The sequence below is a fragment of the Carcharhinus amblyrhynchos genome, chromosome 6 (genome assembly GCF_965287045.1).
Source record: "Carcharhinus amblyrhynchos chromosome 6, sCarAmb.v2.hapA, whole genome shotgun sequence".
Taxonomy (NCBI): Eukaryota; Metazoa; Chordata; class Chondrichthyes; order Carcharhiniformes; family Carcharhinidae; genus Carcharhinus; species Carcharhinus amblyrhynchos.
Window position 1 is genome coordinate 93,050,648 of NC_137329.1, and position 243,793 is coordinate 93,294,440.

At 42.1% G+C, this 243,793-nt stretch overlaps 1 protein-coding gene across 4 annotated transcripts; it reads left to right on the forward strand.

The window, feature by feature from the left end:
- Positions 1–36,584: 36,584 nt before the first annotated feature.
- Positions 36,585–230,119, forward strand: b4galnt3b (beta-1,4-N-acetyl-galactosaminyl transferase 3b). Of its 4 annotated transcripts, none has more exons than XM_080190978.1 (20): positions 36,585–37,077; positions 100,062–100,168; positions 137,821–137,886; positions 153,203–153,298; positions 167,279–167,369; positions 173,704–173,804; positions 175,595–175,662; positions 184,405–184,483; positions 190,782–190,848; positions 191,367–191,510; positions 193,578–193,687; positions 202,654–202,754; positions 203,442–203,533; positions 208,542–209,967; positions 211,466–211,764; positions 212,928–213,081; positions 214,923–214,995; positions 222,043–222,196; positions 226,507–226,633; positions 228,137–230,119. In XM_080190978.1, exons 1-20 carry the CDS (start codon positions 36,930–36,932, stop codon positions 228,240–228,242), a joined length of 3,609 nt encoding a protein of 1,202 aa, XP_080047104.1. In that variant the 5' UTR covers positions 36,585–36,929; the 3' UTR covers positions 228,243–230,119. The 4 variants fall into 4 exon arrangements, with proteins under 4 accessions (XP_080047104.1, XP_080047105.1, XP_080047106.1 ...); XM_080190979.1 differs by having other exon boundaries at positions 203,442–203,527; XM_080190980.1 differs by lacking the exon at positions 137,821–137,886.
- The last annotated feature ends 13,674 nt before the right edge of the window (positions 230,120–243,793 follow it).

Sequence of the window (243,793 nt, forward strand, 5' to 3'; positions counted from 1 at the left end):
TAATTTTTGCATTTGGGGTAAACTTAGAGGGTTAGTTTATTCACACACACTCAAACATGTAGGAATCACAATATATAGCTTCCTTTTTGCATTCATACAGTTAAAAAAAGGGATTAAAAAAAGAAAGTTGTACAGGACTAAGATCATGATAGAAATATAATTTATTGTTTCACACAAGTCCAAAGTCTGGAATGAAAAGTCCAGTGGTGTGTTATTTCACAGAGGTCAGCAGCTTGAAGCTGATGCTGGATAATCCACTTTCCAGTCAAAATAACTTCCATGATAAAGTGAGCAGGGGTCAATTAGTTTTGTCAGGGATGGTACAGAAAATCCAATGGATGGGAGCAAACATTCAAATGTGGGCAGAGCCTTTATCCTCAGCTCCCGCTTGGTTGACAGAAAATGGCAGACTGAGCTTCGTAGCTCCACAGGACAACATTACAGGTTCTACCAGCTTCAAGGGGTTGGGTGGGGGTTGTGGTGGAGGGTTAGGTAACTCCGACTTCTCCACTTTGGTTATGACAAAGGATATATTTTCCTTAGGACGGAATTTTCCAGCCCCTCCCTCTGATAGGACGTTCTAGTCCCGCCAAAGCTGATCTGCACGGTGGGTGCGCTTGTGGCAGGGCCGGCGAGCCATGCAATAAGCCACAAATGTGGCAAGACCATCCTGCCGGTAGCCAATGGCTCACTGCATCTGCCACAAGAAACTTCACCGCAGGAGGACCTGAAAATCCCAGCCTTAGTCTGGATTCTTGAGTTGGTTAATGTTTCAACCATTAAGATTTCTAGAAGAAGGTGTCAAGGTCCTTTGTCTTAGCAGACAGACAATCTTAAGAAGTGTAAATGGCCTTTGAATAATTCCCTTGCAGATTGGTTTGCTGCAGCTCACTGGGCAGTTAGCATCACTGCAGAGATAATGAGGCATCAACTTGTCTGAATGCCTGTAAGTTCCTTTTGTTCGAGTCATAGCAACCATAGCTTCAGCCATTTTAAAATCTTTGTCCAGTTTTTAAAATCCTATAAATTAGACATGATGAAGTATATATATATATATAACAAAAATATAGACCAAGGTCTTTGAGCTCTAACATTAGAAAGGTTGAAATCACATGTTATTGTTATCTTTGCTTACAGTTTTATGTGAACAGTTCTCTAAAACCATCAGATCCCGAAAATGCAAGTAGAGAAAGAAAGCATGCATGTACAACCAAACTTTCAATGTGAAATGTGAATTTTACTTTGTTCCCTGGTTGGTCAGCAATCACACTTGTTCAGTTAAACACAGTATAGAAGTTACTGTCTGAGAGGTACAATGCCTCCAAAATCTGCACTATAAATGGTATCTCACTGACTTACTGTCCAAATATAATTTCTGTGCAGTTGCTCAGAAATAGGAAATAAACTTGTTAGTAAAAGTTAGGGTTTGTCCATGCTTATGTAAGTATCCATTTAGCTGCGTGTTAAATTTTAATTTCTGTCAAACAACCTCTCTGCAATTGAAAACAAACATTTACAAGGATGGAGTCTCATTCCTTCAGATTTTAATTATTGTTGAAGTTTTTAAAAATTTATAATAGAATCCTACAGTGCAGAAGGAGGACCATCAAGTCTGCACCAACCACAATCCCACCCAGGCCTTATTCCCATAACCTCATGCATTTATCCCAGCTAGTCCCCCTGACACTAAGGGGCAATGTAGCATGGCCAATCCACCTAACCCGCACATCTTTGGACTGTGGGGGGAAACTGGAACACCTGGAGGAAACCCACGCAGACATGGGAAGAATGTGCAAACTCCACGCAGACAGTGACCCAAGCCAGGAATCGAACCGGATCCATGGCACTGCGAGGCAACAGTGCTAACCACTGTGCCTCCTTGCTTCTCTTCTCCTGCTCGTAATCCAATCTTTATTTCACTATCTAGATCTGATTTGACATTGCATTTAATATTCTACTAGACATCTCCTGGTTCAGACTGTCCACTGCTCATTAATAATTCTTCAAACTGATTGGTTAAATCAATACACAATTGCTTGCCTTGTTCATACAGACTCCAGATGTTTGCCACCTACCATTCCCCATAGCCACTCAATTAGTACCACTCCAACTTGAACGTCACTTGCTTTTCAGCTTTCTAATCCATAGTACTCTCCATTGCAAACCTCAATAGAAAGCCTGTAGGTAAGTACAGGTGTAATAAACAGCTGGATCACTTATCACAGAAAAGTTGACTGCAATCCAATAATTCAGCTTTCTCTCCAATTTGCTGATTGATTTGAAGAGGCATGTGTTAAGGAATAAACTGAGACCCCATGGAAATTAGTTGAAATGTTGAAGGGGAAATATTTCTCCTTGTTTGTTACATTACAACAATAAAAACATTCCTGACGGGAATGTATAAATCAATTTGTTTAATCAGCGGATATTTCCTGGGGTAGAATTTTGCTGCTAATGATTTATGCAATTAATTGTATCCTAGCTGGAGGCTACTTATTGCAATCTGGCTACTGAAATCACAGCTGTGTGAAATTCACCTCCTCAAAGGCGAAAAAATGAACAAGTACTGACTAATTGGAATAATATAACAAGAATCAACAAATGTTAATGGAGTGAAGGCAAGCTAGAAATCTGGTAGAAGTGATCTCAGTACTTGATGTCCAACTCAGAGATATCTTTCCACAGATTCATAGAATCCTTACAGTGCAGAAGGAGGCCATTTGGCCCATTGAGTCTACACTGATCACAATCACATCGCTGCCCCATTCCCATAACCCCACATATTTACCCTGTTAATCCCCTGACACTAGGGTCTATTTAACATGGCCAATCAACTTACGGGGATAAGGTGCAACTTCCACACAGAGGAATTTCCAAGGCCACAATTGAATCGGGTCCCTGGCACTGTGAGGCAACAGTGCTAACCACTGTGCCAACGTGCTGCCCATAACTTTGATTAGAAAATCTATTTTTAAAAGGGAGGCACTTAAATTCAGTTGACAGCTGTATAATAATATAACTGGCTACCTGGAAACATATTACTGTGTAATATGATTTAGAATGTCATGGGACAAAAAGGAATAAACATATTCATGAAGTATTATTAGTGTTGGAGAGAATTTTGAACAACTGAACAGGTTAAGATTCCAGGTGCTGGAACAGAAGGATGGCACATTAACATATATCATTATATGTCATCACTATAACATATAGCTTTAACCAGACTTATGATTTTTGAAACAGAAGTAGAAAATGTTGGAAAATCTCAGCAGATCTGACTGCATCTGTGGAGAGAGAATAGAGCCATCATTTTGAGTTTGGATGACCCTTCAAAGAGTCATCCAGGCCTGCTGAGTTTTTCCAGCATTTTTTGTTTTTATTTCAGTTTCCAGCATCCGCAGTATTTGGCCTTTATCTTATGATTTTTGAATGTTACTGTGTGGCAATATAACTCCATATTTGTGACAGCGTTACAGATAATTCATTAAGTGTGAATTTATTTGAAATGTTTCTGATTGCTAGGATAAAGTTCTATATTAATGCAAATTCTGTTTCTTCATAAAATGAGCATTAATAATCAGGCTTTTTTTTTAAAAGCAACCTGAGCATGAACCAGATGTCAGCAGAACTTGATACCAAAGGAATGTCTGCTTTATCTGTCCCAGAGCTATCAAGAATTTCAGATAACAAAAGTGCTGAGGTCCCTTCTATTTACAGACATAGAGTCTACATTTCACTCCCAATAACTGACAACTGCACATCATGTCTGATTGAAGGAGTTGGAAACGCTGATAAGGTATTTTTGGAAAGGTGGATTAAATCCTCCTCTGCATTGTGTTTTCTGGAGAATAGAAAATGCTGACTGATGGAAGCTGGAATCGATCATAAAGCTAAGTTGAAACCAACGTTGCCAATCTATTAGAAAGCAAAAGATAAGGGTTCAAACCCATTCAACATATTTGTAAATGAACTTACAGACCCTTGGGTAATAGCTAAAATATTAAGGCATAGCCCCAAAAGAAAATATATACAGGATAGATTGAACAATAAAACATTAAATAGTAAAAGAATAATACTATCCAATACTACATGGGTGACATGGTAGCTCTGGGACAGATAAAGCAGAAAATTTGGCATGTCCATACAACTCACCAGCTTTTACAGATGCACAAGCTTGGTATGGCTCCTGCTCTGCCCAAGGTTTCAAGGAACTAAAAAAGGTCGTGAATGCAGCCCAATCCATCACGCAAACCCACTTCCCAGCCATTGACTCTGTCTACACCTCCTGCTGCCTTGGCAAAGCAGTCAGCATAATTAAGGACCTCACGCGTCTTGGACATTCCCTCTTCCACCTTCTCCTGTCGGGAAAAAGATACAAAAGTCTGAGATCACATATCAACCGACTCAAGAACAGCTTCTTCCCTGCTGCCATCAGACTTTTGAATGGACCTACCTCGCATTAAGTTGATCTTTCTCTGCAGCCTAGCTATGACTGTAACACTAAATTCTGCAGTCTCTCATTTCCTTCTGTATGAATGGTATGCTTTGTCTGTATAATTCACAAGAAACAGTACTTTTCACTGTGTACAATACATGTGACAATAATAAATCAAATCAAAAATCAAATCAGAACTTTAACACTGCTCTTAGAATCCTACATTGCGGAAGGAGGCCACACAGCCCATCGAAGCTGCACCAACCACAATCCCGCCCAGGCCCTATTCCCACAACCCCGTGCACCTACCCTCGCCAGCTTCTCCAACACTAAGGGACAATTTCCCATGGCCAATCCACCTAACCCGCACGTCTTTGGACTGTGGGAGGAAACCAGAGCACTCTGTGGAAACCCATGCAGACATGGGAAGAATGTGCAAATTCTACATGAACAGTGACCCGAGGCCAGGAATCGAACCCAGGTCCCTGACACTGTGAAGCAGCAGTGCTAACCACAGTGCCGCCATGCCGCTCTTTAATGAGACACTACTATTCAGATTGAAATTAATTTTTTTGCAATGTTATTCAACTCATTCTAAAAAATAATCTAAATTTTGAAGAAGATCATGACAACAGAAATTTTTGAAAATCTTTCACTTTGAGAAGTATACGAATGTAGAAAACCAGAAAAGACCTTACAGTCCATCAGGTTACATCCAAGTCTGGGAATTATACATTAATGTATTTTTCATACCACTTCTCTCATCAATTATTATGAATTTCCATCTGAACTTTGCAATATAATTTCAGATGGCGTAATGTTGTGGTACTAGACTAGAACTTTTCCAGAGCAGGTGAGTTCAATTTCTATCGAGACTAATTGTGAAACTGAATTGAGTACAGCCACTCTGGCTGATTCCAATGTGATTCCAATCCTACAAGATATCGTTGACTCACAATGCATCATTATGGTCTAAAGTGGTCTGGGAATGGATGAACACAGAATCAAAAAACAAGTATTGGATGGATCTCTTGGCAACAGCGCAAGCATCATATCAATACAATACTCAATTTGAGCTCAGTTGATCCTGCTCAAGAACTATCTTGTTGCTTGACAACAGTAAAGAAACAATGCAAATTGCCCCAAAACAGTCCCCTCAACTGATGAATGTGTCTGTCACTATGCTGAACATCATTCCACTTTTTCTTTATTCATTTGTGGGATATGGGCATCGCTGGCTGGCCAGCATTTATTGCCCATCCCTAGTTGCCCTTAGAGGGCAATTCAGAGTCAACCACTTTGCTGTGGTTCTGGAATCACATATAGGCCAGACCAGGTAAGGATGGCAGATTTCCTTTCTTAAGGGATATTAGTGAACCAGATGGGTTTTTCCGACAATTGATAATGGTTTCATGGCTTTCAATAGATTCTTAATTCCAGATTTTTTTATTCAATTCAAATTCCACCATCTGCCGTGGCATGATCTGAACCCAGGTCCCCAGAACATTAACCGAGTTTCTGGATTAATAGTCTAGCAATAATACCACTAGGCCATCGCCTTCCCCCAAAACATTGGAAGAAGCAGGGGCACAGAATGTAATCTGTCATGGCTCATCAACATGTCCATTGATGGGCTCGTGCCAAGAAGGAAGGGATCAATCTAGGCAGAAATCTACTTGATCCTTTCTTTACCAGTCTATCCTATCACTCACAGATACATAATAGAACCATAAGATAACCAAGTGAAGTTACAACACAGGCTTCCAGCTGGCTTAAAACAAGAGCAGCAGGGTATACGCAGGATACTGATGGCTAGTCGAGTTCAGCCTATGTATGGGATGAGTTTGGAATAGGTGGGGAGGAAGCATGTTTGTGGTGAAGATCAAAGGCAATATCTTCAGTCTTCCCAATGTTTACTTGGGTGATATTAAGGGTCACCATCACTGAATGTTAGAGAAGTTGGCTGACAACACAGAGGTAGGGGTTGTACTGACAGAGGTGGTCTGTTAGGTAGCACAGAGGCAGGGGGTGCTTGAGAGAGGTGGTCTGTTAGGTAACAGAGGAAGAGGTTGTGTTGAGGAGGTGGACTGTTAGGTAGCACAGAGGCAGGGGGTGTGTTGAACAAAGAACAAAGAACAAAAAAAAGCCTGGGAAACAGGCCCTTCGGCCCAACGAGTCAACGCCGCCAATTTAACATTACCAGTCCCCCCTCCACCCATGACCCTTACCTATGCTTATGGCATTCCACATTGAGGGAAAACTAATTTAGGGACAATTTATTACCTCCAATCGGCCTAATAGCACATCTTTGGGGTGTGGGAGGAAACCGGAGCATCCGGAAAAAACCCACACAAGCACGGGGAAAATGCGCAAACTCCCACAGACACTGGCCCAAATCCATGTGTCTGCACAGCAAACAGTGATAGTCACTGAGCTGTCGTGTTGCCCAGCATCTGGTCCAGTTTAAGCGTACACTAACGACGTGAAGCACTAGGCTATTCTCGAACATCCAAGAGCAGCCCCAATACGACCCATCGCATGTATGCCCCTCGTTGGACAACAAGGCGGACTGACTTAAAACCTGTGAATTAAAAGAGAAAAACATTAGTATCATTCCACATCCTTATACATTACCAGGGACATCCCAAGGCTACTGAACCTTATTTAAAACAATATCCTATATCCCTCCATCTCCAACCCACTCATGTGCCTGTCTAAGTAACTCTTAAACAACTCCAACGTACCTGCCTCCACCACCTTGCTTGGCAGAGCATTCCATACCCCCACTACCCTCTGTATGAAAAACCTCCCTCTAACATCCGTGTTATACCTCTCCCCCTTCACTCTAAGCCCATGGCCCATCGTACTGTGCGTTTCTAACATAGGAAAAAGCTTACCACTATTTACTCTATCTATACCCTTCATAATCTTATATACCTCTATTAGATCTCCCCTCAGTCGCCGTCTTTCAAGGGAAAACAGCCCCAATTTGCTCAATCTTTCCTCATAACCCAGTCCTTCCATACCAGGCAACATCCTGGTAAACCTCCTCTCCACTCTCTCCAGGGTCTCCACATGTTGAGAGAGGTGGTCTGTTAGGTAACGCAGAGGCAGGGGGTGTGTTGACAGGGGTGGTCTGTTAGATGACACAGAGGCAGGGGGAGCGTTGAGAGAGGTGGTCTGTAGGTAATACAGAGGCAGGGGGCTATGTTGAGAGAGGTGGTCTGTTAGATAACACAGAGGCAGAGGAGTGTTGAGGAGGTGGTCTGTTAGATAACACAGAGGCAAGAAGAGTGTTGAGAGAGGTGGTCTGTTCGGTAACACAGAGGCAAGAGGAGTGTTAAGAGAGGTGGTCTGTTAAGTAACTCAGAGCAGGGGGAGTGTTGAAAGAGGTGGTCTGTTAGGTAACACAGATGCAAGAGGAGTGTTAGGTAACTCAGTTAGGTAACTCAGAGGAAGGGGTTATGTTGAGGAGGTGGTCTGTTAAGTAACACAGAGGCAGGGGGAGCGTTGAGGGAGGAGTGTTAGGTCGAGCTGGGTGTTGTCAGTGTCCATGTGGAACCTCATGACATGTCTTCAGATAAATCTGATGAAGGTCAGCACACAGTTGAATAACAGAAATGGCCAGAGATAAGTTCTAAGGAACAGCAATGCAAACAGTGTGGGTGAGGTAAGAGAAAGTCTGACAACACCAGGTTTTAGTCCAACCTATTTATTTGATAATATACTCACAAGCTTTCGGGGTTAGCCCCTTCGTCAGGTGAATGGGGAGTTCTGGCCTCAGACAGAGCATATAAAGCACAGACAGTTTAGAGATTACTGATTAGAATGCGAATCCTTACACCTAACCTGCTGTTCAAGACCTGAAGTGGCTGACAATGTGAGTGGAAGGAGCACTGATCACAGTTTAAAGAGATGTGTATTGTCTCCAGACAGCACAGTAAGTGAGGTTTTGCAAACCCAGGCAAGTCACGGGGGTTACAGATAGTGCGACATGAACCCAAGATCCCTGTTGAGACCGTCCTCATGTGTGCGGAACTTGGCTATCAGTCTCTGCTCAGCGACTCTGCGCTGTCGTGTGTCGTGAAGGCTGCCTTGGAGAATGCTTACCCGAAGGTCAGAGGCTGAATGCCCGTGACCACTGAAATGTTCGCCAACAGGAAGGGAACAGTCTTGCCTGGTGACTGTCGAGCGATGTTCATTCATCCGTTGTCGTAGCGTCTGCATGGGCTCCCCAGTGTACCATGCTTCGGGACATCCTTTCTTGCAACGTATCAGGTAGACAATGTTGGCCGAGTTGCAAGAGTATTTACCATGTACCTGGTGGATGGTATTCTCACGTGTGATGATGGTATCCATGTCGATGATCCGGCATGTCTTGCAGAGGTTGCTGTGGCAGGGTTGTGTGGTATTGTGGTCACTGTTCTCCTGAAGGCTGGGTAGTTTGCTGCGAACAATGGTCTGTTTGAGGTTGTGTGGTTGTCTGAAAGCAAGAAGTGGGGGTGTGGGGATAGCCCTGGTGAGATGTTCGTCTTCATCAATGATATGTTGAAGACTCCGGAGAAGATGTCGTAGCTTCTCCGCTCCGGGGAAGTACTGGACGACGAAGGGTACTCTGTCCACTGTGTCCTGTGTTTGCCTTCTGAGGAGATCGGTGCGGTTTTTCGCTGTGGCGCATCGGAACTGCCGATCTATCAGTCGAGCACCATATCCTGTTCTTATGAGGGCATCTTTCAGGGTCTGGAGGTGTCTGTCATGATCCTCCTCATCTGAGCAAATCCTGTGTATACGGAGTTCCGCACACACGAGGACGGTCTCAACAGGGATCTTGGGTTCATGTCGCACTATCTGTAACCCCCGTGACTTGCCTGGGTTTGCAAAACCTCACTCACTGTACTGTCTGGAGACAATACACATCTCTTTAAACTGTGATCAGTGCTCCTTCCACTCACATTATCAGCCACTTCAGGTCTTGAACAGCAGGTTAGGTGTAAGGATTCGCATTCTAATCAGTAATCTCTAAACTGTCTGTGCTTTATATGCTCTGTCCGAGGCCAGAACTCTCCATTCACCTGACGAAGGGGCTAACCCCGAAAGCTTGTGAGTATATTATCAAATAAATAGGTTGGACTAAAACCTGGTGTTGTCAGACTTTTTACTGTGTTTATGCCAGTCCAACGCCGGCATACCCACATCATGAGGTAAGAGAAGCCATAGCTGGAGATGTCTGGCCACAATTGACTAGGTGAAAGTGTTACCAGAGGAACAGTGGAGGAGAGATGAACTGTGAACTGTGCCAAAGACTATAGAGAAGTTGGGAAGGATGAGGAGGGACAATGGATTTCTTTTGTGATTTTGAATTCAATGCTGTGGCCGGGGCATAAACCAGATTGGGAAGATTCCATCATGGAGTTCTCGAAAAGATTGGGAAGAAAACATGTAAAACTCCAAGAAGAGCAGGAAACCAAGACACAAATGTTTTGGATAATGTATTCAAAAACAAGTATAAGAAAAATCGTACTGAACCTGACATCCTTGCATGGTTTGGCTGCACCCTGTGTCAGTGGCAGTCCAGATAATGGCTTTGTAAGGACAGTTTCCCAGCTGCAAAATCCCATGTCAATCCATGACCACTTCAACACCCATTGTGAAGGGCATGGCAATGTAAATGGAATGATTTTTAAACCTTGGTTTTAAGGGCCAGAGAAGTGAGACACAATGGCTGGAGTTTTCTGAACTTGGTTCCTGTTGTAACAGCAGGATCATTAGAGGGTCAGGAAGCCTTTGACAGCTGGAGTGGGTTTTGCCAAGGGTACGTAACTGAGTCATGGCATTAGTGTCCTGCCTCTGGGTTCCCTGACTAATCAGAGAGGCTGTGTGGAATGGTACACTGAACAGAATTTTCCTATCCTGCTGATTCACAGTGCACAGGAGCAGAGAATCTAGCTGGAGGCAAAAAATCTGAATTCTGCAAGCATAAAAACTCCCATTGTGGGTGAATGGCAGGTTGGATATCCTGCTAACTAATGGCATCAATACCATTCGCATTCATTACCAATCCACAAAAGCTCATTAAACCTGATGCTTGCTTTCACAAGTAGGCTTACACTGCAATGAAGTTACAGTGAAAATCCCCTAGTCGTCACATTCTAAGCATCTGTTCAGGTACACTGAGGGAGAATTTAGCATGGCTAATGATCTAACCAGCATGTTCTTCAGACTGTGGGAGGAAACTGGAGCATCCAGAAGAAATCCATGCAGACACGGGAAGAATATGCAAACTCCACACAGACAGTGGCCCAAGCTGAGAATTGAACCTGGTTCCCTGGTGCTGTGAGGCAGCAGTGCTAACCACTATGCCATCGTATAAAGTAAAGCCTCATCAGTTGTTCTTATGCTATAGTGAAGGAAGTACAGCTGATGATGAGTAAAGTAGAAGCGACTTCCAAGAAGTTGGCAATCAGCTGAGATGCAGTGGAGAGCACTCCCTGAAAAGGAGCAGCTAACTCTCACCTGAACATGGCTGAAGCTCTTCAGTTTCAGCGATCAAAGCCTTCCCAGCCTGTCCATTTCACTAAAGTACTTTTCCCTGCTGTGCACAAACTTCAGCAAGCTGGTGAGTTTCACACCGCTCAGGAAATAGACCCACTGGCTGTAAAAGCCAGAATCCTTGGCTCAGACATAATTTAATGAACCATTTGAGTTTTTAATTACTTAACTCACCTTCAGTTCTACTCAGGTGAAACTCAAAATGTGGTGGGGGGGAATTTGAGCTCCTGATCCAATATTACATTTTGGGGATTTAACTTCCTATATACACATAAATCTACCTGGCCTTGCCTGGGAGAACTCACAACCACACCCATCCCCATTGTTGAACTCTCTGCTAATACCTGACATCTGGCCTCACATCTGAAGATGAATTGCCAGGAAGTTGGTGGAATTAGACTCAAACATTGCTGCAGCAAATGTGTGTGTGTGTGTGGGGGGCGGGGGGGTGCTTTTTTGTGGTAAATTACTGAGGTTAGTAATAAGGTAGCACTGAGGATTAAAATGCAATGTGAAAAATGAGTGTTGCCAATACCTTGGCTGGGGGAAAATATTATTAAATAGAAAGGCACGGTGGCACAGTAGTTAGCCTGGCACTGCCTCACAGTGCCAGGGACCCGGGTTTGATTCTGGCCTTGGATCACTGTCTCTGGAGTCTGCATGGGTTTCCCCCGTGTGCTCTGGTTTCCTTCCTTACTTTAGGTGGAAGGTTAGGTGGATTGGCCATGGTAAATTGTCCCTTTGTGTCCAAAGATGTATAAATTCAGGAGATTAGTTGGGTACATGTGTGTGGTTATGGGATAATGTCTTGGAAGGATACTGTTGGAGAGTCAGTGCAGACACGATGGGCTGAATGACCTCATTCTGCAGTGCAAGGTTTCTCGGTCATATTAAAATGCAACAGAGGAGCCACTGTCAATAGAGTTAAGTGCAACATGTTAAACTTCCAAAATGTACATTCCAGGAAAGAGTAAAAATGTCACAGGAGGAATTAATACCTAACTAGAGTAATATATTTGCATGCGTATGCTTGTCATTGAAGGCAGCTTACAGATCAAAAGATTTGGCCTGTCACTTCATCATTCAGATTGCCTGTCCTAACTCATTAACACAAATTATCATAATTCATCAATAGAAGGAATGCCATATTGACTTAATGACAATGCATGTTTATCTATAATTGGCTCAGGAAGCTATGAAAGACCTCTCTGTGCCTTTGGTGTGTATTTCAGTATGGAGGTAAGTTCCTTCCCTAAAGGCTTTTGTGAGGGGGAGAACCCGGAAACACAGGTTTTCCCCAAAGTCCAGCACAACTTAACTGTGGGGGTCACTTTGGAGTTTTTTTTTACCTTCAAAGCCCCTGCCTATAGGCAGCCTGATGGACTTTAGGTGGAAAGCCAGCTGCACGAGGCCAAAGCCTATGAGAGCAGGTTGGTGAAGCTAGTGGATTGAGGAATGCAAATGATCATTGAGGGGATGTGGTGGGGGGAGGTGACATGTCTGGATTGTGCAATGGTTGTGCAAGATGTCATTAATGGCTTGGGAGACCCTAAACATAACGGAGTGATGGGAAGGAACTGTGGTAGGGGAGTTGTGACAAGTTTGGATAGTGGTCTAAGGACTCCTGATACTGGGAGGCAAGTCCCATAGTGGTTCAGGGGATTGGGGTCCCAGTGGCGACCAGGAAGTGTTTGCAATTGTGAAGAAGTAAGCCAAGATGGCTCAAAATATCTTGACGCTGGGAGTTGATGTTCTGGTGTTATGGGGAAGCAGCCAAGTCAATGAGGCAGGGATTAGCCTACCCCTGCTTCTAATTTGTATGTTTGTATTTTCCTGGTGGGCTTGTTGGGTCTGGGAAAAACAGCCTTGTTCCTCCTGGCCCATAAGCATGGACTAAAAGTCTTTATTCCCTCATAGATTTAGCCTCTCTCACCTTTCTGAAGCTGCCAACTTTTCCAAGAAGCAGGAAACGCATCCACTTGTGATAAACACTAGAACGTTTATTAGAATGAAGGCATCATTATTATAATGTAACCTCATTTTAATCTTTAATTAAAATTGCATTTCCCATGAGCAGTTTTCTTGTCTCTCCTCCTTTAGAAAAGGACGTATGAGGTTTGGTTCCTGGCAATACGTTTTGCATTGCATTGTCACTCCTACTTTTGGCTGGAAAAGCAGGTGATGGCCTAGTGGTATTATCGTTGGACTATTAATCCAGAAACTCAGCTAATGGTCTAAGAACCTAGGATTGAATCCCACCCCAGCAAATGGTGGAATTTGAATTCAATAAAAAATATCTGGAATATCTGATGACTATGATACCATTGTCGATTGTTAGAAAAAACCCATCTGGTTCACTAATGCCCTTTAGGGAAGGAAATCTGCAGTCCTTATCTGGTCTGGCCTACATGTGATTCCAGAGCCATAACAATGTGGTTGACTCTCAACTGCCTCCAAGGGCAACTAGGGATGGGCAATAAATGCTGGCCAGCTAGTGATGCCCACGTCCCACAAATGAATTTTTAAGAAGTTGTTCATGCAACCCCAATCCACACTGTAAGCGACAGCACATCTTATCCTGACAGCTTTCCAGTCAGTGGCAGGGATAGGAGTGTTACACAAATTTCAATTCCTGCACAGCCCTGCTAACTTATTTGATAGGTAATGAAATTCTTAATGCCAGAGTCATTTTCTTACACTTCACATTGGACAATGATGTTTTAATTTATTATTAATTTATTTTAATGATTAATTCCAATCAGTTTATTTCCTAGAATTTAATTTAGGCTGTCTATCCAGTTGCAAACGATAAGACACCAGCTGCACTTAAAAACATCTTTTACTTTCTGTGAGTGACCCGGCATCTGTATAAGTGCAGTAAGAGCTTCCTCTATTGTTGCAGTACAAATAAACACAGCTTTTGCATTCTAACCTCTATCATGACCCTAACCCTAACTCCAACCTATCCATTTTTGGCAGTTAAGTTTCAGCCCTTTTGTGTTTAAATAAATATGTTTGCAAACATCTAGGCTTCAGAACCAAAATTTGGTTCTGTAGCACTATTCACACAGGCATTAGAATTATACAGTCATGCAATGCAGAAGAGGCCTTTCGTCCCATCAGGTCTGCACCAATACACAAGAAACACCTGACATCTCTGCTGAACGTGCGTTCAGCTGCATGAAGGACCGGTCAGCCAGTGGCGTTAGTTAAAGAGATCACCTGGCACTTTCAATGTGGTGCTTTTAACATTTAATTTGTTTATGCAGGGTAAAACAGCTGTGTTCAGTTTTGTTGGAGGAGGTTGAAAAGGTTGTGGGAGCCAGAAGGGAGTGGTATTGGATTTTGTCAGGGAGGCCAGAAGAGTTTGTCAGCAGAAAGCCTGCTTCACTAATGGGGTTATAGTTGCAGTTCGCCTTGGCTGACAGGGATATGGGCCACAGACAGCAGACAGGAGAGGCCATTTATAGAGGGAGAAGGAGAGATCTCAATAGGAGGTCCTACCCAACAAGGGCACTGAAGGAGCCCATCTCCTACCTGCAACCTTAGCCAGGAGCAGTGTCCAATGGAGTTAAAATTTCACCAAGGAAGTGGTTACTGAATTTCACCATTTCTTACTGACCTGCAGCCACAGAACAGGTTGTCTTTGATGACTCACTTGCTGATCTGGTCTCTACATTACCATCTAAAATATTAGCAATTGGGTTTGTGTGATGCAAGCATAGGAATGGCTGTGTTTCCTTGAGCTCTGGTGAACAAAGAACAAAGAATATCATAGCATAGAAACAGGCGTTTCGGCCCACCAAGTCTGTGCCAATAATAACGCCTCTCTAATCTAATATTTTCTTGCCTTTACACGTATATCACTCTTTTTCCTGCCTATTCATGTATGTATCCAGATGTCTCTTGAACTTTGTTATAGAACCTGCTTCCACCATCTCCTCTGGCAGCACATTCCAGGCATTTACCCCCCTCTGTGTGAAAAACTTACTCCTGATACCTCTTTTAAACTTTCCCCCTCTCACTTTTTATCTATGTCCCTGAGTAATTGACCCTTCGACTCTGGGAAAAAGACTTTAAGTATCCACTCTATCCAAGCCTGTCATAACCTTCATCATTTCCTCTCTCAGGTTCCCCCTCATCCTCCGATACTCCAATAAAAACAATCCAAATTCATTCAACCTTTCTTTGTAGTCCATATCCTCCAAACAAGGCAACATCATGTTAAATCTCATATGCACCCTTTCCAATGCATCAGCTTCCTCCCAGTAGTGTGCTACTCAGCCCATAATCCTTTCCTTTATCATACTTACGCAACTCATATTTACCTAGTCCAGGAATGCCCCTGGGAAATTTCTGGATAAACATTGGTGACAAAATGCTGAGAAATATTAAGAAAATCACTGACAGAAGGAGAGCAGTCAGATGAAACTGAGGTGGAGCCAACTCCTCATCATGGCAACTTAGTGAACAAACAGACTTTTGAAGGTATTACAACTAATGACTGCTAATATTATTAATCTAACTGATGAGAAACTTGGTTCATTTGCACAAAATATGAGTGTTTATAGAATCATAGGATGTAAAAGATAATGAAGGGGATGGATAGGGAGAGGTGGAGAGATCCTTCCCGCTTAGAAAGGATAGCAGGACTAGAGGACACCGCCTCAAGATAAGTGGGGGGCAGTTTAGATCAGAATTGAGGAGGAACTTCTTCACTCAAAGGGTGGTGAATCCCTGGAATTCTCTGCCCGTTGAAGTGGTGGAGGCTACCTCGCTAAATATATTTAAGACACGGGTAGATAGGTTTTTGATAGACAAGGGAATTAAGGGTTATGGGGAGAAAGCGGGAAAGTGGAACTGATCCACTTCAGATCAGCCATGATCTTATTGAATGGCAGGGCAAGCTCGAAGGGCTAGATGGCCTACTCCTGCTCCTATTTCTTATGTTCTTACAACGCAGAAGGAGGCTATCGGCCCATTAAATTTGCACTGACTCTCCTACTGAACATCTTACCTAGGACCAACCCCCTGCCCTATCCCTGTAACCTCATGCATTTACCCAGCTACTCATGCTAACCGACACATCTTGGGATACCAAGGGACAATTTACCATGGCCAATCCAACTAACCTGCATATCTTCGGACTAATATAAAATTGCAGAGTACGGACAAAATATTTGATGAAGTGGAGGAAAGAATTGTTCCTGTTGAAAATGAAACTTCCTCAGTTGAGACTCGCTTACGATCCTTGGAAAAGCAGCTGCTTCATATGTCAGAATTCCTTGATGATCTGGAGAACTGAGACTGGAGAAAAAAATGTCTGGATTGTTGGTTTGACTGAAGGAGCTGAGGGTAAGCTCCCAGTTAAATTATTTGACAGCTGGCTATTACATTTCTCGCGATCTCACTGGCACTGGATATCCAGCTCATTCAGCCTTGGGGACGGGGGCAATAGGTACATCTGGGGGTGAGGGTCGTGAATGGTCCTAGGTCTCCCTGGCAGCACATGGCCGGGTGCTGGGTTTAGGCCACGGAGGCCTGGCAGCTTTATCTAGAAGAGGCTGTGTGACAGATCTCAAGGGCAAACCTTGCACTTGTGCGACTGTGCCCTCTGCTGCTATCAGTCAGCTTTTTGGCGATTTAAATCCCGCCCACTCCTGAGAAATGGATTTCAGGACTTTTCCTGCACAGAATGTATAAGATTGGACATTTGGACTCACTGAATAAAGGGATCCGAAACTCTCCCATTTGCTTGTTCTGGACTTAGAATTTTTAACAAGATTACCCCTCCAAATCTTTACCTGTCCAATATGTCAGGCTGAATCAGATGTTCACAACCCAGATGTCCCAAACGACTCTGAGCTAGGTTCTAGACCCCTAACAGAGTTCCTTTCTCAACAGTAATTTCAGAAGCAAGCAAAATTGCTAGACAAACAATTCCCTTGCCCTTTGAGGCAGAGTGTTAATGTCTAGGCACTGTTATCTTCCTCCACACATTTCCCTCAATGCTTTAGCAGTAAGAGAAATTAAATTAGTCTTCCCTATTTGTACATGTAATCTGTCATGAATTGAGACCACTATCTGCTGATTAGCATGAACTGTGGTTAACATATAAAATACTTGCTGTCCTTTGAAAAGAATGATAAGCTTGGTTTGGAAGGCTGTTGAAATTGCTGTCCAGATATTTATGTGAGGTTCTCTGGGATTTTTTTCAAGAGAAATCATCTTGCAATTTAATTCTGGCAGTTTTGAAATGAATCATAAATTTCTCTCTCTGTCACAAGCTGAAAATTCTGCTTTTTTCCAGATGCTTTTCAAGCCGAGAATGAGCAGTTAATCAGTATAGCAATCCAAACGCCAAATATTTAACATTGAAGGAAGTGTCTTCAATCTATCGGAGAAATGATTACTTAATGCTAAGGCACTGCATGTGATGGTAAGCCCAGTTACGGAGCAATGGTGGGAGTAGCCAACGTTTAGGCATGCAAAGAAGGCCAGAACCACATGGTGGGCGATGCGGTAGCACTGCTGCCTCATTGTACCAGGGATCTGGATTCAATTCCGGTCTTGGGTGACTTGCTGTACAGAGTTTGCATGCTTTCCCCGTGTCTCTGGGTACTCCGGTTTCCTCCTGTAGTCCAAATATGTGCAGGTTAGGTGGATTAGCCACGCTCCTTAGTGCCCCAGGATGTGTGGAATAGGAGAACTTGCAGGAAATATGTGGACTTACGGTGTAGGCTGCTCAGTGAAGTCTCAATGGGCCTAATGGATTCCTTCTGCACTGTAAGGATTCTATGATAATCATATTTGAAAGGTGAGGATACTTCATTTTCCCAAACATGTTCAAAAGTAACCTATTCTTTGGAATGTTGAGGTACTACATAAATGCAATTTATTTTTCTCTGTGAAGAGATAGTGTGCAACATACGTAGGACCTTGTAATGAATGAGAGTAGCCCAATTGGAATTGGTGAGTACCTTCATTGATAATTGACAGGAATGACACAACTTTATCTGCTACACACATTTAGCCTTTGCAAACAATGACTGGCTAATTTGACATTATAGGTATAATTTTAAAGTTTTTGGTGAAATACTTATGTCCAAATTAGCGGAAGGAAGTTGATTATGACCATTGCACAGATTATAGGCTTTCCTGAAGGTTCATATTTTGTATTGGACTAATAATTGCATATCAGCACAGAGGGTTATGTCAGGTCTGGAGACAAAGATGAAGGGTGATCTGGCAGTAAACATCACCCTCTCCTAAATCTGTGATTGCTAGAAATGTTTATGCACCAATGCTTCAGCTCCTCCATGATCATCTTCAACACCGGTGCCCCACAAGGCTGTGTTCTCAGCCCTCCTACACGTATCCTGGACATTCTCTCTTCCATCTTCTATCATCAGGAAAAAGATACAAAAGTCTGAAGTCATGTACCAACCTTCTTCCCTGCTGCCTTCAGACTTTTGAATGGACCTACTTTGCATTAAGTTGATCTTTCTCTCCACCCTCGCTATGACAGTAATACTACATTCTGCATTCTCTCATTTCCTTCTCTATGACAGGTATGCTTTGTCTGTAAAGCATGTGAGAAACAATACCTTTTCACTGTATCCCAATACATGTGACAATAATAAATCAAATCAAATCAAATCAAATCAAATCAAACATTTGACCCAGCATTTCAATAATGAGTCCAGAAGAACATCCACAACCTGATTAGTAAACCCAAGTTCACAAACATTTTGACCAATCAGATTTTTACACAATTTCCACAGTTAAATGAACTATATTATCATTTGTATACCAGCTAAGCACCTTGTCAGCTGCGTGGATGATGTGAGACAATGCTCAGCAGTTTATAGCCATTTTCCCACCAGTAACTGTAAGTGATTTGGGTTGTGTGAAATGAACCAAGGTATAATTGGAAGCATTCACTACACGACCAGAAACAGTGAAATTGTTTCTTTAAGGGCAGCAAAAATCCCTACTTTTGATAAATGAAAGCAGTTTGCTTCAACAAAAAAGCAAGGAAACTAAAGTAGCAGAAAACAGAGGGATTCTGAGATTTCTACAGTAAATCAGTGTACTCCCTGCTCTCACTGACTGGAAAGCATTTCTCCCATCAGCCTCAATTTGCTGTATTGTTCATTAACATTTCCATAATCAATTCCATTAATATTACACTTCAATTCAAAATCTTTGCCAGAACCTCAAATTTCATGCTTCTATTAAATTACCTTTTCTAATGGTTTCTGATCCTGGCTGGAGAAAACTCATCCACAAACTGATAATTGCATGAAGCTACATCTCCCCAGGTCATATTCCTATTCCATTAGAAAGAGCGATTAGCCCTTTTTAGAAGCAATGTTGATCTTATATATTGTATTTATCTAATATGTACATTTGGCCATGTATAATTGTAAGTTAATCATGGAAATTCATTTATTGTACATTTCACAGTTGCAAAAGCTGTTTATTTACACTTTGGCTCAAATGCTCTCTGTAGAATATCTGGCTTTAACTGGAGCTACATTTTAGCTATATCGTAAGGGCGTTATGAAAATGGTTTGCATATTCTTAATGACTTTTGGCCAACAAGACACTTTGTCCATATGCATAATTTGTAACATTAAAATTAGCATAATTATGCTCAGGGCATTTAGAACTGAAAATTACAAAATGGTTTCATGAAGAGAAATTAACGTGCAAAGTATATTTTTCTAACCAATTATAATGAGAATAATGGATGACTTGGAGAGTAACCTTGTAAGCAATTGCTTGATATATGTTAAACTGTGGAAGTAAAATACAAGTCCCAGAAGATATGTGAGACTCCTGAGTGCACTCCTTTGTTCTCACATGTTTTATATAAATTAGAAAGATTTTCAATTCCACCGTAAGCAAATGCTAACTTTATATGCAAAATTTTGGCCTGGATAGCCTCAGGCATGTGCGACATGTGAACCTTTGCTATTAACAGTATGAAATAGAACAGAATATCAAGGTGCAAAACAGTGGCTTTTGCCTATCTCCAAGTGCAAATTACATTTCTAGTATTGCTATTATCCTATTTCAGAGAATTGCTGGCCTGCCCATGTTACTGACTGCTTTAGAGTGTAGAGAAAGATATGAAGGGGAATTCAGATCATTGCTGATTATTGTATCACCTTTTAAAGGGATTTCTAAAATTTCGGATGTCATCTTCAATACTTAAAAAATAAATAAATGTCCAACTCCAAAGAAGACGCATGGTTTGAAAGAGTCAACTTTTAGGTTTCTAAATGTGCTTTCCTCACATGTATGACATTATATAGCTGTCTTTATCTTAGAAACATAGAAACTAGAAGCAGAAGTAGGCCATTCAATCCTTCGATCCTGCTCTGCCATTCATTATAATTATGGCTGATCATCAAATTCAATATCCTGCTCCCTCTTCCCCCCATATCTCTTGATTCCTCTAGCCCCAGAGCTATATCTGATTTTATCTTGAAATCACACAATGTTTTGGCCTCAATTACTTTCTGTGTGGGTGAATTCCATGTATTCACCACCATCTGGATGAAGAAATCTAAAATTACTAATTTTCAGCGTTTTAGGGAATCACTGCATTTTATATCAACATCATTTTGTTATGTGATTGATCCAAGGTGGAATGATAATTCTTCACTGAAACTTGATACTTTGATAAATTATAAAGCAAGGAAAATAATACTGACAATGTACATCCTCAACTGATGCGGCGGCGCGGGCTCGTTGGGCCGAAGGGCCTGTTTCCCATGCTGGTTGTTCTTTGTTAACTCAATATCAAAAGCAAGTTTAAGAGGATTTGTTTATGAATTACGGAGTACAATTTATGAGTAGTAATCATACACTACACACAAAGATGGTGCTGGAATTACTTCATCTCAAACTATCCAAAATTTGAAAGAGAAAATGTGTAGATAATTTTGCGAGTATATCTGATCAAAGGTAAATTAGAAAGTTGTGGTTTGCTTGTGGACTTCAGCACATAAATTGGTATTCTAAAACCATACTGGCTGAGGTGCCATTGTTATAAGACCTATTAAAACCACTTACATTAATGTGCTGGGCCTCAATGGCACCAGGTGTGACCAGTAAATCAAACAGCTAACTTCAGGAAAACAATTTCCAGGTGGCTGATTTTACTACAGGTGATTTTGAGGCCAAGTATCCCAGCAGGGGTTGTGTTAACATTTCAGCCAAAGAGCAATCTAGAAGAGATGGAGTGGGGATTGAATCTTGTTCTTAGTGATTTAAACAAATGAAAGTTTAAAGACAGCAAATGCTGAAGTTTCCAGTTGTAACTCACAGCTTGACTGGTGACCCTTACCTATATAAGAAAACTGGTTGCTAGGATCTCACATAACCTGATGTCAGAATCTGTTCTCATTCACAGCATTTACCAGTCATAAATAACCAGGACTTTGATAACATAGTCTAATACATTCCTGAGAGGTACAGACTGTGTCTCCAACCAGTGTAATAGAATGAGGCCCATGTCAATCTATACCATCAGTAAAGCAGAGCTACAATGATGGAATAATTTATCATCAGGGTGTAAAAAAGAGTAAGTCTGTGCAACCTTGGGTAGCCAAATGGTAAAAAGATTGAGCATTTCTTCTCTGAAAACTAGAATTCTCAGGATGGTCAGAAGGCCAGGCAGGCAGCCTAAAGAACCAAACCTGGGAAACAGGGTATATTACTTTTTCTCATTTGCTTATCCTCCAGACCAACATGAAGAACCAACAACGACAGAACATCCTACTTCATCAGAATGGCAAATGAGATATGGAAGGGGGATAAGATCTCCAGACTGCCCGAACCTTTAAATTCAGGGACTACTTGAGACGGAGGGAGATGGGGTAATGATAATTTAGTCATTGTGATAATATAATGATAATGTTTAGGTAATAATGATAGTGTAGAAACAGCAATGTATAGGACTGATAGCAAAGTTAGACATGAAGTAATATAACTCCAAAGACATTGGATAAAGGTCTGGACAGAGGTGTAGTATAAGGGTCCAGCACAATAGGGCTAACATGGGACTGAGTACAGGGCTGCTCACATAATATGTAAGTAAGGGCATGACCTAAGGTCTGTATGGTGTTGAGCAGAGACATGTATTGACCCAAACATGGAGGTAGCTCCTATCCTGTCCCCTTTACTGTATACGTATACATTGTATTTTTAAAGGATAGGCTTACAGACCGCAAGATACAAACAAAAAAGAGCTTTATTAGAAATATGTACTGTACAGGCTGTTAGGATAGACAGCCTGTTTGCCTATGCAAACAGCTGATGATGCCATCAATATGTCACCTGATCGGACTCTTAAAGTGACCTTGTTTCAACAGAAACAAACATGAATACACATTACATTTCTACTTCTTTACCTCAGAGCTTCCTGCAGTGAAATACAAGATAATGTTAACAATCAAGATTTACAATGAATAACACAACAAGTGTTTATTAAGTTAGCTAGTTTATTAAGTCAATAAGTTAGACATTTCGGAGAATGTTGATTCCTGTGTGGTTGTCAGCAAACCTCAGGCATCTGCTTTTTTGTGCTGACTGCAACCTCTGGTGTTTCTGGTTGAGTTTGGACGTCGTCTGTGGTTGTCTCTTCCAGAATCGTCATAGGATTGGAGGTTTACTCACTGTTGAAGTGTCCTCAGCTGAGATACTGCCTTCCAGTTATTTCTGATGTTGTCACATTCTCAGCAATGTCTAGGTTTTCACTTGGCATAGTTTGTTGTGGATTCTTGGTTGACTCTGTCTTTGACAAACTAGTTCTAGTTGTTAAAAGTTTGTCTGCATGTCATCTCCATACTACATCATCCCAAGTTTGTACACTGTAGGAGACTGGTCCTGTCTGTGCTAATACAATACCAGGTATCCACTTCTCACTGCTGATATAGTTCCTTGACAATACTTCCTAATCTTTTTGAAAAACACAGTGTTTAGCCCTGTTCTCACATCACAAGACATGACTTTGATAGTTCCTCTCAACAATTTCTCTTGTCTTAGGTGGCTTCAGCAAATCAAATTGACATTTTATCATGAGTAATGCCTGAGATCTCTGTGTTATCGAATGTGTTATAGGTCATTCCTATAGGTCATCAGCAATTGGTTTAGTTGTTTAGACTAGTGTTTCTCAAGACTTTTTTCTCTAGGATTCACTTTTGCCGACTCATCGACCTTGGAGCTCCACATCATGTTTACCTACCTTTAATGTGACAGATAAGCTTGCTTGGTCCTTGTGATCTCACTCTAATCAGGTTAATAGGATGAGGGGGTAACAGGCCTATCAGGTGTAGAGTTCAGCTGGTTCCTTGTACAGCATTCACCTTTATGGGAAGGGAAAATCCAACCTCGAAGATGTAGGTCATCATGAAGAGCAATAGCAATAAGATGCCTGTTTTTCTCAGTGCTGGATACTTCTATGAGGTGCTAATCCAGAATGATGACAACCACGTGGACTTGTGGCATGTTTTTAACATGCTGTCATGGGTCATGTGCAACAGCCCATTCTCCTCATTTGGATTCAGCTGTAAGTTAATAACTGACTCTGGGGTTTCAAAGTCAAAGAGATTTTTCATCCATCTCTTCTCTCACAGAATCTGCAACTTTTCCTCTGGAACATAGGGAAAAAAGATGTTGATTAGCGTGCCAAGTGTGACTGAAGATAGTTTGTCAGTCTATTGACAGTTCTCTTACTAATGCTGTTTTCTTCAATGTGCCATAGCAATGTGGGGAACAAGTAGTAGTTTGGGCTTTTTACTTGCACTTGCCAAACTATCGATGACTTTTGGAAAGCATCTATTTGTTCTCAGTGCTAAAAACAATCATCTTGCTTTTCCTGCAAACTTGAGTTCAGTTTGTTCAGAATTGAAAAGATGTCTGCAAGATCAGGCTGATTTAGCATCCAACTTTCATTATCAAACAAATCAGCCAAAGGGACCAATTTCTCAAGGAGAAAAGTGGGGATTTCATACCTCAGTTTGTAAACTCTGCCAAGAAACCGACACCTGCCTTGACAGACAACGTACCTCTGCTGGGAATAATAAATGTCCGTGTTTGGTCCCACTTCAGAACACAGAGCCTCGGAAAGCCTGATGTTGAGTTTGCTGTGTTTAATTAAAATCACGACTTTCACAGTTCCTGTCAACACCGCTTCAAGATCAGATGGAATTCCTTTTGATGCCAATGCCTCGTGGTGAATGAAGCAATGATTCCAGAAAATGTCCTGACCAGCTGCTTCCTTAATCCTTATTATAACTCCGCTGTTTTTTCCCAGTCATGTTGGCTGCCCCATCACTTGTGATTCCTCTGCAATTAACCCAGTTGAGCACTTTCCAATCACATAGCTATTCAACACTTCAAAGATCTGTGCGCTAGTCATGTTGGTCGGTAATGTCAAACAACACATCATATTCTCAATAAATACATTGTGACAAATATATCTAATGTAAGCAAGCTTTCATCCAGCTGTATTGAGAACTCACGTGCTAACTTTAAATGAGAAATAAGCTGTACTTCTAAATTCTCAGCAATATCACTAATTCGGCAAACCACCCTGTTGTGAATAAGCGGGATGTATTTCACATTTTCAGCCGACCTCTCATCTAGGACCGTAGGCCATGTCTAATGACTGTTGCAGAGAAAATTAATCTCTCTGCAACAGTGTGGGGCATTTTCTCTTTAGCTACATGGTAAGCTACCATGTAAGAAGTGAATTGTGCTTTGTCATTCAATGTTAAATTTCTGCTAAGAACTTGAGCTGATGATTTCAGTTTTCCTTCATTCTTCCTACCCTGCAATGACCTTCATTCATGAAGTTGGGCTAGGATATGTTACCTCAACAATGGCGGAATGATGATCCTCATTCCCCAGAGGAGACAACTAACCTGTACAGATAGCTTAAGTCTTCGGGTAACATCTGGCTTCAACTCTGGGTTTACTTCCGTAGCCTTGCCACAAAGTACAATGACCATAACTTCTAAGAGTAATGGATAATTTCTAGTATACTTCTTAACTTATTCTTTGGTTACAGGATTGTTATCAACTTCTTTGAAATAGAAGATATTACCACTCAAATTATTCATTGGCGACTCATTAGATAAAGTTAATCAACGTTTCCTTAGAGATTTGATCGGTGATATTTTGTGTACGTATGTGCTGACAGCAGCAATGCCCATCTCCTGCATTAGCTGACTGCTAGAGATAGAACACAGGCTTGTAATGCGAGTATCATTGTCAGTGATTGATGATCCCTTAGTAAACTTCATTCCATATAGGTAATGACAAAAACCTTTGATCATGAAAATGATGCCAAGAGCATCCTTCTCTATCTGTGCATGGTTCACTTCTGCTTTGTTCAAGAACCTTGGTGCAAATATTACTGGCTTCTCCACACCATTGGGCTTTATATGAGAAACCACTGCTCCCAAGCTGATGTGTCACAAGCCAGTTGCAAAGGTAAATTTGGATCAAAGTGTGTCAGTACCTTTGACTTTAATAATGCCTCCTTAGCCTGTATGAAGACCTTCTCACACTAATCGCCCATTTCCTGTTTTGACACAATAAGATTATTTATTTATTATTGTCACAAATAGGCTTACATTAACATTGCAATGAAGTTACTGTGAAAATATCCTAGTTGCCACATTCTGGCACTCGTTCAGGTACACTGAGGGAGAATTTAGCAAGGCCAATGCGCCTAACCAGCACGTCTTTCAGACTGTGGGAGGAAACTGGACCACCCAAAGGAAACCCAAGCAGACACAGGGAGAACGTGCAAACTCTGCACATACAATTATCTAAGCCAGGAAGCGAACCCAGGTTCCCAGTGCTGTGAAGCAGCAGTGCCAACCACTGTACCACCGTGCCACCCAAAACATTTTGGAGAATATGGCATCAATCCTGCTACCTCTCGCATGCTAAGTGAGCGGTCTACCATTTAAGCTAATTCCCCTTGTGTAAGATGTGTAAAGTCTTGAGAATACTTGCCAGATTAGGGTCAAATCTTCCACAATAGTCTAATAAGCCCAAAAACAATCCAATTTGATTTACATTTTGAGGTGCAGGTGTCTTTTACTTTTGAAAATGATTTGTGCAATCCCTTTACATCAATGGTGTGCCCCAGGCATTCAATAGAAGATTTCACATTTATCTTTCTGTATTGGTAGTCTGTAATCTTCATCTCTGGAGTGTAGCATCTAAATTTTGAAGATGTTCTGCTTCATTATTTCCAGTAACCAAGATATTGTCTAAGTATCACTGGACTCCTTCTAGTCCACTTAGAATTTGATCCATGGCACATTGGAACAATGCATGTGCAGACATAATGCCAAGTGGAAGTCTTTTATATCTGATTAGCCCCTTATGTGTCACGATTGTCAAGTATTGTTGTGAATCTGGTTCCACATTTATCTGGAGATAGGCTTGAATAAGTCAACTTTACTGAAATGCTGGCCTCCAAAAAACCCAGCAAATAAATCTTCAATTAAAGGCACAAGGCACTGCTCAGCAGAGAGTACTGGATTGATAGTGACTTGAAAATTGCCACATATGTGTACTGATCTGTCTTTCTTCATCACAGGTACTATTGGCGTGGTCCAATCACTTATATTAGTGGGTTCGAGGATCCCGTCTAGACCAGCCTCTCTAATCCTGCCTTGACCTTAGGCCTGATGCTGTATGTCACTGGCCTAGCCACTAAGCATCTTGCTTGGCTTTTGTCCTTAATCTTTTGCTTGACTGAGCTCTCTTTCATTGTTCCCAGCTCTCCATTAAAGACAAAGGCATGTTTCTTTACAACATTCAGTTGACCTGCTTTGGGCTTCAACATGAGATTCACCTCAGCACAGTCTAGCTTGATTCTCTTCAGCAGGTTCCCCATTAGGGCTGGATAGGTATCTTTAACAATGTGCAAAGTCAAGTCTGTGGTCTGTCCGTTTCCCTGCACGTTTACATCGATACGAATCCTCAACGCAACTACTTTCCCAGTTTTTAGTATTATCTTTGAGGGTTTAAAGGAAATATGTCATAGTTTCTCTTAGTAAACAGTTTCTGGTACCAACTAAGCTGCTGCTCTGATGCCCCAACTGGTGTGATGACAATAATCTCTCCCTCAATGTCAACAAAATGAAGGAGATTGTCACTTCCCTTCAGGAAGTGTAGCAGAGAACATTCCCCTGTCTACATCAACAGGGACGAAGTAGAAATGGTAGAAAGCTTCCGGTTTTTAGATGTCCAGACCACCAAGAAAATGTCCTGGATCCCCCCCCCAGCTGACACTATAGTTAAGAAAGCCCACCAACATCTTTACTTTCTCAGAAGACTAAGGAAATTTGGCATGTCAGCTACGATTCTCACCAACTTTTATAGATGCACCACAGAAAGCATTCTTTTTGATTGTATCATAGCTTGGTACGGCTCCTGCTCTGCCCAAGACTACAATAAACTGCAAAAGGTCGTGAATGTAGCCCAATCCATCAAACCAGCCTCCCATCCATTGATTCTGTATACACTTCCCGCTGCCGTGGCAAAGCAGCCAGCATAATTAACAACCCAATGCACCCTGGACATTCCCTCTTCCACTTCTTCCATCAGGAAAAAGATACAAAAGTTTGAGGTCTCGTACCAACCGACTCAAGAACACCTTCTTCCCTGCTACAATCAGAATTTGAATGGACTTACCTTGCATTAAGTTGATCTTTCTCTCCACCCTAACTATGACTGAAACACTACATTCTGCACTCTCTCGTTTCCTTCTCTATGAATGGTATGCTTTGTCTGTATAGTGCGCAAGAAACAATACTTTTCACCGTATACTAATACATGTGATAAAAACAAATCAAATCAAAATCCATTTTCACTGGTTGTCCATCCAGTAAAGGAGTGACTCAGTAACAACTTGTTGCACCCGCAATGGCCAGTATGTTCGACAACAGTTTGTCCTCTGATTGAGACTCTGGTCCTTTTTTTTAATGCTCTTTTTGTATCCCGTGGATCCTTTTCCTTCTATGTGGTTTTCAATTTGATACACTTGCTTTTTGTTTTTTACAATTCTTGTCTGGAACTTGTTGTTTCTTTCTCCAATGCGCACGTTTGATCTGCCCCTTTTTACCGCAATTCCTGCATTTTGCATCTTTGCACCAGCAATCAGTTGCTGCGTGCCCAGATTTTGCACATTGATGGTAATTTCCAACCTATATCGTGATTCAGCTGACACCTTATGGATTTTAGCGCTAAGGTTAATTTTGGGCTTCTTTAGCTGCTGGTTCCACAGAAATTGTGACTTCTAAAGCACTCTTCAGATTTAAGTTGCTTTCTGCTAACTGCCTTTTCTGCATAGTTTTACTTCTTAACTCACATACTTGTGTGTTTCTAATGGTGTTGTTCATGACATCCCCAAATTCACAATATTGAGCTAATTTCTTTAAAGCAGTTATCACTGTGTAATTGTTTCACCTTCTTGTTGGTTATGTTTATGGAAACTGAATCTCTCAGCGATGACCAAAGGTTTAGGTGAGAAGTAGCCTTGCAATATCTCCACAATCTCATCACAGGTCTTCGGGCCTTGTTTTTCTGGCTGCATCAGGCTTCACAGGAGGCTAAATGTTACTCCCCTTGATGCTCAGGAAAATTGGAACTACTATGTCCGCTGCAATTTTGTTCACTTGGACAAAGTATTTGAACCTTCCAGTGTACAAACAAAAAGTGGAGCTTCTTCAAGGAACGTATACTACATGTCTTTGATAGATATGTCCCTGGCAGGCAGGGAGAAAATGGCCGAGTGAGGGAACCATGGTTCACAAAGGAGTTTGAATGTCTTGTTAAGAGAGAAAAGGAAGTGTATGTAAGGATGAAAAAATAAGGTTCAGTCGGGTCGCTTGAGGGTTACAAGGGTAGCTAAGAATGAGCTAAAGAAAGGGCTTAGAAGAGCTAGGAGGGGGTATGAGAAGTCCTTGGCGGATAAAGGAAAACCTGAAGGCTTTTTACTCTTATGTGAGAAATAAAAGAATGACCAAGGTAGGTTAGGGCTAGTCAAGGATAGTAGTGGGAACTTGTGCATGGAGTCAGAAGAGATAGGTGAGGCATTGAATGGATACTTTTCTTCAGTGTTCACTAAGGAGAGAGGCCATATTTTTGAGGATCAGTGCGTGATACAGGCTGATAGGATGGAGGCGGTAGATGTTCTGAGGGAAGATGTATTAGCAATTTTGAAAAACCTGAGGGTCGATAAGTCCCTGGGCTAGAAGGGATGAGATTGCGGAGTCTTTAGCTTTGAGCTTTGGGTCCTCACTGTCCAGAGGGATTGTGCTAGAGGACTGGAGAGAGGCGAATGTTGTTCCTCTCTTCAAGAAAGGAAATAGGAATGACCCTCGTAATTATAGGCCAGTTAGTCTTAATTTGGTGGTCGGTAAGTTAATGGAAAGAGTCGCAAGAGATAGGATTTATGACCATTTGGAAAGATGCATATTAATCCGGGATAGTCAGCACGGTTTTGTGAGGGGTAAGTCCTGCCTCACAAATTTGATTGAACTCTTTGAGGAGGTAACTGTGTAGATGACGGTAGAGCAGTTGATGTTGATGGATTTTAGTAAGGCGTTTGATAAGATTCCCCAAGGTAGGCTCACAAAGAAGATAAAGAGGTGTGGGATAGAAGGAAATTTGGCTGATTGGTTAAGTAACTGGCTGTCTCATAGAAGACAGAGGGTGGTGGTAGAGGGAAAATTTTCAGACTGGAGGCCTGTTACCAGCAGTGTACCACAGGGGTCAGTGCTGGGTCCTGTGCTATTTGTGATTTTTATCAATGACTTGGAAGAGGAGGCTGAAGGATGGGTTAGTAAATTTCCTGATGACACCAAGATTGGTGGCATAGTGGATGAGGTGGAGGGCTCTTGCAGGCTGCAAAGAGACATTGGTAGGATGCAGAGCTGGGCTGAAAAGTGGCAGATGGAGTTTAACCCTGATGAGTGTGAGGTGATTCATTTTGGTAGGACAAATTTGAATGCAGATTACAGGGTCAACGGCAGGGTTCTGAGGAATGTGGAGGAACAGAGAGATCTTGGGGTTCATACCCACAGATCTCTGAAGGTTACCACTCAAGTGGATAGAGCCGTGAAGAAGGCTTATAGTGTGTTAGCGTTTATTAACAGGGGGTTTGAGTTTAAGAGCCATGGGGTTATGCTGCAACGATATCGGACATTGGTGAGACCACATTTGGAATATTGTGTTCAATTCTGGTCACCTCGCTATAAGAAGGATATGGAAGCATTGGAGAGTGCAGAGGAGATTTACCAGGATGCTGTCTGGTTTGGAGGGTAGGTCTTATGAGGAAAAGTTGAGGGAGCTGGGGCTTTTCTCTTTAAAGCGGAGGAGGATGAGAGGCGACTTAATAGGGGTTTATAAGATGATGAGGGGGATAGATAGAGTGGATGTGCAGAGATTATTTCCTTGGGTGGATGTAGCTATTACTAGGAGGCATAACTATAAGGTTCATGGTGGGAGATATAGGAGGGATGTCCGAGGTAGATTCTTCACTCAGAGAGTGGTTGGGGTGTGGAATAGACGGCCTGCTGTGATAGTGGAGTTGGACACTTTAGGAACTTTCAAGCGGTTATTGGATAGGCACATGGAGCACACCAGAATTATAGGGAGTGGGATAGCTTGATCTTGGTTTTTAGACATAGCTCAGCACAACATTGAGGGCTGAAGGGCCTGTGCTGTGCTGTACTGTTCAATGTACAATCTCCACCGCTCCCATCATATGGTCCCATGGCACCAAAACCTCCCGCCATTTTTCTACGGAAAGAGCTTGTAGAAGCAGATGTGCCACAAAGCTTTTTGGACCACCTTGTTTCAAGCAGCATGGTGGCACAGTGGTTAGCACTGCTGTCTTAGAGCACCGGGTTCAATTCCGACTTTGTTCACTCTCTGTGTGGAGTTTGCATATTATCCTCATGTTTCTGTGGGTTTCCTCCCACAAACTTCAAAGATGTGCAGGTCAGATGGATTGTTCACACTAAATTGACCCTTGGTTTCAGGGAGGTTAGCAGAGGTAGGGTCTGGGTGGGATTGTTGTTGGTGTAGGCTCGATGGGCTGAATGGCCTCCTTCTGCAATGCAGGAATTCCATTCTATTCTTTTTCTTTCAAAGAAGGTAACCCTGAAATCAGCCTGTTTCCTCCCAAGTTTTGAAACATCCCCAGTTCTAAATTACTGTTGCAGGGTATTTGTTTTAGTCATAATGTGCCCTGTACTGTTCCAGATCTTTCCAGGCAAAGCATATGATGTGCTTCTTTTTGGCGTTATTTTTTCTGAAATCTTTGTTTAAATCGACGGCTGCTGCCGATATTTGGCGTTGTACCATCAATGTAGTGATGTTTTAATCTTCTCAATCCTACTGGATGGCTGAAGTACAGATTAATAACTTTCTATTTCTTTTAATCTCTCTGAGGAGTCTTCCAGCCTGGTTCCAACCGCCTCATCATCAGTTTCCTTTGTGGTATTTTTAAAGCATAGGCTTTATGGATAGACTATCTATTTGCCCATGCAAATAGCCAAGGATGTGGTCAATATGTCATGTGACCAGACTCATAAAGTGACCTTGTTCCAACTAGGAACAAACATGAATATACAACAGTGTAAATAATTCTAGTAGTAAATTAAGACTTACAGTTAACCTACAGAAGACTACATGGACTTCTTTAAGACACACTGTTCTGTAACCAAAACACTCCCAGTGGTTACTCTCTCTGGCTCATCTTTTCACTTGCTCTATGCTGTGAATGAGTAACTGTACCCAGGAGTAACTGCAGATCTGACTATGAACTTGATCAGCAGCTTCAGTTACATTGATAGATTGGAGAAGTTGGGATGGTCATCTCTCAGCCTTCTCTTCTTCTGGAAAGTCTGATAGAAGTATTCCAAATCATGAATCTGGACCCAATAGGCAGAGAAAAAATGTTCCCATCAGTGGAACAATTGAGAAGGCAGTGGCACAGATTTAAGATAATTGCCAAATGAAGCAATGGAGACATGAGGAGAAATGTTTTTAAGCAGAGTGGTTAGTATTTGGAATGCAAGCCTGAGAGTGTGGTGGAGGCAGATTCAACTGAAGCTTTTGTTACACAGTTTTAATTTAAATACCTTCCAAGCATTCCAGTTTAATGAGACAAACAAAGACAGTAATTCAATTATTTCTTTATTGAACAACTCTAGTATCAACTCAAACATAAACAGTTACAACTCATTAACTCTTTACTAAGGATCAACTTTCAACTGAACTTTATTAAACTGCACTTTAACTGAAAATCAATACTACTGAATTTAGGAAAACCTTGACCAAGAAATATCCTAGATATAGAATCTATCTTCTCCTCTCTGAAGCATCCTTCAGGGTACAAGCCTTTTGTAATGGTTGGTCTCTTCAAGTTATTGCTGTCAAACAAAAGGACCCACATGTCTTTTATCCACAATTCTCCACTTTTTCTGGAAGATTCTGTCATTCAGCCAATTGTGTACCTGGAAACCAAACACAGGGCTCGAACATCCAATGAAATTACTTTTGAAGGAATCCATTACACTTAGTTCATTTGACATGTCTCATACATAGCAGCCATAAAAATCAAAGCCACAATGTCTCAGTTAGTGACAACTTCCCTTATCTGGCCAATGTAGGAAGCTTTGGATCACAGCTCCCAGACGAGGGCTTCTTTATGACTTGCATCTGGTTTTAATCTATAAATTGACCAAAATTCCCAGCATGCTTAACTCTCAGCCAGAATTGCCATCTTAAAGCTACTTTGCTATTATTATTGTTAAATCATTGTTGTAGCTGTTTTTTCTCTGTTCACACTTTCAAGAGGGAATTGGATTATTTTATGAAAAAGAATCTGCAGGACTACAGGAAGAAGGCTGACGGGTGGCACCAGGCGAATTGCTCATATGAAGAGCTGGCACAGATATGATGGGCTGAATGGTTTCCTTTGGTGCTGTAACAAATATGAGAGTCTGTGATGTATATTTGATCAAGACCATGCAGATACATCAGCCTTATCAGCTGCACTTACAGATATGATAGAGAATAGTTGAGCTTTAAAACATTGTAAAATCCAACTGGAGATAATTTATCTACCCATCCTGTAAATAGTCAGTTCCAAGTTTCATTACAGCTTTGCTTCAAACTTGAGATTAAGTCAAGGGATGAGATGAAAGTGACTGTCCTTGATATCAAGGCACCATTTGGCCAAACGTGGCACTGAGGGCCAAAGCAAAACTGAATCAGTGCAAACTAAGCTGAAACTGTCCTCTGTTTGGTGTCATACTTAGCACAAAGACAAGTGGTTGTGATTGTTGGAAGTCAATCATCGCAGTCCCAGAACATCACTGCAGAAGTTTCTCAGGGAAGTGTTCTAACTGTCTTCAGCTGTTTTATCAATGACCTTCCCTCGATCATTCTACCATTTGTTCAGAAGCAGAGAAGGCTGATCATTGCACAGTGTTCAGTACCAATCGTGACTCCCCAGACACTGAAGCAATCCATGCCCACGTGAAGCAAGATCTGGACAACAACCAAAAGTGGATGAGTAGCAAATAACATTCATGCTACATAAGTGCCAGGCAAAGACTGTCTCCAACAAGAGAGAATTTAATAATTTTCCCTTGGTATTCAACCATATTACCATTACCTTCTCTGGGGATGAACAATTAGGGGGGCTCATGCCAGTGACTTTCACATCCCAAAAATGAATTTAAAAAACCAATGTATGACCTATTTACCAAATATAAATGTTGAGGAATGATATTATCAGTATTACCAGTTGTCTCATTGTTCCTGCTCTCCTGGATGAGGTTACATTACTCTTCTCCATAGCACAGGAATGATGAGATTAGACTAAGCATTCCCCCACTGCACTTGAGATGATTTAACACTATACAGACCCACAATTGAATAATGATCCTATTCTACATGACATAGTGCTATTTAGACATTGCAATCACCAGCACAGAAACCAAAGGTGTTTAGTAACTGAGTAAGCTTTATAACCTTCATACACATCATTTATTTCTGAAATTACAAGCCTGCAAAAAATTCAAAGTGGCAATTTGCAATCGACTAAATGAAAACTCAAATGAACAATGGACTGAATTTTATGTGCCCTGGGCAGGCATGTTCCACAGATGGAGCCATGTAAAATAGGCTGGGCATCCACGTTATGCTACATGCCTTCCCACCCATCAGCTGCTTCCCCCCCACCCCCTCTCCTAATATAAGGGAACAGTGGAATGTTGATTTTGGTACCTGCCTGCTATATTTAAATGAAAAATCAAGGATCAATTAAGCTTATTATCATGTCAATTGATCCTGATAATAGACTGCCTACACAATAAGACATTTGACACGGGCAGCCAGGTGGGAGCAGGCAGCTCGTGTCAAACATTTTAACTATCTAACAGGGAGTTAAATCATGCTGTGGAAACTCTGGCCATATTTCCCCCTCATCCATAGCAGGGAAAATCCTGACACACATTTCCTGAATTGCTTATTTCATGTGGCTGAGGTAGTCCTCCCAAAGACATGGAGTGAAGCATATATAGATAACTGGGCCCTGGAAGGAAGCAGCAGAGGATATTTATGAACTGACTCAATCTTTGTGTTTGGCATTAGAAATAAGGTGGGAAAGGGGCAAGAGGAGATGGTTTGTTAAAGATGATGAGCTATTGATTATTCTTTTTAGGTTGACCCTGGTAGAAAGATTTGGTTGTGAAAGGACAGCACAACAGTGGTTGTCATAATCAATCCACGTTTAGTAATGATTGACAGGATCAGTTGTGTGCCGAGCATAAGAGTCTCCAGTTGGGAACTGTAACCAAGAGAGAAAATGCTGGAAGATCTCTGCAGGTCTGGTAGCATCTGTAAGGAAAGAAAAGAGCTGACAATTTGAGTCCAATCGACCCTTTGTCAAAGCTAAAAGGCATAGAAAGTGGGAGTTATTTATATTGTTGGGTGAGGGAATGAAAAATGAATCATTAATACCTTGTCCAACATTAAGAGAGAAATGGAAAGCAGTGAAGGTGAACAGGTGGGGAGAGACATACAGAAATCCTGTCAGAGAGAAGAGCAGTATTTCTTCGGGTAGGCATTCCAGGAAGAGAAGTCATGATGTGGATATGCCGGCGTTGGACTGGGGTAAACACAGTAAAAAGTCTGACAACACCAGGTTTCAGTCCAACCGATTTATTTGATAGTAAATTCACTAGCTTTCGGGTTAGCCCCTTTGTCAGGTGAATGGAGAGTTCTGGCCTCAGACAGAGCATATCAAGCACAGACAGTTTACAGATAATGTAAAGGCCAGAACTCTCCATTCACCTGACGAAGGGGCTAACCCAAAAGCTAGTGAATTTACTATCAAATAAATCGGTTGGACTGAAACCTGGTGTTGTCAGACTTTTTACTAGGAAGAGAAGTGGCAGTGAGTTGTATCTAATTGAGTAATGGCTTTAGTGACTGATTTTTAGATGAAGGCATTAAAGGCACAAGTGAACAAACCATTTAGCAGGTCATAGTGTAGTAATATCATAATAGATTGAGGAAGGGTTGGGAGGACACATTTAGAAATGTATGTATACACACACATTCATCTTGGTAATGCCTTTTTGTGGTGACTTTGCGGTTGGGGGCTTTGAATGAATGGAGAAATGCAGTCAAGCTTGACCACTGGGAAGGATCATCACTAATTGTAATAATCACTATCAATTATTGTCAGCTTTGTCGAGGGTCATCTAGGTGTGAAACATCAGCTCTTTTCTCTTACAGATGCTGCTAGGCCTGCTGGAATTTTCCAGCATTTTCTCATTTGGTTTCATCACTAATTGCAACATTCTCAATGGGCGGTTTAAAGTTTATTTTATTAGGGTCACAGGTCGGCTTATAGTAACATTGCAATGCAGTTACTGTGAAAATTCCCTAGTCGCTACACTCCGGCGCCTGTTCGGGTGAGGGAGAATTTAGCATGGCTAATGCATGTAACTTGCATGACTTTCGGATTGTTTAACATGAATTCAGAATTTTTGATATGTAAATAACGTTGTTGCGGGCTTTTAAAAAACTGAATACTAAGTGCTCCAAACCATTAAGAATAATCGAATCACTGAAATTATCAGGACGAGGTGGGACCCACCGCAAATGAAACTGCAAAAAATGATTGATCATGAAAAACCAATGGGGAGTAGAAATAAATCAGCGTGAATGTGTTACTTTCGATTTAGAGTTTTATTACAATTAAAAGCGCCGTAATAAAGTTAAATGATAGGTGTTTAATGAAACAATTGAGTAACTAAGGTAACGGGAGGGGGTTCAAAGCGATGGCTGTAAAAGATGAGAGAGTTAATGTGGTGAACCTGAGTTTTAGGGACCTAGGGACGCTGATTTTTAGCGGAAAGTGCTTTAAGTGGAGATAGGGACATTACCTTTTTAAATGAGGGAAGGGTTAGCGCTGATTCGCTCTCTCTCTCCACCTTCAGGCTGCGCGAAGTAGTGAAAGACGTTGCTATTATTGAGGGAGGTGCTCAGGGTTTGGGGGGGGATACCCTCAAACCCATTTCTTCTCGTGAAAGAAAGTATTACACCCAGTGTGAAGACAGAAGCAACACATTAAAAAAAAGTGCAGCGGGATGGGGATGTGAATAAGTGCCTGGGTAGTGAGTGTGAGGGGAGGGGAGGAGAGGAACTGCTCCCTCTCTCTGTCCCTCCCTCCCTCCATGCGGGCAGTCACTTTGTTACAATGAGTTGGAGCTCAGACTGAGCAACAGCAGCTCGGGCGGCGAACAAAAAGCAGGGGAGGGAGTTAATTTATACCTATTTATTTAAATCTATCTATACAAATCTCACTCGGGCAAAGATGATGCCCCTCTTCCCCGTCAAGAAGATTCGGAAACATTTCAACGTTTTGGTGTTTGTGGTGATCCTGGGGCTGGGAGTTTGGGCTGCTTACCTGGAGTTCGTCGCTTCCAGTGAGTGGAGACGAGGCGCGTTCAAACCCCATCGCGGTAAGACTGCAGGAACATTAAACGACTCGTATTGTTTTCCACAATAATGTGACCGTCACATTTTATTTTAAAAGTAGCCATCTTAAATTGCACACCTGGACATAATCCTTGTCACTAATTTTCTTGGGTGGAGGAAATAAGGTTTTCTAAAGGACTCAAATGTTATTTATTTATCAGAAGTAGTTTGCTTTTAGTTATTGTAAGAGAGGGGTTTTGCTGAAGGGTCCCAGTTGGTTAACAGTGAACTATCTCTAGTTACTTAGTGTCCACGTTGTTGCTGCTGTCTCCTGTACGATGCACGTAGCCCTGTGGAGATAACTAACTCCCAGGTGGATGGCTAATTTGTTATCAATTTCTCTATTATGTTGTCAATTCGATAAATCGCTCCACAGAATGGGTTTGTCTGTTTTTCGACTTAAAGTCGGGGGGGGGGGGGAGAGGAGGAATTAAAAAAGCGCTTTTCTTTCTTGTCACTGATCACTCCACGTTTGTGTCACAAGCTAAAACTCTCCGATTAGTTTTGTTCAAGTGCCAAAATCCTGTGGATGCTGGAAACCTGAAATAAAAACAGGGAAACGCTGCATCTACTCAGACTAAGTTTTGCAGAAATGTGATATCTACTCAGCAGCTCAGGCAGGAGTGTGTGTGTGTGTTTCGGGTTAAACAGTTTGATTGAATTGCTACAACGCAGGATGAGGCCTTTCGGCCCATCGTGTCTGCACCGGCTGGCCAAAGAGGACAGTAACTTAGTACTATTCTCCTGCCTTTCCTCCGTACCCCTGCACATGTCTATTAGACTAGAAACAATCTCATACCCTCTTGAATCTGTCTCCACCACACTTCCAGGCGACACATTCTAGAAGTTTTCTCACATCAGTGTTGCTCCTGTAAATCGTATTAAATTTGTGCCCTCTCGTTCAGCAACACATCTACTCTGCGCAGGCCCTGAATGATTTTGAACATCTCTATCAAATCTCCTCATAGCTGTCTTCTCGCCAATCTATCCTCATAACTGAAGTTGTTTTTATCATTGGAACCATTCTTGTAAGACTCTTATGCATTCTATCCAATACGTTCAAATCCTTCATATAGTGTGGCATCCAAAACTGTACATAATATTCCAGCTGAAGCCTAAGTGTGTTGTATAAGTTCAGCATAACCTCCTTGCTCTTGTATTCAATGCTGCCATCAATGAAGTTCAGAATTCTAAATGCTTTATTAGCTGCTGTCCACCTGTCCTGCCACTTTCAATTATCTGTGCTCATGTACTCCCAGGTACCTCTGCTCCTGCACCTCTTAAAAAATGTACTCTCTTCATTTTATATTGCCCCTCTGTTCTTCCTACCAGAATGCATCATCTCACATTTCTCTGCATTGAACTGCAGCTGCTGCCTATCTGCCAACCCAACAACTTGTCTATGCCCTTCTGAAGTTCTACACCATCATCTTCACAGTTTCCTCCCACAGTCCAAAGATGTGCTGTTAGGTGGGTTGGCCAGGCTAAATTGCCCATTAGTGTCCCAAGGTGTGTAAATTAGGTGGATTAGCTAGGGTGAATATGTAGGGTTACAGAGATAGGGTGGAGTTTAGGCCTGGGTGGGATGCTGAGTCAGTGCAGACTTGATGGGCTGAATGGCCTCCTTCTGAACTATAGGGGTTCTAAAGAGACTCTACTTGCCTGTGGGGAATACCACTAAAACCCTCCTCCAGCCAGATAAGTAGCCATTGACCATTGCTCTGTTTCTTACTATTTGGCCAGTTTTGAATCCATATTGCTCCTGTGCCTTTATTCCATGAGCTACACCTTTTCTCTCAAGTCTATTGTGCGACACTGTGTCAACTGCCTTCTGACAGTTCCTGTACACATCAACAATATTACCCTCATTGACTCTTTCCAATACCTGTCCAAATGAAAAAAGCTCCTATTACTTAAACACAGTTTCCCTTCGGAAATCCATTCTGGCCTTTCCTATTCAACCCACGTTTTCGTGAACGTAAAAAGAGGATGCAGGATAATTTCAGCAGTCTGGCAGCATCTGTGGAGTGAGAAAAAGTTATTTTTTCTGGCCCATATGAGCCTTGCTGAAGGTCTGGAATAATTGCATGCAGCATGTGCTGTGCAAGCTCCACTCATAAGCTGACCAGTTTTTGGTTGGGCTTTTACAGTCAATCAGGATTTTGATTTGATAATGCTTTTCTCTGGTAGGTTTGCAACATACCCAAGAAATAGCTGTCTTCCACTTTGGGAAGGAGGGAAATCTAGCCCTAAAATGTGTATTCCTTGACATTCATTGTAAATTGGGGGGAGGAAAAATCTATTCAATTCTCTCCCACTTTTTTTCAATTGAATGCAAGCAGCACACAAAGAAATTTAAGCAATTACATAGTACTTTAACCCCAGGTTAAGAGTGAAACAGTTAAATGGAGCAGCTACACATGATGTAAAAACATCCACTGTGTGTAAAGTTAAAACAATACCTGCTGGAATCTCTTGAATCTAGTTTTTTTGCGGGAGGGCAGGCCTAGGCTTGACTGGCAATGCTTTTAGCAACCAGCCAGTTCAGTCTTTAAGCACATCCATGGAAAAAAAAATCATTTGGCAAAAATACTACTGGGAATCAGTTATCTGGGTTGCCAAAATATAACAAACTTTGAGATTGCAGCTCTTTTGTTGTGAGGAGTATTTCTAAATTTAGTTTTTAAAATATTTTCAATGCTTGAGGTTGTCACCAAAAGCAAACTCCTAGTTGTATTTTGGAATCTACATAAATATTTAGTATATTGGTTAGGAACTAACTTAAATTTGTTTCATATATTGAGAGGCGGTTTAAATCACAGAAGCAAGCCATTTGGATTGTCACACCCATGCTACCTCTCTACAGGAGCAACTCCACTCGTTCCTCTGCTTTCCCCCAATAGCTCTGTAAATTTGTTTACCTGCAGGTGCTTATAAAAATCCCCTTTCAAATGTCCTTTTTGCCTCCAGTACGCGCGCACAAGCAGTGCATTCCAAATCCAAACCATTTGCTGCATTTTTTAAAAGTTTTTTTTCCTTGTGCTATCTTTGGTTCGTTTGCCAGTCACCTTAAAAGTGTGGTGCCAAAATTGGACACGTTACTCCAATTATTTTATAAAGGTTTGTCATTATGTCCTTGCTTATGTACTTTGCCTCTATTTATTAAGCTCAGGATTCTGTATACCTCCTTAACACCTTCAACAGTTTATGCACAAATTCTCCCCCCCCCCCCCCCCCCCCCCCCCCACCACCCCGTTCTTTTCGTTCCCATGTTCCCTTTAGAATTGCATTCTTTATTTTCTATTGCTGCTCCTCATTCTTCTAAACAAAATGAAGCACTTCACAAGACTTTGCATTAAATTCCATCTGAGCCTTGTCCACCCATTTCACCAGAGTGCTATTTCCCTTTGAAGTTTTTGCCTATCCTTCTCACAGTGTGCAACACATCTAAGTTTTGTGATATCTGCAGATTTTGAAATTGTCTTGCACAACCAGTTCTAGATCATTAATGTGCATATATATATTGAGAAAAGCAGTTGTCCTGGTGAACACCACTATACCTTCCTCCAGTCCAAAAAAACTTTCAATACTGTTGTTTCAAGTTATTCAGCCAACTTCACGTCCATGCTGTCACTGGCTCTCTTCTTTCCTTCTCTATGTATGATATCCTTTGTGTGCAAGAAAGAATACTTTTTGCTGTATACTAATATATATTATGCAACAAGCTACCACATGGCAGGTGGTTGCATAATATTAAATCTCAGGGATCCAGAGTGAGGTCTCCAGGTGTAGATCCCCTTTTAGGTCTCTTAATTGGCTAATTCCTCTTACCCTTGTAGAATTTATATGCCAGTAGAAAATCTTTGGGTTCCATTTCATATTAGTTTCTTTTCCCTGCTGGGGGGAGAGTGGGGGCGGGGGGAGGGATGGGTGATGAGGCAGCAGGGTTGGAAAGAGCAAAACCTTGGTGTTTGAGTGAATGACTTTTGATGTTCAGCACACATGAAGTTGAAATGGAGAGAAATCAAATCAGTTTAACATGTGGAACAGTATTTTATCTGGTGGTGTGCTACTCCTGACAGTGAACCTGGAGGTGGGTGATATTTTCTTCCTTTTTGCTGGTTCCCACATGGCAGACCCAAGAGACACGTGTGATTATTTGGTAGGGGAGACTTTCCACTGCTGAACCATGCAGCAGATATGGGTGGATGATAAGAGTCCCCTGGTCAAATATGACTCTTTATAGTCATAACTTTCCTGCTCAACTCCATTGCTATTAACATTAACGTTACTGAGAGCACAAAGGCAGTATGGATGTCCTTGATCTAAATGTCACTTGCAAAAATTGCACATTAGTTTCACTTGATTCTGTATGTATTATTGTGATTTGGGAATAGCTTAGTCAAGCTTGCCTCATGATTGACATCCATTGATAGTTACAGGGGGGTAGGAGGGGTGGGTGTTGGGATGAGCATATTTCTTAATTGTTGAAGAAATTGTGACCTTTCATTCACTCTTCTTGAATATTTAGGGCAGCACAGTGGTTAACACTGCCTCACAACGCCAGGAACTTGGGTTCAATTCTGGCCTTGGGTGACTGTGTGGTGTTTGCATGTTCTCCTCTGGGTGCCCTGGTTTTCTGTTTCAGTCCAAAATCTGCAAATTAGGTGGACTAGTCATGGTAAATTGGTAGGGTTACAGTTAAACACTTTTGGAGAGTTGGTACATACTTGATGAACTGAATGCCTTCTGCACTATACAGATTCTAAGGTTCTATCCAGCTTTGTGCTCCCCAATCTGTGGGGTGACATTGAGTTTGCAGGTTCAGCTGGTCCTCTCTTCTGTGCATTGTATAGGGCATTGTCCAGGACTGTGTTCTCGGAAAAGATAATTGGAATGTTTAGATGAGCTCAAAGCCCTTGGAGGCATGAGCTGCATTGTACCAGTCTTCCGCTGTGCTGAGGACGTCTCACTGGTCTCATCAACCAGATCCAGAAGGGATTGCTGTCACCTGGTATCCAGCTGTCAGCCTGAGCTGTGGCCTTAAGAAGGTGGGGAACGTGTGAGCTGTCTGAAAAGGATGATTCCTCAGAGCTCACTGGGCAGCAAGCACAGAGATGCATGATTCTCTGCCTGTGGTTGCAGACCAATTGCAGATTCGGAGAGTGAAAGCCTTTACGATTCACTGGCTAGTCCCAGGGAGCTGTAATGACCACGTGTAGCACAAGGTGCCTTCAACTTCGTTCATTGGGATTTGAATGATATGCCTGAGCCCGGTGATTCACTTCTGATGACCTGTGCTGACTCCAAATCAAACAGCATCTTGATTTCCACCTTTGTAAATCTGAGATCTCACCCATCCGTATCTCTTGTTGGCCTTAACCTCTGGACTTCTCTCGCTAAACATCTGTTTCTTTCTTTGAGATGTTTCTTAAAATCTCCCTCTTCGACCAAGCTAATGGTCACCTGTCCTGATACCACATTTTGTGGCTCAGTTTCATATTTGATTTATAGTGATCCCGTGAAGCACCTTGGGACATTTGATTTATGTTATAGGTACTATTATAAATATCTTATATTGTATTAAAATGAGCTAGGAGATGAGCATCAAAGAAGCACCATGGCAACAGTGTTGTTCCACCTAATAAGAATATACAGCAACATGCCATACCTCCTTTGACAGCACCACTCAGAAGGAAAGGGTAGCAACAACACGGGAATGCTGTATGCTGCAAGTTCTCTTCCAAGTCACCCACCACGCTGTCATGAAATTATATCGTCGTTCCTTCACTGTCGCTGGGTGAAAACCCTGGAGCTTTCTCTCTTCCCACTCCCCCCAGTAGCATTGTATGTGGGCCCACACTGCAAGGACTCCCAGTGGTTTACTACCACTGCCACTTTGGGCAGTGAGGGATGAGCAAAAAATGTTGGCATTGCCAGCAATGCCCACCTCATATGAATGAATAATTGAAAGAAACTGGTTGAAAGGTATATGCAAGTTTATTTGGGGAACACCTTCTCCCCCTTTTGCCCATGTTTGTTGAATGACACTTCTCTTGACAAGTTCTTAAATGTGTTGTACATAAGTTAGAATCTGTTTCTATTTGAATCGATTTCATCCTGTTACTGTGAAACGTGGAGACTTGTGTAAAAACGGTTCATAACAAAAATATTCAAAGCAAAATCGGCTTAGAGAAGCTGAAGGCACTGTGAGTGAGATGTTTTTATTGAGCTACAGTATATGTGCGATTTGAGTATTATCTATACATGGTGTCATCTTTGCGTAGCTGGTGTTACCCTTACCTCATGGAGCTTGTGGATTTGGGTTCAGGATTGGTGTATGTGAGTTTGGATGTCACGTTGAAGGAGTACTCACTGCTACGTGTGGGGGAATGCTGTTTTTCATATGAAATGCCAAATTGAAATCTTGTGTTTTAGATGTAGATCAAAGATTCAAGATCAGTATTTGAAAGAAGGCAGTGAAGAATGGCCAGCATTTGTCCCTCAGTCAATGCTGCTAACAACTGATTGCTTAGCCTTCAATTTATTGATTTTTGTGTGCTCAGGCTGTTTACTTGGATAAGTCACTGCTGTTTGAAGTAATTCATTACATACATGATATTTTAACTTTTGGAAGATGCTGATACAAATTTTTAAGATGCTGGAAATACGCAGTAGGCCTGTGGAGAGAGAAATTGAAGTGACTTTTTGGGTTGATGTCCTTTTTTGTCAGAACTGGTTTACCTCTAATATTTTCAAGTGGAGAACTGGTGGACAAGGAAGGTCTGCAACAGGGTGGAAGTTAGGAGTGATGTGACAGAAGGGATTGTGGTGCAAGGCAAAAGCAGGGTGGTAACAAAAGATGGGTGTAAAGAAGTTGAGCATGATAAAAGCAGAAACATTATTGGTGCTATTATTCAGAAATATAATGATGTGGAATTTGTTGAAATCATTCAGGTGAATTTTTTTGGTCCTGCCTGCTACAGGAATAATAGGGTGGGGTAGAAAATTTGGTGGACCATATAAAGTTCCATTGACCACTGGCAGGAATTTACGAGGTAGGCATATCGGACAATCCTGCCCATGGAATCTGGAAATCTGTAGAGATGAATTGCTGTTTATTGAGCTCCATTAGAACATTATAGGTGGCCAAGGCCAGAGAGGTGGATATTAAAATGATAGGCAACTGGAAAATCAGGGTCATGCTTCTGAAGTGAGCCGATGTCTGTCTTCTCCAGAGCAATTGCTCAATTCCCTTTGGTCTCTTCAGCGTGGAGGAGACTGCATTGTGAGTAGCCAATACTGTGTACTAAACTGCTCAGCCAGTGCTGTGAACTGGACTGCATTGTGTGCAGCCAATAAATAAATAAACTTGGTTTAAAGTACAAATTCATCTTCCTTTAATTCTGAAGGATTGTTTGCAGCCCTGGACACTGGGAAGGGAGGGGGTAAAAGGGCTGGTGTTACATCTCCTGCACTTTGCTCGAAAGGGTAAGAAGTGTTGGGGGGAGCTGATTGAAGAATTGATCAGGGTGATATAAAGGACTAGTTTCTTTTGCAATGCTGAATGCGGGGAGAATAAGATGGTGTTTGGTGACTTAACTTGACTGTTAGCTTTCCAGCAATACTCACCTTTTAATACTCCGTGCCTTTGGCACCACACACACAATTACAACCAGTGTAGCCCAAGTGCTAACATTGATTAACATTTAGCACTGAAGGTTTGAAACTAGTGGTTTTTTTTTTTTGGACCTTGCCTTCTTTTAGAAATATTTTTGTGACTCTTGTGTCTATCCGGGTGAAAAATGCTAACACTGGAATATAAAACACAAATTCAGTATCAGTCACTAGCTGGGCAGAATAAGAGTTTGGCATCAAGTAAATCTTTCTCTGCTGCACTCTAACAATATGCCTTGGCATAAGGTGAGATGATGGCCCAGTGGTATTATCACTAGATTATTAATCCAGAAACTCAGCTCATGTTCTGGAGACCCATGTTCTAATCCCACCATGGCAGACGGTGAAATTTGGATTCAATGATTTTAAAAAAAAAGTCTGCAATTAAGAATCTACTGATGACTGTGAAACCATTGTTGAAAAAACCCATCAGGTTCATTAATGTCCTTTTTTAGGGAAGGAAATCTGCTGTCCTTACCCAGTCTGGTCTATGTGTGACTCCAGAGCCACAGCAGTGTGATTGGCTCTCAACTGTCCTCGATGGGCAATAAATGCTGGTCAGCCAGCGACACCCATATCCCACAAATTAATAAAACAAAAATTAGCTTCAGAAAGGTACCCCTTAAGGATTTTCTGACTTCCTGCATCAGCTCTCTTGATTTAACATCAGTAGGGGCTCAGCACATTCATTTCTAAAATCACAGAAGCAGAATATCTGGACATATCATTTTATTGTTTGTTGGAGTTTGCTTTGCTTTGTGCCAATTGGCTGCCATGTTTCTTACATTTTAGAATGGTGACTGCACAGCAAAAGTACTTTATTGGTTCTAAACTGCTTTGAGATCTCAAGTATGATTTAATTGTCTTTTTTTTGAATTAGTGCTGAATAAGAGGAAGTTTGATGCTATGGGTTTATACCCAAAGGAGAGAAATCCACCAAACCAAATTCATCTTGCGTAGCTCAGTTAAAGCCAAACCTTAGCTGGATAAAGCCTATAACCCAGAAAGGCACACATTCAACTCACTAAATACATCAAACCAACTCAGCTTTTATTTTTTTAAAAAAGTTTTCATTTTATGGAAGTCTCTGGCCATTCACGTCTTGCTGCTGCTGTCAGAGAGGATGGAGAATTTGGTGGTTAGCCAAATCTTCATTCATAGCAGCGGGATGGGAGAATCTTGCCCAATTTCTGCATAGAAACAGTTTTATATTAAAAACAGTGATCAAAGGACAGCTTGGAGACAAATATATTTTCTAAAATGATGAAAGGAACGCTTAATTTTTTTTGGCACCTTTTGAGTCTTTTCTCTTACCTGCCACCAACAGCATCATCAACATTAGATTTTGAGCTGTACGTTAAGCTATTTTCTGCTCTTGGCTTAATTGTCTGTTACATATGTCTTATAAGCCTGTGATTAAGTTCATTTTCTTTGTCTGATTTCTTAGACAGCTCCATGTTGTACCTCGTTTTGCCACCACTAAATTATGTCTTGAAGCCAAAAACAAACACGCTCTTTTATAATCTTACTAAATTTTTGTTTAGGGAGTTGTAGGAATATGATAGACAAGAACAATCATTTTTCTTTAATAGTGAAATGAATGTTTGTCAATCACAGTCTAGTCCTGGTGATTCCTTTCAATGTTGCCACCTCAATCCATTACATGAAAAGTAACAGTGCATTTTTTTTTCCAATTTCAATAGTCAGATAACTTCATAAAGAAAGTTGCATGTAAACAATGTTTACATCATTGAGCATCCTTGTAACAATGCTTCAAGTATAGTACATATAGCAATCATGTAATCAGTTCTAGCAAAATAAGAATTTCTGCTGTGCTATCGGCTTGCATCTGGAATTTTGTGCAGAGCTGATAAACTGCTAATGAAATCACAGCCAGATCTGGTTTAATTTTTAAAAATTAACTTGTGATGTGGGTATTGCAGGCTAGACCAATATTTATTGCCCTTCAGAAGGCAGTTGTGAACTGGCTATTGAACTGCTGCAGTCCCTAAGGAGTCGATACACCACTGTGGTGTTAGGGAGGGATTTCCAAGGTTTTGACCCAGAGACAATGAAGAAACGGTGGTATATTTCTAAATCATGATGATGAGTGACTTGGAGGGGAGCCTCCAGATGGTGGTGTTCCCAGTACCTGCTGCTCTAGTCCTTCTATATAGTAATGAGTGTTGATTTGGAAGATGTTGCCTAAGGAACTTTGAATTGCTGCAGTACAATCTTGTAGACAGTATAATGACTGTCACTGTCAGTGGTGGAGGGAGTGAATGTTTGTGGAAAGAGTAGCAATCAAGCAGGCTACTTTGTCCTGGATGGTGTTGTCAAGCTCCTTGAATGTTGTTGGAGCTGCATTCATCCAGGTAAGTGGAGAGTATTCCATTACACTCCCGACTTGTGCCTTGTAGATGTTCAGGCTTTGAGGAGTCAGGAGGTGAACTACTTACTGGAGGATTTCTAGCTTTTGACCTCCTTTGGTAGCCACAGTATTTAAATAGCTAGTCGAGTTCAGTTTCTGGTCAATGGTAACCCACAGGGTGTTGATAGTAGAGGACTCATTCAATGTAATTACCATCAGTATTGGAGGGAAGGGGGGGATGGTTGCCTATGCCCATGACCCCTAACCCCACTGTTGATAAAAAGTCTCTTCAACTTAACCTTGAGTATATTGAACTTCAAAGTCCAATGATTCTCCCAGAAGAAATGTCTCCTCACCCTAGTCTCAAATGAGACTTCTTATTTTTAAACTGCGCCTCCTTAGCTTTTAGATTCTCCTAGGACAGGAACATCCTCAACATCCACGTTTGGCGTTCTACTATTGTGATACTTTGTGTCTTTTACCGTGAATGCTAAACACTCGTTCAAAGCCCATTTCCTTGGTTCCCATTATTATGTGGAACTTATGAGTAACTTTGCCTCAGGGCAGAACATCCAGGCATGTAACAAATATGCTCCCATTGTTTGCACTTCAATTGCGGTGAGAATTACAGCCCAATACAAGTGGAAATGTTTTTCTTTTGCTGTTTGTACATTCCTACAGAGCACACTGCCTGCTCCTTTCTGCACTCCTGAATCAATTTCAATCCCAAAAAAAATCTTAACTGCAGTCTGGAACAGTTATGAGATTGGAGAGTGGGAATAATGTAGTAACTAATGGGACCAAAGTCTGATGAGTCCATTTGAATTGATAGCCTGGAGTTAAGCTGCTGTCGGCATCCTGTTATATTGCGCACAAATCTGACCACCACTAAGAAGCAGCAACAGTAAAGCTTTGTGTGATTTGCCATGCAGAGTTCTACATCCTTGACAAATAATCCTTAATGTTTGGAGAAAGCTGTGGGCGTACTCCTACTTTTAACAAAAAATAGTTCCAGTCAAAGTATTAAAAGTTACTGGGGATCCAACAGATTTATGAACTGGAGTTGCAGAGGTTTTTTTTTGCACTGTTTGGCTTTATGATGTTTGGGTATCAGGTCAAGATGACTTTGTTGCTTTACATTGGTTGTATCAATATAACAACAGCCAGCATTGATTAACTGAGGATGTTATACAGGAGGAGCTCAGTGAATGCAGTGGTGGTAATGTCAGTGACTACTTTATTACTGTCTTCATTGATTCCACTAAGCAATATTGACAACTGCTTGCTAAGTAAAGATCTCTTGATTTCAGGAATCCAGAATCTGTTAGAGCCAGTTGGCTGTGCATTAGTCATTGAGAAAGTTTTTAATCTTTGCTTTTAATGAGAGCATGTTCTGTGCCAGCCAAAAGTCTGCATGCTATTACTTATTTTGCCATAGAACTTAATATTCTATGACATAGTATGCATTTTTATTTGCTGTGAACTTTTATCTGATCAATTTAAGAAATCAGTAAATTTTAGAGTAACCGGTTTATAAAATAAACATTTTTTTATGTAGGCAGATCTTGAGATTTTAAGATGCATTAAGACATCTGACACCCTGCAAGTTGCACACCAAATTTCAATAAGGATGACTCCTCTGAATTGAGGAGGAATTTGAATTTGCTGGTGGTTGATCACTGAAATGCAACTTACTCTGGGAGTAGATTGTTTATCAATTCTGGACGCAAGTTGTTGACATTTACAATTTAACCAACATCAGCAAACAAGATCAAAGTTAGCTTATTAATGAATTAATTACCTTCTGTCTGTGACTCCTTGTTTTTCTTTACGCCTCTTGTTAAAATCCTCAAAAATTAAAGTAACTGGTGAAAAGATTCTGAATCATGTCACCACATCTAAAATTTGATCTCTTATAGTGGAAACTATGTTCAGATTAGCTCATTATTTCACTGCTGTTTGCTGGGTGCATGTTGGCCGCCATGTTCCCTATATCACCAGTGACTACTTTGACTGATAGTGCTTTGGGACTTTATGAAGTCATGATGAAAAATTTTTGCAATCTTATTCTGGTTCTGGAAAGATTGTTACTTTATGCAAAATTTCCCAAGATACAAGCTGAGCTGGGCATGCAGACACTTCCTCAAACTAAATGTTGTGACGATCAAAGCCATTGCCTTCAGTCACTGCCACAATCTCCATCACTGATTTCTCATGGTCTTGGTCTCACTTCCCTTCTCTCAGCTTCTGACCACGTATCTGGGCCATTGCTGCGACCACCTACTTCTGTTTCTGAAATTTCAACCTATTAACTCCCTGCCTCAGCTCATCTGCTACCCTGATCCACACCTTTGGTATCTCTAAACTTGACTATTCTAGTCCATTTCTGGCTTGTCTCTTTAAACTTAAACTTAAACTCTGCTGTTTGTATCCTAACGCGCACCAAGATCTGTTCGCCCATTACTGCTGTGCTTGCTTCCAGCTGAGCGTTGCCTCAATTTTTAATTCTCAGCCTTGTTTGTAAATCCCTCCATTACCTTGACCTTCACTATGCCAGTATCTCCTCCAGCTCTTAAACTTGGGTTTTTGATAAGCGAGGGGATTAAGGGTTATGGGGAGAGGGCGGGAATGTGGAACTGAGCCACGACAGATCAGCCATGATCTTATTGAATGGCGGGGCAGGCTCGAAGGGCTAGATGGCCTATTCCTGCTCCTATTTCTTATGTTCTTCTGAGATGTTTGTGCTCTTCCAATCCTTGGACACAGTTGGGGCTGTGAAAGGGAAAGATCAAACAGTGCATAGACAGAATTCTGATTTTTTTTTAATGAGAATATATTCTGGGACCAGGTGAAGCTGTTGTATTTCATAAATTATTGTTTTCAGTTCTATTATGCTGTGGGTACAGAAGAAATTGTTTGTGGGGCATGTAACTAATGTCTGTTCATGGTTTTTAGAGTGCTGACAATTTAATGAGGTAATGGCTGGTTGTGATAAATGCCAGTATGATGCATATTCAATACTAGTTGCTGCAACAGAATAAACTTGCAAGCACAAAAGATTGTTATTGCTGTTTTGGAAGTCCCAGAGTGCTTTTTCATGTCCATTTTTGTCTGAAGTTTAACTACTGTTTTGTATGCATACAGTGAGGTCCCCACTAAAAGCAGTTTGGGCAGTTGAGAAGCTTATCTATCTTTGGTTTATATGGTTGAAGGAGAATTGAACAGGACAGAAGAAACATTTTCTACTCTCCTGTGACTAGCATTATGGGAGCTTTTACACTTGTCTGCATGTTAATATTTCTCATTAAAGACCACCACAGTGCAGCATTTTCTCAAATATTACACAGGAATGACAGCCTAGATAATGGGGCCCAAACCCTGGAGTGGGGATTTGAAATCCATTTCCTTCCACTGAAGGGAGAATGTTACCAACTGAGCCAGGTTGATACAGACAGTAACCTCATTAAAGTTTTTGTAGTCATTATATGAATCCTGGAAAAGTGATTTGTCTTGGCTGCACTGGCTTATAATAAATTGTCTGTAATGTACTGTGAAGCAAAAGCAGTGGTGGATATTCTGACTACCGCCAAAAACTAAGGTGCTCTTAACTTGATGATGTGTGGATTTTCAGAAAATCTCTCGGACGCTGATTCTAGTTAGGACAATAAAACTTGTTAGAGTAAAGTGTGAGCCATCAATGCACTTTGAGAAGAATTGGTGAGGTTGGAGGTGGAAGTTGGTCACTGGTGATGGTGTTAATATTTTTGTGTTAACACAATATTTAGTCTGCTGAAGTAAGGAAAATGTTAACTTTATTGGCACCTTTTGTGCAAACTTGTGGTAGGATGCTCATAGTAAAGAGAGCATGAGATATTTAATGTGGGATTTTATGGCTTTGCTCATTCTGAAACTGTAAAATCCCTTTTGAGGTCAACAGACCTTTCTATTGTCCAACCCTGGCCTGCTCTGATTCCCATGGTGGGCAGGCTGGTAAAATTCTGGCCATTGTATCACTCCCTGTGATGGTGAATACTGTCATTGGCATATCAGTTAAAGTTAATCTCTTTTATACATCTCCCTCCCCACTTCTGCCCTCCCTCCCTCAAGTCTCTGATTCTCCCCATTATTCTGCACTCCTACCTCTGCACTCCAACCCCCTGCTCCCAAGACTCCGACTATAATTTCTCTGTACTGAGACAACCACTCTGGTTTCATGGATCCTATGCTCCTTTGGAGGGGATTGGGGATTTGATTCCTGCATGTGATCTCTCAGACTCAACTGGGCTGAAGAATTTGTAGAAGATGCAGGGTTACCAGTTTGGTTATCATCTGGACTTCGTTATAATCTACTGTGTAAATCAGCAGTTCCCAATTTGTTTTGTCACCATATACCTTTACACAAAATAATAGAGGCGCACCTATTTTCATCAACTGTACTTCACTCTAGCAAAAGCCTTTGATCTCAAATCTTCTAAAAACATGTCAAGCCACCATCTGATACAATTTCCATTACCTTAATCAGATCACAATGAAAGCCAGTTGCATGTCAAATGCAATTTTTTTATTGAAAACTACGCAATTTAAATGTGTTTCCCATTAAAGATTTCAATTGTTTTCAGTTTTTTAGAAAGAAGAAAATAGTGAACAGCATCTTATTGATAACATCAGTGTGACACTTGGGCCTGTCTCTGAAAGCAGAGTCTTTTAATCCAGGGGGAAACTGGTGACAGGGCAAATCGTAGATCTGACTTCACTGCCAGATGCTCCTTTTTTTTTGATAAATCAGTGTTGAGAATGCCAACTTGTCCAGGTAGGTTGAGAGAAATAGCAAGAATACAGCTATAAGCGCAATCTGAAATAGATGCGGATATTCTTGTATCATAAGCAACAAAACTGTGTCCAGAGGCAACTTCAGTGTACAATCCATCCAAGGCTCTCTGAATTCCTGTTGTTCTTGTAATGATAATGATTTTTATAATTCAAAAGAAAATGAACCAAATGGATCACGAACCCACTCCATCTTCCATTCTCATGGAGAGGATTCAAGCTGCTTTTGTAGTGTTTTAAGATGTGTGTAGATGAGGTTGAGTATAGTTTTGCCAGCCGGATTTGCTGATGCCAGCTCAAACATCTCAATCTACCCACTTGCCACTTTTTTTCCTGCCAAAGGGCCAGTTTTGATCTGAAGCCTTGAAGTTTATCTGTGGCAGTCAGAATGTTCTTATTTTCCCTCTGTATTTTACATTCAGCCATCCGAGCAGAACGTTATCTGAAATATGTGCAAGCTTAGCACAGCAAGAATCATCGCATGTTGAATCTTTGTGTGGCAATTCATGCCATGTGTGTTACGGAGCTCACAAACACAGAGGGGACCTTTCCCCAAGATAGCAAAAACTTCTGTGTGTGAGAGTAAACCCTCATTGGTTCCCAACTCTTCGCACAAGTCAACCAGCACAATTTCAAAAGATATGACTTCACATAATTCACGGTTTTCATTATTTGGTTTTAATATTGCTATATTGTTTCTGCAACAAGGGCTTCATGGTACAGGATACTGTTGCTGAGCTGGATATCAGGATTCTGTTCTCTCACCTTATGCTCAAATCCTCTGACTGTTCTGTCTTGGAAGCTGCTCCATCAATGCAGATATTATCGCTTTTGTCCATTTTGTTTCTTAGTTGAGCAGTTATTTCCCCTTTGGCTGCCTGACTGGGCAATTCTTTGAAAAAGAAGAAATTCTCTCTGCTAGCATCCACATCAACGTACTTGACATTCATGGCTAAAAGCTGGCAGTGTCCACTTGTATCTGTGGAGTCCTCAATCTGCAGGCAAACTTTCCATTTACCTCTAATTCTTCCTGAAGTACCTGTTCAATATTGACTGATATTTTGTCAATGACATTTTGATTGTATTATCGGTAAGAACATAACTAGGAGCAGGAGTAGGCCAACTAGGCCCTTCGAGCCTGCCCCCACCATTCAATAAGATCATGGCTGATCTGAAGTGGATCAGTTCCACTTTCCCGCTTTCTCCCCATAACCCTTAATTCCCTTGTCTGTCAAAAACCTATCTACCTGTGACTTAAATATATTTAGTGAGGTAGCCTCCACCACTTCAACGGGCAGAGAATTCCAGAGATTCACCACCCTTTTTGGGTGAAGAAGTTCCTCCTCAACTCCAATCTAAACTGCTCAACCGTGTCCCCCCCCCCCCCCCCCCCCCCGAGGCTGTTCCCTCTAGTCCTGCTATCCTTTCTAAGCGGGAAGACTCTCTCTACCTCTACCCTATCCATCCCTTTCATTATCTTGTACGTCTCTAAGATCCCCCCCCTCATTCTTCTAAACTCCCAAGTACAGACCCAGTCTATTTAGTCTCTCTTCATAGTCCAACCCCCTCACCTCCGGTATCAGCCTAGTGAACCTCTTCTGCACTCCCTCTAAGGCCAATATATCCTTGTGCAAATGCGGTGACCAAAACTGCACACAGTACTCCCAGCTGCGGCCTCACCAGTATCCTGTACGGTTGCAGCAAGATCTGCTTTTATATTCTATTTCCCTCGCTATAAAGGCCAGCATTCCATTCGCCTTGATCACCTGCAGACTGGGTTTTTGCGACTCATGCACAAGGTCCCTCTGCACCGTAGCATGCTGCAGCTTTTCGCCCTTTAGATAGTAATCCCTCCTACTATTATTTCTGCCAAAGTGGATAACTTCACACTTGCTAACACTATACTCCATTTGCCAGGTCCTTGTCCACTCGCTTAGCCTATCCAGATCCCTCTGCAGACTTTCCACACCCTCCATGCAATTTGCTTTTCCACTCATCTTCGTGTCATCAACAAAGAGAAACTTTGTTTGCTTTGGCAGCACCAGCTGTCAACATTACACTCAATACTTTTGCATGGTGGCAACATTAGGGTTTCAGCAGTGCTGTGTAGCTGAGATCGTAGTGAAATCAAAGAAGCTATCTGGCAAGTCAAATGTGCATTATGTGAAAGCCATGCACGGTGTCATATGTTGATTTTACTTTTGAGTTTTGTTCTCTAAGCTTGAAGAGTGTATATCCTTGCTTGGTGGTGGTGATAAATGGTGTTTTGAATTGAAATGATGCTTCTGAGTTTCTGGGTAGAAAACCACGGTCACATGCTTGGTAAATGCTCTTCATCATCAACTTGCAAGTATATCTTCATAGACTGCGCCACAGCATGGAGTTATCAACCTTCCATTCCTTCTTCGGGGCTTCTTTTGAAGTCTCTTCACCTATCAGGGCTTCTCCTGAGTCCCCTTTAAGGAAGGTGTTCCTTGCATTCCTTTTTCTTATTGAAACCTGTTCCCCTTTTCCTCAGCTTTATTGGCTCCTGTTTTGCACCTCCATCTTCTTACTGGCAACTTCATTTTTTTTTTACTTTACCCTGTCATTGCTCCTGTTTTTTTTTCACCCCTCAACTCTCCCATGGTCTTCATGCCCTTTTTTGAGTTTTCACTTTTTGTGCAGGCTCACATTGCCTTTGCCTTCAGTTCAGTGATTGTTTGTTTTTTCCAAATCCCAAGGAACACTGGATCTCCTGTGCATGCACTGGCTAGGAATAGAGTATGCATGATTTGGTTTGTTTTTAACCTTGATCAGATCCATGTGTCTAGCAGGGGGCCTTCAGAGAACACCAATGTGTTGCGGTGCATTTGGGCATCACTGGTGTAGATGCCTGATTTGATTCAGAGGTTGTTGCTGTGTGGCCTATCTGTTTGGCCTCACCATTCCATTATCTGGATGAGCTAGGACTGCAAGACTTTGTTCAATCCTTTGTTCTTGGATCTACACTGGCTCTCCTGGTTGGAATTAAGACACGTTGCATGTTTTGTGATATTTGTCATTGAACCACATCTGACTGGAATGATGTTCATCTGCTGTCCTTTGTCCAAGTTATCAGCTTGCACACACGGCATTAATGTGTGGGAGAGTAGTGAGTTGTCGTCCATTATCTGTGAGGAGCTCTTCTTTCAGCTTCAACATTAGCTGGTAATATTGCCAAATCCATTCAATGCTGCGAACTCTTTAGTATTCATTGGAAAACTATGGCCCAATATTAGATTTCAAGGTTGGGGATACCATAATGTTCTCTTTCAATGATTACTTCGAAAGTGTGACCTGAAGCTGCCTGAGTTTTGTCCATTTGGAGTAATAGTCTACAACAGTCAAGACCATTTCACTTTTGTGTTTGAAAGAGTCCATCACATGTTCCCATGGCCTTGATGGAAAGGAAAATGTCATCAATAGTTATCCTTTGCTACTCCATTGGAAGAGATGACCTGCCTCCTGCCAATGATTTTGAGAGACTTAGCCACCAAACAGAATATTTTGCTCTGACCCAACATTTAGTAATACCCAAATGTATTGGTGCAACTGTTGTTTTATATTAGTATCTCGGAACTCCTTTGGAATGACCACTGTCTTGCCATAGATGTGTTAATGGTCAACTATGTTGTGCCCCCTCTGTTTATGACATTAGGATAGAATAGGATAATGTGGCACATATGTTGGGTATCCTTTGGAGCACTCTGAGCTGAGCATCTTCATTAGATTTGTGTATTTCTGGTTTCATTCAGTCACTGATTAAGACCATAAGAAATAGGACAAGAGTGGGCCAATCATTCCTCGAGCCTGCTCCACCATCTTAATAAGATCATGGCTGATCTAACATTCAGTCCACTTTATTGATCTATTGATCTCAGCCTTGTTGCTGGCAGCGATGGTTGTTGTCAATACAAATCCTCTCTTAATAAGAGGCCTCCATTACCTTGTTCTGACCTTGCCACTGGCATATGGTACAAAGCATCCACTCTAGTCTATATGTTCATAGAACGTAATCTTGGTTTTGCCTCAAACCTCATCCTCAGTCTGAATTGTACTCTTGGATACATTTTTGATAACCCCTTTGAGTTTGAGTGTCACTAAGGGCTTTCCTATTTCTGAAGTGGGGACCAAGAACATAATCTGTATAGTTTCCACAAGCTGGTTGCCAAGTCAAAAGAACACTATGTAGTGGAATTGATGTTTGAAATTTTTCTGTTGGTCAGTGAGCTGTAAAAATTGTCGGCCATGCTTCCTGATGGCCAAAACCCCCACACTTTTTGAGGGGCAGCTCTTCAAGTGGAATAAGTTGATTCAGAAGGATTCTTGTAATGATCTTTCCTTCAATGGAAAACTGAGATGCCTCCGCAAATTCCACAGTTGGATTCATCCCCTTTCTTGAAGAATAATTGCCAAAACTGGACAATTGGCACACTTGCTTTTGATGTATTCTGGAGCGTCATATTGGACTCCATGTTAACTCTGTTTCTCTTTCCCTTGTTCCTGCCAAATCTGCACATTGTTTACTCTTTATTATTATTATTGTTGTTATTGATTTTGATGAATCCTTGGTGTGTGCATCATAATCTTTACTGACTTCAAAAACAAAATTGGTTACAGTTTGTGCAAACACGTTTGCTGCACTGCAGTTTAAATGTCTCTGATGAGCTGTGGGTGGGAAATTGTCCACCTCCTACATTAAACTGTTTGGGTTGAGGAGTGAGCGATTCCTGGGGGGGGGGGGGGGGGGTTATTCTTTGAAAAAGTTGGCGTTCTGCTTGCCCTGGCCCCATGGTACCTAAAAATTTGTAATCTGGTTCCTACAGATGGTGTACGTAGCCTGTTCCAGGCTAGTGGGTTACTCAAGCACACACCGGTTGCTAGAAACTAGTTTATCAGGTGTAATATGCGTAGTCAACAATTGAAAATTGCTTTCATGAAGTGCAAATCATTGTCAAGGTCCCATTGACTCTGAAGAGAAGCAGAATTGAAACTTTTTGTGGCATCTGACTCTACTTGGCTGCATGTGAGTTCAGGCCTTAATTTGGATTCAAACTGCAAAACATTTAGCCAGCTGACTACAAGATAAATCACTTGCAATGTGTAGGGGTGAAAGGTAGCCAGAAGGTGCAAAGTGGAGTCCCGCAAGGATCACTTTTATAAGTTAGATTAATGATTTCCAAACATACATGTTTGGGGCAGGAGTAGGTTACTCGGCCCAATCAACCCACTCCTCCATTCAAGACAGTCATGGCTAATGTAATTGTAACTCCTCCCTACCCTTGATGACCTTTTCATCTTGTTATTTCAAGAATCTATCTGCTGTACCTTTAAAAATATTCAAAGACTAAGCTCCAGCTGCTTTTTGAGAAAGGCTTCCAAATACACTCAACCCTCAGAGAACTCATCTCCTCACCTCTGTCTTAAATGGGTGACCACTTCTTTTTAAACAGTGACTCATAGTTTAGATTCTTCAGCAAGAGGAAACATCCTCTCCACATCCACCCTGTCAATACCTCTGAGGGACTTTTCAATCAAGTCACTTCTTACTTTTCTAAACTTCAACATATACAGCAATAACCTGCCTAACCTTTCCTTAAAACAACCACCCCATTCCAGGTAGTAGTCTAGCAGTTCAGAGAAGGTTTACTTGTGTGTTTACACCCTTACAAAAGAAAACCAATACTATACACACTACTCCAGATGTGGTCTCCCTAGTGTCCTGTACAACTGAAGCATACCTTTGCCACTTTTTTTGTAATCCATTCCCCTCACAATAAATGATAGCATTGTATTATTTTTTTTTCCCAATTACTTACTGTCCTCTTGTGAGTCATACGTTAGGACACCCAGATCCCTCTGCATCTAAGCTCTGCAATCTCTCAACATTCAGATAATCTTGGTTTTATTCTTGTCAAAATTTCACATTAGTCCCTGTTATACTCCATTTTCCAGATCTTTGCTCACTTAACCTATGGCCCTTTGTGACCTCCTAAAGCCCTCTTCACAATTTACTTTCCTACCCATCTTTGTGTCATCAACACTTTTGGTCCCTTTTATTTTGATAAATTGTAATTAGATGAGTTGAAATCCCAGCATTGTGCGCTACAGGGATCATTCCGCCAATCAGGAAAAAGTCCCATTTATGCCAACTGTTTCCTGTTATCTAACCACTCTTCTATTCATGCCAATATGTTATCTCCTACAATATGAGCTTTAATTTTCCCTAATAATCTTTGATGTGGCACCTTATCAAATGTCCACCATCTACAAGGCACAAGTCATGAGTGTGATGGAATACCCTCCACTTGTCTGGATGGGTACACCAACAGCAGTCATGATGCTTGACACTATTCAGGAAAAAGCAACCCGCATTATTGGCACCCAATCCTCAAACATCCAGTCCATCCACTGTGGATGCACAGTGACAGCAGAGTGTACATCTGTGAGATGCCTACAGGAACTTGAGGATCTTTTAAACAGCACCTTCTACACCCAAGTCTGTCAGAACAATGATGGCACTTGATACCCTAGGCTAGTGAGTGAGCCACATGTATGGCCCACCTTCATCTCAGTGGGCTGCAAGATCAAAATCAGGCTTGTTCACTAACTATGACCCCATGAATAAGATTAAATACATTTAATACACTTTGGATATTTCATAACGAGTTGTAGAAAATACTTAAGTCATATGTTAATAGAACTGTTGTCAAATTCAAATGGTAAACACAAAATAAATATTTAGACTTTTTGGAACAAAGACGTGTGGATTAGCTGTGGTAAATGTGTTAGGATTATGAATAGGGTTGGAGGTGGTGGGCCTAGCTAAGATGCTCTTTTAGAGTCAGTGCAGACTCAATGGCCTGAATGGTTGCTACTTGCACTGTAGAGTTCCTTGGAAACAGCTCTGTCAGCCAATGTTGTGTGCAGTCAGCATATGCCTCACTTGCCATTGTGTTATGTGCATATGTGGGCAAAATGTAGCAACTGTGTTTGTGGGAAATAGTCACAAAATGTCTCACGGGCCTCCAGACCACAGATTACCCACGACTGATCAATACATCATCCAGGTATATCACATAGCTAGGAACACTAGTTATAATTTGATTCATTACCCAGTGGCTGGAGCACAGTTTAGCCAGAATGGCATTACTTGGCATTGGTATAGTCCATTCAGTGTGACAAAAGCCAATATCTCCTCAGCTCATGATATTAAAAGTACTTGCCATAGATTTATTGAAAGGTTATCTTGATAAGGAATGTGGCATTGTCAGCCCCGTTAATACAGTCCCCTAAATGAGGGATTGGTTAGGAGTCTGTTTTTCTCATTGATTTAAGCTTTCTAAATAGAATCTGACTGTCCCATATTGAGTCTCTTTGCAGGATCCTGTGAACTGGGCCTCATATTGACACACAATCTAATATAGAGGATTCATCTTTCTTCTAAAAATAAATCTTTTCTTTGATTACTTTCGAGGGATCTCTTATCTCGTGTCCACAAATTACTTTAGAAGGACTAAAACTGGCAGATTCATTTGGTGAATCTTGGGTAGCAAATTTAAGAGAGACCAGTCCTTTGCCCCAAACATGGGGATAAAATGTGACATGCTGTAATCCATTGAGAATTTGATAGTGTCTCTCTAAAGCTCCCTGTGACTGGATGACATGCCGTGGACTTTATACCTAAAGCTACTCATTATGTTTTGAAAGATTTTTGGACATAAAATTGGGACCTTAATCTCCACCGTATTCAGTAAAGAACTGGGTTCACTTTGCTACCGTGCCCCTAGTTGTAATTGTTCTCAAAGTGATGGCCTCTTGAAATCGATTTGTTATTTCTGTAATAGGATATACTGGTGTCCCACTTTCATTTTTGATGATGGTCCCATACAGTCTACTTGCACCGTACTAAGTGATTTCTCCCAAAACAGGTGTGGGAATTGGGGGTGCCAATTCGATTGTAAGTTGTGATTTTTACACCATCTGGTGTGCTGTATTTTACAAAACAGCACCATGTCCTTGTGAAGCTTGGCCAGTAAAAATAGTGGTTTAACTGCACCTGAGTTTTCTGTATCCCCCACATGTCCTGCCACAAGAATTTTGTGCGCTCTCCATAATGTCCCTTTTTTATGATATTTGGATTCTACCACCATCTAATGAACAACTGTCCACTCTTTACCTGCAGGTCTGTGAGGGGATATCCACTTCCTCATTAGAATTTCCTTTTTAATACAACATTCTAGAAATTCCTTCCCTTCACTTTGGGCTGTTGTGTTACCTTTACTCTGGATCAGCTTGTCGAGTTCAACTAAAGATTTACTAAAGGTCTCCTTTCCAACTATCCAAGTCTTTTTAAAAAAAAAGTTTTGACTAACCAAGTACCTGTGGCATCACATTGACTTCTGATGATGGACTTCACTTAGTGTTTAACCCATACTAAGAACCAATCCCTGGAACCTCAGCTTTTAAATCTCAACTTGGGCTTCTCATAATTGTGAGAAGCTCCTTCCTAGACACGCACTGAGTTTTAAAAAAAAATGTTCAGCCAGAACTTCTCCCATGCCAGGTGTTCTGCCAAAAAGTTGGAACCCAACGCCTGACAACTGCAGTTTTTATAAAATTAACCCAGCAAACAAAATAACTCATCTCCCCAGGTGTTGTGCTGGACATGTGATTTCTTGGAAAAAGCAGGTTAGTCACTGACTTATAACCTATTTTGAAAAATAAACTCAGGAGACTGTCCATAATGTTCTTTCCATATTTTAAAACATGCTTTTCTTGGAAATAGATTCTCAACAGCTGACTCTATCACATATGAGTATAATTGACTAATCAACACAGTCTTCTTCACCTTTATTATTTGAAACTACCAGGAGATTAACTTCCATCAGATTAGTCGCAGCATTATTTGCAGGCTGTAACGCACAATATGGGTCCTGTCCCCAGGCAGGGCACTCTTGCAATGATATCATGGAGATTGATGTTTCCTAATGCTTCCTGCAATGTCAGACCCTAGTAATTCAGCCAAATGCTAGGTTCCCATCACCAATATCCTTTATTGTGCACTAAAGAAAATGGCCACACCTGAGGCTTATAGTCAGATAGTCTTCACTCCAGGACCTACCACAATGGTCTGGGTGGAGTAATAGGTTAAAAAGCTTCGCTGACCACTTCCCATTGGGTGAGACTCCGTTTGCTCAGTAAGGCAGCTCGTACTCTGTCGTGTTCCAGGGAAATCTATTGATGATCCTCCATGGCCATCATAACATTCCTCCCCCTGAGATTTGCATATTGCCCATTAGCCCCTCTGCGAAGCAGTCCTTTCTGCTGCTTTGGTACTCAGTCGGTGGTCCATCGAAGGCGGGGCTGGGTCAGGTGGTGTAAACCAAACAGAGGACCTTCTCTTCCAGTGGGTTTGTTGCAGGGTTACCAATGAGGGTTCCTCCTCAGATTCCTCATCAGTCTGGAGGCCACAAATTCAGCCTCCACCTCCAAGTCTGTACCTTCATTATCTGGAGGGGGCTAACTTGGAGTCAGCTTCAAGCTGAGGGCCAGCACTGGCAGTGACCATCTCCATGGCAGGTGGTAGGATCTGCTCGAGCAGAAACTCCTGATTCTGAGATGGTTCAAGTGACCTTTTAAGGTTTTAAACTGAACTTTGACCGTGTAAAATACTGGTCCCGTTTTCTGCCTGATGATGCCTGAGACCCATCTGGGACTATCGCTAAAGTTCATCATATGAAATGGATCACATGTTAGAGAAGTAATTTCTGTCCTTGCCAAATCGTAGTTTGTTCTTGTCAGAACTCCACCCCCTCTGCCAAGTTTGGGAATAATGGGCTCAGTCAGGTATGAAGCCATCATTGCATTAACAGCTCCACTGGAGCAACGCCACCTTGTGTGGTGTAACGCTGTAATCGACACAAATCTTGCCAGTTTTTAATCTCCATGGATGCTAGCAGTTTTTCATACCATGTTTGAAGGTTTGTACTGATCATTCTGTCCGTTTGATAAGGTGCTGTTCAGATGTGTCGGGTACCATTGAAGAAAGAGCATTCTGGAAATCTTCACTAGTAAAGGCTGTGCCATTATCAGAATCCAGGACTTCTGGTATTTCATGTGTATTAAAGCTTTGCCATAATTTCTCGATCGTAGCCTAAGACATCATGGAACCCATGCAGTGCATCTCCAACCACTTGGATTATGCATCCACCAAGATTAAAAACATGAGCCCATAAAGGGGCTCGCAAAGTCCACATGTACATGCATCCATGGCCTGCCAGGCCATTCCCATAGGTATCGGGAAGCTAAGGGTGGGAGGTTCTGACTTTCCTGGCGCACACATTGCTTCACCAGGCTTACGATATCAGAATCGAGATCGGGCCATCAGATGTAGCTCCTAGCTAGCATCTTCATTTTTGATACTTCTGGATTCCATTATAATGTTAACATTGGATGTTATCCTGGGGGTGGAACAATTTGTTCAAAAAGTGATCCTGTCCTTGACACTTAAATTCAGCTTTCTTATTGAGGTAGGGTTTCGTTCCTATGGAGGGTTGCCCTTGGAATCCACTGTATAGGATTGTGTACCTTATTTTGGATAAGGTTGGATCTTTTGGAATCCAGGCCTTAATTTGCCTTACTGATACTGACAGGCCTCAAAGTGCAGTCATCACAATCTCTTCCAATGCAGGTAAGTGGGCAACGGGAGGCAACTCAATACATCAGTATTAGCTATGCGCACATAGTATCGTATGAAGTTACCCCTTGCTCACAACTGCCTGTGTTTTCTGAGAAATGTTCCTTTCTCCCAAGCAACATCCAATATTATATAACCCTGAGCTAAATCCAGCAGATAATTATCATGTAGGTTAGTTTCCAGGTTTGGGAAAATCTTCTTCAGTTTCAGCGCAAAGATACTTCTGTGTTAGAGTTTTGATTTTAAACACTGGTCTTTTAGCAACAACTTGTTTTTGGGCAAGCCTGCTTTCTGCAGCTGGGTGTGGCTATGATGGTAGCTGCTTCTCTATTATCATCTCCAGTTATCTTTGCTGTGGATGTATCCTTTTTTCCCTTTGTTATCCACTCCATTGACCAGGTTTTATTATATTCGTGGAATTACTCTCTTATCTCTTCACTTTGAAGTAATCTTTTTACACCATTGCTTTCCTCAGTAATTTGGGTCAACACTTCCTACTATTACACTAATTTTCATATCAAAGACACCCCTTCAGACAGCTGTACTTATCAGTTCCCCTTTGATCCCATTTCTTTATTTTGTCCCAGTTTTGTGTTTTTTATCTTGGTTTTCCTCAGTTCTTTACAGCACAGACACTGTCCTGCTAGGGAGGCTGCTGGTGATGGTGTTCCATAATATCTGCAGCTCTTTGTTCTTGGTGGTACAGGTTTGAAAGGTACTGTTGATGGTGACTTGTAACTGTGCATCTTGTAGATGGTACACATTCCAGCCATTGCGCACCAGTGGTGGAGGGAGTGAAAGATAAGTTGGCGTATGGGATGCCATAATAGGTGAGCTGCTTTTTCCTGGATGGTGTCGAGTCTCTTGTTGGGGAGGCACTCTCCTAAGTGAGTGGAGAATATTCCATTACATTCCTGACTTGTAATTTGTAAATGGTGGACAGGGGTTGGGAAGCCAAGAGATAAGTTACTTCAGAATTCCCAATCTCTGGTCTGCTCTTATGGTCCAGTTAAGTTTTTGTTCAAAGATGATACCTAGAATATTAATAATGGGGAGCTTGATAATACTCTTAACTGTCAGTGTGAGCTAGTTAATTCTCTCTTCTTACTCATTGTCTTTTGATTTATTATTGTCACATGTATTAACATACAATATAAAGTTTTGTTTCTTGTGCATTATACAGACAACATACCATTCATAGAGATTTATAGCTTGGGTGTAGAGAAAGATCAACTTAATGCAGGGTAGGTCCATTCAAAAGCCTGGCAGCAGGGAAGAAACTGTTCTTGTGTCAGTTGGTACGTGACCTCAGATTTAAGTGGTAAGTAATATCAGCACTATGCATCAACCCAAGCCTAAATGTTTTCTGGGTTTTGCTGTATGCATGCTACAACTTGGACAAAGGACAATGAACACTTATGTATTCAACATTTTTTAGGTATAATTCATAGCTGTATAACATGAACGTTTATCCATTTGACACTCACTGTTCTGTTTTTCATATGAGTTAATGTATTCAAAGGGCCATGAAGAGTGATTAGAGTAATATTGCTTTTCTCATCCAAACAAAATTATAGTTTAATTAAAACTAAGGCTATTTAAAATATCTATTCCCAGTGCACTGTTTCCACGATATCCAATGTCTTATCTGTGGATACAGCAACTAAGCAAACTGGCTTAATTTCCAAAATACCACTTAATACAAGGATGTTCATTCCTTGGATTATCTTGGCTTTATAAATGATTGAAACCAGGTGCCTTTTCAAGCAGGTATTTTCACAAAAGTCAGAGGATTATTTTTGAACACTTTGGCAAAAACAAGGCTTTTATTCTTTTAGTCATGAAAAAGAGCTTCTCGGATTCAGGTCCTCTCTGTCCCCATTTGACACCATAAAGAACAGCATTCAAAACCTACAACTTGGTCAATGACTGAAACGTTGAGTTGTCTTTGAACTTGGTACCAGATGTTTTCTAATGGCCAAATGAGTCACTCGTTAGAATGCAGACTCTTGGAAACCAGAAGGGCCCCAGTTCACTCTGTGCAGTGTTGGCAGTAAGACTGCAATTTGCTTGCACCAGGAAAATAGCAGTGTCATGTGTAAAAACAAGAGAGGCCTGCATCTTGTCATCCATCCAAAGCTCTTATCTTCCATATCGTCTTATTTTCCCCTCCGAGCTGGTTAGTGGTTTTTAATTCATTCGTGGGACATGGACATTGCTAGCGTTTATTGCCCATCGCTAGTTAGTTGAGAATCAACCACATTGCTGTGGCTCTGGAGTCGTATGTAGACCAGACCAGGTAAGGCTGGCAGATTTCCTTGCCTAAAGGACATTAGTGAACCAGATGGGTTTTTCTGACTGTCAATGGCTATCAGTACATTCTTAATTCAGATATATTTTTATTGAATTGAAATTTCCCCATTTGCCATGGCAGGTTTTGATCTTGGGTCCTTAGAACATTTAACTGAGTTTCTGGATTAATAGTCTAGCAATAATACTACTAGGCCATCACTTCCCCATGATTTAACGTGAGGGACAAGGTTGAGGAGAAGGTGGGGCGTTCTTGGATAACCTCAGCCTGCATGTTGGTGTTGCTCCACATCACAAACCAGTCATCCAGCCAACTGAGCTAAAACATTCCCCCCCCCCCCCCCCCCCCCCCCCCCCCCCCCCGCGACACTGGCGTAACCCACTTCTCAAAGTCTATTTTAAATATGGAGGCTAGTCACTTGGTTGTGATCATCTGCCACGAGCATGTGACTTGCTTTGGTTTGCTTTAGCAAGGAAAATATAGGGTAAAAGCCAAAATCCAGGCAGATTATTGGAAGAACAACAAGAAATTGTTGATGTTGGAAATCGGAAACAAAGATGAAAATGTTGGAAAGTACTTGCAGATCAGGGAACATCCACACCAGAGTATTGGAGCAGGGCCAGTTACTTATACTGTGCAGCACAATTGCAAACTTCTGGCATCAGTTGCATCCCTAGACACCAGATGTTGCAGGAGAGACAACAGCAGTTGAAAATGTGATTATCTTTCATATTTTTCTTTTTAAACAAACCTAAATCCTTGCATCAGGTTCTTGATCTCTTTTCTGCTCTGTGATTTATCCCCTGAAGACAATGATTAATGTGAATAGATTCCCTCATTTGAACCAAAATGTTGCTGGAGCAATCAGACTGGAACTCTGCCCTACGTTGGTAATGTCCAAGACTCTCAACTGCAGTTGAGTATAAACAGATGCAAAAATAGTTTTCTGTTGTCCAAACCCAACAACCTTCTTTATCTTTGTCTCCAAAAATTGTTCCAGTGTTTACATTGATGCTATTATTTCTTGCACAGACCTGTTTAACTTGATTGCCAAATCTGATGATTTTGTTTGAATATGAGGTGTTTTCTAAGTCATAGGGCAGGATTTCATGGTTTGTCCTGAAGCCTCACTCATCCCAAAACCATAAAATCCTGCCTGAGGTCGATGGACCTTCCCATGATCTGCCTCTTGACCACTCCTGATTTTGTGGGGCAGTAAAATTCCGGCCATTGTTCGCAAAACCATCTTACTTTGGAAACATATTTTCTATCCTACCTTGAAAGAATTCTCTCTCAAAGCATTTCCAATACTGTAGAAGGGTCATTTAGACTCAACGTTAACCGTTTCTCTCTACAGCTGCTGAGTTTATCCAGCATTTTCTATTTATATTCCCAATGCAGATTTGCTGGTTAAGAGCTAATGGCCTTGGTTTGCTGGCTTTTGAAATTGACTTCTGGTTTTGCCCTCTGTTTTGAAAAACGTCTTCACCTGAAGTTGATGGGATGCTTAACTGTTGCCTTTTACTATTGCTAGATCCTAATAGGTGCTGTGTATTTAAAGTAAGAGCTGGCTAAGTTTTCTTTTCCAAAAGAACTATCATGAGGAAAAATAATCTTGTCACTGTTTACATCAGAGTTTTTGGGTGGAACATGTTACAGACCATGCTATATTCTGTTTGGCCTACACGTGACTCTACTGAACCTGGCATGCGTATCCTAGTTTTAAATGCCTTTAAGGAATTTTGATTTCTGTTTTATTAAATATTTAGCTACAGAAAATAAGGAATCAAATTTCACAACTGTAACTAAATTAAGGAATAATATCTATATCAACCATTTGCCTGAGGTATTTTGGGGCCCAGTCTGGTTTGCTGGGGTTTCAGTTGACAAATGTGCCAGTATGTAGTGTGCATTGGAATGTGGTTGCAGCAGAGAATAAAGTTTTCTATTCATTCCATTTCACTGACCCCACTGAAATCCATACTGTTGCCTAAACAAATGGAGAAGTAACTGTCCCCTCCTTCCATCCGTTTTGCTTAGTTTGACGAGACCCACAATTCTGCCTTGTTTAGTGGCATTCCACTTTCTGATGGCATCCTATTTGGTCCATTATAAGGTTGGATGTTTTGAAATATTTCATTTGAAGTTCCCCATTGTTAACTGTTTTGAATGGATCATTATATATACTTGTATCAATGAAGATAGTAATTCAAAGGTTTTTTAGGCCAGCTTTTGAATCCTTTGGGCTGATCCTGCAAGGCAGTGTTTGAAGGACTATTCTTAATCATTTCTTAGCATAAGAGGAGGGGGATGAATGAACAAGAATGAGAGAATCTTTTGTCCTTCTTTTTGTTAAAATATCTAGATTGATAGCCATCTATCTGAGTCCTTTTAAAAACGAGACCTGATCATGCTGCCTTGCTACCCTTTGGCTGAAAGAATTGTTAGAGGAGTTATAAAAATGTATGACTCGTATTCTGTCTGGACAAACTGTTGGAGAAAGAGAATCTTTTCTATTACTTTAGAGTAGAAAGGACAAAGCAACTCTGACTTAATGCAAATGTGGTTGAAAATGAATCTGACTACACATTAGAGATAATTTCTACAATGTCTCAGTGGAGATTGGATAAGCAAGAAGACCAAGAAAACATTTTAAATCTTTTATTTATTTCACTTGTAAAGGATGAGGCACCTGATTTGTAAAAGTCAAGTAATGAAGACTGACCATACTGTTAGACTACCTATACTAGATTGGACAAGCCTTTAAACCTTTTCTAACGGGTTGTTTCTGTTTCGGAGGTAAATGTAGCATCCCCATGCCGTTCAACGTCTTTGAATGTGACCCAAATGAAAAGATGCAATTTTTCAAAAAAAAAATTACATCTTGGACGATGCTTTGGGTTTTCTCATTAGCTGTGCTTGTGTGGTCATCAGAATTTGTCTGCTCTTCATATAAATAAAATGTGACAAATTTCATTTTACCATTTATTTCCACAGCATAATTCAGGCCATTGACCATTGTTTCCATGCCTAGTCACTTGACAAGTGATTCCCTTGCTGCATTTCAGTCTCATTAGACAGACTTTGAAATGAGTGTATAGGCACTTCATAGAATCCTAGAGCACAAAAGGCCATTTTACCTGTCCTACCTGATGTCAGCTCTCTAGAAGAGCAGCTCACTGTCGCATTCCGCCCACTGCTTTTGTTCAGTGACCCAGCATCCCTTTCTTGTTCAGTTAATTGTCCAGTTCTCTTGAAATCTACAATTGAATTTGCTTACACCCCTCAGGCAGATCCAGACCATTCGGTGCATTTAAACATCATCTTTTTGCTTTTTTTTTTGCCAACCCATCTTAAATTGGGTTTCTCTCGTTTTCAATTTATGGAAACAATTCCTCACTAACCACTTTATCCAGGCCCAATAATTCTGAGCATTCTTATTAAATCGCCTTCACATTTTCTCTCCTCCAAGGAGAACAATCCCAGCTTCCCCAACTTCGTTGCTGGAACCATTCTTGTGAATCCTTTTTTACACCGACTCTTAGGACTTCATGTATTTCCTAAACTGTGGTGCCAGAAATTGAACACTACTCCAACTGAGGCCAAACTAGCCTTTTACACAGGTTTATCGTGACATGGTTTTTGTACTTTTGTACCCCTGTTTTATAAAGCTTAGGATCTCATTTGCTTTATTAATTGCTTCCTCAACCTGACCTGCTACCTTTTGATTTGTGCACATGTGATCCCAGGTTCCTCTGTTCCTGCATTCCCTTTAGAGTTGTATTGCCTCTTATTATTAATCCTAAAATGTATCACTTCACACTTCTTCTGCATTAAATTTAATCTGCCACTTGTCTGCCCGTTTCACCAAAGTTACTTATGTCCTCCTTGAATTTGTACACTTACTCTTCTTATTTCAAAATACTTCCAGGTTTTGTCATCCAAAAAAATTGAAAATGTTAATCTTTTCCATAGGATGTGGTCATCACTGGCTAGGCCAGCATCTAAACTTGCTCTGGCAGAGTTGGTGAGTTGAAGTTTTGAACTGCTGCAGTGCACAGTGTTGGGGAGGGAATTCCAGGAGTTTGCCCCAGCAACGATGAAACAAAGGCAATATAGTCTCCAAATCAGGATTGGTGTAATTTGGAGGAGAACTTCCAGGTGGTAGGAGTTCCTGTGGAGCTTTGCCTTTGTTCTTGTAGGTGATGGAGTTTCTGGTTTGTAAGGTTCTACAGAAGGGACACTTAGTGGGTTGCTGTTGTGCATCTTGTAGATGGGCGCATGCTGCTGCTACTGTGCATTGATGATGGAGGGAGTGAATTTTGAACAGAGGGGATGGGGTACCAGTCCAACAGACTGTTTTGCCCCAGATAGTGTCGAACTTCTTGAGCATTGTTGGAGCTGTACACACCCAGGCAATTAGTCTATTCCATGGCACTGCTGACTTGTGTCTTGTAGACAATGGACAAACTTGGAGTCCTCAGGAGGTGATTAGCCATAGACTTTCTAGCTTTTGATCTTTTCTTGTAGCCACAGTATTTATATGGCTGGTCAGTTCAGTTTTTGGTCAATGGTAGCCCCAGGATGTTGGTAGTGGGGATTCAGCAATGGTACTGCCATTGAATGTAGAGGTGCTGGACAGCTTCTCTCTTGTTGGAGATAGTCATTGCCTGGTACTTGTGTGACTCAAATGCTACTTGTCACTTATCAGCCCAAGTCTGAGTGTTGTCCAGTACTTGTAGTGTATGGACATGCACTGCTTTGGTATCAGGAGTGGGGAATGATACTGAGCATTGTGCAATCAGTAGTGAACCTCCCCACTTCCTCCCTTTTGTGATGGAAGGGAAGTCATTGATGAAGCAGCTGACTCCTCCAACCATTGGAGGATCTTCCCCTGATTCCCGTTTTGCTGGGGCTCTTTGCCTCATTTTGCTATCTCACCTATTGAAATCAGCTCTTTCATCCATTGTTGGACCAAGCCTGTAATGAGGTCAGGAGCTGAATGATCTTTGAGTTTCAGTGAGCAGGTTGTTGCAAAGTAAGTTCTGCTTGATGGCGCTTTAATGACCCCTTCCATCACTGTGGACAGAAGTTGTGTTCTGGATACCGAATTGTGGATCATTACGTCTAAGAAGAGCCTGGAAGAACGACCACTTGTCACCATTTCCTGTCATTTGTATCCATGCTGCCAGTGTCCCTAATTTCATGAACTCAAACTGTGCGCAAACTTCGCTGAAAGGCTGTTACGTGACACTTTACCAAATGTCTTTTGGAAGTCCACCTCACCAACCTTCAGTCGATATGATTTGCCATTGGGCCTTCCTTATGTAATTCACATTTGTCCATGTAATTGAATTTTGAGCGATTTTTCTTTTCATAAAATTGGTGGTCAAGTCAGCAATGCAGATGTCGCATGAGAGAATTTTTAAAAATGCTTATCTGCCTTTGGGCTAAATGTATCTGTACTGTTCGTCTCAGCCCCCTCGAATTAATATTAAAATACAGTCACTGTGATTCCACATTCTGACCACACTCTGGTTTCAAAAATGTTCTGTGTCTCTGGTGAGAGTGCAGCACTCCCTCACACCTGAATATCAGTCTAGATCATGCACACTCCAGTGGAGTCAAACCTGAACCCACACCTAGCGTGCAAAGTGCTGCCACTAAGTGCATTCTTAAATATTATTCCATTCAAAAAACTGTTCCACTTATCCTTATCCTCTACTCTGCCATCACTAAACAACCACCAGTTTGCACATTCTTTCTGTAGTGTTGACCAATTGGACAAAGCACTGTATTTTCCAACACCCCAACCTCATCTTTTAGAGATAATTCTATGATGTTTCTTGTGATAAATGCTTAAAATATCATAAATAATTTGGGGGTAAAAAAGGAAAGGTGCTCACGATTCCTGAATCAGACCTTTTTGGTTCAAGTCCACAGCCAAATAAAAGAATGAATGTGGCTACTTCAAATTCAGGTCTGTCACTGGAAACTTTCCACAAACAGCGCAGTCAGTCACTGCTGTAATCCTTCTGAGTGTCTTTTGTGAAGCTGATTCATAATGTCTTGTATTGCAGCAACCTGGGGTGTAACAATAGTGTCCATTTGGCACCTAAAGTAGCTATTTTTTAATGATGATGTGATCAAACATTTTGTAGTGTGGATTGGAATGAATTGATTTCCACAACATCAACATTTGGAAGAGTGTTTATGATCAGATTTACTAGTCCAAATCACATGAGGAAAAAATAAAATACCTATCACACAGGCCATCTTATTGAATTGTATGTAATTTCTTACTGAGCTCATGTGCATTCAGATGAGCTTGCAGCATTTTGATTCTCTGACTGCCAGTGTGCCCTATGTTACCTCTCTCTGGTCACAGCTGGAAAATCCCAAACTATGCTTTTAAGACTTAATATTAAAAAGCATTTCCTATTCCTAAGCTTGTGTAGGAAAATTGTCAAAAAAAACTCCAAACAAAATCACAATCTTAGCTTATCAAATCTTTTTACATTTAGTAAGTGCTAGAGAGGGTTAGCTGGGAACATGCAGCTGTAGTTTATTTAGCCCGCTCCATAGATCTGTTAGCAGATATGTGGGAGGAGAAATGTGATTCCCTTGTACTGAAAAGGTCCTAGAGGTAACAAAATAGATAATACAGAACCACATCACGTTTTGCAAAGAAAATATGTCCAACTCAAAAGCTGTGTCAATCAATTTGAGGCCCAATTATAGACTTGGCAGGGGGCAAGGCCCAGGAACTAAGTGATTGCTTTGCATGTGTCTTTACAAAGAAAGATACTGCTAAGTCTTTGCAGATTTGTTCCTCTGCAACCTAGTGGCCTGCAGACTGCACTGAACAATATAATTGCATTTTTTTTTCCCCTGTAGCTCTAGCCAAATTGATATTATCCTTGATCCTTCTGGAGCACCCTTTTCTCCAGCACTGCAATTACTCTCTTATAGCCATGACATCACGATTCCACAGGGCAATCTGTGCCTGTAACTCACCAATCTTATTTACCGTACTCCATGTGTTGTAACTGATTTAGACTCTTCCCGTTATTAACTTGCAGTTCTCTACTCTAGTTTCTCCGAATATTCCGTGCACCTTTTTGGTATCCCTCCTTGATGTTTTATCCTATTCCCATATCCCTGTGGAATTGGTTTAAACTCTCCCAACAGCAATAGCAAAATGTCCTACAAGGAGCTTAGCCCCATCCCTGTTCAGACGCGACCTGTCCATCTTGTACAAGACCCATTTCATTGAGCCAGTCTAAAACACTTCCTCCTGCACCATCTTTCTGGCGGCACAGTAACACAGTGGTTAGCACTGCTGCTTCACAGCTCCAGGAACCTGGGTTCGATTCCTGGCTCGGGTCACTGTGTGGAGTTTGCACATTCTCCTCGTGTCTGCATGGGTTTCCTCCAGGTGCTCCAGTTTCCTCCCACAGTCCAAAGATGTGCGGGTTAGGTTGATTGGCTATGCTAAAGTTGCCCCTTAGTGTCCTGAGATGCGTAGGTTAGAGGGTAAAATGTGTTGCGATATGGGGGTAGGGCCTGGGTGGGATTGTGGTCATGCAGACTCGATGGGCCAAAGGGCCTCTTTCTGCACCGTAGGGTTCTATGATTCTATGATGCATATTCATCTCTTATCTGCCTGTTTCTATACTTGTACATGGTGCTGAGAGTAACCTGGAGATCGTTATGTTTGACGTCCTGCTTGCTAATTTTCTACCCAGCTCTCTAAATATTCTGACTGCAGGACCACAGCCCTGGTTCTATTTATATTGTTGGTATTGATGTGGATCATGACTGCTGGCTGTTCATCACCGCCCGCCCGCTGCCGCCGTGCCCCCCCCCCCACCCCCGAGTGTGCTTCACAGCCGCTCGGAGACATGCTGGACCCTGGCATCCTCCTGGATTTGCTGCAGCTGTGGAAACACTTGTCTGTCCCCCTAACTATGGAATTGCTGATCAGTATTGCGCTTCTAGACTTTCTTGTAACTTCCCCACCCTGCAGCTGAGCCACGCGTAGCGCCACGAACCTGGATCTGCCTCCACTCCCCACATGAACCATCACTCTCGTTAGTATTGAGCGCTGCATATTGGCTGGAGAATGGGTATCCTCACTAGAGGAGACTTTACTAATTTCATTACACTAAGCAAATGAACAAAATCCTTACTGAAATAAAGATTGAATGCAGTTTGAGCTTTCAGTAGCAGCATGTAATTGTTAAATGTAAACTATCCAAAAAGAAACAAAGAAAACCATTTGTTTGACAGCAGATGGATATTAAACAGTTGTAATGTCCATTTTTAATATTGGTTAATACTACTAAAGTAACTAACTGCTTCATGCATTTCCTATTACGTTGCATTTCCTGGCTGTTACCCAGTAATCTCAAGTATATACAGTAGTTTTAAAATAAATATCTCCCTCTGTAAAAGCTTTGTATTTGGTCTATAGACCAGCTATTTTGAGTGCTGCTGAAATGAGAAGACAGATTTTTAAAGAAAAGCTTGGATAAATAGCTTCTTTCTGTTATATAATGAATTCCCTGTGTGTCTTTCAATATTGTAGCATTGACCAGCTCATTCTCATTACAGTCAATCCATTATTGATCAGTTTTTACATGGGACTGTTTTGATTTTTGCATATCGTTAATGATCTCAACTGTACAACAGTTAAGTAGCAAATGTCCTTGTGGAGTAAGCATAAGAAATGAACATTGCAGAAATGCCTGGCAGAATGTCTTGGAATTATACATCATTAAAGCAGGGCTGATGAGCTGAGTTAAGTGTGAGAGCTTGGTAATTATGCAACATGACCAAACTAGGAGAAAATGAATATTTCTCCCCTAATTGGATCCATTGCCTGTGGTTTGCTTATTTTCCGGTCTGTTTCACTATTCAGTACGGAGTGTTTCACTGCTTCGCAAACAAAAGTACAAAGTCTTCCAGGTGTTAGTCTGCTCACAATGTATAATCTCTCTCTGAAGAAGTGAACACCTGGTTTTGGGCAAGGTGGGAATTGATTACGAATCTTGCTCATTTTTTTTGAGCGCACAAAGGCTATCTTCAAACTTATTTCAAAGTATGTATGTCTACAGATTTATTTAAATACCAATCAAAAATTTCAGGAAATGCTTGAGAATATTGTTGAGAAATAAAATGGCTTGGTATTTATGCGGAATGACAGGTGTTATGTTTTTGAAGCAGTAGGAGTGAAGTTAATGAATGTTGTGCTGAGTGTTTTATTGTGCAGACAGAAATGGAAAAAGTACAGATGCTCTGGCTCTCAAGCTGGCTGAGATCAGAGATTCATTATGTGGGAAACTGAAGGAGGACACTACTTCCATCACTCTTTGGCAGTGCACACTAATGCATCTGGGCTGTCTGCTACTCTGAAGTAATTACAGCTTTCAAATGATTGGACAGGTTAGAGTTCAGAATACACTTCACAAATAAGCCAATTAATGCAAAATTACTGCACACCACCTTGGCGCTCTCCTCCATAATCTCATCACAATGACATCCAGGTTGTTTTTTTATATATGCTGAAGGTCTTGTTCTAATAAGACAAAAACCCTTTCTATTTAGACAGAAAGCCACTGTGGGTTTGTTATCTGTAGTGTTTGGTGATGTGAGCTTGTAATGCTCAACTAGTCACAACTTGGCACAACCAGAAGTTTGAAACTCCAGCATATAGACCATACAGGCAAATGAGTACTTAATGTCAATGATTCAGTTTTCACTAAGCTCCACCTGTTGAGTTGCAGTCCCTGCACATGGTTTGGCCTCTTTTATGATAAGTCTATTTCTGTGAACTGTGCTGTCCAATGGTATTGAGAACATGATCATAAATCTCCAAAGGAGTTGAGAGACCAAGTGAAATATACAATGCTTGCTTTGTGTATTGTAGGAAAGATCATCTAAGATTGTGGGGAGAAATCAAATCGAGATGACGTTTTGGATTGTTGCCCGATCTCCACAGGGAAAATGAATGATTAATTTTAATTTTAAAAAACGATGAATGGTAACTTCAGAACAAGGCATAATTTTACATTATTCTTTGTATTGCCAGCAGGTTGAAGGCTTCATTATTCATCTTGTGTATCACACTTGTATTTTTATTAAACATTTTTCACATTTTTGCTCCAGTCCATAAGACGTTAAATTGAACAGCAAATGTTCTTCAGTTATATCTTCAATTTGGGTGTGGTGTAGATGTGGGGACAGTAACTGGACTTCAACCAAGTTTCTTGTATTTGTCATTTTTGTTTTAAAAGCCGTTTCTATCCAAGTTTGCTTTGCTTTAAAAAAGCAGCAACTACTCTGTGATTGTATTTGCTTCATCAGCTTTTTATTCACTTTACCAGCTTGTTCATTATTGGTGGCATCAGTCATATCCATGTTTGCTTATTTGTGTAGATTGACATGGGGGTAGGAGGTGAGGAGTCTCTGCAAGCTTGTTTGTTTTTAGTAATGACAACTTTTAGCATGAATGCAACTAGACTATTTGACAAATAAAATCCCTGATTCACTTAATCTGTGCACCAGCAATTTTGTTACATTGATCTGTTTGGAATGCAATGGAACATCAGTTATGAACGTGCAAAGTTGATGAGCAGGAAATGTTCAAATGTGATGTAGATGTTATTAGAATTACATTGATTCCCTACTGCTAAATATAAAATTAAATGTACGTGTTTGGGCAGGGGAAGGAGAGGAGGGATCGCCCCAATGTTGGCTAGAAGGGCACAAGGTGTTGGGGATGGGGACAGTCGGGTGTTGTTAAGGCCATGCCTTGGCAGGCAGGGGTTTTGACCGGAGGTTCCAGGGGGTTTGGAGGCAGATACTAGGTGGTCAGGTGCTGGAAGGACATGGAGTGTTGGGAAGTGGATTGACATGAGCATTCCAGATGTGACGGACGGGACTGATGCCAGGATGGGATGAACACTCGCCCTTGCTGCCCGAAATGAGGTTGTTCATGTTCCTTTGGCACTGGGTACTGGTCTTCCATGCCAGTGCATGGGCACCAACTGCCCATACTTGCTTTGAAAACAAAAATCTGCCCTTGAAATCAATTGTTCTGAAAATTGTTAACGTCATTGCACGTTAGTGAAATGGCAAAATTGGCTGTGTCCAGAGTACTGGCGAATAGTTTTTTGGACTTGAACGGTTTATAGTGGATGTGAAAGGAATTAGAGCTGGTTTTAACAGTTTGTTTCTATTGTGGGTATTAGAAATAAAGTTTAAGTTTTTAATTTTGTGTTCCTGTATGAGAGGGTTAAAACTTCAGTAAATGATGTAATGTTGCAAAAACAAATGGGGTGGGGTTTTCTGCACTTCAGTCTCCCCTTTTGTGTGGCCGTGTGCATTCAAGCTTCCACACAATCTCTTGGGCACCCAGCCAAACTAACAGAATTGTTCCAAAAGCTGTATTAAGGTGTCATCAACTTTGGGATTACTTCAGATATTTGACTTCTTGCTAACCAACTTCACCACGTCTACGTCTTTTCAGCTCTGTATTTAACTGGCAGCCTTTCTCTGCCCTTTTTCTTTAAGTTCAGTGTTCAGATTCCATTTCTTTGTCCCTTTTGACTTCTGTCTTGACCAGTAATCGATGTTGAGACCCTAGGGCACAATCAAAATTTGTAGACGACAAGAAACTTGGAAGCTTTGTGAATCACAAGGAGGATCATGTCAAACTTCAAGGGGCTGGTGCATGGGTGGATAAATGATGGATGAAATTTAATGCAGAAAAGTGTGAAGCGAATTATTTTGATTGGAAGAATGCAATAAGATAAAATAGAACATACAGCTGGGGTTGCAGAATCAGAGGAACCTGGGTATATATGCATAAACCATTTAAGGTTGCTGACAGGTTGAGAGTGACTAAAAGCAAAGTTAAATCCTAGGCTTTATAAATGGGAGCATTGAGTACAAGAACAAGAAAGTATGTTCATCCTGTATGAAACAGTGCTTCAGCCTCAATTGAAGTAGCTGTATTGTGCCCAGTTCTGGATGCCTCACTTTAGGAAGAATTCAAAGGTATTTGAGAGATTCCAGAGACGATTCACAAGAGTTGTTGCAAAGATGAGTAAATTTTGCGTAGATTGGCGAAACTGTGGCTGTACTCGGGGAAAAGAGACTTTATAGAGGAACTGAAAATCATTCTGGGGTCTGGATAGAGTAGGTAGAGAGGAACTGTTCCCATCAAGAATCGGAGGCCACAGGTTTATGGTCACTGGCTAAAAAAGCAATGTCAATGCGAGGAATCTTTTCAAGCAGTAAGGGTCTAGAATGTACCATCGTGTGATAATGGCAGGTCAGTTGAGGTTTTTCAGAAGGAATTGGATAATTATCTGAAAATTAAAAATTTGCAAGGCTTGTGCATAAAAGGCAGTGGAGTGACATTGTGAATTATGGCCAGCATGGACATGCATGGAGGGAGGATGGGCAGTGGTTGCTGAATGGGCACCTTTTGCATTGTATCCATTTCTATGTGCCAGTTAAACGCCAAGACCCTGATGTTTGCAGCCAATGTCACTTTTGTCAAAGCACTACCATCACTAATTGTTAGAAACCTCACATTGAGAGTTTAAATAGTATCTGTGGCTTGATGTTGATGGGAGTATCGTATCCCAGTTTAATCCTCTCCTATGTTGGAGCACCCGTGCGTGCACATTCCATGGTCTTGAAATAGCAATTGGGAACAAGATCCTTGGCTAACATTTCCCACTCCCAAGACAAATGCCTGTCCAACCCAGCTAAGATTTACTAAATCACCAACATGAACTGGAGGTTGAAAATTTGGGCCTTCCATATCAATTCATAATGCACAGCAATGCTATCAACTCGTATACATATTTCCTTTTAATATTATGGAATGGCTAAGATGCTTTTAGTGTTGTAAAGTTTCAAGGAGGTAGAGAGCTTTAGAGAAGGAATTTGGTGGTTCTGGCCCAGGTAGCTGAAGGCACAGCCACCAATGTTGGAGCAGATAACCCCAAGAGCACAGAATTAATAGCCTTTGAAGTCTTAGCTTGTGGATTTTGGTGTTCTAAAAGGTCCTGGTTGTGTCTGTCACAAAAGCCTCTTAGGAAATTTACTAGACTTCACCATACAAATTCAGAGTAAAATGCAGTAATTAAAATTAAATATTCCCTTAAGAAGGCAACAAATAGGTGGAGGTTTGAGATAAAAGTTGCTAGTTCTGCACAGTAGGATAGAAGGAAAATAACATGCATCTCCAAAAATTGCCCACTGTCTATGGGAATGGTGAATTTGGAGAGATTCTGTGACGGAAACTATGCTTTTATGAATTACAAAGGTGAAACTGATACCTACATTAGTTGATGTCCAAAGCATAGCGCCAAGCTTGAACCTTTGGAGAAGTGGGGTTACAGAGCAGGGCCAAGGTACATAAATAACTCTGCCCTTTTTGAAGCCAGATATTCTAGCCTTTAGTTTTATATTAGTATTATAAATTCCTGTCTGTATTTTAAGCAGAAACTGCTTTTGTGAACTTTCCATCAGAAATCTTAGCAAATCTTTGCAGAGGGAAGATAATTATGTTGTGCAATAAGTTTACAAAGACAATTTCATTATAAATGTGGATTGAGGACCTTTTTTAACATTTTGTACACAATTACTCTTTTTTTTAGGTCTAGCAGCGTTAGAATAATTGAATCAAATGGAGGGAAGAGGAGGAGAGCATTTTTAGTCAGCTTAATTTCACCTCTATGTTTAGCTTTGGACTAGATGGGCAACCTGATTGTTACCACCAAGCAGACTGATGTGGGAAATCAAAATCTTTCCCTGGGACTTCTGCACGTTGAGATCGGGTTACTTTGAAGCATTTGACATTAACAATGGGCACGTGGGGAGGAGTGTTGATGATTGAGGAGTTGGAGCTGGGTGTTGTAGAGGGGTCAGTCACTTCAGAAAGGTGTGTGGCGTAGCAGCTGTGTTTGATGGCAGTGTTGTGCCACGAGATGTGAAGACAAAGGGGATCTTTTCCTTGGTCCCATCAGACGACACTCACTGCCCTGTCTTTGTAGTTGCTTAAAACCTGTACAACCCTTAACTTTTTCCAGGTCTGTTGAAAGGCCTTGGCATAAAATCTGTTTCTTTCTCAGCCACTGTCAGACTTGCTGAGTACAGTGTTTCATAGAAGTTTACAGCGTGGAAACAGGCCTTTTGGCCCAACTTGTTTATGCCATTTTTTTTTTTGAAACCACTAAGCTAGTCCCAATTGTTGGCAATAGAGTCAGAGGTTTACAGCATGGAAATTTTCTGTATTTATTTCAGGTTTTCAGCATCCACAATATTTTACTCTTGCATTTAGTTCTTGAGAATAATGCTGGCCAGCAGTAATTTCCATGCATCATGAATGAATTTAAAAAAAAAAGTGGTACAGGTACACCCACAGTGCTGTTAGGGAGGCAGTTCTAGGACTTTGACCTAGCAACAATGAAGGAATAGCAGTATATTTCCAAGTCAGGGTAATGAGTGACTTGGTAGGGAACCTACAGGTGGTGTTATGGTGTTGCTCCTATGCAGCTGCCTTTTTAGATGGTAAAGGTCATGGATTTGGAAGGTGCTTGTTGTCAAAAGAATTTTGGTGAGTTCCAGCTGTGTATCAGTGGTGGAGGGAGTGGATGTGGTGCCAATCAAGTGGGCTACTTTATCCTGGGTGGTGTCAAGCCAATCCAAGCAAATGTAGAGAATTCCATCACATTCTTGATTTTTGTGGCTTGGGGAGTTGAGATGAGTTACTGACTGCAGACCTATTGACCTTGTTGCTACTGTGTGACTAATCTAGTCCTGTTTCTGGTCAACAGTAACTCCCAGGACGTTGATGGTGGGGGATTAAGTGATTATAACATAAAGGGGTGATGATTAGATTCTCTCTTGTCGGAGACGGTCGTTGCCTGGCACTTGTGATGCATGAATGTTACTTGCCACTTGTGAGCACAAACCTGGACATTGTCTTGCTACATTTTGACATGAACTGCTTTTAGCATCTGAGGAGTCATACATGATGCTAAACATTGTGCAGTCAGCTGTGAACGTCCCCACTTTTGACATAATAATGGAAGGGTGGTCATTTTGAAGCAACTGAAAAGGTTGAGCTGAGGAACTCCTGCAGGGATGTCCAGGAATTGAAATGACTGCCCCCCCCCCCCCCAAACAACTGAAATCTGTGCACTAGGTACTCCAACCATTTTCCCATTGTTTGGGAAAATTTGTTGGGAGGTTTCTGGTACAGTTGGCTTCTTGAACCAGGCAACACACTTAATCCAAAAGGGAGGGGGAGCAAGCAATCTCCAGCTTGCTTCCTCTGCTTAAGAGTTTCTTGATTTTATCTGTGTCACTTGCTGTCTCTTTTTTTAGTGGCTGGCACACTTGCCTTGAAATATTTCACCCATTGTGTATTTGAGGTTTTTGGATGTGTCTTGGTGGCAGCCATTGTTTGACTATCCATCTTGCATTTTTGATGTCTCTTTTCTTAAACAGATAGGAGTTTTGATAGATGTCTAAATTATAGGAAATGTCTCTTCATGCTTTAGTGTTGATTTTCTTATCTTGGCAAGTGGCTTTGCACTTTTAAGCAGTTGGCTCTGTTTTGGTTGAAATTGCAAGCTTTCTAGTGAGTTGAGAGTTGGAATATAATATTTTTAAAGAAAAAAGGCCTGTGCTTTAACATTATTTCTTATTGGTTCCCAGGGCCCACCGACCTTGCTTTTGAGAGTCAGACTATTGAGTGCAGGAGTTCAAATGCCTTTATTGGATTGCCATTTCTTTTGCTTCCAGAGATTATGTATCTTTGCTGCAATACAGCAACAGTGGCCAATGTTTCACTGTAAGTGTACACCTTATGCAGTCTTGTTATCGCCTTCTGTTTCATCGCCTCATTCTATCTATACTGATCCAGAGCTGGTGAACTTTCCTTACAAGCTATCAGCAACAGATAAGCCAGCAACATGTTCCGTGGGTCTTCTATTCTGAGAAATGAAGAACTGTCTAATATCTAAACTGATTCACCATTACATAACAACAAAATCTGACGCTGGTCCTCCCCAGAATATTGATTTAAAATAATTTGTTACATTGCTGCTCTCAAGGGGGGGTTAACTGAAAGTTTTTTTTATAAACTGAAAATTCATCATCCGGCGCTCCTCTGACCCTTTTACAAAATCTTCGTATTCCCTGTCATAAAACATGATAAAAACGGGCACAGTACTTTTTTAAAAAAAAATGTGGCCTAACCATTGTCTTTAGACAAAGATAAAATGGTTTTCTCTTGAGATGCATAGTCCCCCAGTCATTTCTTGCCATAGGTTGAAGGAATGTCTGCCAACCAATCGCTTAATGCCAGTTGACTTTACTTTTTTTTCCAAAAATATACTTTATTTATAAGTCTCAGAACATTACAATCATTCCAAAATGGCCATCCCACAAAAAGCAAGAATAAAGAGCTTGAACATGTCAGTAACATTCTGAGATGCTTCAGTATAGGAAACGTTTCAGACCTTTTACAGTTGTCATGCAAACATTGCAAAGTTATTTTAAAGGTTGTCCACATAGAAAAAGTTGCATTCCAAGGTGCTTCAGTACAACTGAGACGCATGTAACATCTAGTAGACTTCATTACCTGGCTGGATAATCTCTGTCTTCTGAATTGAGCATGCAAGTCGTGACTGACCAATCCAGTGTGGTACTGAGGGAGTGCTGCACTGTCGGAAGTGGCTGTCATTTGGAAAAAAGAAGTACGCTCCATCTGTCTGCTGAGGTGGATGCTATAGATCCCAGGGCAGTATTTCGGTGAAAGGGAGAATTTACCCTACTGTCCTGGTCCGTATTTATCCTTTGGTCAACGTTACACAAAAAAGCAGACTGTCGGGTCCGTTATATTGCTGTTTGTGGGTGTTTGCTGAGCGTACGTTGGCTGTCTGATTTCTTGATTATAACATTGGCTGCTGTTTCAAAATTTAAAGTGCTTGGGATGTTTGTGGAAAGTGTTACATAAATACAAGTTTTTCCCAACCACCCAAAACATCCTTTTCATCTCCATTCTAATATTTCATAATGCATTCAAGGAATTTCTTCCCAAAAGCACTTTGGGCGGCATTTTTATGGCTTTTACTTGTCGCAAAATGGTAAAATCTCGCCCAAGATCAACAAGAGCGTTCCATGGTCCACTCCTCACTCCGAATCCCTTGGTGGGCAGAGCCATAAAATTCCCAGCCCTTGTTATTGACTTTATAATTTTCCCCCTTGTCTGCTCATATATCAATGTTCTCGAGATTAACCTTTGCTATCTGGATTCCAGGACAGTCTTGGAGAATTGGCAATCAGTGCATATGGTGATTTTTGGGGAAAATCAGTTTTTTTTTTGCTGATCACTAGATACAGAAGAAGGAAACTATTTGGGCAGTTTTACTGCACATCCATCAAATGACTTTTTTTAAAAAAAAACTTGTTTCCTTTCCACTTTCACTTTCCCACCCGTATCGTGCAGATTGTCTAATTTGTCCAGTGAATGATCTGTATTCTGCAGCATTCCTCGCAACCTTTTTAAAGAAAGTCAAACTCCGTTACTAACATTTTAAACAAAAAAGGCTGCATAAGAATTAAAGAAAGCAAGTGCTATTCATTTAAAACTATTTTGTAAGCCCTTATAATTGAAAGCTGGAAAATTCCATTTTTAACAGAATGGTAGGTGTACCCATACCACATGGACTGCAGCGATTGGAGTGTCGGCTTGCCACCATCACCAGCTCATGGGCAATTGGGGATTGGCAACAAATGCTGGCCTAGCCAATGATGCCCATGTCCCTCAAAAGAATAAATAAAACAAAGGAACACACTTGTAATTTTTATTTCCGTCAAAAAATTCCCTTATGTATTATAGTCTAGAATCAGAGAATCCCTACAGTGCAGAAAGAGGCCATTCAGCCTGTCAAGCCTGCACTAACAACAATCCCACCGAGGCCCTATTCTGGTAATCCCACATTTACCCTGCTAAACCTCCTGGACAATTTAGCATGGTCAATTCCCCTAACCTAGACATCTTTAGACACCTACGGAGCAATTTAGCATGGCCAATCCATCTAATCTACATGCCATTTTAGTGTGGGAGGAAATTTGAGCAGCCAAAGGAAACCCACACGTGACACAGGGAGAATGTGTGCAGATCGAACCCAGGTCTCTGGTAGTGTGAGGCAGTTGTGCTAACCACTGCCACCCTGACAAGGCCTCTGCAAATTTTCCCACTTCCAGTATTTCTCCAGTCTCCTCCACCACCACCCCCCCCCCCCCCCCCCCCCCCCACTTTTTGAAAACTCCTATTGAATCTGTTCTGCCATTCTTTCAGGCAACGCCTTCCAGATCACAACAACTTGCTGTGTTTCAATCAAAATTCTCCTTCTGGTTCTTTTCCCGATTCTTTACAATCTGTGTCCCCTCTAGTTACCCCCTCTCCTGCCAGTGGGAAACACTTTCTCCTCATTTACTGCATCCAAACCCCCTCCTTTACGTGATTTTGAATGCTGCCTTGATTAAATCTCCCCCTTAACCTTCTCCCCTCCGAGGAGAATGATCCAGGCTTCTCCCAGTCTCTCTACACATGAACCAAAGTTGCCTCCTCATCCCTACTCTGGAGGGAAATTTCCTCCTTAAACTTTTCTATCTCAAAAATGTGAAGAAACAGACATGGAAAGTTCTAGAACATTGCTTTCTATGTCTGTTTCTTCACATTATTGAGATAGAAAAGTTTAAGGAGGAAATTTCCCTCCAGAGTAGGGATGAGGAGGCAACTTTTTGGTTCCTGTGTAGACAGACTGGGAGAAGCCTGGATCATTCAATATTAATGAAGCTGGTATGAATTTTAATTAGTGGTTAAATCTAGTGATAATTAATTCTCACGTTTCTGTTTTCTGGCAATGCACAAGTTTTATAATCATTTGTAACCTCCTCCAGCTCATGTACACCCTCCCTATCTCTGACCTCTAGCTCCTACACTCCCTTCCATGTCTCTGACACCTCTTCCCTCTCGGCCTCTCCCTAAAAACAACCACCTTCAACTGAATTTTTGTTTGCTTGTCTGATACGTCCACATGCCTCCCAAGTTCAATCTTTTTTTTTGCTTCACCATGTGATAAAAGACTTGGGTTGCTCACTGAGGTGCTTGGTAAATGTAAGTTGTGATGGCGGCTGTCATCGTGTATTCCTGGCCTAGCTGTGATTTGCTCAGCAATGGAGGCTGTGTGGGTGGGGCTGCTAAATTGGAAATGCTGAATCTGAGATTGGTAGGACTTGGGGAGGTGGTTGGTGGTGTTACGTGAAAGTTAAGAGTTAAGAATCAGATTCTCTGTGGGGCCAAATTGAAGAAAGGCCTGTGGACTTGTCTGTTGTTGCACCAGAATAGGGGAAGGGGTCCCTGTCTGATTCCATCTGCCCCATCAGTCGGGGATGTGACTCCCACCCCCCAGAAAAAAATCCTGCTGACCCTACCTGCCACCATGTTACTTAACAGCTCTTTGTGTGATTGGCAGGAAAGGGTGTCGATGGGGGAGGATGCCTTCCAAGCAGACCCTGGGGCGGGCTGGCTCACTTGTGTTTCTTCACATCTGAGCCCAAACTGGAGTATTTGCAGTTCTTGGAAAGTTACATAACTCTTCAGTTTCCCATTGTGGCACTTAGGCTTCTAGTGCTTGCTGTCTGTGAGGATTCCAGTCTCTCTCGCACTGCCCTTAGCAGGTGATTTCTGACCATCCCACTTCCTCATACACTTGGGGGATTTTTCATTCCAAAGGTGAGCCCCACTTGTAATTTCTGCTGAAGTGACTGCAATTCAATGACACCCCAATCCCTCTGCACTCCTTGTTGTGACTTGGCAGATGTAGAAACTTCTCATAGTTTTCCAAGCTGACTCTGCCTGTTACGAGAAAAATACACAGATATGAACTCCACCCAGAATATCTCCATGCATAGCCCAACTTCAAGGCAATGTTACTGTTGGAAGTTCGTTTAAAACAGCCCTTTGATTCTGGGACTTGCATGAATAATTTATTTTTATAATGGAAATAATGGCCATTTTACTGGCCCAATCAAGAAACCGAGTTTACAATTGCTTTGGGTTCTTTGACCTGGGGAATAATTGAAACTGCCCTGGTTTACAGGCTGGTTTCAAAGCAATCTCTTGAGATGTTTTGAGACTAACTGGCTCTTTCAGATACATCTAAAATAGCCATTATAATCCTATGTGTGCATGAATACCTTTTTATCACCATCGTGGCAACACAATAAACAAACCTCCACTTTGAACTGTAATCACTCTAGGGTCTGACTCTTGCCACGGTAGTGTGTGTGCCTGGTAAGAGCGCACACTATCATGGCCACCAGTGTACTCCTGGCATTCTGCACCCACCTCCGATGTTTGGACTGCTCGTGATTTACCAAAGTTTCCCAAACCAGATGCTGCTGTTACCTTTTTCAAAAGAAACTTGAATCCCAACCTAAATGTTTTGCTCCTAAAACCTTGTCACCAAATTAAAATTGGTTCAATGGGACCTGAAAATGGGGCAATTATCCATACTTTCGGCCAAGAAATTCATGGTACAACCAGCTTAAGTTTAGAATGAAATAGTGTAACACTAGGTAAATAACAAACCAGCGAATCCAGTAGGAAAAGCATCTTTAAAGAGAGAATGATTAGAATGTGGAGCTTGCTGACATGGAATGATTTGTGTACAAGCAAGATATAATGCTCTAGAGTAAGTGGTCCTGCGGCTCAAAGCCCAACAACTGAATAAAGTAACCACTAAAGGTTGTGCCATGATTGGACTATGTTACTGTGTGCACACGTCAGTGAGTCTTCAGCATTGTTGGCCAGTGTTAACCTTTTTCCTACGCTTAGACTGATATTATTGCAAATCTCTTTACAACTTGAAAAACATAGTTCATTGTTCAAAATCTGGCCGGTAGTATAAATCGAGTCAATTCAATACAACAGAAGCCATAAATTGCTGAGCTGTTTCAACTGAGATAAAAGATAGCATCGTTACCATATAGGGATTTTGTTACTGCATTGAAAGCAAGATGGAATTCCCAAAGTTAATGTGCAATGGATCAAAGTTCAATAGGCTGAGTAACATAATCCACTATTTATAAACCCATGCCTGCAATCCCCAAATAAAATATCTGCTGTTAGCTGTGATTCTAGAATTGAGCAGCACTTTTGCGTGTGCTAATAGCTGTACTAATTGCAATAGAGGGAGTATAGAGGAGATTCACCAGCATATTGCCTGATATGGAGAATTTGAACTATGGAAGGGTAGTAAAGGTGAGAAACTGCATAACCTTAAGGATGAGCACTTAATGTCATAACATCCAAAACTATGGATCAAGTAATATAGATATAATGTAGTTTTGTCAGTGCAGATGCAGAGATGCTGAAAGGCCTTTTCTGTATTATTTGAATCTGTGATCCTATAACGTGCAGCAGTTGGGACAAATCAACATGTATTTCAGGGTATCCTAGATTAGTGCATGAAGGGGAAAGGAATAGGGTTAGATGGAGTAGAAGGAGATGTGTGTGGAGGATAGACACCAGCATGGATTAGTTGGGTTAATGTAAAGTCTACTGTAAATTTTGACATTCATTGTGATTCTAAGAATTGTGAACTATGATAACAGATCTTTTCCCTTCATTTAAGGCTTTAGTTCCATTCTATGTAAAAGTATTTAGCAATAGTCCTGTTTGCAGGCATGACATTTAACTACCAAGTTAAATAAAATTTTAATATGTGGGCCCATTGCTGCAAAACATTAAGAAATGCTTGTGATAGTTTTGTCCTAAGACTTGTACAAATGTTTAAATCACCTGTAAACTTGATCAAATCCCCAGCACGTGAATCCATGTCATCAAAAAAGCAACAGCTTTAACATCAGTCCACTAGAAACCGGTCTCTAAGCAGATCCATTGGCAGTAATTCTCTGCCTATAGATGTGTACTGTATTCTTTATTTGGAATAACAGATGCAGCAGACATGGATGTTGTTCTGCCTGTTGTCTTTTTTGGAAAAAGCCTGATCTTCACTCAGCTCTGTAATTTCTTTCCTCAAGCATACATCAGTTTCCAGGAAGAGACGCTTGCAACCCCAAAAAGCTAATGCTGTGACTCCAAGTCAGAACCCATGTTTTGGGAACCTCCTGTCCTGTGGGTACAGCACTACACATTTCCCTGCAATCTGATAAACACATTCAACATTAGGCTTTTTGTCTTTTAGCTAGTTTTGTATCCATGCAATCACTATTGTGTTAATTCCAATGGCTACACTTATGCTAACAAGTCTACCCTGTGGTACATTCACAAATGCATTTTGAAATTCCATTTGTACAATATCTACTGCACTACCCTCAACTATTGCTTGATCTTGACCTGTTTTAGCAGCTCCGCACTAATTCCCACACGTTTTAATCTTGTAAATCCTCCTTAGCTTTTTGGGGTTGCAAGTGTCTCTTCCTGGAAACTTTTTTTTCCAAGACAACAGGCAGAACAACAACCACGTCCGCTGCATCTGTTATTCCAAATAAAGAATACAGTACACATCTATAGGCAGAGAATTACTACCAATGGATCTGCTTAGAGACCGGTTTTCTAGAAATCCAGTTTTCTATCTGACCATCCTCATCACTAACATCATGACCTCCGTGGGAAAATTTGACAATAATACAACTGTCTTTTCCAGAAGGTGCACAAGTGTCCATAATGGTCCCTTTGGTAACTTGATAATATTGAGTATCTCTAATGATTCCTTTGAGCATCTTGCCTATAACTGAAATGAATGGACCTGTAATACAATGGCAATTTCTTGATATCCATTTTGAAAATTGGGACTGCATGGGCAACTGCCTATCCTAAAAGGACATTTTCTTTTCCCTGGTGAACTAAGTGGGCAATTAATTTGTAAAACCTCATGATCTCTTTCTTTAAGGACATTTGGTTGATATCGGGCCTGCGACCTGTTAATTGAGGTTTCCATAAAATATGAGATCCTCGTCTATTTTAGTACTTTCAATTTGTTGCAACTTGTTTGATAGTGAAAGTGAATTTTTTTAATGCCCTGATCATACTCTGTCCATTTGAATCTGACCTGAGAAATTTTCCAGTGATCGCTCACAATCTTAAAAGTCCTCTCTCTAAAAATAACTCGGCATCACCAAGAATTAAGATATTTTAGAACTTGAAGCCTTGCAGTTTTCACATTATCTTCTTTGTGTAATGTCTCTCATTTCTATTGCTGAGTCTAGAGATGCATGAGACAGACACAGCACACTACTTCTGTTTCTGTTGCTTTCTTTTCCCCGGAATGGGTTTCTAGCCTGAGGTCAGAGGCTATATCTTGAGGGGTGCCACTCTACGTTGAGCATGGCTGACCTGCTCTTACTTCCTACCAGAAATGAATTGGAAGGATTTGCAGGTTGGGGCCTGCTGTGAATATGCTCTCTACGGCTGTCAAATCCTGGCTTGGAACCCTGAGCTGCTGGCTCAGAGGCTGGGATGCTACTCTCAAATTCAATTCCATTAATGTTATAGATGTGAGAATCATAGAGAAGACCCATGTCAGTACCAGATAATGAACTGATTCCAGATGAAATGGAAAACAGGATTAATATGAACATATCAAACACTTTGTCTTGCAATACTGCAGCTCTTGTTTCAATTTTACCTCACTAGTAAATTCATCTCTTTCCTCTTTTGAGCTGAGGGGAGTCGTATCCAACCTTTCAGGATTATTACAGCTGACACTAAAATGATTTCTATACTACAGTAAAAGTAAATGAATAATGTTTTGGTGATTTGATTTCATAATGGGCAATAGTGGAAAATAGGCCTTTTCATTCTGGTAACTTTGCCCAAGTAAGCATGGCCCAGGATTTATTACCTTTGCGCATATTTTTGAATTTGCAGCTATCTGTTCAGTCCAGTTGACCCCTGTACTGTAAACCTCTCACTGAATGTTACAGCGGTCTGTTAACTGTTGCAGACCTGCAGAATTGCAAATGCACTGAGGTGGGCTTTGTCCTTCCACTATGTGTATTGCTGATCATTGTTTAATCTTTACTTTTCTATTGGTACCTTGCAGAGTGTTGCAAGCCATCCTGAAAATGTAGGCAGTAGGAACAAGTGCATGCTCCGCCGCTCAGTATGATCATTGCTGATTTTGGGCTTCAACTTCACTTTCCTGCCCACTCCCCTCATTGCTTCATTCTCCGATGGACCAAAAATCTACCTACCTCAGCCTTAGAATTCTCACAGTTGGGATTATTTAAAGCCTCTCAATCCTTTTGAAGAAATTTCCCTTCATCTCAGTCCTAAACAATTGGCCCCTTTCTATTGTGAAACTGTTTCCACTGGCTGGGAATCTAGAACATGGGCACAATGTCTCAGACCTTGTCAAATACCTTCATATTCTTGAATGTTTCAATAAGAAGACCACCTCTCATTTTTCTAGTTTATTCAGAATGCAGACCCAGTTTATTCACGCTCTCATCGCAGGACCAATCTAGTGAGTCTTTGCTGTACTGCAGTGCAATTGTAACATTCTTTAAATATTGAGGCCAAAATTGCACAGTGTTCAAGGTGTTGTCTCCTGTTCAATTTTAATGAGACTTGTTCATTCTTACATGGCAATCCCCTTGTAATAAATGCCAACATGCTATTTGCACTCCTATTTGTTGCTGTACCTGCATTTTAACTTTGTGTTCCTTGTACTAGTACATCCAAATCCTTGAATACCAACATTTAACACTTTCACTCTTTGGAGTCCTCAGATTTTTTTTTTAGAAAAGGCAAATTATTGTGCATGCTGGAATCTGAAACCAAAAGAGAAAATGCTGTAAAGTCTCAGCAGGTCTGGCAGCGTCTGTAAGGAAAGAAAAGAGCTGACGCTTCAAGTCCAGATGACCCTTTGTCAAAGCTAAAAGGCATAGAAAGTGGGGGATATTTATACTATGGGGTGAAGGAATGAACGATGAATCATAGAAGCAAGGGGAAAGGCTGCTAATGGCAGCCCATAGAGAGAATAAAAGAAATGAATGACCAAACAGCAGAGAAACTGAAATCCGAGGGTAAGCTATGACAGATGGAGATGAGGGGAGGGGGAAAAGGGGGAGAAAAATAAAGACTGTAAAGAAATTAAAGGGAGCAAACAGTTAAATATAATGAAAATAAAGAGGTCAAAGTGGGATAGAGCTAATCATCTGAATTTATTGAATCCGATATCAGACTTGAAGGCTGTAATTGTTTCTAGCCGGAAGATGAGATGCTGTTCCTCCAGTTTGCGTTGAGCTTCACTGGAACATTTGCAGCAGTCCAAGGACAGACATGTGGGCATGGGAGCAGGATCGTGTTAAAATGGCAGGCAACAGGAAGGTCAGGGATTGTGCACAGACCGAAGGTGCTCAGCAAAACAATCACCCAGTCTATGCTTGATCTCTCTGATGATAGAGGTGACCACGTTGGGAGCAGCAAATACAATAGACAAATTAAAAAGTGCAAGTGAAATGCTGCTTAACTTGGAATGAGTGTTTTGGACCTTGGATGGTCGGCATGGAAGAGATAAAGGGACAGGTGTTATACCACCTTCAGTTTAATGGGAATGTGACATGAGTAGTGGGAGAGGTGTTATAGTGAAGGAGTGGACTAGGTTATCCTGGAGGGAATGGTCTCCATGGAATGCTGATAGAGGGAGTGAAGGGAAGATGTGTTTGGTGGTGGCATCATGCTGGAGTTGGCAAAAGTGGTGGAGGATTATGCATTGCATGTGGAGGCTGGTAGGGTGAAACGTGAGAACAGAGGGGACTCTATCCTTGTCCTGGGGGAGAGGCGGTGAGGGTCATGGCACAGGCGATGAACTGCATGCTGTTGAGGGCCCTGTTGACAACTGTAGGCGGGAATCCACAGTTGATGAAAAAGGAGCATATATTAGAAGCACCTCTTTGGAAAGTGGCATCATTGGAACAAATGTGACAGCGGCAAAGGAGCTGAGAAAGGATGTAGGGTGTGCAGAACTGTAGTCTAGTTAGCTGTGGGAGTCAGTAGGCTTGTAATGGATAATGGTAGATAGTCTATTGCCGAAAATGGAGACCGAAAGGTCAAGGAAGGGAAATGTCTGAGATGGACCAGGTGAAGGTGATGCAGGGATGGAATCGATCATAGAAATCCTACAATACAGAGAGGGGCCATTCGGTCCATTGAGTCTGCACCGACCACAATCCTACCCCCATATCATAAGAACATAAGAACATAAGAAATAGGAGCAGGAGTAGGCCATCTGGCCCTTCGAGCCTGCCCCGCCATTCAATAAGATCATGGCTGATCTGTCGTGGCTGATCTGTCGTGGCTCAGTTCCACTTTCCCGCCCTCTCCCCATAACCCTTAATCCCCTCTCTTATCAAAAACCCATCAACCCGCTTCTTAAAAATATTTAGCGAGGCAGCCTCCACCACTTCAACGGGCAGAGAATTCCAGAGATTCACCACCCTTTGAGTGAAGAAGTTCCTCCTCAACTCCGTTCTGAACCGCCCCCCCTTTATCTTGAGGCTGTGCCCCCTAGTCCTACTGTCTTTTTTGAGCGGGAAGAGTCTTTCCACCTCTATCCTATCCATCCCATTCATCATCTTATACGTCTCAATGAGATCTCCCCTCATTCTTCTAAACTCTAACGAGTACAAGCCTAGTTTATTCAGCCTCTCCTCATAGCTCAACCCCCTCAACTCCGGTATCAGCCTAGTAAACCTCCTCTGCACTCCCTCCAAGGCCAAAATATCCTTGCGCAGGTGCGGCGCCCAAAACTGCACACAGTACTCCAGCTGCGGCCTCACCAATGCCCTATACAGCTGCAGCAAGACCTCCCTACTTTTATATTCAATCCCCCTTGCTATGAAGGCGTTTGATAAGGTACCTCACAAGAGGTTACTGCAGAAGGTCAGAGGACATGGAGTTGGGGGTAGGGTGTTAGCGTGGATAGAGGATTGGTTGTCAAATAGGAGGCAGAGAGTGGGGGTCAATGGGTGCTATTCGGATTGGCAGTTGGTGACTAGTGGGGTGCCCCAGGGGTCGGTGCTGGGGCCTCAGCTATTTACCATTTATATAGATGATCTGGAGGAGGGAACCGAGTGTAGGGTGTCGAAATTTGCTGATGACACCAAGATTGGGGGAAAGGCAAATTGTGCGGAGGGTGTGGAGAGTCTGCAGAAGGATCTAGATAGGCTGGGCGAATGGGCCAGGAAATGGCAAATGGAATTTAATGTTGGCAAGTGTGAGGTGGTCCACTTTGGTAGGAAGAATGGTAGGAAGGACTATTACTTACGTGGCGAAAAACTGCAGCAGGCGACGGTGCAGAGGGACCTCGGGGTCCTTGTGCATGAGTCGCAAAAACCCAGCCTGCAGGTGCAGCAGGTGGTCAGGAAGGCGAATGGGACCCTCCATATTTACCCACTAATCCCTCTAACCTACGCATCTCAGGACACTAAGGGCAATTTTTAGCATGGCCAATCAACCTAACCCACACGTCTTTGGACCGTGGGAGGAAACCCATGCAGACAGTGACCCAAGCTGGGAATCGAACCCTGGTCTCTGGAGCTGTGAAGCAGCAGTGCTAACCACTGTGCTACCGTGCTGGGTGGAAACTGGAAGCGAAGTTGATTAAGTTTTCCAGGCCAGGGCTGGAAAATTCTTGAACTTGGCTTAGCCAGAATTGAAAATATCATTGCACTTTGGTGATTTGGAAGTAATAAATGACCTTCTCCAGACTGATAGGTGGTTAGTTTGTGATCTCATTGGAGTATGTGTGCTTTGTGAATCACTTGTGAAAAAAAAATTTCAGCATTTCTGAAAACCGCTCAGCTTAGGTGACTACCAGGGACATCTACTGTCATCCCCTCTGTGACATGTCTTTTGCTTTTCCTTAATTGTAATCCTGTATCAATTTGTTCAGTACATTATCTTCTTCATTACTTGCTCAAAAGATCACAGTAGCTTGGGTTGTGAGTGGATGCAGTTTTCCAGTTACTGTCCAATTCCATGTGACTTGGATTGACATAGGCAACATGGAGGCAATCTTTGGAATGACATCCTTTCTGAATCTGTGATGCTGCAGTGCACAGTGTGTTTGAACTGCTTTGAACATGGTCATTTTTCATCTGGCAAATATTTTGGAATTTTCTCATGTGGGTGGGATCTTTCATTTTTTATAAAGCACAGTGCAGTGTCAGGCTGGTCAGCGTTTCTCCTACTGGTTGGAATGGAACCCAGTTAATTATGCACAGTTGAGTATCTCCTTGAGTCGCATGGCAGAGTGGATAGACCAGTTCACAGGAAGTGATTCATCCTCTCTGCTGCTACCCAACAAGGCTGAGGGACTGGGCACTATATTTAAATGCCAGCTGAGTGTATATATTTCACTATCTCCAGCCCAGATGTCTCCAGGAGACTGACCGAGATGGCTGCCATGCAGAATGAGGTGGCTGCACTTTTGCCACAATGCTGCCCAGGCCTTGGTAAGAACAGTACGTTAGCATAGGGATGTCCTTTACCCCAGAAATGGCTTGAAGCACACCAGCATCATCCTCTGGCTTGGGAGGCCTTGGCAGAGTAGGTCAGCCTGGCTGGAACCCGCACTTAGAGCATTATTCAGTGCAGAAAGAAGATGAAGGATCTCATCCACTCTGCCAGGGTAAGTGAATGTTTAGCTGATTTCAATATTAAATTCTCATTGTGGTATCATGCACTCTTGGGTCTCGCCCAACATTAGTTGGGGGTACATTACCACTTTACATCGCCAGCATCTCGTTCATCATGCTGTGCACGGTTCATCCACCTCCCTTTTGCTAAGGAGAACTATCATGCCCTCCCCATTTTCAAACACCTGATCCATCCTTTCTCATCACCATTGCTACCTTTTATTCTTAACCAGCCCAAGCTGGCCCACGTCGGAAGAGGGATGATTAACATTACATCCCATGTCAAATTAGAGGAGGATGACACTAGGCTGGCTGGCAAGGACAGAGATTGCTCCTGTGGGGAAGGGGAGATTGGCTTATCACAAGGTGACATGTATTTTTGTGTTATGCCTGCTCATGAACTAAAGCTATCATCTCACTTTTATAGGCACCAGCAGTACTAGGCACAGGTGGCGGGCCAACATAGGCCCTAGACCAGCTTGGAGGAGGAAGACACCAAAGAAGAGTCATCATTGTATTAACCTGTACCCTCCACTAGGGCAGAGGCATGCACCTCAGTGGGCGCAGCTCTAGATTAGGCTTGGAATCACTCTGGGGAGTACCTTTTATTGACATATCTGTACAGGATTTAGAGGGAGGGATAATCCAGATCTCTGGAACTTGAAGGAGTCCTCAAGATCAAGGAGTCGGAGTCAGATGATGAGGTATTTGCAAACAGTTTGCAAATACTTGTTGCTGGAGATGTAATAAGCGGTGGAAAAACAGGCAGATGTGACTCACTGGATAGATTAGAGCGAAGGATGGACTTTGTTCTATCTGATGTCATGGCTCCAACATCCCAGTCACCATGGAGACCTTGGTCTGGCAGGTTTTGCCGAATTTGTACTTAGTCTTGGACTCCATGGCCATGTGGTGGGAACCATTAGTGGGTAAGTGGAGGGGTGCAGGGCACCATAACCACCCTCCAAGTGTCCATTCTCAAGTCCATTGGGCACCCACAGGGAAGATGTGCATCAATTTGACACCTGGGGGCCTCCACTCAAGACACTTCAAGGCTGTCTAGCCACTCAAAAGTCCCATCTGCCCTTGAGTTAGAGACTCTTTTCAGGCTGGGACTTTCCAGATTTCAGGCCACTAGAGGACATCTACCAAGATCATCCCAGATATCAGGATACAGCAGTCAGCAGGCTACTACCACCTTTTGCTGCAGATGTCGGTGATGCATCCAGGTGTAGTGGTAATGTTAGGAAAATGAAGAAATATTGACATCACTTGAGTTACGGGTAACAAACACTCTCAAATCTGGCACCTTTGTTAATATGTTTGATATTTCTGTGAATTGCTCAGTCAGCTGAAGGCATTGTGATTATGTACATAAATGAATCCTCTTATTGCAAGGTTTAGTCATTCTCCCATTCTATTGTTGTCCCTCAGATTAGCTTTCAGATGATATTCACCTCACCGAAGTTCGCTTCTGTGATGTTATGGAGATCTTTATTGGAAGTGTGTGCTTAATGTGCTTTGATCGTGAGGAAAAAGGGAACAATGTGAGGGCAGTTCAGCAGCCATGAAGGATTACTGGCAATGTCTCCCCTTGGGAGTTGTCAAAGGATAAGACATGGATCAGTAGGATAGACTACGGAGGTGATTTGTGAGACCAAGAGTCCACTGAAGAAGACACTCCGACTCTCAAATGAGCAAGGGAGTTGTTTGAAATGTCTGTGCCTGTCCCAAGCTCTAGTTAAATCGCATTGTTCTTCAGGAGGACCTAACATCCTGTGCATTGGGAGGCCATCTCCTGCCAGTGGCCTCGAAGGCCACCACCTACCTTAGAATTGTTGGGAGATTTGCAAATAGTTTACATGCTGGTGTGAATCTGATTTTTGGCCTGTCTCCAGGTTTTCCCACCTGTTTTGGGCATGATGGGAAATTTCTGCCCAATGTTTGTTACGAGGGAAACCCTACTATTCAGAACAGGGTTGAGAAATTTTACTTTCCCAATTGTTCGCTGAAGTTTTGTCTAGTTGATGCTTTGATTCAGTTTCTCCCAGTTTTTGTGACGAGCTAGGAGTTGAGAGCAGTCCTAATGCCAGGATTCTCCACTGTTCCTATTAGGGTATCAGTTAGTGACTCGCTGACCATGCCAAGGTCACTTTTTTTTAGATTGGCTGTCAGTATTCTCTGCTTACAGTTCCAGTCTTGGCTCACTTAGTGAGTCAAAAGGTTTTGAACTTTACTTCAGAGACTTGAACAGATGGTCTAGACTGATTCTTCATTGAAGTGCTGAAGGAATGTTGCATTTTTGGAGATGCTGTCTTTCAGGTTGAGATGTTAAATCAGAATGGAGTGCTGCTTTTGGTGAATGTAAAAGATCCACAGCATGTCTCCAAGATGAAAAGGGATACACTGCTACTGTTTTTTGGCCTACATTTATCCATCAAATAACACTAGAATAACAGTTTTGTCTGAGGGACCCTGTATCCAGATTGGCTACTGCACTTCTCGATTTCAGTAGGAACTCTGTTTACTGAATGTGAATTCTTCGATTGATTGTCCAGGTAGCTTCATTTTGTAGTCCTGTGCTGAGCAATTGGGTTTAGCAGAAACATTTGAAGTAAACAGAACTGGAAGATGCTAACTCTCCACATCTTCCCTGACGCTAGAGTCCCAGCACTTGTCCACATGTTGTTATTATTGGCATCATGGGTGTTGAGGTGTTGCAGTGGACTTCTGGTGAGGCAGGGCTGCTTTAAGACACTATATATGCTGGGTCCTGGTTAATCACCACAGTTGTTTGCCTGCGGTATTGATCTGTTTTAATGCTGATGTTCCGTAGGATAGGAACATAGGAATTAGAAGCAGAAGTAGGCAATTTCAGCCCTTCGAGCCTGCTCCACTATTCAGTCAGAACATGGCTGATCATGGTCTTGAATTTACGTCTACCTCCCTACCTGTTCCCCATATCCCTTTAACCCGTTTTAAAAATCAGAAATATATCTATCCTCTTCTTGAGACCATTCAATGATTTTAGATTCTACCACACTCGGGGCAGTGAGATCCACAAATTCACCACCCTCTGCAAGAAGTAGTTTCTCCTTGTCTCAGTTTTTATGCCTGTGACCTCTTGTTCTAGATTGTCCCCAAGGGAAAACATTTTGGTCTACATTTACTTTATCAATCCCTTTTTAGTATTTTGTATACCTTGATCAGAACACCTTTCCATCCTTCTAAACTCCAGCAAGTATAAGCCCAAATTGTTTAATCCCACCTCACCTGAGGGTTGTTCCCAAATTAGGCATCTGGTGAGCAGCAAACAGACCTAACTCTTGGAGGCACTTGTTCCAGGTAAACCTTGGCTGCTACATACCAGTTGGTAAGCAGCACCAGTAGAGCGCACAGTTTGAGGAGGACAACTGCTGCTCTTTTGTCGTCTAATTTAACAGTACCATAGATTTGTGGCCAAATTTGTCTTGCTGGAGAGATTGATCTCATTTAATGAGGCCCTGTAGACATTGTTTTTCTGTAGAGCCCTTACGGGATCCTTTATTCATTGTAACTATTGCTAATTTGATACATTTCCATTTTGGGTGAGATGTAGAAATAATATAGAAGCCACATATGTACTATACCCTGGAAATTAGTCTGCACTCTAACATGGTTACAGCATCTCCAAACGAAGCAAAGAATAGCTTAATTAAATAGAAAATTATATGCAAAACCCAAGGGAGTGAAAGATGATGAGAACGTGCTTGCCTTTTGAAGGTAGGTGAGGGTGTTCCAATTTTTAAAAAATCTGAATTAGCCTGAGATGATTTCTCTTGGCTTTCCCAGGAGATTGTTTGCTGAGGGAGGGGGTTTGGTCTTTTAGGTCGCACTGGGTTGGACAGATTTTAACAGGCCAGTTAATATTTCCCTGTCTGCTTTGTATGATTACCGGAACTTTTGAGAGGCTTGTCAAATTATCTACAAAGTTCAGTATGAAATTAGAAGTGCAAATAGAACTGAAATTGAGTACAATTAAAGATGCTTATGATTATGCTGAAAGTGTATGACCAAATCAAAAGAGAGGGAAGTAGTCTGAAGTAATAAATTTATTTGCCAGAAATATAGTTGAATTACACCATTAAGAATGCTTCACATGGGTACAATATCTAATGAAGTTAAAATGTAAGTCAGAGGTCTCTGAGAAATGCCTTTGCATAGGCTGCTAACTTATTGCGAGCAATCTATGGTGGTCAGTGTAAAATCTTTTGTAAATAGCCTGATGATACAGAAGTTGCTGACATAATGGTAAGTGGAAGGTATTTCAGCAATGTGTAAATATTCCCCAGATCCATTTGCTTCTGCATCCTCTGTAGAATGATGCCCTTTATTTTACATTGCCTATTGTTCTTTCTACCAAAATACATCAGCTTTGTGCCTGCTCCTTCTACAAGCTTGCTTGTCTTCCTGAAGACTACTGGTATCTTCCTTACAGGTCAGAATGCTTCCAGTTTTAGTCTCATCTGCAAGTTTTGGAGGTCGAGGCATATCACAAGCTCCATTACTCTCATATGGTTTCTTAAGCTTTTCAATTAAGTAAAAATCAGATTGATTGAATACTCACTTGTTTTCAACAAATCTGTGGTTTTCCTTCATTCATATTTATCGAAATGGGGATTAATTTTGTTTTGACTGTTTCTCAAAGCTTTCCCATCAGAGGTTAAACTGTGTTGTTGAGCTGACCTTTTATGCCCCTTTTGAGCAAGAATGTAACTTCTGCAAGTCTCCTGTCCACAGGTATTACCCTTGTACCTAAAGAGGATTGGACAATTATGGCCAACATCTTTGCAATTTCCACCCTTGCTTCCCTCCATTCTCTTAGGTGTATCTCTTCTGGTCCTGGTGATTTTTCTCAAGTTTGTGATCAAGTATCTTTGGCAGTGGCAACTCCATTGTTAAGAATGGATGCAAAGTAGTTATTTAGTATTTCAGCAATGTCCTCTATCTCTATACAAAGCTTCCCTTTTCAGTCTTGCTTTTCGTTTTATCAATCTTCTACTATTTCTATGCCCATTAAAGACTTCTGGATTCCCTTTTTTATGTTAGCTGTCAGTCTCTCCTTGCTACTCCTATTTTTCTTTTCACCTCTCCAGCCTGGTGTGTTCTCATTATCAACCTGCCACACGTAGGCACCCATTGTTTGCTTCAACTTAGTGTCTAGCTCTTATGTCATCCAGGGAACTTTGTTTGTCCTACCCTTTTTGGGAATGTATCTCCACTGCATCTAAAATATTTCTTGTTAAAGGCTGACCATTACAGATTGTGGGAATCTTGGATTGCAATTTATCCAGTTCGGGTCTGTTCTTGCCCATTTGGAATTGGGCCTCCCCCAAGTAATTGCTTCTTGTTCGTTTCCATCATTTAATCTGAACCTTAAGGTCACTGTCCCCTATTGACACTTGTTCCACACTCCATCCCTCATTGACGTCTTTACCTGTGGCTTACTGCAGTGTTCCAATGAGGTGAAAGGTAACCTTGAGGAACAGCACCCCCTTTTTCAGTTCATCATTCTGCCATTCGCACCTCTTCTGGACACAACCCCTCCTGCCTTCCGATCTATCTCAGACCATCCATTTTTGTTTTCTTTAATCTTCTCCCATTTACTTGTTTAAATTCTATTACCACTTCCAACAAATTTTGAATCTAATGAAAGATCTCTGACCTGAAGCATGAAAACCTTCTCTGATAAATGTTTCGAGTAACCTGCTGAGCAAGATGATTCAAGGGAAAAGAAATTGTAACCTTCAAAATAAGGTTGGATACATCGGCCATTTGAAGCTGTTGTATTCTTCCTCTATCTGTCAGCAACACATTTCTAATTTCAACATCCCTATTGTCTGTCCGAGGAAAGTGATCTGATGACATAGGGAATAGAATCCCCACAGTACAAAAAGAGGCCATTTGGCCTATTGGGCATGCATTAACAACAATCCTACCCAGACCCCCTCTCCCCCACGTGTTCACCCTACTATCTCCCTGACACTAAGGGACAATTTAGCATGGCTAATCCATGCATCCTGCACATCTTGGGACTATGGAAGGAAACTGGAGCATATGGAGGAAACCCATGCAGACATGGGGAGAACATACAGACTCCAGACAGATGGTGACCCAAGGCCAGATTGAACCCAGGGTCCCTGATGCTATGAAGCAGCAGTGCTAACAATTGTGCTATCTAAAGGTTCTTTTTAATTTCTTGTGCTTTGCTATGTTCGTACAAACTTGTACTGATTCATATATCTCTCTTCAGAATTCAGAAACTGGAAGAAACAATCCCATGTGCAACACAACAAAGTGCCTGGTGTTGATCGGGACTTGGAGTACTATAACCAAAGAAAGGAGGAGGCAGGCAATGAGGTAAGCCCATGGTAATTAAAGATGTAATTGTGTTACAGATTGTTTCACTGTTTCCAATTAAGTTACATAGCCATTAGAGGGTAAAACCATTAAGCTACTTCAAGCCTGAAAAGAGGGTAGCTGCTAACTTTGAGAGCCTCATAGTATTGTAGGGATCATGATGTGCGATTTTAAATCCATACCCATTAACTGTGGTGCAGACAATGCACCAAGTTTGTGCTGCCAGAGTTTGTGCCTTTTTTGTTTGTCTGGACAAATCCAGTGCCTAATACTGTAATTTGCTGGTGCAGCTTAGAGGAGGGCCATTGTGATTGCAGCACATGTTGGCAATTGCTCAGTGCATCTGATCTGGAAAACATTGAAGAATGGCTCAACATGGGAGAGACATGCTCCATCTTTTTCACATGTTGCACTGGAGGCCTTGGTACAAGAGGTATCTTGTGTCTGCAGGAGACTGACCAGATACGTGCCAGGAAGCTGAGTGAGCAGATAGCCTTGGAGGTCAGTGTTTAGGATTCAAGGACCTGGATGCAGTGAAGTTCATTGGCCTCACTTATAAACAAGCTCTGTAAATGCATCTTCAAGTGCCATATCTATTAACTGCACGAACACTACTGCATTCACCATTCATCCATAACTATTGGGCAGCATGGTAGCACAGGTGATTAGCATTGCTGCTTTCCACCACCAAGGACCCAGGTTCAATTCCCAGCTTGGGTCACTGTGTAGAATTTGCAAGCTGTCTCTGTGTCTGCGTGGGTTTCCCCTGGGTGCTCCAATTTCCTCCAACATTCTGAAAGACGTATTAGATGCTATTTGCTATTTTAGGTGCATTTGACTAGAACAGGTGCTGTACTGTGGTGACAAGGGGAATTTCACAGTAACTTCATTGCAGTGTTAATGTAAGCCTTACTTGTGACTAATTAATAAACTTTAACCTGCATTCAAACAATCTATCAATCAGGACTTAGATCTGACATCCACATGCTCCAACATGCCCCTAGTATTGCTGCAAGCCTCTGGCATGTTTCTCAAGTATAGACAGTGGTTGTCTCTTCTGGCAGAGGAACCAAGAGGTGCCATGCTCGGATTTTTCCACCCCCTAAAGGTGGGCCCTGCTATGCAGTCTAGTCAATAGTCCATTGATTTACAGTGGAAAAAGGCAGTATGCGCAGAGCCAGAAAATCCCATCCAAATGTGTGGGGAGATTGGTCATTTAGGACAAATGAGAAATGCCTTCACTTAAAGGTTGTGAATCATTGGAATTCTTTTACTGGAGTTTTGTGGATGTGCCATCATTTGAATATATTCAAGGCTGAGAGAGATTATTGCAGTTGCAGGGAATCATGAGATTTAGGCTATGGGTGTAAAAGTGGAGTTGAGGCCAAGGATTAACTAGATCATATCGAATGGTGAAGCAGGTTCAAGGAGCCATGTGGTCTACTGTTTCTATTTATTTATGAGCAGCTTTGATCTTGTAGCTGTGTATGAAGCATTTGACTTAATTTTCCTTGATCACGAAAACTTTTAGAAATTTCAGGTGATCTTGTGGAGTTGCCTGTATCTTTGGTTGTAGGCCGGTTCTGCGTTTAGCAGGATTTTCCAGCTGCAGTTGCCCCAAGACAGAAATATTCTGCCTGAGGTCAGCAGACCTTTTGCATTGTCCTGTCCTGTTATGCTTCCCATGGTGGGCAGGATGGGAAAATTCCACCCAATGAGTTACCGTAATTAACCAATTGGGATTTTGTTGCACTGTTCCCTTTCCTTTGTTCTTCCAGTTTAATTATTGACAGGCAATGGTGATACCAGTATCCAAGCGACTCGATTTTTACCTATTAACGAATCCTCATCAGTGTCTACACAGTAGCTTTCATCCAGCTGCCGCCTTTTAACTTACTTCCCTATCCTTCTGTTTTCCTGGAGACTTAAAGGTACATTTGACAGTGCAGCTCAGTTGATCTAAATCTGCACAGAACACATTGAATTCCACATTATACATTCTGATGAACAAAATGAAACAGCAATCTGATGGTACATTTTACCACTGGGGAATTTTCTTACTTGGTTTAGGTTTTGTCATAAGTTTCTTCTTTAGACCAGTGACTGCAATTCCAGGGAGCCAGTAAATGAGTAGAAATATTGCTCACTGGCTTTCATGTTGGGAGTCAGTCTAAAAATAGCATTCTGAAGCATCGAATAAATGGGATGTGGCTTCCCATCCTTTACAGGATGATCTTCTGAATTCAAAGCACCGCTATGGAAAATTGTCAGGCAGAAGACATGGCTTATCTCCAGAGAGCAATTAAAGCTAGTTTTTTTAATTTTGCTTTAAGTTGGTGTTCTCTCTTTTTTTGTGTTGCTGTTGCATGGGTTATAATGTCCTTCAGTATGTCTGGGTATGCTAGACATCCTACCTTTCCATGATGTGGTGACTATTAATGTGAGAATGTATGGTTTCAGTGTTGGCATCATGTGATATCGGTTCTCTTCTCACCTCCACATGTACACATCAGTCCTTTGTCCTGCATATGCGTGTAGCGTTTCCACTTTAGAATGGTATTACCAAAGGGAACAGTTGGTCTTCTGGAAACTAATTTACTGTTTCCCTTCCCCCTTGGTACTGGTAACACCTACTTCATTGCTGGTTGATTAATATTTAGCTGACATAAAACCAGAGGAAAACATGTTGCTGATCAGCTTCTAAGATTAGCCAAGGGAGATTGTGGTACTTTGGAACTGAGGTGCTAGTGACAGATCATGTTTTCTCATGGTTTTATTTTCCATTGTCCCAGTGAATTGAACTTCTTCTCTGGTCCGAATCTTGCAGACTTTTGATGTCCTGAATGATGGCGGCATGCTACAGACTAATGGTTGTACTTTGTACTGAGAATTTGCATCACACTCCTGTCAGTAATAATTGTGTTCAAAGTATTATCTTTGGAACTGCAATTTGCACTTGTCCCTGCTGAGAACTTTGTTTTATTCTCTGACAATAAAATAGTATCTGAGATTTTTGTGTCTCAGTATTGTCACTTTGAGTGTCAAAATATTAATCGTTTTGGGCAGCATGGTGGTTAGCACTGCTGTCTTGCATGCCAGAGACCTGGGATCGATTCCAGACTTCGGTGACTGTCAGTGTGGATTTGCATGTTCTCCCTGTATCTGAATGAGTTTCTGCCCACACTCCAAAGATGTTGTTGATTGATTGGCTATGCTAAATTTCCCCTTGGTGTCAGGGGGATTAGCAGGATAAAAGCATGCTGTTATGGGGATATGGTCTGGGTGGGATTACTGTCCGGGTTGATGAGCCAAAGGCCTCTTTCTGCAGCGTAGTGATTCTAAGATTGATTCTAGTGACCAATGTCCATCTAGAACTTTATGGTCTTTTTGCTGTAGTATTTCCTGTATTGAGGTTTTAAGTGGTGTGCATGTGAAACTCGATCATCAGATCTTGTGGGGAGCAGCTTACCTAGATGTCTAGAAATCCAATAAGGAATTCAAAAGAAACTTCACCCTCAAAGAACAAAAAATTACAGCCCAGGATCAGGCCCTTCGGCTCTCCAAACCTGCACCAGTCATTGTGCCCGACTTAACTAAAACTTCCAGGGACCCATGTTCCTCTTTACCCATCCTATTCATGTATTTGTCAAAACGCCCCTTAAAAGTCTCTATCTGTCTCCCCTGACAGAGTTCCAGGCACCCACTACTTCTGTTAAAAAAAAAGTGCCTCGTGTATCTCCTTTTTTTTTTAAACCTTGCCCCTTGCACCTTAAACCTGTGCCCCCTAATAACTGATTCTTCCACCCTGGGAAAAAGCTTCTCTGTCCATGCCTGTCATCATCATGTAGACTTCTATCAGGTCAGCCCTCAACCTCAGTTGTTCCAGTGAGAACAAACCAAATTTCTCCAACCTCTGTTCATAGCTAATGCCCTCCATAGCAGGCATTGGCTATGAGGAGAAGCAAATCTTTTCTGTACCTTCTCTAAAGCCTCCACATCCTTCTGGTAGTGTGGCAACCAGAATTGAACACTATATTCCTAGTGCGGCCTAACTAAGATTCTATAAAGCTGCAACATGACTTGCCAATTTTTAAACTCAGTGCCCCAGTCAATGAAGGCAAGCATGCCGTATACCTTCTTGACTACCTTTGCCTGCATTGCCACTTTGTGACCTGAGTACCTGTACACCCAGATCACTGCCTATCAATTCTCTCAGGTCTTACTCTTAAGTAGAAGGATTTGGAACTAACCATCACATGGAGTCATTGAAGAGATTAAACAAATGCATTTGAGGGGAAACTAGACAAACGCATGGAGAAGGAAATAGAAGATTCTGATGGTAGATTTAACTATGAAAAGATGGAAGGATGTTCATGTGGACTATAAACATTGACATGGACTGATTACGCTGGATAATATACTGTGCCGTATATCCTATGTAATCCTTTTGCCAAAGTGGTGTAAAATCTAGTTTGTTTACTGTTTGTCTCATGGAGAAATATTTGGCAGGCCTGTATATTTAAATACAGTTGATGTAAATGTTGGAAATCTGAAGTAAAAAGTGCTAATCTCTGGAAATACTCAACAGCTCAAACAGCATTGGTAGAGAAAAGAGTATTATTATTTCAGTATGTTTATGACAGGTTAACAACCGGAAATACAAACACTTTTTTATCCTTTTACAAATCTGCCTGTGCTATTTAAGTTTTTGATTCTAGTTGTGTGATATCTTCTGGGAAATGTTTCTTTTCTGTGTATGCCTGGCATTGATGCAAGTGTCAGATTAATGCATAGGAATCAGAATGTGTCTTATCAGCTAGCAAGAAACTCTCTTATTGTATTCATTACAAAGAACACTGTGTGATCAGATGCACGGTGGCACAGTGATTAGCACTGCTGCCTTACAATGCCAGGGACCCGAGTTTGATTTTTGGATTGGGTCACTCAGTGCAGAGTCTGCACATTCTCCCCTTGGCTGTGTGGGTTTCCTCTGGGTGCTCTGGTTTCCTCCCACAGTCTGAATGAAGTGCTGGTTAGGTGCATTGGCCATGTTAAGTTCTCCCTCGATGTACCTGAACAAATACAGGAGCGTGGTGACTAGGGGATTTTCTAGGTAACTTCATTGCAGTGTTAATGTAAGCCTACTTGTGACTAATGAATAAACTTTAACATGTTTCACTGGAGTGTTTTTTTTTTTGCTTCCATTCTTCTGATTTTTCACCATAACATGGCAAGTGGAAGGTTTGATGGAACTCCTCTTCTGCATTACTGGTGGTGCTTAGTTTTGTAGGCAACTGTCAGACAACCAAAATTCCACTAAGGTCCTCCTGCCAAGAGCTGGAAATGGTGTAAACTATTTAGGATTGTATGTTTGACAAGAAATGAATACTGTAACTATAGCTTGTAATTGTGATCATCCTTTGGCTTTTCAAGTGCCTCATATTGTATGGAAAGAAACTGATCTGTTTTGCACTTTATGTAATGTTAAATTTTGATATGTACTTGGGTAAAGTATATTTTACTGGAATGTGTTTGTTGATCTTTGTCTTTCTCTCCAGCCTTACTACCTGTAAAGTAGTAGTGGAATTATCTTGTTAGCGAAGTTGATCACTTTAGAATTTGCAAGTAAAATCAACTTCCTGTTGGATGATAGTAGTTTCTCCTGTCTGGTTTCACTTTATGCTTCGTGAGCAATGCCTGTTTTAATGGACAGTGGCTGTAATGACTTTAAGCTACAATTATTGTATTAGCTCCATATTCTGACTAATTCATATACTGTTGTCTTTCTGAAAAAAATGATTTCAATCTAATGATGGCATACAGTGTAAAAATCTTAATGCTCTGGGGACAAGGGTTCAGATCCCACATTGGCAGCTGGTAGAATTTAAATTTAATAATCTGGAATTAAAAAGCTAGTTTCAGTAATGCTGACCATGAAACCATTGTCAATTATCCTCTTAAAAACTCATCAGGTTCACCAATCTGTCACCCTTACCTGGTCTGGCCTACATGTGATTCCAGATCCACAGCCATTTTCTTGACTCTTCAGTGCCCTCTGAAATAGTGTGCCAAGCCACTTGATTCAAGGCCAGTTAGGGATGGGCACAAATGCTGGCCTAGCTAGTGAAGCTCACATCCCAAGAAAGAATATCAAAAAGACTCTTTATAATTAGAACAGGTAACATACAAAGATACTACTACTTAGTCATTTGCATCAGTCTCTCTGGTTAGCTCTAATGGATAAGGATTCAATCATACTTTGAAGAATGAAGTTTATATACTTTTAGTATCTATCTGACTTACGATGGTTCACTTCAAATTTGGTTCTTGATGGATTTCTTTTTGCTTATAGGTGAAGTAAAACCAGGGAGCATGAACAAAAGTTGGGATATTTGCTCAAACAATTACTGACAGACATTTGATGTCATGCAAATTTGAGAATGGAGATGTTTCATGTACAGTTATTTTGTCTGCTTGTTTTCTCAATTTTAACCTAGATGATCATATTTTCAACACACTCCCTTTGAAAGGGAGATGGTTGTATCCTTTCTTAACCATCTCCCTGCAAAATCCCACATTTCAAATTGGGTACATTTGTTGCTGTAGGACAGTGCACTGGCTGTTTAATGGGAAGAAGGGATGGAGTCTTAAGATAAAAGCAAGGATTGTTGGCAGTACATTGATCAAATCAGTCAACATTTTGTAAAGTGTGAAGACAGGTTATTATCCTCTTAGGAGTATAACCGTTTATTAGCACCCTTCATTCAAGTGGAGAGTCCCAATAGATGTCGATGTCTGAATTTAAAATGTCATTTTATTTCAACTTTTTTTTTGGTAATAAGTCACATACCTTCTGACAAATCACCTATTTGTTATATTTTCAAACTTTTACATAGTGAGTATGTGATAAAACTGCTTTCCTATTTACAATGTCAAGCCATTTGTCGTGTGCTGATCTCAATTACAATCTGAGAACTGCTTTGGCCATTGGGAAATCTAATGTGTTGCCATTACTTTGCAAGTCTTTGAAGATCATGATTTTTAAAGTAATGCTTGGGTAATTCCAATCATATTGGCTAAACATATTGATCCAAAGTTGCAGTTGAAATTATGGTGACCCTACTATGAAGTAAATTGGAGAGCAACGTCCATTACCACACGTGCAGTAAAACAGAAATGTCGATGTTTCTGTCCAACTTGTCCTGCTGATCAACAAACTGCACTGCACTGTGTACTTAAGGTACACTCAGAACTGTAATCCTTGCAAAGATTGTGTTTCATTTCAGACTGTGCCTGCATTGTGATTTATGATATGAAAGTAATTGAGTGATAAAGCAAGACAAAACTGTTGCTTAGCAACTAGGGGCCACTTTAGGTTAGAAAGAATTTTTGAGTTTAGTTTTTAAACTCAACCCTGTAGCAATTGGAGAGGAAATAGGTCTCTCAAAAACTGCCAGAAGCAGAGAGGCAAATCAATGGAGTAAAAGGGCAAGAAAGCAAGTCCCAAAAGCTAAAGAACAGATAATTCTAGTACCAGAAAATGAAAAGAGAAGTGCCAGGAAGACTGAAGTCAAAGAGACAAAGAAACTGGCAATTGAACAAGGATCATTGAAGTTAAAGAAAGGACAGAGAGGCTATCAATTAAAGACAGAGCTGAGAAGTGCAGCTCTGGGGAACTTGGCTAGCATGAAACCAGATATCTGAAGTTGTCCTAAATACTTAGTATAGCTTGTAAAGCAGTGGTGTTCCATGGGCGTAGCTGAATACCTGAAATACTGTGTGGAAACTTGAATGCATGTGACAATCCAAGGTAGAGGGAGACTGAAATCCTGGAAATGGATCCCTGATGAAGGAATCCAAGAGAGAATGTTTGGGAGAAGATTCTATAGTGTGTATTCATGAGTGAAGTTTGGAAACATTTGTGTGGAAGCTGGAGTTCTAGTGAGACCAGTTGGTTCAGTGTGATGAGCATCAGAGGGGATTTGATGAAAAAAAACAATGTTTTGGGTGGTGTCTGCCACTTAATTTCAGAATGGGGTGTGCCTGACTGCAGTTCACACAGACCACATACTTACAACAATGTGGTATAAAATTTATTTTGTAACCTGTGTTATCCTTAAAGTCTGTGTATTTTTGTAATGGTGTACTGGACTGAATTGTATTATTTTAAAATGTATCATGTTTAATAAATGTTTTATTCCTTGTCTATAAACCTAATAGACAGCCCTGTCACTCAGTTCATCCATGTTTCAAAAAAAAGTTAGTTATGGCCTTTTTTTGAGCCAGCATTCCATTCTGGGACCTTACACTCCCAGCTGGGAACACAAGATACATAATATGACATTCTACATTGAATTAAATATTCTAACACTCAATTCCTGGTTTGGACTTGAAGGTCCTTTAGTTCAGTTGGAGGAGAGAACGCTGCTGCATGCCTTATTCACACCGGTTCTGAGTTTCTTGCGCAGGGCACCATATCGATGCAGATAGGCAATCATTGTGTCTTTCTATTCAAAAACTCAAACTGTGGGAAGCTAGAAGAATAATGAATGGCAAGTGTTGTTAATTCACCACTGCAAAATCAGGACAAATGTACTCAAATGTTTCACAAGAAACTGTGTAAAGAATAAAGGGTGATGAATGATAGGAATTTCTTCTTATTGATATCTGTTGTTCTGGGATCACAGAAACGGTACTATGTTCATTGACTTAATTTAAATGTGCTTGTCCGAGGCAAAATGGATTTGGTTAAACAGTTTGAGCTTTATACTACTCAAGTATGCAAACTTATGTCTAAACTTTCTTACTCCAGTTACTCCCAATAGATTATTCTCACAATTTTGTAAATTGAGTTTTGATATTTTCCCCTGCTCCATTCCCTTTGCACCCCTATCTGTGATTTTTGTCTTCTGCTCTAATTCTCTCCAATCTCCTGTTGCATCTTCTGAGTGATCATCTTTTAAGCAAGCTGGAACTCCTGACCCCATTTCCACTTCCCTTCTCTAGCTGACATTTTACATGTTTCAAGGCCACCACTGTGATCTTGTCCTTAATAAAAACCAAACACTCTTTACCTCTGACCTTGTAAACTACTGTGCCATTGCCAAGTTTCCTGCCGTGTCCAGTTGTTATAATTTCCTAAATTCATTCCCACCTTTCTGAAACCTCATGTTTGAATGTCTGTTTGTTCTTGGGTTTCTTCCCTTGAAGCATTGAGTTAGTCATGAAAGTTATACATGACATCTCACAAAGAAAATGTGATCATGGTACATCCTCAGTTTGCCTGCAGCCTTTGACCACATCTTGTTTCCATTGTCCAGTTTAATAGGACAATCTCATATGGGAATTAGGAGCAGAAGTAGGCAATTCAGCTCATTGAGCCTGCTCCACTATCTTCCTGATCTCAAATCCACCTCCCTACCTATTTCCCATATCTCTTTAACCCATTTTATAAAGTCAGAAATATATTTGTCTCCTTGAAAACATTTAATGATTCAGACTCCATTGCCTTATGGGGCAGTGAGTTCCACAATTGCACTTCGTTTCACTTGTAAACGATTTAACTGTAAATCAGAGCAATCAGACCTCTTCCCATCTCTTGCACTCTTACCCTAAAGCAATTCTAGCTTTCTTTTGAAGTTGTCAGTTGGAAAAAGCAATGAAAGATATTGGACCTGGTTGCACTGGTATATGCCAGAACTTGTTTTGGGGATTGTGTCCTAATTTATCTCATCTTCTCTTCATTGTGAAGACCATCTCCTACTTCTGCTTCACCTCTGAAACATCTGCTGTCTGAGCCTATTTTCTGAAAACATCGTGCATTTGTCACCTCTTGACTCAGTTATTCCCATGCTCTTTAAACTTCAGCTTATTCAAGATTGCTGTTCATAATCTTATCCTACTCCCTGATCAAAATGTGGCTCCCATTCCACAAAACCTTCAATTTAAACTTTGCGTCCTTTTTGTTAAAATCCTTTTTTGTGACATTTCTTTTCCTGGAACTTCTTTCCAACCCTGTCAAACGTATGTCCCCCTTGCCCTCCCCCCACAATGCTTAGAACTAGATTTCTTGATGCAGTATTTTACTGTAGTAACTAGTTGCTGGATTAACGAGCTACAGTTTTAACTTTGACTGTGGGGAAATAAGTTGTCCAGTATAGCTTTGAATTCTTTGTGACAATTATAAAGTTCATAACCCAGAGAACCAAATTGAATGAACAAAGCACAAAGGAGATCTTCAAAAAGAATTCACGGCAGGGGGGGAAAAGAAAGTGTACGAGATCAGATTTAGTGGCTAACATGAAAGGGAATCCAAAACTCAAACATGCAAATAATGAAAGAAAAACAAAAGGATGGGGCCAGTTTCAGATCCTGTGGCAGCAGAAGATATAAATGAGATAGCATTGAGTAACTTGAATCTTTTTTCACTGTGCAAAGAGGATGCTACCAATATAGCAGTGAAGGCAGAGACAGGAATGATATTTATTGACTATGTAAAAATAAAGTGGAGAAGCTTAAGCGCCCAAAATAGAAAGATCAGCTAATCTGGAAATGTAACATTCTTGGTTAGTGAGGAAGATTAAGGTGGAAATTTGAGGCTCTGTTTAGAACTTGCATCTTTTTCCACATTGTGGATAGTGCTAGAGGAATGGAGGATTACAAATGTTACACTCCTATTTAACAAAAAGACATTAACTGGCTGTTGTCGCTGCTGGGTTTATGATGAAAACTGCCACAGTTTTTGAAAAGCCAAATAGTGTTTGCCTAACTTGATTTGAATTTTTTGATAAATGAGTGAGTGTTGATGAGCATATGGACTTCGTGGATATATTGAACACTTCCCAAAATTTGAAAATTACCTCTCCCAAAAGGTCACCATTGACTAGGAGATTTGACACTGAATCAACTGTGTCATCCCAGCTTGCTATAACTTATGGCAGTAAATGTTTGACAAAAGACTTTTGCTAATCTATGGAAGCCCTGGTATGCAGAGCAGTTGTCTTCACTGTGAGCTTGTGTATCTGTGAGAAAGTACATCAGCAATGTCTCTGAAATTCCAGATTCAAGGGGAGAACTGTTGAACAAAGGCTTTCTGAAGCCAGTTCTCCAAGCATTAAACCAACGTTTCTTCACAGTCAATTACATTGGACTGCACATTGTGTCTTGATAGCCAAAAAACATCTCCCCTGCCAGGTCCCGTTTACACACCTGACGAAGGAACATGTTTCCAAAAGCTTGTGGGATTACTATAAATAAACTGGTTGGACTTAAAACCTGGTGTTGTGAGACTTCTTACTGTGTTTACCCCAGTCCAACGGCAGATCTCTACATCACAAGGTTCCGTTTACTCGGATCTTGAATGCATTTCAGGAGATAACGAAGAAAATGTTGCAAATGTGCTGTGAAGCTCTTCTTGAAGCATGGCAGCATTGACATTGATGTTTGCTATAAGCTTGTCATCCATCATTCAAATTGATGACAACTTGTTCATTAGGCTGCACCACACTGAGTCATGGTGTCTTAATAATGACAGTGTGGCGGCAGAGAAGGAAGGAAAGTAAAGCACTGTACTCTGCTCCTACAGCCTCAAGGAACATATGCCCCATGTGCTCAAAGATCTGTAGGTTCAGAATGGACTGTTCAGTCACATGAACAACTTATGACTGAGTAGATGTCATTCTCTAAATGAGGGACAACTGATGGACTTTCAGAAGGTTCTTGTTTAAGTATTACATGGGAGTATTATTAGAAAGAGGTGATTAAATTGTCGCACAATACAACAAAATAAAATGAAACTCGGGGGGGGAGGGGTGCTGAATATTTAGAGTGTGTGCTCGACAATCCGCAACCCCAGGGGTGGGGTGGAGGTTCAGAGACATTGTCTTTGATTTTGATTTATTATTGTCACATAATAACAAATTGTCATTATATGACAATATAATAGTGAAAAGTATTGTTTCTTGCATGCCATACAGACAAAACATACTCTTCATAGAGAAGGAAATGAGGAGAGCGTGCAGAATGTAGTGTTAAAGTCCTAGCTATGGTCTAGAGAAAGATCAACTTAATGCAAGGCAAGTCCATTTAAAAGTCTGACAGCAACAGGGAAGAAGCTGTTTTTGAGTCGATTGGTATGTGATCTCAGACTTTTGTATCTTTTTCCTGAAGGAAGAAGGTGGAAGTGAGCATATCTGGGGTGCATGGGGTCTTTGAACGAAGGAAGTTGTTATTGATTTCAGGAAGCGTAAAGGAGAATGTGCCCCTGTCTAAATCAATGGGGATGAAGCAGAAAGGGTCAAGAGCTTCAAGTTTTTAGGTATATGGATCACCAAGAACCTGTCCTGATACCTCCATGCTGACACTGTAGTTAAAAAAAGCTCACTAGTGCCTCTACTTAGACTAAGGAAATTTGGCATGTCAGCTACAACTCTCACCAACTTTTACAGATGCACCATAGAAAGCATTCTTTCTGGTCGTTATCACAGCTTGGGCAGAGCAGGGGCCATACTAAGACTGCAAGAATCTACAAAAGGTCGTGAATGTAGCCCAATCCATCACCCAAACCAGCCTCCTGTTTATTGAGTCTGACTCTGGCTACACTTTCTGCTGCCTCAGCAAAGCAGCCAACGTAATTAAGGACCCTACGCACCCCAGACGTTCTCTTCCACCTTCCTTTGGGAAAAAGATACAAAAGGTCAAAAGGTCATGTATCAACTGACTCGAACAGCTTCTTTCCTGTTGCTGTCAGACTTTTGAATGGACTTGCCTTGCATTAAGTTGATCTTTCTCTATACCCTAGCTATGACTGTAACACATTCTGTGCACACTCATTTCCTTCTCTATGAACGGTATGTTTGTATAGCGTGCCAGAAGCAATACTTTTCAGTGTAAGTACATATGACAATAATAAATCTAAATCAAAATCAACAAATGCTTTCTAATGGTGCATCTGAAAAAGTTGGTGAGTTGTAGCTGACATGCCAAAGGGCAACCCCAGTCAGAAGGGGGCATCTGATGAGTTGCCCTCCCACTTTCCTGCCGTATGGTTTAGGGATGTAAAGTTTTTCTATCCCCAGGGAAGTGGAAAATTCAGGTCTCCACTCAAAATACACCAATGTATAATTTCTAGCCCACGTAACCAAGAGTTTTGCACGTTTGTGGCTCTTAATACACCCTTTGCCAGAAGCAAGTTGCATCTAATGGATGTGACATACCAACCTCAGCCAATTAATCAGTACCACTAGTATTTTTGAGGCATAAGTAGATTAGGCAGCTTTGCTGCAACTCAACATGACCAAGTGCTTCTATGCTGCTTGAAATAAATATCTTTTCTACTTTTCTGCTTTATTTAGAAAGCACAATCCCATCTTCAAATGATTAATATCCTATCAACTAGCTATTGCAAAGCTAGGCACTAACAATGAGCAGATGTATTTTCTGGCTCTGTATTGTAAAAGTATAAATGATAGGATCTATGTTTTTCTATAATATATGGTTAGTATACATTTGCCTGACATGCCACAAAATCCAGTAGTAAATAGTGAGCTTAATTAGTGTTGTCCTTGCATAAAACAGTGCAAAGTCACTAATGCATAAGAGTCAGAACTTTACAGGATGGGAGGTGGTGATTAGGTCCCTCATGCCATTGCCCGTTTGTTGAAAAAGCTGTACACTGTCCAAGGACGTTGCATACTTTGAAGTTTGGTGCCCAGAATGGTACACTTTTCTCCAACCAGTGATTTTTTTCTAAAGCTTTGCAAATTTAAACATTGAATACAAAATCCTATATGCTTTCTTATTGGTTTATCAACTTGCCCTGCCACCTTCACCAATTTTATGAATACATGCTCTTATTTAACTTTATCCTTCTCCAAATAGATATTAATTTTGTCTTGATGCATGGTCTCTTGTTGCTTTATGGTGACTAGTGGAGTGCCCCAGGGGTCGGTGCTGGGGCCTCAGCTTTTTACCATTTATATAGATGATCTGGAGGAGGGAACCGAGTGTAGGGTGTCGAAATTTGCGGATGACACCAAGATTGGGGGAACGGCAAATTGTGCGGAGGGTGTGGAGAGTCTGCAGAAGGATCTAGATAGGCTGGGCGAATGGGCCAGGAAATGGCAAATGGAATTTAATGTTGGCAAGTGTGAGGTGGTCCACTTTGGTAGGAAGAATGGTAGGAAGGACTATTACTTACGTGGCGAAAAACTGCAGCAGGCGGCGGTGCAGAGGGACCTCGGGGTCCTTGTGCATGAGTCGCAAAAACCCAGCTTGCAGGTGCAGCAGGTGGTCAGGAAGGCGAATGGGATGCTGGCCTTCATAGCGAGGGGAATTGAATATAAAAGTAGGGAGGTCTTGCTGCAGCTGTATAGGGCATTGGTGAGGCCGCAGCTGGAGTACTGTGTGCAGTTTTGGGCGCCGCACCTGCGCAAAGATATTTTGGCCTCGGAGGGAGTGCAGAGGAGGTTTACTAGGCTGATACCGGAGTTGAGGGGGTTGAGCTATGAGGAGAGGCTGAATAAACTAGGCTTGTACTCGTTATAGTTTAGAAGAATGAGGGGAGATCTCATTGAGATGTATAAGATGATGAATGGGATGGATAGGATAGAGGTGGAGAGACTCTTCCTGCTCAAAAAAGACATTAGGACTAGGGGGCACAGCCTCAAGATAAAGGGGGGGCGGTTTAGAACGGAGTTGAGGAGGAACTTCTTCACTCAAAGGGTGGTGAATCTCTGGAATTCTCTGCCCGTTGAAGTGGTGGAGGCTGCCTCGCTAAATATTTTTAAGACGTGGGTTGATGGGTTTTTGATAAGAGAGGGGATTAAGGGTTATGGGGAGAGGGCGGGAAGGTGGAACTGAGCCGCAACAGATCAGCCATGATCTTATTGAATAGCGGGGCAGGCTCGAAGGGCTAGATGGCCTACTCCTCCTATTTCTTATGTTCTTTTTCCCAGTGCTGATGTTAGTCTGGTCTGTGATAGTCTGGTTAGTGGTAGCCTGGTTTATAAGACTAATGCTTCATTTTGAGATGGGTGGCATAGTCATTAGCACTGCTGCTTCACAGTGCCAGGGACCCAGGTTTGCTTCCCGGCTTGGGTCACTGTGCAGAGTCTGCACATTTCTCTCTGTGTCTGCATGAGTTTCCTCCCATAGTCTGAAAGATGGTGAGATGCATTGGCTATGGTAAATTCTCCCTCAGTGTGCCCGAACAGGAGTTGGAGTGTGGCGACTAGGGGATTTTCACACTTACTTCATTGCAGTGTTTTACAGTTTTAAAAAAAAAATTGCCTTCTCTGGGCATCAGGCAGCATTCCCAAATCTGAGCAAGATTTGAAAGGCAGTGGTTTCAATCAGCACTTTGGTTATCGTCTGCAACCTAAAGTGCATCCCACCTGGACTGGATCAGGGGCTAGATAATTGTTGCTGCAACCACATGAATCCCAAATGACGTCTTGCCTTCCTGGTGCTAAGCTGTAGGATAATATTGTGTACAGAGCATTTCTCCCTGAGACCAGGATATAGGATAACTATGGGAACAAAACATTTTGTATGGGGACAATGTGGTCCACTTTGAAACCAATGATGTGGGTAAGAAAAGACTGAGTGCCAACAGACAGTTTCTGCAACTAAGAAAGGGATTTAGTGAACATTCAACACATATCATTGTGAACAAATGAGAAGGAAGACTTGCATTATATATCACTTTTCAAAAACCTCAGTACCCCCTGAAGTACTTAACCAATAAAGTATTTTTTTTGAGGTGGAAACAGTCATATGAAGAGAAATATTATCCAGTTCATGAGGTATGGCTCCCCTGTTCTTCAAAATAGTGCCTTGGGAGCTTTTGTGCCTACCTGAAAAGTCAGTTTAACAATGTCTCTGACAATCCAGCACTACTTCAGTAGCACAAAAAAATGCCATAGCTCTGAATAGGATTTGAACCTTCTGCCTCAGAGGCAAGAGTGCTGCCAGGTGAGCTATAATTGATAAAAGGTAGATTTTATACCAATTAGTAATAAATTATCTGGGCTGTGCCACTATGTTTAGGGATGTTGTGTCCAGAATGATTTTTATTAGTACTTTCATCCTATGTAATTACCAGCACATTGAGGAAACCTTCCTGTCTTAGCACTAATGCTCAAAAGCAGGAGCATTAAGTGTATTGAAAATTCTGATCCATATGCCAATTCCTCTTCTCTTAACTCCTGCTGCTGTTTGCCATTGAGTGAAGAAGGTGAAAGAAGATTACAACTAATTATCTGTAAGGGCTGTATGTAGTAGTGTGTGATATGTATTCAACTGTGGTACCAGATTCCTCTTTCATTGTTTTGAAGGCATATCTACCATCATGTTCAATATCAGTATGAAACTACCAACCTTTTCTATAACTTTAAAAATTCTGAAGGACAGTATCTTGAACTGCAACTGAGTTTATTTTCTGATGGATTATAGAATGAGATTAATTATACAATCACATGTCAGGTTCAAGAAGTAATGGTCAACAAATCAAACATTTAAACCACTGCTGGACTTTGATTTGTGTTTAAAATTGTTCTTTTCAACTTTTGATTTTTCCCTCAACCTTTGGCATACAGTTGAGCAGTCATACTTGTAGGAATTACTCAATCCAATAACTTCAAGGAGATGTACCTACACCACATGGACTGTGCTGTTTCAAGAAGGCAGCTTACCATCCACCATCTCCAAGGGCAATTGCAAATGGGCAATCAGTGCAGGCATTGCGTCATGTGCCTACATTCTGTTACTGAATTCTGTTGTGCCCTTTTTGCTGCTCTGAATAGTTAGGCACTATTTATGCGCTCATGTCTGTAGTAAGGTTTAAACGCAAGACATTCTGCATGACAAGCGTGGGACCACTGAGCCAAGGCTGTGCCTGGAACACTTGCCAATATTTGTCGCTGTTCCACTGTTACATCAATATGATTGGCCCATCGCCAATACAATGTTGCAGGCCACTTGCTGAGTGTTGCATGACTCATGAAGTTAAGAAGTTACACTTGTGCTAAAAGTATCCAAGGGCTGTTGCACTTTATACTATTTACAAATAAAGAAAACTTATGTTGACTTTTCATATTGAGTTTCCAGTACTTGAAGTTGGATTAAAATTTTTCCAATGGTGGAATTTCCAATGACTGGTCTAGATTACCCATTATCATGCTGATAATTTCTGCTTCTGCTCTAAAAGAGCTTTATAAACAGCCTGCTGGACAAGGGGATTTATAGCACAAAACCAGGTCATTTGGCCCATTATACTAGACAGCAATCTGCAACTAATCTGACTGTTTTTCACCATAGCTCACTATCTTTCTTTGCTTTAAATATTCATCCAAATTCCCCACAAGACTTTGTTGATCAGCTATCCCCTGCAACGCAACATTCCGTGTTTTCTTAACAACTCCGTGCAAAAAAGATTTTCCTAATCACTTACCATGAGGATAATTTTGCATTTAATTACCCTTGTCATTCAATAAAGAGTGACTTGCCTTAGAGAGTCAACAGATATTCCATTGCTTTTAAATATCCTTGTGAAATTCCCCATGACTGTAGCAACTTTTATTTGTACAGCGCCTTTAACATGCTTCAGAGGGTCGTTATGAAACAAATTTCAACACCAAGCCCCTGGATAATAGGGCAGACGATCAAGATCCAAAGCCATTAGAGAAGTTTAGGGAGAAAATTCCAGAGTTTTGGTGTTGGCTGTTGAAGATGCAGCCGTGGGCGTGGACTCAAAATTGGGGATGGTTGTGAGGCCAGAATTAGAGGTGTAGATTGAGGTTTGTAAAGCTTGAAGGAGATTAGAGATGAGGAGGAATGGGGCATGGAGGGATTTGAAAACAAGGGTGAGAATTTTCAAATCAAGGCATTGCTCAACCAGGATTCAGTGTGCAGCCACAAGCACAGGGGAGAACAGGAATTTGTGCAAGATGCGAATGAGGCAGCAGAGTGTTGGATTAGCTTAAGTTTAAAGATTGTAGAAAGTAGCCATGTGTGTGATTTTAAAATAACCAAATCTAGACCTAACAGAGCAAAAATGAGGATTTCGGTAGTGTATGAACTGAGGCAGGAGTGAAGGCGGGTGATGTTACGGAGGCTGAAATATATGGCCTTAGTGACATCTTGGATGTGTGGTCATTCTGGTCAAATGCGACATCAAAGTTATGACATTGTGGTTCAGACAGTTGCCAAGGTGAGGAATGGATTCACAGGTTGGTGAGCAGAGATTAGGTTGGGGTCTGAAAGATTAATATTTGGCTGGAGGAAATGTCTGCTCTTCCAGTGGTGACACTGATGGTGGACAGACCCTCCCAAGTGAATGACTGGAGAGGCTTTGGAGGATGTTGTGGTCAGTCATGCTAAAGGCTACAAATAGGTTGGAAAAGATGAGGGATTATTTGTAGTCATTTTGTGACAGTGTTTTGGCAGAGATAAAAACCTGATTAGAAGGATTTGAAAATGGGAGTTCTGCAGAAGGTGGGGATTGATTGTGAGGGGACGATATAAACAATATTCTCGTGTTTGGCATTTCCATGATCAACTCCTATAGAGTAAAAACACTTTGCCAATACACTCCAGTTATTTCTCACCAGTTCAGTTCCATACATCACACAGCTGCTTTGTTCGTGGCAAGCTTGGATTTGAATCAGTTGAGGAAGCTGAATCAGAATTGATGTGGATCAGGCAGTTTGAATATATCCGTCTTTAGACTTTCTTTCCCATTAAATACAACGGTGGAGAAGAAAACAGAATTACAGTTCTCACTTGATGGTTAAATAGAACAATTAATTTGTGGTAACTCAGATCCATTTAGGAATTGGAATTTTTACCATTTCTGTGCAAAATGAAAGGATTTGAACAGCAAGTGCCCCCACATATGGAACATTTAGGTATGAAAGGGGCATAATTACCTAGAACTTAAAACCCAGAAATATGCCATTTGGCTCATCTGATTCAGGCCAGTGTTTGTGTTCCACATAAACCTCATTCCACTTTGTTTAATTTATCACATCAGCATATTTTTCTCCAGCATGGATTATAATCATGATCTGGAATTCATTTCCTGAAAGGGCAATGGGAACAGATTCCCTTCAAAAGGGAATTGGATAAATATCAAATTGGACTAATTGGATAGGCCTGTCAAAGAACTGGCACAGATAGGCTGAACTGAATGGCCTTCTCCAATGCTATGTTATTCTATTGGAGTGAGGAGGTGTGTTCTATTCCAGAAAGCCATTGGCAATGTTAGAATTGGAGTCAACCTTCACATATTTCTACTTGCAGAGTTACACATTACAAACAACCAACCCAACTCAACAACCCACTTTTAGACTATTATAGGAGTGCAAGTGACTCTCTGTTTAGCACCCATCACCTGCATACAATAAATATAGAAGTAACAGACCCTGTCTCTCTCTTTAGACTAAAAATAGAGTTCGTTCAAAACAAATCAAAAACCTCCATATTCTGTACAAAGCATTGCATTGTGAGATCAGGATCCCCAACAAGTTCTTCATACATGCTCTCCATAATAAAAATCCAACAGATGATGAGTTGAATGCATCCATTTATTTTTTGAGATTTATTATCTCTCCGGCATTTGCTTCAAGACAATGGTCTCTAGCCATAATTTTTTTTTGTTACTCATGCTTTTCATGAGCAATTATCTACATAACATTCAACTAAAAGTAAAATACCACAGAGGCTGGAGATCTGGAATATAAGCAGAAAGTGCTAAAAATACTCAGCAGGTCTGGCAGTATCTGTCCAGAGGGAAAAGCAGTTAACAGCCAGGATTTTCCTACCTCACCACAAGGTGAGCCATTGACTTTTAATAACTCTCCGAATTTCCCTGTCCTGCCTGCACTGATGCCCACCAGTGCCGCAGTTGGAAAAACCTGCCCAACACTGAGTCCAATCTGACTTATTCAGCATTGAAAGAGTCACTTTGCACTTGGAGTGTTAACTCTGATTCTCTCTTCACAAATGCTGCCAGATCTGCATTTTCTGGTTTATTATTGTACATAATAAATTGGTGCACAATCTTTAGGATGTGCCTTGTGTGGGAATCTTACTGATTCTTTATTAACTGCCTCCATAAGAGCCAGCATTTCAGCAGCTAAACTACTTCTAGCAACCATTTTTGTTAGCATGCCAAGTTAAAGGACAATATTCCCATTCTCATCTAAGAAATATTATGAAATCAGCCAGAACTAGAATACGCATCCAGAATGCATGTGAAGCATTGCCAAAAATTGTAGCTTTTAAGCTCTTTGGATCATCTATGGATGGAAGCTTTAAGATGCATTTCTCTAGATTTTTAAATATATTTTCTTTTCCCTTAAAAGTATTTTCTAAATCTATGTACCTGTAGAGAGTGCAGAAAAGAGAACAGAGAATCTGGTACACTGGTGCAACGACAATAATCTCCCCCCAGGAGACTGAGGAAATTCTCACTGCATCAGCTGTAACTCTCAACAATGTTTACCAATGCACCATAGAAACAATGGGAAAGGATACTATCACAGCTTGGTATGGCTCCTGCACAACAAAATAGCAAGAAACTACAAAGGGTTGTGAATGTTGCCAAGTCCATCACGCAAACCAGCCTCCCATTCATTGACTCCGTCTACGCTTCCTGCTGCCTCAGAAAAGCAGCCAGCATAGTCAAGGACTCAACACACACCAGACATATTCTCTTTCACCTTCTTCCATCCGGAAAAAGATACAGATGTATGAGAAAATGTAGCAACAGGTTTAAGAACAGCTTCTTCGCTGCTGCTGTCAGCCTTTTGAATGGGCCTGTCATATACTAAGCTGATCTTTTTCTCCATACCCTATCTGTAACTGCAACACTGTATTCTACACCTTCTTTCCTTCTCTGCTGTGTACTGTATCAACAATATGTTTTACGTGCATAATGTGCAAGAAACAATACTTTTCACTGTATCCCAATACGTGACAATAAATAAAATAATAGTACTTAATTCCAACACGTCAAAACTTGCACTGGGCCTCATTTTAATGCCCACCCGGTTCAACTGACCAGTCATGTTTTGCAGTTACTTTGTTTAGATGTAACAACTTTTTGTGATGTCCTGGTATGATTAACTGGGATGGAAGTAATGCTCTCAAGTAGGATTGTAGATTTAAAGTTCTTTCAGACCCACCCTGTTTAATACTTAAACCACCATGTTTAAAAACCTGATTCCCAAAGTTACATTCCACTCTACTCTTATAAACTTGTAAATATTGATGTTCAAAGAGACTTTTACAGGGATCTGCTTTATTGTTGAATATGAACAATTCTCAGCAAAGCAGATTTCACCGAAGATTATTGCACCCTGCAACTGTAATTCAGATCGCAGACACCATTAATTTCATTATCCTTCTGCATATGCTGTCTATTTGGGTTGTTTCAGAAACACATTTCTCTGAAAAATATCACCCTCATGAAATGCAGTGTTTATATTGTTTGGTCTACACTCCCATGCACATGTGGCCATTTTTAAAACTATTTATCTAGCTGTGAGAGCACCCGTTCTGATATCTATATCTTTAAAGCCCCTTGCTTCAGCCTTTTAGGCCTCATCTGCAAGGACGTTTTCACTATAAATCCATCTATAATGCAAAGCTGCTGGTTCCTAATTTGGTAACTCAGAATAAATAGTTCTCTCCAGCCATCTAATTCCCTAATGTTTGATCCCTCATTATTCTAAATTCAAGTTATTGACAGCCACCAAAAGCTCAGGATATGAGGAATTTCTGCATTTAGTTCCAAACAGAGATTGTGCTGCTCTTTTTTTTTACTGCATAATCTTTTCAAGCCATGACCTCTGCTTACATTTTATGTTTGCTGGGTCTATGTCTGTGAGTTCGACTCCTTGTGCTATAGAGAGTCTTTCTCCTGTATGTGATCGTTTTCTGATGCAATAGTCATTGATTCTCTATCAGTACTTGTACAACGTTTCTGTCTGTTACTCAAGAGTTCAAGATGTTGAAATTCTGATTAATATGAGGGATGAGCCATAACAGTTGATTGTCACGTTTGGGTACTGTCTGACCATTGTGACCTATTATCTTACCAGGGTTATTCCACATATAATACACCAAATTTCCTGAATTAAATTGTGTCTCAGATGGTTTTATGTGATGCCTCTCTGAAATTTCGCTGAGATCTGTCTTGATGAAAGTCCACCATCCTGCATGTAGAGCATTAAACATTTAGAAATAATGGAACTAATTGTTGTACCTGCTAGAGCAGGTGAACGATCTCACAGCACAAAAGGTAATTTGGGATTTTGTCCATGGACGCATGGATGAGGAGTATATGTTTGAACGTTCTGGAGTAAAGCTTTGCATGAATTGGCAGTCTTTGTTTGCAGTCAGTTCGATCAGCTTAAGATTAATGCAGCATTTCATTGATTACTGTATGATTCCTTTCACAGTGTCCATCACCAAAAGGACCTTCAGTTGTGGTATTCATAACCACGATGCTCATGTGTTGGCATTTGTCTTTGAACTTGTCATTAGCAAATCCTATCAAACTACGTTGGTGCTCCAGTTCAATCCCTACCCATTTCTCCAGTTATTTTTGGCAATATTTTCTTGACATTATTTACCCCTGAAGAAAGAGTAAATCTAGTTACCAAATCTACAAAATGCAGAATGAAAATATTTGTCTTTGTCCCATATTTTAACTCCCGGTGACAACAACCTTGTTAATATTGTTTACCAATGGAAGACTAACAGTGGGAAGAGGCAGCCTCTTCCTATACTTTTTGTTTACAGATTTTACACACCTCAGTAATCTCTTTTGTGTGGTTGATGAAGTGTATACAATACAACAATGACAATTTCCTTTTGTTTCTCACTTATTGTCATTACTACATGTCTAATACTGGTGAGAAACATCAGGTTTTGTTAAGAGGATATGCTAATGTTCTAACTGGATAAACTGAAGATTCACTGATCTATCAAAGGTGCCTTATGCTCTATGCCAAGTTTCATTTGTGACCTTTTAACGAAGGTTTAGTCAACAGAATAGGTATCTTACCAGAGACCGCATAAATACCGATAGGATGGCTTCCTTCAGCTATTTTTCATGGAATTAATACCATCTTTAGCTGCTTCATTAATGACCTCCTTCCATCATAAGATCAGAAGTAGGGATGTTCGCTGTACAATGTTCAGTACCATACGCGACACTCAGATACTGAAGCAGTCCATAACCAAAAGCAGCAAAACATGTATAGTATCCAAGCTTGGGCTGATAAGTGGCCAGTAACATTCATGTCACACAGGTGCAATGAACATCTCCAACAAGAGAGGATCTAACCATCACCCCATGACATTCAATGGCATTATCATTGCTGAATCCCCTGCTTTCGTCAGCCTGGGTGTTATCTTTGACCAGTAACTGAACTGGACTAGCCATATGAATACAGTGCCTACCAGAGCAGGTCAAAAGCTAGGAATCCTGTGGTGAATAACTCGCATCCCTACACACATACACCCCTACCCCCAAAGCCTGTCTGTCAAACACAAGGCAAAAGTCAGGACTGTAATGGAATACTCTCCACTTGCCTGGATGAGTGCAGCTCCAGCAACATTCAAGAAGCTGGATACCATTTAGGACAAAGCAGCCTGCTTGATTGCTACCCCTTCCACAAACATTCAATCCCTCCACCACTGCCACTTGCTAACTTATGACCATGACCAAAGACAAGAACGGCAGTGAGGACATGTCCCTGTCTACTACATCAATGGTGATGAAGTGGTGATAGTCGTGAACTTCAATTTCCTAGTGTTTTGATCACCAACAATATGTCCTGGACCCTCCATGCCACGCTACAGTCAAGAAAGTTCATCAACGCCTCTACTTTCTAAGAAGGCTGAGGAAATTTGGCACATCCACTATGACTAACACCAATTTTTACAAATGCACCATAGAAAGCATCCTATCCAATTCTATCACAGCTTGGTATGGCCGCTTCTCTGACTAAGACTGCAAGAAGCTACAAAGGGGTGTGGACATAGCCCAGTCCACCATGCAAATCAGCTGCCTAGCCATTGATTCCATCTACACTTCTCGCTCCCTTGGGAAAGCAGCCAGCATAATCAAGGACCCCACACATCCTGGATATAGTGTCTTCCACCTTTTTCCATCGGGAAAAAGATGCAAAGGCTGAAAAGACGAACTGACAGACTCGAGCAGCTTCTTCCCTGCTGTCATCAGACTTTTAAATGGTTCTATCATATATCAAGCTGATCTTTCTTTCCACCCTAGTTGTAGTTGCAACACCATATTCTGCACCTATTCCTTTCCTTCTCCCCTATTTGCTCAATGAACAGGTATGTTTTGTCTAATAGCACGCAAGAAGCAATAATTTTAACAATAAATCAAATCAATAAGTGTTTGCAATGTGTTCTAATAACAACTCTAATTTCACTTGTTTCTTACTTTCATAATCTGTATTTTTATAAAATGTTTTTTAAACTTTAACACAAGGCTGATTTTAGATTATTTTCAATTGGATAATCCAAAAACCCTTTTTTGTTCAGTTATAGGTGATTATCACAAGAGTGGATTATTCAGTTTAAATTGACTGATGATTTTAAATTAATTGAAAGTTCATGAGATGTACAATCTCATTCTGGATTTTGTGAATTCTCCTTTTAAATTAAAAAAAAAACGTCAGTGTTGTCTCTTTGCAGACAAGGTTGACCTTGGTATGTTATGATACCTGTTTAACATGCTTAGCTAAAGATCATCATTGTCCTTGCTATCTGTTGTATTCTTTGTAATGGTCTGTATGAGGCCTTCTATCTGAAAAAAGGTTTGTAAGAAATTCTAGTAAATTCTACCAACATTATTGTTCCAGATAGTGTAGGTCAAATTCAGAAATGTACCTTCGTATGCAGAGGTCTCTTGGTAAAACACTTGAGCTCTTTTCTGTTCCCTTTATTCAATTCATTTGGATTAATTAAAATGTAATAGCCTAATTATATGAGTTTGACCTATTATCTATATTCTACCTAACAATAACTATATTCCATGGAATTAATCTATATTTCATCACAAAACATTCCTTGTGACCTGTATAATTTGGTTGGATTCTTCATTATTTTCACACTCTTCCTCAGAATTTTCTGTGTCATGTCATTTTCTCTCTGTTCATCATGTAATTATACTTTGAGTCATGCCTGAAGCACCTATTCACTGTCCTTGGGCATACCTGAGATTCATTTGCTTATTATTGCTCTTCCAATTCTGTCTTCTGCTGTAATAATGTGGGTATGCCGGCGTTGGACTGGTGTAAACACAGTAAAAAGTCTGACAACACCAGGTTTGACGAAGAGGGTAACCCCTCGAAAGCTTGCGAGTATATTATCAAATAAATAGGTTGGACTAAAACCTGGTGTTGTCAGACTTTTTACTGTGTTTCTGCTGTAATAACCAGATCTGTTAAAGGCGCTTTCATTTTAATTCTGTCTGTCTTTTGTGCTTCCAATGTATTGACACCAGTGCCCATTATCTAGACCATTCAGAAATTTGTTAATCATTGATTCCCCTCATCTTTGTGTGACCTTAGAATTTTGCACCAAACATTTCCCCAGGAATTTTTTCCCAGGCAGTAGACATCATATCCAATGGGCTCCACATCTCTATGAAATAAACACTAGTAGGATCAGAAGCTGATCCTTAGTACAATCTAATTAAACACTAGTATTGTCCCAGGGATCCCTTCAAGTTGAATTGCATCAAATTTTATACAGGCTTTAAAAAGGTTATGTTCCTCTGAGGAATGATCATCCATTTTCCAAAATCTATCAAAGTCTGACCACGTCTCACAGACATTTAACAGATTATCTTTCTTGGAAATTCCATCCAGAAACTCTTAACAGAAGATCCAAAATTTTACCAGTGTCTAAATAAAAGCTCAAAATATTTTACATCTGACTTTCCTTTCTAGTAGGAAGTGATAACATCAAAAATTCACACATAAGAACATAAGAAATAGGAGCAGGAGTAGGCCATCTAGCCCTTCGAGCCTGCCCCGCCATTCAATAAGATCATGGCTGCTCTGTCGTGGCTCAGTTCCACATTCCCGCCCTCTCCCCATAATCCTTAATCCCCTCGCTTATCAAAAACCCATCAACCCGCGTCTTAAAAAGATTTAGCGAGGCAGCCTCCACCACTTCAACGGGCAGAGAATTCCAGAGATTCACCACCCTTTGAGTGAAGAAGTTCCTCCTCAACTCCGTTCTAAACCGCCCCCCCTTTATCTTGAAGCTGTGCCCTCTAGTCCTACTGTCCTTTCTGAGCGAGAAGAGTCTCTCCACCTCTATCCTATCCATCCCATTCATCATCTTATACGTCTCAATGAGATCTCCCCTCATTCTTCTAAACTCTAACGAGTACAAGCCTAGTTTATTCAGCCTCTCCTCATAGCTCAACCCCCCCAACTCCGGAATCAGCCTAGTAAACCTCCTCTGCACTCCCTCCAAGGCCAAAATATCCTTGCGTAAGTGCGGCGACCAAAACTGCACACAGTACTCCAGTTGCGGCCTCACGAATGCCCTATACAGCTGCAGCAAGACCTTCCTACTTTTATATTCAATCCCCCTTGCTATGAAGGCCAGCATCCCATTCGCCTTCCTGACCACCTGCTGCACCTGCAGGCTGGGTTTTTGCGACTCATGCACAAGGACCCCGAGGTCCCTCTGCACCGTCGCCTGCTGCAGTTTTTCGCCACGTAAGTAATAGTCCTTCCTACCATTATTCCTACCAAAGTGGACCACCTCACATTTGCCAGTTCCTGGCCCATTCGCCCAGCCTATCTAGATCCTTCTGCAGACTCTCCACACCCTCCGCACAATTTGCCGTTCCACCAATCTTGGTGTCATCAGCAAATTTCGACACCATACACTCGGTTCCCTCCTCCAGATCATCTATATAAATGGTAAATAGCTGAGGCCCCAGCAGCGACCCCTGGGGCACTCCACTAGTCACCAACCGCCAATCCGAATAGCACCCATTAACCCCCACTCTCTGCCTCCTATTTGACAACCAATCCTCTATCCATGCTAACACCCTACCCCCAACTCCATGCCACCTTACCTTCTGCAATAACCTCTTGTGAGGCACCTTGTCAAACGCCTTCTGAAAATCAAGAAAGACCACATCCACCAGCTCTCTTCTATCCACCGCCCTAGACACATCCTCATAGAACTCCAATAAATTTGTCAGACACGACTTCCCCTTAACGAAACCGTGCTGCGTCTGCTCTATCAAGCAATTCCCCTCAAGATGCCTCGCTATTTCCGCCTTGATGACGGATTCTAACATTTTACCTACAACAGACGTTAAACTAATCGGCCTATAATTCCCTGTCTTTTGCCTGGCACCTTTCTTAAACAACGGCGTAACATTAGCCGCTTTCCAATCTTCCGGCACTTCCCCCGAATCCAGCGACGTTTGGATAATAACCACCAAGGCATCCACTATCACCTCCGCCATTTCTTTCAGAGCCCTCGGATGTATTCCGTCCGGTCCTGGGGACTTGTCCACAATCAGCCCCTCCAGTCTGTCGAGCACCGCCTCTCTAGTAACAATAATGTCATTGAGACCCTCCAGTCCTACCACCTTTCCATCGCTAACACCCGGCAAATTATTCACGTCCTCCTCCGTGAAGACCGAAACAAAAAAGTTATTCAAGACCTCAGCCATTTCCCCATCCCCTACCACTAAATCCCCCCTCTCATCCTCTAAGGGTCCAACATTCACCCTAGCCAGCCTCTTCCTTTTTATATACTTATAAAAACTCTTGCTATCCTTTTTTATATTAAGCGCTAGCCCAGCTTCATAGTTTCTCCTAGCCTTCTTTATCAACTTCTTTGTCAATCTTTGTTGACATTTAAACCTCTCCCAATCCTCTTCTCGCCCACTACTCTTAGCTACTCTAAACGCCTCTGCTTTTAATTTAACACTTTCCTTCACCTCCTTCGTTATCCATGGCTTATTACCTCCCCTCCTACGGTCCTTTTTAACCATCGGAATAAATTTCTGCTGAGCACCAAGAAAGATCTCCTTAAAGATCCTCCACTGCTCCTCAGCAGACCTACCTTCCAACGCGCTCCCCCAGTCAACATTCGCCAATTCTTCTCTCATCCTACCGTACTCCCCTCTGTTCAAACAAAGGACGCGTGTCCGGGAACCCACTTTCTCCTCCTCCATCTGCACCAGAAACTCCACCATACAATGATCACTCTCTCCAAGAGGACCCTTCACCGCAAGGTCCCTAATTCTACCCGCCTCATTACATAGCACCAGATCCAAGATAGCTCGCTCCCTCGTCGGCTCCAACACACACTGTTCAAGGAAACTATCCCGGCAGCATTCCAAGAACAACTCCTCGAGTCCACCGCGTCCAACGTGGGTCGACCAATCAATATGCAGATTGAAATCTCCCATAATTATTGCCGTTCCATTCCTGCACGTCGCACTTATTTGTGTGTTAACGGCCCGCCCCACCTCCAGATCATTATTCGGGGGCCTATAGACGACACCCACCAGCGTCTTCCTCCCTTTGCTGTTCCTAATCTCTACCCACAATGATTCCACTTTCTGCTCTTTGGTTCCTGTATCATCCCTTGCTACCACCCTGATGCTATCCTTAATCAGCAGAGCTACGCCCCCCACTTTTCCCTCCCGCCTATCCTTCCTAAACACTTGATACCCCTGTACATTCAGCTCCCAGTCCCTGTCACCTTGCAGCCACGTCTCTGTAATGGCCACCAGATCATATTCATTTGTGCTGATCTGCGCCACCAGCTCATCCACTTTATTCCGAATGCTTTGTGCATTCAGATAAAGTGCCTTCATCCCAGCCTTCACCTGGACCCTATTTGCCAGAACGCCACCAACCATACTCACGCCCCCTACTCCCTTTATTATTGGGACATCCTCGGCCTCTTCCCTTACCTGTACCCTATCCTTAACTTTAGACCCCGTAATGTCACCTACCCTCACGCGTGTGCACGTGCAGCCCGCCCGCCGCCGCCGCCACCACCGCCCGCCGCCCCCCCCCCCCCCCCCCCCCCCCCCCCCCCCCCCGTTAGTTTAAAGCCTTGTCTACAGTCCTATTTACACGATTCGCCAGGACTCTGGTCCCAGCATGGTTCAGACCAACCCCATCCCACCTGAACAGGTCCCACGTACCCCAATACTGATGTCAATGCCCCATAAATTCAAACCCATTCCTCCCACACCAATCCCTGAGCCACCCATTCACTTCCTTAATCTTATCAACCCTACGCCCATCTGCACTCGGTTCAGGCAGTAGCCCAGAGATAACCACCTTGTCGGTTCTACTTTTTAATTCCATTCCCAGCTTTTCATACTCCCTCCTCAGATCCTCAGTTCGCATTTTGCCTACGTCGTTGGCACCCACATGTACTACAACGACTGGATTCTCACCCTCCCACTCCAGGTTCCTCTGCAACCCAGATGTGACATCCTGTACCCGAGCACCAGGCAGACAACACACCCTTCTGTGCACTTTGTCATTGTGACGAAGGACAGTGTCAATACCCTTAACCCCACTATCTCCAATTACTACTACGCTCCTTTTCACCTTCTCTTTGCCTATGTCCTGCGTCTGCATCACCGTACTGTGTGCAGTTTGCTCACCAACCTCACCTCCTTCGTTCTCGTCCAGACTGGAAACAAGAACCTCAAACCTGTTATGCAGATTGAGAGGCTGAGGCATCCGCTCCCCACCCTCCTGCATCCTCCGCTGCCCACCCTCCTTCCTCCGCTGCCCACCCTCCTTCCTCCGCTGCCCACCCTCCTTCCTTCTCTCAGCAGCCCCCTCTTGTTCCTGACCCTTAGAGTTAGCCAGTCTAGGGGGGGTGGATGTCACTTGCACCCCATTGACAATGGCACCCTCTCTCCCTCTGATGAGCCTCAGTGTCTGTAGCTCAGAGGCCAGCTCATCTACCTTGAGCTGGAGATCCTCCAGCAACCTGCACTTACTGCAGACATGGTCACTGGGAAGGACCCTGGGGTCCACCAGCTCCCACATCATGCAGAAACAACACATCACATGCCCCTCCATTATTCACTGTAGTAATATTGAAAATTTCAACACGAACTTACCTGGCCCTTTTGCTCCTAAGCCCTAGTAGCTCACTCTGCTTCCCTCTCACTCCGCTGCCTGCTGTCTACACCAGGCCTCCTTTTAAACCTGGCGCTGTTTTAAAGCCTGCTCCCCCACAACTCGCTGCTATCCACTCCCTTGGAATTCTTAAAGCGGTAGATACAAAAAGCCTGCAAAAATGCTTTTAAATGATTTAAACAGTTCTACAAGGTAAGTTCTTACTACAAAAGTGCTTTAAACTTATTTAAACAGGTTTTTAACATCCTGGATCAATGGCATCTGTTACTGTGCAGAAGGAGGCCATTCAGTCCATTGTGTCTCCAACAGCTCTCTGGAAAAGCAATTCCCTTAGTACTATTCTCCTACCTTCAACTTGCAAACCTCTCATCCTGTCAAAATAATAGTCTAATTGCCGTTTGAATGCTTTGATTGAATCTGCCTCGCATTCCAGACCATAACTATTCGCTGCATGAAAATTTCTTTTCTCGTATCGCCACTGCTTCTTTTGCCAGCTACTTTAAACCTTTGACCTCTGTCCTCCATCCCTTCACTGTCTTTAATAGGAATATAAAGGTAAAAGGTAGAGGTAAAGTTGCGATAGTCAAAGACCACCATAAGCTGCTCTCCCCTTTGGTGATGATTTATCTTGAGAATCACCACACAGCAGGCAATGGGCAAGGTTGAGAAGGCAGGCCATCATGAATGACCTCAACCAGTGGAAATTGAACCCACGCTGTTGGCATTGCTCTGCATCACAAACCAGCCTTCCAGTCAACTGAGCTAACATGCTTTTATACGTACTTGTGGTTACAAATTACAAGTATACAACTCCTAATCCCAACAACCATTCAACATATCTGTATATCTATAGGGGTTTAACTGAATCTACACTTAATGCACACCACCACATGCAATTAACACAATTAATATAAAGTAAAAGTAAAGTTTATTTATTAGTCATAAGTAGGCTTACATTTATACTGCAATGAAGTTACTATGAAAATCCCCTAGACGCCACACTCAAGTGCCTGTCCGGGTACACTGAAGAAAAATTTAGCATGGTCAATCCACCTAACCTTTGAATTAACAGGACAGCTTCTCCTTTAATGTGTGTGGGGATGATGTGTAGAATGCTTCGATAAGGTTTTGTAACACATTTTAGATTCAATAATATAGCTTTTGTTCAGAGCCCTCTGACAAGTTAGAAGTGAAATAAACTATCAATGTGACTTACAGACTAACAGGCAGTCTATATTGGTTTATATTTGCAAATAAAAACTCCAGTTTTTCATACCAAATCTCTTGACTTTTTAAATGTTTGTCTCTCAACATATGTAATAGTGGAGTTGGCAAGTCTGGTGCATCAATTTTGTGTGGGCTCTAGGTCCAAATGATGGATAGATGGGAGGAGTTCCCTGCACTCTGCAACACTTCCAAAGGTGAAGAATCTGCCCCTTCATACTTCCTGTTGTTCCATTGATCTCATTTAACTTTCTCTCCCACCATACTGAATACTGAAGGGGTCAGTCACGGCTACTGATGATACCCTTGATTATCAGTTAACCAGCCTGATGCTTGATTTTAGATAATCAAGTTTTTTGTGTGGTGAATTGTTGCATGACAAAAGCCTCATGATAGCTTCTTGGATAATGGGCATTAACATGCAAGAATAGTAAATTTGCATCATAAAGTAACTTAATGCTGATAGAATGAAAGCCTTTTCTATTCATCAAATTGGTGGGATCGTTGCATCATGATTTGAAGGGCTTGTGTTCCTGCCAGCTCTTTTGGGAATGTCGCCAGTCTGCTTTGAATTTGTCTGCTCCCTTTGTTTGGCTGAGAAGACAGTGAGCTGTGAGGCTCACCAATAAAACATCAGTGACTATCTTCATATGGTGGTAATCTGCATTCTAGAAAGATCCAGTGGTCATTTTCGCTGCTGCAGATAATACTGTGTTTGATATTGAAATGCATTGTAATTCAGCTGGCTGCCCCCACTTCCTCCCCTCCAATAGCTTCTAATGAAGAGTAATCTGAACAGCATGGAAAGCTCATTAAGACATCTGGGTTTGTAAACTCTGAGAAGTCGGCCTTGCTGAGTTGGAAGCAAGTATCTTCTATGATGCTCCGTACTAAATTCTTCTGTAGCAACCTCTTTGTAAGAAAGGAATTCAGTGTCCCCAGTCCAAGATCTAAACTAATCCAGTGCCCATTTAAAACATCAAGTATTTTTTAAGTGTAACACCAGAATGCTTAGTGACAAAATTAATGTCCCAGTTGCGTTCTGCAGATGTGAAAAAAACTTCAACATCCCGATGCGATGCCTGCTTCAGGGATAGTGCTGTACGGCTCACATCACTTGTTTATTTTATTCTTTCATGGGGTATGAGGCCAGCATTTATGGCTCATCCCTTATTGCCCTGGTGGCAATGAGTTGTTTACTTGAACCGCTGTAGTCCATGTGATGTAACAGCAGTGCTTCCTCACCCTCTGTTTCAGAGAGTGTTAGGAGAAATTGCAGGATTGTAGCCCTCCACCTGCCTCCATTTACTTTACTTTGATTTATTGTCACATGCATTAGCATGCAGTGAGAAGTATTGTTTCTTGCATGCTATATAAAGCATACCGTTCATAGAGAAGGAAAGGAGAGAGTGCAGAATGTAGTGTTACAGTCATAGCTAGGGTGTAGAGAAAGATCACCTTAATGCAAGGTAAATCCTTTCAAAAATCTGATGGCAGCAGGAAAGAAGCTATTCTTGAGTCAGTTGGTATGTGACCTCAGACTTTTATATCTTTTTCCTGACAAAAGAAGATGGAAGAGAGAATGTCCGGGATGCGTGGTATCCTTAATTATGCTGGATGTTCTGCTGAGGCAGCAAGAAGCGTGGACCGCGTCAATGGGTGGGACGCTGGTTTGCGTGATGGGTTAGGCTATGCCTTGTGTAGTTTCTTGCGGTCTTGGGCAGAATAGGAGCCATACCAAGCTGTGATACAACCAGAAAGAATGCTTTCTATGGTGCATCTGTAGCAGTTTGGTGAGAGTCGTAGCTGACATGCCAAATTTCCTTAGCCTTCTGAAAAGGTAGAGGTGTTGTTGGTGGGCTTTCTTAACTATAGTGTTGGCATGGGGGGACCAGGATGGGTTGTTGGTGATCTGGGCACCTAAAAACTTGAAGCTGCCAACTCTTTTTACTTTGTCCTGTTGATGTGGACAGGGGCATGTTCTCCTTTACGCTTCCTGAAGTTGATGACAATCTCCTCGTTTTGTTGACAGAGGGAGAGATTATTGTCGCTGCATCAGTTCATGGGATTCTCTCTCATCTTTGTTTGAGACCTATCCCAGTACAGTGGTGTTGTCAGCAAACTTAAAAATCAAATTGGAGGGAAATTTGGCTATGCTGTCATAGGTGTATAAGGAGTATAGTAGGGGGCTGAGAACACAGCCTTGTGGGGCACTGGTGTTGAGGATGATCATGGAGGAGGTGTTGTTGCCTATCCTTACTGATTGTGGTTTGTGAATTAGGAAGTTTAGGGTCCAGTCACAGAGGGAGGAGCTGAGGCCCAGGCCACAGAATTTGGAGATGAGTTTTGTGGGAATAATGGTGTTGAAGGCTGAGTTGTAGTAAATAAATAGGAGTCCGACATAGGTGTCTTCTGTTATCTAGGCATTCCAGGGTTGAGTGCCAGGGAAATGGCATCTGCGGTGGACCTGTTGTGATGGTGGACAAACTGTAGTGGATCCAGATAGTCCAGGAGGCTGGAATTGATTCATGCCATGACTAGCCTTTTGGAGATCTTCATAATGATCGATATCAGACCCACAGGACGATAGCCATTGAAGAATGCTACTTGGTTTTTCTTAGGTATCAGGATGATGGTTATGCTCTTAAAGCAGATAGGACCTCGGATTGTTGTAAAGAGAAGTTGAAGATATCTGCAAATGCCCTTCGCCAACTGATCGGCGCAGGTTCTGAGTGCTTGTCCGGGTACCCCATCCGGGTCATTCGCTTTCCGTGGATTGACTTTCAAGAAAGTTACTCTGACGTCGGCAATGGTGACCCCAGATACAGGTTCATCCACGCCTTCCAGGGTGGAGGGCATGCTTTCACAGACATATTACATGGTACCTGGGTGGCACGGTAGCACAGTGGTTAGCATGGCTGCTTCACAGCTCCAGGGTCCTGGGGTCGATTCCAGGCTTGGGTCACTGGCTGTGTGGAGTTTGCACATTCTCCCTGTGTCTTCATGGGTTTCCTCCGGTATTCTGGTTTCCTCCCATTCCAAAGATGTGCAGGTTAGGTTGATTGGCCATGCTAAAATTACCCCTTAGTGTCCAGGGATGCATAGGTTAGAGGGATTAATGGGTATAATATGTGGGGATTTGGGGGTAGGGCCTGGGTGGGCTTGTGTTCGATGCAGACTTGATGGGCTGAAGGGCCTCTTTCTGCACTGTAGGGTTCTATGATGATGATTCTATGATTCAAAACGGGCATAAAATGCATGGAGCTCATCAGGGAGAGATGCATTGGAATGACGATTTTATATGCCTCCATCTTGTAACCTGTTGTATCTTGCAGACCTTGCCATAGTCGGCGGGGGTCTTTGTGGCTAGCCTGGGACTCTAGCTTGGTCCGGTATTGTCTTTTGGTATCTTTGATGGATCTCCATAGATCGTATCTGGCATTCATGTACAGGTCACGGTCGCCTGACTTCAATGCCTCAGACCTGGACTTCAGCAAGCAGTGGGTATGCCTGTTCATCCATGGTATCCAGTTGGTAAACATGTGGATTTGCTTCTTTAGCACACAGTCTTCTACACACCATACTAATGAAGTCAGTTACTGTAGTGGCGTACTTGTTCAGGCTGGTTGCAGAGTTTTAAATACTAACCCGTCCACTGACTCCAAGCAGTCCCGTAGGAGATTATCCAATTCCTCCAATGCAACATTGTATGACTTTCTTTGATGGATTCTCTCACTTCAGTTTTTGCTTGTAAGCCAGGAGCAGAAGCACAGCCTTGTGGTCTGATTTGCCATAGTGTGGGCGGGTGATAGAGTGGTAGGCATGTTTGATATTTGTGTACCAGTGGTCTAGGATGTTTGGATTTCTGGTGGAACAAGAGATGTGTTAGTGGTGACTTGGTAGTATGCTCTTGAGCTTGGCCTGATCCCCGGCCATGATGACCAAGGGATGTTTCACTTCAAGGCCATTTGTAGTTCTGTATATTTTTTCCAGCATGATGTTCACATCCGCATGGGGTGGGATGTAAATTGCCGTCAGGATAACAGGTGAACTCCTGCGGAAGGTAGCAGGGGTGAGATTTTATCGTCAGGTATTCTAGGCCTGGGGAGCTGAAAGTTCACTTGCCCGATGAAGGAGCAGCACTCTGAAAGCTAGTGGCTTTTGCTGCCAAATAAAACTGTTGGACTTTAACCTGGTGTTGTGAGTTTTTTTACTGAGTTTACCCCAGTCCAACACTGGCATCTCCACGTCGTGAGCAGAAAGTTGCCAGTGTTGCTATGTCTAGATTATGAGGAAGCAGACCCCACCTCCCCTAGCCTTGCCTGAGGTCGCTGACAAGTGAGCAGTCAGGACTGATTAGCCTTTGAAGTTAAAATATTTAGTGGCTGTTTCTTGCAGTGAGGTTGTAACAGTGAATTACGCTGTTCCACATTTCTGCCTCAGAGCTGCCCAAATAAGGGTGATTGTCCAAAGGAGAATCCAATTTGGAATGCTGTCTGGTATCTGGATATCATTAATGGAGTGTCACATTCATAATCCACTGTCCTCCTGAAACATCACATCTTCTGATTTACCATAGGCAGTAATGTGAGAAACTTGAAGGGACAGATTATAAATCTCGCAAGGTATATGGACCTCATTTTAAATAGGAATGTCTGTCTTTGAATTACATTTTCGTGATCTGAGTAATTGACACAGAGGAACAGGATTTGCTTAGTTGTCAAACATCTATTTGTATCCACTACCGGATAAGGAGTAGGATCCAGCTATCCTGTGGCAAACATTTAGTGCTCATGAACATGTTGCATTCAAACTGAAAGTTCATAAATAACAATTCATATGACAATAAATACTAAAAGCGTAAAGGAAACCATAAAAAAGACTAGCTCTGACAAGGGTCATTTAGACTCAACATTGGCTCTATTCTCTACCCAAAAATACTGTCAAGTCTGCTGTAATTTTCCAACGTTTTCTGTTTTTGTGTGAGATTTAAAAAAAAGACTTGCCTAAACTGTAGTCTTGTTCTATTCCTTAAACTGATTTTATTTTAATCCATTTATGGGACATGGGCATCACTGACTGGCCAGCACTTATTGCCCATCCCTAATTGCTCAAGGACAGTTGGGAGTGAACCACATTGCTGTGGCTCTGGAGTCACATGTAGGCCAGATGGGTAAGGATGACAGATTTCCTTCCCTAAAGGACATTAGTGAACCAGATGGGTTTTTCTGACAATTGGCAGTGGTTTCATGGTCATCAATAGGTTCTTAATTCTAGATATTTTTTATTGAATTCATACATCATCATCTGCCATGGTGAGGTTTGAACCTGGGCCTCCAGAATATTAACTGAGTTTCTGGATTAATAGTCTGGTGATAAAACCACTAGGCCATCGCTGCCTCCTAAACATAGAACTGACAGTAGCCTAGGGTATTGGAGTTGCAGCTGCATTGAAATGAGCCTGAAATAGCTGTGAGCAATGCAGGAATGGATTTACAGTCAGTGGGGGCCCTGCGCTCACCTTCACTTACCATCCCCCTTCCCATTCCCCACCAGCCCCACACCACTCCCTCCGTACCCTGCACACACTTGCCTCACTGCCCTGGAGTGCAAAGGCAGAAGCCACATTGATAAATGCTTGTTCACCTGTAGAAACATGCCTGTGTCGATACTTGTTTTGCTGAAATCCAAGCTTACCATTTGTGTGAAATTGTGTTCCTGACCATGGATCTCCTACAACATGGCGTCACCCTGCCCATGTCCCCCTCACCCTCCTCATCCATCAAACTGCTTCCCTCCCCCAGATGGTGCTCTGTGCTTTTTTTTTGGTGCTTGGCGCTTTTCCCCCCGAATGGTGCTCAGAGCTTCTCCCCCACCAGCTGCTGGGGTTCAGTTCCCCCGTAGCCCTTTGACTTTTCTCTGTGCACCATCCCACCAAATCTTTTTCTCATCCAATCACAGTCTGGTTCACCTCTGCACTTGCTGCTGAGTTTGAGCCTATCAGCAGCAGGTGAAGGGAGGAATCTTCCTGTGATTGGGTGACAGCTTCACTGCTTTTTGAAATATTAATCAAGCCAGCTGACTGGTCCTGTAACTCCACCCCTCCAGTGTTGGTGAGGCCCCTGTTTCATTGCGAATCCACCATTGGAGCAACACCATGCAAGATACAATATGTTGTATAGAATTTTGAGATTATGGAATCTACGATGAGTGTTTGTGCGTTTGTTTCAGGATCTTGACAGCAGCCATCAGCAAGGAAGTGATGAATTGAATTTTGCAGAAGTGTGGAGCTCTGAGGTGAGATGAGTCTTGGTATAAATAGAATGGATAGCTTGAAGAATGATATGCCCAAATGATGTAAATGTGGATGGTAAATCAAAGATGTTGAGCATAAAACACTGTCAATTTTTGACACCTTAGGCCATGCAACAATGTAGTAATCCAAGATATAAGTTGATGTCTGCACGTGAGAATATATTCAGTGTATCTGGTGGAGGCAGATACAATTGGGGCTGTCAAAAGACAATTGGATAAGTGGCTGAAGGTAAAAAGGTTTGTGGGGCTTTGGGGAAAGTGGTTTCTCTTTCAGAGGGCTAACATAGAAACAATGGCCGATTTGAGCTCCTTCTAGAATGTAACCTTTCTAGGATTCAATGAATCCTATGTCATGTTCTTAATTGTAAGTCCTGATTTCTTTTTGAACTCCTTTCTGAGCATTCTGACATACTGAAACTTATATGGCACCACAGTCACTAAGCTATCAGTGTCCCCAGGGGAATGGTTATGCCTACCCAGAATAGGGTAAAGAGTGTAGTTACTCAGCAAAAGAGAACTTTATTTATTGATTCTAGCAGATTTTTGCTTAGTATTGCTGAAAAAAGAGACATGCTATTGAAGCCTTTCATCTTGCACTCATCAGAATAAAATCACAAGAATATCAAATCTCCAGTTTCCATACTCTCTCCCCTCCAGCTCTTTCTCCCCCTAGACTCTCCGTTCTCCCTCCTTGCATCCTAACTCTATCCTCTGCACACTCACTTTCCCTCTCCAATCAAAACTCTCCTCCCTCACTTCAAACATTCTCCTCCCTCCAAACACTCCTCCCACGCCTCCATACAGCCTTGGGGCCTCACCCACTCTCTCACCAGGGCCTCGCCCACTCTCACTCTGGGGCCTTGTGCACTCTCTCTGGCGCAGGAAGAAGCAACTGACTAATATCCTGTGGAGATAATGGAAGCTGATTAACATCTCAGCAGGAATGGTATCCTGTAAATTATGACTTGGACCTGTTGTGGTTCTCCCTTTCCAGGAATACACAGAAATAGGATATAAAAGCCAGCTGTAAAGATGGTCAAGCATGGACTAATGCTAGGTGCGTCAGTGTGTGACACAAACAAGAAAAGACAGTAGAGTACTCCCCACCGCTACCTCCCCCCCTTTCTTATTTGACTGCTGAAGTCAATACTACCAGAATCATGAATCTCAAATGGCTGCAATGTTTCACCAACTACTTCTCATCAATAGGTCAAAGACTGGCTCGTACATCTATTTTTGAAATTATTTTTGAACACGCCTCTAATTTCTAATTAGTGCACACGTATTTACATTTTATTGTTTTCTTTTATTTAGTAGCCAATAAACTTTTTTTTAAACTGAAGAGAACCTGGATAAATTGGTTCCTTTTCAAATATAAATGCCTTTCCCAGCTGAGAAAAGTATCCATGAAGGGAGGGAATCTTTCTTCAAACCCCTCGGTTGGTCGAATCAAGTAAAGAAAGCCAGTTAATCCCTCCTCACCCAGAAGGAAAACAGTTTGGGATATCCCATCTGGAATTTAAGAAATTGGGGTTTGTGCTTTGATAGTTCCCACAAAATGGATTTGGGGACCTTGCCTGGGGACCGGTTGTTACCAGAAAAGCAGCACACAATGTTGGTGGATGCAGCCTTTAGATACTTACAGCCAGAAATCAGCAAAGGAGAAAAAGATTGTTGGGGTCTTTGGGGCAGAAATGTGAAAAAGTGTCTCAGGCCATGCTGAGGAGGTAGCCTCCCCTGCACATGATACGATGCAGTCCTAATTTTTACTGCTTGCGACTTCCTTCACACAGCAGAGGTTCACTAACACTTCATTTGCCAATACTAATTACTATCTTCTCTTGTAAAAATAATTTGTTTGCAACAGCCTCAGAATCCACCCTTCATGTGAACAGGATTCTCCCAGCAGATTTTAAACCAGTTACCTGGCCAGCAACTGTGTAAGAGACATCCATACTGTGAGCTTTTGTCGCCTGAACTCAGTATAATTAAAGTTTAAAAAAAACATTTGCCAGGAGAAAGAATATTGCACATGAGAGAACTAATGATGGTGCGGTGATATGTGTTCCATTGAGGGAATTGCACTTGACTTTAAGGCAAAGAAAATGAAGTAATTGCATGGTGTAGAGATAGGTAAATGGATTTCATTCATTAGTTGCATTCAAATTCCCCACTTCAGCCAGCACTAAGGAGTCCTGTTGAGTAACAAAGTTGTCATGTTCCACTGGATGTTTCTTTGCCCCCAAAGAGTTGGAGCCAGCTCCCCAGGAATCGGCACGTCCTGGCCACTTTCGATGGTAAGCTTTGCCAAGCAGATCAACTACCACTTTGTTTAGCTAACAGAGCCTTCTTGATGAATCGAGACAATGCCAGCTCTCTCCCTGCCTTGCCACCTCCTTGCCCCACCCCAAGACCGCTAGATTTCACTCAAATTCAAATAACAAGTCTTGTAGAAGTGAGTGCCTCATTATTTTAATCCTCTGTTCTCTCTTTCTCTTTTTGTAACTCAGAGATAGATCAGTATCCCTGGAAGAAAGGAATATATCTCATCCCTCTAAGCTGTGTGAAGTTCTCTCATAGCCCACAGGTCATCTGTCCAACCCCCCTTTAAGTTATCGAGCACACACAGTTTTGCAGCACATTGTAAAGATCCCATGCAAAACAAAGTAACTGGAGGGGATGTTGCTTGTCCCCCACGTGCCAAGATCCATTTCATTTGAACAGATCAGAGCAGCTGAACCTCCAGGGTGAAGGCATTGTGAGCATGTCCAGCAAATCTGACATTGGTGTGGAGAAATCTTTCTCACTGGTTACACATTCTGAGAGTTCAGTGACTGGACCTTTCCCATTCTGAAAGTTCAGAGCGGTTAGCTACAGAGCTCGGTTACAATGAGCACACCTGCCATTTCTCTGTTCCTTCACTGTCACTGCGTCAAAAAATATCAGAATCCTGGAACTTCCTCCCTAGCAGCACTGTGGATGTACCAACACCTTGGCGACTGCAGCAGGTCAAGAAGGCGGCTTACCCTCACCTTCTCAAGGCCAATTGAGGATGAGCAATAAATGCTGCCCAAGCCGGTGATAGCTGCATCCCATAAACAAATAAAGTAAAATTCTAGAAAAGCCAACACAACTTTATTTTTTAGAGTATCTTCATGCTCACCTTTTTCCCCTTTGGAGAAGTGTGGGAGGTGGTGGATTCCCAGGCTGATTGTAAGACCATTAGCCATTAGAGCAGTAGTAGGCCGTTCAGCCCATCAGGTCTGCTGTGCCATTCAGTCACGTCTGATCTGAGAGAATCCTCAACTCCATTTTCCTACTTTATCCCCATAACCCTCTACTGTCTTACTAATTAAAAATTGGTCTATCTCGGCATTGAACATACTTAATGACCTAGTCTCTACAGCACTCTGTGTGGTAAAGAACTTCACAGATTCACTACCTTCTGAGAGAAGACATTCCTTCTCATCTCTGTTTTAAATGAGCGACCCATCACTGAGATTCTGTACCCTGGTCCTAGACTCTCCCACAAGGGGAAACAACTCTCGGTATCTATCCTGTCAAGCCCCTTAAGAACCCTGTGTAGCTCAATAACGTTACTTCTCATTCTTCTTAACTCCAGTGAATACGGATACAACCCACGGGGAACAGCATGTTGGCACAGTAGTTAGTACTGCTGGCTCACAGCGCCAGGGACCTGGATTTGATTTCCAGCTTGGGTCACTGTCTGCGTGAAGTTTGCATATCCTCCCTGCATCTGTGCGGCTTTCCTCGGGTGCTCGGTTTCCTCCCACAGTTGAAAGATGCACAAGTTGGGTGGATGGGCCATGCCAAGTTGATCCTTAGTATCGGGGAACTAGCTAGGGTAAATGCATGGGGTTATGGGGATAGGGCCTGTGCAGGATTGTAATCGGTGCAGACTCGATGGGCTGAATGGCCTCCTTCTACACTGTAAGATTCTATGATATTAATCAGCCTTTCCTCATAAATAAACCTTCCATATCCGGGTAACCTAGTGAGCCTTCTCTGGACTGCTTCCAATGCTAGCATATCTTTCCTTAAATAAGTGGACCAAAGTTGATCACATTATTTCCAGCCTGATGAACCACATCCATGGTTGACAAGTCCTGGAGTGGGACTTGAACCTATAGCTTCTGGCCTAGAGGTAAGGACAGCATTTTAACATTCCAACCAGTACCATGATAAAACTATATAGTGCCACCACGCTGCCAGTTTGCTGTCATGAGAAAATAAATGAATTCCTCAATTCCCTTTAAAAATAGTGTCATTAATTAGATGAGTGTATGTCTGTCTAACACCCAGACTAATTCTACATGGGCCTGAGTGCTTGAGAGAATTCAGTGGCAGATGGTTGTGGCTTGTGACAGATGATGCCATCCATATGACTGGTCTTCATTTAAAAGCTGGGACATTTTGTGAAGCGTGTTTTTATCATGCAGTGTTCTGCACTGAGATCTCCAAGACCTGCATGGTCGGTAAATTTCCTGAGAAAGGTGGTCTAGACTGGACTGCTCCCTCGTGGAATCCATTATTTTCGAAGGCAGCTTCAATCTCCTTTCCCCTGTTTTGCATTGCTGCTCCTCCAGTGTACAGGAAAAGAGAATGCTAACTGGGAATTGACTCAGTGTCCCATGCCATTCTTGAGACTGGGAACAGTTCCACCAGCATCAGCCATGCTCCTGCACCTTATGCACATGATCTTTCCTCACACAATGAGCTCAGCAGACGTTGCATTATGTAGAACTTTAAACCTGGTCCGATCCTGGTGCTGTGTGGCACCGTTAAATTGTCATCAAGGTACGCTGCCAGTACGAAGAAGCTGAGTTCAATACCTTCCTTTATTCAAGGACACTGAAGGAAATTGTAGGAGTCCTACCATCTGAACCTGGCTTCAGACCAATGAGCGTACTTCGGTTTTTGGTGTGTTCTAAAGCTGTCTTACACTGAGCTGACATGAAATATTAGACCATAAGACATAGGAGACATTATAGACATATAGATGTTAGTCCATTCAACCCGTCCAGTCTGCTCAACCGTTCAATCATGGCTGATATTTTTCTCATCCCCGTTTTTCCTGCCTTTTCCCCATAATCCCTAATCCATTTATTAATCAAGAATCTATCTATCTCTGTCTTAAAGACACTCAATGACCTGGCCTCCATGGTCTTCTGTGGCAAGAAGTTCCACAGATTTGTCAGTCTCTGGCTGAAAAAATTCCTCCTCATCTCTGTAAGGATCATCTCTTTAATCTGAGGTTGTGCCCTTTGATTCTAGTTTTTCCTATTAGTGGAAGCATTCTATCCATGTCTCGCAGTATTCTTTAAGTTTCAATAAGATACCCCCCATCCTTCTAAACTCCGAGTACAGACTCAGCGTTCTCAGACATTCCTCATTTGACCAGCTCTTCATTCTTGGTGAACCTCCTCTAGACCTTTTCCAGGGCCAGCACATCCTTCCTTAGATATGGGGCCCAAAACTGCTCACAGTACTCCAAATGGGGTCTGACCAGAGCCTTTTATAGCTCCAGAAATACATTCCTGCTCTTGTATTCTAGCCGTCTCAACATGAATACTAACATTGTATTTGCCTTCCTAACTGCCGATTAGGATCACTCTTTATTTGCATACCTGGGTTGTAGTTTATTCATATATTTTTCCACACCCAGAAATATTTCAGCAGGTTAATTCATAACAATTAGCAATGGTGACCTTGGTTATTCCTCTCTCAATACAGGAAGATTAGTGAAACTCCATTGATAGCCAACTCAGTCTGATTAACTACAGCCTTGTGTTCTGTGTGATATCACACTAGATGATAAATTTATGCACCTAGCCAATGGGACAGTACTAAAGGAATTCTGATGGATGTCAACTTGCCTGAAATTAATCTAAGGTGCTATTGAAGTAGTTTCTAGTCTTAGACCTACTGAATACAGTGGAGTCATTGTTTTTTCACCTATTTATTGCTGACTGTTTAACTTCAGAATGAAGATGATGCCATCCATGTGACAGTAGATGTTGGCTAAAATAACAGGCTCGGCCTGCATTTTATTCATTTTACATTCCCCCATTGGGTGCATTTTTGGCGGGGGGGTGGGGTTGAACATAAGAAATAGGAGCAGGAGTAGGCCATCTAGCCCTTTGAGCCTGCCCCACCATTCAATAAGATCATGGCTGATCTGTCATGGCTCCGTTCCACATTCCTGCCCTCTCCCCATAACCCTTAATCCCCTCTCTTATCAAAAACCCATCAACCCGTGTCTTAAAAATATTTAGCGAGGCAGCCTCCACCACTTCAACGAGCAGAGAATTCCAGAGATTCACCACCCTTTGAGTGAAGAAGTTCCTCCTCAACTTCGTTCTAAACCACCCCCCCCTTTTTCTTGAGGCTGTGCCCCCTAGTCCTACTGTCCTTTCTGAGCGGGAAGAGTCTCTCCACCTCTATCCTATCCATCCCATTCATCATCTTATATGTCTCAATGAGATCTCCTCTCATTCTTCTAAACTCTAACGAGTACAAGCCTAGTTTATTCAGCAGGACCTCAGTGGTTGGTAAGTTGATGGAGTGGATACTGAGGAACAGGATTTATGAACATTTAGGGAAGTTTAGTATGATCAGAAATAGTCAGCATGGCTTTGTCAAGGGCAGGTTGTGCCTTACGATCCTAGTTGAGTTCTTTGAAAATGTGACTGAACACATTGACGAAGGAAGAGCAGTCGATGTGGTTTACATGGACTTCAGCAAGGCGTTTGATAAGATCCTCCATGCAAGACTTCCTGGAAAGGTGAGAGGGCATGGGATCCAAGAGGCTTTGGCCTTGTGGATCCAGAACTGGCTTGCCTGCAGAAGGCAGAGAGTGGTTGTGGATGGGTCTTTTTCTGCATGGAGGTCAGTCACCAGTGGAGTGCCCCAAGGATCTGTTCTAGGACCCCTGCTGTTTGTCATTTTCATAAATGACCTGATGAGGAAGTGGAGGGATGGGTTGGTAAGTTTGTCAATGACACGAAGGTTGGTGGTGTTGTGGATAGTCTGGAGGGATGTCAGAAGTTGCAGCTAGACATCGATAGGATGCAAGACTGGGCGGAGAAGTGGCAGATGGACTTCAGCGCGGATAAATGTGTAGTGGTCCATTTTGGCAGGTCCAATGCGATGAAGGAGTACAGTATCAAGGGTAGGACTCTTAGCAGTGTTGAGGAGAAGGAGGACCTTGGGGTCTGGGTCCATAGGACTCTTACATCGGCCTCACAGGTGGAGGATGTGGTCAAGAAGGCGTACGGTGTGCTAGCCTTCATTAATCGAGGGATTGAGTTTAGGAGTCAGAACGTAAGGGTCTTTATAAGACCCTTGTCAGACCCCACTTGGAGTACTGTGCGCAGTTCTGGTCGCCTCACTACAGGAAGGATGTGGAAGCTATTGAGATGGTGCAGAGGAGATTTACAAGGATGTTGCCTGGATTGGGAGGCATGCCTTATGAGGATAGATTGAGGGAGCTAGGTCTCTTCTCCCTGGAGAGACGAAGATTGAGAGGTGACCTGATAGAGGTTTATAAGATGTTGAGAGGTATAGGTAGGGTGGATTCTCAGAGACTATTTCCCATGGCTGAAATGGTCACTACGAGAGGACACAGGTTTAAGGTGCTGGGAGTAGGTACACAGGAGATTTCAGGGGTAAGTTTTTCACTCAGAGGGTGGTGAGTGAGTGGAATCGGCTGCTGTTGGTGGCAGTAGAGGCGAACTCGCTGGGGTCTTTTAAGAGACTTCTGGATGAGTACATGGGATTTAATGGGATTGAGAGATATAGATAGGCCTAGTAGGTATGAATATGATCGGCGCAACTTGTGGGCCGAAGGGCCTGTTTGTGCTGTAGTGTTCTACATTCTGTTGCAGGAAATAAAAGCGAATGCTGTAGTGGGTAAAATATCAATGTGGATAGAAGATTGGCTAGCTAAGAGAAAACAAAGGAGGCATAAATGGGTAAGTGCATGCCAGAGATCAGTGCTGGGGCCTCAACTTTTTCTTATAATTTATATTAATTACTTGGATGGAAGAAACAAAGGTGTCTCTTTTTGACGCCAATCAAATAGACAAACTCAAATTAACTTAGGACAAAGATATGGTGGCTAAATCTGCTGATTACACAAAGAAAGGTAGGAATGTTATCTGTGCTCATAGGTGTGCACTAACAATTATAAGAACATAAGAACATAAGAAATAGGAGCAGGAGTAGGCCATCTAGCCCTTCGAGCCTGCCCCGCCATTCAATAAGATCATGGCTGATCTGTTGTGGCTCAGTTCCACTTTCCCGCCCATTATATAACTATTTTGAAGAGTATAGGAGTTAATCCCAGTGCCTTGGCTAATGTTTATCCCTTAAAATCCAAAACAGATAATTTGAACATTATCATGCTGTTTGTTAGAGCTTTCAATGCAAAATTAGCCATCACATTTCCTAAATTACAGCAACTATACTTTAAAAAGTATTATATTGGCTATGATATATTTGCGATAGTTCGTGCTCAAGGAAGGCACAATACATATACTGAAATATGAAGCCACTGAGGTATTAATTTTTGGGGTCTACTTCATCCATCCCATGTACTGTACAGTATATACAAAACAGCTCCTGCTGGGTGGGGTGGGGTGTGTGCAGGTATCCATTTCACATCCAAGCTTACACCTGTAAATCAGGGCCGGGGGTAAGGATGGGCAGGCACTGGAATCAGCAGCCACTCACCATACTTAAATTGATCATCGATGGTCAATTAGGCTTATTGCCAAGCCAATTGACTCCAATAATATGCTACCCATGCCATAAAACAGTTGGCATAAAATGATGGGAATGGTTGACCCCAGTTTTTAAAATATTCTTCAATGGACAGTGTGAGGGGGGCAGGGAAGGGGGATCTGCCTTTTGCAGATTGGGGAATTACACTCTCTATGATGGAACCTGCTTCTGTCTTACCCACCACTTCAACCACAACGACTCCTTTCCCCCCTGCGCTCTAACTTACTGAAGACCCTGAACTCACCTGTTATCAGAAGACTGCAGGCCTTCTTCTGCAGCCCTGACAGTGCCCACTAGTGTGCTTGTGGTGCCACTGGGATTGATGGTGCTGCCAGCCAATTGGATTGGACAGCAGTTTCTGAGGGTACAAATCCCACTGTCGCTGTTTGGCCCATCTGCAGAGCTTTATGACTGTGGAGTGAGTTGCCTTCATGATGACTTGCGGAGTGGGGAAGGAGGGGAGGGTGGAGAGGGCCATGATGCGCAAAGGGGAGCCCTGAAGTCACTACTACCCCTTCCTTCCTGCTCCCGCAGTGACCCTCTATTTAAATATGGCAGACAGCTTGCTGATTTTGACACTTGTCTGTGATCTAGGGCTGAGTGGGAAGGTGGTGCGGTTGGCGTCTGCTCTATTTAATGTGCCCTCCACATCACCAAAAATATGCCCAGCAAAGGCACACAAAAACCAGATCTGTTGTTCTGAAACCTGATGCAAGCTGGACTTGCATTGGTTTATTCAAAGTACAAAACTCCAGGTCTTCCAATGAATAAACTTATGAAATTGAAAAGGGCAGTGTAACGTTCAGGCTTGTGTGGTTCTTCCGGTTATTGGCCAATATCTAAAACTATTTGCAGCATTTACACCCTACGCTAACCTTAATGAAACAATGCCTATAAACACTGCTGTCGTTAACATAAGCCTTTCTAATGTGCTCCTTCATTCATTTTTTCAAAATATTAAATGTGAATATAAGAAGGCATTCTCTTCTTTATAGTCACATTTTTTGCCAAAATGAGTGAATTAAGAAAATTCTAATCTATAGTGGGAATTTCACTAAAATTACATTCTTCCCCACCCCCACTTCCCGACAGTGGGATTGCCTCAGCTGATGTATTGACCATATATAAATTTTGAACACACTCCTTGAGACACAATTCCCACATCTTCTAGAACACTATAGAATTACTAGTTAATGTGTTTTCCTGCCTCCTCCCTCCCATCAACAGCTGTTCTGCTTGCTCTGTGTCAAAAATGGGCTGAACTGCTCAGTGCAATTCAATTTTACAACTATTGCAATATTCCCGCTGTGCTAAAGTGGTAATTTTCTCTCTGTTCTGAATCTCCTAATGGCACCTAATGTGACATTCTCTTTAAAATCTCACCTTTTGTTTTCCAGAAAAAAAAGCTCTGCTTTCTAGTTTTATGGAAGATTTAGCAATTTGAACAATGTATTATTCATTTCATCATTGGTTTCTGACCAGAGATTTTTATTTAGTTTCTGTTTGAGCTGCAGCTGTTAACAGAATCTAATAGAAATACTTGCTAATAGGGGACTTAGCCCATGCAGCACTCATTTTAGACACAATCTACAGTTGCAGTAAAATGAGCAGGTCCTTTCCATTGAAAGCATGGAGCAGAAATTCTTACTAACCTCAGATGATGAATAGTGGCAAGTGCAAGGGTTTCAAATAACCAGCTGCACTTAACTTGAGTCATATATAGGAATACCAACTGTCACTGACTGTAGTTGTTTGCCATAAACAGTTTATAGATTCTGTGATCTTTGAAGAACAAAACAGCCTGCATTGGAGCTTTGAAAACTAGACTGCTGCTGCTTGAGAATATTTAGCTGCTGTGTCAGGAGATTACATACTAGGTCATATTTCGGTACAGTTCTCAATATATATTTCAACTAAAATCGGAAGGGGGGAGGAAAACCTGTTAGTCATTGAAGACAAATGCTGATTTTGTTTTTTTTTCGGTTGTGTGCCTTTTATGATTTGTTTGCAGCAGGGTTTCTCAGTTACACGTTGGAAGACCTTATGCTGATTGTAAAAAGCCTCCAGGGAGTCACCAGCAGAGACAATTTGGCAGAAGTCCATCACAGTTGTTTTTTTTTAAACAACAGTCCATCAGTGTAGGGTTTCTTGCACTGAGTGCAAGTGCAGTGATGTAATAATGTGTGTGGAATATTGCAGAAATAAAGAAGCAATTCATGATGGGGCTTGGCAGCTGAGGTTCAATAATAAAATGTGTTAGTGAATGGAAACTGTGAGGTCAACTCAGGTTTGCTGGAAAATAGGCACAGCAAAACTGACTGTCTTGCAAGCATTGGAATAGTGGGTGTGCGTTATTTTGAGCTCTTCTAATTGAAGAATAGAAAGAAATCACATTTCATTGCTAGACGGCCATTCTTGTAAAATGTTGGAACAGTCAAAGCATTTTATTTCATTCTTGGTGTAAATTTTCCAAAATCTCCATTCCTCATCTCTTTATCCTCCCCCACCCCCCCACTTTCAGGAGAGATTTAACAGAGCGAGAGAGGTGATTTTGTCCTCGCATGTGCAGACAGCCCAGTGGGAACAACTAAAGGTGACTTTTCGAATCTCTTTTTCTGTGAATATATGCCCCGATAACGAGTTCTGAACATTTAATTAAGCTGCCATTACTGTGTTCTGGATGGGCAGAATCTTGTTGAGGTATCGGGAGTCTTGCCCACTGGAAGAGATCCATGCTGTCTCTTTTCTGAAGAACTGCACATCAAACGGGCAGTGGTGTGGCTAGCAGTGACCTCTACCCTGGAATCAAAACTCCAGAGGTTTTGACCTCGCCAGCAAGAGCTGCTGACCAATCACAGGCTAGCAACTCTTGGACTCAACAGCATCACGGAGGAAGTTGTGGCTGTTGCCAGGAGAACACTCCCCAGAGGGGTTGAGTTTTGCAGGAGGAGGGTGCAGGGGGTTTGGAAGCAAAAGCCTGGGGGTGGGTCTCAGCATTTCTTCCCACTTCTGGATGTCCAGTACTTCGGTCAGGCACTGAGGGTCTTTGATGAAGAAATCCACCCTACCTTGCAGGTGAAAGTTGCGCACAGGGTGGCAGCTATCATGCATGTTGCATGGTGACAGTCCCACCAACAGTTAAGATAATCCCAGCAGCAGCTTTAAGTGGCCCTTAATTGACTATTTAAGAGCCTCAATTGGCAGTGTGTTGGGAAGGCCAACGATAGGGCCTTCCTGTTCAGAATTTAACATGGGTGGAGGCATGAAATTGGTGGGGTTTGGATATACCACCTTTTTAAGTACGTACGCCTCCTGCCTCCAAGCTTGAACTAGGAAGAGCACAAATCTCTCACCCAGATGTCATACATGAAGAAAATAAGCACCGACACAGCTGAGTATTGACTGACCTCAACACTTCTTAGTTGGTGAACTGGCATCCATAAATTTCCCAAATTCAGCTTCCTCATCCTAGCAGCAAGATCATTGACCAAGTTTTTTCACTGAATACATACTAATGTTATTAGAATAATTAAATCAGCATTTGTGGCAAAGCTGCAAGCTTGAGCATGATTTCAAGTGATTTAGAAGTGTTTCCAAACCTTAAAGATTATTTTGTGGTTAGCGTGCATTGGCATCCAGCAAAACAGCACTCTCAGATGTAGGTGGTATTTCCCAGTGAGTTGGAACCTTCTACAAGAGCAAAATATTGCACATGTTGGAAATCTGAAGGAGAAGTGGAAAGTGCTGGAAATACTCAGCTGGTCTGATAGCATCTGTGGAGAGAGGAACAGATGTTTCAGATGAACAATCTTCCATCAGAACTGAATATCGACCTGAAGCACCCTGTTTCTCTCTGTGGATGCTGCTGGATCTACTGAGTGTTTCCAACATTCTTTTTGTTTCTCCTGGGGCTCCTTGATGCCACACTTGGTCAAATGTTGCCTTGATGGCAAGGGCAGTCACTCTCACCTCACCTCCGGCATTCAACTCTTTTGTCCATGTTTGAGCCAAGGCTGTAATGAGGTCAGGGGCTGATTGACCCTGGTGCACTACCAAATTTTGTACTGTCTCTGTAAATGTTGAAATTGTATCCCCTATACAGAAGTAATATTTACTAATTTCCAGATTCTTTCCATGTTATCTTGATTATTCTTTCTCTCCTTCATCTTCCACTTTCCCTCAACATACATTTTCCTCCTTTTGATCTATGGCTAAGTTTCCAGCCAAGGTAATATTGTAACTGACGTGCTGAGTCCAGTGATACTCAACTAGCCTTGTTTTTATTCCGATCTGTACTGATTTATTTTCATTCGCTAGCATAAGAAAGAAAGAAATGAATCCTCCCCTTCACCTCCCACCCCAGATCCTGGACTTACCTCAGCCAATGTCCAGATGGCCCAAAGTTGAGATTCCATAGTGAGACAACCTTGGAGATAGATTTATTCAACAATTCCGTTATGTTGTGTAATAGTTTAACAACATTTTGTTCACTAAAAATGATTGCAGATGTTTACATTTCTTGGTGATTTACCAGGGCACCAAGTGTGAGCAGTGGTGATGTTCATGGCTACATTCATATCATAATTCAAGACCATCATGTGTTGTTCTTCTGGTATCCAGCCTAAATCACATTCTAATCCTGAAACTTTCTCTCCACTCGCTCCAAAGCTGTCTCATACACAAGGTGCACCACTTGCTGTCAGGATCTATGCCATAGATATCTCCTGATCACGCAATTCCTTTCCTTGGCCACAATGCTAACTGGTAACAACAGGTCTTTCTTTCATTCAAACACTGTCACTTTAAAAAACCATTACATTCTCTTCCCTTCCCTCATACTTGCTGTCCATTTCCAACTTGTCCTTTAAAAGTTGGCGTTTTCCATCTCGATGACCCTCGCTAACAAAGCTCCTGTTAGATCCTGTCCAATTTTCAACCCTCTTGGCATCACAGTGACTTTCACCGAAGCCATGAAGTGCATCCTCTGACTCTGTGACTGTGGTGCATTAGAAAGCCAGAATGAACCAGCCATTGTATCTATAATGTTTAATTAGGGAAGCAAACACATTTCTTTATATTAAATCAGTCAAACTTCTATTTATGTACCTTTCGCAATCTCGCATTGTCATTTTGTAGATGATAAATTACTTTCAAGATTTAGCCATTGCTGTTACATAGGTTAATGCAGCACCCGATTTCCCCATGGCAATGAACCACAAAGGGCACTAAGGTGAACGGCCAATTAATGGGTTGGTTGAGGGAAGAATATTAACCAGGACATTGAGAGAACTGTGTACTTGCTCTTTTACATCCTTGTGAACAGGTACATTGGACCACAATTTATCAAAGGTAGTCTCTCTAACAATCCTTACTTGAGAAAGGATATACTGGCACTGGAGGGAGTACAGAGGAGATTCACCAAGTTGATTCTGGAGTTGAGAGGGTTGGTTTATGAGGAGAAACTGAGTAGACTGGGACTATACTCATTGGAATTCAGAAGAATGAGGGGAGATCTTATAGAAATGTATAAGCTTACAAAGGGAATAGATAAGATAGAAGCAGGGAAGTTGTTTCCACTGGTAGGTGAAACTAGAACAAGGAGGCATGGCCTCAAAATAAGAGGGAGCAGAATTAATACTGAGTTGAGGAGGAACCTCTTCACCCAAAGCATTGTGAATCTTTGGAATTCCCTGCCCGGTGAGGCAATTGAGGCTACGTAATTGAATGCTTTTAAGGCAAGGATAGATACGTTTTTGAACAGTAAAGGAATTAAAGATTATGGTGAGTGGGCGGGTGTGTAGAGCTGAGTCCACAAAAAGATCAGCCACGATCTTATCAAATGGTGGAGCAGGCTTGAAGGGCTGGATGGTCTATTCCTGCTCCTAATTCTTATGTTCTAAATACAGCATTCTTTTGGAGCTGTATGGAAGTTAAGCAGAGTGCCATAGCTAGAGATACGTAAGAACATAAGAACATAAGAAATAGGAGCAGGAGTAGGCCATCTAGCCCTTCGAGCCTGCCCCGCCATTCAATAAGATCATGGCTGATCTGACGTGGCTCAGTTCCACTTTCCCGCCCTCTCCCCATAACCCTTAATCCCCTCTCTTATCAAGAACCCATCAACCCGCTTCTTAAAAATATTTAGCGAGGCAGCCTCCACCACTTCAACGGGCAGAGAATTCCAGAGATTCACCACCCTTTGAGTGAAGAAGTTCCTCCTCAACTCCGTTCTAAACCGCCTCCCCTTTATCTTGAGGCTGTGCCCCCTAGTCCTACTGTCTTTTTTGAGCGGGAAGAGTCTCTCCACCTCTATCCTATCCATCCCATTCATCATCTTATACGTCTCAATGAGATCTCCCCTCATTCTTCTAAACTCTAACGAGTACAAGCCTAGTTTATTCAGCCTCTCCTCATAGCTCAATCCCAAGATCTTAAAAGTATGAACACTGTATGATGCACTAATCAATGCATTTAATTTGTCTCTCTTGTACAGTTCATGGGTCAAGCAAATTTGCATATATTTGAAGACTGGTGTGGTGGCTCTATTGATCAGCTCAGGAAAAATATTCACTTCCCTCTCTTTCCACATGTGAGTATCTGCTGTGGGGTTAAGCTGTTGTGAAAACGTCGGGATAAATCATTATGTTTGCAGTCAGTTGGAATAGTTGGAATCGTTTCGAGTTAATCATTGTTTGTTGCAATTTCTTCCTTGACTCTATATTGATACTAGTACGGGCCCAAGTTTTGCTGTTGGCTCCACATTACTTTTCAGTCAGGCAAACAGGACTGTGTGCGTTTTATGCCAATGCTGGTTAAGATGTAACGTTAGTGAAGGGCATATTTAAACATTTCAAATGTGTGAAAAGTTGCTTGGGGACTGTTTTAATTTTGGAATAGCACCAGTAATTTTTTGGAATATCACCAGTAACTAAAAGTGATCTTGTTTCACTTGTTAAAGTAAGAAGTGTCCTTAGATCAGCAAATTTACACGAAAGTAGATTGAAATTATTTTGCATCAATTCAAGATATAATGTGTAAACAGCTTATTGTAGTAAATTATGCAATTGCAATTATATTTAGGTGGGGGTGAAATTATTAAGCTTATATGAAGAGTTGAGTATCTTAAAAAGCTGTAATGCCATCAAGGATTGTATCCAGCAGGTTATAGGCTGAGAATTCTGTGGTGAGTGTATAACCTCTTGACTCCTCAAGGACTTGTGGCCGTCTCCCGAGGCATGAGCTAGACGTATAATAGGAAACTCTGCATTTGCTTGGGTGACTTCAGTACTGACAGCGCGAAAGAAGCTTAACTCATCCAGGACAAAACAGCCTGCTGGATCACCACCCCATTCACTGCATTAGACAATGGTGTGCACTTTGCGGTCATTGGCAAAATGGCACTGTTTGCCACACTGAGAGAAGTCAACCTTTTGGACCTGTATTTTCACTGAATTAAGCCAACTCAGGGGCCCTTTAACAATGACAGGCAGGACCTGGTTCCGGAATTCCTGCCCCCATTCCTGTTTCTGGCAATTTTTTGCCAATGAGGGATAGGGTGTAGGTAGCTTTTCCGCGTGACTTTCACCCTTGCTGGCTCCATTGCAAATCTGGGCAGTTCCAACGTCCCCAGCAATAGTTTTGGAGTCTAGCCTATTTTGTAAGTATGCATGATTCATGGCACTCAAAGGCGTCATGAACAGCAACTAAATTTTGGTCCCAGTACAAAAAAACCTGAACCCAGTTTCAATAGTTAGACATTGTATTATGAGACAGGTGTGTTTTAACTACAGTGATTGATCATAATGCTGTATCCTTTAAAGTTAGGTTGATTGTTACAATTGTATAAGTGTTTAGATGCATGAGAGTGTTTATGCTTTTATGCATTCTTAACTGAAGAAAACAGTGCTTGGGAAATCTAGGGGGCGATTCTCCCAAAAGCGCTGAATTGACAGGAAGACTGTTCAAGATCACGACTGTTTTCTCAGTTCAGCTTCACACTTGAATATCCCCACTCTGTGCACTGCAGAGGTCACAATCGTGAATATCATTAAAAACCTGGGGCGGGGGGGGGTGGTGTTGGTTATTTGAACCAAAGACCTGGCCTGCACAGCCCCTCCACACACATTGCTGGCCTCATCACTGCCTCCTCACCATCTCCCCCCACATGCAGACATGCCTGCCTGCTTACCTCGTGCCCCCATGGATCCAGGTAATGCGGGTACCCAATCCCTCCATCCCTAGAACATACTGTCCTCACTGCTGCCCTGCAGAGAACTAGTGTTGTGCTGGTAGTTTGTGATCTCTTGAGCTGGAGCTTTTGAGTATTGCACCACCCTGGACACAGCAGCCAATCGATTAGGAGCCCTGAATATTGACCCCCCCAGCCCTGACACAGCAGCCTATAGAATGGCAGCCAATCAGCACCCTGAGGGATGCATGATACTCAACTGAATGCAGCCTTCAAATTCTTTCACAAGTATTTGTTGCCAACAGGCCCCTGACTGGCCACACTCACTGCACCTGCACTCCCCTAATAATTATATTAGCTGCAGGAATGGACACACAGCCAGTCACGCCTTAAAGATATCTGTGTGGAAACCTGCTCCCAGATTTTCAGAGGCCGACCAGGAGCACCTGCTAGATGCTGTGGAGGAGAGGTGTGAGCGGATCTTCCCTGGCCAAGGGGTGCACCTGCCACAGCATTGTGGGAGAAGATGGCAGAAGTGGTGAATGTCAGGAGCTTGACACCGTGCCCTGGCAGGCAGTGTCTGAGGTCTGCCCGAGGCCAGGATTCAGCTGTCCCCAAGCCAGCTGCTGAGCCTCTGGGTTTGTTCCTCCCAAGGTTGGTGGAGATGCACCAGGAAACCCAGGGAGTTGTGGAAGGGCTGTCAGCAACCATGCTGTGACTGTAAGGCTGTTTAGGGACATTCAACAGAGTGTTGTTGCAGGAAGTGGTGCTGACACAGCATGTAAACCAGGCCAACACTGCAAAGGTGGCGACTGCAGTGGAAGGTCTGGCTCAAGGGTCTGTTCTCATGGGTGACAGGGTTCAGGCCATCCTGGAGACACAACGGGCCAAGGGCGACTGTGTTTCCAGCATCCAGGAGGCACAGCGTTCGATGGCCATGGGTGTCGGGGGTATGTGGGTGACACTGCTGGCCATAGCTGGGACTCTCACTGGCATTCTGGAGAGACAGTGGGCTGTGACTGTCAGCCTCGACAACTTAGCCCAGGCTCAGAGGGCTACTGCTGAGGGGTTTTCGAGCCTGGCTTGCCCACAGAATGCTGTAACAGAGGAACTTGGCCGAGTCTCAATGGACCAGGAGTGAGGGATCGTACATCATGGGGCAGACGCATCGAGGCCTCCAGGACTGGCAGAGCCAGGTAATGCTGGAACTTCTGGAGCTCAGTCCAGCTACCCTGGGGCCTCTGGCATCCTAAGGGACGAAGAAGGGCTTTAGTCCATGTGGGGTCTTCCACCCAGGGGATTCCGGATGCCCAGAAACCTCCAATTCCCCCCCCCTTTGTTCACACTGGGGCATATCAGGGCTGGTGAGATGAACAGGGTGGCACTCCGCAAGTCAGCCAGGGCCCTCCAGATCCCGGCCACCCAGGAGACAACCGCCAAGGGCATTGCAGGCAACAGGGCGTGCAGCACAGCTGGACACCTCCACCTCCGATATGCATGCTGGGATAGCACCGAGAAGAAGCAGTAGACAGCACAAAGTCGTAGTTCACTAAGAGGACACGGATGAAGGTCAGCATTAGTCAGAGTTTGGTAATCATTAATGTTAAAAGCACAATAAACTGTTGATTACACATCACGTTGTGACTAATTTTCTCCAGCTGCCACACCCCCACAGCTCAATGTTCCCGACTCCCAAAATAAAGGTGCTGTTGGTTGAGTCTTGCAAACTCAGCCCATGTTTCAGAATGCCTGCCCTACCCTCCCCAGATCCTTGGTGCAAGTGCGCCCCCCACCCCCCTGGCCAAAAAACCTGTATCCCCAATCTTTACAGCTACATGGGCCAGGGTGGCAGCGTGCATTTGGAGTTAGGGGCCAAACTTGAGTTGCACTAGGGGCAGAATCCCAGTGTGCACTCCAGCGAGTTGTCATCATCATCCAGCCTTCAACCAGGACTCGCAACCATTGCTAGCCCAGGCACATTCATAGGGTCAGATGTTTCTGGGGACAGGGTGGTGGGATGCCAGAGGCTGGGGAAGGGTGATGTGGTGGTTTGAGGGCCCAGGTCGGTTTGGAGGGGGAATAGCAGCTGCACTTGCTCCTGGGATGTGGGGTGGTTTTACACACACACACCCCCCCCCCCCCCCCCCTCCCCCAGCACCAGCGAGGTGAAGCGGGCTGCAATCAAGGTGGCCCTCGCTCCAAGCAGCGGAACAGCATCTTCAGCGGGCTAATGCACCGCTCAACTGCCTGAACTGAGTGCAGACGGGCGTAGGGTTGACAGGATAAAGGAAGTGAATGGGTGGCTCAGGGATTGGTGTGGGAGGAATGGGTTCGAATTTATGGGGCATTGGCACCAGTATTGGGGTAGGTGGGACTTGTTCGGGCGGGATGGGGTTGGTCTGAATCGTGCTGGGACCAGAGTATTGGCGAATCGAGTAAAGAGGACTGTAGACAGGGCTTTAAACTAATTAGGGGGGGGGAGGGTGCGAGGGTAGGTGACGCTACGAGGTCTAAAGTTAAGGATAGGGTACAGGTAAGGGAAGAGGCCGAGGATGTCCCAATTGGTGGCGTTACGGCAAATAGGGTCCAGGTGAAGGCTGGGATGAAAGCGCTTTATCTGAATGCACGAAGCATTCGGAATAAAGTGGATGAGCTGGTGGCGCAGATCGACACAAATGGATACGATCTGGTGGCCATTACAGAGACGTGGCTGCAAGGTGACAGGGACTGGGAGATGAATGTACAGGGCTATCAAGTGTTTAGGAAGGATAGGCAGGAGGAAAGAGGGGGTGGCGTAGCTCTGCTGATTAAGGATAGTATCAAGGTGGTAGCAAGGGATGATATCGGAGCCAAAGAGCAGAACGTGGAATCGTTGTGGGTGGAGATTAGGAACAGCAAAGGGAGGAAGACGCTGGTGGGTGTCGTCTATAGGCCCCCGAATAATGATCTGGAGGTGGGGCGGGCTGTTAACACGCAAATAAGTGCGGCGTGCGCGTGCAGGAATGGGACGGCAGTAGTTATGGGAGATTTCAATCTGCATATTGATTGGTCGACCCATGTTGGACGAGGTGGGCTCGAGGAGGAGTTCTTGGAATGCTGCCGGGATAATTTCCTTGAACAGTGTGTGTTGGAGCCGACGAGGGAGCAAGCTATCTTGGATCTGGTGCTATGTAATGAGGCGGGTAGAATTAGGGACCTTGCGGTGAAGGATCCTCTTGGAGAGAGTGATCATTGTATGGTGGAGTTTCTGGTGCAGATGGAGGAGGAGAAAGTGGGTTCCCGGACACGCGTCCTTTGTTTGAATAGAGGGGAATATGGTAGGATGAGAGAAGAATTGGCGAATGTGGACTGGGGGAGCGCGTTGGAAGGTAGGTCTGCTGAGGAGCAGTGGAGGATCTTTAAGGAGATCTTTCTTGGTGCTCAGCAGAAATTTATTCCGATGGTTAAAAAGGACAGTAGGAAGAGAGGTAATAAGCCGTGGATAACGAAGGAGGTGAAGGAAAGTGTTAAATTAAAAGCGGAGGAATTTAGAGTAGCTAAGAGCAGTGGGCGAGAAGAGGATTGGGAAAGGTTTAAATGTCAACAAAGATTGACAAAGAAGTTGATAAAGGAGGGTAGGAGAAGCTATGAGGCTGGGCTAGCACTTAATATAAAAAAGGATAGCAAGAGTTTTTATAAATATATAAAAAGGAAGAGGCTGGCTAGGGTGAACGTTGGTCCTTTAGAGGATGAGAAAGGGGAGCTAGTGGTAGGGGATGGGGATATGGCGAAGGTCTTGAATAACTTTTTTGTTTCTGTCTTCACGGAGGAGGACGTGAATAATTTGCCGGGTGTTAGCGATGGAAAGGTGGTAGGAATGGAGGGTCTTAATGACATTACTGTTACTAGAGAGGTGGTGCTCGACAGACTGGAGGGGCTGATTGTGGACAAGTCCCCAGGACCGGATGGAATGCATCCGAGGGTTCTGAAAGAAATGGCGGAGGTGATAGTGGATGCCTTGGTGGTTATTTTCCAGACGTCGCTGGATTCCGGGGAAGTGCCGGAAGATTGGAAAACGGCTAATGTTACGCCGTTGTTTAAGAAGGGTGCCAGGCAAAAGGCGGGGAATTATAGGCCGGTTAGTTTAACGTCTGTGGTAGGTAAAATGTTAGAATCCGTCATTAAGCAGGAAATTGCGAGGCATCTTGAAGGGAATTGCTTGATAGGGCGGACGCAACACGGTTTCATTAAAGGGAAGTCGTGTCTGACAAATTTACTGGAGTTCTATGAGGATGTGTCTAGGGCAGTGGATAGAGGAGAGCCGGTGGATGTGGTCTTTCTGGATTTTCAGAAGGCGTTTGACAAGGTACCTCACAAGAGGTTATTGCAGAAGGTCAGGGGACATGGAGTTGGGGGTAGGGTGTTAGCGTGGATAGAGGATTGGTTGTCAAATAGGAGGCAGAGAGTGGGGGTCAATGGGTGCTATTCGGATTGGCGGATGGTGACTAGTGGGGTGCCCCAGGGGTCGGTGCTGGGGCCTCAGCTATTTACCATTTATATAGATGATCTGGAGGAGGGAACCGAGTGCAGGGTGTCGAAATTTGCTGATGACACCAAGATTGGGGGAACGGCAAATTGTGCGGAGGGTGTGGAGAGTCTGCAGAAGGATCTAGATAGGCTGGGCGAATGGGCCAGGAAATGGCAAATGGAATTTAATGTTGGCAAGTGTGAGGTGGTCCACTTTGGTAGGAAGAATGGTAGGAAGGACTATTACTTACGTGGCGAAAAACTGCAGCAGGCGACGGTGCAGAGGGACCTCGGGGTCCTTGTGCATGAATCGCAAAAGCCCAGCTTGCAGGTGCAGCAGGTGGTCAGGAAGGCGAATGGGATGCTGGCCTTCATAGCGAGGGGGATTGAATATAAAAGTAGGGAGGTCTTGCTGCAGCTGTATAGGGCATTGGTGAGGCCGCAGCTGGAGTACTGTGTGCAGTTTTGGGCGCCGCACCTGCGCAAGGATATTTTGGCCCTGGAGGGAGTGCAGAGGAGGTTTACTAGGCTGATACCGGAGTTGAGGGGATTGAGCTATGAGGAGAGGCTGAATAAACTAGGCTTGTACTCGTTAGAGTTTAGAAGAATGAGGGGAGATCTCATTGAGATGTATAAGATGATGAATGGGATGGATAGGATAGAGGTGGAGAGACTCTTCCCGCTCAAAAAAGACAGTAGGACTAGGGGGCACAGCCTCAAGATAAAGGGGAGGCGGTTTAGAACGGAGTTGAGGAGGAACTTCTTCACTCAAAGGGTGGTGAATCTCTGGAATTCTCTGCCCGTTGAAGTGGTGGAGGCTGCCTCGCTAAATATTTTTAAGAAGCGGGTTGATGGGTTTTTGATAAGAGAAGGGATTAAGGGTTATGGGGAGAGGGCGGGAAAGTGGAACTGAGCCACGACAGATCAGCCATGATCTTATTGAATGGCGGGGCAGGCTCGAAGGGCTAGATGGCCTACTCCTGCTCCTATTTCTTATGTTCTTATGTTCAACGGTGCGCTGGGTGACTGCATGGGTCTCCGCCCTCGGTCTTGGGCCTCCGCACAGGCGTCATCAGCCAACACCTTAGCAGGTAACTCCTTTTGCCCAGAATCTATCCCGGGAGCCTGGTCTTCAAAGAGCCCAGGGATGTCCGACTGCCAGAGTACAAAGTTGTCATGGACACTCCCTGGATGGCGTGCATCAATCTGCATGACCTTCATTTGATGGTCGCGGACAGTTTGGACGTACAAGGAATGGAACCCCTTCCTGTTCAAAAATTGCTCTGGCCCTGCATGGGGGGCCCCACAAGGCAATGTGCATGCCATCCATTGCACCTGCACATTCAGGATCCCAGCGATGGATGCAAAGCCGAGAGCCCGGGCCTCCTGTTCCACATGGCCCACATCAAAATTTGTGTACTGCCCTGCCTGGGCATACAGGGCATCTGTGACCTGTCGCACACTTCTTTGCACAGAGGCATGGGAGATCCTAGCTAGGTTGCCACTGGGAGCCCGGAATGATCTGGAGGCATATAAATTCAGGGCAGCCGTCACCTTCACATCCAAAGGGAGCATGTGGCAACTGCTCCCCCAGGGTGTCAGGTGCGAGAGCACCTCACAAGTGTGTCGCACCATGGTCTTGGACAGATGGCACATCTCCTCCAAGAGGGCCTCGAAGGAATTGCAGGGATTGTACCTAAGAACATAAGAAATAGGAGCAGGAGTAGGCCATCTAGCCCTTCGAGCCTGCCCCGCCATTTAATAAGATCATGGCTGATCTGAAGTGGATCAGTTCCACTTTTCCGCTTTCTCCCCATAAACCCTTAATTCCCCTGTCTGTCAAAAACCTATCTACCTGTGATTTAAATATATTCAGCAAGGTAGCCTCCACCACTTCAACGGGCAGAGAATTCCAGTGATTCACCACCCTTTGAGTGAAGAAGTTCCTCCTCAACTCCGTTCTAAACTGCACCCCCTTATCTTGAGGCTGTGCCCTCTAGTCCTGCTGTCCTTTCTGAGCGGGAAGAATCTCTCTACGTCTACCCTATCCATCCCTTTCATTATCTTATATGTCTCTATAAGATCCCCCCTCGTCCTTCTAAACTCCGAGTACAGACCCAGTCTATTCAGTCTCTCTTCATAGTTTAACCCCCTCATCTCCGGTATCAGCTTAGTGAACCTCCTCTGTGCTCCCTCCAAGGCCAAAATATCCATGCGCAAGTGCGGCGACCAAAACTGCACACAGTACTCCAGCAGCGGCCTCACCAGTACCCTGTACAGTTGCAGCAAGACCTCCCTGCTTTTATATTCTATCCCCCTCACTATAAAGGCCAGCATCCCATTCGCCTTCTTGATCACCTGCTGTACCTGCAGACTGGGTTTTTGCGACTCATGCACAAGGACCCCCAGGTCCCTCTGCACCATAGCATGCTGCAGCTTTTCGCCCTTTAAATAGTAATCCCTCCTACTAATATTCCTGCCAAAGTGGATACCTCACACTTGCTAATATTGTACTCCTTGCTCTCAGCACCCTCTGCCTTCTGTGCACCCTCTCAAGAGTCTGCTCACCCACCTCCTGGCCCTCAGCAGCAGCCCCCTGCCCTCCTTCCTGAGGGTCTGGTAGTGGCTGATCCTGCAATGGTCTCTCCACACCCACCACCTCCTGAACTGCCGCCTTGTCCTCCTGAACTGCCCCTGCTGCCACCAATGTGGCCAGCTCCAGACCGAGCAAACCAAGATCCATCTGTACAGTGGGGTTTGGAAAGAGCGTAGAATGACGGTTTATTCTCATTGGCTGCATAAGCCCAGAACCCCTACTTGCGGGAGCTGGCAACATCACACAATCCATGGTGCCATGCATGGCCCGATTAGGGTTGTGTGAGATTCCCATGATGATAAATGCTGGCACAGATTATGCAGGTCTGTGTGCAGCCATGGGCAATGCACATCCTTGAGCCATTGCTGTGTGTACAATTGCAGCATCCGTTACAGGCATGTGTTGCTGGTCTGTGTCACAGGGCAGGGACAGACTGCAAATCAACACACACGTGTGCCCAGTGACAGCAGATTCTGTGCAGCCCACGCCTGAACCTCTGCACCCCTGGCCTGGAGCAGCAGCTGCTTCATCTGGTTAGCAGTCTCAGCACATGGTACACTCCTCCCATACCCCGGAACACCAGCACTCAGTCGAGTCCCCGACCCCACAGCAAGACAATGCTAATGCAAAGTGCTGTGGAGGGGGAGCAGGAGCCCTTGAGGCTCCCTCCCACCCTGCGGGGCTGGGACTCCCTGACGGAACCTCACCCAGAGAGCTATGAGGAAATAGAGTAGAAGTGGCTGGCATGTGCATCTCCCAGCCTGACCTGCCAAAAAAGTAGTTTCAGGGATTACATTTTAGACACACAAGTTAGCAAATGTAACACTTTTTTAAGAAAGGAAGGAGCAAGAAATGCAGAACTACAGACCAGTTAGCATGACATCAGTTATCGGAAAAATGCTGGAATCTGTTATGAAGGAAATCTTAACGATGCATTTATATATCGTATGATCAGACAAAGTCAACATGGTTTTGCGAAAGTCAAATTGTGTCTGACAGATTTAGTGTTTTTGAGGATGTAACTAGTACAGTAGATAGGAGAATCAGTAGTTGCTATATAGTACAGAAACTTGGACAATATTAAGAAGGCAGGCACAATGGCTGGATACTAATGAGCTGAAATGGATGTTTGGATTAACGGGGAAGGACATTAACAGGGACCTGCACATCAAAGATCATAGAATAATAGAATCCTTCCACTGCAGAAAGAGGCCATTCGGCCCATCAAATCTGCACCAACCCTCCAACAGAGCATCTTACCCCGGTCCTATCTACATAACCCCACATAGTTACCGTGCGAATCCCCCTAACCTACACATCTTGGGACATTAAGGGGCAGCTCTGATAGCCCTGTCAACGGAAAGTCACGAGAAAAGCTATAAAGAAAAGTAAGATGAATTATGAGAGTAAACTAGCTCAGAACATAAAAACAGATAGCAAAAGTTTCTACACATATATAAAATGAAAAAGAGCGGTTAAAGTAAACATTCATCCTTTAGGGGAATGAGAAGGGGACTGTAATAACTGGAAATGAGAAAATGGCTGAAGCATTGAACAGGTATTTTGTGTTGGTCTTCACAGCGGAAGACACAAATAACATGCCAAAAATTGATGACAGGGAGGCTATGGCAGCTGAGGACCTAGAAACTATTATCATCACCAAAGAGGTAGTATTGGGCAAGCTAATGGGGCTAAAGCTTGACAGGTCTTCTGGCCCTGATGGCATGCATCCCAGGGTAAGAAAAGAGATGGCGGGGGAAATAGCAAATGCACTAGTAGTAATTTACTGAGATTTGCTGGGCTCTTGGGTGGTTCCTGCAGATTGGAAAACAGCAAATGTGACACCATTGTTTAAAAAAGGAGGCAGACAAAAGGCAGGTAACTATAGGCTGGTTAGCTTAACTTCTGTAGTAGGGAAAATGCTTGAATCTATCATCAAGGAAGAAACAGCAAGACATCTGGATATACATTGTCCCATTGGTATGATGCAGCATGGGTTCATGAAGGGCAGATCATGTTTGACTAATTTGGTGGAATTCTTAGAGAACATTACATGCACAGTGGACAATGGGGAACTTGTGGATGTGGTGTGTCTGGATTTCCAGAAGGCATTTGACAAGGTGCCGCACCAAAGACTGCTGCATAAGATAAAGGTGCGTGGTGTTACAGGTAATCTATTGGCATAGATAGAGGATTGGTTAACTAACAAAGCAAAGAATGGGGCTAAATGGGTGTTTTTCTGATTGACAATCAGTGGCTAGTAGTGTGTCTCAGGGATCAGTACTGGGACTACAATTGTTTACGATTTACATAGATGATTTGGAGTTGGGGACCAAGTGTAGTGTGTCAAAATTTGCAGATGACACTAACTTGAGTGGCAGAGCAAAGTGTGCAGAGGACACTGAAAGTTTGCAAAGGGATATAGATAGTCCAAATGAGTTGGCAAGGGTATGGCAGATGGAGTACAATGTTGGTAAATGTGAGGATCTCCATTTGGTAGGAATAATAGCAAAATGGACATATTGTTTAAATGGTAAAAAATTGCAGCATGCTGCTGCACCTGCAAACCAACTCCTTGTGATCCAGAGCATCGTTGGAAATCTATTCAGTTCAACTTAACCTCCCATTTGATCATTGACTCCACAATATTAAAATTAAATTTTATTCACATCAGATACAAGTGTTCAGCTGACTGTTCATTGAATGCACTGAAGTGTGAGTGCATATTTTGCTAACCTTTCAATTAAAACAATTTAATATTAAAAATGTTCTCCAAATTATTCTGAAATAATTTCAAGTTGAAGACAACAGAACAAGGAAGTTTTAATTTATTGTTAACATTTGTTAAATAATATCAAATTATATCGATTTGTTTTTGTGCTTTATTTCTAAAATAATCAATTAATGTATTTATCTCATTTGCTTCTGTTGTTCTAAAATATATTGATAATTATTTAATTTTCTGTGATTAATAATGGACTTTTTTCATGTGGTTAGTGCTGCACTGATCCGAACAAATGGAGAGTTTGCCATCAAACTCTGACTTATGCCTTGTAAACTGCAGATGGAATTTGAGGAGTCATGGGGTGATGCACTTACCACAGAATTAATAATGATCAATAATAAATTTCTATTTAGCCATTACAACTTGTGCATTAATTACCCCGAAATGAGATTGTTAAACAGGTGGCTAAACTTGCGGATGTGCTCTTGAGCGGACTTTTATGCTGGTTAATTACAACTCTAAACAAATGTATGTTAAATAACATAAGAACATAAGAAATAGGAGCAGGAGTAGGCCATCTAGCCCTTCGAGCCTGCCCCGCCATTCAATAAGATCATGGCTGATCTGTCGTGGCTCAGTTCCACATTCCCGCCATCTCCCCATAACCCTTAATCCCACGCTGGTTATGTAAGATCAGCCCAAATTGATGAAATAAGAGTCCTTGCTGCCTTTCAAAGTGACCCGGTAAAGCCACCATCGGAAGCTCCTTTGGAACCCACTGAGTCACATTGCACCTTCCACTTTTTGGCTGCAAGAAGTTGTGGTGGTGTTCTGATGGTCAGCGGCAAACACCTCAGAGTTTGCCACATTTGGGACAGCAAAATCTGAGCCATTGATTCCCTTCACCACTGACACAACCTGACTGCTGTGTACCATATATAAAAAAAACTATAGCAATTATCCAAAACTCCTTCAATAGCACTTGCCAACCCTCATCCCCTGCAGTTGAGAACAGGGTAGCAAATCACTCACCATCCTTTCAGAAATATATCAACTCTCCTCTGTCATTGGATTAAAATGCTGTCCAGGCATTCTCTACCTAACAGCACAGTGGGAGTACCTTCACATGAGCTGTAGTGTTTAAGAGGGCAGCTTGCTACCACCTTACCAAGAGCAAAAGGAATGGACAATGAATGCTAGCCTTGCCAATTATGCACACATCATGTGAATGAATAAAGTTTAAAATAAATTGCAGCAACAAAGCTCTAAGTTTCCATTCTGTTGTCCTATAGTAAATGAATGTGTGCATAAAATTTTGAGTAAATATGTATATGATTTAATAATTTACACTGCATGCATATAGTACAATATAACATACTTACCCTGTTGAACTGTTGACTCAAGAAAGAACTTGATGTCCTGTAAACAATAAAGCTTGCTGCTAACCACTTTACCTATAGCAATATGCCTGTTCAATAAAAAAATTATTAAATCTGAAAAAAATCCATTTGCTGTTTCAAGGAATGGCCTGAAAGCGTGCAACTTCCCTAAGTCTTGTATCTTAATTTGTTTGAAGCAGTTCCACAGTGTGTATCTTGATAGTTCTGACTGGCCCAGGTATTTATTATCTATTATACGAGGTGTTCTTATTTTGACATCTGATTTCAGTTTACATACTAGTTTATATGGATAGGAACATTTTATTTCACAGGATGATAGAATAGATAGAGTACAGAGGGTGGCCATTTGGCCCATCTTGTCTATGCCAGCTCTCTGAAAGTGTAACTTCCCTAGACCTTCTCCCCCTTTTATTCTGTGGGTCCTGCAAGCTCTTTTTGCTGCAGATAATTATACAGTTTTTTTAAGGTCTCAATTGAGTCTGCTACCGCCACACTGGCTGAGTAGCCTACCCTCTTCCTAGGTAACAAAAAGCGCAGAAGAAAAATACCCGGGTGGGAGAGTGGGGAGGAAACAAGAAAAGTCCCATGTCGGTTTGGGTGGGATGGTGTTTGCAGGGAATTAATCACAGGTATCTCTTTTTAATTCATTGGAATCGTTTAGTTGCTTTAATTTTGGTCGACAAGATGACGGAATGAAGTCAAAATCAATTGAAATGACAAGGTCACGTGGATATTGTCCTATTGACTAATTCAGAATGTGAAGCTATTTAGGGCACTGCAGATCTATCTGTTGTTTTTACAAATAACATGCTAGCAACACTGACTCACACAAGCCACTGTACTTGATTAATATTCTGTTTTTGTAAAGTTGTAAATGGGACAAACTAAAATATTTGTTTGCAGGAGAAGTTAAGGTCTTTGTGGGAGAGATTAAGATCTTTGTACGTGGGAGAGATTAAGATCTTTGTACGTGGGAGAGATTAAGATCTTTGTACGTGGGAGAGATTAAGATCTTTGTACATGGGAGAGATTAAGATCTTCATTTGAATTAAGGTATTTGTATACGGAAGAAATTAAGATATTATGGGAGAAATTAAAATACGCTAAATATTATCTGGTTGCTGCTTTCTTTGAGATCAATAAAATTTTTCTAGACACGAACTGTGGTCAAGAAGTTGGCGGTGGCACCAAGATGGACTCACTACGGGCTCAGAATATTCGGCTATATCCATCCAAATGCAGATAGTAAGTCAGTTTCTCTTTTCATTTTAATCATTCTCACCCCTACCACCATAATAACTAACTAATTTCCTGCAACCGGCATCTTTTTATACATGAAAATTATACATGGACTGCTTTACCACTTGCAGTGTGCAGAAAGTGAATTGCTTTTAAATGAAAGAATGTACAGGGATCAGTTTTGGACTTCCATTAATCTGCTTCTTAAAGGGCCAGAACACACGATTGTAAGATTGTCTGATTGCCATTTGAGCTTCTATGGTGAATATCACAGCAGTATAAGGGGCTTCGCTCTTAACCTGCAGCTATTGAAATCCTCTGACTGTAGGGCAAGCATTGCTTGGATTCAGTACAGTCTTGGAAAGGTTGTGGGGGAGGGGCAGGGGGTTGAGAGCTGAGGGGGAGGCTGCTGCATAATCTGTCATGCTGGATGTGAAATATATTTCAGCAAATATACCTGCCTCATGAGGTGGGCTGTGGAAGCATTGACAGCCAAACCCCTGCCCCTCTTAGATTGATGTGGAGATGCTGGCATTGGACTGGGGTAAACACAGTAAGAAGTCTCACAACACCAGGTTAAAGTCTAACAAGTTTATTTGGTAGTAAACCCACTAGCTTTCAGGGTTTGCTCACCTCACTCACTCACCTGACGAAGGGGCAAACCCCAAAAGCTAGTGGGTTTACTATCAAATAAACTTGTTGGCCATTAACCTGGTATTGTGAGACTTCTTACCCTCTTAGATTGCTCAGGATGCACTTGGTGAAAAATATGATTAGAGAGGAAAAAATTACCATTAATTTTATGGACAAAGGGTACAGAATATGTGAATAAAGCATTTTATTTTTATGGATGAAAATGGACCTAATAGAGTGTACTGAACTACAAGTGACTCACACTTGACTGAGAACGTGACTGTCCTTCAATAAACTTGTACAGTTCTTTATCTTCTGCTTTAACTAAAATCAAAAATATTTACTAATGTATTACCTAATCTCTTTTTAATTGGTTAATTCATTAAATTGAATATCTATTGGTGATCTTTTTATGACTGGAATGATACACATTCTGAACTCAAATGACAATCTGAGACAAAATAGCATGATGCTGAAATCTCTGTTTAAAAAAGCCTAAAGCAGAAAACATAGAAGATTCCTTGCTGTCACTTGAAAGTTTTACTTGGTTATTGGTGCAATATAGTTTAACTCATGGAATTGGAAACCATGGATGTGAAATTTGTATTGCATAAAAAGAAATTCCAGCTAATTATGGGTTAGTGGTATCCTTGAAAGATAGTCCAGGTTTCTCTTCATTGTAACCTTTGTGGTTACGTTTGTTTGCAGAGATTTTTTTTTGAAATTGATATTAAATTTATTTCAATCCAGCTGGATCTGTAAACAAATCGATTGATTTTTCTCTGTTTCAAACAGGCATCTCTTTGAGAGACATTGCTGGCCAAGAGTCACTAGTGTGTTTGTCCAGATAAAAATAGCCACCACACTTCAAAAGAAAAGCAATTCAGTGTGTGATAGGTACAATCTGAAGAGTCTTCTGTCTCCATGGTATGATAAAAACAAAACCATCCCACAATGATTAGAGTGAGCAGCATCATGTGAAAGGAGACAGGTCTGGCCTACACATGACTCCAGACCCACAGCTATGTGCCTGAATCTTAAATCCCTCTGAAATGGCAGAGCAAACCAAGCAATTGTATTCAACCAATTCAGTTGTATTCAACTGCTTCAAATGGAATGAAACTGAATAGACCACCCGACACCAACCTAGGCACTAGAAGCAACAACGGCAAACCCAGCCCTATCGACCCTGCAGTGTTCCCCCTGACTGACAACTGGGGGCCTTTGCCAAAATTGGGAGAGCTGTTTCACAGACTAGTCAAGCAACAGCCTGTTGTTGTTATGACAAAATCATACCTTACAGATAATGTCCCAGACACCACCATCACCATTTCTGGGTATGTCCTGTGTCATCGGCGGAGATGGCAGCACGGTGGTTTACAATTGGGAGGGAGTTGCCCTGGGAGTCCTCAACATCAACTCTGGACCTTATGAAATCTGATGGCACCAGGTTAAACATAGGCAAGTAAACCTTCTGACTACCACATACCCATAATTGATGAATCAGTGCTCCTCCATGTTAAATATCACTTGGCCGAAGTATTGTGGGTGGCAAGGGTTCAGAATGTACTCTGGGTGGCGGACTTCAATGTCCATCACAAAGAATGGCTTGGTAGACTGAGCTGGCCAGATTGTAAAGTCATGATGTGGAGATGCCAGCATTGGACTGGGGTAAACACAATAAGAAGCCTCAAAACATCAGGTTAAAGTCCAACAGGTTTATTTGGTAGTAAAAGCTACTAGCTTTCAGAGCACTGCTCCTTCATCAGATATGGCAGCTCCTTCGTCATTTGCCTAACGAAGGAGCAGCGCTCCGAAAGCTGGTGGCTTTTGCTACCAAATACATCTGTTGGACTTAAACCTGGTATTGTGAGACTTCTTACCAGGTTATAAAAGACATAGTTTTAAGTTTATTTATTGAGTCACAAGTAGGCTTGTGCAATGAAGTTACTGTGAAAAGTCCTAGTCGCCACACTCCGGCACCTGTTCGAGTACACTGAGGTAGAATTTCGCATGGCCCGTGCACCTAACCAGCACATCCTTCAGACTGTGGAGGAAACCCACGCAGACATGGGGAAAACATGCAAACTCCACACACACGGACCCAAGCCGGGAATCAAACCAGGGTCCCTGGCACTATGAGGCAGCAGTGCTAATCACTGTGCCACCATGCCATCCCACAGCTGCTAGACTGGGACTGCGGCAGATGATGAGGGTACCAACAAGAAGGAAAATCATACTTGACCTCATTCTCACCAATCTGGATGCTGCCGATGTATCTGTCCATCACAGTATTGGTAGGAATGACCAGTGCACAGTCCTTGTGGAGACAAACTCCCACAGCCAATAAACTCTGCAATCCTGCCACGTCCAGCTGTGAATGGTGGTGGACAATTAAACAACTCACTGGAGGAGGAAGATGTGGAGCTCCACAAATATCCCAATCCTCAATGATAAATGAGCTCAGCACATCAGTGCAAAATATAAAGCTGAAGCATTTGCAAAAATTGTTTGCCGGGACTGCCAAGTGGATAGCCCATCTTGGTCACCTCTGGAGGTCCCCAGCACCACAGATGTCTGCCTTCAGGCAATTCAATTCACTTCATGTGATGTCAAGATATGACTGAAGATACTGCAAAGGCTATGGGCCCTGACAATATTACAGCAAGAGTGCTAAAGATGTGTGCTCCAGAACCTCTTTCTGTGCCCCTGGCCAAGTTGGTCTTGTACAACTACAATACTGGCATGTACCCAGCAATGTGGACAATTGCCCAGGTATCTCTAAGAAACAGGACAAATGTAACCTATCCAATTACCGCCCTATCAGCCTACTCTCAATCATCAGTAAAGTGATGGAAGGAGTCATCAATAGCATTCCGAAGCAGCACTTACTCAGCAATATCTGCTCACGTACGCTCAGTGTGGGTTCACCAGGGTCACTTAGCTGACCTCATTATGGTCTTTATTTCAAACATGGACATAAGAGTTGAATGCGAGAGGTGAGGTGAGAGTGACTGCCCTTGACATCAGGCCACATCTGACAAAGTGTGGCATCAAGGCACTCTAGCAAAACTGGAGTCAGTGAGAACCAGGGAGAAAATTCTCTGCTGGATGGAATCATACCTGGCACAGAGAAGATGGTTGTGATGATTGGAGGCCAATCATCTCAGCCCCAGGACATCACTGCAGGAGTTCTTCAGCGTGGTGTCCTAGGCCCAACCATCTTCAGCTGCTTCATCAATGACCTTCCTTCCATCATAAGGTCAGAAGTGGGGATGTTTGGTGATGACTGCACAATGTTCAGTATCATTTGCAACTCCTCACCTTCTGTAGCAGACCATGTCTAAATGCAACAAGACCGGGACAATATCCAGGCTTGGACTGACAAGTTGCATGTAACATTCTCGCACGTAAGTACCAGGCAATGATCATCTCCAACAAGAGAGGATTGAACCATCGTTCTTTGACATTCATTGGCATTGCCATTGCTGAATCCCACATTATCAACATCCTGAGGGTTACCATTTACCAGAAACTGAACAAGACTAACTATATAAATACTGTGGCTACCAGAGAAGGTCAAAGGTTTGGAATCCTGTGGCAAGTAATTCACCTCCTAACTCCCCAAAGCCTGTCCACATCTACAAGACACAAATCAGGAGTGTAATGGAATACTGTCCACTTTCCTGGATCAGTGTAATTCCAACCTTTCCACAAATATTCAATCCCTTCATCACTGACCAACAGTGGCAGCTTTGTGTACTATCTATAAGAGGCACCGCAGGAACTCACCAAAGTTCCTTAGGCAACATCTTTACCAAACCCACAAGCACTATCGTCTAGAAGGACAAGAGCAGCAAGTGCCTGGGAATACTACTACCTGCAGATTCCCCTGCAAGTCACTCACCATCCTGACTTGGATATATATTGTTATTCCTTCACTGTTGCTGATCAGAATACTAGAACTTGCTCTCTAACAGCACTGTGGGTGTATGTATATCTCAGGTGCTGCAGCTATTCAAGAAAAATCATCACACTCTCAAAGGCACCTAGGGATGGGCCAAAAATGGTGATGTGGCCAATGATACCCTATAAAATGAATTTTTAAAAAGTTGCCATTAAGTTTTGTAAACAAACAACTATACGCTCTGAATCACATCAAAGGCTGAGAATGTTACTACAAACTCTCAAAACTGACCATTAACTTTTGGAAAGAAACCAAATGCTCATTATGGCCACAGTTATCAAACATTATTGAAACCGCAATAGACTGAAGTTGAAAGAATGTTTGGTGACTTCTCCATTTCAAAGCAGATTGCCTATCGATCAATTGAAGGAAGCTGATGTTGTGATTTCTTTTTCTTTAACCATTCAAAAACAGGGCTGCTTTCACCATTTTAGCTGCCGTTAAATTTAAATCCCCGTGTCAAATATGACACATTTTTCGATAGTTTTGAATGTCTTATAGTACGTTCTCCAATGTGAAACAGTATTGTAGAGCATGCCTGCACTTACATAAAGGTGGTCAATGTAACGGTCAACTTCCCTTTGCAAGACAGAGCTGTAAGATCAAAGACAGATTTAAAATACGCATTTACATTACAAGATAGCATATAATAGGGACATTTGAAGGTGTGGAATCATTTCACACTTACCTTTCAGAATGTTATTGACTCCTCAGCAAGCTTCCCTAATGGTCATCAATTCTTCAATGTGGTGATTTTTTTTTTAAAAGCTTTCAAAGCATGCACCAGCTCTTGGAAATAGTGTATGGGAGGAAGCGCAATATTCCTGTGATCCTCACAGGGGGACCCCAACCTTGGAAGAGGTGCATGTGCATTTTGCACCTGACCCCAAAAAAGCCACGTGGAAATGTTCATATGTAAAGTTTGATGTTGAAACTTGGCTAACAATTTGGAAGGTGCCAGAGAATCAGAGAATAGTTACAGTACAGAAAGGGCCATTCAATCCATTAGCTCCCTGTGAAAGCATGACACGAATGTCAAATCCCCCTTTCCCCATGTCCCTGCACATCTTCCTTTTTCAGATAATAACCATATTCCCCTTTGAATGCCTTGATTGACCCTCCCTCAACATACCTTCAGGCAGTGCATTCCAGATCTTAGCAACACACTGCATTAAAATGCTTCTCCTCATGCTTTGATTGCATATTTTCTTAAATCTGTGCCCTCTGCTTCTGAACCCTTCCACTAAAGGGAACAGTTTCTCCCTATTACTCTGTCCAGACATCTCATGATTTTGAATAACTCTCAAATCTCTCAACTTCCTCTTCAAGGAGAACAGACCCAGCTTCTCTAGTGTATTTGTGTAACTGAATTCCCTGAATGCTAGAATCATTTTCCCCAAATTTTTTTGTGTACCTTCTCTAATGCTTTCACGTCTTCCTAAAATGTGGTATCCAGTACTGGATGCTATACTCTGGTTGAGACTGAACCAGTATTTTATACAGGTTTAATTTAACTTCTTTGTTTGTACTTCATGCCTCTGTTAATGAAGCTTGAGATGCTGAATGCCTCATTAACTGCCTTCTCAACCTGTTCTGCCAGTTCAACAATGTGTGCATTGAGAGTTGATTCCACCCATGTTTTCATATTTAGTAAAAAAGAATAGCTTCAAGGAAGAACTGGAATAATACTTGGGTTAGTAGGTTTCTAGAAAGCTAATTAATTATTATGCTGTGTTTCAGGTGAATTTCAGTTTGCAGTGGCCTCTGATGATAATTCTGAGTTCTGGCTGAGTACAAATGACAACCCTTCAAATATCACACTCCTGGCTAGAGTTGGAAAGGTATAATATCAATATATATGTTCCAAGGTCTGGATTAAGGACTTGTTTTACCCTAGGCACAAAATGAAATTGAGCTGTCTAATTTTAGATTTACTGGTGCCTTAATGGCCTATGCATTTTTTAAAAGTTTAATTTATTATTGTCAAAGGTATTAACATAGGGTGAAAGGTATTGTTGCAAGCTCTGCAGACAAAACATACCGTTCATAGAGAAGGAAAGGAGAAAGTGCAGAATGTAGTGTTACAGTCATAGCTAGGGTGTAGAGAAAAGTCAATTTAATGCAAGGCAAGTGCATTCAAAAGTCTGACAGCAGCAGGGAAGAAGTTGTTCTAAGTTGGTTTACACGTAGAGCCCACTAACACTTGAGATGCATTGGTAAAACTGGTATCGGGAAGTGGTATCCACACACGCTGTGCTTTAATCCACCTGCAGCACAGGAGATGATAAATGCCCAGTTTCTTCACAAAATGGCCTCTGCTGCTGTGTTTGCTGTGCTGAAAATGCTGTGGAGAAGCTATAATGTAAAACCTGTTCACAGGAAGATTCATTTGTGAAAAATACCCTCCTTTTACACAAAACACGAAGACCAGCAAAAGGGGAAGAAGTATTGCTCTCGCCTTCACACGTTAACCTGCGGCACGTTGACACAATGGTTAGCACTGCTGCCTCACAGTGCCACGGACCTGGCTTTGATTCCCAGCTTGAGACACTGTCTGTGCAGAGTCTGCACATTCTCCCTGTGTCTGAGTGGGTTTCCCCCGGGTGCTCCGGTTTCCTCCCACGGTGTGAAAGACATGCTGATTAAGTGCATTGTCCATACTAAATTCTCCCTCGGTGTACCTGAACAGGCGCCGGAGTGTGGCAACTAAGGGATTTTCACAGTTACTTCATTGCAGTGTTAATGTAAGCCTATTGTGACACTAATAAATTATAAATAAGCATTGCCCCAAACTAGCCTGCAACAGTTACTGTTAGCTTAACTTATTAGCTATGTTTTCATGAATAAGATGAATAGAAGCACAACAGTACAAAGTTAAGAACTGCAGAATAAAGTTTAACAATGCAAATCAAATTTGTAGTTTAAAAATAGGAAATAACAATCTAATTGATGCTGGAAGGTTATTTGTTAAATCGATGAAAAGGTCTTGACGTTAGAGTAGGCTCCATAGGACACAATGCAGGGGACCATGGCAATCAGGAGATATTTCATCACGGAGTCATTATAGCAGAGCAGGAGGCCATTTGGCCAATGATTGGTATGCTGGCCCTCTGTAGAATGATTAATCCCTGTCCACCACTGCCATTGCAGTCGTCCTGCAAGTTTATTGCCCTCAAGTGCTTATTCAGCTTTCTTTTGAAAGCATTGGTTGTCTCCATTTCCACCACTCTTGTCAGCAAATTCAAGGTCATTATTGCTCTCTGGATAAAATGTTCTTCACACTTTTTCTGCTGCTTCTCCTGCCCAAAATGTTAAATCTGTGTCCCCTAGACCTTGAGCCATCAGCTAATAGGAACAGCTTTTTTTTCGCATACCTTATCTAAACTCATCACAGTTGTGTACACCTTTTAGCCGATCTTTCTTCAACCTCCTTTGCTCCAGGGAGAACATCCCCAGCTTCTGCAGTCTAACATTGTAGCTAAGTTCCCTCTGCAAATCAGGAAATTCTAAACAGTGTGCACTTCCCTTGAGTTCAGTGAAGCAAGAATTGCATATATTAGTCCTGCATTCACATTGAAATAATGTGGCTGCCAGCAAACTAAAGTTAACCTTCTCCTGTTTTTCAATGTAGACTGGGAAGGAATGGACAGCCCCAGGAGAATTTGGAAAGTTTCAAAGTCAAGTCTCCAAGCCCACACAGTAGGTGTATTGTTATTGAATTGGCTAAATCTTTTTTTTCCTATAGTTTTTGTGTGAGAATATTCTTTATTCAGAAACAAGGCAGCTAATTCCTTTTACAGAGATTGCATATTAAGATATTAATGTGAACTATTACTCTTTACTGTGGTAAAGTGATTGGCTTTTGCCAATATAGGTTCATTTACAGTGTCATCCTTTTATAAACTGTAAAAATGCTACAGTTAAAATGCTGAGATGGAAAGATGATTCGAATTTTTATTAAGATTGAATGACATTTGTTGTTCCTGCCCTTTAAATGAAAATAAACATAACTCCTAATTAAGTCAACTTGCCCACGAATCATAAAGTGTAATTTGAGAGCTCCAGTTGGGAATCAGTCCCAACAGTGACAGTCGAGTTTGAGCTCCTCGTCACTATTGTTTGCATTTTTGGGGTCTTGAAAACACACAAACCCACATTGCTGAACTGGACACTCTGGAGTATTGCACTGAATATTTGAAGGATAGACCATGCTGGCAGCCTAATCAAAGGTGAGGAAACTTGCTTTTTTCGAAATGAATTGTCTTGGTTCACGTATGTGTCAGTATTGTTGACATTGCTGTTGATAATGCATATCGCTATCTTAATCAGGTCCTACCTTGAAGCACCGTGTCAATTCTAGCCAGTGTACGACGTGAGGCATATTGGCCCATTGCAGAGACTCGAATATGCTCAGTTGACATCTGGGATAAGGCATTGTGAGGGGAGGTTATAGTAATTGGGCATGTTCAGAGAAGATCCAGGGGTATTCTTGAAGAAGCATTCAAGATTGTAAAAGATAAATGTAAAAACCATAACTGTGTTTAACATGGTACTAAATTGCATAAAAGATCATTACCAAAAAGGAATTATAAAGAAACAGTTTAGATTTCATGGCCAGGATCCTCCTTGCCTGCTGTGCTGCTCAAGCAGTGCAGTGGGCCGGGAGAAAACAGCAGGATCCTTTTGCAAAGTTTGTGACAAATGTCTGGATGGTTACGAGTCTCCCAGGTGCTTTTTTTTTTAAAAGCACAATCAGCTCCGTGCCAGAAATTGGTGCGGAGCTGATTATGATTTGGCAATATCAATGAAATTGATGATCAGCGGACCCGGAACGATAGTCCTCCCCCCACTGGTGGGGACCGAGGCAATTGAGGCCCACCCCAGGAAATTGGAGCCACCTGCTGTGGACAGTGACAGCCTGGCAGTGCTAGCCTGGCACCCTGGCATTGCCCTGTGGGCATTGGACAGTGCTAAGGAGGCTGGGCATATCGACAGGACAAGGGCTATTGGGGAGCTGATTGGTGGGGGGGGGGGGGGGGGGGGGGGTGGGGTGGTTGTGCGTGAGGGGGACACTGCCACTCTGCAAGTGGGATCAATGTGAAGTAGGGAGGAGGGTCGTGGGGGGTGGGTGGAGCTTGGGTCTGGTCATCGTTGCGGAGGGGATCAGGGCTGGCCCAGGGTGGGGTTTGGGTTAGCCAGTGATCAGGGCTGGGATTCTGGGGAAGGCAGCAATTGGAGGCCAGCAATCAGGAGGCTGGCGGTAGGGTGAGCCAGTGGGCATGTGCCTATCTCTGCACTGACAGATTGGCAAATGCACAGTGGCCCATTCAGCACTATGCTGCCAGCCTCTCAGGCAGGAATAAGCCCTGCTCATCATTTACCAGTATGAATCACACTATGGCACCCTGTATTGTTCAGCGTGTCGGAGATCCATTTAGGTAAGTACATCCAAAAAACAGGTAGGAAATGCTCCCATTTTCCTGCCTGTTGGGCACTTAGGTTTAGAGAATCCCGGCCAATATTTTTACAGAGAGGACAGTGAATGTATTGGATATTTTGCTAATGGAGGAAATGGCAGTTGATTGCATACTAAAATCCAGATAGAGTTGGATAAGTACTTCGAAAACAGATGATGGATAAATAAGGTTGATGTCATAGAATACAATGTTTTCTAGAAAATGAGATTATTGAGATGAACTGGAGTGACATTTTCCAGGCCTGTACATTTAGTGGACTGATGAAGTAAAAATGCTTTCGCCATATGGGACACAAATTCATACCTTCAATCTCAAAGATGTAGAAAGCTTGCTGTCAGCCCATTACCAACCATGGGCATTGCCAATGCAGTGTCATGTTTGACATTTATTACGCTATACATGCTTCACATAACTTTTGAATAGTATCGGCATTTAGCCATGTTACAGGTAATTCACCTGCTATCTCATCTCTCAATAGTTCATAGTGCAGAGAGATTGGAGAAAAAGTGGAAGAAAGAAAATAATTGCAGGAGATGAGAGAGTCAATATTCTCAATACCTACTCAGTATCAGGGTACAGGACTTGTAAGCATGGTTTGCCACAAAAATCATAAAATGTTAGAGTACAGAAATGGACCAATGGGCTTATCAGTCAAGGTAGGCTCTTTACTCAGGGTAGTAAGGGTGTGGGATGCCCTGCCTGCAGCAGTAGTGGACTCAGCAACTTTAAGGGCATTCAAATGGTCATTGGATAGACATGTGCATAATATTGGAATAGTTTAGGTTAGAGGGCCATTAGATTGGTTCCACTGATCGGCGCAACATCAAGGGCCGAAGGGCCTGTACTGAGCTGTAATGTTCTATGTTCTAACCATAAGTCATGAGATACATTTCAACCACTGTGTTGGTCAGCATCGGAAATCACTGCAGCCAGATCCCAGCACTTACCCTAAGATCAGCAACCTGCAAATTCTCACTCTCTTTATTTGGTTATTGTTAATGGGCCTAATAAATATTTCCCAAATTTTAACTCGCCACCTGCTGTGGAGGTAGTGTCATAGTGGTGGTCTCAATGGGCTCAATTTGGTTTTCAGACTTAGAATTTCATGATGAAGACACTTAGAATTTGTTTGGGAAGATTGTGCCCATTGTATGCTTGTTGATGGTCTGTACTGGATGCACCCATAGACTTGTTTGGGGAAGCTGATCTCACTTTCTGCGCAGGAATGATCTCTACTTTCTCCAACTAGCTCTGCAGCCCATTCCTTATTGTGGCAGAGTGTCCTTAACTCCACATTCCTCCTTTTGGTCTTGGTTCTCTCCCTTTAATCACAAGGCAGCTTGTCTTGCATAAAAACCGATCGATTGTGATCTCTACGGATGAAAGAGCATTTCAAAAGGCCTGTTGTGTGCTGAGTCCTCCCCAGTAAGGGATGAAGACGCTGTTTGTTCAGGATCTTAAATGAGTTGGGATCTGAAAGTGGCTGGCAGACATTTCAGTGCTGATGCCCCATCTGCTTTTTCTTTCATTTGTGAGACATGGGCATCGCTGGTTGGCCAGCAATTATTCCCCATCCCTAGTTGCCTAACGGCAGTTGAGAGTCAATCACACTGTTGTGGCGCTGGAGTTGCATATAGGCCAGACCAGGCAAAGATGGCAGATTTCCTTCCCTAAAGGACATTAATAAACCAGATGGGCTTTTCTGGAAATCGACAATGATTTCATGACCATCAATTGATTCTTAAGTCCAGATTTTTTTAAAACTCATGTTCCAATATGCCGTGGTGAGCTTCAAACCCAGGTCCTCAGAACATTAGTTGAGTTTCTGGATTAATAGTCTAACGATAATACCACTAAGCCATTGCCTCCACTTAGTCATGTGTGACATCCATGTGACTCTTAGGCTGCCTGATGCCCTAATGAGAGTCTGAGTTTGGAGAGAGTTGAAGTTTCACTTACCTTGGTAGAGCGGAGCAGATCATTCATCATCTTTTGGCACTGCAGGAAAGTCCCTTTTTGTTTCCAATGGGCACTGACCTCACCAATGACCTCCGTCCAAGTTGCCATGGTCAAGTGGGAGAACCTACTATTCTCATCCTGAGGAAAGGGGACCTCCCACTTTTCCTGGATAGGCCTGGAGGAGGATCCCCAGGGAGGTCTTGTGAAGCATGATGCTGAGGGTTTTAATCTTTTAGAGGCCACGGATTTTGTGTGCATAGCACACCTGCGCTGAGCGAATGTCTGTCTGGATGCCATTTCAATATGGAGCCTTCGACCCCATAAGGTAAGGTGGAGTGGGTGAATCGCTGCCTGCATCCCAGGAAATTTGCCAAGTTCCTCCCTGATGCACAGTTAATGAACTGAAAAGTGAAAGATTGTGCAGTTATCACATAGTAGGAATCACATTGACTTTCCACTCACCATCACACTTGCGCTTGCGCCAAAACCGGAAAATCCCTCCTGAGGTCCACGGACCTTTGCATGGCTTGTTCCCTGCCAGCTATGATTTGAGTGGTGGGCATGATGGGAAAATTCCCCCCTTAGTCTGCAGAATGGAATATCCTGCCTCTTGTTTGAAATTGATAACACAAAAACATGGTTGTACAAGGCATAATAATGGAGAGAAGGGTAGAAAGTAACTGTAAATGCACTATGTAAAATGACTGTGCTTTACAGCATGCTGTACAGATGAAGTAGTTTACTATTTTTAATGTCTCTTGGGGATAACCTTAACAAAGGATTTATAATGGAAGCATTGATGTGTCTGCTCTCATTTTGGCGTTGAATGTTTTCAGCATTTTCTGCGTTTTTTTTAAACTTACCGCACTTTTTTTTTGCTCTTTATGATTAAAGCTATTAAGCATAGCATCTTTCCAGTTTTGAAACCATATTGTGTAACCTGTTTAGGTAGTGACTAAGTGGTTAAAGCTGCTTTAAGTGCTATTTATAGCTGGTCACAAAATAGCGGCCTGATTAGTTATTATAGAGAGAGCCAAGAATTGGTTTCCCCCATGACAAACATTAAGTTCATCCACATAAATTGCTTTACTATAGACTTCTAAAGCACTTAAGATTCTTTCAGATCTCATTCTGTACAAGCTTTTAACCAGGAATCAATGGCAAATGTAATGATATGCTAATATTTAATATCATCTCAGTGCCTGTCTACTGCTCATAATTCTATCAGACAGCACAGCTTTAATGATGAAAATTGGCAAAACTTGATAAATGATCTGCCGAAATGGTGCATATATCCAAAGTTAGCACAGATATTTAATGATGATGAGCAGAGTAAGCCAGAATCTCCTGCATGTGAACTTCATATTTTCTAAAAAATGTGTTTGTATACACACTGGCCTGGTCTGTGCCACCTGACCCCTTGATTTTTTAAAATTTATTAGTGCCACAAATAGGCTTACAGTACACTGCAATGAAATTACTGAAAATCCCCTAGCTGTCACACTCCGGCATCTGTTTGGGTACATTGAGGGAGAATTTAGCATGGCCAGTGCACCTAACCAACACATCTTTGGACTGTGGGAGGAAACCAGAACATTGGGAGGAAACCCACACAGATACATGGAGAACATGCAGCCTCCACACAGACTGACCCAAGCCAAGAATCCAAGTCCCTGGTGCTGTAAGGCAGCATTGCTAACAATTGTGCCATCCTACATTTTGACCTGTTTTTTCTGCTGTAGGTTGTGTGGGTGTGCAACTATGCCATCACACATTACAGAATGAGAATCATGCAACCACCCTGCAACGTCAGTAGCTGTCACCAAAACCTGGCACTGCACCCCTGGTCAGATCTGTTCTGGCTGATCAAAATTTGTCTGCTGCACCCACCAGTTCCATCTCCCAGCTAGCACATATTAGAATTGCTACTGAACTGAAGAAAGGAAGTGTGGAAATTGCACAAAAAGAGTTTTTATATTCATTTGTGGAGTGTAGACGTGTTAGCTAGGCCAGCATTCATTGCTCATCCCTAACTGCCCGTGCAAAGGTGTGAGTTGCCGCCTTGACTGTTGAAAGCCATGTGGTGTAAGTGCACCCACGGGGCTGTTAGGAAGGATGCTCCAGGTTTTTGATTGTGAGTGAATGGCAGGTAATATTGTGCCTTGTAGATGATGCACCGTCAGGAAGTGAGGGGAATTTCATAGTAACTACATTGCGGTGTTAATGTAAGCCTTACTTGTGACTAATAAAATAGTTTACTTTTTACATTAACTTTACTTTTTGCTTTAATTTTCTTTGAGTTACTCAGCGCAGTATTCCTAGCCTCTGACCTCCTCCTGTAGCTACAACATGTTGAAGACTAGTTCAGTTCTGTTTCTTTTCAGTGGTAATCTCTTGCATGTTGATGGGGGAGATTTGGCGATGGTTATGTCATTGAATATCAAGGGGTGATGGTTAGATTCTCTTGTTGGAGATGGTCATTGCCTGGCACATGTGTGGTATAAATGTTATTTGCAACTTGTCAGCCCAAGCCTGGATATTGTCCAGATCTTGTTGCATCTGGACATGGAATGCTTCAGTATCTGAGGAATCGCAAATGATGCTAAACACTGTTCAATCATCAGCGGTCATCCCCATTTCCGACCTTATGATGGAAGGAGAAATGAATAAAGAGGGAATATCTACACAAGGAAAAAAAGAACAAACCAGTAGCAACATCATCATTTGCCCATTTAACAAAAAGAAATACTTGATTTATATTATTCTAAAAAATAGTCTACCCACACCCCCCAGAACAAAATCCTTCTCTTCCAGCTGAAAATCTAAATCTTCTCTAAGCCACCCACCCACTCCACCTCTGCTGTTCTATTTAGTTTGGTCAGAAGGATAGAAAAACAGAATATTATTTAAATGGCTTTGTGTAACAGAGGGATCTTGATGTCTTCGTACATGAATCACCAAAATGTTAGCACTCAGGTATAGTGAGTAAAGGGAAGACAGATGAGATGGTATTCTTTACTACAAGTGATTGGGGTAAAAAAAAGTAGAGAAGTCTTGTTTCAAATGTACAGCACTTTGATGAGGCCACCCTGAGAGTATTGCATAGAGTTTTGATCCCCTTGTTTATAGAGAAATACACTTGTATTTGAGCGGTGCAGAGAAGGTTCACTTTTTCTTGACTCTTGGGATGAAACGGTTGTATTATAAGGAAAGGTTGAACAGATTGGGCCTACAATCATTTGAGCTCATAAGAATGAGAAGTGATCATATGGGAACATATGCTGCTGACAAGCAGTAGGTGAAGCTCAATGCAGAGAAGTGTGAGGTGCTTCATTTTTGGCAGGAAGTATAATGGACAGACAATATAAAACAAAGGTAGAAATTCTAAAAGAGGTGCCGGAATAGAGGGATCTTGGTGTTTTATGTACAAAAGCCATTGAAGATGACAGGACAGTTGAGACAGCAATAAAAAAAATGCATATTACTTCTGAGGCTTTATTAATGAGGCATTGAGTACAAGAGTAAGAAGGTCATGTTGAACTTTTAAAAGGCACTGGTTAGGACTGTTTTCCTGGGAGAAAAGAAGGTTGAGAGAAAACTTGATAGAGATATTCAAGGTATAGAGGAGTATGGACAGGGTAAACAGTGAGAAACTATTCCCACTCATGAGAGCATCAAGAACTGGAGGGTGCAGATTCAATGGGCAAAAGCATTAAAAGTGATGTGAGGAAACAATTTTTCACCCAGTGAGTGGATGGAGCCTAGAATGAGCTTCCTGAGAGAGTAGTGGAGGCAAGTTCGATTGAGGTATTCAAAAGGGAATTGGATTTCTATCTGAAAAGAGAGAATGTGCAAGGTTATGGGGATAAGACAAGGGAGTGGATTTGTTAGAATGCTGTTTCAGAGAGCTGGTGCAGACTCAATGGGCTGAATGGCTTCCTTCTATGTTGTAAAGATTGAGGGGGCATGACCAGGTAAATGCTGAGAGCATGGTTCCCCTCCTGGAGGTATCTGGAATGAATGGACGTGGTTTCAGAGTAAGGGGTCACCCATTTAAGACTGAAATAAGGAGGATTTTTTCTCAGAGGGTAGTTGATCTTTGGAATTCTGTGTCCCAGAATGCAGTGGAGGCTGCCTCATTGAATACATTTGAGGCCGAGTTTGACAGGCTTTTGATCTGCAAGGAATTCAAGGGTTGCGGGGGGATGCAGGCAGGACAGTGGGATTGACATCATGATCAGATCAACTATGATGTTATTGAAAGGCAAAGCAGGTTCAAGGAGCCAATGATGTATTCTGTCTTATTTCATTTATTCTTGTGTTCCTTTAATTTACAGCACTGTCCACAGTGCCCCTCCACCTATTTCTGCTCCATTATCATTGTCTCATTGCCTTCAATAACAAGCACACAAAAAGAAATGATGTTGAGTTGTGAAGGCTAACGTTTTTTTTAGTGGAGTTGGAAGGGGACATGATAAAATTTGGGAAAGCAACGTGAAATTACAAAATGATGGAGATGTGAGGAGCGTTATGCTATAAGTAGTTGATGGAATTAGCAAACTCTGCAAAGAATAACCGGACAGTTCTAACAGTGTCTTTTTGTACGTTTTAACTGTGAATTCATAACCTGCTGACACATTGGCCAGAATTCTCTGACCTTGCCCATGGCTGGGATTCTCTGCTCCTGCTGCAGTGAATGGAGATTTGGCTGAGTACTGTATGACCCAGGGGTTTATGACATTGGAGAATTCCAGCCACAGTGTCCAGGTTCAGATTGCAAACAGCTACTCGGGTCGATGTCATGGAGCTTAGCCCAACTCAAGTCATAGTCTTCAATAGAAGAAAAAGATCCCTATGTTGTGATTTTCTAAAGAAGTTGGTCATTAATTACTGTATAACTGTAAGGGATTAACACACAAAGCACTAGTATTGAGAACAGTTATTGTTTGTCAGTGCCTTTATTCTTGACATGTGGCATGCATTCATTTTTATTTCCCATCTGTAGCTTGTTATCCTCCAGGAAATATTATTTTGAAGTACTACACAAGCAAAATGGCCAGGGAACGGATCATGTAGAAGTTGCAGTAAGTGTTTGTTATTCAGTCTTTCTCTCAACTTTTAAAAATCAATGCCTACTACATTCTGATTCATGATAGTTCTTTGCTCAATACAAAAGGAGTGTTTTAATATCTGCAATCATTTGAATTTGATACAGAATTAGGGTTTATACAGTACTGCACAGTTTGCTGCTTAACTGATTATATGAAATGAAATGTTTGGGATTCATAAAATGCCCATGTAAACATGGCTGTTAATCAGAATTCTCCATTGTACATTTATGTTATTAAGTAATCGCTTTGTGCGGATAAGGTTGAAATATAGCAATATGAACTAAAAAACTTCCAGATGATTAGAAATCAAATTCATTTGCAACAAATACTGGAAGCCTGCCACAGTGAGGGTGGAAGCACAGTTTCTAAACTGTGCTTTATATGTGAGACGTAAGTGAGTTAATTTTACTGTGGGAAATGTCGGGGAGTTCATATCTGGGGATGTACGCAGTGAGCGTTGTAGTCAACCATCCCATTTTTTTATGATTTAACTGAAGGACTAATCCTCCTCTACTGAGAGAGTTACTTACAGAATGAAGAGAGGATCTACGTTCATCAACATAGTCATTCCATTCCTCGCTGGTGAACATAAAATGTCGATGTTTGACCCACCCCATCCTCTCTGAATTCAGCAGGTTCACTGAGAATGATGTGGCTGCCTCCACAAATTCTCTGCTTACCCGCTGTTTTTCAGATGGTTTTGGATTTCCTTCCCTATGATTAGTTTGCCACTGTGGGGGTTGAAGTTGTTTACACAGGTACTTGGCTGGTTCCTATGTCTTGTTATGCAGTTCCAGGCAGGGGTGTTATCTGATCCTTGCTGAGCCATGCCTCTCTTCCTAGAGTTTGTTGCATTGTTAGTGTATATATATTTGCATTTATACTTTGCCCATAGAAATGTGCTTGAGATAGGTTTTCTTCCCTCTTATTTCCACTCCCTTCAATACTCAATTTTGCATCCCATGTGATAAACATCCCCTCAAAAGTTTGATGGTAGGGTTTAGTGGGATTAATTTTGGCTTTTTTTTGCCAGCTGTGCCAGATTTGGCAATGTGCCCAGACCTACTCGATGACTAGTGGGATGTTTGAATGCCTTCTTTCAATTCCTGTGTCAGGGACTGAGATCCAGATTGTCAATATTAAGCTTTTCACTGCCACAGAACTACTCGGTTCATGGCATTGGCTGAACAGCATCTGGCACTTATGTAGGGAAGTCATCAATTCAATTTCTCATCTGATGTTTTGGCTTGGGTCCTTTTTACTTGGCTGATATAATTACTAGGAGCAGGAATAGGCAATTCAGCCTCTCAAACCTGCTCTACCATTCAATATAATCATGGCTGATCTTGTCTTGGCCTCAACTCTGCTTTTCTGCCTATTCTCCATAATTCTCTAACCCATTACTAATTAAAAATCTGTCTATCTCCTCAGATTTACTCAATATTCCGACATCCACTACATTCTGAGGTAGCGAATTCCACAGATTCACAATCCTTTGAGAGAAGTAATATCTCCTCTAATCTTTTAAACCTGCTACTGCTTAATCTAAAACTATGACCTCTCGTTCCAGATTGCCCTACAAGAGGGAACATCCTCTCTACTTCTACCCTGTCAATCCCCGTTGGCATCTCATATACCTCAGTTAGCTGTCTGTTAATGATATACTTTGGTCTGTCCTGGAAGAGGATGTTACCTTCTGTTGGTTTTGTTGACCATCAGCAATGTGTAATTTCTTGAGATGTCATTCCAGAGTTAGTTACTGATTGTTCCATTTTGGGAGTGTGTATTGAGCTGGTAATAGTGGTGACAATTTAATGCTCTCTTCTGCCTTTGAGATGGTTTCTGGATGTGATTTTTTTTTTTCCTCCCTCTTAGGGATGTTGTTGCCACCTACTTGTCGGTGGCAAAGTTGTTCCCTGGGCAACAGGACTAGTATGTTCCTGCTTTATAGGAAACAACTGCTGGCTAGGATGGTGTCTTGGGACTTTGAACATGCAGGATTTGCCATTATCTATTGGCTAGGATGGTGTCCGTCAGGATTTTGAGCATGCAGGATGTATCATCAATTACTTAATAAGTGCTCAGAGGAGAGTTTGATGTCGTCAAAGGCTTTATTTGCTGCAAGGATTTTGAATTCCCCACTTACCTGACAAAGGAGCAGTGCTCTGAAAGCTCACACTACCAAATAAACCTGTTAGACTTTATCCTGGTGCTGAGAGACTTCTTACTGAGCCCACCCCAGTCCAATGTCAGCATCTCCACATCACGATCTCACTGGGGAAAGTAGTGATGTTTGTTGGGAATAGCTTTTGCTCTTCCTATTTGTGCAAGAGCACCTCCTTAGCTTTTCAGAAAGAATAATTCTTTGTGCTCCATTGTAGGAGTTCAGATATTTCACTTTGAAGGGAACACTTGGAGCTTCCAGTTGGATTTTCAGAGGCAAGCATGTTTCAGTGCTAATGCTTATCGCATTAGAGTGAAGCCCCCAATCAAGAGAGTGTAGACACACATGGGGATTTTGCATTTGTACCTTTCCCTTGTGTAAGGTTGCTGGGAGAAGCTGTAGTGGACCCCTCAGGGCTGTTAGTTTGGTTGAATGGCTTGATTTTGATTTGATTTATTATTGTCACATGTATTAGTATACAGTGAAAAGTATTATTTCTTGCATGCTATATGGACAAAGCATACCATTGATAGAGATGGAAACGAGTGAGTACAGAATGTAGTGTTACAGTCATAGCTAGTGTGTAGACAAAGATCATTGTTAGAGAGCTTGAAAGAGTTAGAATAAAATTTTAGAAGCATAGAACGAGAGTAAAAGATAGAATTAGAAAGTATGCTGGGGACAGCTTGCAAGAAGTTGCCTTGCTCCGGCGCTGGGTCACAATGGGCCTTGATAAAGGAGGGAAGAAAGTGGGGATTCCTGCATCCTACATCAGGATTCGTGTGAGGGGATGCTATTTAAGTCACTTGTTTTGGGTGTATGATTGACTGTTGTTAAAGTGTGCTGTGATTTTCTGAACTCAACCAGGGCGACTTCTGGGAGGAACTGATACTGAGACCCAGAACTAATAATTTAACTCCCACATTTGTCAAGACACCATTGGCATTAGGGCTGTTTCTTTATAATTGTTTTAAAATGTGTATGATTTGTTACAGAAATGTCAGACACCTGTTGATGTTCGAGAATGGTGATATAATTAGAAAAGAAAATTCATACCAGGAGCCTGGCTTCACAGGCTTTTTAAAGATTCATTTATGGGATGGGGCATCACTGGCTGGGCCAGCATTTATTGCCCATCTGTAATTGTCCTTGAGAAAATGATGGTGAGCTGCCTACTTGAACCACAGCAATCCATGTGCTGCAGGATCACCTTCAGTGCTATTCAGATGGTAGTTCCAGGATTTTGCGCCAGCTACAGTAAGGAACAGCGATATATTTCCAAGTCGGAATAATGTATTCCTTGAAGGGAATTTCATGGTGTTCCCTTGCATCAATGACCCATGTGCCTTCTAGGTGGTAGAGATCACAGGTTTGGAATATGCTGTTGACGAAGCCTTTGAGTTGCTGCAGTGCAGCTTGTAGATAGTGTACATTGGCTGCCACTATACACAGGTGGTGGATGGAATGAATGTTGCTGGATGGGGTGCCAGTCGAGTGAGCTGCTTCGTCCTGGATGGTGTTGAACTTGTTGAGTGTTGTTGGAGTTGCACTCTTCCTAGGCAAGTGGAGAGTATTCCATTACACTCCTGACTTGTGCCTTGTGGATGGTATTCAGGCTTTGGAGAGTCAGTTATTGTTCAGAAGCTTTTGTGGCCAGCTCACTTTATTGGAGCAAATATAGAGAGTGAAGGTATAAGGCGATACTGAAACGTCTGCGTACAGGAACGCCACTTTATAACCTGTGGGGAGGTATTATACAATAATTCCTCACTTAATTTTCTTTTCTAATTACATCACCATTCTCAACGGCTAATTTTACGCCGCTGTTTAAAAAGGGTAGCAGGCAAAAGGCGGGGAATTATAGGCCAGTTAGTTTAACGTCTGTTGTAGGAAAAATGCTTGAATCCGTCATCAAAGAAGAAATAGCGAGGCACCTTGAGAAGAATTGTTTGATAGAGCAGACGCAGCACGGATTCGTTAAGGGGAAGTCGTGTCTGACGAATTTATTGGAATTCTATGAGGATGTGTCTAGTGCGGTGGATGGAGGGGAACCGGTGGATGTGGTGTTTCTCGATTTTCAGAAGGCGTTTGATAAGGTGCCGCACAAAAGGTTGTTACAGAAGGTTAGGGGGCATGGAGTTGGGGGTAAGGTGTTAGCATGGATAGAGGATTGGCTGTCAAATAGGAAGCAGAGAGTGGGTGTCGGTGCTATTCGGATTGGCAGTTGATGACTAGTGGAGTGCCGCAGGGATCGGTGCTGGGGCCTCAGCTATTTACTGTTTATATAGACATTCCAGAGGAGGGCTGAGTGTAAGGTGTCGAAATTTGCTGATGACACAAAGATAAGTGGAAAAGCAAATTGTGCGGAGGGTATAGAAAGTCTGCAGAGGGATCTAGATAGGCTGAGCGAGTGGGCGAGGACCTGGCAGATGGAATACAATGTTGGCAAGTGTGAAGTTATCCACTTTGGCAGGAATAATAGTTGGAAGGACTACTACTTACAGGGCGAAAAGCTGCAGCATGCTACGGTGCAGAGGGACCTGGGGGTCCTTATGCATGAGTCACAAAAACCCAGCCTACAGGTGCAGCAGGTGATCAGGAAGGCAAATGGGATGCTGGCCTTCATAGCGAGGGGGATTGAATATAAAAGTAGGGAGGTCTTGCTGCAACTGTATAGGGCACTGGTGAGGCCGCAGCTGGAGTACTGTGTGCAGTTTTGGTCGCCACACTTACGCAAGGATATTTTGGCCTTGGAGGGAGAGCAGAGGAGGTTCACTAGGCTGATACCGGAGTTGAGGGGGTTGAGCTACGAAGAGAGGCTGAATAGACTGGGCTTGTACTTGTTAGAGTTTAGAAGGATGAGGGGGGATCTTATTGAGACATATAAGATGATGAAAGGGATGGATAGGGTAGAGGTGGAGAGGTTCTTCCCGCTCAGAAAAGACAGCAGGACTAGAGGGCACAGCCTCAAGATAAGGGGGGTGCAGTTTAGAACAGACTTGAGGAGGAACTTCTTCACTCAAAGGGTGGTGAATCTCTGGAATTCTCTGCCCGTTGAAGCATTTACCTCGCTAAATATATTTAAGACGCGGGTTGATAGGTTTTTGGTAGGCAAGGGGATTAAGGGTTATGGGGAGAAAGCGGGAAAGTGGAACTGAGCCGCTTCAGATCAGCCATGATCTTACTGAATGGCGGGGCTGGCTCGAAGGGCTAGATGGCCTACTCCTGCTCCTAGTTCTTATGTTCTTAATGTTGCTGTGTCCCTGGAGAGTGCAACTTTAAGTGAAACAACATTGAGGGTATCAGATTTTTACATTACAACCCTCCCCGACCCTCCCGCTGTCCCCCTCCCCTCCCCGATTCTCACTCTTGTCAGTTCCTTCTCCCGTACCTTTGCTATGTGCTTGTGAGAGGGAGGAAGTGAGCAACGGAATAAGAATATCTGCAAGTGGGAGCATTGGAAAGGGAAGCACAAGCGTTAGACGGGACAAGCCGGAGCATCGGAATGCAGGGAAAGCGACGACCTGGAGGGTCTGAGAGACAAACAGCGAGCAGCAGAGACAGCATGTGGGAAGGAATTTTTTAAAAATTTTATATTACGGGATGTGGGTGTCACTGGCTGGGTCCCCGAATTATTGCCCATCCCAAACTGCCTTCCATTTCAGTGGGCATTTGAGAGTCAACCATACTGCTGTGGGTCTGGAGCCACATGTAGGCCAGAGCAGGCGAGGGCAGCAGATTTCCTTTCTTAAAGGACATTAGTGAACCAGATGGGACAGGGTAGTGAATACCACTTGTATAAATATTCTTAACAAAAAATTGACACCAAAGCAGAGGTGCTGGTGCTAAGTGTGTGTACGGGCCCCATTATATTGCAATGTTAAAGCAAAACAATGCTGAATGAGACAACTTAAAGCAGGGATTCACTGTACAAAGATAAGTCAGTACCCTGAGGTGAAAAAGTAGGAAAATCCACAGACTCTGCAGTTTTCTGGTATGCAGAGGCAGGCTGGTCCACCTGGAGCATTTGGAAAGTGAAATGAAAGGTCAACTTGCCATTTGTCACCAGTATAATGATCACATTTATTCTTGTTTTCTTTCCCTTAGTGGCGACTCCACAATACTGGCCATAAATTCAGCATTATTGATTCGAAATATATTTCACTTTATGTTAGTAAGTTACACATTTTGCCTACATTTGTAAGTCTAATTATTTATTGTAAGTTTTAGTATTATTATAGATTATTGAAATCAATAGAGGATGTAAGGAATGCAGCAAAGAAGCAGAAGTTATATAAAGGAAATGAAAATGTGTCTTTGAGATCTATAAAAAAGAAATTGTGACTTTTTTTCATTGTCGGAATTTCTTTGGTTTCATACAAAAGGAAGTAACTGTTTAACTTTTGACTGAGAGTTGAAACAAATTCTTAAAATGGAGCACGATAGTTTTATTGCTAATGAACGTTGTATTGCTTCGTTATTTTACATGGTCATGTCTACACAGGCCATTTCCTTGTTCTCTTATTGTTATCAATTGCAGAGTTAACATTTGAAGAGAATTTTGATGCTGTTTAATAAATGGCAGCGAGCTGGACTTACAACTGTTAGTATGTTATTTTAATGTTTAAATAATGAAGAACTGAAAGCTTTTTAAGTTACTTTTTCAGAAAAAAACTTCTCTTTACATTCCAGACGAGTCATTGATAAAACTAAACGAGGTACAGCACATTCCACAGTCCATAGCAAGCCATAAAAAGAATTACGGTTACACAAGCCCACACAGAGACCATCCAGCAGAAATGCTGAAGTATGACCCTCGCGACAGCTTTTTCCAGTGTAAGATTTCTCTTTGAATGTTGTTGTTCTAAAGGCAGGTAAGTTGTCGTGGTGTTGTCTGGTGATTCGTAACAGCTGATGGGAAGCACCTAAACCACCTTTAAAAGCAGACATTCCAAAATGGTTGCGATGTTTACATATGCCCCTTAGTACAGATAAAAGTCCTCTAATCTCACAAGTTATCTACAATTTGCACCTACCTTAAGGAACGAGTAGCGTTATATTTCGACTAATCCCAATTGTCTGTCTTAGCTTGTTACAACAGTTAAAATGGTAACATTTCTGCAGTTTTGCCAATGCCAGTGTCCTTGAAATTTGTGCACAGTCATATTCCCATCATGTACTGAGTAAAACCATGATCCATCCCAGTTTTTATCTATGGTTGGTGAATTGTAGATAACAGGATCAGCAGGCCCGATCTCCCTCCATCCCCCAGAGCGGAAAGTCCGACATTTAGAAAACAGTCTCTAGATTGAGGTACATTGGTAAAGATTTGCTAGTGCCCTAATAGTAAAAACCATTTTAGTTGATGAAAGAGTAAAGCAGATATCATTTGCTTTACAATGATAGCATGCACAAATGATGCAGTATGATGATTCATTTAATGCAGTTTAATCATTTGATTGTGCAGTTGCAGCCAAATGAGAAAATGTTTACCAAATGCGTTTTTATGAAAGTGAAGTCTCTGAACCTGCTGGGAAGCAGTTTTAGTTTCCATTTTCTCCCATCCATTCCTGGGATGCACTTCCAAGGACATTTGTAGTCCAAAATATATATATTTCGTATTCATTCATGGGATGTAGGCTTTGCTGATTGGGATAGCATTTGTTGCCCATCCCAAATTGCCCTTGAGAAAGTGATGGTGCGTGGCCTTCTCCAACCACTCCAGTCTATGTGGTGTAGGTATCATGTGGCAGTTACTAATCTTGCAGTGGGCAATGAGTTCAGTGGGTTGTTTATTTGTGAGGATTGTCATATTCACTCGCAGTGCAGTCATTGCAAGATGTCCATACATGTGTGATTTCCAACAGGAGTCATCAAACCATGATCAGAAGTGGATTATAATCACTCGTATCAATTGGGATTGGCTTGTATCACACACAAACATGCAACTACTTGGGAGCACAGAAATGGTTTTAAGTGTAACTTTAATCTCATACATTTGTAAAGATCATGTCTAAATGTAAATCAGTTTTTTTCTGTTAAGATATAATACATATTTACTAAATGTAGACTCCAACATCAAAAACTGTTTTCCATAATGTTAACAGGTTATTTTTCCAATGTGTTCAAAATATTTTCTAAATAAGGATTTTTTACATAAGCAAAGCCAAATTTCAAATAAGTATGTTAAAAAGCACCTTCAGCCAAATGATCATTCTGTACTGTTTATACTTATCTGAGCACAGGAGGTGCTCACTGCTGGCTTATCTGGGGGCTGATCGTTCTTTATGGAAATACAAATTAAAATGCTTTTCTAATGTGTCTCATTTGAGACCTTTCCAAATATGGAGTACAATCGATGATGGCCTTTCTTAGGCATATCAAGTTTTAGTGTAAGTATGTACCAATGATACAACAAAATAGAAACACTAAATGTTATACACAACTTCTACCCTTTGTTTGTTACAGTAAATACTTGAATATGATTGAAGCCATAACCAACCTACAGGTGGTTCGTGGTTCTGTTATTAGTTTGCAGCATTTGTGTTACAAACCACCAGTGTGTTCCCCGATCAGAGAGGTTAAAAGCTACTTGACTGTTTCCAGTTAGCTCATTTCTTTATCTTGTGTGTTTTCAGTCCTGGTCAAGTCTCTTGTGCGTCACAATTAAGCACATGGATTTAAATTTTAAAAGAAGAAATGAGCATTCGGTTTTTATATTTCAAGTCTACAGATACAAGATTTTTTTACTGATGATGTAAAAAGAGTGAACCTCAGATTATGGGAGAGAAAAGCAAAGATGACTTAACCAAATATGATCCTAACTCTGTTTTCAGTAGAGATTAGCCTAGAGCCTTTTGTATAACATCTGCCTCACTTTTTCTGTGTTAATTCTTGTTTCAGTACCTCTAATTGATGAGTCTCATGTGCACCAAGTGCTGCCTGACTGTGTCTACAAACCCAGCTATATCATTAAGGGGTTCCCGCTGCTCCGTTACCAGGGATTACAGTTTGTAAGTGCCTTCTCCTGTTTCTTTAGGCAGAATTAATGATGGTGTACTAGGTCAGCAATGCTAACCATTCAGTTGCGTTTCTTTCTAGCGCGATTAGCTTCAGATCAGATTAATACAGAATTAATTTGTTATTGATCACTGTGCTGTTTAAATTGCAGATGAGTCTGAAGCCAGTTTGCTCATCAGGCTGTTACTGAGTTATATTCTGACGGGTGTGCTGGGAATTACTGAAGTCAAAACAGTGCATTCAGATCAAACTGGTAATATCCAGTTTGGAATCCAATTATTCAAGACCTGACTTCAATTCAGAACAGCTTGCCAGCTTAAAACAAATCTTGCTACATAACTGTGGTTTAAATGAGAATTCTGAAAGAGATCCAGAATTAATTTCAGCATTAACAATGTAAACAGGCATCCTGAGCAGTCTAAATAACACAGGGTGTATGCACACTCATTACTCATGTTTACATGTGTGTATATGTTCACATACACACATGCCAGCTGCTAAACTGATACAAACATTCGATCAGCTGAAATATAGAACTGTGAATTGTCAAACAGAAACTTTTTCCTGAACTGGTGTGTCATTTTTCCATTTGTTTTTTTTTTCCACCCCTATTTGCTCACCTGAAAGCAGTGACTTACGTTGCAACATAACTCTGCAGAAGCAGAATCCCCTCCAGTACATTGTCCAAGTAGACAAAGATGTGCGGGTTAGATTGACTGGCCATGTTAAATTGACCCTAGTGTCAGGGGGATTTATAGGCTAAATATGTGGGGCTATGGGAATAGGGCCTGGGTGGGATTATGGTTGGTGAGACTCAATAGGCCAAATGACCTCCTTCTGCACTGTAGAGATTCTATGATTCTGTGAAAATGTTGGAGCTTACAGTGTTTGCAAGTTATTCACCCTTTTTAGGCATCATAGTTAAACTTGAATTTCTCATTGCACCTTTCCTTCAGGAATTAAAACTGGGCTGATTTATTTTCTTTCCCAACATAAGAACATTAAGGCAAATTATATAACTTACGTTGGAAGAGCAGGCTGCAATATTGGGCAATGCCGTAAAAACAGCTGCAATCAGTTGTCTGAACAAGAGAACACATCTGGGCTTTTATTCATTTTTATACATTACCCTCCAAGCCAAAACTCAAAATTGAACAAATACAAGACAGTTTTTAGTTTCTGACTGCTGGACTGGCAACGATTTTTTGCATTATTTCTGGATATTGTTGTCATGTAAATGACCAGCAATATTGTTCTCTATGGTACCAGCCGGTTCCTTTGTTAAGCTGCGATTTTGTCAGCCTGTTCATCCCTCCTTTCTCTAATCAGGCCAAGTGCATGTAGTCAAAAACCTTCAGGAGGGTATTTTACTCTTGAGATGTTAAACAGATTAATCAAATGCCATTTTTTAAAAAATGGTTCATGGACGTGGGCATTGTTGGCAAGGCCAGGATTTATTGCTGTTCCCATGTACCTTTGAGAAAGTGGTGGTGTATCACCACCTTGAACTGTTAGAGTTCGTGTGGATTTTTATGACCGTTAGCTTCATGATCCCATTACTAATATCAGCTTTTTGCCTTCCATTTAATTAACTGAATTCAAATTCACCAACTGCTATGCTGGGATCTAAGCTCACAAATCCAGATTATGAATTAAGTAACCAGACCTTTGGATTACTAGGGTAATCTAGCCAGCATAATATATAATTATAAAACGTTGCTGAACTGAACAGTGATATTTATTTAAAAGCTGCTATATTGGCTTCTGTAATAAAGTAGTTTAAACCTTTAATGTATTCTAATTGTAAATGATAAAGCTGCTACATTTTATCGAGAATGCATCTGCATGAATCAGAACTGATCAAGGAAAAAAACTGCTTTTAATCCTCAGAGTGTTGGCTTTCAGTTCTGTGGCAATACTTCAAAGCAGCGCAGAAGTGCTGTTTTTTTTTAAACATTTATTCCCTGCAATGTCAGATGATTGGCTTCAAAATTATCCAGCGGCTCCGGTCTTTATTCATCTATTCACGTGTTCTGCGTGCTTGACCATTGACACAAAATGATGAGTCTTATACAATCTTACATCAAAATTTTCCTAAGCAACTTAACATCGTGCTGCAGTACAGAGTATTGTATACAGTCACCATCTGAAAAATTTAGTGGTTTGACACCTGTGGGGCACTGGGAAATGATCCAGAAGGGTGCTAAGGTAGTCATTGTTGGCACTGCTGCTTCTACTGTCAGAACACTTGTTATCCAGCTAAAGTGCTGGCAAGGCTCATGTGGACTTGAATAATCTCAGCAGAAACTGCAGTGAAGAATGCACGTTACAGCCCACACTGATGAGATTAAAGTTATTTTACTCTGCCAACTTAATTCATGTTGATCACAAAGTGCCTGTAATTCATTACAAACTGATAATTTCAAATTTGAACTTGCATTGACCATTGGGCAGAGAGCAGGATGTTCTGGTTGGAACTGAGGTAAAAATTGCATGATTTCTTTATAGGCTGCTCCTCAGAGATGGAGGGTTAGGGGTGTTCCCTCTGCCAGGGATTCTGATGCCCATGTTCGGGGGAGGGGGCCTCTAACATTAATTTGAAATTGAAATGCCGTTTGAAAAGGATGCTCCAATCTTTGTGGAACCAGCCTTGTTGGCTGTATCAGATCCCTGATGTGGAGATGCTGGTGTTGGACTGGGGTAAACACAGAAAGAAGTCTGACAACACCAGGTTAAACCTGGTATTACTATTAAATAAATCGGTTGGACTTAAACCTGGTGTTGTCAGACTTCTTACTGTATCAGACCCCTCCAGAATAATGGCTCAAAGTGCATCTCCTCTGCTTTAACGTGTCAGAAGATCTGAAGTGTAAGACTGAGTTTCTGGGGAGAAACCTGATACTTTGCCATTTTGGGGGGAAATCCCACCATATATGTTTGGTGCAGAACTCTTCACACTGCAGTTCTATAACTCATTGATCTCAGCTCACCAGACTAGGAAGGGGAAAATCATTCTTTTCTCATTTTATCTAATTGATTCTTTGGCAGTCAGCTGGTCCCCAAGCCAAAAGGTCATGACTCCAAATCCTATCACAGAATTTCAGCACATGTCAGATGCTGCAGTCCTATACAGCATGTTGAAGATGTTGTATGATTTCACAGGCATTCAGTCTTCTGGTTCCTCACTCTAGTGACTGTGTACAAATCTAGGCAGCGAATACTGATAGGACTTTTCAACTATGATCAGCCTGCCTCTACACTACAATTGCAAACACAACTTCTGGCTGGAATTACAATGTGGTAGCCAAACAAAAGGACAGCATACATTTGTACTGTCTAATCTTGGCTCTCGGAAACTTCTGAAAATGTTTTGTATACACGGTAATGACTGTTAATTTGGTCAAAGTGATTTTTCTGTGCGCAGCTAGATCCCAACAAACAGACATGAGCTGGATAATGGTTGATTTTTTTTTTGATACTGGTTGAAGGAGAATTATTGATCCAGATGCTGGAATATTCTAGCCGTGAGCTCTTTTAGCATCCACTGAAACACATGGAAAGACAAATTTGCCATTATTGCAGTGGCTCATCTGCTGGACAATATTACTGAAAGATTCATATTTGGCCATTTGGTGAGGTATTGGGTGACACCCATCTGCATCTTCAAAGAATGGTGTGGCATTATCATGCCCAAGTTCTTGTCTTTCCATTTTCTTTCTTTTTCTTTTGAAGTGGTCACAGTAAGCCTGTTATGTTGGCATTTGTAGGAGCCATAGTAACACACTGAACAGGAAATATCATCTTGTTATGGGAGGCTGGTGTCTGGTTTATGGTTGGACTGCAAGTGGAGTGCCCTATCTATACCTTCAAACACTTACCTAAAGCCGCTTTTTCCACAAAATGCTGCCATCAATCTTTTGTTCTATTATGGAATATAGGATTTGCTGGCTAGGCCACCATTTGTCACCCATTCCAAAGGGCCTTTGAGAAGGTGGAAATGGTGAGCTGTCTTCTTGAGCCACTGCAGTTCAAGTGGTGTAAATACACTCATAGTGCTATTGCGACGGGGGTTGCAGGATTTTGATCCAATGACAGTAAACGAGCAACATAATTCCAGGCCTGATGGTGTGTGACTTAGAATGGAATTTGCAGGTGGTGGTGTTTCCATGTGTCTGTTGCCCTTGTACTTCTAGCTATTAGTGTGTGGGTTTGGAATGTGCTGTTATGGAACTTTGGTGAATTGCTGCATTCCATCTTGTAGATGGTACACACTGCTGCCACTGTGCACTGGAACTGGACTTCAGAAGTCTGATGGCCTGCTTGATGATGGTTCTTCTCAGCAGGTGGCTTTGGTTGTAGTGTCACTGTGGCTCCATCTTGATGTCACGTAGAGGGATGAATAAACACCTCTTCAAGGAATCGCTTTGTTCAATAGATGGACTTTCATCTGAATCATTGTGTAACCTGTGTGCTTCTAGCTAAAATTGCAAAGTGACATTTGCTCAGCTTGTTAACAAGATCAGTTGGCCAGTTTCTGGAGGAGCCACTTTCCCACTCCCACACCCTTCCATCCTAAGCAAAATCACCAGAGATCAGATGGTGATCTCGAACTGACAGATCAGCTGGCAATGTTCATTTTTGTTCCTACTTGCTTCCATACTTACCCTCACAGAGGCCGAAAAATCCTGCTTAATGTTTAAGGCCAAAGCCACTTTACAACTCCGGCACTGAATGTTGCTGGAATTCTCTGACATTGTATGCACCGCCAGCAAGAACAGAATTTGGCACTTTGCCAAATCTCCATTCACCTATAGTGAGACAGGAGAATCCCAGCCGCAAGAATTCCAGCAATCAATTCTTCTTTCTGTTTCCATAGATGCTGCCTGACCTGCTGAGTTTTGGGTTTGATTTCAGATTTCCAGCATCCATGGTGCTATCTCTTGTATTAGGGATACTTAACTCCCAACCAAGCGTTTTTCTGAATTGGCATTTGAGAGGTACCAATTCCAGAACTGTCAAGACAGTCAAATCGATTTTCAGTATTAAGTCCAACCCTGTGCTCCCTTTCCTTAGAGGAGGCATATGAGCATTAATGACTTAGTATCTCTGCCAAAATAGTAGAAAGTGAAGTTCACTCAAATGTCCAAGTAATCAGAAGCTACAACTCAAAGTGCCAAATTTTAGAGGGACAGTTTTGACAGTTCTGCCAGCGCTCTGATCAGCTGCATCAAGATCCTGCACAGCACTCTTCAGTGGGTATCTCAAACTCTCAATGGTGAAGGAGCAGCTGGCTGTGTTGGTGAAGGGGCTCAGTTTTTAAAACCTGGCCCTCTGACTCCTTTTCTGAGTGGAAAATGCCAAGCACCATGACAATCAGAAATCAAACCCATGTCCCAGTATCTGCAGATCATAACCTAAATGCCAATTTTGCAGGGCTTAAGCAAAAGAAAACCATCAGAGCGTTTCCATGATCTTATCAGTGTGGCTTCAGAGCTAACCTGTCCTCATGTATTACTTTTACTCTTGGTCCACAAATAAAATCATTGTCTGCGCGCTTAGCACAAGGTGGAATGGACCTTTCAGCTGTGTGCTTTGTCCTGCCCTCGTTAAGACATTATCTTCTCTTGGCATATCTGGTGTATTGTTGAACTAGATAAACAATTTTATTAGAGGGGGTAGGTACCGCACTGTGATAATGTGACCTTGGTTTTCGCAACATGTGGGCAGGGTTCTCTCAGTGAAGTGTTTTGTCCCAAATCTGTTTTCGTATTTTTCAGCAAACTGTGTATTCAATCAAAATAACATGATGATTTAGCCGATCACACCACTCTCCTGCAGAATTCTTGTTTCCCACCTGAAAAACAACTGACTTGTTTTTATGATGAATTGTTTGAGGCAATGACTGAGTCATGAGATACTGTGCCAACTCCATTAAAACAATCAAAGCAATAAAGGTGTTGAAAAAGATTGACTGTGATGTTGCTCATTCATCTAAATAAGAGTCATAAGCGTTCAGCGCATGAACTTGGTGATTATTGCTGGTTTACATAAGATAAATTAATCATAGAATCCCTACAGTGCAGAAGCAGGCCATTTGGCCCATCAAGACTGCACCAACAACAATCCCACCTAAGTCCTATTCCCGTAACCCCACGTATTTACCTTGCTAAGCCCCCTGACACTAAGGGTAAATTTGGCGTGGCCAATCTAGCTAACTTGCACATCTTTGGAATGTGGGGGGAAACAGGATCACCCTGAGGAAACCCATGCAGACACAGGGAGAATGTGAAAACACCGCACAGTCACCCGAGGCTGGAATTGAATCCGGGTCTCTGGCACTGTGAGGCAGCAGTGCTAACCACTGTGTCACCCTTAATGATGAAGGTCACTGGAAAAATGCATTCGAAAATGTGAAAATCCTCAAGAAAACTTGGCCAGATGTACAAAGTCTCTGAAAGAGTTGTTGTTCAAATTCAGAAACAACAGTCATTTAAAAGACTTGAAACATTAACTCTGTTTCACTCTCCACAGATGCTGTAAGACCTGCTGAGTTTTTCCAGCTCTTTTTTTTTAAATTTCAAATCTCCAGCATCTGATGTATTTTGCTGTCACTGATGAGATCAAATTTTGACTGTTTTCACCAAATCTTTGTTTCAGACAGCAACTACCATGGTCAAATAAGCTTTTGTACTTATTGCAGCAGTCTGTGACTGCAGCTTCAGTGGAAATTCATTCACATTAATGGGATAGCTGACTACAAAACAAACCACTCCCGCCTTGTGGCCAACTTGTGTATTAACATCCACAAATTATTTCTTAAATGACAAATCTTAAGTTGCAAGATTCACAAGCTACAGATGGAGGGTATTTACCTCACCTATCCAAAGTAACACTACATTCTCTGTATTGCAGCAACTAGTGTCATCACACAGTCCTAGTTAAACATTGAGAAGACTCCCTTAAGTGCAGAAGGAGGCCATTCGGCCCATCAAGTCTGCCCAGATAACAATCCCACCCAGGCCCTATTCCTGCAACCCCACACGTTTACCCCGCCAATATCCCGACATTAATGTCAATTTAGCATGGCCAATAACTTAACTAGCACATCCCTGGACTGTGGGAGGAAACCAGAACACCTGGAGGAAACCTACATAGACTCTCGGAGAACGTGCAAACCCCACAGACAGTCACCCAAGGCCAGAATTGAACCCGGGTCCCCGGGGCTGAGAGGCAGCAGTGCTAGCTGTTGCGCCCTCCATTTTTTACTGTCCAACCTTTCTGTAGTCTATGACTTGTGCTGGGTGATACTTAGCAAGTTACTGATAACACTGGTGTGGATCATCTCAGTACCCATTCTTCACAACTGATGAAGCCTGCCAAATTTGATCGGGGTATTGAACAGAACATCATTATTTCTAGCCCTACCATCAGAGAATCTTGCTGTCAAGAATTTATACACTCTGATACTTTTCTTACTGGAATCTCGGAGAGAAAATAAATTGTTTTGAGATTGCAGCTGACCGAGTCCATCACCACGATGAAACCCTTGGAAATTTCACAGCCCAAGTAGCTAGCTTTGAAGGGTAAAAGAAAAACAGACTAAATATAAATGCAGAAACAGAAATAAATGACAGAAAAGGGTTAGCAAGAAACTTTTTTTTGGCTGTCTCTTGCAGTCTCTGCCTGTGTCTCTGTGGCCCATGTAAAGATTGCTGCTTTCTACTTTGTGTCACCTTTTACGTTTTGGTGCTTATGGATGGAAGTTGTCACCACAAATAGATCTAGCAGTTTTTGCTAGACTATTTGACAATGAAATCATAATAGTCCAGAGTGAGTCTCTTGCTACCCAACAGCTATGTGTACATTTATGCTTTCTAACTGGTAGCTATGGACAATGAACAGGACAGGAACTTTAACTGAGCTTTTATTTTCCACGGTGAGAACATTGAGGTCTATTGTGGCATCTTTGTCAGTGCAATTTGTTTGAATAAAGCTGCCTCGATTGTTCATTTTCACCATAACCATGGTGGGGCCATTGCCATTGATTGTCTTCTCTAGCTTTCCTCAACCTTCCCTCAGTCCACATCTCAATGTTGTCCACCCATCCAATTTCTTTCCTCTTCTGTTTCTACCTTCAATCCTCCTTCAATTGTTGCCAGGACAAGGCTATCAGAGTTTTTTTTCTTGATGTCTATATTTGTCTATTTTTTCCCCCTTTGGACTTAGCCACTCCTTTGATCCCTCAACTTTCTACTCTTATTCTCACCCATCACTCATTTGTCTTTTTGTCCATACCTACATTTTAAAAGCTTCATCCTTCTCTCATCCTCTCTTCAGGGTCCCATTCCTGCATCCATAAAATGCAACATTCCACACCAAGTGCCACAGATGATTTGTCCGTTTCATGCTGATAAATTTGGTTTTCGAGACCCTACTTGAAATTGCTGGTTACGCCTCTTGCTGTAGCTAATCTAACCTGGATTTCATTTTTGGATGTAACTTTGCTGTTATTAAGTCAAGATACATGAATTTGTCCACTTCCACAATATTAGTTCTCCCGATCTTGACTCTTCCTTTGCCATTTAGAGCCATAACATTCAACTTTGCCTCATTAATATTCGGTCCAAAAGAGTCACTCTCTTTTGACTGGGCGAACCATAGGCTCTGGTTCTTCCTTTGCTCTTGCCAACTTGCTGAGAATATCAGCAGTTTCTGTCTTTATTTCAGAATCTCAACATCTACAGTATTTCTCTTTCTCATCTCCTAGTGGTTATAATGTGGCAGCATGTTCTACAAGGTGCAGTTAAGTCGAATTGCAGAGCTGCATTTAAGGAGAAGCAGAGAAAGTAATAGAGATTTGGATAAGGTTAAGTGAAGAAGGGTGGTATAGTTGCGCAGAATGATTTGTTTCCATGCTATAAATTCTATGAAATAACGTTTTAATGTTTTTAAATTTTAGGTTCACCTGACTTACGTGTACCCTAATGATTACACAAGGCTAACTCACATGGAGTCAGAAAACAAATGCTTTTATTATGAGAATGCCTATTACTTAGATAGGTAAGATTATACAATATTACACTAAGTATAATGAAAGCATAGTTGGCAATTAATGTGATGAAAATTAATCAGCAATTTGGGTATTGCATTAAGTGGAGTATTGCATGGATGAATGCACATTCTGATTTCTTTATTTTTCCTTCCTCCTGTCCCCAGAAGCTGTCTTAAGGCCTTGGGATTACATTTGAGAATCATTCATGTTTTTACCTTCTGGGGTTGGGAGAAATTTCACAGCCTATCTTAGCAATCTCTTGGATGGTTCCCCAGTTGGATTTTCTTCTTTTGGGAGTTCAAGTGGGTTGAGCGGAGTCCATAACGAGACAAATTGTAAATGATCTGAGGAGGGACCTGGACTCTGATTTATGTTCGAAGCAAATAATGTATACATGATATACAACAATCATCAAAAGGGAATGAGGTTGTGATCTGAAATGGAAGAATGTGCACGGTTGTGGGGAATGGCACTAAGTGAGGTTCATTTATAGAGCTAGTGCAGACACAAATGAGTTCTGTGAAAAATGAAAGAATTGGAAAAATTAAATTAAATGACTAATAAAATGGTTTCAAAATAACAGTTGCATGTTCCAAATGTGATGAGGAAAAACTATCTATCTTGTAATAATATCATTAAGATTCACTTGACAACTTATGTTCTAATATTATAATCCCTGGTTGTTTACCTGACAGATTTGGATTCTATAGATACATGAAAATGGATACACCACAAAAACCAAATAAAGAAAAATTTGAAAATCCTTTCAGGATAGGAGTAGGTGAAGGTAACCCTATATTGTTTGGTCTGTGACTCAGTGTGCTGCATGTGACATTGACATGGTTATTTTACTCAACAGTCCTTAATGATTCCCATTACTTTTCTCGGTCACTTGTGAATCTACAACCAGCAAAAGATAAAGGCCCACAGAAATAATTTTACAGTAAGTGAAATTTCCATCAAAAACATCTAATCGCTGGATACATTCTGAATTATGAACCAGAAAGCTTGCTTCACAGCCTCCTGAAGTCCTTGGACCTCTTTTGAAATCCAGTGCTGGCAGTAATTCCTGCAGTGATTAAAGTACAACTTGCATTCTTATAATGTCTTTCACAACCATCTGGCATCTCAAAGCACTTAAAGGAACGATAATTGACCTTTGCCTTAATAAAATCAATTTTTGTCGGTTATATCCTTCAATGACAGCCAATGAAATACTTTCTGAAATATAGTCCTTGTTGTAATGTTGGAAACCTGGTAGCCAGCTAGTCTGCATCAAGTTCCTGTGAACAGCAGTGTGATAATAACCCAATAATCTGTTTTAGTGATGTTGATTAAGGGATAAATATGGACGTGGGCACTGTGGATAACTCCCTGGCTTTTCTTTGAAGTTACATCCACTTAAGAGGGGCATCAGTTTAATGTTGTGTCCAAGTGGCGGCACTTTCAACTGTACAGGAATGTCAGTCATGATATTTGTGCTCACATCCTGCAGTGGACTCAAATCCACAACTTCCGAGACAAGCTATTTATTTCTGCTACTTACCGAGTTACGTTATTTTTGTGTAACAACATGTTGTATTTATATGGGAGGGGGATGGGGTGGGAAGTGATCTTACTGACCATTCATCCCCCACTTCTGCTGCCAGCAAGGACAGAAAATTTGGCACTCAGTCAAATCCCCATTCACTGCAGCTGGTCCAGAAAATCCCACCAGCATGAACGGCCGTAGGATTCTGCCCGTGCACTTTAACATCAGACAAGGCACTTTACAGTTGTACAATCAGACACAATAGCTAAAACAAATGTTCGGCTGGGTGACCTAAGAGCTTGATCAAAGAGAGAGACTTTAAGGAGGGTTTTTAATGAGGACAGAGAAGTTTAAGATTGAAATTGCAGCGCCTAGGGCATGAATAACTTAAATGCGCATCTGTCAGTGGAGGAATATGTGCGGGAAGGCTAACAAGGATTTGAACATTTGATGTGTTGGTGACTGTGAGGCACTGTAGATCAGTGGGTGATGAGTGAGCGGAACTTGGGGGTGGGTTTGGATACCACAACATGGTTCTGGGTGAGTTGATATCTATGAAGAGTGTAAGATTGAGACCAAATAGGAGAACACTGGAATTGCCAAATGTGGAGGTAATAAATCATAGGCTTTCATTAGAGGGTGGATTGAGGCTGTGAGTGAGAGCATGATTGAGGATATGAATGAGGCTGTGATTGAGTCCGGGTGAGATTGAGCAGACTAACAACAGCATAATTGTTGTGATCAAAGGATAGAAAGCTTGAAGCTTGAAGGAGTGGAACTGAGTGGAAGATTTTTTTTCCCCAGGAGGCAAAGGTAGAGGAGGTTGCAAGAAGAGAGGAGGATGTGAATGGTGAGGAATTCATCAAAGTGTTCAGAAATGGTCTTGTCCATCCTTGATATGATGATAAAGAAGAGACCAAGAGCTGGCAAGCTGAAGAGTATTTGCTTTTCTAGTCTGTTTCTCTGTTTATAAACCCTAGGATTCTGTGCCCCTTTTTAAAGTGCATTTCAGCCTGCCCTGCCACCTGCAATAACTTGTGCAAACGTGCCTGCAGGTCTCTTTGTTCCTGCACCTCGTTTAAAGTTTATACTCTTTATATTATCTCTCCCTCCTTTATACTGAAATGTAATACTTTATACTTCTCTGCATTAAATATTATCTGGCATATGCCCACTCACTTCACTAGTCTGTGCCCTCTCAAAGTCTGTTGCCATGCTCCTCACTGTTAACTATACTTCAAAATTTTGTGACATCTGTAGATTTTTACATGATGCTTTGTACATTTAAGTCTAAACCCTCAAGAAAAACTTTGAACTTTTGCTGACTCCTAGAGAGCCTCTCTGTGTATGGGTTTAGTTCTCTCAAGCCCCTGCAGTTGGGTTTGATGGTGGGCATGGGAGGAAGAATATGGCGGGCAGCCCAGAAATTGGTTTCCTGGCAGCATGAATTTCTTGGCAGATCTTCTACTGGCACCTGCCATGGCAGGTCAGAAAACCCATCAGGGGCCAGCATGAAACTAACTTGCGTTCCACATAACCAGAATCTTCCACCACACCTGATTTCCCACAAAACATATTTGGAACTTAGAAACTAGAAGCAGGAGTAAGCCATTCAGCTGATCATCACATTCAATATCCTGAATATTTATATAAATATGTATTACCTTCTCTCCATAACTCTTGATCCCTTTAGCTCCAAGAGCTATGACTAATTTCTTCTTGAAACTACACAACATTTTGGCCTCAACTACTTTCTGTGGTAGTGAATTCACAAATTCACCGTTCTCTGGATGAAGAAATTTCTCCTCACCTCAGTCCACAAGGAGTTTGTAAGTCTATATGTAGAATGAACTGCAGTGTTATTCCTCACCATGTGCTATTATTGATCTTAACACAATGTCTGAGCTGCCTCTAGAGGCCATCTGCAACCCTGGACCCCAGACACCACAACAGTGGGTCAGGGAGCATCTGCAGGTGTATCTTCCAGGCTCGCTGTCCTGGAATTCAGAATTGTTGCTGAAGATCCATCTTCTTTCTCAGAAATCCCATCTTCCGATCTCAGAATCTCCCGGAGGCCCATTTTCACCTTCATTTTCAGGAGGTCCATCTTCCTCCTTTAGTAGTCTGCCAGTGATGTTGGGTGCCTTTTCAATATGATTGGCAGACTATGTACCATCAGGAGCATATTCCTGCCCCACCATGGAATACAGCGCAAAACATCCAACTGCATAATGAATGAGGTTGGGGTTGGAGAATGTGGCATGTTTCACACTGACCTCCACATTCCTGTCCCAGAATGGAAGAATTCTGCCCTCTGCTTTCCTTCAGCCTGAAAGGCACCTGTTCCACCAATAGTCTCTATCTTCTGTCCATGCTGTTACTGTCCGTTTTATTTCATTGGTGGCAACTTTAGTAAGAAACCTATTCTATGGTATTTTATCAAATGCCTTTTGGAACTCCACACACAGCACATTACCCACATCGACCCTCTTTGACAAACCAGTCCTTTTCTAATGAAGTAACAATGTTCCAACATTCTTACACTAGTGTCCACTAATAATTTACCATGATCGTCTATATTTTGATTGGATATTGAAGGATGTAATTGATAAAAGGGGGATTCATTTTATTAAGGCGAGGGTCAATTATCGTTCCTTTAAAAAGGGAGGTAGAGAGAAAACAGGAAATTATAGACCCTGCCATCTGCAGTAGGGAAAATTCTCAAAGACTTAATAGCAAAACATTTGGAAAATAATGGCAGGATTGGACAGAGTCAGCATGGATTTATGAAAGGGAAGTCATGTTTGACAAATCTACTGGAATCCTTTGAGGATTTAACTAATAGAGTTGATGAGACGGAGCCAACGGTTGTGTTTTATTTGGACTTTCAGAAGGCTTTCAACAACGTCCCATGTAAGAGATTAACATGTAATATTAAAGCACATGGGGTTAGGGATAAATTATTGAGATGAACAGAAAACTGGTTGGCAAAGAGGGAACAAAGATTAAGAATAAATGGGTCTTTTTCCAAATGGCAGGCAGTGACTAATGGGGTACTGCAGGGATCAGTGCTGAGACCCATGCTATTCACAATATATATTGATGATTTAGATGAGGGAGCTAAATGTAATTTCCAAATTTGCAGATGACACAAAGCTGGGTGGAAGGATGAGCTGTGGGAAGGATGCAGAGATCCTTCTGTGTGATTTGGACAAGTGATTGAGTGGGCAAATGATTGGCAGATGCAGTATAATTTGGATAAATGTGAGACTAGCCACTTTGGTAACAAAAACAGGAAGGCAGATTACTATCTGGCCATATATTAAGAGTGGCAAATGTGCAGTATGGCCAGGGTGTCTTCATACACCGGTCACTGAAGGTAAACATGCAGGTGGAGCAGGCAATAAAAAAGACAAATGGCATGTTGGCCTTCACAGTGAGAGGATTTGAGTGCAGGAGCAGGAATGCCTTGCTGCAATTATACAGGGCCTTGGTGAGGCTACACCTGGAATATTGTGTGCAGTTTTGGCCTCCTTATCTGAGGAAGGATGTTTTTGCTCCAAAGGGAGTGCAGCAAAGGTTTACCAGACTGATTCCTGGGGTGACAGGACTGACGTATGAGGAGAGATTGAGTCAGTTAGGATTGTATTCACTGGAGTTCAGAAGATTGGGGGGCGGGGAATCTCAGAAGCCTATAAAATTGAACAGGACTAGACAGGGTAGATGCAACAAGGATGTTTTTGCTGGTGGGGGTGCCCAGAACCAGGGGTCACAGTCTGGGGATATAGAATAGACTGTTTAGGACAGAGAAGAGGAGAAATTTCTTCACCCAGAGAGTGGTCTACCTGTGGAATTTGCTACCTCAAAGTGGTTGAGGCCAAAATATTGTATGCTTTCAAGAAACAGTTAGATATGGGGCGAAAGGGATCAAAGGATATAGGGGGGAAGGTAGGATCAGGCTATTGAAAGTGGATGAACAGCCTTGAACATAACGAATGGTGGAGCAGGCTTGAAGGGCTGATTGGCCTCCTCCTGCTACTATTTCATGGTCATCAAAAACCTGAAATTTGTCACTGTGCACTGAAATCCTCCTTTAGAACGTAGTCTTGATTGACAGCTTCAGAACATAAAAACCATTGTCCTTGCCACGGTTAAGAGTTGAATTAGTAAGTCAATTTATGGTTGCCTTTAAAAATAAATGGAAACCGTCATTACAGGACGCAATGAGTTGAATGAAATGTGCTGCTGTTGCTGATTTTTGCAGAGAAACCAAATAAGCGGATGAGTAATAAAGGGGAAGAGCTGGGAGGCAATGCTGAAATGGAAGACGAAGAATATGATTATGAAGATGAAGACCAGTTCCCACAACCTGTGGTTCCAAACGCTGCATTCCAGGAGCAGAAACAAAAGCAATTCGAGGAAGTTGGGAGTGAAAAAAAATATGCACCAAATATTCTGGAGGCCAAACACTTTGCAAAGTCGAATGGGAGACAGCAAATGGTCACCGTGAAAGATTATGGAGACGACTATGATGACTATGCTTTTAAAAGGAAAAGAAAGTTGTTTCATGTTGAAGAATACAAATCTAGCAATAATGTATTTGATCTTATTAAGTCTCTAGATTCTAGACTAACTGAGAGAGTGCTCAGGCAAGGCAAGAACAGCGAAACTGCCTCTGTTGCAGAAAGTATGAGGAGTACCCTCTCTCTGAGTCAGAAAACTGCCAAGGCCCCTCGCACGTTTTCAAAAAAGAACCTTGCAGCATCAGATCATGACTTAGAAAAACAGCCATCAAAATCCTTTGTGAGGCAGGTGGCTAGACCCGACAGCATTACTGCCCCGGATGTTTCTCAGAGAAAAAATCTAGATAGTGACAAAAATGTTGGTGGAGTTCAATTTCCTGAAAATCAAATCCATAGGTTAGTGAAACAAGGAGAAAAGATTGCTCAAAAACCAAAGAAGACAACATATACTCAGCAACCAATTACTCTGTTAGAACAGAAAATGAACAGGAATAATAATACCTCTCTGAACAAAGAGCGTAAAAGGAGAACAAATTTGTTAATGAGTCATAAAGAATTGGAGTCACCATCCAAGCTGCCAGGGGAAGACCTTCAGGCCCAAAAACAAATCAAAGACTCAAACAAATCTAATCACAGTCAAAGTAATGAAATGTACAATGGTGTTGAGAATCCAGGACCAGTCATCCCCATGCATTTTCTGTCCATGAAGAAAGAGCTGCCAGTTAAAGGGGAAGGGCAATTGGACAAAATGCAATCACCTGCAAATGAGCAGGGACCACAGAAAGAAGATGACTATGCCGAACAGAGAAAAGTTGCGGTATTTGGAAGGTCAAAAGGTCAGATCAAAGAAAAGCTGCGAGAGGACAGGGGCAAGGCGGAGAAGTGGAGACATATCTCTTCAATGGACATGGTAACTAACAGTAAGCAGACAATGGAAGAGGAGGATGAAGATGAAATGCCAGAGGATATGACCTCTTACCAACATGCGTACGACAAAGCAGTTAGTTGGGAACAGACTTTCACAGTAAACAATATGGACTTCAATGCGTTACGGTCAGACTGGATTGATCTTCGATGCAATGTGTCTGGAAACCTGCTGATGAAAGAACAGGAGGCTCTAGATGTAGCAGAAATGTATATCAAAAAGCTGAATGAGAAGCATAAAGGGTAAGTGATCATGTGCATTCTTTTTCACATCAAAATGTGATAATGGCTGAATATTATATGAAAAATATTACAACTATTCAAGAGGGAATCTCCCAAGATATGCCCCAGAAAACCTATAAATTTCTTTGCTTGTAGCCCAGTTTCAGTTTCAGACATCTCAAGTACAATAACACAGTTTTTCAGCTGATGAACTGAGATAATCTATGATTGTGTACAACTCTACTTGTATAATGGCAAAATGGTACCTTCATTAATTGTCATCTGAAAAAATTATCTAGTATTCAAGGGTGGGGCGGTGGGAGTGAGGGTGTCATAGTGATCCATTTATTTACTGGGATATATCATAGGCTGGGGCTCCATGAATGAATGGCTCAAACCTGAAACTGAAAAGGCTGTTAGACCTTACAGGCCAGATGATAAAATTGACTGGCAGCCCAACTATAAAGAATATAGATTTATGAGAGAACTACAAAAGAATGACTCAAAGGCGAAAGTGATACCACTAAGCCACAGCTGAGTCATGAGGTTCTAGGTTCAAATCCCAATCCAGGCTCTGCACTCACTAATGAAGGCTGACACCTCACTGCTGAGGAAATACTGCACTCTTGGAAAGGCCATCTTTTGCAAAAGACATTAAATCTTAAAGCCCCATCTTCCTGATCAGGTGGATGTAAAAGATCCCATGGCATTATTGCAATGAAAAGCAGGGGAGTTATAGAACCATAGTATCCCTACAGTGCAGAAAGAAGCTATCTGACCCATCCCTGCTGTGCTGCCCAACATCTAAACCTCAATAAACATAAAAAAAAAGATTATTTGGTCCTGGTTAGATAGCTGTTTGAGGGAGTTTGCTGTATGCAAAGAGGCTGTCATGTTTCTTCTATTACGTTGATATGAGGTGTTTTGAGAGGTTTGGTGGTCATGAAAAGTGCTAAATAAATGTAAATATTTCCTTGTCTTTGGCTAAAAGGGAACTGTAAAGGTGCTGGGTTCCAATGACTGGCGACCAAGAATTAAGAGCCATAAGGGCTTATTGAATGCTTTGAGTAGCTCTTGCATGCTGTGCATTTACCCACATACTGGGGAGAGCTACAGACAGGTGACCGCCTATGTACCTGCGTCATTGCAGCATCCACATGACAATCCAATCCACATGAACAAAATGTAATTTGTTAATGTTGTATTTTTAATAGGATTTGTTTAACCAATAATGCTTCAGAGTTCTCTGATAGTATAACTTGGTGAGGTTGCTAGCATGGGAATTGGAAACATTGGGCTGTTTTGCCCTGGTTATGATTAAGTTTCTGAATATGGAAACTGTTCCATCCAAAGAGTTGACATCTTGTGTGTTCAACTTGCTGGAAGGGGTGCTTAAGCTAAAACATAAGCTAACAATACAATAAGGTGAAAGATGGATAACACAAGTATTCCACAAGTAAATGAAATGAAACAATCTCCTTATGTTCATTCTAAGAATTATTTATTTATTTGGTGACAGAATATACACACTTCATCAATTAATCAGTATTGAAAAGCGCCTTGATCGCATACATGGAAGCCGCTATCTCCTGGAGCTTGCACTACTGGTGAATAAAAAAACAATTGTGCGATTATCGAAGTACATTTATGGCCTCAACAGAAATGGTTATTATATGGATGGTGATGATGAACGGAAGATGAGAAATGTTTTCAGGCGCAGAGGTCGACAACTTAGAGAAAATCAAGAAAAGATTATGCTGTGCACACCAACCGGATTCAGCTGGCAACACAATGCAGTGGTACACTTCATAGTTCCAGGTAAAGACGGATAGTGACGTCTACGTGGGAGGGAGGGGGATATCAGAGGGCTCTGATAGCAATTTTCAAAAATCAAAATGAGGACTATGGCTCTTAGCAACTCATTAGATTTTGAAATAACCAATATATTAAATAATTTAGTTAAAGGTTATCAAGCTGTTACCTTTGGTTTAGACTTATCACATAGAGATGCACCTATTCATTAATTAATATTGAGAATAGATTGCCCTAACTAGCATTGCATTCTTGTACAGCTTTGTTTCGCAACATGTCGGACAGTTAGCTCTATTCAAATTATTTATTTCAGGTGCAAGGGAGGAATGTGCCTTTCAACTTTAAATAATGCTAATAATATTGCTGCAATCAATACTAATCACTATCAATCAGCCATTAACCAACTTGACTGAACATTCTATCATGCCACATGCGTACAATTGTTTTATTGAATTATATACCAGCATCCTGTTGAATTGTGCAAACTGTACCAATTTGATTTGCTACCCAATCAGTACCACAAATTATTTACTGTTTCTTGAATGGTATGGTTATATGTCCCCAATGCTCTTGCTGTTCCATTCCTTTCCTTCCTGTCCAAATTGCTAAACTAATAACCATTAATGTTTAATTTCTGCATCAAAAGAAGCAGTATTGTACAGAATAAGGATTAGAATTGCATCCAATCTTTATGGAACAATATAAACTTGATCTTTTTTGGCTTAGAATTGGAGTTAACTTTTTAGAATTGCATTTGATCTCTCAACAGTCGATTGTAGTTAACAGAGCTATTGAGCAGGCATTTTCTTGCCTTTGTTGAAGATTAGTTTCTGACACAAGGAAAGTTTAAAAGCCAGGTAACAGAGCAAATTGGTTGTTATATCATTTTTCAAATATTCCTGCTGAAGTATCTCATTATCTTGGCAATGCAGGTATTCAGTTCCACTGTTGGTTTCAGTACTACTTTTTTAGATCTAGATCTATGTTAAGTGACGAAAGAGTTCAATTGTTTAATAGCCGTGGAGATCAGTAAAAGAGGATAAAAATGGTTTGTCAGTGGGAAGGGATATTGGAGGTTGAAAAGTGAATATGTGTGCAGTTATTGGACTTAGTGATTTTTCCCACTAAGTACGTGGTGTTTGCAATAATGTCTGCATTCGTCCCCGCAGTGAAAAATCAAGCTCGGTGGGTGCAGCAATTCATCTTTGACATGGAAGAGTTGTACAGAGCTACTGGAGATGAGTACTTCAATATCATCATCACTGATTACAGCAGTACAGACATGGATGTTGAAAAAGCCCTGAAACATAGCATGCTGACCAGGTAGCTGCAACTTTCTCCTCCCCTCCCTTCAAAAACTTAATAACAAAATAATGAACATTTGCAATAATGTTAGAACAGGGATATAAAAACTAACCCAGCAGTCTGTATGTTCATTGTATGACTATGGCCATATGGAACTAATATTGTCTTTATTTGGCTGTCATGTAAACAGAGAACCACTTTATAGTCTACAAACATTGACTCTGATTACATTTAACAGTAACAGCTCAACTATGGAAGTCACTGTACCACTTTTACAGAATAGTCTTCAGGTCTAGGGTTTATAATGCCTTTCTTTTATGGCTATTTGCTTCCCCATGGCTATAGCATTAACCAAAAGTGACAGTTGTACATTTTTAGGCTTCTCACGTATTGTAATCTCCAAATATCCCCAGTAAATGGGAATTCAGTGGAACAGTGGACCACAACTTTGTCTATTCACCTTTGGAACCCAGGTTTGATGCAGGTAATGCTTATGCAATAGAGCTCCTCCTCCTTTACTAGTTCTAAGGCCCTATACAAATCTGGGTGGGTTGAGTTGCTACTTGGCACAACTATGTGATTTTGATTCAGTTCAGTGTTAAGATGCTAATCTCATTCCCAGAAGTCTAGCATGTATCACAAGTTGGGGGGTAAAAACCCTTACATGCATCATTGAGCATATCTTAGAGGTTGGGGTGAAGATACAGTGGCCTATAACTTCTGAGTTCTAGGGCAGATTATCTGGGGTAGGGCTGGGAAGGTACCCCAAAGATACCCTCCCTCCATAAGTTCAGAGTTGCTTTGGGCAATTGCCTTGAGCTGGGTACCATCTGAAAATGGAATTAAAACCCCAAACTTTGGTTGGTTCTGACTGTCAAACAGCAATTGCTATTCAAGAAAAGTTTGAACTAAAACCACTTCCGGCTTCTGGGTAACTGTAGCACTGACCCAATCCCCAAAGGACTTCCCACTGCACCTCCCCCTGCCACATCACAGGTGGCACAAATTTTCCCTTCAGGCCTAACCTAGCCACTACTAAACACCACCACCTCCCCCCCCCCCCCCCCCCCGCCCCCCAATCCTGCCCACTTAAATTATACATCTACATTCTCCCTTGCTTATTAAAGTGGTTGGACCTTTAAATTTATGCGTTTAGCACTGCTGCCTCCCGGCTTGAGCCACTGTCTGTATGGATCCTGCATGTTCTCCACATGTCTGCATGGGTTTCCTCCTGGTGCTCTGGTTTCCTCCCACAGTCTGAAAGACGTGCTGGTTAGGTGCATCGGCCATGCTGAATTCTCCCTCAGTGAATCCAAACAGACGCTGGAGTGTGGCGACAAGGGGATTTTCACGGTAACTTAATTGCAGTGTTAATGTAAGCCTACTTGTGACACAAATAAATAAACAAACTTTAAAATTGCCCTGTTATATGGCAGCTTGTGCTATTAAAAAGGGACTGCCACTTATTTACCTTTGACTGAACGGCCCTCAACTGTAGGCCTTGGGAACTGAATACACTTGAGTGATCCCACCCAGCCTGATTCGGCTGAGGGTGTGGGTGGCAGTTATAATTGGCTTCATTTTAAGGTAAGAAGCTGGGAGTGTAGTGGCATTTCGATTCAATTGCCACTTGTCCGGAAGTTGAGGGCTAGAGTTTTGCTCTACAGTTGATTAGTAACTAATCTTAAAATGTACTTGTTTTTAATGATGTGTACATAAAGTGAAAAAGTGTTCCATTGTCCAGTCCTGTCATTGCTCACCTCAGAACAGCAGTAAAGATGCTCTTTTTCCCCCGGAACAAATGTGTAGATGAGCAAGATGTGCACAGTGCTTGACCCCAGTTCGTGCTTTGTGAACAGGTACCAATATGTGAAACTTGAGGGGAATTTTGAGCGCTCAGCTGGTCTGCAGGCTGGAATAGATGTAATTAAGGTAAGGAAGAATAATTTAGTTCACATTTATCACAATGTTGGAGGTGTTATTACTGAAGTTTGCTTAATAGCAGATAAATATGTGCTTGATCTGAACATCTATTCCAGAGCCACTGAATCTGAATTCCCCAAACTGAGCAAAATGCTGGGGTAATCTGTATAAAATATTCATCAACTTTCTCACTAAAGTAGTGTGCATAACACATTAGGAAGTACCCATTCATTGTCAGATTTCACCAACAATGCAAGACATTTCAGAGGTCAAATCACTTTAAGTAAAAATTTATGTTTTCTTTCTTTCAATTGCTGCCTGACGTGCTCTCTATCACCTGCTACTTGGGAAGGCGATGGCCTAGTGGTATTATCGCTTGACTGTTAATCCATTCAGGTCCCGCGGTGGCAGATGGTGGAATTTGAATTTCATTAAAAAAATCTGGAATTAAGAATCTATTGATGACCATAAAATCATTGCTGATTATCAGAAAAACCCATCTGGTTCACTAATGTCCTTTAGGGAAGGAAATCTGCTGTCCTTACCTGGTCTGGCCTACAAGTGACTCCAGAACCACAGCAATGTGATTGACTCGCAACTGCCCACGGGCAACTAAGGATGGGCAATAAATGCTGGTCAGCCAGCAATGTCCATGTCCCATGAATGAATGAAAAAAAAACTTCTCCATGTTTATCTCCCTACCACTGCCCTCCATCTGCATTGGATGAGTGAGAACATCATTGAATGGAATGTAGTAATAAGTTGATGATTACTTATGCTTTCTAGAAATTCTGATGTAAGCAAAACATTTCAGATCAAACAATGAGTTTATCAGGGATCATTTGTGATAATCTAGATCCGTATGTTTTCAGCGATTATTTTCAGGATAACTAGGTCCACATCAATGGATTATGCAGGAATTGATTTTCATGGAGCTGACTCTTAAATAGGTTACTTTTCTTTGTTAGCCATTGAATTAGATTGATATCAATTTATTTTCTATGTTGGCATTGGCTGAATGAACAATGAAAAAACATTTGGGTTAAAAATACCAATAAAATACTATTTTTCTCCAGGGCTTTCAGGGTTTTGCTTTGGCAAAACTGGGTGTGCCCACCCTGAAGTAATTTTGAAAGTTTAATTCAAGCCTGTTGATGTCCTGTGATGTTACAAACAGTTATCAATAACTGTCACTTGTCTTCATATTTGTAATGCCGTCGCTCCAGAGAAATGTGATGTCAGCTCGCTTTAAAACAGAGCACAACAGAACTCTGCTGCTGTGGGATTAGGAAGATCCATAATGGGAGTGGGGAATTCACAACAGGAACAACAGAGTTGAGGGAGAAGCACCGCAAGGGTTAGGAAGAGAAAGATCCACAACAGAAGTGATGGCGGGGATCCATAACATGAAACAATAATGAAAGATAGAGATAACAGGAGAGGGGCTGGGCTGACAAAGAGGGCAGGGTCAAATTAGATCACAACCTGGCCAGAGCTGGAGCCTGCGTCCAGGCTGACAAAGACAGAAGACTGTCTTGGGCTGGCTCATGAGCTGATGATGGCATTGAGGCCATATTAGACCAGGGCCTTGCCCGAATAAGATCCTGGGGCAAATTGATAGACAATTGTGAATTGAAGCAGGACAAAGGTGGAGATTGTATGAGCGACAGCTAATGGAAGCAGAGGAGTGACAAGAAACACTGCACAGGTCATTGTAAAGTCATTTCATATTTCTAGCTTGTGCTCGAACATAATTTTTTAATAAATGGAAAACACGAAGAAGCAAAGGATACAAACTTGTTAAGGCATGTACTGGACAAGTTAAGTAGCAGAGAGTTGCATGAGAGATGTACTATAATAGCAGCATTGCTGAAAGGCTGACAATTGATTTGTATTGGGACTGGCTTGGAAAAGATTCCATCATCGTAAAATTCCACCAGTGCGACTGGTCTTAGAGGTCTGGAGGGGCAGAAGTGATACATGTTCCCACGTATGTTGTATTTGCCGATTTGATGCTTGTGCTGCCGTTTTGGAGCTCAATGCTCCATTTGCTCTCTCCTCTCTCTCTCTCACTCCCACTGTCTTGTGTGTGCTCTCTCTCTCTCTCTCTCTCTCTCTCTCTCTCTCTCTCACACTTGTGCATGGTTGAACATATATTTCACAGCAGGAAGGATCCCTTCTCTCTCATCAGGACAATTTGAAGGGATCATTAACTACTTTCATGTTAGCTGCTGATTGATTTCTACCACCTTACTATGATTGTACAAGTGTTCGGTGCTTTTAAAAATTCTTTAGAATTGCTGAAGTCTTTAGGGAATGGTGCAGCAGGTGCGGAAGAATTTGTTCCTGCCTTCAAGGCTTCTGTATAAATTAGTTTCTCCCAGACATGAATGCAATATTCCCCTTGGAATTTCTCTTGACTGGGTGAACAAGCACTAAGCACACAGAGCAAGATAGGCAGTTAAAGGAAGAGGGATTTATCTGCCCAGGTTGTTCAGGAAGCAGTGTTCCCCTACCTGAATCTTAGGCCAGAATTTTCCAGCCCTTCATGCTGGCAGGGTCTTCCAGTCCTGCTGATGTGAATGGAAATTTAAATGGTTCACCGGCTGCCTGCTGCAGTGGGGGTGGGGGTCAGTGGGAATGAAAATTTAAATGGTTCACCGTCTCCCTGGCCTTAGTGTCGAACAAAAATGAGTCAAATGTCTACTCTTCAATACAGAAGTCCATGCTGAAATCTGCCACCTGCTACAGCCATAGCTGCAACCTCAGTGCAGTGTGAAGACTGTATCAGTGGTGACTGGGAAGATGTCCTTGCCCATGAACCTTAATTCCAGGCTGAGCTGGAGATAATGGCACCATCCTGACATTTGCCATCCCCTGTTGTGTAAGGGAGGTCATTGATGCTTTCTGTTCGGATGCTGACCACATTTCATTCTAGTGAACACTGCAGTGGCAGTGAGAAGACAGCAGGATTCCTCAATGTACAGGAGACACTGACTGCACGTATGTCAACTTATGAGTACCGTGTGTCAATTCTGTAATGTAACCATTAGTTTCCATTAACTCATTATCCATCAGTGAGCATCAGCAATGAAGCAGTCAGTTCAATGCCTGACGTCTTGGCAGCAGCCATGGTGCCTTCAGTCTGTGGCAGTCCACCATGCCGTCCGTATTTTAACTACCTAAATAAACCAAAGGTTGGCCGCTAGGTGACAAGCACTGTCCACTGACAACAAAGCTGGTGACTCTGGTGCACAATCCATGTGCGCATCTCCAGTATATGTACAGTGAAAGCTGTGCTGCATCAAGCAATGTGATCAAGAAGACCACCGGCTTGCGGAACACGCTTCTGCTGCCTGAACTGCTCAGGAGGAGCCCTGCAGTCCTCAGTAGAACAGGTTCCAAGATTCATAGTGATTTGCTGCATGGTGTACAACATCACTGTCATCAGGGTATGCAACCAATGACATGACAAGCAAAAGGAGGAGGAAATCTAGGAGGTCTTTTTCAGGATGCTTTATCCGTGAACAACTGAGTTGATCGAGATACCATTAAACACAACTCCAAAGACCATCATAGGGTCTGCTTGACCACAATGCAAAAATAAGAGCTATAACTAAACAAGCATAATGAATCCTTGTCACGTTCAATTCCAGCACTAACTACACCCTGTGCATGCCCTTAGTACCTGTATTTCATGTCCCTTAGTCTGTCCCACACTGAGGTGATACTCCTGTGGCTGCTGTATGGCTAGTTGAAGGCTGCTGACTTTTCAATGGAGAGAGTGCAGACAGCCTTGCAGGTGACCTCAATCAGCTCAGGCCCAAGAAGGTTTGGCTTCAAACAGCACATTCTTGGCATGAACAGCAGCAGACTTGCTGGATCACCAACGGACAACAGCAGAAGCATTGGTGAAGGTGTTTGGACAAATTCAGTCATCCTGAGAGAGGCTCAGCCGGTTGATCGATCCCAGCAGCTGGCCAGATTGCTGGACAGCAGTGAGACGCTGCAAGTCTCTTTGCACACTGATATTCATAGCTGTGAAGGCAGCAAGCTGAGCTTTCATGTGAGCAGCCTGAGCTGGCTTGACAAACACCTGAATCTCCATTGCAGCGTACATATTGAGTGGCCTCTGTGTTCAGTAATGAGAGTTGAGTTATCAGCCATCTGATGGTGCGTCATGTTTGGATCTACAGTTGTACCATGGAGGTGGCCACTAATTCCACACTAGAAAGGATGGGCTACAAGCTTTTTACATAAAGCCCTGTGCAAAGTTAGTTCCAGACTCCTCCCTGCTCCTGCCTTTCTGGTAGTTCTGCCAATGCATCAAGCATTTCATTGCACATACGCACACATCAGTCTTATTCTGTAGCCTGCTCGGTTAAGATGATCATTTCAGTTCTGTGTAGCAGAACTCATGTAGAAATTTCACCCTGTGGGGAATTGGTACCAGTAACACTCTTTTCCCCTCCCCTGGCTGCTGACCATTTGTCCCCAATATCTCACCCTATCCATCTCCTCCCTCTAAGCTATCCTCTAATTCATGTGCCAAGGCTTGACTGAGACCCAGGTTCCCATAAAAGGAGAACTTTGTTGATACAGGTGCAGAAAAAGGAGAACTTTGCTTGATGGACAGCTTTATGACATCATATATTTTTTCTGTGATCTCTTTTGTAATGGTACAGTGTGTATTTGCACAAGATACGGAGGTGTCACATGCTTATAACTTCTGTTATTGAAAGTTTTAACAGTCTAGTTGATACTTTTGTAGTGTGTAGCAACAGACAAATAAGAATGGGTGTTTCTTAAGCAGTTCCACACTTGCCATTGTTACTTTAAGTTTGGTTCTGTACAGAGAGCATGCTAGGTGAATGGGTATGGAAGCATTATGAGTTGGTAAAAGGGATATGGGTGGGGCTGGGTGGGAGCCACAGGTTGGCATGGAACATATGAGGACCTATCTGGATGGATGGGGAGCGTGATTTGGCATGGAGGGGGCATGGGTACAATCGTTGGACCTTTCCTTTTCAATACGTTCCTGAATCCAGATGATGGCTCATCGCTTCTGTGAGGAACCATGGAGAAGCTGGCCCGATGGCACGAAGATTACAGGGTGTTAGTGGGTGCCTACCCTCACAGTGCAGCTGACCAAGGTGTGGGTATAGGGTGCAGATTCCTTATCCTGCTCCAGTGAGAATCAGGTTGCTGAGAATGAGCTTGAGAATCCAGGAATCAGGTACCGTTTTGAAATGGCTCCAGAATGCTAATGATTCCTTGAAAATCTAGCCCAAAGTTTCAATAGTAAGTGTTGGAATAAAAAGTGTGATTCAGAATTGTGACAGAGGAAATAAGATTTTGTGGACGGTGTGCAAACTTTTAACATAAAAGAAAATGCAATACCAATATTTTTTCCTTAAGTAGTTGTCAACCTGGTGTTATTCATCATTACTGGTGACTTAACTAAAATTAGATTTTGAGAACGGCACAGTAGCAGCAAATTGGTCTGGAATGCATGGAAATAAGCATGATGGGATGAGTATTTGGGCTCGCTGTTTCCCCACACTTTGATTTATGACTCTCAGGGTTGCTGACATGGGGAAGTATTGAGCAAAGATTAGGCACTTGCCTACAGGGATGAGAAAGAGGAATTAATCACCCGTGAAGGTTGTATTTTTAGCGACACAAATACACGATGGGACTGATACTCATTTCCAATGCTGGACAGTCAGACGGTACCAATACAGCATGTTGAGCACTGCTCCCTGCCGTCTCCACTTTCCTCCCTCCAACACAAGACAAGGTGTTTGTTTATAAAATCTGCCATGTAAGGATCAAAGAAACAGAGCTTTTCAGGTGTTCAACTGCTGGATGTGAACTCACAGGGAAGAGGAGAGGCAAAATCAGGAGAGAAACATCAAACCACTCTTAGGCAGCTCCTGCTCACTAGCTGAAAAGAATCTCTAGTTCATCATTGACCCATGCAAAGGTTTCAGCATTGAAAAGGAAAATCATTAACACGAAACTGAAATTTTGTGAAGGTCACAAAATGAAGCCACAGTCCATTCTGCCTCGGGGAGAAACACTAACATCAATAACTTCATCTATTCTTACATTGTGATCGACATGCCAAAGCCTTTCTTATGTAATACGCCTTGAGTTCATCACTTTGCATCACTCAACATACATATAAACATTGTCACTTCATCGTCCTCAATAGCTGAAAACGTTTCTTCTCCCAGAAACCCGAGGATCAGAATTCTCCGACTGTTTATGCCAGAGGGGTTCTCCAGTCCTGCTGGCAGCATGGCCCCACCCGCAGATTTCCTGCCGGTGTGGGGTGATGTCGATGGGAATTCCCATTGAGAGTGGCGGGACCAGAGAATCCTGCCACTAGCCAACAATGCACCACCTCCTGCCAGCGGGAAACGTAAAGCTGAGAGACCAGATAAGCTCGCCCAAGATCTCTGGCTGGGATTTTCTGCCCTCACCCTCGCAGTGTGTTTTCTGATGGTGGAGATGGCTCACCACTGGCCGGTGGGATTTTCCAGTCCCTCTGATGTCTTTGGCATTTTGTGTGGTCTGCTTGTTCCATCACCAGAGTAAACCTGCCACCAGCAGGAAGGGCCAGAAAATCCTGCCTTCTGTTTGTTGCCAAGTGTACTTTCCTGGAAAAAATTGCCGGAAAAGGTAGCTTAATACATATCCTCATGACAATTCCTTATATCAATGTTTGGACTTTACTAAAATGTTTGGGATAATGTCACCAGTGTTCCCCTACATTAGGTGCAGTGTGTGGTACATTTTTACAAATTAGCACTCATAGTTCCATGTAATGGGAATTTAAATCAGGAATTTTAATGGATGGAACATTTTGTTGACCTTTGCACCCAAATTTCCAACATGTATTGACTGCACTAGGAGTGAAGGAGCTGTACGTCAAAATTACAGAAACAGTAACACGCCCAGGACAACCTAGTAACTGACTTTGCATAGCAGGGTTGCGGTGATGCTGAAATTATCAATGTTTCTTGATACCTTCCTTATTCTTCATTTCAGGATGATCACAGCATTGTTTTCCTGTGCGATTTGCACATATACTTTCCTCCAGGTATCATAGATAGCATCAGAAAGCATTGTGTGGAGGGAAAGATGGCATTTGCCCCAATAGTAATGAGGTTGAACTGTGGCTGTCCTCCACAGGAACCTGACGGTAAGTGACTACAATAAGTAGCTGAAGTTATTAGTGTGAAATTAATCGGGATTTTGTGGGTTATTTTGGTGTGTTCTCTTAACTTTAATCTCTCGAAGAAAAATAGTGAATATTTATTCTTTAGGAGTTGAGAAGCTACGGATTTAACAGAAGCAGTTGTTTTCATTTTGACAAACTGCATCATCCTCTTTTCTGAATCTTCAGCTTGTTGACTGTTAACTTCAAGGATGTGTGTGTTTGATCATATGTATCTGGTTCAGGTAACACAGAGAGATCAGCTAGATAGTCAATAGCTCTTCCCAAAGATAGGGGAGTCTAAAACTAGAGGGCATAGGTTTACGGTGAGAAGGAAGAAATACGAAAGGGTCCAGAGGGGCAATTTTTTCACACGGTGGTGACTGTCTGGAACGAGCTACCAGAGGTAGTAGTAGGGGCAGGTACAATTTTGTCTTCTAAAAAGCATTTAGACTGTTACATGTGTAAGATGGGTATAGAGGGATATGGGCCAAATGCGGGCAATTGGGACTAATTTTGGGGTTTTAAAAAAAGGACACCATGGACAAGTTGGTCTGTTTCCACGCTGTATAACTCTATAACACAGAGTGGAATTTCCTGGCCCTGTCGCTATGGGGGAGGGTCTGAAAAATGAGGCAGACTGTTCAAAAACTGTTGATTTTGGTGGGATCAGAAGATTGCGGCTAGTGGTTCTCAAGTGGGAACCCTTGTGGCACACCCACCCACTCACGCATGTGCACACAAATACCCAGACACGCACACATCCCCCATGGATCCTCAAGAAGATCTTACCAATATGTAGACGAGAAGTAATACTTTTTTTGCCTGAATGAAATATGGTGGCATCCATTCTTAAATCAGCACATGCCCACAATCCATATGCAGTATAGTGAGGTGACTGGAACATGGGCTGCAATTGGAAGTTATCAACAGTAGTCTTATGTCTGAAAAGGTGACCTGTTTTACAACAAGGGTGCACCTAGAGACAGTTGGCAGCACATGGATATAAGAACATAAGAAATAGGAGCAGGAGTAGGCCATCTAGCCCCTCGAGCCTGCCCCGCCATTCAGTAAGATCATGGCTGATCTGTCGTGGCTCAGTTCCACATTCCTGCCCTCTCCCCATAACCCTTAATCCCCTCGCTTATCAAAAACCCATCAACCCGTGTCTTAACAATATTTAGCGAGGCAGCCTCCACCACTTCAACGGGCGGAGAATTCCAGAGATTCACCACCCTTTGAGTGAAGAAGTTCCTCCTCAACTTCGTTCTAAACCGCCCCCCCCCCCCTTTATCTTGAGGCTGTGCCCTCTAGTCGTACTGTCCTTTCTGAGCAGGAAGAGCCTCTCCACCTCTATCCTATCCATCCCATTCAACATCTTATACGTCTCAATGAGATCTCCCCTCATTCTTCTAAACTCTAACAAGTACAAGCCTAGTTTATTCAGCCTCTCCTCATAGTTCAACCCCCTCAACTCCGGAATCAACCTAGTAAACCTCCTCTGCACTCCCTCCAAGGCCAAAATATCCTTGCGTAAGTGCGGCGACCAAAACTTCACACAGTACTCCAGCTGCGGCCTCACCAGTGCCCTATACAGCTGCAGCAAGACCGCCCTACTTTTATATTCAATCCCCCTCGCTATGAAGGCCAGCATCCCATTTGCCTTCCTGACCACCTGCTGCACCTGCAGGCTGGGTTTTTGCGACTCATGCACAAGGACCCCGAGGTCCCTCTGCACCGTCGCATGCTGCAGTTTTGCGCCATGTAAGTAATAGTCCTTCCTACCATTCTTCCTACCAAAGTGGACAACCTCACATTTGCCAACATTAAATTCCATTTGCCAGTTCCTGGCCCATTCGCCCAGCCTATCTAGATCCTTCTGCAGACTCTCCACACCCTCCGCACAACTTGCCGTTCCACCAATCTTGGTGTCATCAGCAAATTTCAACACCATACACTCGGTTCCCTCCTCCAGATCATCTATATAAATGGTGAATAGCTGAGGCCCCAGCACCGACCCCTGGGGCACTCCACTAGTCACCAACCTCCAATCCGAATAGCACCCATTGACCCCCACTCTCTGCCTCCTATTTGACAACCAATCCTCTATCCACGCTAACACCCTACCCCCAACTCCATGTCCCCTGACCTTCTGTAATAACCTCTTGTGAGGCACCTTGCCAAACGCCTTCTGAAAATCAAGAAACACCACATCCACCGGCTCTCCTCTAACCACCGCCCTAGACACATCCTCATAGAACTCCAATAAATTTGTCAGACACGACTTCCCCTTAACGAAACCGTGCTGCGTCTGCTCTACCAAACAATTCTCCTCAAGATGCCTCACTATTTTCTCCTTGATCACGGATTCTAACATTTTTCCTACAACAGACGTTAAACTAACCGGCCTATAATTCCCCGACTTTTGCCTGCCACCCTTCTTAAACAACGGCATAACATTAGCTGTTTTCCAATCTTCCAGCACTTCCCCAGAACCCAGCGAGGTTTGGAAAATAATCACCAAGGCCACCTCTGCCATTTCCTTCAGAACCCTTGGATGCATTCCATCCGGTCCTGGGGACTTGTCCACAATCAGTCCCTCCTCTCTAGAGCACCGCCTCTCTAGTAACAATAATGTCATTCAGGCCCTCCACCCCTACCATCTTTCCATCGCTAACACCTGGCAAATTATTCACGTCCTCCTCCGTGAAGACCGAAACAAAAAAGTTATTCAGGGCCTCAGCCATTTCCCCATCCCCTACCACTAACTCCCCCCTCTCACCCTCTAAGGGTCCAACATTCACCCTAGCCAGCCTCTTCCTTTTTATGTATTTATAAAAACTCTTGCTATCCTTTTTCATATTAAGCGCTAGCCCAGCTTCATAGTTTATCCTACCCTTCTTTATCAACTTCAACTATAGCCCTATCAACTCGCCCCCGAGACAGTGAGATCCTAACTTCTGGATAAGCCCCAGTTTGCCTTTTGAAGGAAGTGTATGTTGATGTTGTCAGTTGACCAGACACATTGCATCCCAATTCCCGTACCGCCCACCAGTTCCTCCTCCCATGGATCTGCCCTCTGCCACAGGAAATGCAGATATGCTAGAATCCAGCTGTGCTGAGGCCACCAGATAGTCATCTGCAGGTAGCCACTCCAATAACCCATGGACAGGAGGCTTGTTCTGGCAACTCATTGTGAAACATGTTCCCTAGAATGCATGTGCTGCAAGTTCACAAATGACTTATCAAAATTTACAGGAAGCTAAAAACGCAAACTCCTGCAACAGTGCACGCATTGGAAATGAGAAGATCAGTCAACATTTACATGAAGAACAACGGCATTTTTTTCAGCAGATGTTTGAATGCCCGATCCTTTATTCACCCACCTGGGGTATCTGATGCTTTCCTCGTCCATGTGAAGTATCTGATAAGTTCACCCATTTGAGATTTTGGTGCCATGCTTTTCTCATCATTTGAATGAGGGCTGGGATATTTTTAACATGTTTTTATTCATGGGATGTATGCAAGGCTGCCATTCATGGCCCATTCCTGTTTTGTACAGGCTGAAAGCACAGATTGTCACACAGTGAGGTTATGGAAAATGTTCTCTCTTTACGTAAAGAGAGCAATTTCAGTGGGAGATAACAAACTTGCAAAGAATACAAACAATTGTTGTTAACATACACAATAAATGCCAGATAACAATAGAACCCCAAGTTTAATCTGTAGCACCAAAAAACAATGCTCACAGAGCGATGATGTAAAACTTTCCTTATCGAGTTCATTGAGGTCCAAGGAGCATTGAGGAAGTGGAGTTGTATCACTAATAAAGCTGCAATTATATTGAGGTAATATAAACCTCAGTTTATATTGAGATTTATACTACCTCAATAGAAATTGAGGTAATATGAAGACTTTGAATTTTGGTTTTACTATTTATTCCTGAAAGTAATGAAATACGTCAACCTCTGGTGTTTGATTTGTCATCAAGTACTAGCTAATAAATCTTGGAAGGTTTCCTAATTATGAGACATTTTAATCACCAGGCATGAAATATATGAAATGGGTAACTGAAAAAATACCTGTGCAGCATGAGGTCAGTGAGATTTTTATAACATGGGAGAGGTGAGCTCAGAAGCATGAGGGTTGAGAAGTCCTGAGATAACAAAATCAGGCAACCAAGACTGCTCGAGAGGGTTTGATTTATTACTTCCTGATCTTTTGTCCCTGCGTACAGCCGCTAAGGTAATTTCAGGCAAATGGCAAATAATATTTCATTCACTTACAACCTCTAGGATACTGGGAAATGAATGGATTTGGCTTGCTTGGAATCTACAAATCGGATCTTGACAAGATTGGTGGGATGAATACAAAAGAATTCCGTGACCGTTGGGGGGGAGAAGACTGGGAACTACTCGATAGGTAACAGATTTGAAGCCCATTAAATTTGGGCCTGAGTGTTTGTAAGAATTGGCAACAAAGAACCGTGGTTTTAAGTTCATATTTCTCCTTTCATTTTATTTTCAATTCTCCTCTCTTACCATCTAATACTAACCTGGAGTTGTTCACTCTGGGAATTAAAAGATTACAGTACAATTTAATCAGAAGTTTGCAAGATATTAAGAGAAACCACTAGGTAGGTATGGAGAAAACATTTCCACTGGTTGGGGAGTTTGGGATTAGATGGCATAGCCTAAAAATTAGAGTCAGACCTTTAATGAATTGGGAAATTCTTCTACGCATAAACAGGAATGTGGAATTATCTTTCAGTTGATTTCAAATTTAAGATTGATAAAGTTTATTAGTGTCACATGTAGGCTTGCATTAACTCTCCAATTAAGTTACTGTTAAAAAATCTCCTGGTCGCCACATTCTGGCACCTGTTCAGGTACATGAAGGAGAATTTAGCGTGGCTAATGCACCTAACTAGCATGTGGGAGGAAACTGGAGCACTGCAGGAAACCCACGCAGACACGGGAGAGATTGTGCAGGCTCCACACTGACCCAAGCCAGGAATCAAACGGCTGTGAGGCAGCAGTGCTAACCACTGCCATCGTGCCAGCCCATAGATTTCTGTTAACAAAATATGTTAAGGAAAATGGGGCAAAATGGGGAATAGAATGAGAACACAAATCAGCCATGATCTCATTGAATGGTAGACAAGTTTGAGGAGCAAATTGGCCCACTCCCGTCTTATGGAAAGCTGATGAAATTAATCACTGAATGTGGGAGCTCTGGTAGCTAATTGTAACGACCTTCTTCTACAACATCCTCACATGCATGTTCTCTTAATGCTCATTGGATAATGATTATGAGAAGAAAGCTTGGTTCTGTTTCCCTCTCTGAAACAGGGTGTCAGTGGCAAAATGATCTCAGTTCAAATTGACTGCTTCAAATATCGGGGACTAAGCATGGGACCCTGCACAATCTGTGTGGTTAAACCCCACATTAGAAATGTACTCAATAAACCATAAAGGAAAGCTAATATTTTTACCTTGGATCCCATCAAGAAAAAGATGAATTTTTTTGTAAACTATCTAAACCCTTCCTTAATCACCATTGGATATTAGGGATAGGAAAGATGAATGGGATATTTTGGCCTTTTGTTTTGATCACTGTGCTGGTTTAGTTAATTTTAAAATGTTATATTACATTTTTAGCCAGCTTTTATTATTATCTTTTAATCAGAGAAGAATTCCTTTCAGAAATTTATGCATTCTATTTCAGTGATGAATCCCTGTGTATAATTTCCATACTTGTTATCTGGGCATGGATTTACTTTTGCTGCTGTTTTGATTATTTTCTAACATTGTGTGTCTTGTTTTGCAAACATTATTTCGGCAACAAAATCTCTATGCTCACTTAAATGAAAAAAATCAGCTTGATGATTTTCACAAACTTAAGCATATCTTTTGATATTCCCAGGATTTTCCAAGCTGGATTGGAAGTGGAGCGATTATACATGAGGAACTTCTTTCATTTCTACCACTCCAAACGTGGAATGTGGAATAGGAAACAAGTGAAAACGTAGTAACAGTGACTGTAGGACATCTGGCTGTCATGCACTTTATCCAGTCATAGGATTGAATTGCCCCATCCGTTAACAAATGGAATACAGCCCCCTGTGCTGTCTTGGGTAAAATGTATCTGAAGACAATGGAATTGCTGCTGTAATTACTCAGGCAAATAAGCAATGGTTTTATGATCTTCAACCCAGGAAAAATATTACAGAGAACCTTTCTCAACACTAAAGTTTGTAAGTGGTGAAAATTTCCAAACAAAATGTTTTATTTTTTTTATGTAATGATCCTGATATGTTGGGGTCTAAAACCGGAGTTATGCTATCTTACAATAAAGCAAAAAAAAGCTGGAATTTTTTTCCATAAGGAAACTGCGCTAGATTAAAGCGATGGTAACATTGTTTGGGATTGTGCTGTGCTCAAACCTTACCCACTGTATGGCACTGTGTTATGGTATAAGGTTATAGGAAGGCACAGTTTGATTTTGGTTCGCCCCAGACACCTCATGAACCTACCTGAATAATCAGTTTTATTGTCGTACACTAAGGACTTGCTGACAGCTTGGAAGTTACGCCTTTCAATGGAAAGAATTCAAATGTTGTACATCGAGATTCTAGGATGAGCTAGATTCGCCAGTTTAGTAACCATCTCATTTTGGGAAGGGGGTAAATTAATGGCCATGTTTTAAGATATTGGTACTCTGGGAACCATTTAACATAAACAAGATCAGATTCATTCTGTTCAATGAGTTTTATTACCAATTCAGTTGGTAAGGTTGAGCATATGAGTTTTCTTTGTGCGTGTGCATATATTTCCAAGGTAAATATTATTGCTACTGTTTCCATTTTAACACTTTTTTAATAGTTTACATCCACCTATATATTTAGTGAATCCAGTATATATTTTTTTGTTTGCTACTAGTTGGGCCATATTGATGCCTTAGGATTTCTACATATGGTTGTGCATAACAGCTAAGTTACACATGTGTGATTTAGCTTTATTTTAGATGCAGGATCATCTTTTGAGTACGTGTACATAAACTGCAATGAAGGGAGTCATTTCAGCTGTTTTTCTTTTGCATAGGGCCACGGAATGAAATATTGCAATCTTGGAATAACTTCTTCACTTTTCATCAGGTTTATTTCTGAAGTACAAAACTAAAAATATTTCAGACAGAACGGTTTGCTAAGTTGTTTAAGTTATGGATTAATGCAGACTGGGTCTCTTTTATTCTTTCCTGTATGGAAGTAACTTAGTACTTTAAATGCAAATTAACTGTGCACCTATATTTATACTCGAGTCTGCAGGATACACGGGCATTTTTTGCTGCACTCTGTTTGTAACCAAGTACCTCACAAAACTCACCAGAATTTATTTTTCTATGAAGGTAGATGTGAGAAAATTAGGTACTTTTCAAACACATTTTGGCTACCGAAATAAAAAATGGTGAGTGCTGGAAATAATTCAGCGGATCTGGCAGCATCTGTGAAGAGAGAAACAGAGTTGATATTTGGAGGCAAATATTTTCTGAAGAGGTCATATTTGACTTGAAACATTAACACTCTTTCTCTCTCCAAATACTGCAGACCTGCTAAGTATTTCCAGGACTTTCCGTTTTAATTTCAGGTTTCCAGCATCTTCAGTATTTTCCTTTTATTTTGGGTACTTGAATTATTGAGATGAATGATTAGTGATAACGGGACACTTTTGATCAATGCTCTTTCTAAGGGTGTGGACCTTGTGTAACTGTAGAATTTGTTTTAACTGTATCTGTGCAGTATAGTTGTTGTCTTTAAAGTTACTGGGATGAAGGGTTAATGATTTCTGTGAAATTGCTAAGTTGTGTATAATCATGATTTTTGGAAATAAAGGTTTTTTTAATTTTGAATATTTTGGTTATTAAAACTAATTTCTCACCCCTCTTCAAACATTGTCTACTGTTGGGTGGTAGCTCAGCTTCCTAAGTAGGGAAATGATTTTCTCACTACGGTGTATAGTGACACCTTTTTGAATTTGTTTATGTACTGCTAATCACAAATACCAGAACAATTCCTGCTAGTAACTTCTTTTAGTTATCTTCCAACTTTAACACCTAACAACTGTGGATGGCATTTTGTATTGGTGAGAACATAAACTAGCACCCATGGGATGGAAGTGATTTAACAAGACACGTATGGATGTCCACCTCTTTTGGCTGCTGAGAATAATGGGGTGTAACAATGATGATGATCCGGTGAAATGGAAGAGTCCCATCCATTTTTGGTTATCGCTATCTCATTCATGTTGGTATAACAATCAGCCAGGAGCAGAATATCCCAGCTTCTGTTTCGGGACTCTGTGGAGTGATTTATCACTGTTGCAGGAATAGATACTCCCCGATCGACTCCCAGGAAGGAATGAGTTGATAATTGGCAGAGCATAACTTGAGAGGTTCTGAAAATTATTGGTGTCCCAGAAGGCACAGCCAGGAGGAAGTAAGCTGTTACAGTTACCTTTTGATTTCCTTTGTTAAATGCCTGCTAGACTTTTATATTGAAGGCCTAAATCAGTATCATTGGAATAAGGATAATTTAGAATTATTGAATCCCTGCAGTGCAGAAAGAGGCCATTCAGCCCATCAAACCTGCAACGACTCTCTGACTGAGTATCTTATCCAGGCCCCATCCATATAACCCCACACATTTGCCCCATTAATCTCCCTAATCTACACATTTTGGGACAGTAAGGGGCAATTTAGCATGGCTAATCCACCTAATGTGCACATCTTTGGAGTGAGGGAGGAAAGTGGAGCACCTGGAGGAAATCAAACAGACATGGGAGAATATGCAAACTCATCACAGATGATTACCCAAGGCCGGAATCGAACCTGGGTCCCTGAAGCTCTGAGGCAACAATGTTTGTCAGCGCACCACCCATGTAGCAGATAAATAAAAAGACGCAAGACTTCATATTGAAATAAAGATGGGCTCATGAACAAGCGCCTGATTTGGCTTTGTGGTCACTCATGTTAGAGTTGGAAGGCCAAGGGTTTAAATTTACATCAAGACCTTTTAAGTTGTGGGTGATACTGGTATGGCTCCATTTATAGCACATCCCAACTTGCCCTGACAGGATGGTGGCAGCCCTTCTTAAACCATCAAGATCCTTTGTTGACGGTACTCCCATCACAGTGCTAGGTAGGGAATCCTCAGATTCTAACCCAGAGATGAGGAATGACTTGTAAGATGTGCTCAAATAGGAAGGTATGTAACCTAGAGGGAAAGTTGGAGTTGATGGTATTCCCACATTACCATTTTTGCTCTTCTTGGTGATAAAAATCAAAGAAGAGAGGAGGCACTTTTGAAGTAACCTCGGTTAGTTGCTGCAGTGTGTCATGTACAACATGTGTGCTATAGCCTCAGGTTACTGCTGGTGGGAGTGGATATAGAAGCCGGTGATAACAGCACTATCAAGGAAAGTGCTCCATCCTGAATGATGCAGTAAGAAGTCTCTCAATACCAGGTTAAAGAGAGAGCAGCACTCTGAAAGCTTCTGACTCCAAATAAACCTGTTGGACTTTAACCTGCTATTGTGAAACTTCTTACTGTGCCCACCCCAGTCCAATGTCAGCATCCCCACATCATACTGAATGATGTCCAACTTCTTCATTGTTGTTGAAGCTGCACCCTTCCAGACGTGTATTCCATAACACTCCTAATCTCATCCAAGCTGATGAAGGAGGTAAGTCACATATCACAATGTGCTAGTATTAATATGAATGGTCATTGAGATCGTTCAAGTGTTAATGATGGAGGCTGATGCTGCAATTGATGGTCAAGAACAGATTCCTGGGATTTTCCTTGCAAAATAATTTTTATAATGAGTGCAGCAAATGTTGCCTGCCACTGCCCCCAGCCAAATGCGAATTTTATCCAGGCCTTGCTGGAAGCTGGTTATCTGCTGTTTTATTATCATAGGAGCTGTGAATAAAGCTGAACACTTTGAAATTACCAAATAACAGTGCCATTCCAGACTTTTTGACCGATGGATGAACATTGATGAAGAAATAAGCTATTTTCCAATGAACTCATGAAGTGATGTCTTATGCTGTGATGATCGTACTTGATATCAGGTATGAGACTATTTAAAAATATTGAAAAATATAGGAAGGGTGAACATATTAATTATCTGGGATAAGCAAAATGGCAGCTGATTAGGGAGGAAAGAGGTGGAATGTTTGAGAGTGCGACATTCATTGTGTGCAAGTCATTGCGCACTAGGAAGGTACATAAAGATTTGAAAGAGATTGTGGCACCCATTATTCTTCATGGGTAATAAATAAATACAAATGACTACAGATCCTCCACCTTACTTCCATTCCATATAAAATAATAGGATCAATTATCAGCAGTAAGTAAAAAGTATCTGTACAGCAATAACCCAGTCAAAAACATCAGGATGAATTCTGGAGGCCTAATTAGGATTCTCAACATTCTGAGAAAATGACAACCCAGTGACACTGTGGGATACCAATGACGTGAGGTGCCTCAACTTACAAAAGGCTTTTGACAAAGTTCCATATAAGCCCCAGGAATGGATAATGAACTGTAGGATGGGAAAGATATGATATTCATTAGAAAAGTTATGATCATAATAGTAGGATGTCTCAAACATGGAATCACTGTTGTATCTCATTTAGAAACTCAAAGTGGCCAAATAAACAGATGGCATTAAACTAGAAAGTATAATGGCAGTAGAAGAGGCAGCTTAGAAATCAGAGAATGAGTTGGACAAGATATGTAAGTTGGTATACATAAGAACAAGGAGCAGGAGTAGTCCATTCAACCCTTCAACTTGCTCTGTTATTCAATAAGATCATGGCTGATCTGATAGTAACCCAAAATCTGTATCCCACCTATCCCTGATAATCCCCTTATTTACCGAGAATCTATCCAGCTCTGCCTTAAAAATACTCAAAGATGCTGCTTCCACCACCTTTCCAGGAACATAATGTGAGAATGTTGGTGTTGGACTGGAGTGCGCACAGCAAGAAGTCTCGCAGTAACAGCAGTGGTCTGAAAGCTCGTGAAACCAAATAAACCTGTTGAACTTTAACCTCACATGTAAGACTTCTTACTGTTTCGTAAAACAGAGTTCCAAAGACTCACGACCCTCGCAGAGAAAATGTTTCACTTCGTTTCCATTTGAAATGGGTGACTCCTTATTTTTAAATGGTGACCCCCTACTTCTAGATTCTTCCGCAAGAGGAAACATCCTTTCTATATCCACCCTATCAAGATCCCTCAGGCTCTTATATGTTTCAAACAAGCTGCCTCTTACTCTTTTCATCTCCAGCAGACACGAGCCTAGCCTATCCTACCTTTCCTCGTAAAACAACCCATCTATTCCAGGCATTAATTTAGTAAACCTTCCCTGAACTGCTTCCAACACACTTACATCCTCCCTGAAATAAGGAGATAAATAATACTGTACACAGTACTCCAAGTATGATCTAGTTAGTGCTCTGCACAACTGAAGCATGACCTTTTGTATTTAATTCCCTTTAATTCAATAGTAACATTGGTAGGTATAGAAATCCAAGATGCTGCAAGCTGTGTCCAGCATACCTTCTAATTCTTTTACTCTCATTTTATGCTTCGAAAACTATGACTGTAACACTATATTCTACACTCTTGTTTCCTTCTCTATGAATGGTATGCTCTGTATAGCGTGCAAGAAACAATACTTTTCAGTGTACGTGCTAATACAAATGTATGCTAATACAAAGAAACTGCTGTTGAAATAACTAAGGATGATGCTGAATGAGATCTAGACGTCTTTGCAAATCTCAGTACTGAACATGCTAAACCAAAGCAGAGCATTAATGAAAAAACCAACAGGCTGTAGAGCTACAACAGCCAAAACCGTGTAATGCAAATCAAAGGAGGAAATAGTCAAGATTTATCAAGTCTGGTGAAACTACACTTGAAAATTGTCACCAGTTCTAGTGATCATGTAATAAGGGGAACATTTAAGCTTTGGAGGCAGTGTATTGTCAGGGGTTGGGAGTATGAGGAAAAGCTGGAATTTACAGCATAGAAAGCAAGCATCTGAAAGCGACTTGTATTAAATTGTTAAAGGCAAACCCGGTATATTACTTTAAACTTCAAGAATAGAACTGGTTCAAACTAGAAACATGGTACATTTAGAGGAAATAACCAGGAAATTCTTCTTCTTGTAGAGAGTGATCAGCACGTTAATAAACTTCTGAAACAGAGCAGTGAAAGCAACAACTCTGGAGTCATTTAAGAAATAATCCCATGCCAAAAATGTTGGAGGAAGGATTATAATCTCTCTGGTGGATGCATTGATGGGCAAATGTTTTTGGTCACTTGTGATTTTGTGGTTTGAGTGCTGAGATGTTTCATGTGCCACCACCTATTGAACAAAGACAGGAATGCGATCAAATCAAGGGAATTCATTGTTAAACGTTAACATGAAGATGGCACAAAAATGTAGCTAAAGCTGTGGTGAGAGGTTTTGAGATTTTTGGAAGGGATGTATATGCCTTAAGATTTTGAATAGAATTGAAAGTAATGAACTCTCCAATTGAAACATCAGTAGTTTCGAATTGTTATAGCAGTCTTTCTTCAGACAGACATGCTGTTTGTCTGGATTTTTAATGGCAAACCCACCCAACAATGATCTTCAAATTTATTATTTATGCAGTGTACATTCTGTTACTCCTGGTTGAATTGATTCATTCAAAGAATCAAATCAATGTTTTAGCTTGAAATTTCCAGTTTGTTATTATATTGTTTAACTCCAATTGCTGATTTTTTTTTAAGCACCAAGACAAGCTTTTACATACCAGTATCTGGAACACACTTGGGTTTGAAAACTGGAGTTCTTTTGGTGAAGTCTTTTTTTCCAATGGCTAATTGAATGATGATGATCAAGTGTTTTTCAGCCAAGTTTTAGTCAACACAATTGGACAATTTCCAAATTAAACAATTATTATTGAAGGGGAAAAATGAGAATAAAGGTGGAGATGAGGGTGGGAGTTTTGAGTCGCGCTCACCCCAAAACCAAAAAAATCCCTCTTGAGGTCAACGGGCCTTTCCATGGTCTGCCCCTAGCCTGCTACGATTTCTGTGGCAGGCAGAGTGGGAAAATTTGCCTCAACCAGAACTAGGGAGCATGGCTTCAAAATAAGGGGAAGCAGGTTTAGGACTGAGTTGAGGAGGAACTTCTCCATCCAAAGTGTTATGAATCTGTGGAATTCCCTGCCCAGTGAAGCAGTTGAGGCTACCTCCTTGAATGTTTTTACGGTGAGGATGGATAAATTTTTGAACAGTAAAGGAGTTAAGGGTTATGGTGAGCAGGTGAATAAGTGGAGCTGAGTCCACAAAAAGATCAGCCATGATCTTCTTGAATGGCACAGCAAGCTTGAAGGCCCAGATGGCCTACTCCTGCTCCTAGTTCTTATGTAGGTCATCAAAGGATGAATATGACAAACTCGGGAGAAATTTATACTGAAATAACCAGGATACAATAGATATTTTGGACATAAGTATTTGTTATGGAAGTATTCCAAGATATGCCTTCCTTTGTTTCCCAGAGGCAGGTTGTATCACTCTCATTGCTGAAGGATAAGGGCGCACACATTGACATACTCCTTCATTCACCAGGAAACATCAATTTGTCGCTGTCCTGACGTCACACAGTCCATCTATCGGGATCCCAATTTGGGCAGGCAGAAAGAGATCTGAAGTTGCAAGATAGGCCCTGCAAGGGCATTATTACACGGCTTGGTATGGCTTTTGCTCTGCCCAAGACAACAAGGAATTACAAAAGGTCATGAATGTAGCCCGATCCATCATGCAAACCAGCCTCCCATCCACTGAATCTGTCTACACTTTCCGCTGCCTCAGCAAAGCAGCCCGCATAATTAAGGAACCCACACACTCCGGACATTGCCTCTTTCACCTTCTTCCATCAGGAAAAAGATATAAAAGTCTGAAGTCACGTACCAACCAACTCAGGAACAGCTTCTTCCCTGCTGCCTCTTAAGAATCTACAAGGTAATCTATGTGCAGATCCACAAGGGATGGGTGAGATCCTAAATGAATATTTCTCATCAATATTAGCTGTTGAGAAAAGCATGGATGTTAGGGAACTTGGGGAAATAAGTAGTAATGTCTTGAGGAGTGTACATATAACAGAGGAGGTGGTGCTGGAAGTCTTAAAGGCATCAAGGTAGATAAATCCCCAGGACCTGATGAAGTGTACCTGAAGACATTGTGGGAGGCTAGGGAGAAAATTGCAGGTCCCCTAGCATAGTTATTTAAATCATCGACAGCCACAGATAAGGTGCTTGAAGATTGGAGGGTGACAAATGTTGTGCCTTTGTTTATAAAGGGCTGCAGGGAAATGCCTGGGAATTACAGGCTAGTGAGCCTCACATCTGTAGTGGGTAAGTTGTTGGAAGATATTTTGAGAGACCGGATCTATAGGCATTTAGACACGCAAGGACTGACTAGGGACGATCAGCATGGCTTTGAGAGTGGAAGATCATGCCTCACAAATTTGATTGAGCTTTTTTTGAAGGGGTAACCAAGGCAGATAGATAAGGACAGTGCAATTGATGTTGTCTACATGGCATTTAGCAAGGTCTTTGACAAGGTACCGCATGGTAGGTTGTTGCATAAGGTTAAATCTCATGGGATCCAGGGTGAGGTGGCAAAACAGATACAAAATTGGCTTGATGACAAAAGCCAAAGGGTTGTTTTTCAAACTGGAGACCTATGACCAACAGTGTGCCTCAGGGATTGGCACTGGGTCCACTGTTACGTGTCATTTATATTAATGATTTGGATGAGAATTTAGTAGGCATGGTTAGTAAGTTTGCAGATGTCACCAGGATTCGTGGCATAGTGGACAGTGAAAAATCTAGGATTGCAATGGAATCTTGATCAATTGGGCCAGTGGGCTGACAAATGGCAGATGGAGTTTAACTTGGATAAATATGAGGTAATGCATTTTGGTAGTTCAAACCAGGGCAGGACTTACTCAGTTAATGGTAGAGCATTGGGGAGAGTTATAGAACAAAGAGATCTATGAATACAGGTTCATAGCTCCTTGGAAGTGGAGTCACAAGTGGACAGAGTGGTGAAGAAGGCATTCGGCATGCTTGATTTCATTGGTCAGAACATTGAATACCGGAGTTAGGACATCTTGTTGAAGTTTTAGAAGACATTGGTGAGGCCACGCTTGGAAGACTGTGTACAGTTCTGGTCACCCTATTATAGAAAGGATATTATTAAACTAGAAAGAGTGCAGAAAAGATTTTCTAGGATGCTATTGGGACTTGATGATTTGAGTTATAAGGAGAGGCTGGATAGACTGGGATTTTTTTTCCCTGGAGCGTAGAAGGCTGAGGGGTGATCTTATAGATGTCTATAAAATAATGAGTGGCATAGATCAGCTCGACAGTAATATCTTTTCCCAAAGCTAAGGGAGTCTAAAACTAGAGGGCATAGGTTTAAGGTGAAAAGGGAGAGATACAAAGAGTCCAGAGGGTTTTTTTTTCACACAGAGGGTGGTGAGTGTCTGGAACAAACTGCCAGAAGTAGCAGTAGAGACAGGTACGATTTTGTCTTTGAAAAAGATTTAGACAGTTAAATGTGTATAGAGGGATATTGGCCAAATGTGTGCAATTGGGACTAGCTTAGTGGTTTAAAAAAAAGGCTTCTTGGACAAGTTGGGCCAAAGGGCCTGTTTCCATACTGTAAACCACTATGGTTCAATGATTATGACTCTGACTATAACTCTGACTATCTGGCCATTCAAGGAGGAGGCACACAATTCTGAAAAATAAGATGACACTATCATTAATATCATTAAGAAACATTAATAAAACGTTGTTTCAGAATCATAAACAGGAGTTCTTCTTCCTCCTGGAGTGAAGATTTTCAATCCTCAATCATTCTTGATTCCTAGGAATGGAGACAAAAATAACAGCAAAATATTAGAAAAATTGTTGTCACAGTTATTGGGAATTGAGGACTATGATTCCAGAGAATGGATGATGTTTCCTGAAGAAACTCCATTTTCAAGATAATGGCACCCAGGTGGAAAGGGGAACTATTACAGAAGGTTAGGGGGCATGGAGTTGGGGGTAGGGTGTTAGCGTGGATAGGGGATTGGTTGTCAAATAGGAGGCAGAGAGTGGGGGTCAATGGGTGCTATTCGGATTGGCGGTTGGTGACTAGTGGAGTGCCCCAGGGGTCAGTGCTGGGGCCTCAGCTATTTACCATTTATATAGATGATCTGGAGGAGGGAACCGAGTATATGGTGTTGAAATTTGCTGATGACACCAAGATTGGTGGAACGGCAAATTGTGCGGAGGGTATGGAAAGTCTGCAGAAGGATCTAGATAGGCTGGGTGAATGGGCCAGGAACTGGCAAATGGAATTTAATGTTGGCAAGTGTGAAGTTGTCCACTTTGGTAGGAATAATGGTAGGAAGGACTATTACTTACATGGCGAAAAACTGCAGCAGGCGACGGTGCAGAGGGACCTCGGGGTCCTTGTGCATGAGTCGCAAAAACCCAGCTTGCAGGTGCAGCAGGTGGTCAGGAAGGCGAATGGGATGCTGGCCTTCATAGCGAGGGGGATTGAATATAAAAGTAGGGAGGTCTTGCTGCAGCTGTATAGGGCACTGGTGAGGCCGCAGCTGGAGTACTGTGTGCAGTTTTGGTCGCCGTACTTACGCAAGGATATTTTGGCCTTGGAGGGAGTGCAGAGGAGGTTTACTAGGCTGATATTGGAGTTGAGGGGGTTGAACTATGAGGAGAGGCTGAATAAACTAGGCTTGTACTCGTTAGAGTTTAGAAGAATGAGGGGAGATCTCATTGAAACGTATAAGATGATGAATGGGATAGATAGGATAGAGGTGGAGAGGCTCTTCCCGCTCAGAAAGGACAGCAGGATTAGAGGGTACAGCCTCAAGATAAGGGGGGAGCAGTTTAGAACGGAGTTGAGGAGGAACTTCTTCACTCAAAGGGTAGTGAATCTCTGGAATTCTCTGCCCGTTGAAGTGGTGGAAGCTGCCTCGCTAAATATATTTAAGACGCGGGTAGATAGGTTTTTGATAGGCAAGGGGATTAAGGGTTATGGGGAGAAGGCGGGAAAATGGAACTGATCCACTTCAGATCAGCCATGATCTTATTGAATGGCGGGGCAGGCTCGAAGGGCTAGATGGCCTACTCCTGCTCCTATTTCTTATGTTCTAGAACAATACAGTATGTAGTGATATAACAATGTACAATGACATAGCAGTATATACCAAATGACTGGTGTCAGTCATCAGTGCAGATTCAGTTACTTACCTCATTTCTGCATTGCCTCAGCACTATCCTCTTCCAGTTTCTCCTCCATAAAAATCTCCCAGAATTTGGCTTTGGAGTTCCATCACAATTATTACCGAATTGAAGCAAAGGTACTCAATTTAAAATCTTTAATATTTGCAAGTATCATATTGTCTGAGTGTGACATGATCATCGACTCCAGCAGTTTAAGAAGGTAGCTCACCACCACCATCTTGAGGGCAGTTAGGAATGGGCAATAAAGCTTATTTATTTATTAGTGTCACAAGTAGGTTCACATTAACACTGCAATTAAATTACTGTGAAAATCCCCTAGTCACTCAGGCTCCTGTTCAGGTACACTGAGGGACAATTTAGTATGGCCAATGCACCTAACCAGCACATCTTTCAGACTGTGGGAGGAAACCAAAGCACCTGGAGAAAACCCACTCAGACCCAGGGAGAACATGCAGAGTCTGCACAGACACTTACCCAGGCCAGGATTCAAACCCTGGTCCCTGGCACTGAGACAGCAGTGTAAACCACTGTGCCGCCCCAATAAATGCTAAAACAGTGAATATACCAATGTACCTTTTCTTGAACATGTAAAATTCAAGACATAAATTTTGGAAAAATCTTCCTTCTTCACACAGAGAAATCAACATCGGGACAGCGATGATGAAGTGGTGTGTCTGAGAAAGGGAATTCAGAGACATTATTGTAATAGGACAAGTGCAATACTGTATTCGCTATGTTTTCCTGGTATTTTCATTCCGTAGTTATTACTTACTTTGTATCAACTACTTTTTAAAATTCATTCTTTATAACATGTAGACATCGCTAGCAAGACCAGAAATAGATTTTCTTCATCCCTGTCTTTAAGTGACAGGCTCCTTACTTTTAAACTGAGCCATAGAGTTTTAACCCTTCCCACGTGGAGAAACATTTTTTTCGGGGTCCACCCTGTCAAGTCTTCTCAGGATTTTGTATGATTTATTGGAAACATCTCCTACAGTGCCTCAATTTTAGCATTCAGTTCATTCTTAATCAGTAAAGGTACGCAGTGGTTAGAAGATCCTGTGAAATGAATTAAATAGCAATAACCTGAGAATCACACAAGCATGCATATTAACATTTTTTAAAACTGCTGAGTCATTCACACTGCTTTTATCCTGTTTGTGCCACAGGATTAAACTAATAAAGTATTGCATCAGAATTAATCTGAATTTATATCATGAATAACAATGTTGAAAATTTAGCGACCTGAATATTAGGAAATGTTTTACCTTTTGCATCTTGTTTCAAAAATCTAAACATTACAATCATTATTCAAAGAGATTCTCATTAAAGAGTCTACAAAAGTCAAATTTTGGTGAATTACATCCAGTACAAGAATAAATATGAATCGCATTTCGATTCATAGCTAATTCCACATGTCGAAATTTTCTTTGGCACTGCTGCAATTAACTTTTCCCAAAGTTTTAACCACAAGTTGCATCATCCCAGGAACTGCTCAGTTTTAAATAATTGTACTTTCAAAACATCGATACGTGTTCCTTCCTGTATTTGGGATGTTGAACAGGATAATTAAAGTAAGCCCACAGAACAAGATTCCCCTTGCCATTGCAGAACGCGCAATGCTGGTTGAATGCCCTTACACTGGTGGCTAAAACTCCACCAGTCAAGATTGCTCTGGCCACAACATCTGCGAGCTGAGTGGACAGCACATATCATGCCATATATCACGCCAATCCATGGTTCTGCCTCAGATGGTATTTACCGATCATTTTTTCAACATTACTGCATTTTGTTTCAGCCAGGATCACTTGGCTGCAGACCCCATTATAGCCTTGGTCCAAACATGGACAAAGAGCTACATTCCAGAGGTGGGAGTGATTGCTCCCGGACATCAAGGCAGCATTTGACTTGAGTGGAATCAAGTAGCCTTAGAAAATCTGAAGATAATGGGTATTGGGAGGTGAAACCCTGGACTGATTGGATTCATACCTACCACAAAGAAAAATGATTGTGGTTGTTGGATGCCAATTATCTCAGTCCCAGGACATTATTGCAAGCATTCACACATATGAACAGATGAATTAGGAGCAGGAGCCCAATCAGCCCCTCTAGCCTGCTCCACATTTAATAGGATCATGGCTAATCTGATTGTGGCCTCAACTCCACTTTGCTGTCTACCCCCAAGTTTGGCTTGTCCAACCCTTGTGTCTGGAGGGGCCACATTCCAGATTGTCATTTGAGGGACTGATGAGCAAATTTCAGAAAGATGACGGTTTGGCATAACTTGACCATGTCACACTCACCACCCCCCCCATTGCTACTTTTACCGGTGTGTCCAAGTGAGAATTCCTCAACCGGTTCATGTTTTCAAAAAACAGTTGTAAACCTCACCGACATGACATCATGTCATCAAGAGGGAGTTCCCAATGTGGGGGAACAATATGATGGGGAAGCCTGCTGGTTATATTTAAATATATGGAAACAAGGTTCTGGACCTTCCTGGGCAGGAACCTGATTACATCATTAGCAGGGGCCAGGGATGAGATCTTGCCAATGAGACTCTTGTTTTCCGGTTCTAACGAGATTTTGCGTCCGAGTCACCATTTGCACTTGCAGCAAACATGGGTACAAATCCACCCAAAATAGTTAGTCCTGTTCAGTACCTGGTGACCCCAGGGTGTTGATAATGGGAAATTCAGTGATGGAAATGCCATTGAGAGTCAAGAAGTGATAGTTTTCATTGGCAGGTGAAACTAGAACTAGGGAGCATAGCCGCAAAATAAGGGGGAGCACGTTTAGGACTGAGTTGAGGAGGAACCTCTTCACACAAAGGGTTGTGAATCTGTGAAATTCTATGCCCGGTGAAGCAATTGAGGCTATACCCCATTGAATGTTTTTAAGGCAAAGATACATAATTTTTTGAACAGCAACGGAATTAAAGGCGATGTAGAACGGGCAGCTAAATGGAGCTGAGTCCACTAAAAGATCAGCCATGATCTTATTCAATGGTGGAGCAGGCTCAAGAGGCCAGATGGAGTACACCTGCTCCTAGTTCTTATATTCTTATGTTCTATGTTACATTCTTGTTGGAGATTATCATTGCTTTCCACCGGGACCAGGGTGAGAAATCATGGTTCCTGTTGCTTTGCTTGTTTCTAAACCCAAAGATAAGGCTGAAGCATTTGCAACAATCTTCAGCCAGAAATCCTGAGTGAAGGATCCATCTCAGCTTCTTCTGGAGGTCCCCAGCATCACAGATGTCAGTCTTCAGCCAATTTGATTCACTCTGATATCACGGAGCTACTGAACATACTGGAGACTGCAAAGGCTATGGGCCCTAACAATATTCTGGCAATATAATAGAAGATTTGTGCTCCAGAACTTGCCAGAGCCCTAGCCAAGCTCTTCCAGTACAGCTACAACACTGGCATCTACCCAGCGATGTGCAAAATTGCCCAGGTATGTCCTGTATTCAAAAAGCAGGACAAATCTAACCCAGCTAATTACTGCCCCATCAGTCTATTCTTGATCATTGGTAAAGTGATGGAAGGGGTCATCAACAGTGCTATCAAGCAGCACCTGCTCAACAATAACCTGCTCAGTGACACCCAGTTTGGGTTTTGCCAGGGTCACTCAGCTGCTGACTTCATTACAACCTTGATTCAAACATGGACAAAAGAGCTGACTGCCGGAGGAGAGATGCCGGAGGTGCTGCCTTCCTGAACGAGTGTGGTTCCAAGGAGCCCAAGGAAAAATGGGAATCGAGGGGCAAACCCTCCATTGGTTGGAGCCGTACCTGGCACAAAGGAAGATAGTTGTGATCGTTGGAGGTCAATCACTGCAGGAGTTCCTCAGGGTAGTGTCCTAGGCCCAACCACCTCAGTTGCTTCATCAATGATATTTGTTCCATCATAAGGACAGAAGTGCAGATGATCATTGATTGCACAATGTTCAGCCTCTTTCACAACTCCTCAGATACTGAAGCAGTCGATATCCAAATGCAACTAGACTTGGACAACATCCAAGCTTGGGCTGATTAGTGGCAAATAACATTCATACCACACAGGCAATGACCATCTCCAACAAGGGAGAAACTAACCATTGTCCTTTGACATTCAATGGCATTATCATCGCTGAAACTCCACCATCAACATTCTGGCATTACCATTAACCAGAAACTGAACTGCACTAACTGTA

Coding starts and splice junctions, on each gene's coding strand:
- b4galnt3b (XM_080190978.1), top strand. CDS start 36,930: ATGATGCCCCTCTTCCCCGTCAAGAAGATTCGGAAACATTTCAACGTT. Junction 37,078..100,061: donor CGCGTTCAAACCCCATCGCG/GTAAGACTGCAG, acceptor ATCTCTCTTCAG/AATTCAGAAACTGGAAGAAA. Junction 190,849..191,366: donor ATATATTTCACTTTATGTTA/GTAAGTTACACA, acceptor TTTACATTCCAG/ACGAGTCATTGATAAAACTA.